The sequence below is a fragment of the Carex rostrata genome, chromosome 6 (genome assembly GCF_964058835.1).
Source record: "Carex rostrata chromosome 6, lpCarRost1.2, whole genome shotgun sequence".
NCBI lineage: Eukaryota > Viridiplantae > Streptophyta > Magnoliopsida > Poales > Cyperaceae > Carex > Carex rostrata.
This window is the reverse complement of record NC_135923.1, coordinates 2,187,845-2,476,202: the sequence shown is the minus strand read 5'-3', so window position 1 is coordinate 2,476,202 and position 288,358 is coordinate 2,187,845. Positions and strand designations below refer to the sequence as shown.

The following is a 288,358-nucleotide window of genomic DNA, read 5'->3' as shown; positions in this document are numbered from 1 at the left end:
AAATTAAACATCCAGAAGGGAGTAAAAAAAATAAATTAAAAAGACAAAGTCAATCAACACCGATAGATCATCACTAAAACTCAAAATCTAGAGGAGGCGGTTGGCCCCGTTACATGCTAACTCCGCGCCTGAAAACAGAGTATGTAACAATTATGTGTGAGAAATCCATTTTGTCTATTTAACATGTTAGTGAGCTTTATAAAAATTTGATAGAGACTTGTCTACCAGAACCTCCTAATATATCTGATGCATTAATTATCTAATTCATAACATCAACTTTTGTGCACTTATTTTGGAAAAAACATATGAATCCACCGTGCATATCAACAAATTCTATAAAAACATGATTGTTTACATTGTATTTATTTTTTTATTTTTTTATTTATTAAGAAGTGGAATTGCCACCAATTTCTATTAAATTGAAAATCAAAGTTTTACACAGCATTACCGGTAACACCAAGTTGGTACTATATAGCTACACATGTACCACAATCTTAAACAGTTATTAAGCACATACCTACAAAAAGGAACTATACCAACTAGCAATAAAGACCAACATCATCAAAAGATAACCTACAACCAACAATCCTGAAAAAACACACAAAACAAACACCTCCTACAAATATTAACAACAACAACAAAAGTAAAAGTATGCATTTAAGACCTTGCATCTTCCAAATTCAACCAAGACACTATCTGCAACTCATCTTCACCATCCAAAGCTGTTGCTCCTCCATTCATAAAGATTGTAACAATTATATCCCCCATGTAAATGGCCCGCTTGATACCTAACAGATCCTTCACATCACAAGGCATAATAAGTTTTAGTTGCTCAGTTAAATCATTTTTCTGTTGAGATGCCCAAAAGAAAGCAAGTGAAATAATCTTGGAACCTAAAGATTGAATATTCAAAATATTGACATCACGAAAAATAATCATGTTTCTATCCAACTAAAGTGACCAAAGTATTGCCCTCTAATTATTTCCACCAGTTTTGCATTTTTAAAGGAATACAATAATCAAGTTCTCACAAATTAACCACACCTAAAGAATCAAACACAAAATGATTGTAATTTGCAATCCAACTCCAAAGATTAGAATGAGCCACCTGACAAGACACAGAAAGACGATTTACTGTTTCCAACTCTGTACAATAGACACATCTTTGATCACCTTGCCAACCTCTATTAGCCAAATTAACCTTAGTAAGAACCCTGTTTTGTTTGAGGAGTCACAAGAAAATTTTAATTTTCAAGGGAATATTGGTTGCCCAAATAGAATCAAACTCATTAATATGAACACCTTCAAATTCTAACAATTTGTACATATAATTAACTGTAAATTTGCCATGTGTTGTCCACCTCCAAACAATCTGATCTAGATCAGTACCTAAGTAAAAATTTGAAAATTGTTCTACTAAAGAACCCCATTTGCTAAGTGTATTACCATTCAATTGTCTTAAAAAACTAATATCTACTACATTATTACGAAATACATCAGCAACTAAGATATCCTTTTCATAAGCTATAAGAAACAAATTAGGATAAACATCAGCTAAAGGTAAATCACCTTCCCTATTTTACAATTAGAACTAACTTAAACAATTGAATTAAGGGAAAGAAATATCCTTCCATAGAGTTGACAGTACTCTATAATCACCTATAATAGAATATTTATTAATTAATTTTTTTTTACAAGTACCCTGTTCTTTACATTGTATTGTATATCTGTTCTAAATTCAAATTTCCTTACCAATACAATATCATTTTGTTATTTCTAACTTTATCCTGTGTTTCAATGAAAAATAACAAGAAATTAATTAAGGAGAGGAGAAAAGACTTCGAGCTCTTTTGAAGACTTCACAGTCTCTGCTCAAAAGGAAAAAAAAAAGGTGAAAAAAGACTAGTTATCAACCTTAACATAGACATGACAGTAGTTCAGATTAGGTGAGATATCTGATAGAATCAAATTAGATTCGAACTGTTTAACTTAAACTTTTTAACTTTGCACAAATCTTAAATCATACTCACTATATCTCAAATATGCTATAAAAACCAGTGTTGTAAAAATAACGGTATGCGGTCATTGGACAGATAGACATGGTACCGCCGAGTGATTAATTGAGAATAATCGGCCATAATTAGAAATAATCAATCAATTAGTTAAAAAAATGTATGACGGTTTGGTCACCGCCAATGACTAATCAGCCAATTAATTAGCCTAAACAAACTTTTTTTACAACACTGATAAAAACATTCACATATATATATATATATATATATATACATGGATCAAGTGAAAGGCAATTGTTTCATTTTGGGCCAACAGTAGCATGGGCTTGGTGACCTGACAATTCTAGTAAGTGCACCAGAAAATATCAACTTTATCTCTAACAAGAAGATCTAATTAAGATTGAAACCAATCTTTTAATCCAAGTATCTTACGTTACGTAGCTAATTAAACACCATCAAAACATTAATTAATCCTAAATATATATACTTGACAAATATTATTCAAACATAAAGGGATACAACACAACATTCCATACACCATGCGCCAATCATGCATGCAATCTCTACATCATGACAGGGATTAATTAATAATTAATTACTCCTTAATTAAAAGAGAAACTAAAAGATCCCAAAATTCTGGTAGTGATAATTCAAAGACTTCTCAGACCCCAATTTTTTTTTCTGCTTCAACAGAGTCATTAGTTGTCTCAATTTCATGAGCATTGGTGTTGCTTGCATCAGTTGTCTGACACTGATACATCTCTAAGTCCACTACTGGTGAGATCATTGCTTCTCCTTTCTTTGCATCTGGAGTTCTGTACATGAAATATAAAACCATTTGTGCTATGCCGAACAGGAAGCCGATGACATTTGGTACCTGACAATAAAAGGAGCAAAAAAAAAATGAAATTATTCAATTAGTTTTGTTCATTGATTTATCTATTTTCAGATTGAAAAGAGAGATGCCAGAAAAAACACTTACAGCGACAAAGGTGTCTTTCTGTAGAAGGCCATAGAAGAACCATGCAATTGCACTTAGTGTGAGAAATAAAGATAAAGAGAAAGGCATGAACTCCACACTCTTAGTTCTTATCACTTGTTTCTGCAACAAATTAACAACAAAATGATGAGTTATAAGTTATAACATGCAAAAGCTAGAAATTTTTTGTAACTTATGTCCATATAAATGTAATGAATATTTTTTTTAATCTTAATTTGCATTGATCTTACAATAACACTAAGAGGAGCTACAAAGACACAGACAGCAAACGAGGCAGAAATCGTTCCCATTACTTCGATCCTCCTCTTTCCCGTGATAAACAGGAAAGAGAAAATAACCAAGCATCCATACAACACAACATTTAGCATGGAAATCAGTTTCAATGCAAATACCTACACAAAAAATTTCCATGATATATTAGTAGGTAGCTAATTAATAAAAAAAAGTTATTGCTATATATATATATATATAGGCAAAATTTAAAAAATAAAGTTCCATACGTACCAAGGCATCTTTTGGGGCATAAACGATAAAGATTGCAAGGTAGAGAGATTCAAAGACGCACGCCGTGCCATTAATGGTAAGAAGAAGCACATCCCTTGTGAGAATGGCATAGTACAACCATAGCATGGCACTAAACAAGGCAACAATATATGGTAGCGAATGAAATGATTCGGTTGATTTCTTCTTGTACACCCTATAAAATGTTGGCCTTCCAAAACAAAAAAAGGGAAGTCAAAAAACACTATAACACATACTCCATTGTGCATAGAAATCAAAATTGTTCCATGGTTTGTCATGCATTTTGTGGCGGTACTAGCTAGCTTGATCAGTCTTTGTAAGTTGTTAGGCTCGATATATGCTGACACAAAGGTTTCACTGGTATCCCCCCTTATCCCTCATAGCAAATGTCTACTTGTGTGCGCATGTATTTAAGCACATGTTTTTTTGTATTTCTTCTTATTATGCAAAAGCCATATCAAAATTTCTGAAATGGAATGTTTTAAGAGCAAATACAATATAGTACAAGGTAAAGACTTACAAGGGGGCAAGAACGACCAAAAATGACAATATGTTACCTGAAAATAGAATGAAAAAAAAAATGTTTAGTATTGTTAGAATAATGCCACCAAAAGAAAATTAGGTTATAATTAACTTGTTATAGCCTTGATGAAGGTGATAACAGTAAAAATAGGAGCAAAAGGAATGGTATGTTATAACTTGTTATAGTTCTAATTGATGAAGGTGATATATATACATCTACAAGAATGCGATAGTATCCGCGAGAGTAAAAAGGGACTATCTGCGAGGGTATACCGAGATAAAGGTGCATTTTCTATTAGCGACGGTAGTATCTGTGATGGTATACCGACAGTATTGATCCCTCGCGGATATTGTCCCATTCTTGTATTTACACTAAAAATTTATATTATTGTACATAGAAAGAGAGAAAATGCACCTAGTAAACCAAAGCCAAATGCCAAAGGATGCTCAATTTTGATAATAATCATATCTGTACTTTGGTTCTCTTACTGAAGGGACAGCAAATAGATAACTCAGTACAAAGTACAAACACAGTATGATAACAGACTACAATGCAAGAGATTGATTAGCTTCCCCTATTTATAGTGGGCTTGACATTATATGAATTAATTGAGAATTACAAGTAATCGACACCTGGATGCTGTAATATGCCATGTGTATGGCTTCTTTTATAGGGACTTCTCTTGTCCATTTGATAAAGACTGGAGATATCCGGCCTTAGCCTACAATTAATATATTAATATAAGAAAATTAATTAATCTAAGTTGTTTTAAAAAAAAAGGTCTCTTCAATGCTTACATATTCTTGTAGAGAATATAAACTCACAAAATAATGAATTTTGGACCCTTTTTTTTAATTAAGTGATAGAAATGCCCACTTAATTATTTCATTTGAAATCAAAGTGTTATTAGGAAGGTTAATACTAAATTAACCATTGTTATATAACCTCAAAGGAAAGCATTAATTATTTTGATGAATTGTTGATCTTAAATAACTTTTTTTAACAGGAGATGAATGTCGAAGTTCTCAGTTATCACCGATGCAAATACTAATCGAGTTTCTGACATGCACACTGAAATTGTAGACACTAATTAATAGTTAATATTATATATAGCATGGTTTCTCTTAAGACAATATACCAATCAAGTATAATATCTATTTGGTTAATTATTTATTATCGAAGCTAGTATGTACTTACACTTACTAATTAGATGCTAGTGAACTTAACTCTAATATTAATCAATAAGTTTAAATTATATATGTACCATCCTTATTTATTAAAGGTGAGAAAGGGAGCAATCTAGTTTCTGAATAATGGAGAGGAGTCTAATAAATATATTTATTTCAATCAAATGCAATTGCACTATGGGGTACTTGGCGTATAGGTGTTCTCTTGTGTAATGGCTTAATTCCTAGCTTCTTGCACTCCAGCAAGGTGTCATCTGCATACGCATACATCTTTAAAAGGTGATATATTTTTGGCATGATCAATAACAGTCCAAATTAAACATTGATTACATTATATTATGTTAAGTAATTAGTAATTTCTCATTTGCTAATCATGGGGTGATGATTTAACAGATCAGTATTGGCTTCATACAGCACACGAACAATAGAATTAAAACATCGCTGCATATAGTTAATGCGCTGCATGGAGCCAAAACAGCTCTGTTAAAATATTTAATTACCCTAATGATCATGTTACCTACCTACAAATGAATTATTAATAATTCAACTAGTGCACATTAAAAAAAATGGATAAATAATTTGATTGATAATTTAATTAGTCAGTATCCTTCATTTAACAAAGAAATAATCTATACTAAAGTTCATCAAAGTAGTTGAGAATTACAAATTTTCAACGCTGCTCTTCCACAATTAATTGTCTTCTGTCTTGTAATTTTCATAAAAAAAAATATGTATATGGTATCAATCAAATCCGAATTTTTTTTATTATACCATAATAAAAAATAAACCAAAACACCTCATTTTGAAAATTACCTAGGTCGCCAAATACTCCTGCAGCTTCAAAGATTGGAGACTGCCAATTGGCTTTGCAGTACATTAATGTAATGTAATGATAAAAATATCATAAAATATTGACATACAAATTCCTTTCTTCCACATGATGTGTTCTTACATTTAACACTACTATTAACTATAAGAGGATTTAAATTTTCTTTATTTTTTCAAAATTTGCATATATATTCTCCCGATCGATCTAACAATAAACATCATCAGTTTTTAATTAATCAATTGTAAATCGTTCTATAATTATGCAAACTAATTAACCAAGATACCCTCATTGATAAAAATTAATCCATTAGTTTTTTTTATATTGAATTTTGTAAATATCTTAATTGTCAATAATTTCAACATAATATGATTTAAATTTAAGTTGTATATATATTTTAGTTTTAAAATTGGTTCAAATTAAATCAATAATTTGTTGGCATTTTTTTTATTAAGCCTAAAAAATATTAAAAATAAGAATAATTATATGAATCCCCCACTCCCATTCCCTCATCACCCTCCCATCTTTTAAACAGATTTTAGAGGTGGGTTTTTTTTTTCATTTTTCAATGTCGTCCACATTTCTCACGATTTATGAGGATTTTGCGAATATAAAATCACGAACGTATTCTACGCAATTTTATCTTTCAAATGAGATCCATGATGACATACTTTCGGGCTCATTGTCACACAAGTATTTATACCTCATCGTGCAAGTATTTATACCTATACTTGTAAGTATTTATCCCCAATCGTGGATCCTGCATCTCCGCATGTCCCCATCATCCCCCTATCTCTTAAACATATTTTAACTTCCATAACTTAACTAACTAGTTTAATTAAATTTATTCAAAACACTGTGGTCTTCCAAGTTTAATTAAATTCATAGGTATAAATATTTGGAAGATAATAAATTAATACTTGCAAACTAAGATATTAATACTTGCATGTCTAACTTGATATGACTATATGAGAGGGGGGGGGGGGGGGGGCACTCAAACTATATGGGGAGAAGAATCATACACGTTTTTAGATGTGTTTTTTTTTCAATGTCGTCCACATTGCTCACGATCTATTATGAATTTTGCGAATCTAAAACCATGAACGTATTCTACGCAATTTTATCTTCCAAATGAAATCCATGATGACATACTTTCCGGCTCATCGTCACACGAGTATTTATATACCTCATCGTGCAAGTATTTATACATATACTTGTAAGTATTTATCTCCAACCATGGATCCCGCATCTCCGCATCAACCTTTCCCAATCGTCCCTGCATCAACCTTCCTCTAACAAAAATAGTTGACCACATATGTATAAATACTTCAGTGCATAGGTATAAATACTTGTAATACTTGATATTAATACTTTTAAATGTCAGCAGTGTCATATGTGAAAAATACGAGGTATAAATACTTAGATGACGAGGTATAAATTGTGTAACGACGAGCTCGAAAATATATTATCATGGATCTCATTTGAAAGATAAAATTGCGTAGAAGACATTCGTGGTTTTAGATTCGCAAAATTCCTTATAGATCGTGAGAAATATAGACGAGATTGAACAAATAAAATTAGAAAAATAATAGAGGGATGAGAGTGAAGAGATAATTATCAGGGCCCTAAAAATAAAATAAGTTTTATAACCAACGAAGGCTAGTTTATTTTTTCTTTAACATAAAATTGTATTTTAAGACAAGCCCAAAAACAGTACTAGTAATAATAATCTATTCTTTACATACAGTGGCTATTTGCTACATATATTAAAAGTGGAGTAGAACTAGTGTTTTTATGTTCATCAAGTTTCTTTGTAAATTTAACTCTAAAATTTATTAGATTGACTTCAAATGATGAATCTAAACCGTTGAAACCTATATGTCTTACGAGTTATGCGTCTATATGCCAAATTTTTTAATTTTCGAAATAATTGTATATAGTCAAGTGATAAAAAAAAACATTCAACAAATGAATTAATGCATTAAAATTAATTTATAAACTTTTTAATTTTGACTACTTGACTTCATACTAAATTAATTTGTAAGTTCAATTTTTTTTGCATATAGACGCATCACTCATAAGAGGTGAATTTTAACATTTTATATTCGTTGTTTGAAGCCAATCCGATATATTTTAGAGTTGAGTTTGCAAAGAGGCTTGATAAACTTAAGAACTCCCTTGATAATATTTTTTTTATTATTTGTTGTTGTAAAACGACATGATGTAATAAAACTATACGTTTTATTTGGATGAAGTGAGAATAGCACGTTAATTCAGGTTAGCAATTAGTTTTGGGATTGGGAATTTTGTCCAAAGAGTTTTGGACAAAGTCTCATCCAAAGCTAAGTTTAAACGTTCAATTTGCATTGAGATTCGTGCAAACATAATTGAAATTTAATAAATTTAAATGACTTCCCAAATCTAAATGTCTGTACAAATTTTAATACAGACCAGACGGTTTAAGTCTGACTTATTTGAATGAAATTTTGTCCAAAGCTGTTTGGAGAGAACCCTCACCCATTAGTTTTATTTCTATTTTGCGTTTGGACCGGCAATGCTAATTTGGGTTGGTAAACTATTTTTGCCTTTTTACTAATTTGTTCAAATTAAAAATGAAATAGCTTACTAATCTGGATTAGTGAGTTATTCTTGTTATTGTAGATTGGCGACCTTCTTGCTATATATTCTTATGGTATTCTTTTATTATTTGAATTTGCTTTAAGATTTTGTATGTGAGAGCAACTAATAATCTTCACGTAGCTAGCATGTCGTAAGCAGTATTGTATAATGCGATTTATGTAGTTGTATATGTGACTGTATATGCGTATATATGCAGTTAGATTCTACATGAAATCTTTATGCGTATATATGCAGTTAAATTAACCATTGTTATATAACCTCAAAGGAAAGCATTAATTATTTTGATGAATTGTTGATCTTAAATAACTGTTTTTAACATGAGATGAATGTCGAAGTTCTCAGTTATCACCGATGCAAATACTAATCGAGTTTCTGACATGCACACTGAAATTGTAGACACTAATAGTTAATATTATATATAGCATGGTTTCTCTTAAGACAATATACCAATCAAGTATAATATCTATTTGGTTAATTATTTATTATCGAAGCTAGTATGTACTTACACTTACTAATTAGATGCTAGTGTGAACTTAACTCTAATACTAATCAATAAGTTTAAATTATATATGTACCATCCTTATTTATTAAAGGTGAGAAAGGGAGCAATCTAGTTTCTGAATAATGGAGAGGAGTCTAATTAATAAATATATTTATTTCAATCAAATGCAATTGCACTATGGGGTACTTGGCGTATAGGTGTTCTCTTGTGTAATGGCTTAATTCCTAGCTTCTTTGCACTCTAGCAAGGTGTCATCTGCATACGCATACATCTTTAAAAGGTGATATATTTTTGGCATGATCAATAACAGTCCAAATTAAGCATTGATTAGTGATTACATTATATTATGTTAAGTAATTATTAATTTCTCATTTGCTAATCATGGGGTGATGATTTAACAGATCAGTATTGGCTTCATACAGCGCACGGACAATAGAATTAAAACATCGCTGAATATAGTTAATGCGCTGCATGGAGCCAAAACAGCTCTGTTAAAATATTTAATTACCCTAATGATCATGTTACCTACCTACAAATGAATTATTAATAATTCAACTAGTGCACATTAAAAAAAAAAATTTCAATGGATAAATAATTTGATTGAGAATTTAATTAGTGAGTATCCTTCATTTAACAAAGAAATAATCTATGATTAAGTTCATCAAAGTAGTTGAGAATTACAAATTTTCAACGCTGCTCAGCTTCCACAATTAATTGTCTTCTGCCTTGTAATTTTCATCAAAATAAATATGTATATGGTATCAATAAAACCCGATTTTTTTAATTATACTATAATAAAAAAATAAACCAAAACACTCTATTTTAAAAATTATCCAAGTTGTCAAATACTTCTGCAGCCTCAAAGACTGGGAGCCATCAATTGGCCTTGCGGCCCCAGTCTAGAGGCCTCCAAATAATTTAGTGGCCCCGATTTTTTTTATAGAAATTTTATTAAAATGGTATCAGCGACTGCCCATAACAAAATTCACATTATCCTCCTTATTCTCTGTGTCAACGAATTGCTGGTTCAAAAAATTTCGGATCTCTGTGCCACTTACAAAAAAAAAAAAAATGGAGCCTCTAAACTATTTGGATGCTTCGAGACTGGAGCCGCAGGGTCAATTGGATAAATTTGAAATTCCTCCAATAACAAGGTGTTTTGGTTTTTTTTTTTATTATTATGGTATAAATAAAAATTTCGGCAATCAAACGATTACGATTAACTTTTCTTTTTAGCATTCCGTCCAACCTACATTAATGTAATGATAAAAATATAATAGAATATTGACATACAAATTTCCTTTCTTCCACATGATGTGTTCCTGCATTTAACACCACTATTAACTATAAGAGGAATTAAATTTTCTTTAATTTTTCAAAATTTGCATATATATTCTCTCGATCGATCTAACAATAAACATCATCAATTTTTAATTAATCAATTGTAAATCATTCTATAATTATGCAAACTAAGCAAGATACCTTCATTGATAAAAATTAATCCATTAGTTTTTTTTTTATATTGAATCTTGTAAATATATTAATCGTCAATAATTTCAACATAATATGATTTAAATTTAAGTTGTATATATATATTTTAGTTTTAAAATTGGTTCAAGTTAAATCAATTTGGAATGTTTGTCGTGTACGTCGTCTTTACGAGCAAAGAAAAATCTAGTTTTAAAAGATTCAAAATTCATGTAAATAATTTGTTGGCATCTTTTTTTTTATTAAACCTAAAAAATATTAAGAATAAAATAAAATATGTTTTATAACCAACGAAGGCTAGTTTATTTTTTCTTTAACACATATTTGCATTTTAAGATCCAGCCCAAAAACAGTACAAGTAATATTAATCTATTATTTACATACAAAGGCTCTTTGCTACATATTAAAAGTGAAGTTGAGTAGAATTAGTGTTTTTAAATTTATCAAATATCTTTGTGAACTTAACTCTAAAATATATTAGATTGATTTCAAATGATGAATCTAAACCATTGAAACCTATCTGTCTTACGAGTTATGCGTTTATATGCCAAAATTTTAAATTACGAAATAATTTTATATAGTCAAGTGGTAAAAAACGTCCAACAAATGAATTAATGCATTAAAATTAATTTATAAACTTTTTAATTTTGACTACTTTACTTCATACTAAATTAATTTGTAAGTTCAATTTTTTTTGCATATAGACGCATCACTCATAAGATAGGTGAATTTTAACATTTTATATTCGCTATTTGAAGCCAATCCGATATATTTTAGAGTTGAGTTTGCAAAGAGGCTTGATAAACTTAAGAACTCCCTTGATAATATTTTTATTATTATTTGTTGTTGTAAAACGACATGATGTAATAAAACTATACATTTTATTTGGATGAAGTGAGAATAGCACATTAACTCAGGTTAGCAATTAGTTTTGGGATTGGGAATTTTGTCCAAAGAGTTTTGGACAAAGTCTCATCCAAAGCTAAGTTTAAACGTTCAATTTGCATTGAGATTCGTGCAAACATATTTGAAATTTAATAAATTTAAATGACTCCCTAAATCTAAATATTTGTACGAATTTTAATACAAACCAGACAGTTTAAGTCTGACTTATTTGAATGAAATTTTGTCCAAAGCTGTTTGGAGAAAACCCTCACCCATTAGTTTTATTTCTATTTTGCGTTTGGATCGGCAATGCTAATTATTTGGGTTGGTAAACTATTTTTGCCTTTTTACTAATTTGTCCAAATTAAAAATGAAATAGCTTACTAATTTGGATTAGTGAGTTATTCTTGTTATTGTAGATTGGCGACCTTCTTGCTATTCTTATGGTATTAATTCTTTTATTATTTGAATTTGCTTTAAGATTTTGTATGTAAGAGCAACTAATAATCTTCATGTAGCTAGCATGTTGTAAGCAGTGTTGTTGTAAAATGTGGTTTATGTAGTTGTATATGTGGCTGTATATGCGTATATATGCAGTTAGATTCTACATGAAATCTTTATGTCGTGATATATATGCAGTGATCTTTCGCATACTACTATATGGATTTAGAAACATTAAATTAAAAACATTGGTCATAGGTATAAAAATCGAATAGATAATTCAGTGTAAATATTTAGATTGATTTGAAACTCTTCTTTAAAAAAGGCAGGAGTGTCTCGTGCAGATAACTAGGTATTCTTTCTCCAAATCAAGTAAAATTGGCAACAAATAGTGTTTCTTTCTTGCTCATTAATTATCTATAGAATTTTTTTTTTTTAAATCCTGGCAGCTTCTGCCAGGGGAATTTATTAGAATCTAGGAATTTGTTTTAGGTTATGCAAATATCCAAGCAAAACGGACAAAAGGATTCTATTTAGACCCAATTCTGTTATAATGAAGTGAGATCCATTAAAATGGAATCCTATGTTGTCCCAATTCTATATCAACGGAATTATCTCCCATTTTCTCTACAATATATTTTCTTTTATTTTGAGAAAAGGATTGTATGATGAGCAGGTTCATGCGGAGGATATCGATGAGGAGGATGATTCAAACGAGTTAGACCACACGCCATTCTTCAGGTGGGGTAGAGGTTTCAGAAAGAAGTCGATAACGGTATTTAGTTCAGATTCGTATGTTTTGATTAATACTTTGTTAGTTTTTTTGTTAGATACTGTGATTTATTTGATGTTTGATCAGATAATATGACTTATTTATTTTGCTGCTTTGTTATTTATTTATTTGTTGTTTATATCATAATTTCTTTGTATACAAAAGACATTTCAAATGATTGATATTTTAAAAATAAATGACAGAATCAAAATTTTGATTCGACAAATGAACACTATTTTAAAAATAAACGACATATCCAATAAACAACATTTAAAACAAAACAATAATTAAACATAATAAATAAACTATATAAAAAATAAATAACCAAACAAAATAATAAATTTTCTGTTTATTTAAAAAAGAAGTGGGGCCGCTATGCCACTAGGAGGGCAAGAAAAGGAGACGATGGGTTAGGGTTGAAAACGGATCGGATATAGATCAGATAGTGGTAAAACTATATCCGTATTCGTTTTTATTTTTCGGATACGAATTGAATATTAGACGGATACGTACGGATACGGATAGGATATCAGATATCCGTAGATTTATACATAAATATATTTATAATATATATTAAACAATAAGATATATATTTGCTATTCGGATACGAATAATTAAAATTCAAAACCATATCCGTATCCGTATCTAATTTTTGGATCCAGATAATTAAATATACGGTCAGATATTATCCAATCCGTTTGCACCCCTACAATCAGGGGCGGACCCAGGGTTTTCATTAGGGGGTAAAAAAATATCTAATCGGCTTTAAATAACTAATCGGATTTAAACCCGTTTAATTAGATACTGGATAAAAAACAATGCTTTAATTTATACTTTCCAATACTCTGACTTGTAATTTCTAATTTTCTAACATATAATTCTAATTACCAATCATAATTCAATAAATTTATTTTAATTTTAATTCTAAATTTAACATGAATTACAAATAAAACATTCAGAAGGAGGCAAGAAAAATTTCAGAGGGAGACAAAGTCGATCGAAATGTTCAGATCTCCACTAAAACTCGAAATCGAGGGGAAGCAGCTACTCCTTCTCGATGTTGCAGAAGTGAATAATAATTTTAAAAAAGAAAAAAACGCTGTCAAAAATGTGTAGGTATATTTATATCCGATGGATGGAAGACAGAATTAGAATATTTAATTTCTATATCATGAAAATGAGTTGCTAATTTTGGGTGCATTTTGTAGAAAAAGGATAAAAAAACCATGCATTTCTTTTATATCATGAAATTCCTAGCATTCTGTCTTCAATTAAACTAAAGTATATATATAAAAACAGAGTAAGGATTGCCAATTTTGCCATCCTATATATGTATATGATCCATTTCTTTTGGGGTAAAGATTTTAACAGAGTAATCTTGGCTTCATGCAGTGCATGGACTATAGAATCAAAACAGCTCTGCGTATGGTTTGTGCGCTGCATGAAGTTAAAACTGCTCTGTTAAAATCTTTACCCTTTCTTTTGGGTGATCACTGATCACTACTTGGATAAAAAGTTAGCACCTGATCTTTGTTTCTTTTTTAGTGGGGGTGCCACTCAGACCATTAATCAGACGGTTCGTATAGTTGCACTTGCAAACAAAGCAAATCAAAGTTTTGTCCTTTTGTTTCTGAAATGATATCTGCAGGATGAGATCAGAAAGAGAGCCAAGAAAAAAAAAATGTAAGATGTTATAAATTTTCATAATAGAATATAATAATATATTTTTTAAAATAAAGCATCTTTTATGAAATATTTTCGAAAAAAAAAATTTAGAAACTTTTTTGGACCAGAAATAGACAAGTGCCAATCTGTATCCTCCCAGGTACCTAACTCAAGCAAATAACAAATGGACGGCCCAGATTAATCCTAGCTGAATCAAAGTTAATAGAAAGTATAGGGAGTCTCTTTTGAGATTCATGCTAAGTTAAAATAACTAATTTGGACCGTCCGTTTGTAATTTGCTTGAGTCAGGTACTTGGGGTGATCCGAATTCGGCAAGTACCTTCCCCTGAATCTCATGTTGCTCCACCACTCGATAAAACTAAGAAATTTTAGGTTTCAGAAGAGCAAAAAATATTAATTATACAAAAAGAAATTTACATAATTTTGAGGTAATATTAAAGGTGCAAACGGATCGGATACGGATCTGATAGTGGTAAAATTATATCGGTATCCGCTTTTAGTTTTTGGATACGGGTATGGATCAGATATTTGACGGATACAGATATGGATAGGATATTAAACTGATACGGATACAAATATCCGCTTTTTATAATAGTGAATAACATAATTTTTTTTCATAATATATATAGGAGCAAAACTAGGGTATGATGTGCTCACCAAGAGAGGTGGGTGGGCACACCTACAAAAGATTATCGTACTGACTTCGAACTATGAATCCAAACGTTGAAATCCAAGTATCTCATGAGTGATGCATGTACATACAAACAATTTAGAGTTTCGAATTTATTTAGCACATGGTCAAGCGGACAAAAAAATGATGAAAAATTAATATATAAAACAATTCAAAAAATAACTTATAAAATGTTCATTATTTTGACCGCTTGACTATGTGCTAAATAAATTCAAAAATTTAAATTTTTTACATGTACATGCATCACTCACTAGATACTTGAATTTCAACGATTTAAATTCATAATTCAAAGTCAATTGAATAGTGTTTTGGAGGTGTGCTCACCAACCTCTTTTGATGAGCACATCACACCTTAGTTTTGCTCAAACTATATAGTATATATCAACTATTCAGATACATATAATGAAAATTTTAAATCATATCCGTATCCGTATCCATACGGATATTCGAATATCATATATTTGTATCTAATTTTCGAATACAGAGATTTGGATAATATCAGACCCGTTTGCACTCCTAGGTATTATCCTGAAGAACTGTATTATTGGAAGGATTGATAGCTGCTGGATGATTAAAAGCATCCGTTCATTCATCTTAGTTGGCAATGATTTCATTGAGTATACATGTAAATGTTCATATATATAAAATTGTAATTTTAAGTAATATATATCTGATTGTCCATTCATATATCTTGTCAATTGTTTTCGTCACCAATTGTTTCAACTATTTTATAATTAGCATTTATGGTATTGAATACTTCTGTTGTGCATATGTTACTTCAAATTTAATGGCCCAAGGGCCAAGGGTGGATGAAGATTTTAACAGAGCAGTTTTGACTTAGTGCAGCACACCAACTATAGAATCAGAATAGCGCTGTAAATGGTTAGTGCGCTGTATTGAAGTCAAAACTAGTCTGTTAAGATCTTTACCCCTAGCTCCCTAAGCAGAGTAATTCCCCCCCCCCCCCCCCCCAAAAAAAAAAAAAAACTACAAATTTAACTGGTTGTCCTTTCACCTTTAACCGGGAGTAATTTTGGGCCATTATAAAAAAATTTCTTCTTTTTTTCTTAAAGAAAAAATAATGGTAGAGTTAACCTTCTGTTTCATTTAACCCACGAAACAACATTTATTTATCACAATGTATTGGTATTTTTTTTTTTACTCGGTTACTTTTTAATTGATTGTTTATAATTTTTCGAACTAATATAGTGTGTGTGTTTTTTTTTCTTTAGTACCACCAAACGACCAAACTTTAATAATTGTTTATGGTGGCTGGGGAAATTTTATGTATACCCTTCAAGTACATTGAAATTATGTGCCCTTTCTAAAATTCGTAATATCATATATTCATATTTGAGGAGGGCTCTACTTACCATATTCTAAAGCCAGACCGGACCTAAAAACAAATCTACTTAAAACTTGAAAGAAAGTAAGGACTGGTATTTTTTTTTAAATTCTGTGTCTCTTGTATAAATACAAACTGTATGTGCTTTTTGTTATGTTATAGCTAAAAAATCTTCATTTGTCTCCTGAAATGAACAATAGTTGGTTAAATTATTTAGGTTAGTGCTTAGGCGTTGTTTAAATTATAATTGATAAGATCTCATGCAATTACAAATCTTATCACAAAAATGAGCAGATCTTAACTTGACACTTGTAACCCACCTCTTTGCAAATTACATTCTTTTAAGGAAGCATTAATTGCTTTTTAAGTAGCTAGATGCCAGTGTAAGATAAAAGTGTCCGTATAAAGTATCATAATATTTCCATTAGGGGTGTCAATGGGTACGGTACGGGTCGGGTGGAGACATTTTCATACCCATACCCATTAAAATTGACCTTACCCATATTAAGTATCTGAATGGTGCAGAATTTTTTAGATCAAGTGATTTTCTACCTAGCTAAAAAAATAGTAAATTTTTTTCAAAAAATGTAAAATTTGGTCTCCAAACACATATTAATATGGAGAACAAGATGAACGGTTCGGATCGACCGTTAGGATTTAAAAAACTCGAATATTGAGCCGTAGCACCGTAGCCCTCTATGCTATCCATAGCACCCAAGCCTTACTCATATATATATATATATATATATCATGTTGAACGGTTTGAATTGACTGTTTGGACTTTAAAAATCATGAAACTAAATTATTGTAAGATGTTATAACTTACAAATGTTGTAAGTGGATCCTTCCTCTTCATAATTATAACAATTAAAAATAAAATGCACACCAACTTCTATGCTTTGTAACTGTTGAAGTCTATAATTTGTACTTCTCAACTTTGGTTGAATCATTTTTGTTTGTTTTGATATATCTTATCAACTATCAGTCATATTCCTGGACATTAATATGAAATGATAAAAGAGGAGGCATCCACTTACACTTTTTTTGGTGATACTGAATTATACTATATATTTTCAAAGTCCAAGCAGTCAATCCAAACCGTTCAACATGATAGATATATTAAAATGTGCTTACACATCAAATTTTATAATTTTTTTGAATTATTTTACTATTTTTTTAAAGTATTTTACAAAATCGTTGTTTTTAGATTATTAAATTTTTGTACCCATCTTAATAAATAGTAGAAAAATTCAAAAAAATATAAAATTTGATATGTACGCACATTTTAATAAATCCATCATGTTAAACGGTTTGAATCGACTGTTTGGACTTCGAAAATGTAGAGTGTAATCCGATGTCATAAAAAAAAGGATCTAAGCGGATCCCTCCTCATGATAATCATTCAAAATATTTTGTTGATGGGAGCATGCATGCATGCTTTGTTTGGAGTAGGCATCAACACTTGCTAGAACAATGAATTGACATGACTGTTTTGGATGGAAATATATATGATTCAATGCATGATTCAATAACTTTGTACAAAGTAAAAGCAAACATGTTGCATGAGTGGAACAGTTTGAACTTTGAGTACACTGGTTTCACATTTCCTTTCTTTCAAATGTAACACTAGAATAAAAGTAGCTTGTAACAGGGGTTAGATTTCTCCTCTCAGGAACTGGATACCACTATCATTCTGAATTCGTATCACCCCAGGTACCTGAGGTACAAGTGGTGAATCTAGACCGTTCATTTACTTGGCACGAATCTTAAAGCAGATCCCCTACGGCCTCAACAGCCATCGAATTGAGTTTGACCTGAATAAAATTAATCTGGGCTGTCTATTTATTTCAATTGCACCTCAGGTACCTCGGGGGACACGAACTCTGTCATTCTCTTGTAAAATGATGATGGTTTTAATGATAACGCCTTAGAGCATCTCCAACAGTGATTGCTTATGGATTGCTTATGCTGATGTGTCAATTGTTTTTGTAATTACTGGGTTGTATGGCTATTGCTTATTTAGCAATTGTTGGAAATAATTGCTTAATAAGAAATCATTTTCTAAAGATAAGTTGGCCAAATGTTTAATTCTTATTGGTCAAATGTTTAATTCTCAATTGTTTGGTTGATTGCACCAATATAAGAGTGGATTGCTTAATTTTTAAAATTTTCATAATTGCTAATTTAGCAATTAATTTCAATTGCTGGATTGGAGATGCTCTAAGGGCATTTGAAACAAAAAAAATGCAAACATGTTTGTTCTAGATTCTGACAATAGATAGATGGAAAAAAATCAATGTCCATTCAATGATATATCTAGCACAACTAATTAATAAAGTTGAAAAATATAAGAATCAGCCTTTGATTTAGTAACAAACTAGTTCAAAGGATAACACTCTGTGTGAAAATTTGTGAGTTTAAAATCCGAATGAGTAGTTTTTTTTATAGACAATTAAATAAAAGTTAATAAGTTAGATCTTTATCATTTAAAAAAATAAAAATTGAAAATATGACCTTCATTTTTATCCATAAAATAAGTTCTCTTCGCCTTTTTTTTTTTTAGCATTTTGTGTCCATATTTAAATTTCTCTTTAAACTATATATAAGAGAGTATATACACAGGTTTGTGGGATTATAGTTGAACTATTGTGCTTTATGAAGTAATTTTTTTTTACTTCATATTTTTTATCTTTGTTTTAAAGTTCAACAGTTGATCTGAATCGTTTAACATAATCTCTATATTAAATGTACTCGAAGATCAAATTTTACATTTTTTTTAACTATTTTTTTAAGAATTTTTGAAATTGTTGTTTTATGATGCTACCACTGCCTCCATCCTGATTGAATTGAAATGTCTAGAGAGTTCTTTTGTCATATCAATAGGTAGCATGAGAGACATATAAATCCAAAGCAAAGTAATAATTTGCAAAAAGAGATTATCACCTTGATTGGTTCAAGATGGATCACTTGTTGGAACAAACCACAATAATCTCTCAACCAAACAAATGTCATCTCTTTCTCTATTGGTCCATGTTTAATTATAGCATGGATTCCAATTATATATGAGGTGCCTAATAGCGTGTTAGAATTATTTCATGAAAAATAAAAAAATGAAAATATTCTCTTCTTTAATGAAACGTGGTTGCATGCCATTGGCTGGTCAAACTTCTCCAACTTATAGTTACATCATGCATTCATATCCCACTATACAAAAACTAATCTTTTTTCGGCATTTTTTTTTCTACATGATGAAAAAGGAAAGGGTAAGTTTTTGGCACATTAAATTCAAAATATAATAAAAAAAAGGTCAATTTTTTTAGATATTTTAATTTTATATAGTTTTGTAGGAGTTTGTAGTTAGTATTTTTTGAGAAATGATCACCTCATAATTCTTTATTTTCACAATTTTGAAAATCTTCAAATAAATCTTAATTTTAAAATACAACATCATATCCATAATATATATTATTCATATAAAATATAATGAGATTTGCTTTCGTCTTTCACACAATGCCAATTAGATTGCGCAAAACTTGATTAATTGTTAGATTATTTCTCTGTCCAATAAAATATCTGTAAATTTACTCTTTAATTCTTATTTTTTATTTTTTTTTGTTAATTAATTGTTAAAATTGCCAAAATAATCATTATTTCTTTTCATATTTTAATTACTTGATGAGACAAAGCATTATGTATACATGTTTATGGTTAATAAAACTTAATAAATTACCAATTAGATTGCATCTCACTTGCCAGCTACAACATGGAACAAGGTATATATGCAAATTGTAAACAAATTCAAATTTCATAATCAGTGGTGTAAACGGTTGGATACGGATCGGATAGTGGTATGTACACTCTAGTAAAGAATAAATTACTAATGTACACTCTAGTAAAGAATAACATTTAAATATTTTTTTTCATTCATAAATTAGATCTAATATTTTTCATAATAAATTTATTAGTTAAAATAGATATCATATTATCAAACTATTAGTCACTAATCATGTCATAGTGTTATATTATTCATCAGAATATATATGTATATGCAGTTTAATAAATCATTAATATGTATATACAATTTAATAAATCAATTTAAGAACATAAAGTACATTTGTTGTGGTTTAGGGGTGTAAACTATTGGATAAAGATAGTTAAAAATCTTATCGTATCATTATCCGTTATAATTTTTCGGATACGAATACAGATACAGATAATCTCAGATACGAATCTTAAGTAATTTTTTGAATCCGAATCCGGATAAAATTGGACAATATTATCTCAATACAGATTGGATAATTTAAGTAATTTTTCAAATCCGAATCTGGATAAATTTTGTCTTTTATTTATTTATTTTTTTTGCAAAAATTACTATTAGTCTTTCTCGTAAAATAAAATAACATGACACTTATTTATCCAACATTCCATCTCAATTTTCTAGTTCCACTCCCCGTTCAAAAGAAAAGAAAAATTACATAGTGCCTCTCTAAAGGTAAAAGAAAACAGGAACCAATTAACCAAATGGTGCAGCTATCACTGAATTCCAACCAAATAGGCTTTGCATTGTGTCACTGAAACAACCGTGCAAAGGTTATTATTTTATGATCGTTATGATCTTCATTTAAAATTCATTCAAAAATTATTATTTAGTTTAATGGATTAAAAATTAACTTTATTTTAAATGTTCTTATATATAACACTTTACCGAAATATATTAGTGTTTTATGTAACACAAAAATAAATAAAAAATAATATCATAAACCGGCCAGTTAAATTTAATAATAATGATAAGAGGAACAAAAATAGTATGAGAATATTTCCCAAATTAAGCAGATACCTAAACCAATAAAACAAAACAAAAGAGCTAAGCATGCAAACGACGCGCACTAAAATGATGAAGATACCAAGTTAAAATCTATTTAATTTGGAATTTAATTAGGTACTGTACTGTTTGTGCTGCCACTAATTAAAGTTAAAGCAGTTGTTAAATTATGTAGCAATTAAATTAAGATTAAAATTGTTTCGTGTGTCACATGCATGTGCTTATGTGTCTTGTCATGTAAGAAACAAGACGACAAGTAAATGTTTCCTTTTGGTTTTAGTAATTAGCACTTGGGAGATGACAAGATATTATTATTTATACATGAAGATATTTGTAACATATTCACGGTTATCCTTAATCCAAAATTAATGGATAAATATACACCAAATTCCTCTCTTAATTTAGAACATAATTGTGTAATTATTTTAAATACTAACATTTTTTTTAAACATAATACATATTTTGATTATTATTATTTTTAAATAGTTATTGTCTAGGAGCGGAACCAGGATTTGACTATGGGGGTGCTAAATGAGTGTGTATCCTATGAGATATTTTATATTTTGCATGAACAACGTGTTCGGTGTCTATTCAGGAATAACGCAGGGGGGCCAATATTATTTGTGCTTTTTTTTTTTGGGTAAAAAGGCCATAACCCTGCTTCATTACGAAACAAAATTAAGTTACAAAACATAGGATACGATTGACAGAGATCCATCAAACAAGATAATCTCCAATCGGCACCCTAAACATGCCATAACCTGTTTAAGAACCACAGCCCCATAATAGCTTTTTGCATCAGGCTAAGTGCTAACACAGCACAAAATTCATGCCTAAGGAAAAACAACACCTAATAACAACAGCCCCATACTGGCTTCATCATGGCAAGTGCTAACAGAGCACAAAAGTCATAAAATTGCCTGAGTAATAACAACACTTAGAAACAGAACAGCTAGAAATTGTTAAGCAAAATTGTAGATAAGCTCCAAAGCAGGCAAGCAGGCCTTGAAATGCCCTTGCTGCACATCAGATTGGTGGAGAAGGAGGAGGTGATGGTGGTTGAGGAGAGTATGGGTCAGCAAACTACAGTGTCACTATCTGATCGTCACCAGGCCTCCAAATCTGCAATGGAATTGCTGCAATGGCATCTGCTGTTGGCAGCCAAATAGCAGTAGCTTCTCTAATCTTTGGCTTGGTGCGTTTACTTCCTGTCCAATATTCAATCAAGGAAATTGTAAGAAGAATGACTTGACTTCCTGTTTTTGGAGTGGTATTTTGGAAACTAACATCATTACGATGTTTCCAGATTGTCCAACAAATACTACTAAAAATTATTAGAAAAGCTTGTTGTTGATACTTAGATAATGTAAATGCAAATTTCATAATATCTTTCAGATTCGTGCATAATATATTTGAACTTTTAAGATTTTCCAAAAAAAAAAAACACGCAAAATATGAGATATCTCAGAGGATGTTAATTCGTGCTAAACATTATTTTAAGAAAACAAAATTAAAAATAAAATTCATATAACATACGATAATAAATTTTTTCACCTTGGAATAAAATTTTAATGTTTTTTCTTAGACATAATTTTATGTGTGTACAAATTATACATAAAGAAAAAAGTTATTATTTTTATAACATAAAAATGAAATTAACTTTTATCTCAAAGTTATAATGAATACAAATTCAAAAATTATAAACAAATACAAACCTCAATAAAATAATTTTTGCTAAGAAAATTGTATTCCGCTTGCGCACATTTGAAGATTTCATTGGATGATTAGATACTTTCTTTTTAATTTCTTCTATATTTTTTGACAGCTTTCTAAAAACAAAAAGTTCATTTTTTAATGAGAAAACTGTTGCAACTTCGCTTTTCAAACTTCCATTCAAAACCTTATAAGTTTGTAATGTTTTATGGAGGAGGCTACACATGAAAAGTAAAATTCAATTGAACTTTTATATATTTGATAATAAATTTTTGAAATGACAGGGTGCTTTTATAGAGGGGGCTACCATATGAAAAGTGAAATTCAATTGAACTTTTATATATTTGATAATAATTTTTTGAAATGATAGGGTGCTTTTATAGAGGGGGCTACCCTATGAAAAGTGAAATTCAATTGAACTTTTATATATTTGATAATAATTTTTTGAAATGATAGGGTGCTTTTATAGAGGGGGCTACCCTATGAAAAGTGAAATTCAATTGAACTTTTATATATTTGATAATAATTTTTTGAAATGATAGGGTGCTTTTATAGAGGGGGCTACCCTATGAAAAGTGAAATTCAATTGAACTTTTATATATTTGATAAGAGTAGAACTAGGGTGTTCTTAAGCTCACCAAAATGTTTGGTGAGCTCGACTCCAAAATTCATTAAATCGGTTTCAAATGACGAATCCGAACCGTTGGAACCCGCCTATTTTACGTGTGATGCGTCTACATGTGAAATTTTTAAACTTTCGAATTAGTTTAATATAAAGTCAAGCGGTCAAAACATGTTCAAAAAATGAATGCAGTAAAATTAATTTATTAACCTTCTAATTTTGACCAATTGACTTTATACTAAACTAATTCGAAAGTTAAAAAATTTCACATGTAGACGCATCACACGTAAAATAGACGGGTTCCAACGGTTCAGATTCGTCATTTGAAACCGATTTGACGGGTTTTGGAGTCAAGCTCACCAAACACTTTGGTGAGCTTAAGAACACCCTAGTTCTACTCATTTGATAATATTTTTTTGAAATGATAGAGTGCTTTTATAGAGGGGGCTACCATATGAAAAGTGAAATTCAATTGAACTATTATATATTTGATAATAATTTTTTGAAATGATAGGGTGCTTTTATAGAGGGGGCTACCCTATGAAAAGTGAAATTCAATTGAACTTTTATGTATTTGATAATATTTTTTTGAAATGATAGGGGACTTAGCACCCTTCAGCTTGTACTATGTTACGCCCCTGATGGGGTTCGAGGTGATTGGCTTGGCGGTTCCCCTCAAAATTAAAAAATACACTATAATATTAAGTATATTTAGATTTTGAAGGGCTCCAAACCAATATGTGGCTCGCCAAGAATGTGGCCGCAGATTTGGTTAAAGGCCCTGGTATTTTTCAAAATCTCCATAATTTGAGGGTTTTTTTTTAATATGGTATAAATAAAAATTTCGGCTTATTTTCTAATGGCTAAATTAGTGGGTAAAGATATTGACAATGCAGTTTTGATTTCATACAACATACAAGTCATATGTAATGTTGTTTTTAACTTTATTGTTCATATGTTGTATGAAGCCAAAACAGTGTTGTTAATATCTTTATCTTAAATTAGTCTTATAAATCAATAAATAGCTGTTGTGTGTGTATTTTGTAAACATAACAATAAATCAATTAATCTTCTCAATTTGATATATTTATGAGATAATTAACAAAGGACAGGAATGGTTAGGCCAAAAATTTGATATATTTATAAAAATTGAGTAGAACTAGGGTGTTCTTAAGTTCACCAAGCCCTTTGGTGAACTCAAGTCTAAAATTCATTAAATGACGAATCCGAACCGTTGAAACCCGTCTACCTTACGAGTGATGTGTCTACATGTAAAAATTCTAAACATTCAAATTAATTTAGTATAAGTGAAGCGGTCAAAAAACGTTCAAAAAATGAATGCAAAAATTAATTTCTTAACCTTCTAATTTTGACAAATTGACTTTATACTAAATTAATTCGAATGTTTAAAATTTTCACATGTAGACATATCACTCGTAAAGTAGGCGGATTTCAACGGTTCGAATTAGTCATTTAAAGCCAATTTTACGGGTTTTAAACTTGCTGAACTTAAAGAACATCCTAGTTCTACTCCTAAAAATTTTAAATTTAAGTCATAACAAATAATATTTAAACTTTACCATTGGGTTGTAGGAGTCTATTGACCAATGAATTAATGATTTAATTTGGTCTCAAGTTACTTTGCCAGAAAGGTGGTTAGGTGTAAATGCAATTATGCATGAAGATATGAAGATTTTAGATGATAGTGATTTTTACCTAGCTCAGGGTTGACCAAGACTTGGGTCATATTTACTCAAAAAGGTGAAAAGGTTGAAAGGTAAAAGGAGGGGTAATATTATTGCACACCTGTAATTCCTAAATGTAAACTTTATACAAGTCTTAGCTATTTAAAAAAATGCATTTAGAAAGGAAGGTTATTTTAGTTTGGTGAAAGAGAAATAATATGTATTTAATATATATAAGGAGAGAGGCAATGTATTTATTTATTATTATTTTTTTTTGAGAAAAGAGGAGATGTATTTGATTTATTAATTCAACAAAGTCAACACATTTAAGGTTTTGAACTAAAAATCTTTTACCAGTAAAAACTAGTACGCTCAAAACATTTGAACTAAAAGAAAACCAAAATAGAAAAGAACTAAAAAGCTGAAAACCAATAAACAGAAAAGAAAGGGAAAAAACCAGAAAAACCAGAAAAAGCAAAAAAAAAAAAAAAAAAAATCTGAAACCAGAACTTGTTCACTTGATTTCGGAGCATTGACTAAGCTGACAGAGACAAAATTAAACATAATTTCTACTAGATCAACGGTTCTAAAATCATAATTTTATATTAATATTTGTTTGAAATGAATTATCAAGTGCATATCTATAAACAGAACTTTGAGTGTTTTTTCGGAAAATATAAACCGTTCAAATATGTTTTGCACGAATCTCAAAGCACAATAATAGTGGGTCGCGCTCTCCCCGAATAGGCACCGTACACGTCGGTCACGCAAAAGTTGAGATATCTCATACCAAAATTGCAAAAGACTTCATGTGATGCTAAAATTTAGATCTTTTGCCACTATGAACAAAATCAAATGCGGTCCCTTAAGTTACTTCCATTAAAATAGGTTAAGTTGTATTATAATATAACTAATATTACAAATATTATCTTAAGTAGAACCCCACTGGTTACCTAGGATTATCCTAATTAATCTCTCTCCCTTCTCTTTTCTCCCATTATATCTATCTGCCAAAGGCACACTTCTAATTCTATTTTTATAATTCCCTTTTCTCCCATGTAAACAATTCTCTTCTCCAATCTCCATCTTCCAACTTGAACTCAACTCAGCTAAAATTTAACAAACAAAGTTGGTTTAAAAGCTTACACCTGATTTTCTTTTCTTCTTAATTATTTGTGATGTTAGGATTAATTCAAATTTACAGCTCTAACCCTAATATCAAGGGTATGTTTGTAGTACATGTTGGATTATTAATTCAACATTAAACTTATATGTAAAATAGTAATGTACTATATAATGTTAATGTTATGCTCAACTAAAAATGATTATTGCGGTTTATAATATATTGAATGTGTAGAACTTAAGATGTAATTTAATAATAATGGCGGTGCTCTTATGCATAAGGGAATTATGGATCCAAGTACACTTCCGCACTTCAATTTATATTCAACACATATGTTTTTGTGGTGGCGACAATGGCTTTCGTACTATAAAAAAATCATCTTAACTAAGGTTTGAGCATAGAATGAAGAATTAAGTTTAATTTGAGCATATTAGAGAACTAATTAAAAATTTCTTAAAGAAATTTGATCAACATTGAAAGAAATGGAGTGAATTAGTTTAAAAAACACTAAGTACGCTATGCAAATCGGTTTGTAATATTTTGTGTAAAACATTATTAGATGCATTGCAAAAATCAATGCAACCGACATAGTGGATTTAATTAGGAAGGGGTTCGAGGTAATTAAGAGCATGTACATCTCTGGTATTATTAGAGTTTTTAATATGAGATAGTAGTTTCTAATTCAATTTTAGATATGTGATCATGCAGGAGAGTTTCTTATTTAACAATTATATAGAATTTTTTTTTATTATTAATAAATTGTTTATAAACTTCACGCTGGTTAAATGTTAGCTCAAATTATTTCTCCTTTTTAATTTATTGATCTAAAATTAATTTCAGAAATATAAGAGTTTAAATACTTTAGATATCTTAATTTCTAAAAAAAAGATTAACAATTATTTAGAAACTCATTTGAGTTGCTAAAATATAAACGCTCTAAGTCTTATAAATGAAAATTGGTAATTTTGTCATGTACACCTTATATTTTTTGCAAATATTAATATTTTGTAGCTTCTGTAATAAAATAAAATTACACTATCGGTCTTTCAACTGTACCTCATGTGATGCTAAAATTGCAAAAGACTTCATGTGATGCTAAAATTTAGATCTTTTGCCACTATCAACAAAATCAAATGTGGTCCCTGCAGTTACTTCCATTAGAATAGGTTAAGTTGTATTATAAGATAACTAATATTACAAATATTATCTTAAGTAGAGCCCCACTGGTTACCTAGGATTATCCTAATTAATCTCTCTCCCTTTTCTTTTCTCCCATTAATTATATGTATCTGCCAAAGCCAAACTTCTAATTCTATTTTCTAATTCCCTTTTCTCCCATGTAAACAATTCTCTTCTCCAATCTCCATCTTCCAACTTGAACTCAACTCAGCTAAAATTTAACAACAAAAAAGTTGATTTCAAAGCTTACACTGTACCTGATTTTTTGTCGTCTTAATTATTTGATGATGTTAGGATTAATTCAAATTTACAGCTCTAACCCTAATGGCAAGGGTATGTTTGTAGTACATGTTGGATTATTAATTCAACATTAAACTTATATGTAAAATAGTAATGTACTATATATTGTTAATGTTATGTTCAACTAAAAATGATTATTGTGGTTTATAATATATTGAATGTGTAGAACTTAACAATGTAATTTTAATAATAATGGTGGTGCTCTTATACATAAGGGAATCATGAATTCAAGCACACTTCCACACGTCAGTGTATATTCAACACAAATGGTTTTGTGGTAGTGACGATGGCTTTCTTACTGTAAAAAATCATCTTAACTAAGGTTTGAACATAGAATGAAGACGTAAGTTTAAAACTTTGAGCATATTATAGAACTAATTAAAAGTTTCTTAAAGAAATTTGATCAACATTTGAAAGAAATGGAGTGAATTAGTTTAAAAAACACCAAGTACTATGCAAATCGGTTTGTAATATGTTGTGTAAAACATTAGATGCATTGCAAAAATCAATGCCACTGACTGAGCGGATTTAGGAAGGGGTTTGAGGTGATTAAGAGCATCTACATTTCTGGTATTATTAGAGTTTCTAATATGACGTGGTAGTTTTTAATTCAGTTTTACGAATATGAAAGAGTTTCTTATTTAGCAATTATGCAAAAAAAAAAAAATATTATTATTAAGAAATTGTTTATAAACTTCATGCTGGTCAAATGTTAGCTCAAATAATTTCTCATTTTTAATATATTGCTGACGTGGTTTAATAGAAACTCTAAAATTAATTTCATAAATGTAAGAGTTTAAAAACTTTAGATATCTTAATTTCTAAAAAATGTTAACAATTATTTAGAAACTCATTTGAGTTGCTGGAATATAGATGCTCTGAGTCTTATAAATAAAAATTACTTAGATGCTCAAGATATGAAAAGTACTTAGATGCTCGGGTGAATTCTCCATTAGGGGTGCTTTTGTAAGGTTTTTGGATAATTGAAAATGGTATTGGGCCTAATCCTAGCTACATAATCAAACTCCACTAATGTACACATTGTGAGATAACATTAATTGTGTATGATATGTTTTTCATTTTTCATTCACTTGTTACATAAAATTTACATCTCTACATATGTCTGCATTTTTATACTTTAAAGGACAAAACAAAAAAGTTCCACAACATCACATTAACAAATGTGGATGCTAAAATCAAAAGTTTTTTTTTCCAATATTTATTTGTCATGCTAGAAAAAAGGTTGAAGTAAAAATTTTAAAATTGGAAGTGCATGAATACTCTTGCCTAATATCCACTTGGGAGGTTTTTTTATGACTTTCTTTTATCTTGTGACCGTGCACCACAGCACAAGAAAAAGTACATATTTATTCCTTCCTGATCGGAAGCACCACAAATTTTGGAGGTATTTTCGGTTGTGACGAAATTATGCGGGTTGAAATTTTACGGATACGAAAATACATAAATTAATTTATGAAAATCCAAATGCACAAATATAGCTATAGGAATGTACAAAAATAAGTGTGAAAATTCTTGATTTGAGAATGATATTTATGGCAAACAAAATATTTTTATTTTTAAAAGATTGTTAATAATAATAAAAATTTAGATCAATTCTAATAATCTAAAGTATAAGGCCTCATATATAATAAAATTTAGGAAACTACAAAAAATATATGAAATGTGAAGTTGTAAGTAACAGTGAAAAAAACAATTTATAATTAAACTAATGAATTAAAACATAAATTGAAGGCATATAAGTTAGAACTATTTTAAAACCATCCTCATAGCTAATAATATCTTGAAAAAAAAATTGTGTCCAAGCTAATTTTCTTTTTCATCATCATAAGTTTTGCATGGGAATAAAATTGGGAATAGAAATTCAAGATGAGATAGAAAAAAAAAAATACCGAACTCATCATGAATTTTTTTTTCTCATTAATCCAAAACTTTTACACAAACTCATGCGTTCATCCAAACATGATCAAAATTCTGGTTTCGTCCTTGTTGCGACCTCGCTATATCACATTTTGTGAGAAATAAAAAAACACGAGTATGAGAATATACATAGTGCAGATTGATTTGTACTATAGATTAATATTATGTTGGTAAAGCTCAAATAGTCGATCTAAATCGTTCAACATGATTTTTATATGAAATATACTTGTAGATCATTTTTTTATATATATTTTTTACTATTTTTTGGTAAATAGAAAAAAAACACATGATCTAAAAAATCTAGACCATCCAAAAGTAGTGATTTTCTACTTATCTTATAGAGATAATGTGAATAATTCGGATTAACTATTTGAACAAAATAAAAATATTGATGAGTAGAACTAGGGTGTTCCTAAGTTCATCAAATCTCTTTGTGAACTCAACTCTAAAATTTATCGGATTAACCTCAAATGACAAATTCAAACCGTTGAAACTCATTTACCTTATGAGTGATGTGTCTAAATGTAAAAATTTTAAACTTTCGAATTAATTTAATATAAAGTCAAGCGGTGAAAATTTAAAGGTTTATAAATTTATTTTAATGCATTCATTTTTTGAACGTTTTTTGACCACTTAACTCTATACAAAATTAATTCGAAAATTTAATTTTTTTTGTATATAGATAGTTCAGATTCGTCATTTAAGTCGATCCAATAAGTTTTAGAGTTGAATTTACAAAGAAAATTAGTGAACTTAGGAACATCCTAATTCTACTCGTATGTTAATACGGCATAAGTATTTGGAAGCCTAATCAAAATAACACAATTTATCGTCAATTTCGATGGGCTATCACGGCCCAATACAGGTTTATATCAAGCCTACATTATAATTTGGGCCCAATTGTGGAGGTTTACAGTCTTTTTTATTATGCCCAAGTGTCCAACTAACCTTCAGTATGATAAACTTCTATATTAATACAATTATATTTTTGTTATTGGACGAGAGTAGAATCATTTTTCTAAAAGAAAATATTCTACTCTCGATAATGTTTGAAAATATTTCCACTCTTCCTTCCCAAGTACCTAATTTATTGTCATTTTTTTTTTTCTATTCTATTTATCTAATTTTACCACAAGGAGGATTCCAACATCACAACTTTTAAATGTCATATTTTTCTATTCTATTTATAAAGGATTTTTCTTTTCAGATTTCGAACCAACAACCTCACACTCACAAGAACACCTTGGGCCCATCCATGAGCCGTGAATGATCATATATACTTCTCGATTGAGAACGTTACTATGTTTGACAGCGCGCGTAATATCAACTGCTAATATCAAACAAAATCAGATTTGTAATATTTTTAGTTTGTCCCAACAACTATCTGTAAGTTCAATTATGCAGTTTATGTGAAATGAACTGCCACAGGAAATCTATTGGATATATGAAAATAGAGTTGCATCAACTCAAAGATCTCCTAATTTCATGTATACCCATACCGTCTATATATAGTATTCATTGTGTATTTTATGTGAATTGTTCAAAATAATTAAAGTTTTGTGTAATCGATCAATTAATAAACCAACAGAACCAGAAACCTAGCTCTATATATATGAAAGTGTTGCACATAGCTTTCACCAATGGTAACAACACAGTTATAGTAGAATCACTATTACATAAACGCTAATTAGCAAGACGCCAAAGGCAGCTCTTGCTGAAGTGAAGCAACGTCTTATGGAGTTCCTTTTTTTTCTTGTATATATATAACCAGAGGGAAGGAATGGTATATATCCACTGGCTTTTATATAACCAGTTTTTGGTTTCCTTTTTTTTTTTTTTTTTTTCTATTTTTCTTGGCTTTTGATGCTTTATTACAGACTAGGTTAATTGAATCTCAATTGTTTTTGGATGACGTTATTTATGATTAATTTGGTCTGACTTAGATGCATGTTGGGGTTTCCGAATTTTGTTTATATCGTTTGGTCTTTTGTGAATGATTATGTTATGTTGTTTATATTGTGTTGTCTTTTGTTTATGTTGTTTAAATTATTTCTTTGATATTTTGTTTAATGTCAATAAATGTTGAATGGTAATATATATATAGCAAACATATCGATAAACATGATGACGATTCTGTCGAGCATAAATAGTTGGTACGATATTCCCACACGTACAGTTCGTAATGTTGTCTGTCGGTATATAAAGCCATTAACGACTGCTTTTAAGACCTACACCGACGGTTTTTGACCTATCGGTGTTGAGGACCTATATTGACGGTTTATGACCCATCAGTGCTGAGAACTTACACCAACTGTTTGTTACCCATCAGTGTTGGGTACCTACACTGACTGTTTTTAAATCATCGGTGCTGGAGACCTACACGGGCTGTTTTTAATCCACCAGTGCTGGAGACGTACACTGACTGTTTAAAAAAACCATCAAATAGACTTTCGGTCAGTGTCTACTTCCTTTCTTCGCAGACTTTGATGTTTTCAGTCTGCTTTAATCCTGAAATATAGATCCAAAATGCAATCTATACTTCAATTATTTTTTTTATCCAAAATGCAATCAATACTGCAAACGACTGAAGAAGTCTAGATAGACTCAAATGAATATTGATTATTGAACTAATAAACTCAAGTATTGTTACTAGTTGGAAGATACTGATTTGGGGATAACAAAGCCAACCATGCATGCTGCTTCAATTCTTTTCCCCTTTCAATTTTCTTTTTCTTGTGTGCAAATTGTCAAATTTACCCCTGATCAAAAGTTTAAGAAGGGGATCAGGACCGGTCCATTCATGGCATGCACAAATGGGATTGTTTCAGTGAGGAATTCTTGGGTCTTTTAAATTTATAAATGAGCTACAATTAGATGGAGCTAGCCCAGAATGAATTCCATTCCAGTTAGGGGTTTGAATACTGTCTACATATTATAATTGCAACACTGGATTTTGGATTTTCGTACAATGCTAGGTGAACTTCTATCAGAAACTACATTTTGTATAAGAAATATCAAAATATAGGTTGCAGTAATTATGTAATTGTTGCGGGGCTGTAATTGTCATGTTTTTATGTGTACTCAATAAAAATATAAGAATACTTTTGGGCATGTCTAATGCCATTAAAAAGCTGGTAAAACTAAAATAAGACCTTGTGTTACCTTGTTTTCATTTTTTTTTTCTTATTCTTTTCTTTTTATTAATTGGAGAGAGGTATAAAAATATCAATCATAAAATTCTGATTGATTAAAGCATAGATTTATTAACTATTGGCATTTTAGTAAATTAAATAATATCAGAAATTAAAAATTTGGGAGAATTACTTGGGAGGAGGAAGTATACCTCCACATAAGAAAAGTTCAAAATAAATAGACAAAGATTCATATATAATTAATAGTTGAAGAGTTGTTTGTTAGATGAATTAAAATGGTCCCACATAGACACATAAAAATGACAAATGAATTACATTAGAAAAAAAAAAAGGTACAAAACAAACACGATGGCACAACAAACAGCATAGATTTATTGAATTGGCATGGAGTAAATTGATTAATATCAGAAATTGGAACTTCTGAAAAAACACTCAGGATTGAGGAGGAATTGTATGTCCTCACAAGAAAAATTCAATTTTAATAAAGAAAGATCCATACTACTTAATTGTATAGTTTAATAAGTTGTTTGTTAGGTGAAACAATATTGTACAACAAGAACAAAGATAAATATCACACATTGTCGCACATAGGCACATAAATAATGACAAATGAATTACATTGAAAAAAAAAAATTACGAAACTTACAGGATATATACCACAACAAATAACAAAGTGAATATTGAATAAAGATAAACCACCGGTCCCCACACACAATTTAAATTGCATACTGTTGAGAAATAGGATCTAGGATCTCAGATTAATAATCATCATAGATCTAGAAATAGAAGGCTAGGATTAAATCAAGGAAGTAAAGGGGCCTCCTTGCATATATTCAACAAATAGGTATACTGTACATAGGTACAAGGTACAAACGGTAACAAAACAGTAGCTTAGATGTTTGTAATATATATAGGAATGGAAACAGTGTAAAGAATCAGAACTTAATGAAATAATTGTTTTCTCAAAATAATATCTCCTCAGAAATTGCATAAATTCAACATGGTATCAGAGCATCAGTCTCTGTGACCGAAAAAATCTCTTCCAAATTCTTACCAGCAAAACTGGTATATACACAAGCAAAATCAAAACCCATAAACAGAAGTCTAGCACGTCAAAGAGATGGCTTCAGAGGGGCAGCATTCGAAAGAAGCCACCAATACCTCAAAACTCACAAACTCATTGCTCAACGGCCAAAACTATCTCTCATGGGCAAGTGCCGCAAGATTATCTCTCAGTGGAAGAGAGGTTTTAGAATTCATCACAGGAGAGTCTGAAAAGCCGGTTCCAAAAAAGAAAGATGAGGCAACTGAGGCCGAAAAAAAGGCAAGAAAACAGTGGCAATCTAAGAATGACAGAGTCATGACATGGATCATGCAATCCATGGAGCCGAGTGTTTCAGAAATATTCCTTGGCCATGAAACAGCTTTCTCACTGTGGGAAGGCATAAAAACGATGTATGGCCGACAAAACAACAATTCCCACATTTATCGATTAAAACTAGAAATCCAGCAAGAACAACAAGGGTCAAGGAGTAATATAGAGTACCTAGGTGTTCTTCAAAAGAAATGGCATGAACTTCGAGTTTATCGGCCACCCATACCAGATCCAATAGCCATTCAGAGAGAAGAAGAAGATAAAATCTTCCAATATCTCGCGGGTCTCAATCCAAGCTATGAAGCCGTGAAATCACAACTTCTTTTAACAACTTCCCTTCCCTCCTTTGCTCAAATTACCACCATGGTGGAGCAAGAAGAAAGCCGACGGCTTGCTATGAGTGGTCCACAAGTCGGTGGCAGCGAGGGACACGAGACTTATAGCTTTGCCACAAAAAACCCCAATTTCGGAAAAAACACTAACTTCCCAAATTACTCAAACCGGTCAAGTATCAAGGGAGATAGATGCTCTCACTGCAAAAAGGAGGGTCACCAAGCCGAAAAATGTTATTTTCTTCACCCACATCTCAGGCCGAAGTGGTGGGATTCAAAGAGGGGAGGGGGAGACGTGAAAATGGCGGACTGGAATGAAGGGAAGAAGAGAAAGAAAGGGGCTGAGTCGCGTGGGGGCTATTCTGCTCAAACTGAACCCAACCGGCCAATAAAAATGATTGGTTCAAGTGAACCAGGGTCTAACCCAGATGGCGCTGGCGGGTCAAGCGGGTCAGATCCGATGCAACAGTTTTTTGAGCAGTTCTCTGTGTGGTTCTCCAAGAAAAATTCAAACAACACTTGTGGTATTGTCTCTAACTCAAATTATTTAAATTTGTATAATCAAATAATTATAGATAGCGGTGCCACTGACCATATGTTTGGAAATAAAGACCTTCTTACAAATTTAGACATGGCAAAAAATAATCAATTTGTATTAGTGGCCAACGGTATGAAAGCACAAATTAATGGTGTAGGAGAAATTGATATTTTTAACAAAAAAGTTCATAATGTTCTATATCTTGATACATTCCCTATAAATCTAATTTCCGTAAAAAAACTAACATATGAGTTTAATTGTGACGTAATTTTCTCATATAAAAATGTTATCTTTCAGGACCGGGAAACCGGGAGGAAGATTGGGGAAGGTTTTCTTCAAAATGGACACTATCTCTTGAATTCACAAGAATTAAACGTTTGTGCTTCCGCTAAATCTATTAACCAAGACATTTGGCATAAGAGGCTTGGGCATCCTTCCAACAAGATTTTAAATAGTGCACTAGATTTTTCATTTTCAAATTGTATCAATTGTGATATATGCAAGTTGGCAAAACAAACAAAGCTTCTTTTTTTCCAATCAAATAGCAAAAGTGAAGCATTGTTTGATTTAGTTCACTCCGATGTATGGGGTCCGGCCTCAATTAACTCTTATAATGGATTCAAATATTTTGTTATATTTATTGATGATTTTTCTAGAACTACTTGGTTGTATTTATTAAAATCAAAAGATGAGGTTTTCAATTGCTTTCAAGAATTTCTATGTCTCATAGAAAATCAATTTGATGCAAAACTTAAAATTTTTAGATCGGATAATGGAACGGAATTTGTAAACAAAAATTTCACAACTTTTTTTAAAGAAAAAGGAATCATACATCAAACTACTTGCATAAACACTCCCGAGCAAAATGGAGTGTCGGAAAGAAAAAATAGACATCTATTGGAAATGACACGTGCATTACTATTTCAAAATAATGTTCCAAAAAAATTTTGGTCGGATGCCATCCTTTGCGCCACTCATTTAATAAATAGATTACCAAGCGTTATTTTACAAAATAAAAGTCCAATGGAAATCCTTTACCAACGAAAAATTAATTTTGATTATCTAAGAGTATTTGGTTGCGTATGCTTTGTAAAAATTAAAAGAAAAGATAAATTTGACTATATGTCAACCAAAACCATTTTTTTGGGATATTCCTCATTTAAAAAGGGATATAAGTGTTATGATCCTATAACAAAAAAATTATTTACGTCTAGAGACGTTATATTTTGTGAAGATAAGCCATATTTCAAAACAATGGAAATGAGTGAGACACCACATGCAAGTGATCAAATAAATTTGGAACCAACGGTACTACCTCATGTAAATGACCAATTAGTTACACAAGATAATAACCAAGAGGTTGAGACAAGTGTTGTTGAAGAAACAATAGAAAATATTGAAACCAATGATAATGAGATAGAAGAAAATCAAGAAGTTAGACGGTCCTTAAGAACACCAATACCGTCCACTAGACTTAGAGACTATGAGACCTATACGGTGCAATACCCTATACAAGAATTCATATCATATAAAAATATTTCTTCTTCTTATAATGCATTTCTCACCTCCATTGAGAGAACACTAGAACCAAATAACTACCAAGAAGCCATAATTGATCCGGTATGGTGTGGTGCCATGAAGGAAGAACTAAGAGCTCTTGAAAAAAATGGGACATGGGTAATTGTACAATTACCAAAAAACAAAAAACCCGTTGGTTGCAAATGGGTATACAAAACCAAATATAATAGTGATGGTACCATAGAACGGTACAAGACTAGATTAGTTGCCAAAGGGTATACTCAAACATATGGAATAGATTACAATGAAACCTTTGCCCCGGTAGCTAAAATGAATACCGTTAGAATTTTATTTTCTATTGCGACGAATAACAATTGGAATTTGTACCAAATGGATGTAAAAAACGCCTTTCTTCAAGGAACACTTGAAGAAGAGGTATATATGAACCTACCACCCGGCCATAAATTGGAAAACAATTCTAATTTAGTTTGTAGGTTAAATAAATCGATTTATGAATTGAAGCAATCTCCACGGGCATGGTATGGAAAACTTAGCTCTTATTTAATTTCTTGCAAGTTTAAAATTTGTAGTGCCGATCATTCATTATTTATTAAAAATGATGGAGAAAATATAACCCTTGTACTAGTATATGTAGATGATATTATAGTTACCGGAAATAACGTAGAAGAAATTAAAAGAGTTAAAAGCCAATTAAAGGAAAAATTTGACATCAAAGACCTTGGATATTTAAAATATTTTCTAGGAATAGAGGTAGCACATTCAAAATTGGGACTCTTCATCTCCCAAAGAAAGTATACTTTAGACCTCTTAAAGGAAACCGGTAAATTAGGATGCAAACCAATCTCTACCCCAATTGATAACAGGCATAAATTAAATGATGAGGATGGTGAACCAATTAAAGACATAAACCAATTTCAAAGGCTAGTTGGAAAGCTAATTTATCTAACGGTCACCCGTCCGGATATTTCTTTTTCCGTAAGCCAAATTAGTAGATTCATGCACTCGCCAAGAACTCCACACCTAGAGGCAATAAATAGAATTTTAAGGTATTTAAAGAAAAATCCCGACAAGGGAATTTGGATGAAAAACAATAATTCTAATATCATATGTGGCTATTCCGATGCAGATTGGGCTGGAAGTTTTGATAGAAAATCCACTACCGGCTTTTGCACATTTGTAGGCGGAAATTTAGTCACATGGAAAAGCAAGAAACAAAACGTTGTGGCACGATCTAGCGCGGAGGCGGAATATCGTGACATGGCGTCAACCGCATGCGAATTAACTTGGATAAAACATCTACTCAAAGAAATAGGCATTGCGTGTGATCAACCAATGAAGATGTATTGTGATAATAACTCCGCAAGACATATCGCATCGAATCCGGTATTCCACGAGCGAACCAAACATATAGAAGTGGATTGTCACTTCATTAGAGAAAAAGTTCAAGCAAAGGAAATAGAAACACCATACGTTAAGAGTGAAGATCAACTAGCGGATATCCTCACCAAAGGCTTGGACCCGAGTTCATTTGAAAAAATTTCAAGCAAGCTAGGATTGTATGATATATACATTCCAAGCTTGAGGGGGAGTGTTGAGAAATAGGATCTAGGATCTCAGATTAATAATCATCATAGATCTAGAAATAGAAGGCTAGGATTAAATCAAGGAAGTAAAGGGGCATCCTTGCATATATTCAACAAATAGGTATACTGTACATAGGTACAAGGTACAAACGGTAACAAAACAGTAGCTTAGATGTTTGTAATATATATAGGAATGAAAACAGTGTAAAGAATCAGAACTTAATGAAATAATTGTTTTCTCAAAATAATCTCTCCTCAGAAATTGCATAAATTCAACACATACATTATATAATGATATAAAAGAAAATCAAATTTGGATACAAGATGATGTATAAATATAGTTGCACACTTAGCTTAGAGAAATCATTGTTTGTAGTAGCTAAGCGTTCCATATATGGTTTGAATAAAGTAAGGATAAACAATAAGATGCTGGCAATAACGGAGATAATTATTCATGTATTGGAGCAGTAGCGTTTCTTGAACTCTCCAATTACTCTATAGACACTTTTTTTATGATGTGTCATCACCTTCTCCTCCGAAATGTCTAGCTCATTCGGCATCTTGAGATTACCGGAAATAAAAGTTTTGAGCTCTTGTACACAACACAAAACATCCTTGTCATCAAACGTTGTGCTTGAGATGACACCACACTCTCGCAATACTTGGACATCTGCTTCTGTTTTCAACAAGCAAGCCATGCATGCGAAATAGGCCATGAAGGGGATTCCACAGTCATTGCACAGCTCTTCAAATATTAAAAGACTTCCACAGTCTTTAGCATTGTGTGATTTGGTTTAGTATAATTTGAGTATTTGAGTTTGATGCAAGTCATTGAATCAATTTGATAAGGTTTCTCAACAGAATAGATTGACATTTGTTAGGCAGAATACGACCTTGTAATTCAAAAGATGGATCCATACTCCATAATTTTCTTTATAGAACTTTTTATTGTAGATCATTCATAAATTTTGGGTGTAGGGTACTAATTTGAAATTTAGAACTTTGGTTTCAGAGAGGGGATAATGATGCCATATAGGTACCAGTACTGGTACTGGTACGAAAGAATGAGAGGGTGATTTTATATTTTTGGTTGTGATGTTAGTTTTGTGTTCATATTAAGATTTCAAAGTAGTTCCTAAAAATCACTTTTTTCATTCTATTTCGTTTCTTCAAAAAATATTTTATTCGTTCTTCAAAAAATATTTTATTCATTCTTAGTTCTTAAACATTCATGTTATTCATTCTATGTCGCTCCTTAAAAATCATTTCATTCTCCGTTGCAGAGCACGGGCACTTGACTAGTGTAACTAAAAATTCGCAAACTATCTTCTCTTACAAAGTTTAATAAACTATTAATTTCTATAATTGTTAAAACTATTGGATGACTATTTTGGTCATTCACTTTTTCCATAAAAACCTTTTGGCTCTCTTCCCCTGAATGGAACAACAACACAAATATTAAGAAGCAACTATTGACCATTAGGTGTTCTATGAAACGTTTTCTATTTTCATCACGAAATTGTTTATTGACCCCACGATAGTAGCTCCAGGCTAGAGCTTCCTTCCTTTCGAAGTATTCAAGGTATGAACGTATGTTGAGATCATACCACTGCGTCATACATGCAAAAATTTGCCACTTCTCGGTTTCAGGTAAGAAAGAGGCTCCAAAATCATCCCAACATTGCCAATTACCAAATATTGATGGCCATTGTTCAAGGTTGCTATCCATTGATGGTCTGGTTGCATGGAAGAAGTACGTCCGGGTTGGGTCGAGCACCTATCTCTGCAACCCACTCATCCATTTCTTTTGATGTGGATATTTCATCTAGTTGTTGTATAGCATCATTAGTCATTTTTGTTGATGTGGATATTACTGACCCTATTCCCGATTAATCGACAAACAAGTTGTTCTGAAATAATGTGCAACATGATTAAATAATATTCTAATGTAAAAAGTGAAATTGGTATTGCTTAAAGATATATAGGACATCTGGATTCTCTCTCTCTCTCTGCCTCTTTCTCTTTTCAATTAGACTATGCATCTTAATTACAGAAACCTATATATTTCATGCAAATGGAACACCATTGGGCTTGGGCCGAGATTCATCTTGACCTTATTATGAGTATGTATGCTTCTGAATATTCTATAATGGATCATCTTTTATTAAATTCTGAAATGCTAGCTTGAATAATATCTTGACAACCAACAAGACTTCACAACTTCACTATTTAATTTTCTATTCACTATTATATATTATTTATTTAGTGTTTTTATGGCCTTAATTTATTAATTTCCAACGGATTCATTCATGAAAATGTTAATTTGATAGCCATTAAAGACCTTGTTGGTCATACAAAAGCCCATCTTTGTATTTGGGTTGGTTGCTCCAAAATTAATTGTATAATATTTTAATTAAGATTAAGCCCAGCAAATGTCCACTAAAAAGACATAAGCAGTAGCAACAAGACATGATCGGCCGAACTGTTGGACATTTGCAGAAATACCTTCTTTTCTGGGCTTTTGAAAATCTCAACCCAAAAATATTAATTTACTGGTACAGAGAATAGAGGAAGAGGCGCAACTATATGGCTAGCATATGGCTAAACAAAGAGACGTAATAGTCATAGTTCAAAAAATCGGAATCGGAATTGGAATTGGATTTTTGACCGCCTAGTTAGAATCGGATGAATCGGCCGGAATCGGAAAATCGGATCGGTAAATCGGATTTTTTTGGCAGAAGCCTTGTTTTGTAGCCAAAAAGTAGGAAAAAATTGATAAAAATAATTTATAAAAAAACTATGTTAATTAAGATAATATTACACTCAAATTGTTATATCCCAAAATTTTAAATAAATATTAATCATGATAAATTTAAAATTTTTCACTCAAATAAAATTTTTACTAATTAATTCAATGATTGTTTAGAACTTATATTATTAATTTAAAATATAAATTGAAAATTTTGAGATATAAATAATTTATGAAATTATATAAATAAAATGAGAATTTGAAATTAAAATAAAATGATTCGTGTAAAGAAATAAATAAATAAGTTTGTAATTAGTAGAATAAATATACAAGTTTTGTATGAATAATTTTATATATAAATTGCAAATTTTATTTATTTAGGAATTATAAAATTTTTATTTATTTAGGAATTATAAAACAAATTAAGTAAGTTCATATAAATTCTGAATTGTTTGAACCATTGGATCACAGATAGCACGAATCTTGAAATCATCTAATCACTTGATTTGGATTGAATGACAAAAGGGATTTAACTCAAATGAATAAGAAAAACATCAAGGGCCGATTTAAAAAAATGCCAAATATCAGACACCCTTCTCACGGTGTTCTTCTCCTCCTGCACGACTTCGGTGTTCTTCTCCCCCTTCTCACCACGGTGGCAAAAATCAGCGCCTTCTCACCATGGTTCGAAAAATCAAGCTCAAATGGCGCGTCTTCGGTGCCTTCTCCCCCTTTCGGGCTCCTTCTTCTTCTCTGAATCGGCACAGAGGTGGATTCAAAGGCGCGATTTTCTCTGAATCGGCACAGAGGTTAGTCAAATTGAAATTTTTGCTTTAAATCGTTTGAATCGGTGTAAATCGGACCGAAAATCAGAAAATCGGCCGATTTGAACACTGTTCATCCGATTTTTTTGAAAAAAATCGCACAAACTTGAGAATCGGGCAAAAATCGGTTCGGTCCAGCCCGATTCCGAGTTGAATCGGCCGATTTGACTCAGAATCGGCCGATTTTTCGAACTATGGTAATAGTGAGATAATGAGGGGATTTAAATTTCTTTGTTGAGCATTTAGTTACAGGTGTATTATTAATCTGATGTATGATGAGTTAATCTTGTTGTTAGAGGGTCGTGTCCAGTAGTTGATTTGTTTAATTTTAGCAAACTTGGTTTTTTTGTTTGAGTACGTAATTAGGCTGTTAGTTTTAGTCCAGTGTGTGGCTAAAAATAAAGTAGCAGTTATTTAAGTGTTTGTTTTTTTTAGAATCCCAAAACGTGGGATGTAACTTTTGATTTTGCAGTTATGTTTTTGTGTTATATAAGAAAAACCAGAAAATGATGCATTGGGTTTTGAAAGCATCGCAAAACACTGTCTCTTCAGTTTTTTAATTGTTCTGTGTTAGTGGTACCGAAAACCAACAATGTAATTGGTTGTAATTACTTGGTAGCATCTACCAAGCTCTCAAAACAATAATGCTTGTGTATTATACATGAATTTTCGGTTTATAATGTGAAGCATTGTAGCAGGAGGTGTAATAGATAAAGACTGATAAAAGTTTGGATTCAAGACTGGTACCAAAGGACAAGTACCAGTCTGATAATTAAACTATAAGTCAAGAACAAACGAAAAGAAAAACAAATTATGATTCAAGCTTTGTAAAAATGAAGATGCTATGAAAGAAACTCTATATGGACAAACCTGATTATTCCATTTTATCAATCAAAGTAAACTCAAAGGAGTTGAAGTCTGGGTAAACAATTACGATTAAAAAGGTGGAGGTATTTATGGCAGAATCGAAAGCCCAGAACTACTATTTTGTATCTGTTTGGATCTGTGCTACACTGAGTCCTTGTTGACAACCAATAACTACTATTTTGTATGAGAAATATAGAAATACATGGTGCAATTATTATATAATTGTTGCAGGGCTGTAATTGTGATGTTTCCATGTGTCAAATGTCCAATGCCATTAAAAAACTGGTAGATCTCTTCAAGGCATTGGGTCACCAGGTTCTCTTTTTTTTTATACATAATTATTAGTTGAATACTTTTTGTTAGGTGAATTAATAACTGTACGACAAGAGCAAAAGTAAAAAAATCACAGTCCCTCGTAGACACATAAAAATGACAAATGAATTGCATTGAAAATAAGGTACGTACAACATACATTAATGACATTGAAAATAAGGTACAACATACATGATAGCACAACATAGTGAATTGAATAAAGATAAACCACCAGTACACAATTTAAATTGCATACATGATATAATGAAATAAAAGAAAAATAAGGATACAAGACCATAAATAAAAATAGGTGTATACATAGCGCAATCATTGATTGTAGTAGCTAAGCATACCATATAAGGTTTGAAGAAAAGTAAGGAGAAACAAAAAGATGGCAGCAATGACAGAGATGGTTATCCATGGATTGGAGCAGTAGCGTTTCTTGAACTCTCCATATACTCTATAGGCACTTCTTTGATAATGTGCCATCACCTCCCCCTCCAAATTGGCCAGCTCATAGGGCATTTTGTTATAGGCAATAGAAGTTTTGAGCTCTTGTACACAGTGCAAAACCTCCTTGTCGTCAAATGTTGTGCTAGAGATGACACCATTTTCTCGCAATACTCTGGCATCAGCTTCTGTTTTAACCAAGCACGTCATGCATGCAACATAGATCGTGAAGGGCATTCCACAATTACTGTACTCCCTTTCAAATATTAAAAGATCTACATAGAGTTTAGTGATGTATTGGGAAGGTCTGAATGGTGTCAATTGCATAACAGATCCAGATAATCTCCTGTTGTCAGAGTAAGACACATCAATGGAGCCACCCTCATCGCTTACAAAAACTGTTTGAGATAATATCAAGTCTGTTGCACTAGGTATATGGAAGTGGTAAATGGGCTTAGTTAAATACCCCAGACAATCATCAGGGGATCGAGACCAATGGAATATGTGTAGTAGATGTTTGAAGCCACGTTCAGGAACGGTAACACCATCCACTTTAGATGGATGAACTTCCACATGGTTTGGAAAGCATGGCAGTGCAAGTTTGTAGATTGGGATATCTATAACCTTGCCTATGTTGGAAAGCTTTGTATATATAGCTTCGAGAACAAACCAAGGTATCTGGTATTTCATGCTCAACATGTAATATTGGTTCTTCGCTAGATCTTTTAAAATGGTTAATAAATTTCCATAGTCTTTACGCGTTAGACCTTTTGGAAAACTATTTTGGTCATTCATTTTATCCTCAATAAATTTTTCATACTCTTTATGGTCTTGTAAGAACAACATCGCAAATATTAAGAAGCAGCTACTGGCCAGTAGGTGTTCTATGAAATATTTGCGATTTTTAGCACAAAATTGTTCATCGACCCCATCATAGTAGCTCCAGGCTCGATCTACCTTCCGCTGCATGTATTTAAGGTATGATTTTACGTTCAGACCAAACCAGTGCGTCATACATGCAACAAGTTGCCACTTTTTTCTTTCAGGTATGAAAGAGGCCCCAAAATCATCCCAACATTCCCATTTACCAAATATTGATGGTTCTTCTTCACTGTCGCTACTATCGCTATCAATGGATTGTCTGGGTCCATGGGAGATCTCCGGGTCCTCTACTCGACCTTCTATATCCACAACCCACTCATCCATTTCATCCACTTCATTACTCCTTTCTGTTGATGTGGATATTTCATCTACTAGTTGTTGGTCATCATTACTCATTTCTATCCTCTTCCCGATTAATCCACAAACAACTGTTGTTCTGAAATAATGTGGAAAGCTATTAAATATTGAATACGTACGGATACTAATCCAAGAAGCATGGCAAAAACATATAAAGGATAATCAAAAGTTAAGGTTTCGTTAGATCAATTTTGTACTTTCACGTGAAAATTGATCAATTTACACAAGTAAAACTACGGATCGGTGAGGGCATTTTCATATCATATAAGAGCATCTACATCTCTGAAATTATTAGAGTTTCCAATCTGATGTGGCAGTTTCTAATTCAGTTTCAGAGATGTGAGAGAGTTTCTTATTAGAAACTATGTAGCAAATTTATTTACTATTTATTAAGCCACTTTGAAAATCGCTAATCCAACGATAGCTTAACAAAACAGTAAAACCAGAAGCCACCGTTGGATCAGCGATTTTCAAAGTGACTTAATAAATAATAAAATAATTCAGAAAAATGTAAAATTTGGTCTCCAAGCACATTTTAATATAGCGATCATATCTAACAGTTCGGATTGATATTTTGGACTTCGAAAATTAGAAAACGACTTAGTTGTACGGGATCTCAGGACAATCGATTTGATATTAGCCAACAAATATATATATAGAGAGAGAGAGGGAGAGAGAGAGATAGGCTAAAATGAGCCATGGAGTAAAACAAATTTTTGCTCCATGGCACTATATTTCTACTTTGAAAATCCAAACAACCGATTCGAACAGCTCAACACGATCTCCATATTGAAATGTACTTGGAGACCAAATTTTACATTTTTTGAAATTTTTTTATTATTTATTAAGCCACTTTGAAAATCGCTAATCTGGTCGTCTAGAAATATTTACTGTTTTTTACTGTTCACAGTAAAACAGCGATTTTCAAAGTGGCTTAATAAATAGTAAAAAAAATCTAAAAAATGAAATTTAGTCTCCAATCACATTTCAATATAGAGAACAAGTTGGAAGGTTCAAATTAGTTGTTTGGATTTTCAAAATGAAAATATAGCGTGGAGTACAAACGTGTTTTACTCCATGGCTCATCCAAGTCAACCACTACATACATATCATCAGACTATGAGATTCCTTTCTTTTCTAGACTAACCATAATTTGAGTCACATTGTAGTAAGTAGAATATAACTTATAAACAATACTATTTTCCATTTTGACCAAATTAATTGTGTAATTAAATATTTTAATTTTAATATTAATACCGGCATTCTAAATAGCACGCTATAGCGGCGCTATAGAATTTTTGGACCTTGACCGCTAAGCTGCAGTAAGATAAAAGTGTGTTATTTCAGCTACAACCGCTATAGCGGTAATAGCGATTCGCTATTTGCGCTACACGCTAAACGCTATAGCGCACACTATGCTACATAGGCTTTTATTTAAAGGTCCAAACAGAAATTTTATTTTAAAGATATTTTTTTCAATATTTAGATTAATTTTGTTTATAAATAGAAAAATATAGATAATTTATTCCATAATGCTTACGGTTTTTTTAATAGAAAACTTTTATAGTATATGTCATGATGCTTAGGTTATTTTGAATGAAAAAAGATATAGATAGTTTATGATATTATTAGAAATATTTTGAATAGAATTTGGACTTTGTACTGGTTCAATATAAATATTATAATTTCTTCATCAATTTTGTGTTACTTATTGCTCTATGAAACTTTAAATAATATTGATAATTAATGAAAATATAAAATATGATTTTTTAAACAAAAAATGCTATATAGGATAGCTTTCTTTATAGCTACGCTATTCACGATAGCTTTTTTTTTAGCATTTCCGCTATGACGCGATAATCGCTATTTAAAACCTTGATTAATACCATATGAGTAACATTAGACTAAGCTTTAAGCCCTTAATTAGATACTAATTAGAGATTGAAATTAAACTTGAAGTCAAATCATTATTCAATCATAAAATGATCTAAAAAATTACAACGGAAATTAAATATTAAATACAGTTGCTAACCAAAGACGCATGGCAAAACCATATATATCCCGGTTTACAGAGGAAAACTGATCAATTTATAGAGGTAAAACTTACTGTTAGGGGAATCAACTAAGATATGGCAAGTGGAGATAAACAAACAAGCTCAAGCTCTTCTGAAAATATAATTCATGTTATATATGACAAGTGGAGATATATATTTTGTTAGGCTATGAGGATACACCCAGATAAGGTAATCACCCTTATATATAAGATACATTGGGAATAATAACATGTCCCTGACCTATTTCACAAGCAAAGGCATCTGTATTCTCTCTCTCTCTCTCTGCCTTTTTCTCATTTCAATTAGACTATGCATCTTAATTACAGAAACCTATATATTCCATATAAATGGAACACAAGAAAAGAACCAAGTCTCTTTATTCTCACGTATGTGTGTCGTTAATTTTAAAATTAATTAATGTTCCTTGCTATTTGTAGGAGCTTATAAGCTATACATTGGGCTTGGCCGAGATGCATCTTGACCTTATTATGAGTATGTATGCTTCTGAATATTCTATAATGGATCATCTTTTATTAAATTTTGAAATGCTAGCTTGAATAATATCTTGACAACCAACAAGACTTCACAACTTCACTATTTAATTTTCTATTCACTATTATATATTATTTATTTAGTGTATTTAGGGCCTTAATTTATTAATTTCCAACGGATTCATTCATGAAAATGTTAATTTGATAGCCATTAAAGACCTTGTTGGTCATACAAAAGCCCATCTTTGCATTTGGGTTGGTTGCTCCAAAATTAATTGTACAATATTTTAATTAAGATTAAGCCCAGCAAATGTCCACTAAAAAGACATAATTAGCAGTTGCAACGAGACATGATTGGCCGAACTGTTGGACATTTGCAGAAATACCTTCTTTTTTCTGGGCTTTTGAAAATCTCAACCCAAAAATATTAATTTACTGGTACAGAGAATAGAGGAAGAGGCGCAACTATATGGCTAGCATATGGCTAAACAAAGAGACATAATAGAGGGAGTGAGATAATGAGGGGATTTAAATTTGTTTGTTGAGCATGTAGTTACAGGTGTATTATTAATCTGATGTAATTGGTTGTAATCACTTGGTAGCATCTACCAAGCTCTCAAAACAATAATGCTTGTGTATTATACATGAATTTTCGGTTTATAATGTGAAGCATTGTAGCAGGAGGTGTAATATATAAAGACTGATAAAAGTTTGGATTCATAAAAACAACATACCAAGAAACATAAAAACAACATACCCAAAAAAAAATATTAAAAAATTAAGGGAGAATTTATATGATTATGTACTTTTATTTATCTTGAACTGTGATATCTAATAATAATTTCTTGATGGGATGATTTTTTTTATTTTTTATGTACATATCTACAACAAATTGTTGTAGAAACCTACCATCCAAAGTATATATACAACACATTTGCCCCAGTTTCACCCAATTATTAATATTCACAGAAATAGATATGGTAGTTCTTAAAAAGGCTATGCATATGATGGATTCGCTTCAAACCAGACCAAATTAACCCAAAATTTATCTCGGTCTATTTGGTCAAACCATAGTTTGTATAATAATTCGATCTGAAAAGGGATGGATGGAAACCCCAAAAAAATATTATAAAATCAATAGAAGAAGACGCTACTCAGAATTTTGTTTGAGCTATCAGTATGTGAACTGATTGCGTTCTGATTTTCAAAATTAAGCTAGACGTTAGTCCATTGTATTCAAATTAAGGACATGCATCCTCAATTTCTTTTCGGAAGCTCTAATTTCTTTGCATTTTGCTTGAGTTTCAAAATCTGATCATCTTAACCTCATGTCTAATTCCGGAACAAAATCAGCTTTCATATAAGATACATTAAGTAACCAATTGCCAAGGGAAAAAAAAAATTTAAAGAAATCACCAATTTGCTTGAATTTCAATTAAGTGACCAATTGCTACTGATAGTAAGCAAATGTTGGCCTGAGGTACAAGAATTTGATGATAATTCAATTTCTTGAAAACATTTCTGATTATTACATACATGTAATATATATATATATATATATAGAGTTAGGCTGGGGTGCTATGGATAGCATAGTGGCCTCTATGCTACGGCTCAATATTCGAGTTTTCAAAATCCAAACGGTCGATCCGAACCGTTCATCTTATTCTCCATATTAATATCTGCTTGGAGACCAAATTTTATAATTTTCTGAATTTTTTTACTATTTATTAAGTCAATTTGAAAATCGCTAATCCAACGGTTTTACTGTTTTGTGCAGCTACCGTTGGATCAACAATTTTGTAAAATACTTAATAAATAGTAAAAAAATTCAGAAAAATGTAAAATTTGGTCTCCAAGCAGATATTAATATGGAGAATAAGATGAACGGTTCGGATCGACCGTTTGGATTTTGAAAACTCGAATATTGAGCCGTAGCATAGAGGCCACTATGCTATCCATAGCACCCCAGCCTAACTCTATATATATATATATATATATATATATAATGAGTGAGTCTATGGTACTATGCATATCACGGGTTGTTACTGTGCTACGGCTCTATGTTTGAGTTTTCAAATTCTAACGGTCGATCCGAACCGTTTATCTTGTTCTCCATATTAATATGTGTTTGGAGACCAAATTTTATATTTTTTGAAAAAATTTTACTATTTTGTTATATATTAAGAAAATCACTTGATCTGAAAATTCTGGACCATCAAAAAACAGTGATTTTCAATAAATCTAAAAAAATAGTAAAAAAATTTCAAAAAATGTAAAATTTGGTCTCCAAAAACATATTAATATATGGAGAACAAGATGAACGGTTCGGATCGACCGTTAGGATTTGAAAACTCGAATATAGAGCCGTGGCACAATAACAAATCGTAATATGCATAGTATCATAGACTCACTCTATATATATATAAATCCTAAGTGGATCCTTACCTCCTCACCAGAATGAGCTTGTCGCTCAAGAGAAATGAAATGCAAAAAAAAATGTGTAAAAAAATATCCTTGAAGGAATGCACATTGTATGGACTAAATAAACGAAAAGAAATTCAGAAAGATAAAAAGTGAAAAATAACAGGTTCTATTTCTTATAGATTGTCGCACACTGCTTTGGTGAAGTCGAAAGTGGTTGAGGTACCGCCTAGGTCACCGCCACCGGTACGGTATTTTCCTTCTGAAATAGTTCTCAGAATTGCACTATGGATTTGATCAGCTTGGTTATTCAGATTTAAATGCCAGAGCATCATGACTTCACTAAGGAAAACAGTAGTTGGGCTTGCGAGACTCTGAAAATGAAAATCAATTAATGAATAATAATGTTTACTTACAATAGTAAACAAGATGATCTTTTCCGGGAGATTTAATAAAACAATCTTAGTCGATCTAAACCGTTCAAATGATCTCCATATGAACATATGAATATGTAATTGCAGATTAAATTTTATATTTTTAAATATTTTATATTTTTTTTTAGATAGGCAGAAACTTGATCTGAAGACTCTAGACCAATCCAATTATTGATTTTGTAAAAAACTAGTAAAAAACTTATAAAAATGTTAAATTTAATTTTACAAGTACATTCTCATATCGTGATCATGTTGACTGGTTCAGATCAGTTGTTTGAACATTAAAAATTAAGATATTGATCCATAGTACAGACCAATCCACACTATACATACTACCATAGCCTCACTCATGAAACATTTTTTAAGGAAGAATACACATCTTTTTTTTTTTAATTTAGAGCAACTAACCTTACCAGTAATATCAGGTGCAGATAAATGTACCGTCTCACCCAGGCAGATACCATCTTCACCAATATTGCAACTAAAAAGTTTCTAAAGGAAAATGAACATATTCAGATAAATGTATAGTGAAAAGGGCAGACAGCATGAAAGTACTATTTGGATTATACATAATATACTATCACCATACAAGTATACAACACAAATCCTGGTCTTATTAGTAACAAGTATGAATGGCGCCAACATGAATTGTTAGCGCAATGTAAAACCCAGTAAGGTAAGTCTATTTCAAATGGCCCCCAAATTTTTCTGTCTAAAATTAATCAGATTTGAGTATGATTTAGGGGTGTCAATGAAACCCTTTTAACTGGTCTGACTATATGGAACTCATCCCTGACGAGCGGACTGACAGAAAAGAAGAACATACCGATTCATTCAGGAAAATACCAAAAATAAATAACTAATTCACTCATATGCCAACTTTTTCAGAGCGCAAGTAACGAACCCATTTACTTTTAACTCAACAAGAAAACATACCCTGCGGTTAATCAAAGCTTGGGAGAGGAAGAAGCGTGTATGTTAGCAAATAGCCTAAATACTCCAAGTATTCATATGAATAAATGGCTGATGATACCTAACAGAAGATTATATGCTGGTAAGGATGTCAGCATTTTTTTTTTTTTTTTTGAGTGATGAAGTCAGCAGTTGACGAACTGATATTGAGGTTACAAAAACAAAATGCGCAGATATAGATATCTCAATTTTTTATTTTACCGGTAATGTTTATAATTTTATCAATTGGTAAATTTATAATACCCAGTCAAATGCTCATATAAGATTCTGGCAAATATATACAATGATTCTATAAATAAAGAAAAAGTAAGACAGTTGAACATCATCCCTTAATAGAGAAAAAGAAAGAAAATACACAATCGGTTCAAACAGTTTTACATAACCAAAATAAATATATGGCGAAAGTACTTTCAAGAATCAAGACACAATATGATTGATAAGAATACGATTATAGAATATTAATTTTGGGAGCATTATTCCTTGCTTACTTACAGCTCTCAATCAAGAACTTCTTCGCAGCCAAAATCCACCTAAAATTGAATTCTAAATCTCAGATAAAGGATCGATGGAAATAATCTCACAATCTGTTCACGATTCTTTGTCGAGTGTCTAGCGATTTTTTTTTTTTCTTTTCAATCAAGAAAGCCAAAAACTTAGACGGTTTAGAATGAAAATACGTGTGACAATATGCGTGGCGGGTATATTTTGAACTAAATTTAGACTTCTATACATATAAAGGATTTATTTAATCAAAGGAATACATATTTTTTGATTAGAGGATTTAGATTCAATCCGAATTTAAATCAATCAATCTCAGCCGTTGCAATTTAAGGACAGTCAATATAAATTAACATGCATAATACAGAGGAGAGATATAGAGAGAAAGAGAGTTGTGCTACATTGCTTCATGAAGTAAAGCAAGTGTTTTATTTCCCACTTATATTTTGTGATTTTAAAGTTCAAAATGTCGATCCGAACCGTTCAAGTTGATCTCCATACACTACTAGAATCTGGGTTTATTGCATGCGTAGATCCAGTTTGTTGCAAGGTAAGGATGGCCCTTGCAACAGAAATGACATTTCTGGATTTCTCAAACTTATTGCAAGGGTAGACCCTTGCAACACCTATCACTTGCAAATGTGTGATGTGCAACCATGCAACTATTTTATATCTACCCTTGCAATTATGTTTTGGAGGTCAGATATTATAATTAATTAGAGTTCCTTGCAACAACTCAACCCCATGCCCATGCAACAACTCAAACACATGATAGATATTATATTTTATTAACCGGCCTTGCAACTACTTATCCACTTGTGCATGCAAAAGCTTGGACTGACTGTTTTTGTTTAATTGCATAGGCCCACCCTTGCAATTGTTTAGTTCTTGGAAACAGATTCATTATTGTTTATCTGATATCTCCTTTTTAATGATATTTTTTATTATGAATCACAACAACATAAATAATAACAATATATAAGAATTAAAATGGTCGGAACAAGTAGTTGTAAGGGTGGACTGACTGACTGACTGACTGTTTTTGCAAATACTTAGTAGTTGTAAGAAAAGCAGTTGCAAGGTTATTATTGCAAGGGTAAGCGCATGCAACAAGCCTTTTCGGGCTTGTTGCAAGGCTAGGTACTTGCAACAAGCCATTTTCAGATGCATGCAATAAACTCAGATTTTAGTAGTGATATTAAATTGTGCTTGGAGACCAAATTTTATATTTTTTGAAAATTTATTACTAGTTTTTTGGAAGCATTAGTTTTGACTCATTTTTAATCATTAGTTTTTTCAAATGCATGAAGCATCATAGCGCTCTCTCCCTCTCTCTCTCTATATATATTAAAATAAAAATTATCCATATATATTCACACCATTTAAATTACAGAATCGGATCAGTCCGGTAGGCATCGGATCCAATTTGGTCAGAAATTCGGTCATAATTGTTCGATCTACATTAAAATTTGTGTGTATACTTTTTGTATAGATTACGTGTGCACAAATTTAAATATTAATTGAACGACTCTGACCGAAGATCGGACCGTAATTTGTTGTGATGCTTTCTGATTAATTCTTTCTTATTGTGGACTTGAAATCAAAATATAACTTTTGATGGGCTTATATCAGGTCCAAGAGAGATGAAATTTATAATTTTGAGGCCTGAGATTTTGATTGTCTACACAAAATTTCAATTGTATACAAGTTATGGTGAATTTAAACTTAGAGATTCGCAAATAAAAAAAAAATTATCAGACAATTTTCAAACAATGAATTTTTAATCATTAGTTTTGACTCATTTTAGGAATCATGCATTTGCAATACATTTTTATTATCTATTATGAGCGTTACTTTAGTTCAATATTACACTATGTTGCATGGATACGGGTACGAATATTGTATTGAATATATATGATAGTGATACAGCGATATGACAATTTTCAAAAATCAAGTATACGATACGTTTATTATATTTATTATATTATTAATACAACACTTGTATTATATAAATTAAATATAAATAAATTTAGGTATACATTAAATATAATAGCTACTAGAATCAAACATCAAAGTTGATCTAGTGTAGTGGTAAATGGTAATAATGTATGTCGCTCGAGGAAAGCAACATGGTTCCATGATTCGATTCTCCTCAGGAGCAAAAAAAAAAAAAAAAAAAGCACAATTTTTGATGCGGTCCATGCGCGGTCTACAATAGATTGAGCACTGGTTTATGGTGGACATGGTCCGCGGTGCAAGTATCTAGGCGTATCCAACCGATTTTTTTTATTTATATCCAAAAAAATATATAAATTTAAAAAACTAACCAAACTGCTTGTTATTTTTCAAAACTACCCAAACCGGAAAAAAAATTTCCGGTTTCAATACCAATTTCCAGAAAAAACTTTTCCGGAAATTGGATCCTAAATCCGGAATAATTTTTTCCGGATGGATTTCTTTTTTTTCTTTTTTTTTTGCTAAATCCGGAATAATTTTTTCCGGATTTAGGATTTTTTTATTTTTTATTTTTTTTAGGAAATTTTTTTTTTCCGAAATTTTTTTTTTAGTTATTATTTATAATTTATTTATTTTTTGTATTGAAGTATTACAAATATTTAATATATTTTTAAAAAAAATAGATGGAATACTATATAATTTGATTTATTCGAAAGACTGCTACAAATAATCCGGATCAACATTTTTCATGCCGGATTTTTTACGGCCGTAAAAAAAAAATATAATATAATATATGTATATGTATATGTATATGTATATATAATATATGTATATGTATATATAATATAATATATGTATATGTATATATAAGAGGTAGTCTACTGTGAGTTGCGAAGTAAAACGCGTTTCTACTTCACGTTGTATTTTTATTCTGAAAGTCCAAATTACCAATTTGAACCGTTAGATATTTAATCCATATTGAAATGTGCTTGGAGACCAAATTTTACATTTTTTGGACTTTTTTTACTATTTATTAAGCATTTTTAAAAATTGCTGTTTTGCTGTGAACAGTAAAAAACAGTAAAATTTTCTGGACCATCAGATCAGCGACTTTCAAAATTGTTTAATAAATAGTAAAAAAATTCCAAAAAATGTAAAATTTGGTCTCCAAGCACATTTCAATATGAAGAATAAGATGAACGGTTCGGATCAACGTTTTGAACTTTAAAATCGCAAAATATGAGCGTGAAGTAAAATAGTCGCTTTACTTCGCAACTCACCGTAGCCTAGCTCGTATATATAATATAATATATGTATATGTATATATAATATAATATATGTATATATATGAAAATGAAGATATAAAATATGAGGTATGATGAGGTATTGGAACCCTCGTTTAGTGCCTCAAAAATTCAGTTTAAGTTTTCGTTCAACGGTAGGCATTCAACGATCGGTATTTTCAAAGTTTTCAAAGTCCAAACAGTCGATCCAAACCGTTCAACATGATGGATATTTTAAAATGTGCTTGCAGATCAAATTTTACATTTTTCTAAATTTTTTTACTATTTATTAAGATGGGTACAAAAATTCAATGGTCTGAATATAGATAGCGATTTTGTTAAATACTTAATAAATAGTAAAAAAATTCAAAAAAATATATAATTTGATATGCAAGCACATTTGAACATATATATTATATTATATATACATATATATACATATATTATATTATATATACAGAGAGTGGCTAAGCTCAAATTGTTTGTTCCTGGGCTCAGGAACAAACGATTCAGTTCTCTGCTTTTCGAAGTTCAAAATTCTGCACCATAAAAAAACAGCGACTTTCAAACCCTCTTAATAAATAGTAAAAAAATTCCAAAAAATATGAAATTTTGTCTCCAAGCACATTTTAATATAGATTAAACATCTAACGGTTTGGATCGGCCGTTTAAACTTCGGAAATTGGAGAACCCAGTCGTTTGTTCCTGAGCCCAGGAACAAACGATTTGAGCTTAGCCATTCTCTATATATACATATACATATATTATATTATATATACCTATACATATACATATACATATATTATATTATATTAATTTTTCTTACGGTCATAAAAAATCCGGCATGAAAAATGTTGATCTGAATTATTTGTAGCATTCTTTCGAATAAATCAAATTATATAGTATTCCATCTATTTTTTTTAAATATATTGAATATTTGTAATACTTCAATAAAAAAAAAAAATTATAAATAAAAAATGAAAAATGAAAAAAAAAATTCCTATAAAAAAAATTTCGGAAAAAAAAATTTCCTAAAAAAAATAATAAATAAAAAATAAAAAAATCCTAAATCCGGAAAAAATTATTCCGGATTTAGGATCCAATTTCCGGAAAAAAATTTTCCGGAAATTGGTATTGAAACCGGAAATTTTTTTTTCCGGTTTGGATAGTTTTGGAAAAAGACAAGCGGTTTGATTAGTTTTTTAAATTTATATATTTTTTTGAATATAAATAAAAAAATCGGCATATCCAACCCCGGTGCACGTAGCCAAATTGTATTCAGAGGTGTCAGGACCGTATTGGAGACTGTATCAAGAGGTTAAGAATACCACGTAAGCCAATACATATCAAAGCCATATCAGACGCGTATCAGTGTCTGATACGTACCTGATATGGGTACGGAGTTAGAGTATCTAAGTAGCATAGATATTACATTATTCCTTTCAAAATAAATTTCCATTTATTATATTTCTCGGTCCTTATTTTTCATAAAAAATGTCATAGTTTTATATTTTATTATTTTCATTTTCCTAAGATATATATTGATGCGTAACTTACGGCCATTTTTATTAATAACCCAAAAAAAAAAGTTTTTTACAAAAATAACCTCAAAATCTGAGTTTTTTCAAATATAACCAAACCGCCAGGGTTGCTGGCGGTCCACTTCTATAGCGGACCGCCAGGATCCCTGGCAGTCCACTTTTTTTTTTTTTTTTTTTTTTTTTTAGAGATCTGATTTTTTCTTAATATTTTCATTTGTGAAGTTTTATTTTTTTTTGTTTAGGGTATTTGTCAAAAAATTAAGGACTTGGTCTTTATTAAAATTTTAAATTTCAAGTTCTGACAGCTTGGGCGGTCCACTAGGGACCAGACCGCCAGTATCCCTGGCGGTCCGCTAGTATCCCTGGCGGTCCGCTAGCTGTCTTATAAGCACGCTTTCTCTCTCTCTCCAGCACACAGTCTCATTTGTTAAACCACAGAGAAGAAAGAGAGAGCGATTTTGGCGATTTTGGCGATTTTGAAGCGATTTTAGGCGATTGCTACAGGTATTTTATTTTTTATTTAATTATTTTCTGTTTAATTTTTAATTAATAATTATTATACCCGCAGTATGTAAATACTATAAATTAGTCTTTAATTAATATTATAATTAACTTTTAAATTGCAAAAAATAATGAATCTATTATACTGTAATTCTTATGAATTTTTTTTTTAAATGTAGTTTGTTAAGGAAAAAATGCTGGTTGCACTGTACGTGGGCGGTAAGCTAACTAAGGGTAATGATGGTACAGAATGTGCAGGTTGCACTGTACCGTGATCCCGATGGGTAATGATGGTACAGAATTTGAAGTGCACAATCCAAATGAGTACGTTCCTTCCAGCCGTAGACCAGATGGCACTATGGAGTTTGTGAAGAGGGCTTTCAAGTACGTAGTGCAATTCTGAGAGGCAAGAGAGGTGACCTGTACATGCCAAGGACCCCAACTAACACAAATACCTTGTAGTCATGTGATGGCGGTATGCCGAGTGAGAAACTTCTGCGAGGATCACTATGTCGTTGACATGTATCGTACCGATTACCTTGCTTCTACTTGGGGTGGATCTTTCCATTCTTATCCTAACCAGCATGAGTGGCCTGCGTATGTCGGTGATAGAATACTCCCTTCAGAATGATGGATAAGGAAGGGGAGGAGGAGACACAAACGTGCTATAATGACCATGGACGAGATGGGTGGTAGGAGGCCATCGGGAAATCAGGCTCGCCGTTCCGTTTCTGACAGGCGCAGGGCAGGTATGTAGCATTTTTCGGAATTAATTTATGATTTTATTATATTAATTACTGAATTCTGTTGTTATGTTCAGATGCCATAAACGAACACAATGAAAGAGAAAATGCGAGAGTTGTTGCTGAAGCAACTGGTAGAACACAACCACCTTTTGCGACCCAATCATCTAGTAGCCAAGGGTCTACAAGTACTGCTGCTCCTGCAGCTGGCACCAGAAAATCTTCTCGTCTATTGGGTCTATTCCGACGTCGTGAAAGATGAACTTATTATTTTGCTTAGGTGAACTAAGTTATGAATATTTGTGAACTTCAGTTGTATCGTTGAACTTTAATTGTATTTGTGAACTTATTATTCCGACGTCGTGAAAGATACGTTGTAATTTCAGAAGACCATTTCGATGTAAAGCAGAAAAAACATAAAAACCAACATAAAATATAAAATAAAACTGCAATCATAATAAAGAGCTACAGTCCAAAATACATCATAAAAAAACTGCAATCATAATAAATACATCATAAAAAAACTGTATATGTATATATGTATGTGTATGTGTATGTGTATATGTATGTATGTATATATATATGTATGTATGTATGTATGTATGTATGTATGTATATATGTATATATTATACATATATTATAAAAACCGAAAAAAAAAAAGACCAACAAGCTGTCAGAACTTGAAATTTAAAATTTTAATAAAGGCCAAGTACAAAAAAAACTAAAACTTCACAAATGAAAATATTAAGAAAAAATCAGATCTCTAAATCTAAAAAAAAAAAAAAAAAAAGCGGACCGCCAGGATCCCTGGCGGTCCGCTATAGAAGTGGACCGCCAGCAACCCTGGCGGTTTGGTTATATTTGAAAAAACTCAGATTTTGAGGTTATTTTTGTAAAAAACTTTTTTTTTGGGTTATTAATAAAAATGGCCGCGTAACTTACAAGAACCATCCTCATTTAATTGATATTTACATGTTTCATTCAATCAAGTGATGTGCCTTTCATCATTACTAATTTTAAATAACAAAAATTAGACCTGAATTTTAAAATAAAAAGGCAATTACTAAATCAAACAAAATAAAACATTTTGTGTGATCCCAAGAAATACGGTAATAGATGTCACATTTACCCAGATGATTATATTGTAATGATTATGTGGTTTACTTCTTTTAATATGTAAAAAAAAAAGTAACAAAAATAAAATTGCAAGATAATTTGTTGTCTGTAATAAAAGCCATATGACATGGCTGTTCATTCTTGTCGGTGGATCTAGCTACATAGTTAAAAATACTAAGACAATATTATGACTCAGATAATAAAAAAATTTCTTGTCGACTATATATAACATAAGAAATTTTTTTTTTTAAGTTTTTATTAGTTTTGAGTTTGTAATGATCTTTGATGGGAAAAATAATAAATTAATAGTATCTGAAATCTCCATATCACCAAATAGTCATTAATTAATTTTTTACATATTTGCAAAGGCTGCGAAGTCGTGAATTTTTGCAGAGGCTACCAACTGTGTTACCGTCCCATTTCAATTAGTTATCGAATTTTTAAAAAAAATTAACCATCTTATCAATTTTAATATGTACGAAAATGTTCATCTTAATTAATTGCATGTAAATCCATATTAGTATTTAAATGAGTTGAGAAATTAATACCTATTAATGAAATCTAGCAACCTCTATAAATTAGTACCTATACCTTCAGAACAAAAACAAAAACAAAAACAAAAACATTAAACCCAAATTAATATCCAAAGGTACAAGTGTAAAGCTCTAGGCTTACCTTCTCAAGTAATTTAAGTAGCTTCCTTTGTACTTAATCTACAATCATTAAACCCAAATATCCTAATTAATATAAACAAAAACAAAAACATCCTTGGGGCATCATGGGTACAATACAATAGCAAAAGAATTTCATTTTAACAACTTTTCTTGTCTGCCATTATGAACACCACAAGTTTCATTCTAGCAATAATTATTATTCAAATAACCTTTTCTATTTCAACATTTTCTCCTGTTTTCATTAAACTGGAGGGAAGAACTTTGTAAATAAAGAACGGCCAATAAGCAACTCTGTGTCTCTGTAGATAGAAATGGAGATCAGCAGTTTTGTCTGCAATGGAGAGGATGTACTATCACATGATGCATTAAATTTCCTGGTTTTGTGTTGGGGATTTGATTCATGACTGAGAGACCACCTGCTGTTATTGTCTCATTCATTTCAGACATTGGTTACCAGTGTTGTAAACAACGGTATGCACTAATTTGGAATAAGCAGCTATAATTGAAAATAATCAGCCGATTAATCAAAAAAATCCGTGATAATTTAGTCGTTGTCAACGATTAATCAGCCGATTAATTAGTTATTTAGGCCGTTTTTTTTACAACACTGTTGGTTAGATCACATTTCATGTTCTTTTACAATCAACTGATTTTGGGGTCCAGATTGTCTAAAGTAACTCAAAATTTGAGTTTGGATTCCGACCGTTCGATCAAAATTCGAATTAATTTGGGCAAGTAGGAATTTTACCAGACCCTTTTAATATTTTTGCCAAAACTAATCAGATGGTCTGAATTCAAATTGAAACTTTGAGTTACTTTTGTGGATCCAACTTCCTAAATATTTTAGGGTGATACAATTTATTGATGTCATTATGTGTATTTTTTTTTTGCAGTCAGGAGTGAATTCAGTAAGAGAAAATGAGGTCAATTGACTATGCCTATTTTCAAAATTTATGTATCTATATATGATTTTTATGTAATTTTAAATAAAATTACATATAATATAAAATTGATCCTATACTCACATAAAAAAATTATATTATAAATTTTTAATGTGTCTTTCATTCTTATAACTTGAAAGTTCAGCTCCGCCTCTATTTGCAACAAAATTACAATAATAAGGAAATTAAATAGCAAAACTTAATATGTGTCTTATTAATAATGGTTAGTAAAGGTTTATTATATAATTTCACAGCAAATTCAGAAAAAAAAAATGTTTATTTTTTATTTTTGCATATACTTTACTATTAAGACAGGCTTGAACTTCTTTTTGACGCCGTCAGGGCCCAAAAAGGCCCAAAAGTTAGGTGGAAGGCATAATGATGACTTGCTTCCAAGCATATAGGCTTTCTGTGTGCACACCTAATTTCCCTTTGTTTAAGTTTACTTTTTTCTCCTTGGTTGAACCCCACTTTAATCTCCCTTTTGCATTTTTTAATACCCCTAGGCCTAGTCATGAGCCATCCATCACCTTTGTTCAATTTTATAACATAATTGTATAGAATCCAATTGTAATGTAGTGAATCAATTCAGGTTGGGGTTAGAGTGGGAACAATGGCACGACGTAGTCAGCTCCGTCACGAAATAGTACGGAACAGCACTGCACGTGTGTCAGTTACATGCCGTGACTCGCGTGTTCCATACCGCGGCCATCTTTTGAAACTTTGGCACTCCACGTCATGTGAAAAATTTAGTCACGACATGAAACGTAATCACGCGACTCACGTGTAATTAGGATTATTAGATATTGATTAAATGGTGAATCTTGAATAAATTAACTTAAATTATGATTAAATAGTCACGGGAGTCACGCGAGGCACATTTGGGCACAGCGTGACTCATGTGGCATGACCATTCACGTACCGTGATCACTCCTTGATATTTTAGTCATGACACGTAAAAAATTAACTTAATCACAGTACGGCATGACACGAGACCAAAGTGACGGTGTGCTAGTCACGGCACGGCACGACACGACACGTTTTTTTCACTCCAGTTGGTGTCCAGGTATAATTGGCTAACAAGAATCCAGCAAACAATTACCCATAATTGTATCACTGTGCAATTAATTGGGGATTGCAAAAGGAGACCCCTTAAGGCACTTCCATTAAACATACTTATATATCTAAATAAATATACCAACTTTAGCCTAAAAAAAGGCAGATGGTATAACAGCTTAGCTGCTGTTACCTTTCTGTATTCAAAAAAGAGACAGACTAGCACCTCATAGCTTTGAAAATTGAATGAGAGAAAGAGCAACACACATGTAGATCATATTTGATTACTAAAAATTTAAAAAGGATTGAATTGATAATTTCATCTTTTTGTATACCCCGTTCAACGGTTCAAGTCATGACTTAAAGTAACTCATATGAAATTTTTTTTGGTCTATAACAGTAAACCCTACAATGAAACCCTACAATGAAGTGTAGAATAAGTTAATCTGTCTGAAGATGTAGTTTAATTCCATCTTACTCCCATGTTTTGTATTTTGTTTAGCAATTTAGGTTATAGTTTAATTAATTAGTCTGAATGAGAAAGAAATTAATAAATGAATCTCTGTTTATGACAATGGACCTTACATAATTAAATGTGAAGTTAATTTGTCTAAAAAAGTAATTTAACTTACTTCGTCATAATTTTATCTTAGTTCTCATGTACTTTATTAATTTGGAAATTTAAACATGGAACAAAACAATTTTTTTTCTCTTACCCACGATGAAACATGATCAGGGTTCTAAATAGCGCGTTATAGCATTTTTGGACCATAAAAGCTATGGAGTTATCGGCGCTATATCAGCGCCAATATGATAATAACATTGTTTTTTCGACCGTTCCGCTATGACCCGATAAGCGTTATTTAAACCTTTGAACATGACCATAGAATATTTATCCAACAAAAAAGCATTTAGTATCGATCATTAATTCTTTTTTGAAGTTAGCTGTCAAATAATAGCAGAATCAACTCTAAAAGAGAAACCCTCATCTTTTTCTTCAAAGAAAAGAAAAATGCTAAAAAGAAACCTACATATCCATTGAATGTGCGCCTTTTCCTAGTGTTAAACCATCCTTTAATCTTAATTCTCCTCTTTAAAACTTAAAAAGCAATCATATTTTTTTAAGTTTTAGATTTCGCATCTACAAATTAAATGGATAATGTGCTTTTTCTCTTTGCCTAGTCAAAGCATCAATTCTCTAATCAGACTAGATATATATCAAAATATTCATAATCAAATATCTCGTTGCAATAACTATGATAAAATCATTCACCCAACTTTTTATATGAAAATTCAATAATTTAAGAGCGAATTGCTTAAGTTGGTTTCGACAAAATCAAGAAATATAGTATTCACTTTAGAGTAAAGCTTAGGTGCTATTAATAACATAAGGCCTTATGTGCTACGATCTCAAAAATTTATTGAATTTTTAAATTTGTAAAATACTGATTCTACCATTTTTAGAGTTTTTTTTTTTTTACTATTTTTATGATTTATGAAAGATGACAAAAAAATGATTTAAAAATTAAAAGAAATTTGTCGGTGTTTTAGATTATTTTTTACCATCTTTCATAAATCATAAAAAATATTGAAAGAATTTCAAAAATAGTAAAAATTGGTATTCTACAAGTTCATTATATAACAAATTTATTGAGCTACTTAAATCGAAGTTTAAAATTTATATAATCGGTTTTTGAAGCCGTAACACGAAAGACCTTATGCTCTCTACAACACCTAGGCCTTACTCTTCACTTGATAGAGTTATTACTCAATTTAATGGCTTTATCATTCACTTTATTTGAATGGTTTATAATGGACCAGATGATAATGAAGGTAAAAGATGAATATTAAAAAAAAATGTTTTATATAAAAGATTACAAAGAATATTGTTGATCATGAATTGTGTGACCTCTATTTGGAATATTTATTTTTTCAATAGTGGATCTAGTGGTCCATGAATCAAGATAAGATTTTCTAAGCACTAGGCACAAATTAAACCTCAAATTTGAGATAATCATAGTATAATCATCGAGTTAAAGTATGGAGAAATAAAAAAATATAATGGGTAAGAAATTAAGAATATATTAATAATTATATTGTGTGCAAGCATCTTTTTCCTTATTTGTGTTTTTCTCAATAGTTGACATGACTTAAAATTCTTGCACGATGTCTTCTTCTTCTTTTTTTCTTTTTAAAAAATTACACTGAAAAAAAAGGATGGAATCAAAATTTGAAATTCAGAAAGCTGAATGAATAAGTATTATGTCCGAAATTTTTAAATGTACCATAATTCAAAATAAGATAAACCAAAATAACACAGTTTTTGAAAAATTCGAATTTTGACACGGCCGCATTCCGAAGGTGCGGCCACCTTTTTGCAGGCCGCATCGTCTCGATGCGGCCACTCTTTTTTTTCATTCAGATTGAACTGTCACACGAGAAGGAGACAACAAAAAAAATGGGCTGCATCTAGGCAATGCGGCCGTATCAAAATTCGAAATTTTCAAAAACCGTGGTGGTTTGGTTTATTTTTTTTTGGGGGTTATGGTATATTTAAAAATTTCGGGTATTATGTAATTTTATTGTATGAGAAAGACTAATAGTAATAATTTTTGTAAGATATATAGATTTTAAAGAAGAAAAAAAATACTTCACAAGGAAGCTTAATACTCTTTTTTTTTCTGCGAATACTTTATAGGGAAGCTTAACACCCTTTTGACCTTTTTCTCAATGAATACTTCCGCCTTTTACTAAGAACAAATAACTAATATTTTGGACATGTCTCGCGATTTGACAACTCAGATCCCTCAATTTCGGACACTCATACAGTGAAAATAACTATTTTAGTAGAACATCACATGACTAATGTTTCTCTAAATTTAGCAAAAATGATGCAAACTGAGCACCATATAGCATATTTGATCTAATCCCCACAATATTAATCTAATTCCTACAATATCGATTCAATTCTTGCGAAATTGATTTAGAAAGAACTGCGTAGTAGGTTTGATGGGCTCTAGGAACGTTCAATCGGCTTTAAGATCCGCACACTGTTTTTTAATATTCATGCATGTTTGTGTTAATTTTTCTGCACACAATCTTAAAATAGATCAGATAGACCTAAAGTCTATGGAACCTACTCTTTTCTCTATATGGTACGTTTGGATGCACTATATAATAGCTAGAATAGCTACTATTTGAGAATAGTAGATGATAATAATGATTTTTGGAAGAGTATGAGAATAGTGTTGATGTGGTGCTATTCAGAATAGCGAAAATATTGTTTGAATTGAACATTTAGAATAACGATGGAGGGATTGAATATTTAAGAGAACACCAATTACTATTTTGACTTTTTGTAGGAATAGTAGAACAACGCTATTCTCGCTGTTCCGAATAGCAATTGAATATATTTTAATGAATCAGAACAACGCTATTCTCGCTATTCTCAGTACATCCAAATACTTCAGAAACAACTCGCCACCTATATTCCACATTCAAAATTCTAACACAGATATAACTTACAACAAACAAAGTATCAAAGAAAAAAGAAAAAGGAAAAAAAAAAGAAAAGAGCATTGAAGGAAGCGAACATTTTTTTATTTTATGATTGCAAATAACTGTTTGTTCCTGGTGGTATACCGTAAAACAGGGCTCATGTTTTTTTATCTCTTAATTTGTGTTTGGAAACTGCTGTTGATTACTTTGAGATATAAATTTGTCTTTTCATTTCTATTTTTTAGAGTTTTTTTTAGAGAAATGTATTCTGGTCCCCAAGCCATTATATCCAAGTGTGCTCCTCAACTAGTTTAATAGAAAAAAAAAGTCTTTCAATTTTGTCTAATTTTTATTTTCAGCGTTCATATTCAAGATTTTAAAGTTTTGTTTATAACATTTTACAATACTACTTGTAATTATTAAACCTCTATCCGCAAGAATTTAAATTTTAAAATAATAAAAACTTTGAGGGAGACTACGATAGCGTAGATTAGTCTGTATTATAGACCAATACCTCTATTTTGAAAGTTCAAACATTAATTATGAACTGTTCAACATGATCTCTGTATAAAAATTTACTCGAAAACTAAATTATATATATTTTAGAAACTTTTAATGATTTTGTTGTTTTTTTATTTTAAGATAAAGGTGAAATCATATATTTCAACTTTAAATATTCATAAAAAAAATTCTCCAATAAATTTTTAAATCTGCATGCCCTCCCTCAAAAAAAAGGGGGAATTTCACGTATACCCCTCAAAAACTTCAAAATTACGTATCCCCCCTTGAAATTACGTATTTCCCCCTCTAAACTTCAAAAACTCACAAATTTACCCATTTTATTGTATTTTATATTAAAACTCATTCTAAAATCTTAAAATACCCATTTTACCCTTTATTAAAAGCATATAAAGCCCATCAAACTCAAATTTAAATCTAAAGGGTTCCTCTACCGTTTGATCCGTGTGCATCGCATTAAGATTTGTGCATAGTGCTTCAATTTCGTGTTGATCTAGCATGCACGGATCTTAAAGCAATATTGATTGGTGTGCATCGCATTAAGATCTGTGCACGTCACATCAATATACGTGCGTGTTCGCATCAAGATTCGTGCTAATCTTGCGCACGCATATTTAAAAGCAATTTGGACGGTAGAAAAATTGTTCAGATTCAATTTTGAGTTTGATGGGCTTTATATGCTTTTAATAAAAGGGTAAAATAGGTATTTTATAAATTTAGAATGAGTTTTAATATAAAAGACAATAAAATGAGTAAATTTGTGAGTATTTAAAGTTTAGAGGAGCAAATATGTAATTTCAAACTTTAGAGGGGGAAATATGTAATTTTGAAGTTTTTGAGGGGTATACATGAAATTCCCTCCAAAAAATAATACTAAAATTATAATTAGATAAAAAAATTGATTCTCCCTACGAATATAATTAAGAGATAAAAATTATAGATTTAACTTTTTTATTCAAAATTTGGCAAACATCTCTGGCTCTTTCAAAAGAAAATTCATAAAGTACAGGTCAATAACATGTATTTATTATTACTTATTGGAACATTTTTTTTCAATGCACTGTCAAATGCTTTTTTGAAAAAAAAATATTATAATTTTTTTACAATACTTTTTGAAGAGCATATTAATTGATGATTACTGAGCTAATACACCTGTCAGTATAATTAACAAATGCCTGGACGGCGGTACCGGTACCACAATCAACAATTTGCAGATTAGTTAATTAAAATTTAATTAATTAGCCTCCTACTTTATGACATGGTAAAAGGCAAGATACCATCTAAAAGGTTACTGCCATTCACAAAGTACCAAGTTGATGCAGTAAACACACTTTTTTACCCCTTCCAGGTAACACCATTTGTTAAATCCAATAAAAAGTTGAAACAATGGATAATTAAACCTCCTGCTATAGAACCCCAGGATTATGGCCCCTACAAGTTCTCATTGACATCAACATTTTGTAAATAATCCTAAGACGGTGTTCTAAAATGTGAGATTATTAAAGAGAATAAAAGAGAGAAATAGTAATACCGGACTTGACCGGATTTATTCACATGTTTCAATAACTTTCGTCATCTTCAAATTAGAGTGTATAGGGTGTAACTTTTATTGTAACATTTCATTTCCCTTCTGTTCATTCTCTCTCTACGGTAGAATTCTAGAGTATAGTCTATGATAATATTTTGTAACTTTTGTTCCTCTATCAATAGTAAACAGTTTACATTTTGTTTAGGTATTTTTCATAGTTTGATTGTCTATAGCAAATTAAGTATTTTAAAGGACTGGAAATGTAATTAGTTTCTAATCTTGCATAGTCATGAAAATAAATATTTTGATATGTTTGACCATAATCAAGTTGGTCAAATAATTTTCTCAATTTTAAAAGCACTTATTTTAACAGAAGTTGTTAACAGCAGCAAGATGAATTACAAGATTTAATAAACTAACATTGTATTTTTGTTCCACCATTATTTAATTTCTTGACTTTCTTTAAATTATTCTTTATTTATTTTATTCCTTCTTTTCTTTGAAAAAAAAAATATATCATGACTTTAATAACATAAAATATTTGATTTGCGTCAAATTTTCGTAAATTTATTAAGCTTTAAATCTGTTTACACAAATCGAACTGTTAAAATCTGACTTCAGATAAAATTGGTAAAAAAAAAAAAATCTTTGAAAAAAAAACCAATTCCCTTCTAATATATTCGCTTTTATCTTAGAAAATAAATGTTTGTTTTCCAAGACAACTGGGGACAGACTGCTGGAGGCTCATAACATATATACACTTGAGGCTAAATTTTAAGGAGCTTGGCACCATTTGTATAGTCTCTAAGAAAACTTTCTCCTCCCACATTAAAGCCCTCTTAGTCACTCACTGTCTCTATCTCTCTCTTTTGCACATATTCCCCTGAAATTGTGATCAACCACCATCACCACACAGAGAGAGAGAGAGAGAGAGAGAGAGAGAGATGGGAGTGGCAACAGTGATTGAGTTGAGGCAAAGTATATCAGGGAAGAGGTCGTTTCGGCCAAGTCTCGGGTCCCGTCACGCAAACGAGTGGTAAGAATCTATGTAGATTTCATTGGAAGTACTTTCAGAGCTTGTTAAAGATGATTTCATCATTTTCTTTCATTGTAGTGGACTTCTGAATTTGTTCTTCTACAATTCTATTTTACTTCAATCTTTTTTTTTTCTTTTTTTTTTTGAATTATGGTTATGTTTAACTGAGCTTAATTTGGTTGTTTAATTTAAAAATGATAGAAAAGGGTTCTGTGAATAAATTTTGAAAAACCAAGTTTTATATAACAATATATTGTTTCATTTATGGCCAGGAGAATATAATTACTAATTTTTTTTATAGACCTGAGTTCTAATATTTGTACCAGTAGAACAAAATTTTAGAGACCTTCTTGTGTTAATCCTAATGGATCTTCTCATGTAAATGGTTTTCTTATATTACAATCGATATTCCAGGCCACCGACTGATGTATCAAGTGATCTCACAGTGGAAGTGGGTACATCGAGCTTCGCACTTCACAAGGTAATACAATGCAAATACTTTTAATTGACTGTAGTGATTGCTTTTTTATTGTTATTCAAATTGAAATAATGACTAATTAAGTACAATATTTACTTAAGAGAAAAGAACATTTAGATTCATTTGTGTTTGATTTGAGCAAGTAATGATTACTTACATGTTACATGCATGGCATCAGGCCCATACACCAGTATTGCTGGTATTTACTGTACTGTTTTGTTGTTTATATTGGTATCAGGCTATCAGCACAAAAGCGTTTCAATTTGTTTGTTATTTCAACTAATTAATGTACTGGTAAATACACCGCATTAGAATCTCCAATTGAGGTTTACTGGTAAAAAAAACAGTAAATTAATGGAAGCACAATAAAATCATAATTGCCTTATTTTCTTCTCATTATAATAAATGTAGTTCCCGCTAGTCTCGCGAAGCGGCAAAATTCGGAAGCTTTTATCAGAAGCGAGAGATTCAAAAATTACCAAATTAAACCTAAACGGCACACCCGGTGGGGCCCAATCATTTGAGCTAGCTGCAAAATTTTGCTATGGTGTCAACACAGAGATCACCATATCAAATGTTGCGATGCTTCATTGCGCTTCTCATTATCTCCTCATGACTGAAGAATTCTCTGACAAAAATCTCGAGTCCAAAACCGAAACCTTTTTAAGGGAAAATGTGATGCCAAGCACTTCAAACTCGATTTCAGTTCTTCATTCTTGCGAATCGCTTCTCCCGACAAGCGAAGAAATTGGTTTGGTAAACAGATTAGTTCACAGCATTACAACCAATGTGTGCAAGGAGCAATTGAGCAGCGGTCTCTCTAAGCTTGAGCAAAACTCTCCTTTAAAACCGCTTGAAGTGAACAACCCGGATTGGTGGGGAAAATCGCTTTCTATATTAGGATTGGATTTATTCCAAAAGGTTTTGTCTTCGGTTAAATCGAAAGGCCTCAAACAAGAGACGGTTAGTCGGATTTTGATGAACTATGCGCAATCCTCCCTGCAAGGTGTAATGGTGAGAGATCTGAATTCCTGTAAAGGTAGCTTTATTGATGTCGAAACGGTGAAAAAACAGAGATTGATCGTAGAAACCATCGTTGGTTTACTACCGGCACAATCTAGAAAGAGTCCTGTACCCCTTGCATTTCTTTCGGGTTTGTTAAAAACCGCAAATATGGTGTCCGCATCAAATACATGTAAAGGCGATCTGGAAAAGAGAATCGGGTTGCAACTGGATCAAGCCATATTAGAGGATATATTAATACCAGTAAATACACAAAATGGGCACCATACATTATATGATACTGATTCGGTGGTGAGGATCTTTTCGATATTCTTAAATTTCGATGAGGAAGAAGATTCAAATAATGCTTGCTATGATTTCGATAGCCCGAGGTCACCTAAGCAGAGCTTGATTTTGAAGGTTTCAAAATTGATGGATAGTTATCTTGCAGAGATTGCATTAGATTCAAATTTGATGCCTTCAAAATTTATTTCTCTATCCGAGTTATTGCCGGATCATGCTCGGGTTGTGACTGACGGACTTTATAGAGCAGTCGATATTTTTCTAAAGGTAAATGAATAAACATTTATTTTCTGTAAAATTATAGATATAAGAAAAAATTTGTTACTACAAGCCTTTATGTATCAAATCATTTAATACAATCTACTATCTATAGGTACACCCAAACATCAAGGAATCTGAGCGGTACCGCCTATGCAAAACCATTGACTGTCAGAAACTCTCTCAAGATGCATGCAGCCATGCAGCACAAAACGAACGCCTTCCAGTGCAAATGGCGGTGCAAGTTCTCTACTTTGAACAAATTCGCCTTCGAAATGCTCTGAACGGGTCCCATGATCAGTTCTTCTTCGGCCTGGTCAATTCACAGTACCCACAACGGTCAGGAAGTGGGGTTGGGAGCGGCGCCATCTCTCCTCGAGACAACTATGCATCTGTTAGGAGAGAGAATAGAGAGTTGAAGTTAGAGGTGGCAAGGATGCGAATGAGACTAACAGATTTGGAGAAAGATCATGTTTCAATGAAACAAGAGTTGGTTAAAGCAAACCCGGCAAATAAATTGTTTAAATCGTTTACAAAAAAATTGGGTAGTAAGGTTAGTTCTCTGTTTAGAATGAAATCAGATGTGAAGCCATTTGGTGCTAAAGCTGCAACCGATGCAAAGTTTTTGTTTCAACGAAGAAGGCGACACTCGATTTCTTGATTTTGTTTTTTTGGGGGGGTCTTTTTGAGTGTTGGAGGTTGTTTGGTGACTTGGTGTGTGTAAATTTGGTTCTTTTTTTTTTTGTCATTTTTATTTGGCTTTGAGATAGTGTAATATGAATGTAATTTGTTAATCTAAAAATTATGTATCGAATTTCCAAGCGGGAAGCTGAAATGATGTATAAAGTTGATATTATTTACAGTATTATGTTTACTACTGAGGATGGAGAAGATTATTTCTTTAATCTCATGCAATGCAGTATAGAACAGTAATACTGGTAAAGTAAATTAGTAAAAGATCAGGCCTCAGCCCTGCTGTGAATTCGCTTTTCTTGAACAATTTGGAGTCCTGATGGCCCATAAAATTTGCACAAAAAGGTGAATCGCTAGAGGAAGGGGTCGAACCTTCGACCTTATGGTTAACAGCCATACGCTCTAACCAACTGAGCTACTCCAGCTTTTGTCGCAAAAAAATTATTTAGTATTTATTGGATAAAACATATAAAATATATTATATATGGCCTAGCTTGAAAACAGATTGGAAGCGTTCGATTAAGAACAGACATCTCAGATCTGCTCAGAGTCTAATCCTAATTCCTAAACACTCTCCGGTTGCTGCAGTTGGTGCACAGGTGGAGTCAAATGTCAGGCGTTTTCAGTAATGTGTCGTCGCTCCGTCCCGTTTCATTCGTTTCCCACCACATGCATCATACACGTGGGCCCGTATAACTGGGGTCCACATGGCATAGAGATGTGGAAGAACATATTAAAGAGATCTGTTCTCTCTGTGTCAATTTTGGAAGCGTCAAATCTCTATACTGGTAGCATTGGCTTACTGGGGTCAAAAGTTTGTAATTCAAAAATAATTCGGATATAATTCAGAATTATCTAGATCAGATATCTGAGTTCCACAAGCGAGCAAAAAAAAAAAAAACTATTGGAAAAATTCAGAAAAAGTTTGAAAATAATTCGTATAATTCAGAAAAAATTCACGAATAATTCGGTCAAAGTTCAGTCAACCAGATAATTCGGCGTTCGGTTCGCCATCACCAAACAAACGGATTATTCACAAAAAATTCGCGAATTTTGTGACTATAAATTAAAAAGAGATCATTTCATTTAACTGTTTTTTAAATTATAGATATTAATTTGAATAACTTAAGAAGTAATTCAAACTCAATTAAATATTTCGAGTGCATTGTCACGAATTCAAGATAACATATTGCTCGCGTATTATATTATTTTGACAATCTCTGACAATAAATTAAATAAAATATTAAATAAAATTAAAAGTAAATTATAAATCTATAGATATGCTATTAAACATACAGATAGGTTAATAATCAAAATTCAAACAAAATCAGATAAAAACCTATTTATTACTGTTGTTTTCATGTACATAAAAATACAATATCGTCAAAATATTCTCAAAACATTTAAAACCCAATATCTTCACAATATCTTTATTTCAAAAGGGAAAAAAATAACATACACAGATAATAAATTAATATTATATTTTATCATTATCGATATTTTTTATTTACTTCTTATATTGCAATTATTTTATTATTATTTGTGTTATGGTTGTTGTTTTTTCTTTAACAAATTATTATTCTACTAGAAATATATCCTTATCATATAATTGAAAAATTCTTTTCCATTCTTCTTATTAACACATTTATTTTCGAATTTTCTTTGGAAACCGTAAATAAAAAATATTTTACCAAATCAACTTGATTACTTTGATTTTTACAAAAAACATAATAACCGAGATGCCATATTCGGTCAAAGGTGTTTTCACAAGTTTTACCATCATGTTTTTTATTGCTCATACCGAAATAGCATTCTGGTCCCAAAAAAAAAAATCGTGCTGAAATAGCATTTCGGTTCTTATGATTTTTGTAAAAACTAAAGCAATCAAGTTGGTTTGATAAATTTTTAATTTTTATTTATGGTTTCTTAAAAAAATTCTTTATTTTCACTCTTCCAAGTATTTTTGTTCAGCTGTAGGCTATTTGGGCCGCATACTCGGCCTTTATAGGCCTATATTTCAAAATAATAGAGAATCCCTTAAAGAATCTAATATTACCTAACCTTTAAGATTTCAAAATCTCGCAATAGCCCAAAAAATCCACCTCGTAAATAATTTGCCATCTTTATTTCCGTAATGAAAAATTCCCATCAAATGTGTTTTCTAGATGAATCCTTCAAAACATATACAAGGTTTAATTAGTATTGTGATATATAAATTTAATTTTTGGGAATATGCTAATATGCTATGCATAGAGGGTTTCCGTGTAACGACTTAATATTCGACTTTTCAAAATCCTAATGGTTGATCCGAACCGTTCATCTTGTTCTCCATATTAATATGTATTTGGAGACCAAATTTTACATTGTTTGGAAATTTTTTACTATTTTTTTAGATTGATTGAAAATTACTGTTTTCAGCAAATCTGGATCATAAAAAAACAGCGATTTTCAATAAATCTAAAAAAATAGTAAAAAAAATTTCAAAAAATATAAAATTTGGTTTCCAAACACATATTAATATGGAGAACAAGATGAACGGTTCGGATCGACCGTTAGAATTTTGAAAAGTCAAATATTGAGCAGTTGCACGGAGGCCCTCTATGCTACTCGTAGCATGCTAGCATATTCCTTAATTTTTGTAGCGTACAAATGGATTTGAACTTTTAGGACCGGCAACATGAGAATTTCGTGGGAATGATAATTGTTAATATGGGAATGAAAATTTCAATTTGTCAAAACTAAAGTTATTTAATCCATGGAAAATTTTAAAATATAGGTGTTCAGCCAATGTATGGGAAATTTGTTAGGATGTTGGTTTGTTTTTCTTTTTATAGAAGATGTAATATTACATTTAAACTATATTAAGTGTATTTAATACAATTCACTAATTACGATCAATATAATTGTATATATCAGATTCTAAAAGAGTTTAAATGAGTGAATTGACTATACAATGCAAAGTGATATTAGAAATTTTAATACTAATATATTAAAATTAAATATTGCTAGCTTAATTATGCTTGTTTAATAATTTCTTGTATTATTTAATTGTGTTTGTTTAATTAATTTTAACATTTGTATTATTAATTGTGTTTGTTTAATTAATTTTAGCCTTTGTATTATTAATTGTGTTTGTTTAATTAAGTGCTTGATTGAACAAATTAATTTCAGTTTAATTAATTATACAAATATTAATTAGTATAATACTTCTTTTAATTAATTAGTATTAAATTGTGCTTGTTTAAACAAAAATGGCTGGATGAAATTAGCTCAGCCAATTGCGTTCAATTTGAATAGTAAATTTAATAAGATCAATGAATCAATGTTAAATTTAATAAGATAAAAAAAATGTTTAGATGAAATCAGCACTTCAGTCAGTTGGAAAAAAAAAACGAACCTTTGACTCAATGTTTTTTTCTTATATAAATTGAAGCATTTGGTATTAAGAAACCTTCCTAGGGAGCTAAAATGGAAATTAATACCAAAGTTGTGGAACGATAGCAGAGCAAAAGTACCAATAAAATCATTTTACCTATGAAAATTTTTGGAGAAAGAAGCTGCTGAACATATTAATGTTTGTAATTAATCCAACCCAGATATAAGCATTTAGCTGACTAGTCAAATTGGATTTTAATTTTGAATCATAAGGTACATGTTAGGGTGAAATCGGATTAAATTGTTATATACGAGTTAGGCTGGGTTGCTATGGATAGCACAGTGGCCTCTATGCTACGGCTCAATATTCGAGTTTTCAAAATTCAAACGGTCGATCCGAACCGTTCATCTTATTCTCCATATTAATATCTGCTTGGAGACCAAATTTTATAATTTTCTGAATTTTTTTACTATTTATTAAGCCACTTTGAAAATCGCTAATCCAACGGTTTTACTGTTTTGTGCAACCACCGTTGGATCAACAATTTTGTAAAATACTTAATAAATAGTAAAAGAATTCAGAAAAATGTAAAATTTGGTCTCCAAGCAAATATTAATATGGAGAATAAGATGAACGGTTCAGATCGACCGTTTGGATTTTGAAAACTCGAATATTGAGCCGTAGCATAGAGGCCACTATGCTATCCATAGCACCCCAGCCTAACTCGTTATATACTATCAAATATATAAATATATATGTTATTGGCTCCAATTTAATATTACAAAATTTAAGCACCACAAGCACAAAAATGATATTAGCAAAAAGACATTATTAACAAACACATGAATACCCATTTATTTATGATATTTATACTCACTATATCTGTAAAATGAGAACATTGGCAGAAGCAGAAATAATATGACGTACCACTACAATAGAAATATCCTTCTGCGACCTAGATGGGTGAGGCGCCGGTCACAGAAGACCGAAATCGGTCACAGTTGCTCCGTCACTGATGACTTCCTTGCTGACGTCACCGGTCTCTGAAGGATGTGGCACCGGTCGCAGATGACCCCTTTAGCGACCGACTAGATCCGTCACGGATGCGACATGCTAACGTGGCTAGAGACCTATTTGAGACCGACTGAGCGGTCGCATAAGGGTTCCAAATCGGTCGCAGAAGTTTTTTTTTTGGTATTTTTTATTGTTTTTCTTATTCCTAATTGGTATGAAATGTACCAAACAAATATAACAAACTATCATTCATATGCAACACAAGCAACAAACTATCATATTGCAAATAATAAATTATCCCAAAACATGATCATATTCATCCAAAAATCTAAGCAATATTCGTCAAAAATTTCAAACCATTGTACAATTCCAAATAGCTTACTAAATATAACTATTATAGTGGAATGCAAAGAGTGAGTCTATGGTACCAAATATAAAACATGGCAATCTAAATTAAAGCCTTTATGCTCCAAATCAGCAGCTGACGCATTCTTTTTCAACTCATCATTTATACTGTTATGAACAAAATCATACACAAAAATAAGAAACTTTTCAACATTACAAAGGGAAAAGGAAGCACCTTGCTAATTAGTATAACAAAGTATAGTGAAGAGTGGTCTCTATTGTCTTCTTTTATTTTTGAATTTAATAAGTTTGCGAAACTAGACGAACTTCATACAAATCATTCTTGCCTTTTCCTACAATAACCAATGCAAACACAATTAATTATTTACTGCAAGAATTTCAAGCACAAATTTACAAACACCATGCATTAACTAATTAATGTATCTTTACTAACCATAAACAAAGTAAAGAGCAAAATATATGGTACAGTCTCAAATTTAGAAACTGCAACGGTTTTAAATGTGTATGGTTATATAATAGCCAAGTCCCCAGATTAACAAATTGCAATTTAAATTTGAAAACTTAATAACTCAACATGCTGTTGCTAAGTATTTATCAAAATGTTAAACAGTTTCTATATATAACCACACTTGGGAATTCTAAATGTTAGACTTTTGAGTTTTGAGCAACTACATTTGACATCTGGAAATTGGGTTACGATTTGTTGGTTTTGGCAAGCAATGCTTTCAAATATAAAAATATTCCCACTGACACCTAAACATAAAAATATTAAACAAACTAGGTGTCAAAAAAACTAAACTTTTACCAGAAGGACCCTAAACTTTCAACTATTACAAATAGAAACACAAACTTCAATATACTTGATAAAGAAGTTCTCTGAAAATTGAATACAAGTGTAAAGGTGTGTTGTTGTATGTTACCTGCATTGCATTAGTGCTGTTAGAATGCGATGATCGGCTCCTTTCTTCTCTATGCCAGGAATTATTATCTTTTCTTTGATCATTCTCGAGTGCCTTTCTTCTATGCCTTTTTGTTTTATAGTAGCTTGATATATGTATTGTAATGAAAAATTAAGGTAATTTCATCAATACTAAGGAAAAATAATATTTCTTTTCTTCTATTCATGGAATTTGAATTCAGAATATACCGTTTGAAAGGGACAATTAAATATAAACAAGACATTTTCCTTACCAGGCATAAACATAAATCTCTCAATTAAAGGTAATTCAATAATCCATCTAATTATGAGACACTCAAAAACAACAACCAAATTGAAAATAAATTTGAGATTGGTATGGTGTTACTACATTGCTAATATTTTGACACTCCAAATATGAATCAAGTTATAAAATTCAAAGAAATATAAGAATCCAAACTTTAAGTAAGCACGAATGGCTATTGATACCTAATTTAAATATAGATGCAATACCATAGTTTGTGAAGGCAGCATAGTTCTAAGAAAAAGAGAAAAATATTCTTTTTTAAGGAATTGCATGAGCTCTTATCCTAAAACCAATAAAATTTCAGACCTCCTCTTTGCATGCATGTTAGGCTTAATTTGATGAGCAACAATAGCATGAAAAAGAATGCATAGAAACCCACCACATCAGTTGATTTCTACAAACCTCTTCATACCCATCAAGACAACCAAAAGTTACATGATTACCTTGAATTAATAAGCAGCAGCTTCCGTCCTTGGGATTTATTATGTTATCGACTTTTACAGAAGTAGCCCTGTACACTTGCCTAAATAAAACGAAAGAATATTGTAAGAAACTTATGTTAGTCTTATCATGTTAGTCTTATCAAAGAATTATATAACTATTATAGTTTAATTAGACATCATTAGTATGCAAAATTTATACATAATTACTTATGTGTTAACTATGCAGATCAAGATATTTATTTTATAAGCAACTGAAGAATTCAGAGACTATATGTTGAAATGACTATCTTTTAACCAGAATTTTTATTTATAGCATTTACAAAATAAATATCCAAAGCAACCTGGGAAATGAACCTAATTTCTAACATGTGTTTGTCTCAGGCCAGTACTGGCATAGTTGTGCCTCAAAGGACCCAAGGTGGGTGGGCAAAAATTGTAAAAATAAAGGCTTCACTGATACAAGACAGCAAAAATTCATCCGGCTGAGGCAATAGAAATAACTGCTCGAATTCAAGCATAGTTTACCCAAATCAAACGAATTCAACAGAAATAACAGCTCGAATTCAAGCTATTTTACCCAAATCAAACAAAACAAAACTTTAATCTCAAAAGAATCGAGCAAACCTGATCTGGCTGAGGCAATAGAGAAGATGTTGCAAGCGACTGGGAGAGCTGAGAAACGAGGTCGAGCGGAGAGGAGGAGATCGAGAACGGAGAGGAGAGGAGGAGATCGCAGTGAGAGGAACATCGGTGGGTTTTTTGTCTGTGATTTTTCAGAGATTGGCTTAGGGTTTTTTTCAGGAACGGAGTCGAGAGAGGATGTCGAGTTCAGCGATTTTTTGTTTTTCAGCTTTTTTTTGGCTTAGGGTTAAGAGAAAACGCGGGAGGAGAAGGAAACGATGCGTTTTCAAAGGGGACTCTTCTGCGACCAGGCCAATCGGTCTCAGAAGGTTAAGGCGCCGGTCGCAGAAGGATCCGTCTCCGCTGCTTTTTTTTTGGATTTTTTGAGGGTCTTCTGCGACAGGACCGGTCCCAAAAATCAGTCGCAGATAGATCATTTTGCTGTAGTGTATGAAACAAAATACATATATTACGTAACCTGAGTTATTTCAAAAAATACCTTATAGTTATAACTCTAATACAATATTCTGATTGAAAGTCTTTGCAACACTCTAATTGAGTCTTTAAATGACAAGGGAAGATAGTAGTTGCAACCCGAAGACAACACTTTGTTTGAATGTCTCTCTAGTTGTGTTATAAGATGAAATGAGAAGATGATAGTTGTAATCCTACTACAACACTCTCATTGAATATCTTTGTAGCACTCTCTAGTTGTGTCATTAGATGGAAAGAGAAGAGGGAAGTCGCAACTCCAATAGAAAATTCTAATTGACGTTCTTTGCAGCACTCTAGTAGTCTTCCCATATGGCAAAAGAAGAAGGTAGTTGCAACCCTAAAACAATACTCTATTTGAAGGTCTTTACATCACTCTTGTGTATCACAAGATGGAATGGAAAGAGGGTAGTTGCAACCTTACTACAACACTCTTATTGAATGTCTTTGTAGAACTCTTTAATTGTGTCATTAGATGACAAGAGAAGATGGTGGTTGCAAATTCAATACAGCATTCTAAATGAAGGTCTTTGCAACACTATAGTAGTATCACATGATGGCAAGAGAAGATGATAGTGGCAACACCAATACAACACTCTTATTAACGGTCTTTCCAGCAGCCTAATACAATAGTCAAAAGGAAAGAGAAGAGGATAGTTGCAACACTTAGACAACACTCCATTTGAAGGTCTTTGCCGCACTCTAGTTGTGCAATAAGATGGAATGAGAAGATGGTAGTTGCAACCTTACAACAACACTCTAATTGAAGATCTTTGTAGTACTCTCTAGTCGTGTCATTAGATGACAACAGAAGAGGGTAGTTGAAATCCCAATACAATATTCTAATTGAAGGTCTTTGCAGCACTATAGTAGTGTATCCAGATGGCAAAAGAAGAGAGTGCTCCAAACTCCTTCAACAGAAGTGTTGTATTAGGGTTGTAAATGTCATATTATCTTGCCATATAGGGTCACTACTAGAGTGCTCCAGACACATTCAATTGGAGTGTTGTATTAGGGTTGTAAATGCCTTATAATCTTGCTATCTGGATACATTACTAGAGTGCTCCAAACACCTTCGATTGGAGTGTTGTATTAGGGTTGTAAATACCTTATTATCTTGCCATATAGAGACACTACTACAGTGCTCCAAGCACCGTCAATTGGAGTGTTGTATTAGGGTTGTAAATGCCCGATTATCTTGCCATATAGAGACTATATTAGATTGCTCGAAACACCTTCAATTGGAGCGTCATATTAGAGTTGTAAATGCCCTATTATCTTGTCATATAGAGACACTACTAGAGTGCTCCAAACACCTTCAATCGGATTATTGTATTAGGGCTGTAATGCCCTATTATCATGCCATATAGAGAGATACTATTAGAGTGCTCCAAACACTTTCAATTGGAGTGTTGCATTAGGGTTGTAAATGCCCAATTATTTTTCCATATAGAGACACTCCAAGAGTGCTCTAAACACCTTCAATTGGAGTAATGTATTCGGGTTTTAAATGCCCTATTATCAAGCCATATAGAGACACAATTAGAGTGCTCCAAACAACTTCAATTGGAGTGTTGTATTAGGGTTGTAAATCCCATATTATCATGCCATATATTGACACTTTTAGAGTACTCCAAACACCTTCAATTGGAGTGTGGTATTAGGGTTCTAAATGGCCAATTAGTTTGCCATATAGAGACACTACTAGAACGCACAAAACACCTTCAATTGGAGTGTCGTATTAGGGTGTAAATGCCATATTATCATGACACATAGAGACACTACTAGAGTTGTCCAAACTCCTTCAATTGGAGCGTCATATTAGAGTTGTAAATGCGCTATTATCTTGTCATATAGAAACACTACTAGAGTGTTCAAACACCTTCAATTGGATTATTGTATTAGGGTTGTCAATGCCCTATTATCTTGCCATATAGAGACCCTACTAGAGTGCTCTAAACACCTTCAATTGGTGTGTTGTATTAGGGTTGTAAATCCCTTATTATCTTGCTATATAGAGACACTACTAGAGTGCTCCAAACACCTTCAATTGGAGTGTTTTATAAAGGTTGTACATGCCCTATTATCTTGCCATATAGAGACACTACTAGAGTGCCCCAGACACCTTCAATTGGAGTGTTATACTAGTGTTCTAAATGCCCTAATATCTTGCCATAAAGAGACACTACTAGAGTGCCCCAAACACTTTCAATTAGAGTGTTGTATTAGGGTTGTAAATGCCCAATTAGTGTGCCATATAGAGACACAACAATAGTGTCCCAAACACCTTAAATTAGAGTGGTGTATTAGGGTTGTAAATGCCATATTATCATGCCAAATAGAGACACTACTAGAGTGCTCCACACCTTCAATTGAAGTGTTGTATTACGGTTGTAAATGCCCTATTATGATTCTATATAGAGACACGACTAGAGTGCTCCAAACACTTTCAATTGGAGTGTGGCATTAGCATTAAAAATGCCGTATTATCTTGCCATAAAGAGACACCACTAGAGTGCACCAAGCACCGTCAATTGGAGTGTTGTATTAGAGTCCTAAATGCCCTATAATCTTGCCATATAGAGACACTACTAGAGTGCTCCACACACTTTCAATTGGAGTTGTATTAGTGTTCTAAATGCCCTATTATTTTGCCATATATAGACACTACTAGAGTGCTCCACAGACCTTCAATTGGAGTGTTGTATTAGGGTTGTAAATGCCCTATTATGATTCCTTATAGAGACACAACTAGAGTTATCTTGGAGCGTCATATTAGAGTTGTATTAGGGTTGTATTAGGGTTATCTTGCCATATAGAGACTTTATTAGATTGCTCGAAACACCTTCAATTGGAGCGTCATATTAGAGTTGTAAATACCCTATTATTTTCCCATATAAATACACTACTAGAGTACTCCAAACACCTTCAATTGGAGTGTTGTATTAGGGTTGTCAATGCCATATATCGACACTACAAGAGTGCTATAAACACCTTCAAATGGTGTGTTGTATTAGGGTTGTAAAAGCCCTATTATCTTGCCATAGAGAGACACTACTAGAGTGTTCTAAACACCTTCAATTGGTGTATTATATTAGGGTTGTTAATGCCCTATTATCTTGCCATATAGAGACACTACTAGAGTGCTCCAGGCACCTTCAATTGGAGTGTTCTACTAGTGTTGTAAATGCTCTATTATCTTGCTATATAGAGACATAACTAGAGTGCTCCAAACACCTTCAATTAGAATGGTGTATTAGGGTTGTAAATGCGCTATTATCTTGCCATATAGAGATACTACTAGAGTGCCCCAAACACCTTCAACTGGAGTGTTGTATTAGGGTTCTACATGCCCTATTATCTTGCCATAGAGAGACACATCAATAGTGCCCTAAACACCTTCAATTAGATTGGTGTATTAGGGTTGTAAATGCCCTATTATCTTGTCATATTGAGACACTAATAGAGTGCTCTAAACACCATCAATTGGTGTGTTATATTAGGGTTGTAAATGCCGTATTATCTTGCCATATAGATACACTACTAGAGTGCTCCAGGCACCTTCAATTGGAGTGTTCTACTACTGTTGTAAATGCCCTATTATCTTTCCATATAGAGACACTACTAGAGTTCTCCGAACACCTTCAATTAGAGTGGTGTATTACGGTTATAAATGCCCTATTATCTTGCTATAAAAAGACACAGCTAGAGTGCTCCAAACACCTTTCAATTGAAGTGTTATATTAGTGTTGTAAATACCCTATTATCTTGCCATATTGAGACACAACTAGAGTGCTACAAACACCTTCAATTGGAGTGTTGTATTAGTGTTCTAAATGCTCTATTATATTGCCATATAGAGACACTACTAGAGTGCTCCAGGCACCTTCAATTGGAGTGTTGTATTAGTGTTATAAATGCCCTATTATCTTGCCAAATAGATACACAACTAGAGTGCTCGAAACACCTTCAATTGGAGTGTTGTATTAGGGTTCTACATGCCCTATTATCTTGCCATATAGAGACACTGCTAGAGTGCTCCAAACACCTTCAATTGGTGTGTTGTATTAGGGCTGTAAATGCCCTATTATCTTGCTATATAGAGACTACTAGAGTGCTCCAAACACCTTCAATTGGAGTGTTGCATTAGGGTTGTACATGCCCTATTATCTTGCCATATAGAGACACTACTAGAGTGCTCTAAACACCTGCAATTGGTGTCCTGTATTAGGGTTGTAAATGCCCTATTAGCTTGCCATATAGAACACAACTAGGGTGCTCCAAACACCTTCAACTAGAGTGTTGTAGTAGTGTTATAAATGTCCTATTATATTGCTATATAGATACACAACTAGAGTGCAACAAATGGCTTCTATTGCAGTGTCGTGATTGGGTTATAAATTTCTTATTATCATGCAATATAGAGACACTACTAGAGTGATCCAAACACCTGCAATTGAAGAGTTGTATTAGGGTGGTAAATGCCCTATTATCTTGCCAGATAGATACACAACTAGAGTGCTCGAAACACCTTCAATTAGAGTGTTGTATTAGGATTCTACATGCCCTACTATCTTGCCATATGACACTACTAGAGTGCTCCAAACACCTTCAATTGGTGTGTTGTATTAGGGTTGTAAATGCCCTCTTATCTTGCTATATAGAGACACTACTAGAGTGCTCCAAACACCTTCAATTGGAGTGTTGTATTACGGTTGTATATGCCATATTATCTTGCCATATAGAGACACTACTAGAGTGCTCTAAACACCTTCAATTGGTGTCCTGTATTAGGGTTGTAAATGCCCTATTAGCTAGCCATATAGAGACACAACTAGGATGCTCCAAACACCTTCAACTGGAGTGTTGTATTTGTGTTATAAATGTCCTATTATCTTGCTATATAGATACACAACTAGAGTGCAACAAATGCCTTCTATTGCAGTGTCGTGATTGGGTTATAAATTTCTTATTATCATGCAATATAGAGACACTACTAGAGGGATCCAAACACCTGCAATTGAAGAGTTGTATTAGGGTGGTAAATGCCCTATTATCTTGCCATATAGATACACAACTAGAGTGCTCCAAACACCTTCAATTGTAGTGTTGTATTAGAGTTCTACATGCCCTATTATCTTGCCATATAGAGACACTACTAGAGTGCTCCAAACACCTTCATTTGGAGTGTTCTATTAGTGTTCTAAATGCCCTATTATCTTGCCAAATAGATACACAACTAGAGTGCTCCAAACATTTTCAATTGGAGTGTTGTATTAGGGTTCTACATGCCCTACTATCTTGCTATATAGAGACACTACTAGAGTGCTCCAAACGCCTTCAATTGGTGTATTGTATTAGGGTTATAAATGCCCTATTATTACACAACTAGAGTGCTCCAAACACCTTCAATTGGAGTTGTATTAGTGTTATAAATGTCCTATTATCTTGCTATATAGATACACAACTAGAGTGCACTAAATGCCTTCAATTGCACTGTTGTGATTAGGTTATAAATGTCTTATTATCATGCCATAGAGAGACACTACTAGAGTGCTAGAAAGACCTTCAATTGAAGTGTTATATTAGGGTTGTAAATGCCCTATTATCTTGCTATATAGAGACACTACTAGAGTGCTCCAAACACCAATTGGAGTGTTGTATTAGGGTTGTATATGCCCTATTATGTTGCCATATAGAGACACTACTAGAGTGGTCTAAACACCTTCAATTGGTGTCCTCTATTACGGTTGTAAATGCCCTATTAGCTTGCCATATAGAGACACAACTAGGGTGCTCCAAACACCTTGAACTGGAGTGTTGTATTAGTGTTATAAATGTCCTATTATCTTGCTTTATATACACAACTAGAGTGCACCAAATGCCTTCAATTGCAGTGTCGTGATTGGGTTATAAATGTCTTATTATCATGCCATATAGAGACACTACTAGAGTGCTCCAAACACCTTCAATTGGAGTGTTGTATTAGGGTGGTAAATACCCTATTATCATGCCATATAAAGACACTAATAGAGTGCTCAAAACAACTTCAATTGGTGTGTTGTATTAGAGTTGTAAATGCCCTATTATCTTGCCATATAGAGAGACAACTAGAGTGCTCCAAACACCTTCAATTAGAATGGTGTATTACGGTTGTAAATGCCCTATGATCGTGCCATATAGAGACACTACTAGAGTGCTCCAAACAGCTTCAATTGGAGTGTTGTATTAGTGTTGTAAATGCCCTATTATCTTGCCATATAGAGACACAACTAGAGTACCACAAACACCTTCAATTGGAGTGTTGTATTAATGTTCTAAATGCCCTATTATCTTGCCATATAGATACACAACTAGAGTGATCCAAACAACTTCAGTTGGAGTGTTGTATTAGGGTTCTACATGCCCAATTATCTTGCCATATAGAGACACTACTAGAGTGCTCCAAACACCTTCATTTGGAGTGTTGTATTAGTGTTATAAATGCCCTATTATCTTGCCAAAAAGATATACAACTAGAGTGCTCCAAACACCTTTAATTGGAGTGTTGTATTAGGGTTCTACATGCCCTACTATCTTCTCATATAGAGACACTACTAGAGTGCTCCAAACACCTTCAATTGGTGTGTTCTATTAGGGTTGTAAATGCCCTATTATCTTGCTATATAGATACACAACTAGAGTGCACCAAATGCCTTCAATTGCACTGTTGTGATTGGGTTAGAAATGTCTTATTAATATGCCATATAGAGACACTACAAGAGTGTTAGAAACACCTTCAGTTGGAGTGTTATATTAGGGTTGTAAATGCTCTATACACTACTAGAGTGCTCCAAACACCTTCAATTGGAGTGTTGTGTTAGGGTTGTATATGCCCTATTATGTTCCCATATAGAGACACTACTAGCGTGCTCTGAACACCTTCAATTGGTGTCCTGTATTAGGGTTGTAAATGGCCTATTAGCTTGCCATATAGAGACACAACTAGGGTGTTCCAAACACCTTCAACTGGAGTGTTGTATTAGTGTTATAAATGTCCTATTATCTTGCTATATAGATACACAACTAGAGTGCACCAAATGCCTTCAATTGCAGTGTCGTGATTGGGTTATAAATGTCTTATTATCATGCCATATAGAGACACTACTAGAGTGCTCCAAACACCTTCAATTGGAGTGTTATATTAGGGTGGTAAATACCCTATTATCATGCCATATAGAGACACTAATAATAGAGTGCTCAAAACAACTTCAATTGGTGTGTTGTATTAGAGTTGTAAATGCCCTATTATCTTGCCATATAGAGACACAACTAGAATGCTCCAAACACCTTCAATTAGAATGGTGTATTACGGTTGTAAATGCCCTATGATCGTGCCATATAGAGACACTACTAGAGTGCTCCAAACACCTTCAATTGGAGTGTTGTATTAGTGTTGTAAATGCCCCATTATCTTGCCATATAAAGACACAGCTAGAGTGCTCCAAACACCTTCAATTGGAGTGTTATATTAGTGTTATAAATGCCCTATATCTTTCCATATAGAGGCATTACTAGAGTTCTCCAAACACGTTCAATTGAAGTATTGTATTAAGGTTCTAAATGCCTATTATCTTGCCATATAAAGACAAAGCTAGAGTGCTCCAAACACCTTCAATTGGAGTGTTGTATTAGTGTTGTAAATCCCCTATTATCTTGCCATATAGAGACACAACTAGAGTACCACAAACACCTTCAATTGGAGTGTTGTATTAATGTTCTAAATGCCCTATTATCTTGCCATATAGATACACAACTAGAGTGATCCAAACAACTTCAATTAGAGTGTTGTATTAGGGTTCTACATGCCCTATTATCTAGCGATATAGAGACACTACTAGAGTGCTCCAAACACCTTCATTTGGAGTGTTGTATTAGTGTTGTAAATGCCCTATTATCTTGCCAAAAAGATACACAACTAGAGTGCTCCAAACACCTTGAATAGGTGTGTTGTATTAGGGTTCTACATGCCCTACTATCTTGCCATATAGAGACACTACTAGAGTGCTCCAAACACCTTTAATTGGTGTGTTGTATTAGGGTTGTAAATGCCCTATTATCTTGCTATATAAATACACAACTAGAGTGCACCAAATGCCTTCACTGTTGTGATTGGGTTATAAATGTCTTATTATCATGCCATATACAGACAGTACTAGAGTGTTAGAAACACCTTCAATTGGAGTGTTATATTAGGGTTGTAAATGCCCTATTATCTTGCTATATAGAGACACTACTAGAGTGCTCGAAACACCTTCCATTGGAGTGTTGTATTAGGGTTGTATATGCCCTATTATGTTGCCATATAGAGACACTACTAGAGTGCTCTAAACACCTTCAATTGGTGTCCTGTATTAGGGTTGTAAATGCCCTATTAGCTTGCCATATAACACAACTAGGGTGTTCCAAACTGTTACGTTACGAAATTTTTACAATTAAATTAAAATGATTTAAAAGAAAGAATCAAGTTAATTGTGTTAATAAAATGGAAGTTTAAACCTTAATTAAGGTTTCCCTAAATAAGTAAGTTAATTTTGAATTGAAATCGCGTCGAAATTTTGAGATTTCGGAACTTAATAGGCTCAGTGCGGATGGGGTCCAACCGCAGTGCGGGTAAGGGTCCATCCGCAGTGCGGGTAAGGGTCCATCCGCAGTGCGGGTGGGGTGCATCCGCATTCATGAAATTCTGTGTTGGTCCAAAATCGGCTAAGTAGTGAGTGCGGATGGGGTCATCCGCAGTGCGGGTAAGGGTCCATCCGCAGTGTGGGTAAGGGTCCATCCACAGTGCGGGTGGGGTTCATCCGCACTAGGCTCGGATTTTTCTTGAATTTGGTCTGAAAACTTTCTAAGTATCGAGTGCGGATCAAGCCACCCGCAGTGCGGATGGGGGCATCCGCATTCAGGGTAATTTTTTCCCTAAAACTCAAATCAAAGCTTCTCTCTCTCTCTCTCTTCCATCATTTCCCCATTTTTAAGTTATTTTCGTCCAAGAGAGAAGGAAAAGAGCCCGTGAGTTTCCGTTTCTTTCAGACTCCCGATTGTTGCGAGAAATCGAGTCTGGAACCGAGAAAGCAGCCGAGGATCTCTCCGAACCCTTCTATTTGGTATTTCTTTCTCTCCTTTTTGCTTTCGAAACCTCGAATTTTCTCGATTTCTCAGATTCTCGTTTTAAACCCGAGATTTGTGTTCGAATTGCTCGAGGACTAGTTCCTCTACACTTCTTACTAGTTTGTTTGTCAATCTTTTTCCCGATTTCTTCCGATTTGTGAAATCTGATTTCTAGGGTTTCGTGCCAAAATTGAAAGTTGGCATAATCGTGATTTGATTTGTTTAACCCGACCAATTAGACTTGTAATCGGTAGGGTTGCCTCCTGATCGTGAATTTTTAGAACATTTAACGGCTAATTTGAGGTTTTGACCAAATTAGGGTTAACCAAACGGTGAATCGAATTGATCCGAGAACCAAAGTAGTGAAACGGTGATTGATGGTTACCAAAGTGAAATAGTATAAGGCTAGAGGGCCTAGATGGAATTGTGTACCGTTATGTGAGATTTTGGTAAGAAAGAAAGAACCGAAAAGAATCGATACCAAAACATAAGAATTGATTTAGGACTGTACAAACCCTAAGTAAACGTATGGACCACTGAATCCAAATTAAACCAAGTATACGTATAATATAGGTGTAGGCTCGGTCGAGCAAGAACTTGCGAGACAATACGAGACGTCCGATCCTTAAATTAAGCGGTACGCTCGTCATACTAAGGTGCGGGATTCTTGGACTTGTTTGATACTTTATTTTCAGGAATTAAACTGTGTTTTCGTTTGTCATGTTGAATATCATTGATTGCATCACTGAATTGCGTAGAGCATTTGCATAGCCCAATCAAATTAAACTCGAATTGATCTGAATTGAATGATTTGCATACTGGTATGGTTATAGGTTATGTCGATCTATTGTGATCTGATTTTGATTTAAAGTCACCACGAGTGGAATTGATATGTGTGTGAATGGATTTACGAAGTTAAGCACTTGGATCCAATTAATTTGCCAAGTCGGGCTGTATGCTGACTTGGATTCCCAGGATCCTAAATGGCCTTAGGTGAACGGCCCTCGATATTCCCAGTACCGGTTGGGACGAGGGAGGGTGATTATGTTATGAGATGTGTGATTGGAAATCGTGGTTGACTTGTGTAACGTCTATGGCTCGGTAGCATTTTCCTACGTGTTAATGCATTTGAACGGTCGATTGAATATGACGAATATTGGAAATGATTCTAAAGTGGATTTTCTTTACATGATTTGAACCAGACCTTAATAAACTGTTAAGCCAAGCGGTTGCAGATGGGTGTCAGATAAAGGGTCCAGCGGTTGGCCATCTGTAGGTGTCAGTAACCCTACAGATGTGGGTTTGATAAAGGTTCAGCTCGAAAGAACATCTGTAATTGCTACAAGCCCTACTGAACTGAGTTAGGAATCGAGTTAAGCCAAAATATATGTTGTGTTTGAGATTCATCTTGGAAATTTCGTAAACTGTGTTTCAGGTTGATTAACTGTTGTCGAGTAGTGGCATTCTGTTATTTATGTTTTCTTATATAACTGTTTGCATTGTTGTTGTTTGGGTTTCATTATTGAATATAGAGTTTGATTGCAAGTCCAATAATTCAAATGTGGCAAATTCGCACTGAGAATTTATTCTCACCCCCACCTTCCCCGTTATTTTACAGGTATTGGTGCGACTGATTCCGGAGAGGCACGAGAGTAGTAGGCCTTAGTAGCTTACCAGTATATGACCCTATATATCTTTTGTTGTATAGATTTAGGGTAGGCCTCGTGGTTGGTATCCGGATGAGATACTTTTGTTGTATTATATGCTGACCAGACTGTGTACTCTGATATATATATTAGAAACTTGTTTGAATTGCTTGTTGTTTGGTTTGAAATGTGAGTAGCCTTGTAAGCATACACGGCGTTGTATGCTTACGGCGGGGGACTGTTACGACCCGTGGTCGCGGGGTGTGACACAAACACCTTCAACTGGAGTGTTGTATTGGTGTTATAAATGTCATATTATCTTGCTATATAGATACACAACTAGAGTCCACCAAATGCCTTCAGTTGCAGTGTCGTGATTGGGTTATAAATGTCTTATTATCATGCCATATAGAGACACTACTAGAGTGCTCCAAACACCTTCAATTGGAGTGTTGTATTAGGGTGATAAATACCCTATTATCAAGCCATATAGAGACACTAATAGAGTGCTCAAAACAACTTCAATTGGTGTGCTGTATTAGAGTTGTAAATGCCCTATTATCTTGCCATATAGAGACACAACTAGAATGCTCCAAACACATTCAATTAGAATGGTGTATTACGGTTGTAAATGCCCTATGATCGTGCCATATAGAGACACAACTAGAGTGCTCCAAACACCTTCAATTGGAGTGTTGTATTAGTGTTATAAATGGACTATTATCTTGCTATATATATTCACAACTAGAGTGCACCAAATGCCTTCAATTGGAGTGTCGTAATTGGGTTGAAAATGTCACATTATCATGCCATATAGAGACACTACTAGAGTGCTCCAAACACCTTCAATTGGAGTATTGTATTAGGGTTGTAAATACCCTATTATCTTGCCATATATAGACACATCAATAGATCCCGAAACACTTTCAATTAGAGTGGTGTATTAGCGTTGTAAATGCGCTATTATCTTGCCATAGAGAGACACTACTAGAGTGCTCTAAACACCTTCAATTGGTGTGTTATATTAGGGTTGTAAATGCCCTATTATCTTGCCATAGAGACACTACTAGAGTGCTCCAGGCACCTTCAATTGGAGTGTTCTACTGATGTTCTAAATGCCCTATTATCTTGTCATATAGAGACACTATTAGGGTGGTGTATTAGAGTTGTAAATGTCCTATTATCTTGCCTTATAAAGACACAGCTAGAGTGCTCCAAAAACCTTCAATTGGAGTGTTGTATTAGGGTTGGTAATGCACTATTATCTTGCCATATAGAGACACAACTAGAGTGCTCCAAACACCTTCAATTGGAGTGTTGTATTAATGTTCTAAATGCCCTATTATCTTGCCATATAGAGATAGCTAGAGTGCTTCAAACACCTTCAATTAGAGTGTCGTATTAGGGTTGGAGATGCCCTATTATCTTGGCATATAGAGACAAAGCTAGAGTGCTCCAAACACCTTCAATTGGAGTGTTGTATTAGTGTTGTAAATGTCCTATTATCTTTCCATATAGATACACAACTAGAGTGCCCCAAACACCCTCAATTGTAATGTTGTATTGGAGCTGTAAATGCCTTATTATCATCCCATATGGAGACACAACTAGAGTGCTCCAAACCCTTCAATTTGAGTGTTGTATTAGTGTTGTATGGCTTATTATCATGCCATATAAAGCCAATACTAGAGTGGTCCAAATGCCTTCAATTGGAGTTGCGTAATTAGGTTATAAATGCCTTATTATCATGCCATATATAGACACTACTAGAGTGCTCCAAACACCTTCAATTGGAGTGTTGGATTAGGGTTGTAAATGCCATATTATCTTGTCATATAGAAACGCATCAATAGTGCCCTAAACACCTTCAATTAGAGTGGTTTATTAGGCTTGTAAATGCCCTATTATCTTGCCATAGAGAGACACTACTAGAGTGGTCTAAACATCTTCAATTGGTGTGTTGTATTAGGGTTGTAAATGCCCTATTATCTTGCCACATAGAGACACTACTAGAGTGTTCTAGGCACCTTCAATTGGAGTGTTCTACTAGTGTTGTAAATGCCATATTATCTTGTCATATAAAGACACTACTATAGTTCTCCAAACACGTTCAATTGGAGTGTTGTATTAGGGTTGTAAATGCCCTTATCTTGTCATAAAGAGACACAACTATTGTGCCCTAAACACCTTCATTTAGAATGGTGTATTAGTGTTGTAAATGCCCTATTATCTTGCCATATAAAGACACCACTAGAGTGCTCTAGACACCTTTAATTGGTGTGTTGTATTAGGGTTTTAAATGCCCTATTATCGTGCCATATAGAGACACAATTAGAGTGCTCCAAACAACTTCAATTGGAGTGTTGTATTAGGGTTATAAATGCCACATTATCGTGTCATATAGAGACACTATTAGAGTGCTCCAAACTCCTTCAATTGGAGTTATGTATTAGGGTTGTAAATGCCCGATTATTTTGCCATATAGAGATACTACTAGAGTGCTCCAAACACCTTCAATTAGAGTGTCATATTAGGGTTGTAAATGTCATATTATCATGACATATACACTACTAGAGTTGTCCAAACTCCTTCAATTGGAGTGTTGTATTAGGGTTGTAAATGCCCTGTTATCTTGCCATATAGAGACTTTATTAGAGTGCTCGAAACACCTTCAATTGGAGCGTCGTATTAGAGTTGTAAATGCCCTATTATCTTGTCATATAGAGACCCTACTAGACTGCTCAAAGCACCTTCAATTGGAGTGTTGTATTAGGGTTGTAAATGCCCTATTATTTTGCTATATAGAGTCACTACTAAAGTGCTCCAGACATATTCAATTGGAGTGTTGTATTAGGGTTGCCCTATTATCTTGCTATATCACTACTAGAGTGCTCCACACACCTTCAATTGGAGTGTTGTATTAGGGTAGTAAATGCCCTATTAGGATTCTATATAGAGACACTACTAGAGTGCTAAAAACACCTTCAATTGAAGTGTTGTATTAGGGTTGTAAATGCCCTATTATCTTGCCATCGAGAGACACTACTAGAGTACTCTAAACACCTTCAATTGGTGTGTTGTATTAGGGTTGTAAATGTCCTATTATCTTGCCATATAAATACACTACTAGAGTGCTCCAGGCACCTTCAATTGGAGTGTTCTACTAGTGTTCTACTTGTGTTATGGTTCTGTATTTTCATGAAATTATTTCTATTCTTTTATCTCCCTTGTCCTTATTTTTTCTGAGATATTGGGCATTAATTTTTCTTGAACCCGTTAACGGCCAGGAATTTTTGCAAATTAATGTCCATTTTAAAATCAAAACTATTGATCATGACTCACTCGAGTCTTCATTTTAAAACTTTAATAACTTCAAATTTAAATCTTAAATGTTAAAACGAAATTGTTAGATACAATCTATATTGTGATATTTCAACTTTGTTTTTATTATTATAAAAAAAAAACTTATGAAAATGTACTGATATAATTTATATAAATAAAAATAAAAGTGTATATAGGAATATGCTAGCATGCTATGCATAGCATAGAGCCCCTCCATGCAACACCTTGGATTTTGACTTTTCAAAATCCTAACGGTCGATCCGAACCGTTCATCTTGTTCTCCATATTAATATGTATTTGGGGACCAAATTTTACATTTTTTGGAATTTTTTTACTATTTCTTTAGATTTATTGAAAATCGCTGTTTTTTTATGGTCCAGATTTGCTGAAAACAGCGATTTTCAATATATCTAAAGAAATAGTAAAAAAATTCCAAAAGATGTAAAATTTGGTCCCCAAACACATATTAATATGGAGAACAAGATGAACGGTTCGGATCGACCGTTAGGATTTTGAAAAGTCGAAATCCAAGGCGTTGCATGGAGGGGCTCTATGCTATGCATAGCATGCTAGCATATTCCAGTGTATATATTATATAGATATAGAGAAAATAATATGGATTATATCTAGCAGTTTTAATTTTTTTTTATTATAAGATAATTGACAATATAATTTTTTTTAATTTTTTTTTTGGATTCATTGACAATATAATGTATAAAAAAAAAAAAGGAGATTTGAACATTCCTGGTATGGTTTGCCAGTACTGTCTTATTCTACACTAAAATATATCCATTTGATCTATCGTTAGACCGTTGAAAATTAATAATAAATATATGACACACAACAATACTGGTAATGGATCTGGATGTGAATTGGACTTGAGCCTTGACGTGTTTATATTAATTTCTTCGGTAGTTTGATACGTTTACGGGTAAGCGCCTACGATCCGACCGTTTACGGGTCAAAATCAAGAAAGCTAATTATGAGATTTTTCTTATCTCGAATGAGTCGCTAAGTTAATTTTTCTTTGCAGATTAATTCTAGTCAGACCAAAGTCAATTCGGAGCCTGTAGAAACTATATGGGTTCCATTTTGCTTGAGTCAAGTATTTGGAGTGATCTGAATTCAGTGGACACTGCGCAGAGTCCGTCTTCTCAAGTACCTGAGACTGTTACATGATAAATCGACGGTCTGAATTAATCTCAACCGGATCGAATTGAAAAAGAACAGTCCGGATCCATTCATTCCACCTCAGATATTACATTGGATGTGAATTCCACTGCGCGTGGGGGCGCACGTGAGAATATCCCAGTAAATTAAAAGACGAAATACACTGCGCGTGGGGCCGCACGGCAGTTAAGGATATATATTCTTCATTTAATGCGATTTTTTTTCGCTCACGAGGAATCTTGAACTGTTGAGTGGGCCCACAAAAGAATAACCTATAATTAGACGAAAGCCAATAAACTTCTAGTCGAGTGCTCATATAAATAACCACTGATCTTTTCATCGTTTTTTTCTCATCCAAATTCTTTCCAAACCCTCAATCGCAGAGAGAGAACCATAGATAGAGGCAACCAGAAAATTAAACCAAAGAAGACGAAAGGGTTGCGGTCCAAGCGCCGACCCCGCCAATTCCCAGCTCTCAATACGGTCTCCGCCTCAGCTATCACCGCACCAGTCACCGTTAGCAGCATCATCTCTGATGATGCTCTGACCTTCGCGTACACCTTTGGCCCGTTGGAGGTGGAAGTCGCAAAAGCACTGATTCTTCTAGCTCATGGCACTACAACAGAACAAAGTATCAGTGATCGGTATCAGCGACCGAGGATGACACTAGTCGCAGATGATAATTTTTTCCCAAAAAAAAAAATAAACACAAAAACCAAATGCGACGACGCATTATCAGCGACAGTTGCTGCGACCGGCGCCCTCCCCGGTCGCAGAAAGTGTTATTACGCGAAAAAAACCCTGGCGTCAGAGCTCGTGCCAAACCCTAACCCGCCATTATTTTTTGCTTCTCCCTCACTCTCGCTCGTCTCTGCGTCGCGCGTGCCACCACCGTTCCCGTCGCTCTCTCTCTCTCAAATCTCGCTTCTCCTTCCACTCTTCTCCCTCTCTCTCAAAGCCCATCTTGTTGATTCCCCCACTCTCCACTGCGCTTCTGCCTCTCTCGATCTGTCGACTGGTGCTGTCAACCTCAACGGAGTTTTCGATCTGTCGACTGGTGCTGTCAGCAACACCTCTTGCAAAATCTCAGGTGCTAATTTTATCAGATTTTGGAAAGTCAGAATTTTTGAATTTTTGGGTGAATTTTTTATTTTTTGCAAAATCTCACTGTTAATTAGTGTATGAATTGTTGTGTTGTTATAATTCTGGTTTCATGTAAAATCTGGTTTCATTAAGATCTGGTTTGTAAATATTAGGTTTTATAATTGAAAAATCTGGTTTGTATATTCGTGTAAATTAAATCTGATGTATATTCATGTATAAATGAAAAATCTGGTTTGTATATTAGTGTTGCTAATTGAAAAATCTGGTTTGTATATTCGTAGAAGCACATTACGAGTTTGAGACTTCTCAAATTAGGAAACATCAGCATATAACTATTGGGTAATAGCTTGAATTTGACTTACACCAGAACCATGGCTTGAATTGAGAATCATTGCTTTCATAAATGTTGCTTGTTTTAAAACATAACCAAGCTCAAAAAGTTTCATCACCTCCTCTCAAAACCAAATGCTCTAGTATGTCACTAAGTACTTGCATTTAGGCTTAATTGATGCTTAACCACTAAGGTGTACAAATAAGATCAATCATTGTTTTCAATAGAAAATGTACTAATAATAGCATAATTAAGTTGGAAAAATAAATATGAAATGTGTGATGTGAATGTATCTCTAAACATTCTTTTCGAAAAAATAAATATGAAATATGTGTTGTGCAGGTGTCCAAGTCCTACTTTTCAAAACCGAAGATGCACGTGTGCACCGTTTGTAATGAGAAGTTCCCTTCTGGCCAAGCCCTAGGTGGTCACAAGAGAAAACATTATGATAGTGTTATAATTAGAAAGAGCGCTGCTGAGACCGTCAACTCATCACCTAATGCACGTGCTGTGAAGAAACCAAAATATAATTAATCCCATGGTTAAACCCTAACTCTAAACCCTATTCTATTGTTTGATTCCTTAATTAATTGTTGAACATTCATTGGATGGATTTGTTTGTCATAATTTGTTCATGGTTGATTGGTCATTAGTTGTTTTTGCTGGCTTCAGATATTGGTAATGGATTAATCGACTTTAAAATCATTTTTCTTGCCCTAATCATAACTTTTGGTTGCGATTAGGGTTATACCTTTTTTTGGTTACTGAACAATGCTTCTTTGAAACTGGTATCATCATAATTGACCAATAAACCTGATTGAATATATCATCATAACTGCAATTCTTTTGATTACAAAATGATTGATGTTTATGAAAATTAGAATGATTTAGTATACATTTATATCATAGTATTATTGCCCTTTATATAAAAGAATAAATCATTCAATGAGCAAGAATTTCTTTTTTGGAACAATGATAATTTCAGCAATTAGTGAAAGCGATTGATCGCTTGACAAGAACTTATCTTAACAATCTTGATTTTTTTTTGTCAAATCAATTGAAATAAGACTAAAAAAAACTATACGTTTGTTGTTGGGTATATTAATAAAGTATTGATTAAAGTTTGATGTCATTTAAGTATCGTTCATTTTGATTCGTTGATAAATTCAAATCACTTGCTAATTAAATCACTTGCATATGTATGATATTTGTACCGTAGTAATCATGCTTATAATGTCAGAATTTAAGCTAAACGTATTTTTTGTTAATTTTAATATAATTAAAAAAAAAATTGTCATGTAAATCATTTTTATAAGTGAATGTGAAACCGAGATTTTGTCTCTTTGATCCAGGAGTGGGAAAAAAACTCATAGCTCGTGAATTAATATTAACTCGCATCTAACTCGCTCACTAACAACTCGCTTGCTCGTGGATCAAGCTATTAACAAGCTAGTCAGCTCATCACTAGCTCGACTCAAAATTAACAAGTTTGAACTGGAGCCTAGTTCGCTGGCGAGCTAGCTCGTCCAAGTATGAATTTGTAAATTGATATGCATGAATTTATTTTATAAACTATATTTGTATGAATTTGAAGATTTAGTATTTTAGTATTTAAGAATTTAGTTACAAGCTTAATACTTAATTTATGGCAATTGACTTTATAATACATTATCTAATACATTTGGGCTTTTGGCCCACTAGTTTTCACGAGCTAGCTTGGCTCAGTCATTGTCAAAACAAGCAAGCCACTAGTCACTTCTTTTGGTCAGATCTTAATGTTGGCTCACTCATGACTCGCTCGTTGTTAAAACAAGCGAGCCATGAGTTTGGTCTAGCTCAGACCGAGCCGGCTCATTGTCAGCCCTACATTGATCTTACATAAATAAAGAGTCATAGATATAAAAATAATTGCAATGTGATGTGCTGATTTATGAAGTTTGTTTATTATGGTAATGGCGAATTATATTTTTCATTAATTAATACCAATATTTTAAAATTCATTCGGGAAAAGATGAACAATAACATGGTATATATGTTTATTGGTTCTGTATTTTCCTGAAATTATGTCTATTCTTTTTTTTCTGAGATATCGGGAATTAATTTTGCATGAACCCGTTAACGGCCGGGAATCTTTGCAAATTAATATCCATTAAAATATCAAAACTTATTGATCATGACTCACTGGCCAGTGGCCACGAATCTGTATCCTCTCAGATACCTGATTCAAGCAAATTACAAACAGACGGCTCAGATTAATTCTAGTCAGATCAAAATCAATTCGGAGCTTGTAGAAACTATATGGGGTCTATTTTGAGATTCATACCAAGTTAAAGTAAGAGTCTTGAACCGTCTGTTTGTAATTTGCTTGAGTCAAGTATCTGGGGGTGATCTAAATTCAGTAGGCACTGCGCAGAGTCCGCATAATTCTCAAGTACCTGAGACTATTGCATGATAAATCGACGGTCTGAATTAATCTCAGCCGGATCAAACTCAATTCGCAATTCCGCAATTCGGTATCTATAAATATCATTGAGAGCTAGTCTGTTTAAAGATTTGTGTAATGTTAAAATTAGAACAGTCCGGATCCATCCATTCCACTGCGCGTGGGGCCGCAAGGCAGTTAAGGATATACTAGTAATCGTGCCCGTGCACAACAACGGTAGCAAATTATGTAGTAGAAAATCTAATTTACTAAAGTATTTTTTTATGATAAAAAAATAGAGAAAAAAAATATCTCTAAATGTAAACCAAAGATATTATATTTGAATTGAATATAGGAAGAAAAAAAATATAGCATTATCTAATAAAAGCCATAAACATACAAAGTTAAAACAAAACAAACAACCTAAAAGCTACTGAAGTCAGTAATTGCAATACGTTGACACCACATTTGGTAGCACCTCACAGCATGTTGAGTTTGCACATAGTAAACAAACTGTTTTAATCAAGGAACTTAGCATTAATCTTAATTTATCAGTTTGTCATATATTGATCATTCACCTTGATCTAAATTAATCTAATTTAATCATAAAATAATTTATATGTTTAATAATTTAATTTGAAGATATATTGCTTGTAAAAATTCAAATATCAAAATATTCGCAAAAATAATTATTCGTTAGTTACGTAAATTTTAAACGTGTCTTACCTATTAATAGATCATAATTACTTACCTATTTGATTTATTTTAACTCAACTCTAATTATTTTAAATCGGTCAAAATGCGGTTTCGAATGTTAACTTATTATTAAAATTTCCTAATGCTATTATTTTACTAAAATATGTAAATTGTGCAATTATTACTAAACTATATTGTTAGTTTAATATATTTTAGTTACTTTATAATTTAGATACATAATTTATTTATAAAATTTTAAAAACGAATTGTTTATCCATTTTACGTGTTTTCAATTATTTCTAACTAAGCCGCACAATTCGATATTTTATAACTACTCTAATTGAAAATATATTTTAATAAAAAAATAATAATTCAATAATATCTATAAATGATATTCAAATAGATTCGTTCTAAATCCAAATTATAAATAAAGTTAGAAAATGAGAATTCCTTCCCTCTGTTATGCTCTATCTAGTAATAGTTGATTTCTAAATACCACTGAACCAATTTAGGTACTGTGTACTGGTAACATTATCCCACCAGGACAGATTTATCATACTATAATTGAGATACCATTTACTATCAACAAAGAGGTAAAAAAGTTAGTTGAATGAGGCTATGGTATTATGCATAGCACATATTGGTCCGTACAATGGATCAATATATGAAAATGTACTTAGGGACCAAATTTACTGGTTTTTTAGACAAGTATATGTATCATATCTTATAATTTTGAAAAATTGGATTTTGCTGTATCACACCGTATCCAATACAATACTTGTATCCATATATGTGCAGCAAAGATCTGCACTTTTACTTGATCAATACTGAAAAATATTTGCTAACTTGATGTGTTGAATAAATTCTCTGGCGTGAGAAACGACAATAAAAGTTTTAGGTCACTTCGTCAGATATGACTCCAGCCATAAGACAGTGTGGAGATGTAGATGGTTCTGCAAATAAAAAAAAAGGAATAGAAATTTAAGTTGTAAGAAAAGACATACCATATATCAGATGTTATTCCAGAATAATAATAAAAACAAGTTACCCTTAGTTCAAGAAGTAAAAGATCAGGTTCAATAAATAGAGCACGTGCAAGTGCTATGCGCATTCGGCAACCACCTGAAAATGCTCTTGTCGGTTTTAACATCATTTCTTGTGTAAAGCTTAGTCCCTGAAAATAAAACAGTTAATTGTCAATAAATTTAAAACATTAGATGCAACAAGGATGCATATTCAACCGGAGGATATGAAGTTTTCCAGTGCAAGTGAAATTTCTTAACAGCTTAATATTTTGGCATCAGTTGAGGTCTACTGTCACCTCTATCTGGGCTTTTACTAATGAATCAAATATTGAGAGGTTAATAATAAATTATGATTGAAAGTAGTGTCATTTGTGGCTATTAACAACATCAACATGTGATCGGTACTCAGATATTGGATTCACTCAGCCAAATCACCCTCTTTCAAAATTTATAACCACAAAATTCATCAAACAAAATGCTATATTCTCTTTATAGATAAACAGACCTATAAATATCATTTTCCAAACTTTAAAGACAAAATAGCAAGGTGGGCACCTGGATAATTGGGTCTTTGTGCATACCTGCCACGTCTTCATTTTTGAAACCCCTTTTGATCTATCCCTGACAGCACAGCAAAAAAAAAAACCAGAATATGATAGCTAATAGGTGAAAATGCAGCCTGGTAATTTAGCTACCAAGACATATCGTTGGTACCAGTACCAGTTACACAATTAATAAGTAGACCTTAGATGAGTGTCTATATAATCTTCTACACAGAAGTGAACAAAAAAAAAAGGAACTTCTTTCTTATACTAAATAGTTACCTTGTAGTAATATCTCTTTCCATTCTCTAATCCTTTCATGACGCCATCATGTATAAAATCAGGATCTCTCCATCCAATACTATGATTAGCTGGGTAGTCACACATATGTGCCTGTTTGTACCGGTTCACCTCTGTACCAGCTGTCTGGTTCAATGTCCCTCATCCAGCCCGTACCTGTTATGATTCCAATTATGTAGTAATATCTCTTTCCATTCTCTAATCCCTTCATGACGCCATCATGTATAAAACCAGGATCTCTCCATCCAATACTATGATTAGCTGGGTAGTCACACATAAGTGCCTGTTCGTACTGGTTCACCTCTGTACCAGCTGTCTGGTTCAATGTCCCCTCATCCAGCCCGTACCTGTCATGATTCCAATTCTGTATCAGTTCATTGTTGCATACTTCCAAAACTCTTTGAAGAGATTTTCAATTTTCATGCACATTATTTCCAACATCCTGTTCAAGTTTAGTCAAGAAGTTTGATTGGCAACGTGAATGCAAATACTAATTGCATTTTGCCTATTCCTGAAAAGCAGGATATAATTTCTTGCAAACAACTCAGTTCATTCTAACTTCTACAGAGAGCCTGATCATTCAGTGAAAAAAGAATCCAATATTTTGCAAGTAATGATACTTGAAATCTTCCTTAAGCTATATCTAAGGAAGATTTGGGCATCCGACAAACCCCTCTCTAATTCTTAACCCTTAGTTCAGATTTCACATGCCCCTAATCATTAGCGGGGCCTTAGAGTTATATTCTCAACACTGATTTGGCCAGTATTCCATAAATACCCTTATAGTTATATATTCTCAACACTATTATAATTAGGAGATACATAAAATAATTGACTGGTACCAACCTTTTTGTAGAGTGATCTTCAGTTATAATCTCCATCTCTTAATGCTCCTTTATATCTAAAATTACTTTTCATGGATATAAATTAACAAATATTAATAAGGTCAAGTTTAAATTTTAGACCCCAATTTGTACTATTTGCATGAAAACCCTAAATCTAACATCAGGAATTGAAAAAACTTGGTATAAAGTAATAAAGAACTACCATCATTCCCATATACAAAATTCAATATAAAGCAATCCTGTACTTGAATGGAATAATTCCGCTTGATAATTTCTTAAGGTCGGTGGTTTCTCTGTGGCTCGCAAATACTGAAAATCAAGGAGTGTTTTTGCATGGTAAAATGAAAAATTGAAAATTACTCATGACAAAACTTACATGGATCATTTCAGTAATTTTGGCGACACTCTGCTGCCGTGATCGCAGCCCTTCTGATAGGGTGTTAAATACTCCTTCAGCAGTGGATTGAGATATCAGCATATTTAATGCTGAAGCCTTGAGCAACAAAACCTAAATTTTTATCGAACAATTACCATTAAAAGGGAATCGTTTATGGGTAAGAAATAAGCTAATTGACTTATGCACTGCTAGAGTTTTGATTAAGTGTGTTATAAGGTAAGGTTGCTTTTCTAAGATGCAATATATCACAACAAAAATAATATTCTTCTTCAACAAACTGAGATTACAAACACATGAACCAAATAGCAATTCAATACAACATCAGTGGGAAATAGAAATAAAATTGTCCCAAAAAAATTGCAACTACAAGACTTAACATGAAAAAGGCACAAATTAAAAAATAAAAAATGAATAATTACAGGTTCTGACACCAACTCCTTTCTACAACCACGATTATGAAATCAAATCAAAAAACCTAACACCTCTTAAGACTTCATTTGCTATTTCGACTCTACCGACACCGATTCCGTAACAAAAATTGAAGGAAGAGAAGAGATCGGAGACCTTGTCTTAAATACCGTCGATCCGATTGAAGACAATGGCGCGATGACCACCATCGATGTTGTAGAGGCTGTTCAAGGCGGCGTAGACGGCGGGCGGCGCCGAACAACGCCAGCTTTAAGCATTGCGGGGGGAGGGGGTTGTGCTTGGTACTCAGGTAAGAGAAAGAGAGGGGGAGGCCATCGGTCTGAGCCAAAGGGGGAGAGATGGCTCGGCGCGGGTCAGGTGAGAGAGCAAGAGAGATGGCGGAGATGGCTGAGGCGATTCGGTTTCTTTTTCTCTTTCTTTTTCTATGGAAAGAAGGGATCGGGGACAGGGACGGGGACGAACAACAAGCGTCCCAGCGAAAGAATTTGTCCATCTGAGATTAAATCTGCACGATTTTTGATTCAGATCCAACAGTGCAGAATAAAAATACTTGTGACAATATGTGTGACAATACGTGTGACGAGTCCAATTTGAACTGAATTTAAACTTCTACACAGAAAAATGGTGTATTTAATCAAAAAAAGATGCGATCTGAAAATTCAATGGCTGAGCATTCTTCTGCCAAAAAAACAGTAAATCAGGACCCTTGCAGGATCTAGACATTAAGCTCCTTAATAAGGAGGAGAGAGATATTCTTCATTTAATGCGATTTGTTTTCGCTCACGAGGAATCTTCAACTGTTGAGTCGACTGCTCATATAAATACCCACTCTTTTTATCGTTTTTCTCTCATCCAAGTTCTTTCCAAACCCTCAATTGCAGAGAGAGAACCATGGATAGTGACAACCAAGAAATTAAACCAAAGAAGACGAAAGGGTTGCGGTCCAAGCGCCAACCCCGCCAATTCCCTCCTCTCAATACGGTCTCTGCATCAGCTATCACCGCACCAGTCACCCTCAGCAGCACTATCTCTGACGATGCTCCGACCTCCGAGTACATTTTCAGCCCGTTGGAGGTGGAAGTCGCAGAAGCACTGGTTCTTCTAGCTCATGGTGTCGTGCAAGTGTCCGAGTCCTACTCTTCAAAACCGAAGATGCACGTGTGCACCGTTTGCAATGAGAAGTTCCCTTCTGGCCAAGCCTTAGGTGGCCACAAGAGAAAACATTATGATGGTGTTATAATTAGAAAGACTGCTGCTGGGACCGTCAACTCATCACCTAAAGCACGTGCTGCAAAGAAACCAAAATATAATTAATCCCATGATTGCATTCAATTAATCCCATGATTAAACCCTAAACCCTATTCTATTGTTTAATTCCTTAATTAATTGTTGAACATCAAGTTGATGGATTTGTTGGTATGTTGATGGATTTAGGGTTTAATTGTTCTTGCTGGCGTCAGATAAAAATATTTTTTTACTCTTGATTGCGATTAGGGTTACACCTTCTTTTGGTTACTGAACAATGTTTCTTTGAAACTGGTATCGTCATAATTGACCAATAAACCTGATTAAATATATCATCATAACTGCAATTCTTTTGATTACAAAATGATTGATGTTTATGAAAATTAGAATGATTTTTTAAGGTTGATACTGTTCGATACATTTCCTTGATGTGAATCTTGTAAAACGCTAGTTCCATGAATCCATGGGCTGCATAGTAAATTATGACACTTCTGGTGTGAACCTGATAAAAATCTGACAGTTTAAATGACTGTTTCTTATTTTCCAGTGTTCTGTTACTGTTCTAGATCAATTCGGTAAATTCCAGGGTCTTTGCAGTAAATTTTCAGTGTTCTGTGATATTCTGACCGAATTCTGGTAAATTCAAGGGCTGTTTTGTAACTTTTCATTATTATACATTGTAATTAATTAATTATTCAACATTCCCTGAATAGGGATCTTTTTGTGACAGTATGTAAAAACTTGTAGAATAAGTATTTTCTGGAATTTTATGAAAATAATTGTTTCAATATGTCGAAAATTTTAGCAATAATTTTTCACATAATTTAAACTAAGAAAATATTTGTTTTGAAATTTGTGCTTCAGGGAAATAAATCTGTTGTTATTCCTTTGGGATAACATTACCCTGTTATTCCTCATCAAGCCGTTCAATTTCATTGAGATTCGTGTATAAAAAAAAATCTTTGTTGAGATCCGCACATGAAAAAATTGAATGGCTGAATGAAGAATGACAGGATCCTGTTATCCCAAAGGAATAACAACAGATCTATTTCCCTTATTCAGCATCCTGTTATCCCAAAGGAATAACAACAGATTTATTTCCCTTATTCAGCATGAATAGTCATTAGAAATGAAAATTTACATAATTGTTCAAGAACCATAAAGTATCATTGAATAATTGAATTTTTGAACAACTCAAATTCCATACAAAATAGAATGTTAAGAACAAATATTGAACGTGTAATTACCAACCACTTGGTGGAAAGGAAACTTTTGGGATCTTCATTCTTTCAAATTAGATTAAAAGGCATCAAAACAATTATTGCTTTCAAGCCTTATGATGCTGGTATTATATCAGGTACATTTTAACATCCTAGTGTTATTGCTGAGACTAGACTAGTAAAGATGCAATGACAAACTTTAGAACAGACAGTAAAACTTAGTCGATTTAAACAAGGAAAATTGTCTAGGTGTCGAGACTGGTTGGTACCGATCTAACAAGGGTTATGAGAAGGAGGTGTTGATTGGGAGAGGGGGGAGCTGAAGCTACGGAAGAGGCTATAGAGGAACAAGATTCAAATTCAGGTTATAATTTAGCATCTTGTTAGAGTTTTTCCATATACAGTATGTTAACACCCCTACATTCAGGATATAATTTCGTACCAGTACACTGTTTTCCATGAAAAAGAATCAACTTGATTTCTTTCTTGAAGAACTAATTGAACAGATAACAAAAATTATATTAAAATTATTCCCTATCTGTATTCTCTTGAAAGCCAGATCATAATACATTTCCTGTGATGGTCCTTTTACTGTCTTCTCTATTAGTTATAACTCGAGAACCGTTTTGCCGCTTATCTGTGGACATTATTCCAAAGTTCAGCAAACTCCTGCAGAAATCAAATACTTAAATGCAGAGAAAACTGCATAATAATATTTTATAAGGCACCAAAATTGACATAATTCAGAAAAAAAAAAGATGGTTATTCTCACTTTTTCTTTGCATTGCCTCAACAATGTTTTCTAGCCGAATTCTGGCCATCTAATGTTCCCCTCATCTCTTTTACTTGACTTTGCTTTAATCGTCCCCTCGTCTCTTTTCCTCGACCTTGCAGAGCTTTCCTTTTCATACTCATCATGCCAGATCATCTCCATCTGACAAAATACAATGCAGATGAACCATTTATATACATAAATTTTCTTGTATAATTAGGAAATCAAAGGTATTACCTCGCCAACAATAACTATGTCGCCTTCTTTAACACCCTTCTTGGTAAGAGCTTTGTATACACCACACGCCTCCAGTGCATGCTGAAACCTCCTTAGTGATTCTGAGTATCTAGATCAGAATAATAAATATATAATAAGAATGTTTCAGTAAGAGTTCTTTGCCTTGATGGATTAACAGTTTTGTTCACAATGGAATGGATACCTCCAGTTTGTCATTTGAACAAAGCGTTGGATCCCTGCTCCAACCACATGCCACTTGTTTGAGTTATTTTCATGAATAATCTCAAAATCACTCATTAATGCGCTCCTTTCCCTTTTTATTGCATCAGCGACATGATTCAGGTCCTGTGGATTTTGCCACTCTGCTAAGGCAAAATAAATTTTGTATTAGTTATTTAAGAGTCAATTTATAAAAAATAAAAATAAAAAGTAAGAAATGAGAAAAATGGCTGGAGAGGCCAAGATTGATTATATTTACAATTCGCTGATCAGCTTGCCAATACCAAATAATGGCAATGATCAGGGGGCAATTTGCATAATAAAACAAATGAAAGCCAAATACCAGCATTTGACCATTGAATTAAAAAAAGTAAATTAGTACTATAGTCCATTGCCAGTACACCATGCAAGTAGTTCGAGCGATATTATTTGTGAAATAAAATTAGTGCAAATAGTTGAACTGAAATTATTTGAAAAATTAAGATTGCATTGCAGATGTAATGATAGAGAAATTAGCGTGACCTTCAATTTCTTTCTTTTCTCTCCTTTCTTTCTGCAACAGCTCATATGCAGTGCATGCAATCTCATACGTCCCCTGTTTATTAAGTGCACTGATGCAATATGGCTTAAATCCCCGACTTTGCAAATTCTCCCTGAAAGATTCCCACTTCTCAAAAGCTTCCGGAAGGTCCATTTTGTTAAATAAAACAATATACGGTTTCTCTGCCAAAGCTGGGCTGAATAATTCTAGCTCTAATCGGACAGCATCAAACTCATACTCTGGTTGCTCAGCTGATCCATCAACGACATGTACCTAAACAAATCAAAAGCTAACAAATAAGTAATCTTCATATTTGTGATCACGAGCAATCTACAAGTATCCCTACTACTGTTACAATTTAAGAGAAACATGTTAATGTCAAGTCTGTTAGCAGCTGGCCCCACTTAATCTCTAGCACCATGTTTGGTTGAGGCCTAAACCATGGAATAAGGGGTTTGGGCCTTAGTTATTCCACCAAACGAGCATTAAATAGGCTGGCCTAATTAGACGTAAGCCTAAAGTTAGGCTGGCCTAAACTAAACCAACTCCCCAGGTATCCTAATTTTGTGTTGCGTCCGGTGCCCACTATCAGTGATTATTTGCAAAATTTACCCCTCACTCTTCGTTAGACCTAAACCAAACATGAATAATATAAGCTGGCCTAAATCAGAATAACCAAGTCAGGCCTCCTTAACTTTAGTCCGCAACCAAACATCAGGGGTTTGTTATGATCTAGCACAATTTTGTCTTGCACTTTTGGTTTCTCTCTCTCTCCCACGTGTGCGCGTGTACACACCACGTATGAACTTGTACCAGATACACCTAGCACTCAACTACCAGGTACATGAATGTACTGACACCTGGTACTTAAATAGAATGATTTATAATATTAGACTTACTAAGACAGAGCATCTCTCACTGTGACGTAAAAATTCATGGCCTAAACCATAGCCCCGATGTGCTCCTTCAAGTAACCCAGGGAGATCAGCAACAACCATGGTTACATCAAAATCTAGTGAGACAACTCCCAAATTTGGGAGTAATGTTGTAAAGGGGTAGTTTGCTATTTCTGGTTCAGCAGCAGTTATTGCACTTAGAAATGTACTTTTTCCAGCATTTGGGGCCCCTACAATACCCACATCAGCAACTAGCTTCAATTCCAAATCCAACCACCTGCAACAAGAAGAAAAGATGGTCAAACAGCAGAGAACAATTTTATCTACCTAAAACCCTAAACCCTAAAGATTAGAATAATTCAATGTTGTATGGTACATGTGCCAGAAGAGTTGCCTTCTATTAGCAGAAATAATACATTTAATGATAGTCTAGAAACATCTGTCAAATACAACTAAATAGTAGCATTTGAGGGTTTTCTACTGATATCTTTTTTTAACTGATCTTTTGTAATTAGAAATTTATTTATTTCATTTTTTAAAATTTTCAAGATTGCAGTATAACCTCAAATATTCGAATCAACAATAGAATGATCATTGAGCGAAATGGGTAATGAAAAACTAATTAAAAAAAGATATATACATTTCAGCGCCTTCTTCACCTCTCTCAGCAATCTTAGGTATCTTATTGTTTCCAGACCTAAACGATGCATTACCACGGCCACCACGGCCACCTGGCAAAAGTAGCGCCCTTTGACCAGGTCGCAACAACTCCATAAGAACCTCACCTTCCCCAACCTTGCCTTTCGTTGCTTCTCTGACTACTGTACCTTGTGGGACCAACACCACCACATCCTCCCCTCTTGCCCCTGCTTGTTTACTCCCCTGCCCATGCCGCCCCCTCCCTGCCCTGCAACCAGACAGGTCAAATTACACCTAAAGGACTTTATATGTAAACAACCGCAAACCTTACTACTTTATCTGGTTATAAAAGGTAGGTTGAGTCAAGTGTAAGCCACTAAAAGGACCTCAAAAGGGAAGTACCTAGTAACATAATTTGCGTACATAAGTGCCATGTTTGGCATTCATAATTAACCTGACAAAAATATGGGAAGATCTTGGGTTGTTGTATCAATACATTTTATGTTTTTAAATTTCAATTTATCATGACATTCCATTATCTGCACCAACTATGAAAGTACAAAACTATATAATCAAACCTGAAATGCAATGTCTTTCTAAAGGGAAGCAGAGAGTTCATAGAAGGATCAACCTCCAAATAAATATGACCTCCCTGGCCTCCGTCCCCACCAGAGGGCCCACCATACGGCACAAACTTCTCCCTCCGAAATGCAACAACCCCATTTCCACCATCCCCAGCCTTGGCATATATCTTCGCCGTGTCGAAGCACCTCATGACAGCCGGGACCCCCTTCTCCTTTCCATCTTCTATTTCACCCTGTTCTTCATCTTCCAACTCTTCGCCAAATTGAGTAATATTAGTCTCAGTTTTCATGTCAAAGCCTGGATCAAGAAATATCTCATCCTCTTCTATATCAATATCCTGTACGTATTTAAAAAAAGGTCGAGGAACATGGATTTAGTCGGTAGTTATACTATGATGGCTCCAGAATAAACAGTTGAAGCATCCCTGTTGGAGTGGTCAAGGTTGTGCTTGATACCAATGTACCAGTCAGCGTACAGGTTAGGTCAAAATCAGGCATGTTACCAGTAAGATTGGTAATCAGCAACTTACCAGTAACCTCCAAAACACACTAATACTTACAGGTTGGTGTAAAAATAGAACAAATTTACCTCTTCCTCCTCCTCGTCTAGTATCTCCTGGACGAATCTAGATGCATTCATGCTCTTTTTGGATGGATTCTTCTTCGCTGGCGGTCCTTTCTTCTTGGGTTTCTTACCCAGAGCAGAGAATTCATCAATGGTAATCTCCATTGGGAACGAATCACTGGAGATATCGTCGTCCATTAAAGGGAGGCGTGTGTATGTAGTGGGTAGTACAGATGGCTGAGAATTACTCGAACTAGTGGTAGTGATGGAATTATAATTGGGTTTTTTAGGAGTAGTCTTTTGTTTCGGGTTTCCACGTGGCTTGGAGCGCGCTCCAGCGCAGACTGGTCGGAGAGAGGAGAAGGAGAAGGCGGTTGTCGCCATTGTTGACAGTCGTATGAGCTGATAAAAGAGTGTCGTGAAATGGGGGAGGACTGAGAGGAGATGGATAACACGACACCACTAGCGGGTTGTTGCTTCAATCGGATATCAATCCGAAAAGATTGGAAAAATTGCATGCTGTGGCGTGGGACCGTATCCACCCAGCTACGTGATTGAACACAATTGAAACGGACGGTCCAGATTTAATCTCAGCCGGTTCTTTCTCGGGATGGCGACGGCGACAGTATTATTTTCACTTTGAGATTCGTGTAAAGTTAAAAAGAATAATTTTAGACCGTCCAATTCAATTGGACTCAGTCCGGTAAACTGAGAGGATGTGAATTCTGTGGGTGTGCATGAGCTAAAAGATATGGACGGCGTTATTTTTACTTCACACAACGCAAACAACAGAATGAAAATAAAAAAAAATAAAAACATATAATTTGAGTGCTGTTAAAATGAACGTTGTTTAAACGGATCTGAATATGGTTATAGATTGGATTAGATATTTATTATAGGAGAAATTGGTTCCATACCATCTCAAAATGGTGAATTTTCAAAAATGCCACTTTAAAATTTTGATTTTGTTAAATGCCACCTCAAATCTCATTTATTAAAAAAAATACCACAAATACCATATTAATGTATAATTTTAAATTAACAATTTACATAATAATTGAAGTTATCAAAATAACCTTGATCCAAATTTTTTTTTCTCCTTGCCAGATGAAGCTATGAACATAAATTAAGTATAATATATATCCAAATTACTTGCATCGAGCAAGTACGATATATATCCAAATTATATTACAAAAGAAATTAAGTATAAGCTAGCTGCAGCTAACATAGAAGATGGATTTTGTTTGTACTGCTCAGGGGTGGATCCAGAATTTCAGTCAGGGGTAGGCACAAAATGCACACATTTTCAAATTTAAAATTTATACATAAAGAAATAGTTATCTATACGAAACAAGCATAAAAAATAGACACAATTATTTATCTTTAGTTTTAAAATCATGACATGATTATTTATGTTGAAATTTATTTAAAATTCATAATTTAAAATAAGTTTTATATTTTTTTTCTTTTAAACACACAAGATATTACAAACATGGTTATAGTTTGTAGAAGCTTGTTTTGAACTAAAAAAAATAGAAAAAATTGATAAAAAAAATAATTTGTCAAAAATAATGTTAAGACAAATTATTACACTCAACAAATTGGTCTATTTTCTGAGGTAGTGCCCTGTGGTTATTCCCTTGTACTGATTGATTGTCTCGAATTTTTTGAAAAAACAAATGTTTTGTTTTAGAAAAATAAGAAATGTTTTATATAATTTTAATTAATAATACAAAGGACAAGACTCAAATATTTACTAATATAAATAATATAGAATTAAAAGTAAACTACAATATTTTATATTGAATGAATAAAAACTAATTCCAATGCCTCTAGATTGTTGAGCCATAAGGACTTGCGCCCCAGATCAAAATTGAAACACAACACTTAAAATAAACACTAAATTAGATAAGGCCCAATATAAAAATCAAAAGCTGACCCATTAAATTAAATTGTAAATGTTGGTCCCACATGTCATATTCTTCTCTTTCCTTTTGTCTTCTTTCTTTTTATGAACAAACAACGTATTCTTCTTCATTTTCCCCTAAATTCTTCTCTTTTCCCCTTGATTTTTCTCCATTCATGGTGCAAATCTCAACTGGACCATGTTTCTTCTTTTCTTCTGGATCAGGGGTAGGCACTAACATTATTCAGGGGTAGGCACTAACATATAATACTAGTATATCTTTAAAAAAATTCATAATCCAGGGGTAGGCAAGTGCCTACCCCTGGACCTCTTTGGATCCGCCCCTGGTACTGCTTGTTCTTGATCGATCCTTTGCATGGTGGTTATAGTTCGTTTCTTTTATTTCCCTTGCGATTGGGGTGGCTACAACTGGGAGAAGAGGCTCAACGGAAGAGAGGCGATTGGGAGGAGAGGCTCGACGGAAGAGAGGAGATGGCTCACCATTTCTTTTGGATCGGATCGGACTTAATGGGTTACTGTGAGGACATTTTTGGAATATACGAAAATACTACTCAAAATACAATATTTTTTGTTTATTTTTTTATTACAAATGTATAAAAATTTGTTAATTTTGGCAATTTTCATAATAAATGTGATTTGAAGTGGCATTTAGCAAAAGGAAAATTTTAGAGTAGCATTTTTTTAAATTCACCATTTTTGAGTGGCATGGATCCAAATTCCCCTTTATTATAATAGAGTTCGAGTAATATGACATCAACTACAAAATTAATTTTTTCATATAATTTTTTCATAATATATATTAAAATATATGGTATATATCTATATTTATATAATTGAAACATAAAATTATATCCATATTTATATTTACACGGATACTCAAATATCAGATATTCGTACCTATTTTTTTAAACACCGGTCGGATTGGATTTAGGGTTTAGGGTTTAGAGGAATATAGATTTTACAATACGAGAAAGAATATAGATTTTTTTTTTCTTCTTTTTTTTGTGTGAAAAACTTAGCAGAGGTTGTTAAGTGGAGTTAGATTTTACTATAAGGTTCGTACAAATTTTAGTTAAATATTCTGGATTTTGTAATGTTTTGCAAATTATATATGAGAAGCGACGAATAATTCTTTTGGTGACAATAATTTAAATTCCAAAATGTAAATGATGAAATGGAAATCATTGATATAAGTAACTGAGGGAGCATTAGCAATGCCAAAAATATGTACGAATGTCTCGATCGGTTAAGACTTAAGAATGCTGTACTACTACTACTAGGGGAAGGAAGGATGATATGCAAATGCTTGCCTCAAGAAAATGTAGAGTGCCTGCCGTACAAATCATCGTTCAGATATGTTGTGTTGTGCAATTGAGTTGTATTTTGGAAACAAGGTCAACTTATAATTTTTTATTTTGGAAGTATATCTTCATATATATATATTGTGCTTTTGACATGGCAGTCAGTTTATTGGTTCTTCCTTTTGCGACATTTTTCATGATTTTCTCTTTTATGAGTCCGTATTCCCCCAGGTACCTGAGGTACAATCCAACAAAACAGACGGTCCAGATTAATCTCAGCAGATTCAAATTAGATCCGGACATCCGGTGCCTGTTGAAGCTATATGGGGTCTGCTTTCAGATTCGTGCCAGGTAAAAAGAACGATCCAGATTTGACACTTGCACCTCAGGTACCTGTGCTGATACGGATTCATATCTTATGCTGGGCGGATCCACACATTCTACCCGAATTTTTTATTAATAGAAATTAAATAAATTAAATATTTAAAAACAACAATACTGTTGAGTTTTATCGAAAACTAAGTAGACCGGGTTGCCTAAACCCGTCCCACCGGACGGATCCAAATACCCCGTCCCGGTTAATCCTAATACCCTTTGCCGTAATAAAAAAAAAAAAAAAAAAAAAAAAAAAAGACACCCGGACGGATTTAGAAGACCCGTCCCGGAAAAAAAAAAAAAAAAAAAAGGAAAAATGCGGACGGGTTAAGGCGTCCCGTCCAGACGCAAAAAAAAAAAAAAAAATTAACCCGGACGGGTTAAGAGACCCCGTCCTGTCCCCAGCGCGTAAAACCCCCCTCCTTCCCTTTCGCTTTCGCTTTGCTCTCCTCACCCGCTGCTCTGCCTTTTCCTTCTGTCGGACCCAGCCAGCAGCGACGCAAACCGCAAGAACTGTCGGACCAAACTGGACGAGGCTCAAGGACGGACTAACACAATCCGTCCGGATTTCACCTTGGTGGCTGCTGTGCTTCTCCATTCCTCAATTCCTCATTAAAGGTTTTTTTTTTTTTTATATATAACTAAAATAAATTAGTGTTAAAATCTGTTAATTAATAATAATTTATATTTTGATTTGTTATCAAATTATGAATTATAGTAAATTTTATTAATTTGTTAATTGCATTTTAAAAAAACTAATAAATTAGGGTTTTAGAATTTGGAAAAATTGATTTATTTTTAAACTCATTTGGTGTGATTGTGTTGACGTATCATCTCGGACATCCCCTTCTGAATCAGCTTCATTATCCCAGTCAGCGTCATCCTCACATGAGTCAGCGTCCTCTTCATCATCACTTTGCGGCACATCATCAAAATCAGCATTAGGATCAGCTGCCTCCGGTGGATCGATCCATGGGCTATTCTGATTACTGTATTCTGTCTGAACAGACGGTGACAACTCGTTCATATTGGGATAAGGATGTAGATAAAGGTCTCGCCTCGGTGTTTGTTGTGTTGGATAGGGTTCGAAGAAACTGGGACCCGCATAGTTATCACTATATTGGGTCTGTTGAGGGTCTTGCCTCGGTGTTTGTTGTGTCTGATAAGGTTCAAAGAAATTGGGACCCGCATAGTTATCACTATGTTGGGTCTGTCGAGGTTCTGAATTTGGTTCTGGTACCATACTATTAACAAATAACTGCGGTTGTATTTCACCGATGATTGGAACCAACTCAATGTATAAATCAAGAAAAGTATACTGGGTTTGGGCACGCATACTTTGGATATAAATACCTCTCCAACTCTGATCGCACACGATTTCAATTTTCTCATAATAACGTCGGGTTGTTGTACCCACATTAACCCGTGCATGTGCTTTTAGGTTATACTCATTCTCGGAATATCCAAGTTGGCGATAAATTTCACCTTTCACATCATACCAACCGTGTTCATCAGTCACACTCAATGAAAATTGAGGACTAATACTATACTCTACTCCTTTACGACCCTGTCGTATTTCACCACCAAAATAAATTCTCAACATCAACATGATTAATTATTTTTATAAATTAACCTGCACAATAATAAATAAATCACATATTATTATTATTATTATTATTATTATAATAACTAATATTAATTAAATTATTCTACAAGAGTTACTAAATGACATATCAGAAAATAACAAAATCATTTAATTGAACAAACATAAAGTTCAATAGTTACGTAAAAACAAATTAAGTTTGATAACATTTTAGTGATACTATTAAATAAAAATTACATAACCTACACCATAATGAATAAATTACATATTACTATTATTATTATGTTAATAAAAACTAATATTAATTAAATTATTTTATAAAAATTACTGAATAATATAACATAAAATATAATTGAGTTACCTGTTTGAAATTTGATTTTGCAATTAACAACTTCTTTCTGTCTCTGACATTCGCTTCTGACGTTCGCTTCTGCTTTCTGCGTGGAGAAGAAGAACTACGCGGAGAATGAGAAATAGATGCTCAGCGGGGCGTTAATTAGTGGACGGGACCCGTCCAGGAAATTTTTTTTTTTTTTACGGGTTGGGACGGGATTCTTCAACCCGGCCTGCGAATTTTTTTTTTTTTTTACGGGGTGGGACGGGATTCTTCAACCCGGCCTGCGAAATTTTTTTTTTTTTTTTTCGGGGTGGGACGGGATGCTTAAACCCGGCCGACAATTGTTTTTTTTTTTCCCGTGATATTGGTTAAGCCTTTAATTAACCGGGACGGGTTATATAATCCCGTCCGGTGGGACGGGTTATAAAGGCCCGATCTACCTAGTTTTCGAGAAAAATTAAAATCATTGTTCTTTTTAAATATTTAATTTAGTTTATTTCTATTAATAAAAAATTCGGCACATTCTACCCGAATTCTATCACCTAAGGTAACATAATCTTTTTGTTTAGATCGTAACCATCCGATCAGAATCTGCACGAATAGAAAAGTACCCCGTGCATTTTATCACCGGTCGGATTGGCCCGGATTTTGATCGGACGGTGGTGATCTAAACAGAAATATTATGTTACCTTAGAGGATAGCTCCACTTTGTTTTCTTTGCCCCCAGATTGGAAATCAGGTAGGTAGGAAGGGAGAACTGGAGAAGCAATAGAGCTTGTTTTTAGGTTTAGGGAACTGGAAATGGCTAAGAACAAAAATGCAAATGCAGTTGATTAATGGTTAGTTTAATAATTCTCTTTACTATTTACTCATTTCTGAAATTATAAATGCCTCCAAATTCTGTTCTTTGGTTCCGCATCGCTTACAATTGATTCACAAAAAACACTATTCCTTTTCTGTAATTATCAGTAAGCACAAAATTTACATCAGTAATCTGTTGAGATCTCTTCTCACGCTTTTAAATGCAATCTTACACAGTAATTAAGTACACCCACAAGTTACTGGTAGAATATTTGTTCACTTACCTTATAAAAGCAAACCTGATTCATTTTTTACCATTTTTCATAAATCATAAAAAATAGTAAAAAAATTTCAAAAATAGTAAAAATTAGTATTCTACAAGTTTATTATATACCCAATTTATTGAGTGACTTAAATCGAAATTTAAAGTTTATACAATAGGTTTTTGAGGCCGTAGCACGGATGACCTTATGCTATCCATAGCACCCAAGCCTTGCTCTAATAACAATACAAAATATCTCTTATTCATACCTCTCATTTCTGTACATATCACTTATTTGCTTTCTCCTAGTTCATTCTTCTATTATGTACGTCTTGTAAAATTGCTTCTGAGACAAGTGGTACAGAGAAAAAGTTGGTTAATTATTAAAGTTGCTTTGCATATTCATCTTTGTTAATCCACCGTACGTCTCTTGTAATTCTTGGTTTTATAATGCCAAACCATGTGATGATTTGTTCGATTGTTTTTTTCATTAAATTTAGGAAGATTGTGTGCACCTTATAATAGCTCGAGATCCTGTATGACTTCCTCTTCCTCCCATTGCAGATCCTTGATTTTCGGATCAGTTTCCTTTCCAATCAGTTGGAGAGGAGCATCTAACTGAGGTGGTTCCTGCATATATATATATAGGTAATGACGAATAACTTGATTATTTAAGCACTTCCATATAAATGCATGCTGATGAAATTAATCATGCTAGTTACCATGTGACGAATAAGGGGCCAGTTAATGTCGTGGAAAAAGGGATGTTGTTTGATCTCATTTGCACCAATGTTTGCTCCTATTCGATCAGCCGGGTCTCTCTGGAGCAACCCATGAATTAACTGTCGTCCTTCTAGGCTAACCTGTTCCAAGTTAACCACCACTGTTATTAGTACTGGTATTTGCTTCCTGATATTTTCTTCTAAGAAAGAATTAGAAAATTTTTAACTCCACAAGCCAGGAAAAAGGAGGAGGGTTCATGATAGGCTTGGCGAGCCAGCAGTAAAAAACAGTCTCTTTATGGAAATGAAACCCTCACGAATTGGGGCAGGAGTAGTACTAGAATGGATGACTTCCCTGGAAAGTCCCTGTGTTGCTAGTTCCAGTTGAGTTTCATTTCTAGCCTACCCCAACTTGTTTGGGAATAAAGGCTTTGAAGGAGAAGAAAGAATTAGCAAAATTTTGCATTTTCTTACTGGTATGCTGCTGGGGAAAGTGAGATCCTTGTTTAATATATTAGAGAATGTTTTCTGTCTGTTCTTCCCTCTAAAAGGCGTACGCCCATATAACATCTCATATAGAAGTATTCCTACAATTCAGAGAGAACCGTCAATCTCTAAGTTTCTAGTGAAAATAACATTCAAAGATAGGGTTTTGCTATTAAGAAAATAACATTCAAACCTAGAGACCACCAATCAATGGCACTGCTATGGCCTGCCCCCATAATTATCTCCTGGATTGCCGTCATGAAAAATATGAAAAGATAAATAAGTGATGGTAAACACTAGTTTAAAAGTCGAAGAAAAACTGATAGAAGGTAAGGAATTTACAGGGGCAATGTATTCTTCAGTTCCAACAAATGAATTAGATTGAGTGCTAGGTTCTGCAACAAAGGTAGGGGGATTCAGGTCCCTTGACCTTCTCCGTTTTGATTGCGAAGATTGCTTCACAACCTGCAAATACATATCAGTTAAGCTATTTGTTGATAGAATATTCTAGTCAACAGAAAAAAGGAAAAAAAAAAAAAAAACTTGCCTGGGGCTTGCAATTGGTCAAAAAGGATAGGTCGAAGTCCGTCAGCACAATATGTCCGTCCTTTTGAAGTAGAATGTTTTCTGGTTTCAGGTCCCTGTATATTATGCCTGCATCAATTGAAGCATTAAATTTAATTGTCACTCCTTAAATTTGGGAACTTGGGATGTTTAGGCAACTAAAAATACAGTAAACCATTCTTAGAAGTTGTCATTTATTGAAATCGGGAAAAGTCGAGGATCAAATACCCAGGCAATGAAGATATTCAAGGCCAATAACTACTTCTGCTGCATAAAACCTGCATAGTATTTAGTTAATTGTATATTAGGTATTTAGTTAATGGTAGCAAAATTTCCCAAAGAAGTATATCTTAGGTTCCACTCTAAAACATGTATATTATTCAGAAAGTTTGCCTTTTGAAGTAAATCAGGAAACAAGGAGTATGCAGGTTATTTATTTTTTTTTAAATTAGTATATGTGATATTTTTTATCATGTTTTGTTGGCTGGGCATGCCTCATACCGTTCTATGTAGGGTTATACACAATGTTGTCAGTTTTGGCATTTTAAAGGTACACACAAAATTTCCCCTAAATAAAGTAATGAGAGTAGAAGTGTACTTGGCAGCTTCCTCTTTAAATATTTTCATGGGTTGCCTGTCAAGTAAAGCAAACAGTTCTCCTCCAGAACAGAAGTCTGTTATTAGGCAAACATGTGTTGGAGTCTGGTACATGCATCACAAGTACAAGTTATTATCTTCATTTTCATACACCAAAATGGAACTTGAAACAAAAGATAACAGTATAAGATCAACAGCAAAACCTGAAAGGAAGTATATAGAGTAGGAAGAAAAGGATGGTCCAACTGCGAATATATTTCTCTTTCAATGCATGCTCTATGAACCTGTGAAAAAATTACACTTACGAAAATGGCTAATATCCTTTTTTTTATATTGACACAATGATTAAATATAGAAGATTACCTTGTTTCGGGTTAACATTACCGACTTGTCCATTGCTTTCATGGCATACAGTTCACCGGTGCCTTGTAGTTCCACCAAATGAACACTGGAATGAAATCAAATAATATTGAGTTTTGACTCCTTTGGTATAAGCTGCTAGCTCCTTGTTTTGAAGCAAGATCATAAGCATTATAGATGAGTCTTTTAACTTTAAATTTTAGGTAAAGCTGGTATTCTTAGTTAGAAATTAGAATATAGAAAAAGCATTTCTATAATGCTAATCAGTGTACCTTCCAGTATCCCCACAGCCTAGTGGTCTTATCGGCCTGAAATGCTTCAGTTCAATCTGTTCCCCTTTTCTAGTAATCTAAATTTTTTTGGGTTCAGAAAAATGATCAGAGCATCAACATTAGATTAGTTCATGTTATTAATTTTTATTAAAAAAAAAGATTAGTGCTTGTTGTTAATCATTAAATTTTACCTTTTCAATGGCCATCCAAGAAGAATTGTTCTTCTTGTGAGGCTTTGGAAAGACAGGCTTGGAGTGGCTTGCCCACAGATACTCCGGTCTCTGAAGAAAAGCCATAGTTTTTGTTTTGAATTATGATACCCGTCATAAATTCTCAAATTTTCTAAAAATTTAAACAAAAGAGAATGTACCTTACCAAGTTGGGATCAGGAAGTTCCCTCACAGCTCCATCCACATTCTCAGCTGTTGCTTTGACCTGAAAAAAAAGAGAAAAAAAACAAAGCATCATGCAACATGCTTGGTTGTGATTTAATGAACAAAGTTTCCACAAATCCCATGGTAATATATAAACAAAATTTACATGCAAACTATTAAAGGAGAAAATCAAACTTACCAATTTGGCACTCTGGAGTTCAGTCTGTTCGGAGAGACGATTTCTAAGAGGTTCAACATGATCACTTCCATCCAGTTGCACTCCAATAAAGTACTGAACTTCCCCCTGCAACATTTAGAGAACGATAAATCAGTCAATTTTTGATTGATGGTGCTGGATATTGCTTCTTCTTTTACAAAAAAATAAAAGAAAAATTCCTTGGAATTCTTGCTAGAAACCATGTTTAACATAGAGTAGTACTGCTAAGCTGAAAGAAAATGAGAAGCAAAAAAATCCACCTTTTGGTCGCGCATTGGTTGCAAATGGAATAAGTTCCAGAATTTTTTGCCTGAGAAAATTTACCAAAATTCTGATTTTGTTAACAAATTGCGGAGTTCTTTCTAAGTTGAAGAAAGAACAGCATAAATGAAGAAATAAAAGATAAGTACCACTCTTTGTGTAGTTAATGAGTTGGACAGTAATTTCTCTTTGGTCTCTGATAGCTTCTCTTATTTTAGTAACTGTTCCTTGATCTGTTTCAGGTCCTTGGAGAAACCTACAATGAAATGCATATGTAAATTGAATAGATTTGCCCATCAAATATAAAAATTGGATGGAGTTTAAGCAAAATTAGTTGATTCAATCTAAGGTAATACTGGTCTATAATTGAAGTAAATACAAAACATATTGTTTTTAATTGCTGATCTGAAATTCTCTCTCTCTCTCTTTTTTTAAAATGTGCAATGAATAATATATATTACGAAGCAAGTTTCGAAAGCCAATTATTTTTCTTTATTGCAAAAAGGTCCCTGTTCAATTGTGTAATCTAAAATTAAGTCCCTTGTAACATGTTACTTTACAACAATGAAATTTTCAATTACATAGGAACTCTTTTCCCAATAAAGAAAAGGGATGGGATTATCTGATTTCTGACAAGGAAGGCTTTCTGTTTCTATTGTTAATTTTTTGGAAACTTCTCTGTATTTTACTTTGTTGATACTTAACTGCTATGATTCCGTACCTACAATTTCTTCCTAAAATTTCTTCCCGTGTGTACTCTGTCAGCTCAAGGAAGCTATCAGATGCAAATATCTGCAATAACAACATATGAATGTAAATTAAATTAGTAGGTTCAAAACTGAAAGCACTGCAAGAGATTTTAAAACAGTATCGAGAAAGGTTACAATTGGGTTATCAGGAAGTCTAGGATCTGTAATAACAAAATTTTTCTCAATCCGTTCTAGTGTCGTTGCCAGATCAATCCCTTGTCTTATATCCTTCTCCCTCTCCACACGATCCCAACTCTCTGTTCTTTGCACTTCTTTCGTCATTAACATTTCTGGAGCTGCCTCCACATTTGACACTGGTACTTCAGCTAAACTCCCTTTTCTGCTCTTAAACCTACATACAAATAATTTCAAGCTCCAGGTTGAGAACAAAATTTTTATAACTAATTTTTCTGACATTCCATTAAATAGATTGAGATGGCGAAGCTGACCCAATTAAGGAAAGGCGAACTGATTTGCGTGTGGTGTGGTGTGGTGATTCGCTTTTGAAGTCATGGAGTGGAGTGAGACGGCCTGGTGATTTAAAGAAGCTTTTTGCATCAGAATTGGTTCTCTGAGGTGAATCCACAGTCCCCAATTTCTCTGGCTCATGAATCTTTATCGGGAGTTCTAACTCCGGCTGTGACCGGCGAGGATGCTTCACTGTTTGCACTACCTCTGTCATGGATGATAAGGCTTTCTCCTTTTGTCTTGCTGCTCAAAATTAGATGTGGTGAGGTGATGTTTGGAGAATATTTGAGAAGAGAAACTACACATTGGCTCAACTGTGCTTACCGTCATAACGAATAAGAGAAACAGGTAATTCGTTTGGTCTTAATTTTTTGTCGCTTAGGCCTTCTGTATACTTGCTGACCTCAACTTGCATTCTGCATATATGACAATTTTCGATTAACAAAGCACTAAATGGAGACGAAGGTGTAAATAAAAACTTAAATAAAGTACTGTGAAGAGTAAATTTTGTAAATAGTGGTTGATGCACCTCGAAGTGTTGTTAGATTTCCTATTGTTCCACGAATAAAGTTTGGTAATTCTAGCAAACTGCATACAAGGATAAAGTCACAACTGAAAGCAGGATCAAAACCATTCCTCCTAGTTTCATCCTCATTTGAATACTATGATTCTGAAGCTTTATTTTTTTTTTTTCTTGGAATATTGATTTACTTAATGCAGGGGATAAGATGTAGAGACTGACCCGATGAACTTGATAACCTGGCCCTTATCATCCCGAATCGGGGTAACGGTAAGAAGATTCCAGAAGGGGATCCCATCCTTCCTGTAATTCAACAGCCTTCCACAGAAGCTCTTCCCATTTTGAACTGCATCTCGTATTTTTGCAACCTCTTCTTTATCTGTTTCTGGCCCTTGTAGAAACCGGCTGTACATAAAAACATGAGCAAGAATTTAATCTTTTATTATTTTTAGGTAGAAACCATAAGTGACATACAATCTTTCTAGATTAATTTAATATAATATTGTTGCCTTACCAATTCTTTCCAATGACCTCCTTAACAGAATAACCAGTCATACTATAGAACCCAGCACTGGCATACATAATGGGGCAATCAGGCTTCGTTGCATCTGACACTACAAAAGTTTGTTGAAGGTTGGAGAGGGCATCCTTGAGCTCTTGTGAGACCCGAGGTATTCCAGAGTTTGATTCTGTCGAAGCCCTTTCGACAGACTTATCACCTGACGACCTATTGCGGGGTTTTCCGTTCTCAGATGGTTTTGGGTCGAGTTGTCCCCATTCTGCTATTGCTCCTTCTTCTGTTATTTCACTGTTGGTTTGTTTGGTCGGAAAGGCCATCCATTTCTCTAGTCCTGTCTCAGATGTATCAGAGACCTCCCCAGAGGGGAGGTTTGTTTTTGAGGAGCTTGGTAGCATTGTAATATCTATCCCAATAATATGTGACTGTGCTTTGATTGCCTTTCTGCTTCAGTACAGTGGAGTTGATCAAGCAGTACTGTTACTTGATAAACCCAGCATAAATTCTTAAACTTTGGGTGGAACAATATCTGGAAGTTAAGAAGAGAAACTGTTTAATACTGGTTCATCAAAATTTATTGTACATAAATAGAAAAGGTTGGTTACAGCTAGGTTCAGTAGAATTGCTTAACAAACAAACAAAGATGGTAAAATTTAGTATTCTGACTTAAAAATTAAATTCTTGTTAAAAGCAGGATACTAGCTTCATGGTAATGAGCAAACAAACAGGATAAGATTTTTGAAAAAAAACAAAAAAAACAAAAACAAAAAAACAAACAGGATATATAAGATGTTGGTACTTGTCTATAGGCCTCTAACCAATAAAAATGTGACAGGTTTCCATAGCAAAAGTAGCAATAACAAGGAATACAATTAAAGCTAATTAATTTGACAGTACTTGCTAAAAGAAGTACAGAAAAAGATAAACAAATTAAAAGTGCAATTATTGGAGAGTACCATATAAGAGAGGTGATACAAGTAATAGTACTGCTGCAGCGTAACTTTCTCCAAAATGGCCAGATAAGAAGGGAACGAGGGAACAGAAACAAATATAAAGAAGCAGAAGCTTCACAGTTTCTACGCCTCAGAAAATTAAGCAATGAATAAGGGTACTAATTAAACTTGATTGGAAGAGGATGGAGTTGTGTGTTTGGAGTAATAGATGCCTTTGAATTCGATAGTATGTCTTAATCGTGTCTCGAGGCCAAGGAAGAGACGCGTGACACCATGTGATTTTTTTTTCCTTTCTCTTTTGTGGTCATACACATGGCCACTAATAATTTTTTTGGATTTATTCAGTTTAGATTTAAAATGTGTTTTATCTGATGATAATATCATGTGGGTCCCACACCTCCTTCAACCAACGGTAACGGTAAGGTAAGCAATTCTCCTTATTACTGTTTCCTACAGTCCTGCTTGTGTTGTTATACTATTTAAAAATAGCTCCTGATATAATGACAATTAACATTTTATCGAATTGAAAAACAAAATCTTTCTCTCACGCCACATTTTACACTCCGAAATTTTTATTAATATCCAAAATTAATAAAAACTTTTTTTTCGATTTCTAAATTTCCGGAAAAAAAAAATTCAATTTGAATCCCGTCAAAACCGGCAAAAAAAATTATCGGATTTTATCACCGCTCCTTTTATCATCGGTTTCTAAATATTTTTTTCTTACAAAACAGAAAATTTTATAATTTTTTTTTTGTATTGAAATATTAGAAATATTTAATATATTACTTTGAAAATAGATGGACTACTATATAATGTGATTTATTAGAAAGACTACGACAAACAATCCGGATCAACATATTTCAGTCGGATTTTTCACGACTGTAAGAAAAATCAATACATTTCTTTGTGTGTTATTGAAAAAAATAAAAATGCTTGGATTCTAAGTTATTGATCCCTGTTTAAAAGTCATTTCTAGGTAAATACAGAAAATATTATGATCCTTCTATTTTTTTTTAAAAAATTAATTAATATTTATAATATTTCAATACAAAAATAAATAAATTATAAAATTTATGTTTTGTAAGGAAAAAAAATTTAGAAACCGGTGATAAATTTTGGTAATTTTCTTGCCGGTTTTGACAGGTTTCATACCGGAAATTTTTTTGTCGGAAAGTTAGCTAGAAACCTGAAAAAAAAAATACATGTTTGGGTAGATTTTGAATTCCAGTACAGAGAGGGGTAGTTTTTAAAAATAATTATTGATTATGAATATAAATAAAAATTTCGGTTTTACACTTCTTATCTGAATTCAAAAGTGTTTATACTTATTTTTGAGTTGTTCATATCTGAATTCACAAATATTGATATTTAACTTACAAACTGTTACTCTTTTTCTTTTCTGAATAATTATAAGAAATTTTAAATTTAATACTTTTGCAAGGTTCTGAATAGTAATTACCACGCCATTGATTTTAAAGTCCCAAAAAAATTATAGCGTAGCTATAACTAGTTATTTAGAACTCTGATAAAAAGAAAGCGGCTGATAACGTTATAATTTAAGATCTAAAAAAGACTATATCTGTTTAGAACCATGATACCTTGTCAAATAAGTAAAATCAACGAAATATATAAGTATTTTTATCATTAATATAAACATTTTTTCTTTTAAAAAAAAAAGGCATATCAAGGTCATAAGGCCAAAAAAATTTAGTTACCATCTTAATATCTTATAGTTTTCTTTACCTTACCATCTATTTCTAAAAAAATCCATTCTTACAATATCTGAGTGGAGGTTTTTTTTGTTTTTTTTTTGAAATTTTATTTCTAAGGGTGAGTTGGTATATAAAATTATGATTGTTTCTATTTTAAACTTCTAAGGAATTTTTTTTTTAATATTAGTACTTATTTAGGATGTAGATAATTGTCAAATTAAATTCTAAATGAATAACTGATTGTTTCCGTTTGAAATTAAAAAAAAATACATAACTACTAATAATCAGCAACTTCAACTGAAGTTTGGAGACACTAAACGAGACTTTTTTTTTTATTTTAACTCTATCGGCTTCAGAGCATTGTCCCGAACACAAAGTCCTTTATCTCTTTGCGAGTTTTTTAAATTGAAGTCATACATTCAAATCGAAGTTTTCTACCAATAGTTATGGTCATTTAAAGGTTGAAAACAATACATCAATGTATTATTATAAAAATATTAATGACGCACCGATATTTTATATTCTAGTTAGTTTCGATAACAATGCATCAATGTTTTTAATGTAAAATATGAATGATGTTTTATTGTATTGATGATAAGGTTAAAATTATAAAATATTAAGATGATAACTAAAAAAAATTACAATCTTGATGAGGGATCACTTCACAATAGCTTATATTTACAATCTTGATAATATTTTTTTAAAATTAATTCATATAAAATGAAAAGGTAAAAATAAATTTATAGGTTTCTTGTTGGATATACAAATGAAATATCAAACAAATTTCAAGCAATTTTAATATTGTTTTGATGACGTATTAAGACTTGTTAATTTTAAATTATTGAAAATTTCACATTACGTACTACATAGATCGTGTCGATAATGTTGGATTTTAAATTTAAACCATTTTTTTTATGATTGTCACATTACTACATAGGTATCTTGTTGGATATAATGTATTCATAATATAATATAATACTACGTTGATTGTCAACATATTAATTACAATGTTCTAAAACTTTTTGTAAAATAATTAACTTTTATTCTTATTAATTCTAGTTAATTGTGTGTGTGTGTGTTTTTTTTTTTAAAGTTGTATTGATAATAACAACCAATTCTACATTATTACATCAATATTTATGTTATAGCTTCAAGAGTTGGGCTACGGTACTTCGCGAAGTAAACCGAGTGTTTTACTTCACATCTATATCTTCAATTTCACAGTTCAAAATGTTGATTCAAACCGTTCAAGTTGATCTACATATTAAATTGTGTTTGGAGACTAAATTTTATATTTTTTTTGGAAATATTCTACATTTTTTTTAGAATTTTTTAAAATTACTATTTTTCAGAAAATTCTAGACCATCAAAAACAGTGATTTTCAAAAATTCTAAAAAAATAGTAAATTTTTTTCAAAAAATATAAAATTTGATCTCCAAGCATAATTTAATATGGATATTAACTTGAACGGTTCAAATCGATATTTTAAACTTTAAAATCACAAAATATGAGTGTGAAGTAAAATACTTGTTTTACTTCACGAAGTACCGTAGCCCAACTCATAGCTTCAACTCCCCTACTTAATTGTGTTGAGCAATTCGAGATATTTATTTGAAATATAATCTTAGAGATGAATAAGTAATTAGTTTAGTTAATTATCTTTATACACTCGTTTATTTGATATTCTGAATTTTGGGTTTACAAAACTCTCTATTATTATTAAGCTCTCTTTAAATAATCTGCTGTAACTAAATATTTCAGTCAATGAAACATGTATTATTTGCCTTTTTTTTAAAAAAAAAATTAATTAAGCTTTCTTTAATGAGATTTGAGAAGTTCTAAATTAAATTCAGCTTTGTTAAGAAATTGTACAGTTAGATATATCTGGAAGAGATATAAATTATATAATGGTTAAATTTTTTTTTTTTTTTTTAGAAAAAAGACCATTCCTTAGCATAAAAAAATTAGCTGTTGCAAAGCTTTGCTAATCTAATAGAGGAAATATATATTCTGATAGAACTTTTTGTTTTTACTTGCGGAGAGAACGATGGAAGAATTATTGAGTAGCTATTGTAAGGTAGACAAAACTTGGTTGCTTAATTTCTGAAAGCTATGGCTGCTTCCAACCAAATTAAGGTTTGGATAGCATGCTCGCCTGCATATGTGTGTAGAGACCACATATATATATATATAACATAGACGTTATAAGAGGCTTAATTAACCCAAGTATACTTTAAACAGAGGAGGCATGTTTTTGTGTCTCCATCATGCCTCCATCTCTCTCCATCATTTTCAAAGTTCAAACGGTCGATCCGAATCGCTCAACTTAACCTCCATACTAAAATATGTTTGGAGACCAAATTTTATATTTTTACAAAAAATTTTACTATTTTTTTAGATAGGTACAAAAATAATGTTTTTAGATGGTTCAGATTTACTGATTTTGTACCTATCTAAAATGATAGAGAGAGATGGAGGCACAAAAACATGGAGGCATTTGAACCCTCCTCCTTTAAATATATAGAACACTAAAGTAATGTAGCAAATCAGGTAGATATTTATGGATATGCATGGGCATGGCACCAAGTCATCGCTGTTGCTTGCACTAAATGAAGCTATCACTTGCTAACCATGTTACAAATGGCATCTAATCATCCCTCTTTCGCCCTTGCTTTCAATTCGTACCAAATGAAGCTATCACTTCTATCACTTCAATCACTTGCTAAACTTTTGGTCGATCTTATCTTCAAATTATCTTCAACTGTTAAATGTGTTATGGGAAAAACTAATTGTTCCCTCCATTCAGATTTTTAGTTCCAATTTTTTTTATAGCTACTTCCAGCGTAGTAATATTCAATCTATTCGGTCGAATATTCATATTTGGTTGCAATCTGAATAAAAAATTTATATTCAGTCCGAATATGCAGTTTAGAGCATATTACCTGTTTAGAGTATATTAACAGTGGTTTATACCACATATTACTGGTTTAGAGAATACTAACAGTGATAAAAATACCGGTTTATAGTATATTAACAATGATTTATACTATATATTACCGTATATTTGTTTATATATATATATAAATTCTCATTTAAAATCCGCATATATAAGTCTGCATAAAAATCTACATATGATATTACACACCGCATATGCGATATGCGGTGGCTTTCATGTAAAAAAAAAACCCACCAGGTAAGGAATCCAAAGATATGTGGCAGCAATGCTAGTTCGATCGTGTACAGAAAGAGACGTTGATACATGTGGCAACCAGATTCTCTGCGACGTATACAGCTCATCGAATTGGTGTGTCCTTGTACTGACGATTCTCCCACATGTTTTTTTTACGGATAAACAAAATAAGTTGGTCTCGTATAGGGGTGTTCATTGGGTCCGGATTAATCGGTTTTGAACCGAATCGAATTAGTTCGGTTCAGGTTGGTTATTAAAACCGAATTATAATTTCGGTTCTGTTCGGTTTGAAATTTTCAAAACCGAAATAACCGAACCGACCAAACTTTTACATATTATGAATTTGATCCGGACCATTCCAGTTTATTTCTTAATACCGTGTTTATTCCTTAATTAATTGCTTTAAATACTTTGGTTTATTTCTTAATATCCCAATTTATTTCTTAATACCCCGGTTTATTTCTTAATATACTTCGGTTTATTATAAATCAATTGCTTTAAATAAAAAAATAAATATATTTCGGTTTGAACCAAACAAACCAAAATAAAACTTTGGTTCGGTTCAGTTCGGTTCAGTTCGGTTCTATTTTTAAAATCAAATTATAACTTTGGTTTGCATAGTTCAGTTCGGTTTCAACCAAACCGAACTGATGAATACCCCTAGTCTCGTACAGGTTTACAAACGTTATTACCTCATCGAATTGTGTGCATAGTAACAAGACTTGAGAATTAAACCTGAATAATAACGCTGAATTATTCGATTGAGCAAACTTTGACTGAAATAAATTCGAATAATTTGCAAATTTTACAAAGTTTGCCCCAATTTTACAAATTATTCGCGAATTTTTCCCATAATATATATATATATATATATAGAGATGGGCTATGGTGCATTGCAATGCATAGGCCATGGTGTGCATTGGACCATAAATCACCGATTCAAAGTCCAAATGACCGATCCAAACCGTTCATCTTTTTCTCCATATTAATATGTGCTTGGAGACCAAATTTTATATTTTTTGGAATTTTTTTACTATTTATTAAGCCACTTTGAAAATCGCTGATCCAACGGTGACTGTTTGGAACAGTAAAATCAGAAGCCACCGTTGGATCAGCGATTTTCAAAGTGGCTTAATAAATAGTAAAAAAATTCCAAAAAATGTAAAATTTGGTCTCCAAGCACATATTAATATGGAGAACAAGATGAACGGTTTGGATCGATCATTTGGACTTTGAATCGGTGATTTATGGTCCAATGCACACCATGGCCTATGCATTGCAATGCACCATAGCCCATCTCTATATATATATATATATATATATATATATATATAGAGAGATGGGCTATGGTGCATTGCAATGCATAGGCCATGGTGTGCATTGGACCATAAATCACCGATTCAAAGTCCAAATGACCGATCCAAACCGTTCATCTTGTTCTCCATATTAATATGTGCTTGGAGATCAAATTTTACATTTTTTGGAATTTTTTTACTATTTATTAAGCCACTTTTAAAATCGCTGATCCAACGGTGGCTTCTGATTTTACTGTTCCAAACAGTCACCGTTGGATCAGCGATTTTCAAAGTGGCTTAATAAACAGTAAAAAAATTCCAAAAAATGTAAAATTTGGTCTCCAAGCAGATATTAATATGGAGAACAAGATGAACGGTTTGGATCGGTCATTTGGACTTTGAATCGGTGATTTATGGTCCAATGCACACCATGGTCTATGCATTGCAATGCACCATAGCCCATCTCTATATATATATATATATATATATATTTTTTTTGCTCTCTTGCAAGACTGAAATATCTGATCCAAATAATTTCAAATCATTTCCGAATTATACCTGAATTATTCCCGTTCACAAATTTTTGACCTAATCAAACCGAACCTAAATAATTCATTTGTCACTGTGATTGTGTGACCTTGCCGCAAATTTCAAATATAAAGGCATGTTCGGCCTCCAATTGAGAATGGGCATGGACACAGGAATTGAACTGAAAAGTACTGTTCTCATGAAAAAAAAAAATTCAGTCGAGAACAGTAACGCAACCGAACAGCACCTAAGAGATTCCAACTTGTAAAATTAGTTGGCTCATTGGTCTCACATCACGTGGCCAGAGACAACAGTCACATCAACATTTATTCTTTTTTTTCTTAGGATATTTGCGAATAAAAATTATTGAGATATTCCTTCGTCGTCTCTTTCAAAATTTTAAATTGTTCACTTATTATTTTTTATCTTTTGTTTACTCTCTTTCATCTCTTCGATTTTAATTACCTTCAATTTATATAGTAAATGAATGTCAAAATATAAAATCAAATTCACTTTAAACAAATACGGATACAAAACGAATAATTATCGGATAATTAGTCATTATTGGGATTATCATTTCATTGAGCGACATTGGCACTTTTTTTACTTTATTTTTTTATTTTATTTTATTTCTTTTCAGATTTCAAAGTACATGTCTTTTTCAAAGCATGTCATCTGTACATATAATTTAGTTCTAAAAGAACGTCAAACACATGCTAAAAGTGGGCCGAAGATAAAATCATTTAAATACAACCCAAAAAGCAAAAACCTCAGCAGCCCATTTAGGGCCCGTTTAGCATATTATTGTTCACCAAAAAAAATTTGTTCATAGCTAAGTTTTTATTCCCAACAGTAAAATTTAGTTCAAAATTTTTGATTCCCACATCCATTTCTATTTTCTACTGGGCTGCCGAACGGGCCCTTAATATATTACTAGAATAAGCAGCCAGTTTTGTACATGTTGTTTAATTAGTCCCACTGCACTTATCAACAAAAACAATCACTTATCTGGATGGATCTCGGACTCCAATATTGGGATCCGGATAATTTAGATATCCGCTTCATTTAAGTTTTAAATTTTTTATCTGTATTTGAATTCGGATTTTTTTTTCATATTGAATAAATATCTGAATTCGTATCCGGAACTATCCGTATCCGTTTAATCCGAATTCAGAGCAGATTATCCACATATTATCCATATCCGTTTTCAGCCCTAGTTTTAGTCCAATAAACTATAACATTTTTTTTAATTAACTCTCAAATTAGTATTTGTTATACTGTTTTTACAAACTAATACAAATAATTTTATTATTATATTATTTCTTTGATCACTCAAATATAACTTATTGTGCTCATGGCATTATTATTTCACTTGTTCTATTGTAGCTATTCAATTTAATTTTCAAAGCGTCTATATATACTCGCTGCCTCCTGTCAAAATATGTTAAGAGTTTAAATATTGTCTATCAAAGCTTGATTAAATAGGGGCAACCACATTGCCCATATTTATGTTCTATGTTGCACGGATACGCGTATAAATGTCGTACCAGATACAATACAAATATAATGATACATGAACTTGGAAAAAAAATCAACAATATGATACCTCTTTCTTACATATATTTATTTTTATAATATTTATATAAAATAATATATTATCTAAATTTTTATTTTATAATAATATATATGTATAAAATTAAACGTTACCAGATATATTATCTTATATGAAGTAATGGGTAAGATAATTTTTGTATAATGAATTATATTATTAATTTATGCCAAATCATGTTAGTAATGAAATGAAATAATACAAAATCCACGTATGATAATTTTACTGAATGGTGATAGATTTCATGTTTAATTTCAACAAGAAAGCATCTTAAAAAAATTTATGTCAGAGTTTAATTTTAAAGGCTCTTATTTTAAAAAATAAAATTATACATCCAATTTCATCCTTGTTTATTTACTTATGTTCCTTAAGTACTATGATAATTAAAATAGATTATTATCTTATTATAAATATTTTATTATTATTTTCAGAAAATTTATCGACTTTCTTTTTTATTTTTCTGATGACCGAATTATTCGGTCTATAAATTCGAAAATATTTTATTTTCTATTTCCTCATTGGATAAACCGGCTCTTTTCTAATAGGAGTAGTCAACCTATTAAATTTGCCACGTCAAAGTCATGTAGATAGTCGTAGAAAAATGTGTGACAAGGATATCTTTTGGGTTTATCTCGTACCAGAGATCTGGTCCCCTGTTTATATATCACTACAGATATCATGTTGTAATAAACTGACAAATGGACCCCAGAAAGGGGTCGTTCCATTCGTAATAAGCGTTGTGAAATGCTCCTGTCAATGACTACAGGAAATCTGTTACAAAGAAACCGAATTTATGTTCAATTTTAAAGTGCCGCTGAGCCGCTCCGATACACGGGAAAACGAATTCATGTCACCTAACGTAACAGAATATTTTATTATATCTAGACCGTCCGATTGATTCCGCACGAATATTAAAGAAAATTCGTGCATTCCGCGTCGGACCGGATTGATCCTAACTGATCTGACGGTATAGATCTAAACGGAAATATACCGTTACCTCAGAGGATTTGACTCCGGGAAAACAACTAAACAAGATCATCTTTGCTCTGACAGTCTGACACAAGGACCTCGTGTCAAGCAAACACCATTTATTTCATGTACACTCGGTGCATTTTTGTAAAATATAGTCTTCAACATATTTAAAAATTAAAATATCACGTAATTTAATAGAGTAAATGTAAAAACCGTGAAACAGGATTAAACAAAATTAGCAGTCAAAGATGAAATTAAGATAAACCTTTTTTCTCTCTATCATATCTCTCACGAGACCGCATCGTCTGCATTAACTCAAAAGAGCATCTTTTGCTCTTTTGAGTTAATACATATTGCCCGTCCGATTGTAAACGGAGCCCATCCGGCCCCCGACAAAAAACCTAGGGTCTTTAATATTCGTGTGGATTTAATCCGCACGAATCATAAAGCTGATCGGACAGTCCTTATGCATTAACAAAAAAGATTCCTTTTTGAGTTACTGCAGAGGATACGAATTCCTCTCTCACTCTATAAGGAGCACAGGCGTAACCTTAAATTATCCTGCTATACTATTCTTAGTTCTCTCTCGCGCTTATCCAGTTTTTTTAGATACAATCTTTATCATCTCAATCGGGATATTTCTTTCTTCGGCACGCTTCTTTGATAGGTTTTGCGTTTGTTATGGCATCCATTTCTGAAGCAAATTGAAAAGATCGCAAGTTCGTTTTGACTGATTTTTCGTTGCAGGATTTGGTTCTGTTAATTTGTGCACGATGAAGAGAATTGTGAGGTTTATGCTATTGCTAAGCGTGTGTTTGAGCTTATTAGCCTATGTAAGTGATCTAACAATATTCTGAGATAATACGATAGTTAGGGTTCTTTTGATCAATCAATTTCATTTTACTGCTGTTAGATTGCCAGTAGCTCCAATACTTGCCCCGCCAATCTCGAGGCAAAGTGTGGTGATGATTCTTCAGACGATTGGAAAGGTGAATTCTTCCCTGATATTCCCAAAATCAAGTATGAGGTAATAAATTTTCTGATTTTACAATTGATCATTATTGTTTCTACGATAATTAAAAATTCGTTGTGAGAAAAAGTTCCCTTAAGTTGACTCCCTTTATGCTGGATTACTAATTTCAATTGTACACAAATCAGGGTCCTACTAGCAAAAACCCACTTGCTTACAAGTGGTACAATGCTGAGGAAGTAATTCTTGGAAAGAAAATGAAGGTACTCTTTACAATGTTATATATCTGCATATGCACAATAAAAAATTATTTACTTCAATTTGAGCTTCTCATGTTGTTTGTATCATATTGTTGATGTTATTATCGCAGGACTGGTTTAGGTTTAGTGTAGCATTCTGGCACACTTTTCGAGGCACTGGTGCCGATCCTTTCGGTGCGCCTACTAAGTCATGGCCATGGGAGGACGGCACCAATTCTGTTGCTATGGCTAAAAGAAGAAGTAAGCTGTTTCATTATTTCTTGTATGCACACAATTTGCGGAATGAAATCTGCTCCTTTTCTTGAGAAAAGGAGGACCCTCCTATTCTTCAATCCGAACCGTTTAAAATCGATCAAACGGTTTCAATTACATCTGATTTATTTGTGCTTTGAGATTCGTGCCATGTTAAAAAGAAATTGAAGTCGTTTGATCGATGTTGAACGGTTCGGATTGGAGAATAGGAGGGTCCTCCTTTTCTCAAGAAAAGGAGCAGATTGGCTTCCATAATTTGCAATGCTTGTATTGTAGTGTGTTTTGTGACAGGAACTTCATAATATTAGTGCATTTTTCGTGGATACTTTGAAAATCACCTACTCATCTGAGACCAAAGTGTGCTACTAAATTTATTTTTGTTTTGATTTGTGGAAATGGTGCAGTGAGAGCACACTTTGAGTTTATAAATAAGCTTGGGGTCAATAGATGGTGCTTCCATGATAGAGACATTGCTCCTGATGCCAATACCCTTTCGGTAGATGCTTGTCTATATAGCTTTTTAAACTTTTACAATTTGCAGTGAAACCCATATATATATTTATTTGGCTCTCGTTTAATATTTGATAATACTGGCAGGAAACAAATGCGAACTTGGATCAAGTAGTTGAGCTAGCAAAGGAACTTCAGGTCATTTTTTCTCACTTCATAATTTTTTTTATTGGTATCTCTGCTTTAATTTTTAATTTACAGCCTTAAATAAATTTTTAAAATTTACAGGAAGGTACTGATATAAGACCCCTATGGGGAACAGCTCAGCTGTTCCTGCATCCTCGGTACATGCATGGTGCAGCTACCAGGTGATATATATATATATTTTTTTTGTTGTTAAATTTTGAAGGGGGTATATATTTATAACATATTTATTAATATGGAAATGCGTGAATTCAGCTCAGAGTTGGGAGTATATGCATATGCTGCTGCTCAGGTTAAGAAGGCCTTGGAGGTAAAGTGTTCTGTTATTAAAATTTGAAATGTAATTTTGCCGAGTTTGCATTGGGCCCCTTTCCCTTGTAATTTCTGATATGTCATAATATTTGACGTATTTGTTTCTTTTGCAAGGTTACACATTATCTGGGAGGAGAAAATTATGTTTTCTGGGGTGGCCGAGAAGGATATCAGACTCTGTTGAATACAGATATGAAGAAAGAGCTTGATCATTTGGTAATGCATAAATTCTTATGAAATTGTATTTTGTATATATTAAAATAGTTCTCCCAAGTTTTTCTTGACTAGTTTATTTCTAGGCTGCTTTCCTTCAAGCAGCGGTTGATTATAAGAAGAAGATAGGGTTCAAAGGTATCATTACTGATTTCAGTCTATGTAGCAGTATTTCATTTTTTTCTTATAACCACTCTTTGTTGTTATGAAGACTATGTTTAAGAAAAATTATATATATTTTTTTATCTTTTTGGCCCACTGGGTGTTGACAAAGACTATTATATTTTTTTATTTCCTCAGGGACCTTACTTATTGAACCTAAACCTCAGGAGCCAACAAAACACCAGTAAGCATCTAATGACTACCAAGTTGGGTTTTTCTCTTACTTCTAAGATTTGAAATTTGTTAATTGATTATAATATATAGGTATGATTGGGATGCAGCAACTAGCTTTGCCTTTCTACAGAAGTATGGTCTAACAGGTAATATTAATAATCTCAACCTGAAATAACTATCATAATAATTCTCTTTGTATTTCTTTTGCCTAATGCTTGATCATTGCTATGCAGGGGAGTTTAAATTGAATATTGAGTGCAACCATGCCACTCTTTCTGGCCACAGGTGAGACTTTTATCCCTCCACCCCCACCCCAATTCCATAACTATATATCTGGCTACATAACATTTATATTATAATTAGTTTGTTTTTCAAATTACACTGTGATGTACTTATATTAAAAAGTAACCTTCTTAGTTCTTATCTTTTCTTGTTTTTCTTGTGACCCGTGTTTTTAAATTAATTAAACTAAAATAACTCCCAGTTGTCTAGCAAGTTACAAATTAGGGAGTGTCTAGTAAGTTACTAATTAGGGAACCTGCATATAAATATTCTTGGGTGGATTTTAATAACCACTTAAAATCAGGCTGAAGAAACAGAAAATAGAAGGGGTAAAATTGTCAATACCACCTCACATTTCAATTAAATCAATATATGGGTGTAAAATTGTCAATACCACCTCACATTTCAATTAAATCAATATATGGGTGGATTATTGTCACGAATATAGTAGTATATTATTTGTCTTCTGCAAATATAAATACTACAATTTCTTTATCTTTCCAAAGCTGCCATCACGAGCTTGAAACTTCAAGAATTAACGGCTTACTAGGAAACATAGATGCCAATACCGGCGATCCCCAAATTGGTATGTATACTTCGTTGTTCTTCCTTGTGATTCTTAATTGAATTTAGATCTTTATTTTTATTTAATTTTTATAAACCATATTTTAAATAGGTTGGGACACAGATCAGTTTCTCACTGACATTGCTGAGGCTACTCTTGTAATGTTGAGTGTGGTTAGAAATGTAAGATCATGATGTCATATCAAATTCCTGCATTGTTCGTATTTTTTTTTTTTACTTTCCTTGCCTAAATATAATTATTAATGCCTGTTATTTTTTCTTTATTGCTAACTTGCTGTTTCAGGGAGGCCTTGCTCCTGGTGGTTTTAACTTTGATGCAAAATTGTATGTTTTTAATCTTATAACTAATTATTATCTTATCTGGTTTTTTGCCTTCATTTTAACGGAAGTGAGAGACCATCAGCAATCGTATAATTTCTTTTATGATTTTTTTTCTTAAATTTATTTCATTTTTTGAATGGTAGGAGGAGAGAGAGTACAGATGTGGAGGATCTATTTATTGCACACATTAGCGGCATGGACACACTTGCACGTGGTCTTAGAAATGTTGCAAAGCTAATTGAGGTATTTTAGAATATTGATGTGCAATTGATTGCATTTTTATTCCTGTAAATCTTAAAAAATTAATTATTTATTTGTTTCTTATATAATAATTGTCTATATGTGAACATTATCTTTTAGGATGGTTCTCTGACTGAGCTTGTGAGGAAGAGATACCAAAGTTTTGATTCAGAAATTGGTGCTTTAATTGAGGTATATTCTCGAAACCAATTTAATTATTAGAGTTTCTCTTAGATAATCATTAGCTTATATTGGAAGTTCATTTTATATTAATTATAGGCTGGCAAAGGTGATTTTGAGACCCTAGAAAAGAAGGCCATGGAATGGGGAGAGCCTGCTGTTTCATCTGGAAAACAGGTAAACAAATCTTTAATTACACATGCAGGTACCAGCACCAACTGGTACTTATAAAAACACAAACTAGTGTAGTATCCAAAATATTGTGTTACGCTCTTTGGTCAATTGATTATTTAAATTAACTTCAATATCATATACATTTGCCCTGCAGTACATTATTCCATCAGGGATTATATTATAAATATGATTCTCATTTTTTATGTTATTATGGTATAATACAGGAACTAGCAGAGATGCTCTTTCAATCTGCAATGTAGAGAGCTGCCTTAAGAAGAGCTTATAAACTTGAACCCTAATAAGTTGAAGAGTAGTTTTGTAATTATTTTTTTTTATTTTCTGTCTTTACTTTTTCTTTTTCCTCTTTGGTCTCTTTAGTAGACAATGTGTTAGCTAGTTGGTGTCATGTGAGAAGAACAAATCCCGTTAATAACTAACGCGAAAAATAAGGTTCCGGGTCAAGAATCAATGTCTTAATCGGAAATAATATCAAATATCAGTTTTTTTTTTTTTTTTTTTTTTCTTCAAGCTGGTTGGTTATTGATACGCTTTGATTACCTATGATATTATGATTGCTTCATTTGTGTAGAGAATTCGGATTTATGGAGCCGTTTTAAGATTCGTGTTGAGATGTAACTAACGATTCAGATTTAACCTGATGTGGTCAGTTATCATGTGAGGGATTCCAATTCCACCATTTTATTAATTTCATTTAGCACTAGACTGCGCCTCCAACCATATCTCCTCTCCGTATGATTGATAGTTAATGGTTGGATCTGCATTATTTTCATCGGATGGTTAGATCTCTTCACTTCTCTCTCTCTCTAGATCAATCTGTAGGTCCTTCGCTAACATTCTCTCCATCTTCGTTTCTCTCTCTAGCCTCTCCTCTCTTCCGCCGCAGATGCGATTGATTCTCTTTATCCTCACCCAAATCGGACCAGCCCTATCTCTCCTCCGTCCGGTTGAGATCAACTGTCGAGTCCGCCTCTTCTCCGTAATTTCTTCTTCTCCTTCTTCAGAGCTCTTTCTTTGCTTCTTTGTTCTATCGCAAAGGCTTGTCTGCAACCTTCTCGACGCCAAGATCCATGCTTAAAAGGTAGGGCTTTTACCTCCGACGATCGCTGGTCGGTTAAAAGACTGACAATGGCGGGGCGCCGGGAGGGCCCACTAATGCGCATCGGGGGTCAGCACTCGCGTGGATCCAGAATCGCCATTGCGGTTGCCATCGGAGCTCTTCTCGGTTGTGTGCTCGCCTTTCTCTACCCTGATGGATTCTTATCGTCTAGATCCTTCGCTGGCAGCAACTCCGCTCGATTAAGCCAGGTGTGTTCGAATTTTCTTTCTTTTCTCCTGTCCAAAGTGCTTTCAATATGTAGAGTTGGTGCCTTTAGATCTCTATTATTTACAATTTAGTCTATATAAATAAGCATGCCAATTCGTATTACCCAATTGTAGAAAAATAATGTTGACTCGTATTTTCCAATAGCAGCAAGCAGATTTGGACTTCTAGAGCGTGTTCGGCAATGTGGATTAAGAGGTAGAGGCTTAAGAAGTTAATCTTACCTAAGGAACTCATGTTTGGCAATATAGATGGATTAAGAATATAGGATTAAATGACTAAAATTTATATATTTTATTATGAAACTAAACATAAAGACCAAACTACCCATAATATCTTTTTTAACGTGTAGTGGTGATATAATATCTGATACTGCTTTTATATTCGACCAAACTAAACTCATTCTTTCTCTGATGCAGAGGATGAATACCAGTATAAATATATAACAATAATTCATTTCAATTTGATCCAATATCTGATACTGTTTTTATCCTTCTTGCCTTTTTTTTTTGAGTCGTTCTTTACATAAAACAAAAGATATTTTACTCCTACATTCTTTCTTCACATATTCGACCTCCAGAATAAAAAAAAAAATGTACAAACATATCCTTAAAATTACAAGCAACATAATAGTATACAAGAAAACACTGGTACCAGTCGGCGGCACCAGATAGAATAAAAATGTTGTAATATTAAGCCAGAATTACAATTTAGCTCAATCAACACTCTGGTAAGCTCCTACTTTCATCCAACTACCTGGACCCGACCTATACCAATAAACTATGTTTTTTTTTTTTTGGGTCAAGGCAGACAGCTTTCGTTTCATTAAGAAAATGAGAGCTTTACAAACACTAATATCTTGACACACTTGATGGAACTAAAAAGTACCCTTAGAAACATTAGCTTCATTGAACACAAAGGTTCAGCCTTCATGAATTTCATTGGCCTATCTTCCAAGCAACTCACTCATCGATACCACACCTAGGGTTGGTACCAAACAAGTTGTCGACCCTATCAAAACTCAAACCCACCTCTAATCCCACAACTACCAACACATGTAACATTTATTTATTACAAAAAAGACACTTTCCAATTCTGGAGTTTATATTCGACCTATTCACATACAACATCATAGACAACAAAGTGTGTTTTTGGAAACAATAACCAGATAAGATTATCAAAAAGAATTATCTTTGAACTGCCAATGTAACGCGCAAACAAATAACATAAAACTATCTATTATATTATATTATATTATATTAAATTATGTATTAATCTTAGAAACTTATTTTCCATTTCATCTATAATACAACTCTCTGAGTCTTTTAACACCTAGATCTGTATTTGTTCCTGGTAGTTGTATGTACTGTATTCGGCCATATAGCCCTTCTGTCCTTCTTGATTTTTAAGTCAACTAATAATTTAAACTTTCAATTTCAGGTCATTTCATCTTCATGCGCATCATCCACCGAGAGAATCAAAACTCTTGAATCTCAACTTGCAATTCTAACTGGAAAGAACAGAGAGCTAAGCAGCCAAGTCAATGACCTGTCGATGAAGCTCCAAATCGCAGGCCAAGGCAACACCAAGGCCCTCTACAAAGCAGGCCCATTCGGCTCTGTCAAGGGCTTCAGAAAAAACCCAGTTGTTATCTCTGACGAGTCAGTTAACCCTAGATTAGCCAAAAGTCTCCAACAAGTCGCAATAAACAATGAACTCATAGTCGCACTTGCAAATTCAAACGTGCAAAGCATGCTCGAACTTTGGTTCACCAGTATAAAACGAGTCGGTATAAAGAACTACCTAGTTGTTGCATTGGATGACAACATAGAGAGCTTTTGTAAAGAGAGGGACGTGCCTGTTTATCGGCGGGACCCCGATGAAGGGATAGACTCAGTTGCAAAAACAGGTGGCAACCACCAGGTTTCAGGTCTCAAATTTAGAATCCTTAGGGAATTTCTCCAATTGGGATATAGTGTACTATTGTCAGATGTCGATATAGTCTACATCCAAAACCCATTTGACCATATCTATAGAGATTGTGATGTCGAGTCAATGAGTGATGGCCATAGCAATGCAACAGCATACGGCTACAATGATGTGTTTGATGAACCGGCTATGGGTTGGTCTAGATATGCGCATACCATGCGAATTTGGGTGTATAATTCAGGATTCTTTTACATAAGGCCAACGGTTCCTTCGATCGAGTTACTGGATCGGGTTGCTTATCGTTTGTCCCATGAACCCAAATCATGGGATCAAGCTGTATTCAATGAGGAGCTGTTTTTCCCCTCCCATCCAGGATATGAAGGTCTTCACGCTTCTAGAAGGACTATGGATATATATCTCTTTATGAACAGTAAGGTACTTTTTAAAACCGTGAGAAAAAATCCCTCTCTCAAAAAATTGAAGCCCGTTATTGTGCATTTGAATTACCACCCTAATAAGTTTGAGAGAGCGAAGGCCGTGGTCGAGTTCTATGTAAATGGCAACCAAAAAGCACTTGACAGGTTCCCTGATGGGTCAGAGTAGTCACTTTTTTTATCAAATGGTTAGTTACGGGTTATTGATTTCATTTTTACTTCTAGATTTGAGTAGTTAGTTATACATTAAGAAAAATCAAAAGGAGATTGTTTTGAGTCTTGAATGATTGTGTGTTGTATATTTTATTCAATTTTTTTACTTGTGTTATACTAATTCCATGAAAAAACGCTGTTCCAATTAATACTGTACCAGACATGAAATGAAGCATTGGTTGGGTTAGGATACCTAAAAGGCCTCAGATCCAGGGACGGGCTGTGAGATGGAATCTGGGCCCAAAAAATTTCACTTGGGCCTACAAGATGCGAAACTGGGCCCAAAAATTTGCCACATATTTAACGAGAAGAAATCAGTGCGAGAGCATTTGCTATATTTACTTTTCACAAATTTAACAAACTTGTCAGCATCGCTATTATCGTGTTATATGCCCAATTTGATAGTCCAATTTAAGTTAATTAATTAATAAAAATGGGTTGGAAAAAAATTAAACAATTATGATGTCATGCTGCTCAGACATGCTTGCTTAGACTGTTTTGCTGACCCCAAAACTCTGGCCTTAATGATGCTAACCGAGGAATTTTTGCAATTAATGATAGATTGTCCCTCCATTTTGAAAGAAATAAAAGGGAACATCAACCATCCAATTTTAGAGAAAGCTTTATCAAGGCTTGAGAATTCAGATGATCTAACCTCTGATAGCACATGAATTACAAGATCAGAGGTTTAATGTTAGTTTCCACAAGAAATGTAATAATGTTAATATTTTATATATGTTGTATCAGCTATTATATTTCTTAATTTTGCTTGAAATTTAAAACAGAAAAATTACACATCTCCCGAACTTTTCAATTTCCCACAAGCTCATTCAATATCTACTGCACAATCATCTCATTCGTAACAGCAATAATATATACAGAAAATTTCACCATTTTTCTGTAAAACTATCACATACGAAGGCACGTCATATGATCAATAAACAAATCATAATTGATAAAATGTCACCTGCTGTTTGGTCTTCTTTTCACCCTTTTTTTTAGGTTTTTCTGAATTAAAATTTATAACTTGCAACAAATCTGTCGGTAGTAAAAAGAAGATGGAAAACATGGAAGGAAAGGATGCCAATAGTTAGGAAAAACATATCATATTTTAAGCCTCTTCCTTTTGCATGTAGATCCATAAAAAGAAAGGAAATTAATCCAGAGTGAATGGCATCTGACAAAAATGCTGTTGTTTAACACATTATTAGTACTTATAAATGTTTGTATGATAATAGCTTGTGCTTATAGGACAATGGTCAAATAGTTATGTACTGGTGATAATTAAAGTAAATTTGTGAGGTATCCATGTGAGCTCATTAATAATTATTCTTGTTTCCACTCAAAAATTTTAATTTCTTTTCCACTTGAAAACTTCACATCTCCAATTCTTTTCATCAATTTAATTTTGCAAGGTACAATATAGGATATCTGTGGCTTCAGTTTTGCTCTTCTTTTTTTTCCTGTATTAGGATAATTGTTTTTATTAGTATTAAACCTTCTAAAAGTCTACTATGGCTCCATCTTTTTCCCCATCTCAGCCTTAAATCTTCAAACCCTTAAAAAACACATAATAGAAAAATGCAGTAGTTTGCGGTTAAATCTAATAACTGTTGTACAGCATGAAAATAACTGATTTATAAAGAGAGCCCCAAAAATTTCCATTTATAAAGAGAGCACATATTTCATACAACCAAGAAAAATTATACAAAAAAGTTGCATTGACTGTAAAGATAACTGCAAATCTGTAATTATTTTCCTATCTTTTTACTATGCAGGGAAGCATTGCCAAATGTTACAAGTTGAATTGCAAATTTACAAAACTATTAACAGGATATTTACAAAACCTGACAAAGGAATAAATACAACTTGCTGCTATTTAAAACAACTCAGCCATGCACTGAGGAAAGTATCCAGCATCAGCAGCAGATTTAGAGAGATCTCGTAACTCTTTTTGAACCTTTCTCCTCTCATAAAACACAGAACAAGAGAGAGAGATGCACTTCACACCCCTCTCCACTTTCCAATCAGCTCCGCCACAATGCCTACAGATCTGTATAAAACTAAAGCTCAGAAAAACAAAAAAAAACAAAAAATTCAAGTTTACCTGACTCACCTGAGTTCATTGAAATACTTGTAACCCGGTTGCCTAGGCCTCTGCTAACTCCTCAAAAAAAAAAAAAAAAAAAAAAAAAACTCGATTGCCTAGTCCTTTCCAGAAATACCAAAATTAACCCCTCCTTCCAATGTAGAGGATCAGAATGAAGGGGTATTTTGGGAATCTTTTGAGGAAACAGGGAAGCAAATTCAAGGCAATTTAATATTTATTTTTCTTCACCTTAAATTTTAACATTGGGGTAATATTGTCAATTTTGTCATCAAAATTATCGTGTGTTAGTTGCAAATAAGTGAAACTGTGCGCTATATACAAAGTTCGAAGACCATCTTTAAGTGCATTTTGCCAACAAAAAAAAAATAACACTGGTTATATTTTCAAGAACTCACATCATTAAGGCGTTGCATCTCCCGCTCGAATTTTGCAACTCTACCAACTAAAACTGCAGAGACCATACCTTCCTTCTCTACACAATCATCACATAAATAATCCAACCTCCTAGTGAACTTACCACACACCATGCAATGCTTTGACACATAATACCTATCAATCCTCCCCCCTCTATTGTTCTCATTCAAATTTCTCTTCAGCATTCTTCGAACCGGCCTCAGCATTTCTGCAAACCACTGGTATAGATCGGCACCAACAAGGCCAAAAACACGCTGAAGTACCGGTATAATCTGTTTATTGATATAGTACAAGTCGTTTAGTCTATACGAAGAGTCCAAGTCCAACAGGAAATATGGATCTATGACCATATCCACAAGGCGTGCACCAGGTTCACCATGGACCACGACATATGGAATCCGCTCACCATATTGTGGCTCAGCTCGTGGGTCTTGAGCCATGGCTTTCATCGCTACAATTGCGGATGGAGGAACTGTACCAGCACGAGTACTGTAGGTGCCTAATCTGACCTCTTTTGCAAATATGAAGTCTTGCAGAGAGATCTTGCCACATAATATACGGGTCCACTGACGCTCCACATAAGATTTGACCTGAGTTCAGAATTGTTTCTTTTACAATGAATTCTTTTGCGAGAGTCGGTGATGTTATAAGCAACTAAGCCTCAAATGTACAGAAAGTTGCACAAATTAACACCAAACATGCCAGGAAACAATACAAAACAAACCAAAAAGGGATTTTCTATATTAATTTGGCATTTGGAGAAATTAGTGTGTTATGTAGAATATCTAAAAGTATAATACCAAGTCTAAGACTAGGCTTAACTTAACCCAATCAACCCTCAGCAGTGCAAAAAATATCGACGCCTAGTCTAACACAGCCTTAAATATGCCTTGATTTAACTCAAAAATTTCCAACAAATAGCAGATTTTTACAAGCAGAATTAATTAAACCAAAGTGGCCCTTTGCTGAATAATTGAGCCTTGCACTCAATAAAACTCAACATTAAGGCTCACTTATATCATCAGTAGATACAAGAACAATAAAAACTATTTTGGTTCTTTTTCTAACAAGACAAAAGCCAAATAAAAGGATTACCGAACTGCACACTAATTAACTGTCAATAGCACAGCCTCAGTTTTGACCAAGTAAACCTCAATTGAAGCTTAAAATTTGGCCTATCTTTAACCCCAATTCAAACTCAATTGAGCAATTTACCCTCAACAGTGCTACTAAATACAAAAAAAATAATAATAAATACCTCAGTTATGTCCTGATGTTCAAACATAATCCTAAGAGACTTCTCTAGAATCTTTGCAACAGCTGGACATGTGTCTCTTCGCACCGTCTCAATCCCCTTGGCATCAAAAATTGGTGCTTTCTGATCAGGGCTCTCATAACTATATCCCACATACCTCTTCTTGGTAAGTAGAAAACAAGGTTGGTAAACCTTCTCCAATTTTAATGTAACGGGTTCGGGATTCATGGCTGTTACGGCAGAAGCAATTTCTTTTCCTATTTTGAATGCCTCCTCCACACTTCGACCTTTTAAAAGAACAAACATGCTGGAAAAAGAAATGAAGGGGGGTATAAGGCCAACATACATGTACAAAAATTTAAGTTGATTTTTACAACAACAAAAAATATATATATAAAGGATATCCTTTTATTTAATAGCATACAAGTATAAACATACATGCATTATTAAATTTTTATCAAAAATTTCTGGTCAGGTCAGAATAAGGTCGGGTCACTACTATTTTCCTTAAAAAGCTCGAACCCGACCCGACCTGCCATCGGATCAGAGATGACCCATCAGTTCACAGGTTAACCTGACACTGACCCATATGGTATAAGAGTTACCTTACTGGCTTTAACAACAAAAGTGAGCTAGTTCAGGTGGCTAAAACATTTGGTTTCGATTGCGCTTGCTTGCCTATGTTACCAACAGAATTGAGGTTGGTGCACAACAGAGTTCATTTGCCACAAATTTATACAGAATTCTGTAGTGGTTTCGTAGGTAGCTTTATAAGTTACTAAAAATAAATTGACAAGAAAAGAATACAACATTAGACCACAGATTGCCAGCGGTAATCAACCAGTCTTCATTATCAGTGTTCGTACCAGTTGGTACAAAATTGTTGTTTCTGTTAACATAATTTACCTATCAGTGTCACCATAAACAACCCGAGCCTTCCACCTCGGGTGTTGACTAACAAATAAAATTGCTGTTTCTAGGGTTCTTCTGCCACACTGTACAATACTATCTGCCAGCTCAGCACAGGGCATGCGGCCACTGAATCCTGCAGCAGTGTAACCATAGGTGACATTGGCTATAAGCTTCAATGCAAGTTGCCGTGCATTATATATCTGATAAGAAAGAGAGATGCATGTCAGGCTGCCAGAGTGTGAGAACGTTAGCCATACTTTCGAACTATAGGGTTCAAACACATATGGGGGTCAATCATATACAATTTTTCTGTGGAAAATGAGGGTCAATTTTACAGTACCATATCATTTTACTCTAAATTATATAAAAAATCATACACAAATACAAAAAAATGGAAAAAATGGGGGTCAATTGATCCCCATTCCTTCTTCTTAGCTCCGCTTCTGGTAAATGGAATAGGAACAGGAATGTGGAAAGCAACCTGTCATGGTACTAAAAACCATGGGACAGTGAGATTCAAAAGTGTCGGAAGGAAAAACAAGTTTTGGGAATAACATATGATTTGTTGAAACATTATTGTATAATTATGATGTTCTGATGCCAGAAAGTGCACTTGGTGGAAATCAAATTAATTTTATTTTTGCAATTGTTATTTACAAAATATGTGAAAAACAGAATAGAATGGTCAAAGAAAACAATTAAATATTCAAATTTACATAAAAGCTAAATGAAGTTTGGAATTTTGGATCACTAATTTTGCCATACCAGTACGTTACCTTTCCCTGTTTCTGAAGATGTACCAGTACGGCGTACAGACCCTCTGTACTGTATTTTGGTAACCTACCTCAAACAGTGAGTCAACAAGGTAAATATACAACTTTACATTTTTCAGTGAAACAATGACTGCTATAGATTTGTATATATTCAAGGAAACGAGTAAAGAGGTACACAGACTCGAGATAAAGAGTCACAGAGAGAGAGAGAGAGATATCCTTGACAACCCCTGCCATGTTCTCAGATAATTCGTATCCTCTGAGTTAATCAGATTTTGAGTTCAGATCTGAACTGTCCGATATAAATCTGCACAAATTTTAAAAGGGCCCCGTGCATACAAGCGTGGGCCGGATTGGCCCGGATTCTGATTGGACGGTCTAGAGCTAAACTCAGACATTGTGTTAATGCAGAGGATGCGGACACGTTCTTAGATAGAGAGAATGTATTGAGGCTTTGAGGTTCATGTCCAGCCCTGAAGCTTATAATATTTCCCTACTATTTTGCAGCCACCGCCAAGGTTACAGAATTAAGAGAGTTTATTTTACCCTCTGAAGAACTTGCTGTGAAGGACCCAATTTCTTCATGGCTTGTTTTACCATTATCCTAGTTGATAGTATTTCCTGGAGTAGCCGGGGCAAAACACCTTTTCTTACCTGCAAACAATGCACTGGCTTAAAAACTTATAAGCAAAACAGTATAAATATCAAAATGTTGCACTTTTGATTGCTAATATAGTATACCATTTGGTCTGAAAAACAATCCCATGATAGCTCAGAACATTTAATTGACGTGGTAGACCAGTGGAAGCAGAGACCAACCACTCGAGGATTTGACAAAATATCAAAAATTATCTAATGCAAAAGAATAAAATATTACAAGAAACAACAATGTTGCACCTTTGATTGCACATATAGCACGCCGTTTGGGGCGAGAAGCAAACCATCTTTCAAATCAGGCAATATTTGCGGATCGATTTCATAAGAGGATACGCCTAGCACGGTTGACCTAGAAGGAAATACTTTTCCCAGGCAAGTAGAGTAGCATAGGTTGTAAGCTATGATCATAGAAGGGTAGAGAGACTGGAAATCCAACACTACTACCGGGTCCGGGTAGAAACCAGATTCAGGCTCCATTACCAGTGGCAAGCATTCCATTGCTGGTTGTAAAGCCACCTATGAAATTGTATAGAACAGTATTTGGTAAATCCTGAAATAAGCTAGAAATCATTCAGTAATGTAAAACTAGTATCGGAAGAAATAAGAGCTGGAAATGGCTTGGGTCAGATCATAAATCCTTTATTCAGTTTCAAATCAATTTAGACAAGCCAGAGAAAACAAAACTGCACAGTTCAGGTATAGTTCAAAATTGCCACCCTCAGAAATGTAATGAAAGGAATTTTCGAACAACTTGAGCACATGTGAGAAAACAAACACACAAGATGCTTGTATCAGTCTACCAGATGACAGTGTACTGAACATAATACCATTTGGGCACCACTAAACCTCAATTTCTCATGTATAGAAACTTAGATCCTTAAAAACTTAAGCTCCGGTAAAAGGAGCACAAAAAGCCTAAAGGAAATAATATTAACAGTACTATTATGGCACCAGGGCGATTATGTGATTTTGCAATCTTTTACATGAATATAAACAATGGTAGAAAATGACCTGTTGGCTTCCAGGAGATATAGCAAGATAATTTTGTGTATGAGCCAATCTTAAGAGCATTGATTCAACACGAAACTGGGAGCCACGAGAGAGTACGGAGAAAAAATCAATTCCAAAAACACGGGCAAGTTCAGAAGTTCGATTTATCTACAGAAAGGAAATATACAACGATTGAATTGTCAAAACCCCTGCATGTACCTGGTATATCTTGGCACACATCAGTGTCAATCATGACACATGCATGGCACTGAGACATTAAAACAGATAAAGAAAATCAAGAGGTTAATACCATATCCAGTTGATTTATCAATTCAAGATTAATCTGGGCTCGATCACTAATATACTCTATACTCCGGTGTCTAGCAAATCCAGGCCCACTAGCAAACCACCTGTTCAAAACCCTAGTTGGGATCAATGGTACTTTCCTCCTCAAAACCTCTTCTACCACAGCCTCCATCTTATACATATTAATTTTAACCTCTCCTCGCATCAACCGCCACAAATTCAACACAATTCTGCCCCCCACATGGACCCCACTGGCATGGGTGCGGCCCCACTCATCATCCACTACATCTTCAATTGAAGTTGATGCTTCTTCATCTGAGTTCTTGGTAATTTTCAGTTTCTTATCGTGTATTGGGGTTCTTGAAATTCGTTTTAGTAAGCTGATGCCGAGGTAAGAAGCTCGCTCGGCTAGAAACCCTAGTGTCCCTCGTTGAACTTCCCACCCAATAAGAACATCTGGATCGAGAGATGACATGATATCTATAAAATGTTCAAGAACATGCCGCTCTTCAGGAAATATTACAAAATTGCATCCTGAAACTCCATCAACATTTCTGGAATCACAAAAAAGAGGAAGAAGGCGTGTTAATGTAGGGGAATTGACCTTCAGCGACCATTTATAAAAAGTTAAAATTTCAATACCGATGAAATAAAGATAAGGAAGTATATATTGCATGCTGTTTCATTAAACTTCTTTTTTCTGTACTTATTCTGTTGCATCGCTCAATGGAAAATATACCTTTGGTTAAGACAACTATAAGATAATACAAGTTGACAAAATTATAGGCATAACACCAGCTAAAGTAGATGGTAAAACAAAAGTAATAGCAAACCTCCTACAATATTCTTCACTGTTACCCCGCATAAGCACGTAAGTATCAACTGTAGAGACTGAATCGTCCTGAACACAAATGGATACAACATTGATTGCATCAAACTTTGGGTCAGGTCGCAAATCACCTCTACATTCAGCAAGAACCTACATTTGAGTGGTAAAAAAAATGATCAGATCGTGAAATATAACTGCCTGGTACCTACTAGTATGTACAAATAACTAACAGAAATATACAAACCTCGAGGCTTATTATTGTCAGTTGCTGACCCCCACCAACGCTTGCCGGGTCTTGGAACCCGATTTGACTAAGAGGAGTAAGCTTTCCTTTATCGTCCGGTCCTGATATTTGTGAATATTCATTCCAACTACCGGTAACATAAGCGTCATTCCCTTTCACCTCAAAAGATATGTTTTCCTTCATTTCTTTATTTGATTCAAGTGTATCAATCTTTGAGTCTATAATACTTCTCTTTTGTGGTGAATTATGATTTTCTTGGTCATTTTTAATGTTTTGTTTTCCTTCCTGAACTAGCCAGTTTGAAACTGATTCAGGACTTGGTGGCGAAAATGCTCGTGTTAGTAGATAAAGAACTGAGCCATTATTTTCGAAGTGAGTTGGCACACCAAGTGTTGTTTGTTGTGCTCCCTCGTGTTGCTCCTCCGCAAAATATTTGTTTTCCTCCTTGTCATTGGATTCAATATTAAAAAATGGAAGGACATTGTTCAAGCCTGGTCCAGCAGCTGTGAATAAAAAAAAAATTAAGAAAATGATGTGAGGCATATATGGATGAATAAAAATATGATGTTGAAAATGTAACATATATTTATTTGTCTACAGATTATTTTAACCTTGCAAGAGACATACTATTCATTGGTACACGGGATTAATGGATCTCTATAGTTTATATTCTCGAGCATGGCAAGAATTGTAAAAAACAAATAGACAAAGGATAAGATAAACAAGTTAAGAATGCAATTACCATTTATAGAAGGTTCTAGACAATAATTAAAGTCTTCTACTTGTTCTCTCATAGGAGGCTTTTCTATGAAGGCCATCTCTATAGAATCTTTTCTCTCAATAGAATTATTATCCAACTCTTGCGGAGAGAGCTCAAAATTCAACATATCTCTAGAGTTTGCAGATTCACACACATCAGAACGGCAAAAACGCTGCATTCTCATCAAATCTCTCGCAGAAGGTGATGACACCAAACTATTTCTCTCACCACCCTCAACAAATGGAGATGCGCTGCTACTCCCAACCTCTCCCATTTTAACAGAAAGAGGCAAAACACCCCATGGAGGTTTCTTCTCTCTACTACGCTTAACAGTCTTTTTTGTATCTTTGTAAGGGGTTATGTGCTCCTTTTCATCTGTGGAACCATCGACTTGAGGTATAACAGAGAAGTTATCTGACGAAGTGCTGGTGCTGTCGGTCTCCTTTGACCTTGATTTGTGAATTTCAACTGAATCGAGGATGTCCTGGCATTCTCTTTCAGAGGCAGTCTCAAAATCTTGTTTTGCGGTCTCTAATGCCGCTTGATATGTTTTCTTGGGAAATAACGGAGTTAGAATTGCTTCATTTGTTAACTCATCGTCAGAGTTTACATCGTTTGCAGCTTGGGATGAAGCAAGCCAGCTAAGGAGGCCAAGAGCCTCTTTATTTGTGTTCTACAGAAACATAAAAACAGAAAAACAAGTCAGCAAGAAGTATTAAAAGGTTTCTCTCATTTTTTCCCCTTTATATCCTAGGCAGGGGCGAATCTACGTATAGCCCGGGGGTGCTTAGCCACCCCCATGGTTTTCAAAAAATTTAATTATGTATATTGAAATTTAATTAATTTTTTATTTTTCTTATAGTTTTTATATAGTTCAGCCCCTGAAATGCTAAATGTATGTTTGTAGTCTAGTGCTAGAATTCCATTTAGTGGTTGTGGAGACTTGGGTTCAAATCCCAATGACCACACCTTATTTTCACATATTATCCATTTTACGCTTCAGCCCCCCTTATCTAAATTTTCCAGTTCTAGCCCTGATCCTAGGTAAGATCCTGCTTCTTCAAACTACTTGGTAACAAGATGTTTTATAAGGTTTCTCTTATTTTTGTTGTGTTTCTATCTAACAGATGGCTTTTAGCCTTCAGCTACACATATATTGTATCTGAGTAGTGTGGGTGTATTTGTGCATGTCTTTGAGTTGGGAGGGGGCACGAGGGGGTGAATTTATTCAAGTAATAAACAAAGGCACACAACTACACTCGGTAATTGCTGTATTGACCTGACCAATACTGTCCCTAGTCTGGGCTCACAACTTATTACCTCTTGTGATGTCGACTGAACCCCATGTCTTATCTCCTCACCTTCAGGCCTCACGTCAGAAGTAATAATTAACTCATTATCTTTCAATTTCATCCCGGATGAATCAACTGTTTTACCAAATGCAACTGAACCACAAACACCACTCAGGGATCGAATGCAGTGCTCTATCCTTTCTGCCTCCTCGGCCAGGGAGAGATTGAAAAGAGAGGTTTCTTTTTCGATGTTCAACTTTGCAATTATATCATCATACTCAGAATTATTCATAAAACTTGTTAGAACGGTTTCAGGATTGGGTTTGCCGGCATCAGGCAGGTTTGCTCCTTGCAAACCGGATCGTGCAAATTCCTGGAAGAAAAAAAAAACATATGAACGCTTATTCAAGACTATTTTGCCCTGGCTGAAAAAATAGGTCAGTGGGTCTTCTAAATAATAGCATTTACTGAATATTTGTATGAGTGTTGTATTAGCATGATTTACATTACAGTTCTTGCAGTGTGACATCTTTTTGCTTACATAGATGACTTCTCTACTGGCACATACACACAGATGCACTTTTTGCTATGTAGACATATTTTTTGCTCTAGGAACAAACAACCATTTGCAATACGGCACAGTGTTTACTGGCATCTACAGAGATCTACTCGTATAAGATAAATCAATATTAGGATATCTGACCTCCCAAATTGGAACAAGAGATTGGACCATTTTGACATCCAAAGTAGTTTGAGAGAGAGAGGTATACATTTTATATTTCTCGTTGAGGATATCTGCAAATGCAAAAACAGAGTTATCAGATACTTCTACTAATAGTGTGCATATCCATCTTCCTTTTTTCTTTCTCTTCAAGAACAAGTATGAACATAGTTTTTAAAAAAAATTAAAAACAAGAAGATGATTTTCCACATATTGTAAGAATACATTTGCAAGAGCACACAGAAAAGATATTCCAAGTGAAGAATATAAAATTGCACTAATAGGTTATAAGAAGAGAACCGTCTACACATGAATCAGCCTCGAGCATTGAGATACTCTGACGCCTCGCAAAATTTTCGGTTATTGAACTATCCCAGAGTAAATCAGGTGAAATTGTTGATGTAATCCAAATTGTGAATTTTCCAAGTGAACAATCATTAGGATCTGCCTAATATCAAAGAAAATCTAGCATTAGTAAGTCACCGCAATATGTTGTGTTTGCATAAAGTATATCTCATAACAGGGTGTTAAAAAATATAAACTTATCGCTTTGCTCTTAACTAAGCAACCTTGATTATTCCATTTAGACCTACCTATTGGGTTATAATAATGATTCTCTTCTAAATCGAAAAAATCTCTATCAAACTCTTATTTCTCAAAAATTTCCTTATTGTTAACGAAAAAAATATCAAAATTTAATTCTTGCCAAAAAGACAATGGAAAGGATGAACCTTTCCGAGAAAGAAATCACTCTATAAACAAAAATACCCCATTTCAGATACTGTTTTAGGTACTTCCTGCAAATAATATATTATGATGTTTTCAGCATTATGGTGATAACTTGGAGGTGTCCTATTATAAAATAATAATAAAAATATGGAGAGAGCGCAATATATTAACATTTCAGGGTGGAAATTGCAAAGTGCAAAGCTTAGGGGGTGCCATCATCAATTTAGCACAATATTGGTGTCAAGCTAAAGGGCAGGGGGCTCATTTTAAGTTGCGACAAAGTGTTTCCTTATGATGTTGCACAACTGCCAGTACAGGTCACAGTGGAGAACGATCAAGAGGTGGGTTTGGTAAATGACGGGGCTGGGGATGGGTCTGGCAGCAGTGTTGACGGTATTGATCAGGCGGATCATGTTTGGTTATGGAGTAAAGTTAGGATTAAATTGCTTACGCCATCTTACTCTCATATTTTACACTTCGTTTGGTATTTTAAGTCATGGCTTAAATTAATTTGCCTGGAGGAGTAAGATGTTGGGACATGAACCTCTGCCTATGACAGTGGGTCATACAAGAGGAGAAAGTGTGGAGCAAGTTAATCCGCCTCGAGAGTGGAGTAACTTACTCCTGATTAGCTCACCTCTCACTCCATCTTACTCCTATTTTGACTCCTTGTTTGGTACGTGTGGAGTAAGGGGTTCACTCCACAACCAAACATGACCATGGTTACTCAGTTACTTTAGATTTTAGTTTTATGTTTTGGAGAGTTGGTCTGATATGCCTGTGCTTTTATCTCTATGTGATATTTTGGTGGATTGTAAGGTTGTTACTTTGTTTTGTTGTGTAGATGGTACTGATTGTTGCTGGCTTAAACAAACAATGTAGTTTACTTTAGTTGTAGCCTTGTTGGTACCGGGGTGTTCTACCAACTTTTGAATTTTTAGATTCTAATGAAACTGGTTATAAATCCATTATTTAAAAAAAAAATAACAAAAGGATTCATTCAGCCAGAAAATAAAGAACCTGAGAATTGTCAGAAGCTGAAAGTGATTTCTCTTTCAACTGCAACAAACATTTGCCAAAGGAATCAGGTATTGGAGGCCTGAACTTCATATTTGACACGTGTATATGACTCATACCATATAAGTTATAGTCGACCTACACGGTAAATAAATTGAAGTTGAATTAAAAGGTACTTCCATAAATATATGTGATGAAAAATCAGCTAAAATGGTAACGAAAGAACAGGTACTGACCAAAAATTGAAGGAGATAAGGAATGTGGGATTCATAAGGCTGAAACTGCCTGCTCATAATCGCACCACTCTAAAATTTAACAACACAAGAGTAATTTGCAAATTTTGAGAATAAATAAAGCTACATCATATACCAGTCCAAAAATAAAATGTCTTGAAGAAATGAAAAGACATACCAGTAAAAGCGTAGAAGCACGAGAAACATCATGAGGATAATATCTTTATTTCGTAAATGATAACAGAATAAAACAGGGGATTTCAAAAATGAGACCCAACATGCCACCATATATGGATGCGACTTCCTACTTTCTCAACATGAAACTGAACTAGTAGTATTCATGATATTTTTATATAATCTGCACCCATTAGGTTGAAAAGGTGCATACAACCAATTATTGGTAATTGTCCTTACAGTTATAAACCTTAATTAAACAAAATCAAGGTAATCCTGCCTACAAATTGGAACATAGTGCGACAAGGGAAGCACTTTGGTTAAGATATGAAAATGTAAGGGATCTGCACCCATTACGTTGAAAAGGTGCATACAACCAATTATTGGTAATTGTCCTTACAGTTACAAACCTTAATTAAACAAAATCAAGGTAATCATGCCTACAAATTGGAACATAGTGCGACAAGGGAAGCGCTTTGGTTAAGATATGAAAATGTAAGGGCAAGCTAGCGACCTTTTGCTTCGCTTGACATTGGTGTTTTTCCATTTGTGTTATTTGCATAATAATCTAGGAAATACTAGTTATTACTTGGACTTGAGATAACTGTTGGATTAATTTGCAGGTACATATATTTGATGCATTTACAAAATAATCAAAACAAACATTGGAGTTGTACTAAAGAACCAATGCATATGAAATAATTTGGATACAAGTAGATCTTCATAAAAAGCTCCTCTTTGGGGAAGAAACCATACATCCTTTTTGCTTTAACAATTGTGCATCCATGCACGTGCTGTTTTTTTGATGTCCCTCGAGTCTGTTAGATAATATTAGTTACATAAAATACAAAAGTAAATTAGTACATGTAGCTGATAGCTGTCTTATTATCCACAATTGAATAAATCTACTCCAGAAGTACCTTTAAAGCCTTCTCGAGAGCAGTCAAAAAACTGTTCATGTATGAATTGCCTGAACAAAATACAACCCGTATTAGAATGTGCTTTTCATTTCTTTTCTCCTCTCAATTACAATTACAAGTTATAATTAATTTAAGTTAGGTGAAATAGTCAAATATAAAATACAACCATATATCCCATGAAGCTTCAAACTTTTGGAAAACAAAAAACAATGTAACTTCATAAATAAGATGGAATTTTGATAAAATACGATTTATCAGTGTCTGCAACAAGGCTTGATTTTGGTACTTTCGGAGAGACTTCCGAATAATATGAGCACTGATAGGACCTTAAAAAAGATATGATTTGCAGAATAAAACAGCCCAAGATAGCTTGAATGGTTCAGATATAGTCTTGTGGCACTAAAATTGATGTTCACCCCTAAATTAAATTCTTCTCCTCCAAGTTCCCTTTTGTCTTTTCCTATTCTTCACCTGATTTTTCCACCAATAACTCTAAGGCCTCATCTATTGAGAGGATAATTGAAACAATCATAGGCTTTCTGGTAAGATAAATGATTGCAAATTTGCCCAAGCACAATAATTTTTGGAACAAAAAGAAAATTCCAGTAGACCACTCCTTTACATTTAACAATACTTTTTTTAAAATGACAAAAAGTATTTTCTGGAAATAAAGATAGACAGAATGCATTTTTGCTGGAAACCTTATTCATAATTATTATATACTTTGCACAAGAACTAACCTTTCTCTGGCTCAGGATTGTGGAGTAGTTCATCAGGACATGGTATGTACAAATAAGGCAAGGCCTGAAAAAAAAAAAATGGTTCCATCAAAACAAGCATTTCCGCAAAACTTAGATCTCAAACAGTTTGGTTCCAACGAGTGTGGTACCAGTGGATAGATTGAACATGCACCACAAAAGATGTACCATCTAAACTATATCTCCACTCTCAATTAAAACTGCAACCCTCGAAAGGGATCATTTAAACTATACATTTGAGAAATGAAAGAAACTATTTTTAACCTTGTGGACATGAAGGCATGTTTTCTGGCCTGCCGGAGTTGAGCCGTAGATTCGTATTATAGGTACCTCTTCTATTTTTTTCCCTAATAGAAAAAAGAGAATAAATGAACAAGTGTGTTTAAGCATCCTCTCTGAAAGATATACACTTTGGGCCTAGAAAATTAAGGTAACTTTTAGCCTTCTTGGTAATAAATTCAACGCTTCATGAAGAAAAAAATCCCAAAAAATAGTAAATGGGTCGTAAGTTTTTGTTCCAATAGTTGCTAATTGAGCTGCACTGCAACTGATTTCGGTGCATATTCACCACTTGTCTTTCACTAATAAATTTTAGTGGAATGATCTTGTAACTGATTTTTTTATTAATTGAAAATAAAATAAAATAAATATCGCAATAGGGTGGTGTTTCAGTTGGAAATCGAAATATAGGTAAAACGGGATCGTTTATCCCGTCCCACAGAACGGGACAATTTATCCCGTCCCACAGAACGGGACAATTTATCCCGTCCCACAGAACGGGACAATTTATCCCGGTCCACTAATCCAAATCCATAACCCCACTAATCTAATTACCTAAGCAGAGAAAAAAAAATTGTGGGACGAGTTAATCTATCCCGTCCCACAAAATTTATTTTTTTTCCTCGCTTCTTAGTTAACAATTTGGATTAGTGGGACGGGATAATCAATCTCGGTTTACCTAGATATTGAAATTTCACCAAATCGATCCCCTTTCGTGATATTCGATTAATAAAAAAATTGGCCCATTCGGATGCTATCATTATACAGTCCATTTCAAATTGCCATTAAAGGGGTCAAGTGGTTGTATCCCGTTTGTGAGATGAATAAGCGTTAATAAACCATTCAGAGTATGTGTGTGTGTGTGTGTGTGTGTGTGTGTGTGTGAGAGAGAGAGAACCGTGGAAAGAGCTGAAGGAGAAGTCGAGGTCGGGGATAGGCGGCGCCATGTAGTAATCATGTGACACGATCCTTACGCTCAGCACCGGACCGGAGTCCGGTGGCACCTCCATATGTTCTCCGATGAATAAACCTCACTCGGCCTCTATGAGAATTGAAGTCAGATGAAGGAGAAAGCGGCAAATTGAAAGGGAAAATTTGATGCATACCCCTCAAAAACCTCAAAATTATATATTTCCCTGTAAAATTCAAAAGGAAGAGTCAGTTCTTTTATATGCAGCAGTCTGTGTGGCGAGTTTCTGAAAAAGGATTCAGTTTGTAATTTAGTAATTTACGGTTCTGAAATTCATAGTGATAAGATTTGTGAATAATTTATTTTTCTGGTGTTGGCCAATCAGAGATTTTACTGAATTATTCGTGAATAATTTGTGAATTTGAGGAATTTTACAAATTATTTACAAATAATTCACTTTTTTTTTTTTTCTTTTTACTTCTTTGTGAGATTGAGATCTTCTATTTCCTACACGAAATGCATCGGAATGAGAGAAGCAAAGAATCAGATGAGCACGCGCGGAGAACGTGCGTCCGGGTGCTGCTTCCGTCGTACGCTCCAGAATAAAAACAAAGAAACCAAAAAAAAAAAAAAAAATAAGACGGCCAGTTGTTTTTATTTAGAAATGAAATAAATGTTTCTTAATGAACTAGAAAGATGATGAAGTTTTTTTATAACATAGAAGAAGCAGCGAGTTTCTTTAAAAAAATTCATATTTGGTTTGATTCCTATTTCCTAAGGCTGTGCTCAAAAGGGGAGAAATCATTTATTAAAGAGAATGAAAGAGAGACGCTCTCAAACCAAAGCTGCCCACCACATTTATTCGCTTTAGAAACAAAGAAATCGAAGAAGAGAGGAAGGGAAACGCTACTGTTGCAATGGTAACTCTACGTACAAAGTTCCAAAATTTGTCCCTCCCGATTCAGGGTGTAGACGAAGTAACGAGCTCTTGTGTTCCTTTCTTCGTCTCCCGTCCCCCTCCTCTGCATGATAGATTTCTGGAGCACGATCTAAGTGTGAATTCATATCCTTTGTCCTAACTCAAAAAATATTTTTTTTAGTTAATGCATCTGGACTATCCGGTCCGCTTTAAAATCCATACAAACTGGATCTACACTAATATTAAAGAGCTCCCTGCGTTATAAGTGAAGCCGGATTAGTTTTATTTAAGATCAGACGCTATCTATATGACAGTCATAGAAAAGTTTATTTGTCATAGAACCGCTGAACAACATATTTAATGTAATTTTTGATGCTCTTTTTTCTGCGTCCCACAACTCTCTCTCACTCTTCTTTCTTTTTTTCTTCTCCTTGGACAGTACCTCTTATTTTATCAAATTCAATTTTCAAACTAAAATTGAATTGTTAGAAATTGAAAATTTTAAGTGTTGAATTGATTGAATTTATTATTAATTTACTGTAAAGAATTGTTATTGTTATTTTAAATTTCAAGGTTATATTAGATAAATTTCATGGGGTTTTGATTAGTTGAGACTAGTTGTCAACAAATTAATTGAATTGTAATATTAATTGTTAGTTATAATAAATTAGATTGAATGTAGAATTATTGAGTTACTTGATTTTAGTTGGTTCTTTGTTTTAGCTTTAGCGGCTGTGTTTTGTCAAGCCTTTATAACCTTGTTTCATCTTTTGTAGCTTTCTTTGGTGCTCTGTAGTTTATACTGGCATGGTACCAGTATCCTTTTGTTGCTGGTTTATTCCATGTTATGGTACCAGTATCCTTTTGTTACTGGTTTATTCCATGTAGTTGATACTGGCATGGATTTCAACGATTTGAATTTGTTGTTTGTAATACATTAGGGACAGATGTTGTAAGCACATTTATTAATACAATCTTGATAGCATCTACCAAGTTCTCAAAAAAAATTGTCGTTTGAAGACGATCCAATAAAATTTTGAAGGTGTGCTCATCAACTCTTCTTGTTGAACACATCACTCCCTAGCTTTGCTCATACCTTAGCCGAACTGATTTATTAGATAAACCAAGTAAATTTAAATTTGAAGTAAAGTTGTTCATATCGAATTTTTTTCTCTCTTTTTTGCTCCTTTTCTCTTGTCGATTGATTGTGAGACTAGATCACTAGTTTGATCTAGATTGGAATTGAGGATTGAATCCGCGAGAGCGTGTTGATTAGGAATTAGATTGATCAATCAAAAGGAATTTTGGAGTTAATAATATACTGTAATTCGATTGAGAGCAGGGGAGTTGATCTAGCAGTCACAGGAGTCAGCTATTTGATTATCCATTGATGTACACCTCTTGGCTTTTCTGTTTTGGAAAGATGAGAAGAAGCGAGCGCATTGCGAAGAGACCGCTTGAGACATCAAGTCCGTCACCTCACAAGGAAACAAGGTATGAACTATAAACACTTGCTTGATCGTATGTGTAACACGATATATAAACTACATGTAATTGATTGCTTCTTCTACAATAAGATCACATGTTGCGTGCTAGTAAATTTTGAAATATACCTTCTAACGTGCACCGCAACTTAACAGAGCACATCACACGCTAGCGTTGTTCATACATCAGCCGAACTCGTATATTAGTTAAACTAAGAGCATCTCCATCAATGCAATTAATTAGCAATTGCAAGACAATTGTCAAATTGAAAGTAACTATTAATTACAAAATAAATGCATTCATGAAAGAGTAGTAATTGCAAAATTTTATTTTTTAAAGAACAATAGTCGCTAATTTTCTCAGATGAAAGTGTTTTTGAAAGCTATTATGAAAGCTTTTAAATTTTGGAAGGGTTCAATATTTTTGAAAATTAAAATGAAACTGCAAATAAGAACTTTGCAATTGCATTTGCAAGTTATTGGAGATGCTTTAAGTAAATAAATTTAAAGTTAAGTTGATACCATATTGTATATATTTTGATATGTCTAACAATATTCGAGAGTCCACGTCAACCGATTTTTTTATTTATATCCAAAATAAAATATAAATTTAAAAAACTAACCAACTAGCTAATGAAATTGCAAAACTACCCAAACCGGTTAACCATTAACCGGATTCAAATCAAATTTCCGGTTATTGGTTTCCCGGACCCATTGAAATAGTCCGGTTAACCATTAACCGGAAATTTGATTTGAGTCCGGTTAATGGTTAACCGGATTTGTGCATTTTCCTCTTCTTCTTTTTTTCTTTTTTTTTAAAAAAAACAGAATTTTTTTTATTTTTTTGTATTAAAATATTAGAAATGTTGAATATATTTCTTTGAAAATAAATGGAATACAATATAATTTGATTTATTAGAAAGACTGCAACTAATAACCCGGATCAATATTTTTCAGGCCGGATTTTTCGCGGCTGTAAGAAAAATTAATATATTTCTTTATGTGCTATTGGAAAAAAATAAAAATGCTTAGATTCTGAGTTATTGATCCCGGTTCAAAAGTCACTTCTATGTAATCTATAAAATATTGTGATCCTTCTAGGACATTTAATTTATGAAAAGTTGTATCTATTTTTGAAAAAAAACAAAAACTTTAATTTATTTAATGATTGTTTTTAAAAAAGAATTTTCAAAATAGATACAACTTTTTATAAATTAAATATCCTAGAAGGATCACAATATTTTCTGGATTACATAGAAGTGACTTTTGAACCGGGATCAATAACTCATAATCTAAATATTTTTATTTTTTTTCAATAGCACATAAAGAAATATATTAATTTTTCTTACAGCCGCGAAAAATCTGGCCTGAAAAATATTGATTCGGGTTATTGGTTGCAGTCTTTCTAATAAATCAAATTATATTGTATTCCATTTATTTTCAAAGAAATATATTCAACATTTCTAATATTTTAATACAAAAAAAATGCACAAATCCGGTTAACCATTAACCGGACTCAAATCAAATTTCCGGTTAATGGTTAATCGGACTATTTCAATGGGTCCGGGAAACCAATAACCGGAAATTTGATTTGAGTCCGGTTAATGGTTAACCGGTTTGGGTAGTTTTGCAATTTCATTAACTAGTTGGTTAGTTTTTTAAATTTATATTTTATTTTGGATATAAATAAAAAAATCGGCCACGTCAAAATTCAACTCTATCTTGATTTCTCATCAACATCGTAAATTAAATAATAACTATTTTGAAAGAACACGTCCAATATCTCATACCAAAATATATTATAATATTTGTGAAGATATTTCTTAATAAAATAGGTGGTGGAAGCGTAATTGTTATTATTTCATTAGTAAAATAAAAAGGTCAGCTATGTTAAATTAAATAATAACTATTTTGAAAGAACACGTTCAAATATCTCGTACCAAAATATATTATAATATTTGTGAAGATATTTCTTAATAAAATAAAAAGTGAAAGCGTAATTATTATTATTTCATTAGTAATAAAAAGGTCAACTGTGTTAAATTAAATAATAACTATTTTTAAAGAACACGTCCAAATATCTCGTACCAAAATATATTATAATATTTGTGAAGATATTTCTTAATAAAATATATAGAAGGTGAAAGCGTAATTATTATTATTTCATTAGTAATATAAAGGTCAACTATGTTAAATTAAATAATAACTATTTTGAAAGAACACGTCCAAATATATTATAATATTTGTGAAGATATTTCTTAATTAAATAAAAAGTGAAAGCGTAATTATTATTATTTAATTAGTAAAAAAGACAACTATGTTTAATTCTTAACTCTCATCTTTGACTGAGTTACTGATCAAGTATTATGACCAAGTCATAGTAATTTTAGCCATTAAACAAAATTTATTAAAACTTAGATTAAAAGCTGAAATCTTTGACCACCAAATTTATCACTGATCTAAATTAAATTTACAATCATTCATATGGAATATACTATTCAATGTGTTATATGGAATATTCCTATTCTGTTCAAAATATTAACGAAATATACTCATCATGCTCAAACTACTAACAGAATGAGCATATTCTGTTCAAAATACTAACGGAATAAGTATATTCTGTTAAGATTTTGGACGGAAAAGTATAGAGTGATTTGATTGGACAAATGACAAAGTTGAGTCACTAGTGGAAAAACAGAAATCAGGATCGGCCTATCTGGATCGGTTATATGGACACCCGATCCTAATAAGTATCTGGATCGGTTTATTTAAAAAAACCGATCCTAAAAACTATTCAGATCGGTTTTTAGTAACAACCGATCCTAGTTTATTACTATTAGGATCGGTTTTTTGTGGAAACGGATCCTGATACTATCAGGATCGGTTTTATTTTAGAACCGATCCTAATAGTTCAATCATTTGGATCAGTTTTTAGTAAAAACCGATCCTGATAGTATCAGGATCTGTTTCCAACAAAAACCGATCCTGATAATTAAAATATCTCAAATAAATCTTATTAATTGAAATATATCATAAAATAGCATCTGGATCGGGTCTATACATAATAACCGATCCAGATAACTTAAATACATATAACAAATTAAAATATAACAGAAAATAGCATCTGGATCGGTTTTTAGCAATAAAACCGATCCAGATACTATCAGGAACGGTTTTATTGCTAAAAACCGTTCTTGATAAATTTTTTTTTTTTTTTTTTTTTTTTTTTTTTTTTTTTTTTTTTTTTTTTTAAGGTAGCATGGTAAAACCTGGCCAGCTTTCAAGTACTTTTTTTTTTTTTAAAGAGGTTTATAATTAAATTAATTTCTTTAAAGAGGTCAAATTAAAGATATTTCATTCCCTATGTACATCCTATATATGAACCGTCTGATCAAATTCGAAATAATATGGTCTTGGTCTAACCATATATATTTTGTTATCTCAGGTAATATGAATTCGTTTCCATTTGTTCATGACATCAATTAAGCAATTAATTTTATGGTATTAATTTATAAATAACAAATAAATAATTAAACAAACAATTATACAAACACAAACAAGTTGTTTATTTTTTTTTAAATAATCTCTGGTTATATATATATATCTCAGATAACTTAAATACATATAACAAATGAAATATATATCAGAAAATAGCATCTGGATCGGTTTTTAGCAATAAAACCGATCCAAATACTATCAGGAACGGTTTTATTGCTAAAAACCGTTTTTGATAATTTTTTTTTTTTTTTTTTTTTTTTTTTTTTTTTTTTTTTTTTTAAAGGTAGCATTGTAAAACCTGGCCAGCTTTCAAGTATATTTTTTTTTTAAAAAAGAGGTTTATAATTGAATTAATTTCTTTAAAGATGTCAAATTAAAGATATTTAATTCCCTATGTACATCCTATATATGAACCGTCTGATAAAATTCGAATCAATATGGTCTTGGTCTAACCATATATATTTTGTTATCTCAGGTAATATGAATTCGTTTCCATTTGTTCATGACATCAATTAAGCAATTAATTTTATGGTATTAATTTATAAATAACAAATAAATAATTAAACAAACAATTATACAAACACAAACAAGTTGTTTATTTTTTTTTAAATAATCTCTGGTTATATATATATATCTCAGATAACTTAAATACATATAACAAATGAAATATATATCAGAAAATAGCATCTGGATCGGTTTTTAGCAATAAAACCGATCCAAATACTATCAGGAACGGTTTTATTGCTAAAAACCGTTCTTGATAATTTTTTTTTTTTTTTTTTTTTTTTTTTTTTTTTTTTTAAAGGTAGCATTGTAAAACCTGGCCAGCTTTCAAGTATATTTTTTTTTTAAAAAGAGGTTTATAATTGAATTAATTTCTTTAAAGATGTCAAATTAAAGATATTTAATTCCCTATGTACATCCTATATATGAACCGTCTGATAAAATTCGAATCAATATGGTCTTGGTCTAACCATATATATTTTGTTATCTCAGGTAATATGAATTCGTTTCCATTTGTTCATGACATCAATTAAGCAATTAATTTTATGGTATTAATTTATAAATAACAAATAAATAATTAAACAAACAATTATACAAACACAAACAAGTTGTTTATTTATTTTTAAATAATCTCTGGTTATATATATATATCTCAGATAACTTAAATACATATAACAAATGAAATATATATCAGAAAATAGCATCTGGATCGGTTTTTAGCAATAAAACCGATCCAAATACTATCAGGAACGGTTTTATTGCTAAAAACCGTTCTTGATAATTTTTTTTTTTTTTATTTTTTTTTTTTTTTTTTTTTTTATTTAAAGGTAGCATTGTAAAACCTGGTCAGCTTTCAAGTATATATATTTTTTTAAAAAGAGGTTTATAATTGAATTAATTTCTTTAAAGATGTCAAATTAAAGATATTTAATTCCCTATGTACATCCTATATATGAACCGTCTGATAAAATTCGAATCAATATGGTCTTGGTCTAACCATATATATTTTGTTATCTCAGGTAATATGAATTCGTTTCCATTTGTTCATGACATCAATTAAGCAATTAATTTTATGGTATTAATTTATAAATAACAAATAAATAATTAAACAAACAATTATACAAACACAAACAAGTTGTTTATTTTTTTTTAAATAATCTCTGGTTATATATATATATCTCAGATAACTTAAATACATATAACAAATGAAATATATATCAGAAAATAGCATCTGGATCGGTTTTTAGCAATAAAACCGATCCAAATACTATCAGGAACGGTTTTATTGCTAAAAACCGTTCTTGATAATTTTTTTTTTTTTTTTTTTTTTATTTTTTTTATTTAAGGGTAGCATTGTAAAACCTGGTCAGCTTTCAAGTATATATATTTTTTTAAAAAGAGGTTTATAATTGAATTAATTTGTTTAAAGATGTCAAATTAAAGATATTTAATTCCCTATGTACATCCTATATATGAACCGTCTGATAAAATTCGAATCAATATGGTCTTGGTCTAACCATATATATTTTGTTATCTCAGGTAATATGAATTCGTTTCCATTTGTTCATGACATCAATTAAGCAATTAATTTTATGGTATTAATTTATAAATAACAAATAAATAATTAAACAAACAATTATACAAACACAAACAAGTTGTTTATTTTTTTTTAAATAATCTCTGGTTATATATATATATCTCAGATAACTTAAATACATATAACAAATGAAATATATATCAGAAAATAGCATCTGGATCGGTTTTTAGCAATAAAACCGATCCAAATACTATCAGGAACGGTTTTATTGCTAAAAACCGTTCTTGATAATTTTTTTTTTTTTTTTTTTTTTTTTTTTTTTTTTTTAAAGGTAGCATTGTAAAACCTGGTCAGCTTTCAAGTATATATATTTTTTAAAAAAGAGGTTTATAATTGAATTAATTTCTTTAAAGATGTCAAATTAAAGATATTTAATTCCCTATGTACATCCTATATATGAACCGTCTGATAAAATTCGAATCAATATGGTCTTGGTCTAACCATATATATTTTGTTATCTCAGGTAATATGAATTCGTTTCCATTTGTTCATGACATCAATTAAGCAATTAATTTTATGGTATTAATTTATAAATAACAAATAAATAATTAAACAAACAATTATACAAACACAAACAAGTTGTTTATTTTTTTTAAATAATCTCTGGTTATATATATATTTCTCAGATAACTTAAATACATCTAACAAATAAAATATATATCAGAAAATAGCATCAGGATCGGTTTTTAGCAATAAAACCGATCCAGATACTATCAGGAACGGTTTTATTGCTAAAAACCGTTCTTGATAATTTTTTTTTTTTTTTTTTTTTTTAAGAACAACTTTGAAAATAAAATAGTATTAGAATCAGTTATTTCAAATAACCAATTCTAATACTATTTTTTTGTATATGGCATATGGTTCAATTATATGGTTGTTGTATATGTAATTAGTGTGGTGATTAATAGAATATATATATGGTTGTTGTATATGGCATATGGTTCAATTATAAATATTTTTTGATGAAAATTAATGTAATTTACATTATTAAAATTTATGTGATAATATAATTAGTTATTTGACATTGATATTTCATTTTGAAGTCATTTTGACTATTGAATTTTTTTATACAATCATGCATGATGCATCAATGACTTGTGCCATATAATAATATACATAGGACTTGAACCCTTGTTGTGTGGGGTTGTGAAGGAACGAATACGAATATTAGCATTTGGTCGATCGGAACCGTTAAAATGAAAGAATGTCATATTAATTTCACCATTATAAAATTTGATACAATTCGGGATTCGTGTACTAGTTCATCAAAGCAAAACAATATAGCAACATCGCACGGCCGTAAATAATTTACGTTGGATCAAAACTTACAGTTGTCGGGCCTTCGGCACTTTTACGTTATTAATGTTCCATGTTATATCTTGATCATTTTAAAAATTATTACATGTCATTTAATTACAGACCCACCGTTGGATGATCATGCAGAAATGAACGGTCTGCATTCCATTTAACAATTTGATGCCATTAATAATAATAAAATTGTACAAAATTGATCATAGTAGAGTTGATTTGGCCATACAAACACAAATAAATAAATTTGATATTTTTCACATTTTTCTTAATATTTATCTGTGTACATGCATTATCAACAGAAAAGAAAATAAATGGTAGCCGTTTGATGGTTGATAGACCATCAATATGAGTGGGGTTTACCGCAGTGATCTTTCTTATATATAGTATCAGGATCGGTTTTTTATAAAAAACCGATCTTGATACTATTTTTTTTCAAAGTTGGTTCTGCAGCAAAAAAAAAAAAAAAAAAAAAAAAAAAAAAAAAAAAATTATCAAGAACGGTTTTTAGCAATAAAACCGTTCCTGATAGTATCTGGATCGGTTTTTTATAAAAAACCGATCCTGATTTTTTTTTTTTTTTTGCAGAACCCATTTTGAAAAAAAAATTTATCAAGATCGGTTTTTATATAAAAAACCGATCCTGATACTATTTTTTTCAAAGTTAGTCCCGCCAAAAAAAATTAGTATGAGGATCGGTTTTTTATAAAAAACCGATCCTGATACTATTAGGATCGGTTTTTTATAAACAACCGATCCTAATGATAACTCCCTATATAACCTGCTTAGGGTTCTTCTTATTTTCATTCCGCGCCTCTCATTTTCAACTTAGCGTCTCTCTCACTGTCTCCGTCTCTCCCTCTGTACTCTTTGTGTCTCTCTCTCTGTCTCCGTCTCTCCCTCTCCTCCGTGTCTCTCTCTCTCTTTCTCTCCGTCTCTTCCTCTCAAAGCCGAGCCTCTCGCACCTCCGGCTCGGCCGATCAACTATTACGGTATTAACTTTATATAATTTTCTCATTATTATGCTTTAAAAACACATTTTTTTGTATTTTTTATTGTAAAATGTTTTTCCATCTAATTGTTACATTTGTTTTTATTTTTAGGATCTTTTTTAATCTCAAGTGATGTGATTGCAAAAGAGGTAATTATTGATTTTTTTATTGTTGTGCTTTACATTAATTGCATAAATGTGTGTTAATTGAAGAAATAGCTCAATTAGTCACTTGTATGTTTGTTAATTAATTTTTTTTGGATTTAAATTTCTTGTTATAATATGTAATGCTTCACAAAACTTTGTATGAACATGAATTTTTTGTAATAATTTAAGATGTGTATGATATTTAATTTATGATGTGTATATGATATTTGATTATTGTTTCTTACTGTGCAAAAAAAAATATATTTAGGATGCTGGCCAGCAAAATATATATGGAAGCTGGTTAAATAAATAAAAATATTTTTTTTAGCTTCAATAAAACATCAGGATCGGTTATTTTAAACAACCGATCCAGATTACTACTATTATGATCGGTTATTTTTTTAAAAACCGATCCAGATTTCAGATCCTCATTCCAACAAAAAAAAAGTATCAGGATCGGTTTTATATAAAAACTGATCTTGATAGTTCGTATCTGGATCGGTTTTTATTTAAAAACTGATCTAGATATGAAATTTTTAATAAAAAAAAATATTCGAAAATATTATCAAGAACGGTTTTTATATAAAAACTGATCTTAATAGTTCCTATCTGGATCGGTTTTTATTCAAAAACTGATCTAGATATGAAATTTTTAATAAAAGAAAATATTCGAAAATATTATCAAGAACGGTTTTTATATAAAAACTGATCTTAATAGTTCCTTTCTGGATCGGTTTTTATTCAAAAACTGATATAGATATGAAATTTTTAATAAAAAAAAATATTCGAAAATATTATCAAGAACGGTTTTTATATAAAAACTGATCTTAATAGTTCCTATCTAGATCGGTTTTTATTCAAAAACTGATCTAGATAACTACTATTAAGATCGGTTTTATGAAAAAACCGATCCTATTAGTTTCTATTTGGAACGGTTCTTTAAAAAATATAAAACCGATCCTGATAGTATCAGTATCGCCTTCATCAGGATCGGTTGGATTCCGTTACTGATATGTGTATATAACCGATCCTGATTCCATATTTTCCACTAGTGAGTGATTGAAAAGAAACAAATCAAACTTGAGTAACTAATTCGTGACAAATGACAAAATTTAGCAACTTCCAGAGAAATTTACCCATTATTTAATGTAAAATATTTTCAAATTTAACAACAATGACGTAATGATTAATTACTTGTACATATAATTAAAATCATTTTCATACAATAAATGATCAATGATAATAGAAAAGGAAAAATCGAAAAGGAAACAAACATTCAAAGTAGAAATAAATCACGACCTTTGACGGGTCTATCTAGAAATAAATCTTGATCCCTATTTGTCTGGCCTTTCGGACTCTCAAGATCCATTTTTTCAATATGTAGTATTTTAAAAAATAATTTAACGGTATTTTTCAGCTTATTAATTAAGTGTTATATAAAAATGGGATATTGTCAATGATAATGTTCTACTTTAGCATCTAAATAATTAGGGATGGCAACGAGCTGGATTCAGCTTGAACTCGTTACGAGTTGGCTCGTCCAATTTATGAGCGAGCTAACGAGTTGGCTCGTAAGATCTGGCTTGATCTTTTTTTAAGAAGAAAATAAATTCTGCAAATATTTTTGACCGAGCTGAATCGAAATGTACAGTATAAAATATACACATATTCATACAAATTCACAAATTGATACCTAACCGAGCTAGCTCTCGTGAGCTGATGAGCAAACTAGGTCTCAGCTTGAACTCATTAATTCTGGACCGAGCTAGCTCGTTAATAGTTAGGTCCAATAACAAACAAGTTGTCAGCGAGCGAGTCACGATCGAGCCACGAGCTATGAGCTTTTTTGCCATCCCTAGAAACAATACTTTCAATTTTTTGAAGTAGTATTTGCTTTAGGTGAAATGTTATTAATATATCATTAACATTAATTGTTCTCCAGAATCATAACACTGTAAATGATAATATTTTAACTCAGTACATAAATGATGTTTTACTTTATTTTTTCAAAGTAATTAATGCTTCATTGCTTTGGAATGTAACGTTGTTATATATCATTGATCATTGATAGTGTTTCTCTTGGACACTAAAGCTGTGCTTGAGAGAGGTAAAAACTCATTTATTAAAAAGAAAGAACGGAAACAAAGAAGAAGAGAAGAATAACGCGGGCTGCTCACACTATTCACCCGCTCCAAAATAACAAAATTGGAGAGAGAAAGGATGGAAGATGCTACTGTAGCAAGAATAACGTTCTATTAAAGTTTCTAAATTTGTACTCTCAAGTTAGAATGTAAGAATTATTGTAGCGAGAGCAGCCACGACTGCCTCCTGTCTCTCTTCTTTTTCGTTTCTCTCCGCGTGAATTTTGTGAGCACAGTGTATTATTTTTTTTTCTTAGTAACGTTTGATTTAATTTTAACGGCCCAGATTTACTTTATAGAGATAATGTTTGTGTTTTTTGAGTTTTTTGTAAAGTGGGTCCCGCGCCGACAGTGGACGTGAATTCCCTAGAGTTACAGCCAGGTGGCACTGCCAAACCATTGCACGAAGTCGTAATCTCTCTCCAGTAGCCTACTTATTCAATGAACATCAGAAAAAATAATCTGGGTTCTGTCCAAAGATATCCGAACAAAATGTTATCCAAAACCAAAGCACCCGTCCGATCTTATCAAGATTCGCGTGTGAATGATTTTAAAACTGTTTTGGTCCAAACCCTTTGGATAAAATCCCAAACCGTCAAAAAGAATTGAATAAGAAATTATAAGTCTGTGTGCATTAATTCCTCCATCTGTCCCTTGCACCGAGGCCCACCTATTTTCTCTGGTAATTTTTCCTTTGTTTTGTTTCTCTTTCTCCAACCACATTCATTTATTTTAATTTCCTCCTCAATTCTACTATTCGCCATTTTCGAATTTTTTTTTTTTTCCTCTTTGTTCTAGTTTTACTCAACCTTCTCTACCTCTCTTCTCACAAGCTCTCTCTCTGTTCTAACCTACATCTTTCTCTTTGCTGGATTTTATCCGATCCGATCTATGGATATTTTGAAGCTATATAATGGTAGAAGGGGGTGAAAAACTAGAGATTTGTTCATTTCTGGTTTGATTATTTTTCAATATATTTATTTGGGATGAGTTGCTTCCCTTGTGCTGGATCGTCTGCCAGTGAAGAGAAGGCTAGTGCGGTAAAAATCTCGCAAAAGGGGAGAGCATCATCAGGTCAAATTCTGTTTCTTTTTTCCTATTTAAAGCTTACTTTTTATGGAAATTTTTGGGGTTTTTTTGGGCGAAATTGTACTGCTGAATTTCCCCTCTACCGAATTTCTCATACTGAGGTACCAATTAGCCTAAAATCGAACACCTAATTAGCCTGAAATTGAACGAGCAGCTCTGAAATGAGTTGGATTTTGGTTTTTACATGGTTCCCTTAGCTTTTCCAACATCCAGTTTATGCATATGGTGTATATTGGTTTTGTTTTTAGAGGAAGACTTCAATTAGTCGATTCTGTTAGAACTTTGCAAATACCAAGTACTCCATTGCACTAAGCTTTAATACCAAGGCATCTAATTATGACACAAAAGCTGCTAAACAGGTTTAGTCAAGTGAACTTTGACCATATTGCACTGAAAACAAAGAAAGATGAAATTTTTCTCGAGCCCCTTCAAAATAAGAAATATCAAGTATGCCGCTAAAGCATGCATGGGTGTGATGTATGACCCTCGGAAAGTATAAAAATATCCAAAATACCTCCCTTCCTCATTTGCCGAAGTATGCACCTGCAATTTCTCACTATTTCACTCAAATGAGGGAGGAAAGAAGGCAATCAGACACTTAAAATATATATATATATATTTCTTTGAACTCTTGGTGATTGTAGGGGCTTTTACATGAAATTATTGCTTTTGTGTTTGATCATCCATATGTTGCCAATTCTTCAATAGACTGATCCCATAATGAAATTTCTTGCACTATATAGAGAAACCAAAGAGGGATGAATCATTGCCAAGGAAAGATGGAAGCACTGATCATATCGCGGCACATATATTCACCTTTCGTGAGCTGGCAACTGCCACGAGAAATTTTAAAAAAGATTGTCTTTTAGGGGAAGGAGGTTTTGGCCGTGTTTATAAAGGCCGCTTGGAGTCTGGACAGGTTGGCATTTAATGTTGATGCAGTAGACTTTGCTTTGTTTTACTTTCTTTTTTAGACATCTCGGTTCAATGATAGACCAACTAATCTTATACCATCTTGCGTGTTACTGGCATATACCCAGCTGGTACAACCCTGACCTGAGGGCTGATATCTGGGTAGAACTTTACATTTTTCTTAGTAGTAGCTATTGAGCGAGGCTACAGTACTTTGCAAAGCTCAGAACTATCCGTGCTATGGATCAATATCTCCATTTAAAAAGTTCAAGCATTCAATCCGAACCGTATAAAATGATTTGCATATAAAAAGATACTTGGAGACCAATTTTTACATTTTTTAGATTTTTTTACTACTTTTTTAGATAGGTAGAAAATCATCCAATCTAAAATTTTGAACCATCCGAACTCCGAAAGTAGTGATTTTCAACCTATTTAAAAAAATTGTAAAAAGTAAAAAAAAATGTAAAATTTGGTCTCGCCGTGCATATTCATATGGAGCTTATGTTGAGTGGTTCGGATCGACTGTGTAGGCTTTGAAAATGGAGATATGGATCCATAGCACGAACCGATCCGTGCTTTGCAAAGTATCATAGCCTCACTCTTTTTATTTTCTATTGTTTTGGTTTTCAAGCTTTGGCCAACCTAAAAATTTCCCTTTCAGGTAGTGGCAGTTAAGCAATTGGATAGAAATGGGCTTCAAGGAAACCGCGAGTTTCTCGTGGAAGTGTTAATGCTTAGTCTCTTACACCACCAAAATCTGGTTAATCTCATTGGATATTGTGCTGATGGTGATCAAAGGCTCTTAGTTTACGAGTTTATGCCATTGGGATCCGTTGAGAATCATCTTCATGGTATATATTTCTTTATTTTACTGTCTGAAGCATTTTTTTATTATATCTTTAACTTGTACTTACTGTCAGGGACCCCCTATAATTTGAAAATTTTCAAAAAATATACTATTTGCCCCCCTTATAAATAAAATTACATAATGCTTATTTATCCAACTCCTTCTATCTCAATTTTCTGGTTTCTTCCCTGCTCACTGTTGAATGGGGAGCACATGCAAGTTCCCATATGTTATGCCCCGGGAAGTTCCCTACAGTCCTACAAATCATGAAAATAGTCAAATACCCTTTGTACCCTTCTTTTCCCATTTCATCCAATATATTAGTAAAATACACCTCAGCTTCTCTAGCTATGCAAAGGATGAAAGAAGAAGGGTACACAGGTGATAATACCATAATGTCTTATATTTGGAAGCAGTGTAATGCTGCGACAAAATTTTTTCTCGGTTACTATTGAGTTTTTACTTTCAAAAGACAAGACTACCCTCATTTTCATTCTGGTGATTTCACAGGAGAAATTGTCAGAAAATTGACCTGTCATTTTGGGAGAATAAATGAATTATGGAAATAATTCTATCCATTAATAGGGGAATAAATGGCAATTCTAAAAAATATAAATTCTAGCACCGCCCTTTATTAATTGAGTCTGGTGCATCTAATTGTGAGTAAATGATAGCCTGGTACATATACTTTCAAACAGACATTCCTCCCGACAAAGAGCCGCTCGACTGGAACACTCGCATGAAAATTGCAGCAGGTGCGGCAAAGGGTCTTGAGTACCTCCACGACAAGGCAAATCCACCTGTAATCTACCGCGACTTCAAATCATCCAACATCCTACTCGACAACGGTTTCGTGCCAAAGCTATCAGACTTTGGCCTTGCAAAGCTGGGCCCCGTTGGTGACAAAACTCACGTGTCAACCCGCGTCATGGGGACGTATGGTTATTGTGCGCCTGAGTATGCCATGACTGGGCAATTGACGGTTAAATCGGATGTATATAGTTTTGGCGTGGTATTTCTGGAGCTCATTACGGGAAGAAAGGCAATTGACAGTGCACGGCCAATTGGAGAACAGAATTTGGTTGCATGGGTCAGTTTTTTACCCTTTTGCCCTTTTGTTACTTGGACACTGTCAGTACCATGTCAACGTCAGATGGTATACTGCAATTAGAGAAAGTATTTTGTTCTTGCTGTGAAAACAAACAGCTGAGCATGCCTGTCACAGTTAGCTTGTTTTACCGATTTGTTTTATTTAGAATAAAATATTATTTTCTGCTGGAAAGTGAAGGAGTTGGGTAGATTTAAAAACAAATAGGTAACACCGAAAAATCGTTACGGTGAAAACATGGGCATATTGCTTGCGCCGGAGACAAAGTTCGGTGCAAGAAATTTTTCCCACCCGATCACACAACATTGGACCCTATTTTTGCAAGTAAATGGTGTAAACATGGGCAAATTGCTTGCACTGTAGAAATATTCGCATGTTTACCCGTGACAATTTTGCCTTCCCTTTCCAGCAGAAATAATATTTTATTTCTAAATAAAAAGAAATGGGTTTACCTGCAGATACCATACAAAAATCGTGCATTGGCCGGATATTCTCTCTACTTTTCTTTTATATCTTTACGGCGTTCTGACATCCGACCAAAATATTATTATCATTTTCACTTTTTTATCAGGCCCGGCCACTATTCAGAGACCGAAGAAAGTTCCCTCAAATGGCAGATCCACTTCTCCAAGGCCGGTTCCCAACAAGGAGCCTCTACCAGGCACTGGCAGTAGCTGCTATGTGTCTCCAGGAACAAGCCGCTACTCGTCCACTCATAGGCGACGTGGTCACCGCTCTCTCCTACCTCGCCTCTCATGCATACGACCCAAGTTCCTCTGGAAACAGTTCAAAAACCTCCACACCAAGATCAAGAGATCTCCACCGTCGGAACCTCAGTAGTGCATCGTCTGACGCCCGTGTCTGTTCACCTGATTTTAGGAGGCAAACATTTAGAGGAGAGTTTCAATTGGATGGTATCGGTGGGTCCGGGAGGGACCTGTATCGGGAGAGCCCAAGCAGAGGGATGTCGAGGTTTAGAGAGAGAGCACAGGGCAGTGCACGAGGGAGTTTTGACAGTACAAATGGTTCGTAAAATGCAGTGTGTGTGTGTGTGTGTGTGTGTTCTCTTGGGCACAGGTTGATTATATAAGTTGTTGGGGTGGTGCTTTGTTTATAGGTTAGAGAGAGGGTATTTTTGTCTATAAAAATAGGTAGGTTAATAGCTATGTTTATGTTAATTAATTTGTCCTCTCTATTATTTTTTTTTTGTTAGCATTTGCTGTATGATATTTGTTATGGCATGAACTTGTTTACCTTTGACCGTAAAATATTGCATTTTTGATAACCTGGGCTGGATTTGCGATGGTAACGAAGCTTTGGTAAAATGAAAAGAAATAATTGAGAGGTGTTATTGTGATTTGATCACGGTGAGAGAAAATTTTAAATGAAAAGAAAAGAAATATAAAAATTAAATAGTTTTATTAAAGATTGTATACTTTTTTCTGTTTCCTTTAAAATTTTGAGGAACCGATCATTTTTTCGGTTTCTTATATAAAATTGAAATATAAATGCAAATCATCTAATAAAAAAAAAAACAAAAAACCCTTACTGCCACACCAAATCGGCTGCTAATTGGAATTTCCTGTTCTCTGTCAATTTCCGAAACCAACATAGGCATCAACTTTTAAGCATGTATCTATAGAAATTATTATAAAAAAAAAAAACCATTTTATAATATCAACTTTTTGTAAGAAACTAAATTTCGCATGTTTCGGAGAATCTCTCACTTTTTTGCAGATTCAAAAAACCATTTTTTATTGAATGATCTAGGATTTTTAATTATAATTTTCTTACTAGCTATTTTTTATAAAAGTAAATTATAGGTTTTTAGAATATTTCGTTGCATAGATCACATCAAGCAACTCAAATCGACCATTTAATTAAAAAAAAGAAGAAGAAAGATTTGGAGCATAGTATCAACCATCAACCAACTAGTGCTTATAACATACATTATTTTTTTCTTTTCTTTTGTTTTTTAAATAAAAAGATGAAAATCTAACCTTCCAAATTTCATTTAATGTTCATAAAGAATCGGGGTTTCGAACCCACAACATCACACATGAAGGCCCTGTTCGGCCTCCAATTGGGAATAGACATGGGCACAGAAATTGAACTTTCCGTGGAAAAAAAAAATTCAGTTCAACTGAATTTTTTTTTCCACGGAACAATAATGCAGCCGAACAGGGCCGAAGGGTGTTGCCCTTTGTCACCCGACCAAAGACTGAATCTTAACAAAGATTTTCTCTTTCTTTCTTTTTTCAAACTATTAGCTAGATGTATGGAGGATCTTTTTTTTTTTTTTGCTTTGATCATATGAAAACAAACCTTTCAGAAATTGTAGTAAAATACTTGCAAAGAACGAATAACAAATTAATAAGTTCACAATACACTACAATGGAATGGAACAACTAACCTTTGTACAACTGAACAACTAGCAACGTGGAACATAATATACATAACTATATACATACGATACGGGATGAAACAAGAGAACAAGAGTATGTATATATATTTCGAATTAACATAATTCCTTCATCATCCCTTCTTTTTTCCGATCTCTAATTTTAGTGCATTCCCAAAAAACAGCACACCTATTCTACCTTGCTGCTGTTATCTGGTTGGTTTATTGGCTGTATAATGGAAGGCCCGATTGCCTCTTTTGATATAATGATATTACCGGCAACATCGGTTTGGTATGGTAACAACCGAGCCATGATAATTCTACAAGTGCTCCAGTCTTCGGCCACCATACTAATACCGTAGTACGTCTTGTGATCGTTTATACTGCATATCCATACCGACCTAAAAGATGTATAAAGCAATGGACATAAAAAAATAATAATAATAACAGTATTAGTTATCTTAATTGGAGAAACAATGCATAGGGTTGGCAATAGGATCAACTGACTTTAACTGTGCCTATTTAGCACTTAATTTCATTTATTTTATCAGAAGGGAATGTAAACTCATTTGGTCAAAATAGAAAATGACACAAAACCCCGTATCCATTCGAAACTAGCAATAAATTATAATTTGGCAATGCCCGCACATCAGGTCAACCTGACTAGTTAACAAGATTAGGCTCTAAGTTGCCGCTCAGATCCAAATTTAAATGAAACATGCGCAGAGAGGTTGGAGCATGACATTTACCTGCTACACGATGGATCTTCTCCAGAATCGTCACAAATCTGTTCAATGTCATCATGTAGCCATACCTAAAGAAGTAATTAACAGTAATTCCTTTAGTGCGCATTCATCTAACCCAGGAGCAGATCTACACAGAGTATTCATTTTCAAAATTTTGGTGCTTACACATGATTTTCTATATAGTCTAGAGTAAAATGCCATGGGTACTGTAAAACTGACCACCATACTCAGCATGAAAATTTTATATGATTGACCCCCCAATGTGTGTTTGAACCCCATAGTTTGAAAGTCTGGCTCCACCCCTGATCAGATAGATATAGAGCATGCAAAATATACTGCATGCAGCAAATCTACCAATCATACACGCATCGGGATATGATCTGACACAAAATAGTTTAAAGAGTATTGAATTTGATAGGACCCAAAACCAACAAATCCACCTGACCCATTGGTTTGCCACCCTTTAAAAAGTCTAAAATAAAATCACACTTCTTTGTGCAGATCTTTTCTCAGTTGTAACAACGGTTGCTCTTATAACATTGTTTCTGCTCAACTCCAGGCCACAATGAATCAACGAGTTCCAAAAAAAATAAAGATAAAAAGAAAATGGATTTGATTCTCAGTAGTCAGTACCTCTCTTGGATAGTGATGGTATGATTTCCAATAAAAGGAGTAATATGGAGGTAAATGTGGTACAATGTCGCGATTATGTGTAATACGAAAAGTGTTCGGAATATATTTGTAGAAACATGATGCAAAGGCTGCATTGCCAATACGAGGCTGACCGAAGGTCAATAAATGAACATCCTCTATCCCTTGATTCATCTGTAATAAAACAAAGCACAAAAGAAAATGTGTGGAAATAAAATTCAAGATCAATTAAAACACAGTAGTTAACCAAACAAAAATTTATTGCAAGTAGTCAAGTAAATGATGGTACTCTGAAAATTCCTCACAACACCATTTCTATGATTTCAATAAGACCCTTTATCGTATACTGCACTTTTAGGGAGTCTTAAAAATAACACCAATCATTACAACCTACATCAAGTCAAGCTAAGCATCAGTGAATGCTTATAAAACTATGAGTATGATATCAAACTCTTTAAAGACCGCAAGATGTCTACTGCATCAAAAGATATAACAAATTAATGAAGACGTGAGGATGGGTGTATAAAAAGGGTATACTGATTGAACAAAAAGAAAAAAGGACACAACTCAATAAAAAAGAATGAGGCTATGGTACTATGCATAGCGCACTTTGGTCCGTACTACGGATCCATATCTTCATTTTCAAAGTCTATCTAAATAGTTGATCCAAACCGTTCATGATGATTTCCATATGAAAATGTACTTGGAGACCAAATTTTACATTTTTTAGAATGTTTTTACTATTTTTTAGATAGGTAGAAAATCGCTACTTTCAAATGGTCTAGAATCTTTAGATCAAATGATTTTGTACCTATCTAAAAAATAAGTAAAAAAAAGTCTAGAAAAATGTAAAATTTGGCATCCAAGCGCATTTTCATATGGTGATGATCATGTTGAGTGGAACGAATCGACTATTTCAACTTTAAAAATGAGATATACATCCGTAGTATGGACCAAAGTGCGATATGCAAAGTACCATAGCCTCACTAAAAAAAAGTGCTAGGACAGTGTATCAGCATTAATTACGGAGAAAGTCATTCCCATATTTTATTTTACTTCACTTTTGTGTCTCTTCTTTTTCACTTAATGACTGGTAAAGAAATCACTTACAACAAGATCGAGAGCACAAAAGGCAACCAAAGCACCACCCATTGAATGCCCGGTTGCCATTACAGGTAGTTTTCCATACGCCTCTCTAATCCTCTTGACAGCTCCTACAATTGTGGGTCGTAAGATTGTATTGTTATAGGCACCATACAAGCCACGATGCACCTGAGACCAAAACATCAAGCACCACTTAGTGTTCAGTTCGAAATTATTTACATAATATTAACAGTGCGGTGATACAAACCATTGCACCTGGCATGCCCGGAAATTTCAGGTCGAGCTCTTGCCAGATGAAGTCCTCAATCCAGTTCTGTACACTGAGACAAATCACACAACAAATTTGTACAGTTTTAGTAAGAGGATGTATCCAGATCAGTTCGTTCTAGATATTTGGTACTCATGTATGTTACAAAAATTCTTCTGTTGGTTTTGATGCAAATAAAAACCAATATTTCTTACATTAGCTCTTAAAACCTGACACTTTTGAGATGCTTGCAAATGATATAATGTCATAGAAAAGTACAAGCAATATAGTATCTTTTCTTAACCTAAACAACTTTTGATAGTCGGGTGTTAATTTTCAAATATCTCAGATGTCATGTCTATCTTGCAAAATGCTATAATTGTGGTTTGTAATTTTTAAAAGACCCTTCCTTTATTCAAATAACAATGCCAGCACCTGTTCTCTTGAGTTCCCCTGATAGCTATAATGATAGCATTTGGATCAGAAGCCACCCCCACATATGCCTATTACATACATGTATGGTCGCTTATTAGTGACTTGTTTAAGAGATTAAAAATCAATGTTTTGTGTTAAAGAGGCATAGAGACACCTGCAAGCAGTTTTGGATGTCAACAATTAGTTCTATCACCTCGAATCCCTGTTTCACAATTAAAACAACTGATGTTAACATTAACATAAAGTGATTAGCAGATGTCATGTTTGAGTATATAAAATAGATGGGGGTTCAAATGTCTCCACTATGCCTCCAATTTTTAATTTTCTAATAACAAAAATTATAAAATTTATATGTCAAAATAAAACTGTTAGGTGTGATCTATTTTCTCTATATGCACATAAAAAGTTATCACTTTCCAGTTTTTATTTTATATGAATTAACAAGTTAAAAAAATCAACGTCCAGAAATTATCCACATGAGTATATTTTTGCAAGCTCTTGATAACAATCAAAACAAAGTTAGAATGTCGTAATTTTTTACACATGTATAGAGAAAATGATATAGATCATATCTAACGGTTTTATTTTAACATTTAAATTTTAAGTTTATTAAAGTTTTAAAAATGGAGGTATGATAAAGGAGCAAATATAGAGGCATTGAAACCCTCCTCATATTAAAATATTAATGAGTACCCCAATAAAATGAGAAAAAAGGCACATTCCTGTGTCCACATTTTTTTCTCAAAAAAGATCAACTACCCCTCATTTTGTAGGGGGTGACAAAAAATACTCGCCAAACATTTTTGACACATGAAAGCAAGCAACTACGAAGACATAAACTCAATCTAGAAAATGAAACTTTACAATTCTTAAACTCAATGAGAAATATAACTACATTCTAAGGAAGGTGAAAGAAAAAGAAAAATGAGAATTATTTTTCCTCACCGTCGTCAAATTACTGCACCTTGCACACGTCCATGTAAATAGCTCAGATAAATCTATTGTGTATACCTACAATTGACAATTGATAAATTGCGTGAGCATCTACAAAATGAGATTAATAACATACTTCATTAAGAGAGATTTTATCTTTACTAATGTACTAAAAAAAATATAATGCATTGAAATGACTTCTTTCTAAGAAATTATTGGTCAATTGAGTCACCAGGCCGAATGTGGAGCTATTAATATTTCTATTTGGGACAATATGACAACCAACAAAATAGCAATCAAAATTTTAAAAAGTAATGTTGTAGATATAATCTCTGTAATAAGTTTGGTGTGATTTGGGAATTGTTTGGTCACTGATCAAGTGCTAATAAACTGAAGTATTAATTTTTCAAATCACTCGATGGATAACTAATTGGTTTTCAAATTGCACTGAATTCTATACACAACCTATCTAAACTATAGAGAAGAAATCTGTGATTTCACTTTTTTATTTTGATAACCATTTGGTCAGTTGTCACAGTTGTTGATATAGCATATCCCTTAAATATGAGAGAAACTTACAGCAGAAGCATATTCTGCTAGAATGAGAGCAAGTGTATGGTTAAAATTGGCCACATTGTCTCCGGTTTTGATTTTGATCTCTACAATAAACAAAAATAGAGAATGAAATTTGGATTAAAGATATAACTGCCCTTTATTTTAAAATGTAATATGACGAGGAACGTGTAATTGCACAAGAGCATAGCTCTGGTATAAACTAATTGTTACTTGTCAAAGTAAAAATTTAAAACATGAATGTTGCTTTTCTGTAATTCTGTCAGGGAGAACTCTTAATTCTCACAGCAAATTGCATATTTATACACTTAATCATTTTTTTTCCCAATTTCATAGATTAGCTTGTAATGTGCTCAAAAATGAAAAGATAAATGAGATTTTAGGACATTTTGGGGGAAAATGAGCTTAATTCGTGTTATGTGAACCCAACCTTCTCTATTACAAAAGAAGTTCAAAAATCCCACAATAAAATCATCTTAGAACTCAAAAATTAAATTACCTCTTCCATTGCAAGCGCACAATAAGCATACAAAAATGATTATCTTTAGCAGAGCTGGTCGCTCCATTTTCCTGAAAATTAGAAGAAATTGAAACAATAATTACCGACGCTAGTACACTAGAACAATCAACCAAGAGACTTAGTAGAATTGAAGAAAGAAGAAAGTTACAGCTAGTTGGAGCTCAAAAGAAGAACGAAGCAGGTACGCAACGGGAAAATGAGCGAGTTTGAGGTTTCTTCTAACAAAGCACAGCCTTTTTCGTTTTCGCCTATTTTATAATTGGAATTTCCACCATGGATCCGAATATACCGAGAGAAGAGAGAGTGCGAGAAGAAAAGGTTTTTAGAGTCGGTGTAAGAAACTAGAAACCAACAAAATTTGACTTCTAATATCCCGAAAATGCCCTTGTGATTCTGTATCTACTCAGATTTCTGTTTTGGATAGGATCATATGACCGTTTGATTAATGGACAAGTATTTGGTTGGACACACAAACGAATTCGTATGATATCTCAAACTTTGCGTGACTTTATGGAAAATCCTAACCGTTTAAAAACATTCTGCACAAATCTCAAAGCCCACATGACACTGACCCCTACATCACCCCCGAATAGGCATCGGACACGTCGGTCACGCAAAAGTTGAGATATCTCAGAGGATACGCACTAGACACAAACTCAACATCAAAGACTGCAGACTGCATGCACTGCTGTCAATCAATGTTTGTTACTGTTGCAAATTGCAATCATTTTTTACATGAATGGGATGGTAATATTCACGGGGTAAAAAAGGAAATTTTTTACGGAGTTAATCTGACTTCAATTTATAATACAGTGGACTCTTTGATATTAATGTAAATCTAATTCATACAAATTTTAAAACATATTAGATGACAAGAGCGGAACCACAAAATCTCGATAGAGGGACTAAAAATTAAAATACACAAATTGTGGCTAGTGAGAATTGAACCCAAGTTATTCTCATACTACATAAGCTCTTACCACTAGACTACATATGAACACATGATCATTTATGAGGGCAGACTAAACTATATAAAATGTTTCAAAAAAAAAAATTTAATTAAATCTTAGTATATATAATTAATATTTTAAAATTATAAGGGTGGCTTAGCCACCTTTTGATTGGCTTTAGATCCGCCCCTGTTGCATGGTTCAAAAGATTCCTTTATGAGTTAATGCAGAGGATGCAAATTCAAAAATATTGCGGGGGTAAAGGAAAGATATTGACATTATGACGGAGTTTTATTATCCGTAGAAATTATTAAAATCATACGTATTGAAATTAAAAGAGTGTTTTATTTCTAAAAAAATATAGAAAGATTGAATTTATTGATCCCGATTCAAATATTATGGACTGGACTTGATGATTCAAATTCATGTTTTTTATTTTTTTAAACCGTTCAATTAGAGAAGAATAAAGCTCTGGTCCACATATGATTCCAGAAAACCATAATATTTGAATATAAACTATTGAGTTAGATATATATTTTGAATATATTTATTGAAGATGAAATGTTCTTTCTATTTTCATACGTCTAGATTTAATAATTTCTATGAACAAAAAATTTACCATAATAACATAGCAGCTTGTGCTTCACGCTTGATAAGTGTCACACCCCAAACCAGGAATTCTGGATTAAGGTGTGATCAACCTCGCCTCGTGCTTAATTAATCATTAAGCACGCAAGGCTAATCATAAATAATAAATCAACAGCAGCGGAAGCAAAATAATATAAATGTCAAGCATCAGTCACATAGCAAATAAATAAACATACACATACATAACATATAATTCGATCCATCTCGGATCCAAATAACACCATCTATAGAAGGGGATACATGATCTATCAAGCCCGTATATATAACACAGGAAATACGAGACTCGTAAACCTAATCAAAAGCCCAATCCTAACTAGGTCAAGTGGTATGGCCCTCGGGGACAGCTCCTGACATCTCCTGCTGCGGATCGCCAGAACCTGTACCTAAAACCCACGAAACAACTTGTGGGTGAGCGACGAATCGCCCAGTATGTGACCCAGAATTATCCCCTCAGGGATCTTCTACGGTCAAAGCACTTTTATTTATAAAATGAATACAATTAAAAATATGCACATGTGTGAACCTATATTAATAGCTAATAGAATTCACAATACTTTTGAATGATGTCATGATGCGATTATTCTATTATGCCAACATGCGAAATAAACCCAAAATAAAATCAAGGTGTAATATCGGATATAAATCAAGTCGGAATCCAGTACTCCTTGCACTGTGTGCCCAAATACAATAACAATAATAATAATACGGATAAGTAATCACCCCGTGCCGTGCCAATAGTATCAAAAGAATCGAATAGTATAATCCAAGGACTGTGATCAGAGTGCAATGATACACGATACCTAGTGACATCGAGCATTGCTCCACAAGATAATAGCACACTAGCCGATGGTTATACCTTTACCAAAAGAATCTGAATAATATAATCCAAGGACTGTGATCAGAGTGCAATGATACACGATGCCTAGTGACATCGAGCATTGCTCCACAAGATAATAGCACACTAGCCGATGGCTATATCAAATCCAATGTGTCATCTCGCCTAACGATTCATCACCCAAACATATCCAATAGAAGAAATCATACAATGCAGGTCGTAAAAATAAGTCAATCAAAAGTAGTGCCAGCCTCGAACTGGTGCACTAAAGTGCCACGGCCTCGAACCGTGCAACACAACGCCACGGCCTCGAACCGTGTAGCGTAATATCAAAAAGTAGTGCCAGCCTCGAACTGGTGCACTAGAGTGCCACGGCCTCGAACCGTGCAACACAACGCCACGGCCTCGAACCGTGTAGCGTAATATCAAGGCTGCCAGTCCAGCTGCGCAGCCCTGAAACAATGCCATCGGGGCCTCGAACCACCGATGGGGTAACCCGTCCTAGGCATGTAGCTCCTAATGTAGGTGGGGAATCGTTCGTACATCCGGACTCTAACCGGTGCACGTAAAAATGTAAAATGAACGGAAAACATATATAGTTCCAACTAGTACATATAATATAAATCCTAAGGCCATCCGAGAATCAAGTGACGCTCAGCTCAGTGGCTATCGGACCGTCCTATACCAAGTGACACAAGACGGAACGAAGTCACTCGGCCCTACTCAGCTCTCACCAATGCATGCATATGCACGTAAAATAATAATATAGTCTTCTACGAGAAGAAGACAGCTAATAACCTAATATTCTAATAAGATATACATATAATATTATTTAATTACCCTACTCTTAAAATACAATAAATTCGATTTTTTCAGGATTTATGCAATTCTACCTACAGTGCAGAAAGGGTAAACATGCTCTAAAGTTTTAATGCAACTACTTAAAATAAAGTGCGAATGTCAGGTCAGATGGATCGACTGGTAAGAGTACGCCCACGAAAGAAAATAATTCAGATATCCCACACCTGAGGGGGCTGGAGTCTCTGTCGCTAAAAATCAGCGTGCTCCGCGTATGCTCCGAACTGCGGGTCAATCGGATCGGCCCACGGGTCAGACTCGTACGTAGTTGACTGATCTGTGATCACGTAATTTAAACTAATTAAAATCTACACAGATTTTATTCTAACCCTCATCCCAGTTAATGTGCAAGTTAAATTCTCAATTATTTTAATTTTATAAAAATTACCGATTCAGTCAGTTTGACTGAACTGGTTAATCAGATATTAATTATTTACTTTGATCTAAATTAATCTAATTTAATTCTAAAATAATTTATATTTTTAATAATTTAATTTGAAGATAAATTGCTTGTAAAAATTCTAATGTCGAAATATTCGCAAAAATAATCATTTGTTAGTTAAGGTAATTTTAAACGTGTCTTACCTATTAATGCATCATAATTACTTATCTATTTGATTTATTTTTGCTTAACCCCTAATCATTTTAAATCGGTCGAAATACGGTTTCAAAAGTTTAGTTATTATCAAAAGTTCCTAATGCTATTTATTTTTATAAACATGCATAAATTACGTAATTATTACTAAACCAATAAGTGTTAAAATATACTTTTAGTTATATTATAATTTAGATACGTAAATTAATCTTACAAAATTTTAGAGATAAAATGTTTATCTATTGTACATGTTTTTCTAATTATTTCTAAGTCGAGCAATTCGTTATTTTATAACTAATTTAATTTCTACATTTAATTAGCTGTTTCGAATCTAAAGTCCATAATGAATATTTTTCGTTGCTAATTAATTGTTCTTTATTAATTAGCAACGAATTTTTTTGTACAAGTTCGAAAATGTTTAAAAGAATTATTTTAACTTTAAAAACTTTTTATAAAACTTTTATTTTAGTTTAATGTGTTGGGTGATTTAATTAGGTTTAATTAAGTGTCCGATTTTATTTGATTCTTTATCAAAACCTAAATTTTAAAGCCGCACTTTTAATCCAACAATTATGCATTTTTGGCTTTTAAACCAAATCCCGTAATTTTATTTCCCATGTCAAAACTGAAATTTCAATTCCTTTTTATTTTCACTTCTCTTGTATTTTATGATTGGTCCCACTTATTCAATCTACACATAATCAATTCAATTTCATGTTATCAAGAGCCAAATTCATCTTAAAGGCCTAATTGTTAAAATGCATACATAGAGGCCGGCCTCCAATTTCAAAAACAATTCACATTTACGTTTAGGCCCTTATAATTATATAATTCACATAAGAGCCTATAATTTTCCAAACAGCCCCTAATAATAATTTAATCGCAATATGGTCCCTGTCAGTTCAAAGGCTGGTATTCACACACAAAATCAGCACCATACCAGTAGTATACTGGGCTGGTACCACTGGTACCAGCACTTCACAATTCACACAACAGCAACACAACCAAGCACAAGCAAGACCAGCAAAACAGAAAACAAGGTGCAGGTCAAGGCAAACAGAACCAGCACAGAGCAAGCAAGGCACAGCCAAGGCAACAAGTCAGAGGCAAACAGAACCAGAAAAGAGCAAAGAACACAGCCAAGGCACAGGTCAGAGAGCACGGCAACACAGCCATGTGCATTGGCTTGCCGAGAAAATCAACAACCCGAGCAAGCCAAATTCTAAACAACCCGAATCAAGAAAATCAAGGGTGCTAATACTAACCGAGAGAGACAAATAATCGCAGGGAAAGCTTAGTAGATACGGCCGGTCCCAAGATTCGAATTCTCACTCTTCGGCCGCCCCAAATCAAGCACCAGAAATAAATCAGCTAGCCCCCAAATCACAGCAAGCACCCAAGATTCAACAACAACACTAGAATTCTCTCTCAAGAAACCCAAATTCAATTTAGGGTTTTGGATTCTCAACAATTCAGAGGAGAGAGCAAGGAGACAGAGAAAATCAAGCAAAGGTCTCAACACATGAGCAATAGGAAAGCAAAAACCAGCTCAAGAGAGAGAGAGAGAGAGGTATACTTATACCAGGAAGGGAGGCACACGGTAACATGGACGGAGAGGGGTACGACCAAGCCCCTGTCAGAGGGTAGGCATGCGCAAGGCACGAAGGTCGCACTGGGCAGGTGAAACCGCGCACAAGTCAAGCACGGGGGATGGGTTTTCTGACAACCGACGGGACTGCACGAGAGAGCGGGGAAAATCGAATCCAAGATCCTTCTCCTGGAAGGAACGAGAGAGGGGATTTCCTGGGTGGGGTCGCGGGTCAGTGAAGGAAGAGAGGGGAGCTAGGGCTAGGGAACGGGAGGGGATGGAGGAGGCGAAAAGAGAGAAAGGGGGGGAGCGTTGGTTGGGGCAATGGGGCTCCACGGACAGAGAGGGAGAGGAGAGAAAGAGAAGGGATTTTATTAAATGGGGCTGCTTCAAGATTCGTGCCGGATGGGATCCAATGGGTGAAAGAATTCTAGAAATGAATGGATGTACTTAATTGTTATAACTCGATTAGTTAATTGGATTTCAACAAATTTGATTGGAAAATTTGTTACGAATTATTCGAATAATTATATTTCAATTTAGAATCCGAATAATTCGATATCATCTATATGTATATATATATATATATATATATATATATCTAATTAAACCTTTATAATTTTCTAATGAACGAAATTTGTAAATTTCATAATTTATCTCGTACGAATAATTCATATACTTACGTTTCCAATTTTAGAACTCAATTTATTTATTTACTAATACAAATCAATTTAAATAAATTTTGTTTCCATTAATTTAACGCGACTTGTATATACATTCTCCAATTATTAATCCCTAAACTTTCTCGGATAATTCAAATTTCTTTTATAAGTTCTAGAATTTTTATTTCTAAATCTTGAGTTAGTGTTTTTAATCCTATGATCGATTATCTCCAAAATTTTAGTTTATATATAAATATATATATTTTTTTAATTATTTTACTTCTAACTCCTATAATTTGAATGTACATAATTCATAGTTCATTTATGTTTTGAAATTTTAGATTTGAATAAACTTAATTAGACAATCTGACCGATCTTTAATTTAGTTAGAAAATTTTATTTAGTGTAAAGATCATTTTAGCAAATTAATCCTGTTTTAAAATTTTGGAATATAACAATAAGGACAACGAGGGTAGCTAGGATTTTAATCAGCACATGGCAAAATAAATTATTAATAATTTATTATTATTATTTTATTTAAATTATTAAATTATTTATTAATATTATCAAAAAAAAATTATTGGAAGAAGAATGGGTGAGTTGACCATGAATCAAGATCGAGAAAATAGGTAGGAATTGATCGAATACTCACTTTTTTAATTATTAAGATAAAATATAATTTAAAGTATTGAAGCATTAAATTTTACTTTGAAAAATTGTTCACAAGAATCTTTCTTTAAAATTTAGCTTATTTTTTTAACCGTTAAATTTTAGAAAAATAATTTAATACATTACATTAAATTTAACTATATTAATTTGTAAAACAATTCAGCTCATTCCTTTGAAAAGAAAAGTAACAAGTTCATTATGATTTATTATCAAACCATTCACAATCACTCTCCTCTTATCGTTACATTTCAAAATATATTGATAGAAAACTCTATCAAATTTGCAGTGGCTCAGTCGGTTTAACTGATCGAGAACTTTGACTCATTTAGGAATAGACAAAATTCAAATTCAGAAATAGACAATACTCAGATTCAAAGCAACCGTGTACAAAATCTAGAAATAGGCGGCTGCCTACCCCTGAGTGTGTGTGGCTGCACCGCTGTAAAAAGGTTGATTTAAAACTTTTACACCATTTTGTAGTTATTTAAAAATATAAAATCTGACCTCCAAATATATTTTTATATGAAAATCGTGTTTAACAATTGAATCAACCGGTTAAACTTATTAGCAAGATTGGGTTTGCTGGCCTATCTCGTAGCATTCGTTACACGCAACAACCTGAGTAGTTTTTGAATTCTCATTAGACGAGAGTGTTTTGATTTATTTTTATTATTATAATATAAATAAAAATTGCGGGGCATATTACCATAGCCTCACAAATATTTCCAATAAATTTATTAGCAGGATTGGGTTTGCTGGCTTATCTCATAGAATCAACTGGAAGACCATACAAATAATTTTATCAAAAAAAAAAAAATGCAATATTACAACTGTGTCGAAAATTATAAAATTATCTTTTTTGTGGTTCTACTTCTACGGTCGGGAGCCGTGTCCAAAATCCTGATTTTATCTGTTTTGAACGTATCGCTGGCTCGACACGTGTCGTCTATTCACTATATCTCCATTTCCTTCCGTCTCCGGCTGCAAATTAACAAATCGAACCAAATCGAAATTGACTCAATCGAGATTGAGTTCGAACTAATTTCAATTTGAATTGGTTCGAAATAGAAGTAGGGTTTCGAACTGATATGAAGAGTTTGAGTTTAATTCGGTACGATTCAAATTAGTTTCGAACCATAATGGTTTGAAATTGAAGCAGAGTTTAGAACTAAAAAAAAGAGTTTCAAACTGAGTCAGACTCAATTTGAGTTCGATTCGAACTAATTTCGACTGAATTGGATTTGATTCGTTTTAGAACCGAACTGATTTGATTCATTTTGAACATAATTTTTTTTCTGAATCAAACCCAATCGAATCATGAGCTACGAGTTTTTTATGCACTCCTACTACTGTGCATTCTCAATTATTAAGTACTTAACAAAATCGATATATTCAGACCATTGAATTTTTGTACCCGTCTTAATAAATAGTAAAAAAATTCAAAAAAAATATAAAATTCGATCTACAAGCACATTTTAACATATTCATCACGTTGAACAGTTTGGATCGGCTGTTTGGACTTTGAAAATATAAGGTGTAATCTGATGTCACCAAAAATTGATCTCCTCTACATATAAATACAGTACTTAAATATACATAAAAAATAAGCATATATTAGCACAAAATTAAATATGCATTAAGGTTAAGCTGTTGAGCTGTTGAGATCTCGTGATAATTATTAACAATCACGTCTTAATTGAAATATGATTAGTTGATCGATAACTATCAAAACCGCGTAATTTTTTTTTATGAGGATATTTAAAAGAATAAATTTATGGGAGATGGTTATCAGGCCCTGTCAATCTGTCATTTCAAATGTACGTCCAAAGATGCTGGTTTTTGTTCCGAAATTTTTATTAAGGACGTGTTTCGCATGTTACTTTGTTTGTTTGTGGGAAAAAAATTTTTACACAATGTGAATTTTTTTTTATGCAGTGTTTCAGAAATTCAAATTAGATTTAAATTTAAATTTATTTCTGTTTTCGCCTGACAGCTGAATATGTTCTAATAGAAAAATAATTAAATAAATATCGATAATGGAGAAGAAAATTGTGTTTTTTTTAACATTTAGGAAAAATGTGATAATTTATAAAGTCCTCTGGATGTTATAAACTATCATGGTCAGCTTAGTGAAAATCTAATTATTATCTTAATTAAACAGTAGAAAAAAAAACTCTGGACTTTATAGTCCATCACAGCCAGAGGACTTCATAGTCTATCACGGCCAGAGGGAACAGTCTTCTGACCATGATAGACTATGAAGTCCTCTGGCCGTGTGGTCTATGAAGGCCATAATTTTTTTTTACTTTTTTTTCGCAGTTTAGTTAGTCTGTAAATAAATTTTGCTAAGCAGTCCGTAATAGTTTATAACGTTCAGAGGACATTGTAAATAATCACATTCTTCTTTCAAAAAAATGCAATCTCCTTCTCCATTATTGATATTTATTTAATTATTTTCCTACTAATAAAAATTTGGGGATTTTTGTCTATTGATAACGATAAGTGCAGTACAAACATTATTCTTATAATGATATGTACTTTGAGTGAGTTCTTTTAGTTTTTTTATATATATTTTTTAAATTTGAATAAATTTTGTTGGAGATCATTAAACTTTGTTATTTGTTACCAATTAGTCATTCAGGTTGATTTGTTTCATTTTAGACACTTAATTTTATCATTTGTCTCAATCAAATTACTCTATATTTTTCCGTCTAAAATACTAACGAAATATGCTCACTCCATTAATATTTTGGATGGAATATTCTCATTCCGTTAGTATTCTAGACGGAATGAGTATATTCTGTTAATATTTTGAAAAAAAAAGGGTATAGAGTTATTTGATTGAGATAAATGACAAAGTTGAGTAACTAAAAAAAAAATCAAACTTGAATAATCAATTCGTGACAAATAATAAAATTTAGCGACCTCCAGTGAAATTTGCCCTTTAAATTTACTAATTTGATCAATTGATATTAGTTTTAAATTCACCAACAAAAAGCTCCTTAAACTACCTAAATGTTAGTAAAGATTTATTCTTGAATAATCTTGAACATATATATATATATATATAATCGAATCAACTTATGCGTGCGTTCAATCTTCAATTATTCTACGGTGCGTTTGGATGGGAAGTGAAATTAGTGAGCTAACTCAAATTTAAAATGATCGTTAGAAATAGTAAAATAGCGAATTAACTCATGCTAATCTAGCTAACAGTTCGAAACAACTATTTTCGCGAATAAAACGTATTAGACGTTTTTTTTGCTTTTTATTTAAAATTCGGTTCGAAAACATAAAATATATATATATATAGGACTTGGCTACGGTGCTATGGGTTGCATAGAGGTCTCCCGTGCTACGGCTCAATATTTGACTTTTCAAAATCCAAACGGTCGATTCGAACTGTTGATCTTGTTCTCCATATTAATACGTGTCTGGAGATCATATTTTACATTTTTTGGAAATTTTTTACTATTTTTTTAGATTTATTGAAAATCGTTGTTTTTCAGACAAATCTGGACCATAAAAAACAGTGATATTCAATAAATCTAAAAAAATAGTAAATTACTTCCAAAAAATGTAAAATTTGGTCTCCAAACACATATTAATATGGAGAACAAGATGAACGGTTCGGATCGACCATTAGGATTTTGAAAAGTTGAATATTGAGCCGTAGCATGGGAGGCCTCTATGCAACCCATAGCATATTAGCCAAATCCTATATATATATATAGAGAGAGAGAGAGAGAGATAGGCTAATGTGCTTTCGGTAGTATATGAGCCGAAATACACACGGTCCAAATTTGAAATTTCAAAATTCAAAAAGTCGATCTGAACCGTTGATCTTGTTCTCCATATTAATATGTACTTGGAAACCAAATTTTACATTTTTCTGAATTTTTTTACTATTCATTAAGCCACTTTGAAAATTGCTTATTTAACGGTGGCTTAACAAAACAGTAAAACCGTTGGATTAGCGATTTTCAAAGTGGCTTAATAAATAGTAAAAAAATTCAGAAAAATGTAAAATTGGGTCTCCAAGCACATATTAATATGGAGAACAAGATGAACAGTTTAGATCGACTTTTTGAATTTTAAAATTTCAAATTTGGATCGTGTGTATTTCGGCTCATATGCTACCGAAAGCACATTAGCCTATCTCTCTCTCTCTCTCTATATATATGAATTATTTACAATTTTTCTACATATATTGTTACTATAATTACCACACACCCGCACCGGTGGTGAGCTGAGTGCGTATCGTCTGAGATATCTCAACTTTTGCGTGACCGATGTGTCCAGTGCTTGTTCGAAGGTGATGTAGGGAGTCAGTATTATTTGTGCTTTGAGATTCATTCTGAACGTATTTAAACGGTTGTGATTTTCCATAAAGACGCAAAGTTTGAGATATCTGAGAGGATACGAATTCTGGTGGGTTTGTGACTTTGTGTGCTTACGGAGCTGATGCACTATGCTATAATGAAAGAAGCAGATTAGGTTTGACATGACAATTAATGCTGCCAAGAAGCACATCATGATGTAGGACGACTGGACGAAGGAGGGTAGGTGCCGGGGGCAAAGACTAGTCAGAATGGACGCAATAATTGAACGACTCTAGCTCTGAATCCTCTGCTCTCTTGGTCTAGAGTCACTGTGTATAGATCTGAGGTGGATTCTCAGTTCAAAAATTAAAAGTAATCGGTCTCTTTAACAGTAATTGGTCTCACACGCAATGACTGAGGGGACAGGAAATTTCTGCACCCAGAGGGGCAGAGGATTCGGAGTCCTCCTCGATGTATTAAAATGAAGACACGAGGAGAATGGGGTGAAGGACAGGAGTTGAAATCTGCTGAAATTCCTCATTTATGAATAGTATTTTTGAAATTTCGAATTTAGCCTTTCAACAATTTCTATATACTCATCTCGGAACAGCTGATTTTTTTGTGTACGCATCTCAAAACAATTCGACGGCTGGATTTGAAAAAATAGAGATTTCAGGAACACTATTCACGAATGAAAATTTCAGCAGATTCGTTTCCAGTAGAACAGTACTGGAGATAGAAGTATGGTCACAAGATTTACAAATTATTTGTAAATAATTTGGTTTTTTTGGTGATGGCAAACTGAACGATGAATTATTCAGTTGATCAAACTTTGATCAAATTATTCGTGAATTTTCCGAATTATTTGAAAAAAAAAACTTGCTTCCTTGTGGAACCAAGATATCTGATCTGAATTATTTCCGAATTACGAACTTTTGATCCCACTGAATTAAACCTGAATAATTTATTTATTACTAACTTACTATCCAATAGGAGGCAAAAAGAGTATAGCAGTTTGATACAGTGAAGATTGAATAAAAATTGTTATTATTTTTACTATTACATCTCTTTTTTTTTTGAAACCTTGGTAGTGACTACCAAATATAATTTTCATTAAATAAAATATAAAATTACATCCATCATTTATAGTTTCACATCTATAACATCATCAACATCAAATAACTTCAACAATCTAAAACTCATAACATCAACATCGAACAACACAACATCAACATGTAACAACAACATCTAACAGTGCAAAAATATAAAATAGCATAGAGACGATCAGAGAAAGTAACGGCATGAGATGACAAATGAGAGAGAGGCAGAGGGGCTATGCCTCTTTTCCTTGACCATCTCCTTCGCTATTCTCACAAACCGAGCTCTAGCAGAAGTAACGGCTAAAAAAGACATATGCGAGAGACGACCGGAAAAAATAATGCCTAGAGACGGCAAATGAGAGAGAGGCGGAGGGGCTACGCCTCTTTTCCTTAACCATCTTTTTTGTTATTTTCACGAACTCAGCTCTAACAGAAGTCGTCGAAAATCCAAAGTTGAACCGGAGAAAACGTCGGAGCTGATGGCTCACGGTTCTCACCGAATAGAAAGAAGAGACGAATAGAACAGAGAGCTGGTCAGCGAAATGAGTTGAGATGGACTTGAGATGGGAGGGGAGGGGAGGGGAGGAGAGGGGAGGGGAGGGGGGGAGGGGTTGTTGGCGGCTAGGGTTCCCTCCCTCAAAATCTTTTTTTTTCTTTGTGAGTTTACTATTACATCTCATCCTCCCTCAAAATCTTTTTTTTTTCTTTGTGAGTTTACTATTACATCTCGGTTATGAATTAATATATTTTTCTTTTTAATTTGAATATCAATCTAAACATATATTTTCTTCATACGAAGATACTCTCAAGGTCAAATTTTCCATTTTTTAAAAGAAAATTGGTTTACTATTTTTTAAAATAGATAGAAAATCACCACTTTCATACGGTTTGAAATTTGTAGATAAAGTAATTTTCTATTTATTTTAAAATAATATAAAATTTAATCTTTAAAAATATTTTATATATATATTTGATTTAACAACTTAAATCGACTGTTTAAACTTTAAAAATATAAATACGAATCTCGTACAAGTCAATCCTTAATATACATATTATAGCCTCGCACACACACTCTATATATGCATGCATATATGTATCTCAGTATATAGCATTTTGTTTTTACCACACATCGAATAAATTTGGAACTCACGCAAAAGGGTACAATCAGACCAAATAATAAATTTTGTTTTCACCTAATAAATAATAAAAAAATAAAAAAAATCAAAGCACTGGATGTTTTTAGCCGAAATTTGAATTTGTATCGTATTTAAAAAAATCATAACTTTAAGAGTTCTAAAAACATCCAGGCCGTCAAATAGCTCAGCAGACCCAAACAAAGAAAAAAAAAAACCTTCGCATTTGATAGATTTTTTGGATTTTATAATAAGTATTTAATAATCTTCAAAAATAAAAAGAATAATTAATGATTTAACATGTTAGAAAGAATATTAAATAAAATAGACAGAACATTAGATGTATTAGAAGGACCCGAAACATTTCAAACATATTTTTTCTGGTTGTAAAAAAATTAAACTATTTATTGGCGTGTTACTGGAAAAAAAAATAAAAATACTTTGTATCTGAATTATTGATCCCGATTCAAAAGTTACTCCTAGTAAATATAGAAAATATTGTGTTTTTTCTATTTATGAAAATCATTAAACAATTACTATAACTCAAACTCTGATCAAAGAAATCTGAGTTTTTGGAGTTGTAGAATGATTTGACGGTCTGGGTGTTTTTTTTAGAAATCTTTCAAATTCAGGATGTTTTAGTTTATTTTTTTTATTATGATATAAATAAAAATTTCGGCGACTTTAGATCTGCTGAAGTAACTCAAATTTGAGTTTACATCTGGACCATCAAATATGAATTAATTCGATATGAAGTAAAATGCACGATTGTCCATTTAATATCTGTCAAACAGTTTGGACAGTTTGAATTCAAATTCAATATCTGAGGTATCTAAGGTGATACAAATTCCTCCGGTCCCCGCCTAATTAAGGGCCTATTCGGTGCGCTACTGTGCGCGTGAGAAAAAAAAAATTCACTCAGACTGAATTTTTTTTTTCCCACGAGCACAGTAAAAATCAGTTCAATTACCATTCCCATTCCCCATCCCATTTAAATGCCGAACACGCCTTAAATGCCGAACACGCCCTAAAGTACCACAAGTCACAACGGTATAAAGTACGTACTAAGAGCATCTACAATGGTAATTGTTTTAGGATTGCTAATCTGATATGTTAATTGCTGAGATGTACCACTGTTTTTATATTAGCAAATTTGCTTTAAAAACAATTGTTGTTTAATGACACACTGTCTAATTAATTGGCTCAAAATATTTCTCAGTGGTCTCTCTCCAATAAAAAAAAAAGGGTGCGTTGATGTGGACATATGAGGCAATTTAATTTAACTGCACCAATGCAGCAGATAAATTGCTAACGTATACCAATTGCACCAATGCAACAGATGAATTTCTTAGTGCTCTCTCTTTCCAATTGCTGGATTGAAGATACTCTAATAACGTACACTTGTGACAGAAAATAAGAGAGGAACGCACTCATATACACTGTATATGTTCCACGTCTACCCAAGTAATTTTACCCTCCTTTCGAGCCTCACTCAGAATCTCCAGTTTTTCCATAATTTTTTATTTCTAGAAATCATTATTAAGTAATATAGAGAAATAGATGAAGTACTTTAAATTTTTTATGGACTGGAAGGACTAGAACCAATAACTTAGGGTCATGTTTGGTTGTGGAGTAAGAGGTGGAGTAAACTCCTTACTCCACGCTTAAGGAGTCAAACGAGGAGTAACATAGGCGGTTTAAGATGGAGTAAGATTTGAGCTAAGCCGGAGTAACTTACACCACCTAGAAATGTGGTTTAGCTTACTCCACCAAACATGATTAACTTACTCCGGTTTAACTTTACTCCACAACCAAATATGACCTAGATGACTGGATCCAAAGTTTGAAACCGGACCAATGATCCAGATCCAAAGAATTTTTTTTCGTCGGTACACACAAACTACACAGACTGATCCATTTTACCTTCTCGCATAAAATTTGAAAAAAAAAAAATTGAACCATGTTTAATAATTCGGATGAAAAGTCTACTCCGTAAAAATATATAAAAAAAGAAAAAAAAAACTTTGGATCCAAGAAGAGGAAGGAAACGAAGAAGTTTTTTTTAAGTGGGTTCGTCATTGAAAGAGAAAGAAAATATCGAATTCAGAGAAGAGGTGGGGAGGGGAGGAGAGAGAAAAATGATAGGCAACAATAAAAAATGAATTTAATTTTGACCTGAAGACATTGATCTAGATACAAAATAAGCGTAGAACGGATTTTTTTGTTGTTAATTTTTTCATCATATTATGATTTTGTGTGTTTCTATAAGAAACAAAATAACTTTTTTTTTTTTTAAAATCTGAGTTATTAATTCGGTTTCAAACTCTAAAATAAAAAATTCTGCAGTTCCTCTACTCCGTTTGAGTCTTTACTTCTTTACTCTTTTCTCCCTCGTCGGATTCCTGTCAAAGCAAATCGGACGGTACAGATCCAAACTCAAAATTTGAGAGTTACTCCAGAGGATCCGGACTCCTCGTGATTGCGTCTCACACTCGAGTTCTGATCACCTCAGGTACCTGACTCAAGCAAATTACAAGCGAGTGGTCTAAATTAGTTTGTTTTAACTAGCACGAATCTCAAAACAGAATCCCTATAGTTTCCATCTATGTTGCATGGATACGGGTACGGGTATCGTGTCGGACACGACACGGATACGACGATACGGCAATTTAAAAAAATCTAGAATATGACACGTTTATTATATATATTATTTTTTAGTAATTTATATATTGTATTTAAATAATTTTAACTTAACTTAAATTTATTCTGAAAATTATGACTTTATGATATAAGTATATTAAATATTATACTTACTAGAACATAACACACATGATAGTTTGATCTGATGTAGTGGTTAAAGGTTTTGACTCCCATTTGAGAGGTTCAAGGTTCGAATCCCACCGCCAGCACAAAGAAAGAGTTATTTTCTTCGGTCCACAGGCACGGGCGGGTGTCCACGGGCTCGGTCCATAGGCGCGGGAGCGGCTCGCAGTAGATAGGTGCGTATCCAGTTGTGTCCCATTCGGGCCGTATCAGCAAGGGTCAACCAGGTGTCGGAGACCGTATCAGACGGGTAGGGATACGCCAGCTGACATATCTGATATGTATCGTACGCGTGTCGGATACGTGTCGGACACGGATACAATGGCTTCCTAGGAGTGTCAGGGTAACATACGTTTCCATAGACACCGATTGACTTTGGCTCGGCTGAGATTAATCTGGGCCGTCCGTTTGTGATTTGCTTGAGTCAGGTACCTGAGAGGATATTGATTTTCTCATACTCTCCAGTTCTCTACTCAGCTTCAGTCTTTACTCTTTGATCACTTTTTTTTTCTCCCTCGTCGCAAATTAGACCCGCATTTGATAAAACCCTAGATTTTCATATAGTTTTTTCAGAAATTCGCCATGGCGAAAAGGAAAGGAACCCCAGTCTCGGCTTCTTTTTCTGAGGGTGAAGAGGAATATACCCCCTCAAACTCTGACACGGACGAGGAAGGAGAGGGAGGAAATATTGGTGCTGAAGGAGAAGACGAGGAAGAAATTGAGGCGGTTGCTCGAAATGCGAGCATCGATGAGGTGGAAAACGATGAAGAGTCGACCGACAGTGATGGCGACCGAATGAAAATAGATGATGAATACGACGATGATGATTCCGAGGTGACAGCTTTAGAAATTGAAAATTTAGCAGATAATCAAACTAGCCATTTCTCTGCCTGTTTAATCTCTTACTTCACTTTGGTTTAATTATCTGCTAGTTTGACAAACCATTGAAATAATGTGGATTTTACCTTTGTATATCTTGATCAAGGTTGTAGAGAAATGGCTCTTGAATTCATAGTTTATTCTATTAACTTAGGTTTTGTTCCATTAAAAGAATAGAGAGATTGTTGATTCATCAAAAAAATTTAGATGCATGTTATAAACTTGTGATATTACAGGGTGAAGATCCTTTCCCAAGTGGTGTGGTGGGAAAGCGTGAAAAAGCAAGGTTACGAGAACTGCAAAGACAGAAAAAGCAAAAAATCGAAAAGATATTGGATTCTCAAAATGCTTTAATTGATGCAGATATGGTAGGACATTAACTTATTCCAGCAATTTGTTTCAGTTCTCTGTACATTTCTGTATTAAACTAACTGCATGTTCTTCACTAGGTAGCTGTATTATAAATAAAGTACCTTTGTGTCGAGAACTTTCCCCACCAGCTGATAAGCATCAATTGGTTTTGTTAAAATTCCTTGTTTTTGACAATATAACCACCTTGGATTATTGTAAGTATCAAAATATTAGAGATTTTCTCAAGAGAAACTCTTTTAGCTTAATTCTATTCCTGACAGATGCTATTTTACGTGTCTAATGCATGAATTAATAGAAATGGCCAATGTCTTTTTCAACTAGAATAACAAAGGAAAAGGTCGGTTGAAGTACCTACTCGAGCAGACCGAGATATTTGCACACTTTGCCAAAGGTGCACAATCTGCATCTGAAAAGAAGCCTAGAGGAAGGTATCTTATTAGCTTTGATTCATTAATTCTCTGCTCAGTAATGTTGCAATTCGGTTGTTTACATATTTACATTTTGCTTTCTGATGGATATTCTCAATGTTTAAACTGATTTAAATTTGTAGGGGTCGACATGCTTCGAAATTGACTGAAGAAGAAGAAGATGAGGAGTACCTTAAGGAGGAGGAGGATGAGTTTTCTGCTGCTGGTACTCGATTAGTCACACAGCCATCTTGTAAGTTCATCGTAATTATCTTTTATCTTTTTTCTTTTTCTTTTTTTGTGAACATTGAAGTGGTCTACCTCCAAGAATCAAGTTAATAATTAGTGAAATAACCAATTTTTTTTCATATTATAATTTAGTTTTGAATGCTGTACCTGGAACTGGAACTCAAATAAAATTTAGAATCATATTGACCTTTGAGTAAGAATGTTTGTTTAGCTTTTTGCTACATCTTTTGTCTATGTGCAGGTATTCAGGGGAAAATGAGGGACTATCAACTTGCGGGTCTAAATTGGCTTATCCGGTTGTATGAGAACGGAATAAATGGGATTTTAGCTGATGAAATGGTAATGATAGAAAACTACTTGTTCTCATTTATAGGCAGCACTTGTTGAAGGTATTTAGTAGCAAAAATGGTTTATTGGTCCACTCCTAAAAATTTCATCAACTTTAGACTATTGGGAGTGAAGATGAATTAAACAAGAAATTTGTGTCCACCCTACATTGATACTAATTTTGTATTGGTGGTGCAGCAATGGTTTATTTCACTTCAAAAAGAAAAGTAGAAAATTCACTAAAAGTTGAATTGGAAAAAAAAAAAAATCTCTTTTCTTTTCATTGTCTTTTCACACACCATTCAAATTTTCTGATAGTTCTCCCAATACTCAAATTCTTTGGGCTTATGAAGAGTTACTTTTGTCTTCTTGGATAGGGTCTCGGGAAAACCTTGCAGACGATCTCTTTGCTTGGTTATTTGCATGAATTCAGAGGTATTATAGGGCCCCACCTGGTTGTGGCACCGAAGTCTACTCTTGGTAACTGGATGAAAGAGATACGACGGTTCTGTCCTGTTCTACGAGCTGTAAAATTTCTTGGAAACCCAGATGAAAGGGTCAGTCAAAAGGCTTGTTCTCTCTTTTTATACAAGATATTGCATGACTAGTTGCTTATCTGACTGTGTTAATTATTTTGTTTGTTATACTTTGTTATTTTATTTATTTGTGTCAATCCATAATTTATCTTGAAACATATTTTTTTTAAGAAAAGAAATGTAAAGTAGACTTCGTTCTTCGATCATGCACTCATAGTCAACACTCTAAGCTTGATGGGCAAACTGGAATTGTAGATGCATATTCTTTGGACAATTTTTTGTCTGCTGTAAAAATTCATTTTCAAATTCAACATAAACATTTATTTTTAATAGTTGACCTTTCGCAGAAACATATACGGGAAGATCTATTAGTTGCGGGGAAGTTTGATGTCTGTGTGACTAGTTTTGAAATGGTCATCAAAGAGAAGAATGCATTGAAGCGTTTTAGCTGGAGATATGTCATTATTGATGAGGCCCATAGGATAAAGAATGAAAATTCTTTACTCTCTAAAACAATGAGACTTTACAAGACCAACTACCGCCTTCTCATTACTGGCACTCCTCTACAGGTTTAAATTTGGGCTTGACTACATCCTTTTTTTTGTCCAATGGACTTGAAAATTATTTGTGCAGACATATGTAGGTACCCTCATTGCAGTTTTGGTACTTGTAGTTTATGATAATTTTATATTGCTATATACTAATAACAACCTTGGTCAAATGTTACTTTATATAAAATTATAATCACGTACCCTTCTAAAGTTGTACATCATATTATCTGTTGGCAGTAGCTATAATTAGTGCCATGCTTATATTATGTCTACTTATGTAGTCAATGTTTGAATGTAACTAAGATGCTCCTCATATTTCTGGCTACATAATGGTAATGGTTTGATTTGTTTTGTAATTCGGGCTAACAAATTACTTGGCAAATTATATGCAGAATAATCTCCACGAGCTGTGGGCTCTTCTCAATTTTCTTCTTCCTGAAATATTCAGCTCGGCTGAAACCTTTGACGAGTGGTTTCAGATATCTGGAGAAAATGACCAACAAGAAGTCATTCAACAGCTTCACAAGGTATTTTATTCTCTTAGACTACAATGTTTTGTTGACGTATTTAACATGTGTTACTAATTAGCTGCAACACTATTTATTCATGATACCAGAGGCTGAACTAGAAAAGTTAGATAGGGGTTGGCTAATATTTAAAATGCATAATGCATGGCCGGGACTTGAACCCAAGTTTCCACAATAACATATTGGAATTCTAACCACTAGGCTAGAAGCACACATGCATTTATGAGGGGGGACTGAACTTTATAAAAGCTTTTAAGAAAAATTAAAATTAAATTAAATTTCAATATACATGATTAAAATTTTTGAAATCATGGGGGTGGCTAAGCACCCCTTGGGCTATACGTAGATTCGCCCCTGCATAATACGGACTTGAAATGCAACAGTGGAGCAATAACTGTTAGAGGATACTGGCCTTACGTGAGCTTAGGCCTAGGGAGGGGTTTTGCAAGTTACTGTAGTGCCTTTCTGGCTGTACTATTTAGGCTATAATCCAATTGTAATTTGCACCAAAATTGTAAACTTTTACATTTCACCCACTGACCTTCAAAAAAACGCGTTACTAATTGCTTTTTTTCTTTGATTCTTGGAAAAGGTTCTTCGTCCTTTTCTTCTTCGAAGGCTCAAATCAGATGTTGAAAAGGGTCTACCCCCGAAGAAGGAGACGATTCTCAAAGTTGGCATGTCACAGATGCAAAAGCACTACTATAAAGCTTTGCTTCAGAAGGATCTAGAAGTAATAAATGCTGGGGGAGAAAGGAAACGGCTACTAAACATAGCAATGCAGTTGCGCAAATGCTGTAACCATCCATATCTCTTCCAGGGTGCCGAGCCAGGTCCACCGTATACAACTGGAGATCATCTCATCACAAATGCCGGTACTTATAGTTTTCTCATTTGTTTGTTCCATTACTGACATGTCCTCTACTGTGGGCCCCAATAATTCTTCATAAAATCTTAGAGAACTCTTTTGAAAAGAACTGAGGATAGTACTGTGGTAGGTAAATCAATGGAGTTCTAAGTTGTAAAGAGCGCATTTGATTGTTGTTTTATTCTGCTGTACTTGCTTTCTGTGATGGGATGATAGTATGTGTAAACTTAGGAACTGCATGTGCTGCTTATGTTCCTTAATAATATCTTATCAATAAATTTGTTCTTTGCAGGAAAAATGGTCCTTCTTGATAAATTACTTCCCAAATTGAAGGAGCGAGATTCCAGAGTCCTCATATTTTCTCAGGTCATATTCTACTTATCACATGCTTTTCAATTCATTTCCAAATCTGACCTTTTGCATTTCTTTTAATTTATTAATATAGATGACTAGACTCCTGGACATATTAGAGGACTACTTGATGTTTCGTGGCTATCGTTACTGTCGCATTGATGGCAACACAGGTGGGGAAGAACGTGATGCTTATATTGAATCCTTCAACCGGCCAGACAGCGACAAGTTTGTGTTTCTACTGTCAACTCGAGCAGGTGGTCTCGGGATTAACCTTGCCACTGCAGATGTGGTTATTCTCTATGACAGTGATTGGTATGTTCTTATAGTTTAAAATTAAAGCTTACTTCTATGAACCATTCATTTACCATTTTTGGCACATGGACTGATGGAAGTGCCAAATAAGGAATATAAAAGAACTGTGTATGAAAAATTGTGAAGCACACAAATGTAAAAGAAAGTTTCCATAGCTTACTCATGGTATTGTGTGGTACCAACTGTTAGTGCAAGTAGTGAGTAATTACTGATTATCATCTTCTTGGTTTATCAGTCTCGACTTAGGAAATATTTATATACTTATCTCAGATAAATCTATGCTTCTTGGGCACTCTGTAGGAATCCTCTTACCAAGTTTTAATCTACTTAATTGAGATATATATGCTTCTTGGCCACTGTATAGGAATCCACAAGTTGATTTGCAAGCGCAAGACAGGGCTCACAGGATTGGTCAGAAAAAGGAAGTGCAAGTTTTCCGTTTTTGTACAGAGGTATATTTTCTTTGTTTGTTATTTAAAACTTTTTCTAGGGTAGCTTTTACCTACTGAATTATTAATTAAACAAGCATGAACAACAGTTACTGTTGAGCAGGTTGGGGCTGTTCGGCAACAAAGGATTAAGCCTCCTTAAGGCTTAATCCGCTTCCTTTAGCTTCCTTAGCTGCTTAATCCTACCGAACACCGGTTCCTTAGCGTGGATTAAGAACACCTCCTTTAGCTTCATTTTGCCTGGATCTTAATCCTTTGCCCGGACTTTAAGGCACCCATACCCCTTCCTTTAGCTTCCTTAGCTTTTACCCATGGATTAAGACAACCGAACATCGGTTCCTTAGCTCTACTTAAGCTCTTAATCCTTCATTCTTAATCCTTTGTTGCCGAACGACCCCATTAGAACTATTCCTAGCTTGCCAATTATTATCATGCCTAGTTAAACAGGCACCTTTGGAAACTTGGCATGATCGTATTCGAGCAAACATTTAGAACATTATACTTCTGAATATATTTTCTTGTTTGTGATTGCTTCTGTCCTCTGAATATTCAATTGAAAAACTATTTAATGATGCACACCCACTCTTGCTCTCTCTGTCTCAAGTAATGCAAATTCTGAAATACAGTATACCATTGAAGAAAAAGTTATTGAAAGGGCATACAAGAAACTTGCACTTGATGCTCTGGTTATCCAACAAGGACGGTTAGCAGAACAGAAAGGTATGCGATCTGTTGGCCCTTAGAATTATCTATCTGATACGACTATACTTGCTCTTTTTTTAGAATAAATTCTCTTTCTCATTACTTAATTTTATTTTGATTAATGCCCCCCCTCCCAACCCCCCATCAGCTGTCAACAAGGATGAACTGTTACAAATGGTGAGGTTTGGTGCTGAAATGGTGTTCAGCTCCAAGGACAGCACAATAACTGATGAGGACATTGATCGAATAATAGCCAAAGGAGAGGAGACAACGGCCGAGCTCGATGCGAAAATGAAGAAATTTACGGAGGATGCCATCAAGTTTAAGATGGATGACAGTATGCTAACCCATTTTTTTTCTCTCCCTCTGTTGTCTTGTTGATTCTGATCATGTTTTTTATTTTGGCTTAACCCTTTCATCTTTGTTTTGTGCAGCTGCTGAGTTGTATGACTTTGACGATGACAAGGTACATTTTACTTCATTGACTCTATATTGAGCTAAAGTTGGCTGAGTTGGTTATCTCAGTCAAGGGATTAACATACCAACAGTTCTAACCTGATCAAAGTGATTAGTCAACTTACATACACTGGGCGTGACAAGTATGGTGTTGGAATTAGATTGGTAATTTTTGGAATTCAACTGTCCCTTCATTACGGGCAACAGTCGTCTCAAATCTTATTGTAGCTCTGCACTTGATGAAATTACTGCTTTTGTGTTATCTATATTTCATTTTTATGTTGTCTTGAATTCTTGTGCTTAATTTCCATTTGTGAAGGATGATAATAAAACTGACTTCAAGAAGCTTGTTGCTGATAATTGGATTGAACCACCGAAGAGGGAAAGAAAACGCAAGTAAGAATCATGAAGTAAATAGTATGTGTAACTTCACTAAAGTACATGAGATTACAAACATTTTGTTGAAGTTTGACATACTTTTCCTTATCTCTCCTTCAGTTACTCAGACGTGGATTATTACAAGCAAGCATTGCGTCAAGGCGGTCCTTCTAGACAAAGAGAGCCTCGGATCCCTCGCATGCCTCAGCTGTAAGTGCTTTAAAATGTGTTTTGGTGTTTGCTTGTTTCTTCTTCTTTTTCTTTTTTACAGGTGTGTGGGGTGGGAGGGGAAGGGGGGGTGGATGTGGTGTATTATCAGACTTGAACATGTTATTGTATATATTTCAGGCATGATTTTCAGTTCTTTGACATGAAGAGGTTAAACCAATTATATGAGAAAGAAGTGCGTTATCAGATAGTATGTTCCTACTACACCTATTTTCACTTTTGAGTATTGTCACTAAAGTAATTGTTCATTTTCTTTTCTTAGCAAATCCTCCTCTTCATATAGGAGGTTTTCCTTTTACGGTTTCTAAGCTCCTAGCTTATTTTATTTTTTGCAATGAAACTACAGATTCATCAGATGAATGAAAGGAAAGATCTCATTGGTGATGGTGATGATGAAGGTAGTAGTTTGATTTTATGTTATAAATTTTTTTAGGTTGAATTTTATGGTTTCTTTTTCTTTTTCTTCATTGAGAACGAAAGCAGTTTCTAATCATTTCCTGTAACTTCCTCTCGCGAGACTTTGGCGAACCATTGAGTGCCCAAGAACAAGAGGAGAAGGAGCGTTTGCTACAAGAGGTAATCTAAAGTCTGTAAGAAGCATTTTAAAAATAAATAAGTAAGATGCACCAGTCCAATTAAGATTTTGTTTCCTGCAAACATTAGGGCTTCTCAACATGGACAAAGAGGGATTTCAATACATTTGTTCGAGCCTGTGAAAAGTATGGGAGAAATGACATAAAAAATATAGCTTCTGAAATGGAGGGGAAGGCAGAGGAGGAGGTATACAGATACGCCAAGGTCTTCAAAGAAAGATACAAAGAATTAAATGGTACATGCATTGTTGCTTCATTTTGTGTTCTTCTAATTTTAATGAGCTCTAAAAATGATATCTTATTTAGTTTGCTTTTACAGATTATGATCGAATAATTAAAAATATTGAGAAAGGCGAAGCAAGGATTTCTCGTAAAGAGGAGATAATGCAAGCAATAGCAAAAAAAATGTCTCGTTATCAGAACCCGTGGCATGAGCTTAAAATACAATATGGCCAGAACAAAGGGAAACTATACAATGAAGAATGCGATCGCTTTATGGTGTGTTTTATTTAAAAACCATAAATGCTCTTTTCTACAAAAAATGTTCTAAAAGGCGTCAGTATATAGTAAGATCCTGATGTCAGTACCACCCTTTGATATATACTAGTTATGGTACTAAAACTGGTATCTGCCACTTTATTCCACAACTAGCACATTTCTTTTTTGTTTTCTGTTTGATAATATGGAGGATAAGCAAGCAATAGGTTGAATTGCAGTAAGACCTTATTTCAGTATCGTTTGTGGTTCATAAAAGTTAATAGTACATACAACTGTTATGCACTAGTTAATGCCTGAACCAGTGCAAGTTCATTAAACTCCACACACACAGGCGCGTTGTCTGTTTGATGATTTTTTTAGCTTTTACTCATCAGATGAGAGATATCATTCATACCTCCCCCAGCACATTGGAAATGTCTGTATTTCCATTCAACAGAAGAGAACAAATTTAGTTTAGATACTGAAGAAAATTAGTATGCAAGGGATGAGCATATTTGAGAGCAGTGCATGCATGATATTTCTCCTTTTGGAGGGTACTGTAAATTTTATCACAGCATATGTGAATTCTTCTCCGTACCAATAGAGACCCTCATATCCATTGCATATGTTCAACTCTCGCTATCCAAAATTAATTTCGAGTGTCTGTGACTTACCATTTCCAGTTATGCATGGTCAATGAAATCGGTTATGGCAATTGGGACGAGCTGAAGGAGGAGTTCCGTAACAACCACTTGTTTCGTTTTGACTGGTTCGTGCAGTCACGCACAGCCCATGAGCTGGGCAAGCGCTGCGACACTCTCATTCGTCTGGTTGAGAAGGAGAATCAGGAGTATGACGAGCGTGACCGTTTCTCCAAGGACAAGAATGTCACTAAGGTTCTTTTTATTTTTGTCTTCTCCAAGGACAATAATTTATGATTAATTACCGGCATGTTTTGTCATTTCTTTTCATAACAAAAATGGGGCACAGATAAACAGTTCCGTTTGTCTAAGAAGGCAGGTCATGACATCTAGGAACATTGCATTTCAAATATACCAATTATTATTTAATTGAACAACTAATATTAATAGTCTCAGGTTCGATGTCACTGTATATTAACAACATCGAATTAATGATGATTGATGATGTCAATTTGTCAAGTTCTAAGATGTGGCTATTTAATCTTCTTTGTAAGCGTCCTACAACCCTGATATTCATACTGTATAATTAGTTTGTTAATACATATCTTCTCACATTGTTAAAGTGAGCTCCTGTCGACCTTAAGCCTTTGTTTTCGATTATGAATGCTTGAAAACACATTATTCCACAATTAACTTTTGCGGGCTAGCGTTGGCTCAAACTTTTATATTTTCCCGCAAACAATAAATGTGTGGTAATGCTGGTGAAGAATATGTCATATTAAATATATGATGCCATTTAATCATCGAAGCAGCACTGTATATCTTTCTATAACAACATTTTTTTGCTTCATGTTGCATTTGAATACTCAGCTGTCATATCTTTATGCTTTTTTGATTTTAACATCTTATATTTTGTCTTTAAATCTTTCCCTCTCCTTAAATCTCAATTTGTTGGATTTTTTTTTTTTTTTTCTATCTTGGCTTAGAATTTGACCCCACCTAGAAGGTCAATAACCAGATCGCCTGCTCTGGATACTCCAAATTCGGGTTCCTTCAGAAGAAGAAGACCTGTTTTGGATGATTACCCAACAACAGTATGTTAAAGTTATCATTCTCTTCCATCATATACCTATCATTTTATTTATTTTTTTGTTTTGTTGTCACCATCATTTTTTTTTTTTGGGGGGGGGTTTACCTAGTTTTGTTATAATCTGTCAACATTTTATGTTGGCACCTGTTTTGCGCTGAGTTGATTAAAACACTTATTTTAGTGGAGTTTATGATCATCACCTTGAGAAAGACTTTCGCTGGTAGTAGTGTTTTACCGTGCATTTGCTACCACGCAAGTGGGCAGGGGTGGATCTATGTATAGCTCAAAGGGTGCTCAGCCACCCCCGTGATTTCAAAAAAATTTAATCATGTATATTGAAACTTGATTGAATATTTATTTTTCTTAATGTTTTTATATAGTTCGGCCCCCTCATAAATTATCACACGTGTGCGTGTAGACTACTGGTTAGAATTCTAATTTGTTATCGTGGAGACATGAGTTCGAGCGCCATGCATTATGCATAACCTATCTATTTTTTTTTTAATTCCGCCCCTGCAAGTGGGGTTCTTACTCAACCTATATGTGGTGAGCATACACCTCTGTAAGTTGTGTTCCGATAATTCGCATGAAAGTGGAACATAAGCAACTGAATTTGCGGACTTTTGATTTTGTCTTTCTCGTTTGTTGTTTATGTATAATGTACATTTGTTACTTAACAGCATCTGCACAAGTTGATATCAGTACTGTATATTTATTTCAGGCTAGAAAGCGGCAACTGTAAAAGGTCCACTTGAGTTCTGCTTTAGATCCAAACTCCTAAAGATGCGGTGAGATCTATTGGAATGTTAATTTATTGTCAATTAAGCCATGGGCTTTATGCATCTCTTTTAATCTGTGGTAGTTTAGTGAATATTGACCTTAGGAGAGTAGGAGACTATAACAAGAAAATGTATTTTCATGAAGTAGTGCTTAATGATGTCATCTGCGTGCTTGGTCTTGTGGGCCAGCATGATCAGTTTAGTCTGAAAGCTTGGATCCAAACTCAGATGTGCGACCCCACCAAGGTAACTAGATTGTGCTTTGCAAAGTGTGGATCGATTTGCGTTATGGATTCATATTTCTATTTGTTAAGTTCAAATAGTCGACCTGAATTTTTTTCATTTTTTAGAATTTCTTTACTATTTTTTTATATGAATAGAAAATTGCCACTTTCAAATGGTTCAAAAATCTTTAGATTGATCTTCTACCTATCTAAAAAATAGTAAAGAAACTAAAAAAGGTAAAATTTGATCTTCAAGTACATTTTAATATGGAAATCATAGTGAACGGTTCAGATTGATTGTTTGAACCTTGTAAACAGAGATATTGATCCATCGCACGGACCGTTCTGCACTTTGCAAAGTAGCGTAGACTTATTGTATGTAAATGATGGAAATTCGGTCTCTACTTTGTTTCAAAATGCTGATTAAATGAAACGGGTCCATTCCACCTTTTCTTACAAACAATCTGAAGCGTAATGTTTGGATTGTATGTAGAGAAAATGCATAATATAAATAGAGATGCTTAAGTGCTTGGTTTAATAAAGTCATCTCATATTATAAGAATGTCCGGAGAGGTTCTAGAAAAATGCATAATATAAATAGAGGGACGGGGCTAGAACTTTAAAATATAACTGGACAAGTCAAATATATAAAAAAATTATGTTGTGAATGGGAATCAATTTAAAAATGCTCACAAATTTTTATTATAAACTGTATGAAAAATTACATATAAATATAAAAAAAAAAAAAATATATTTGAGTCAATTGATCCGTCTTATTCCCTCCGCCCCTAGATACATGTCTATTGATAGCATTGATGAATGTTTGTCTATTTCAGTTAAAGACGACCTTTTGACAATTATAATGTAATTTTGATCAAATTGACATGTATTGACAATCATCAATGGCAATTATGATTTTTCAAATTTATTTTTCGAATCTTTTAAAACACGCCTATTGCTTAATGTATATTTAATTATTACATTAATACACCCTTAAATATCACTTAGTGCAATGACATGAGTTCTATGAGATGTTCCATGCTATTGTATCAAATAGGTGAGTGACGAACTCAATTTGTTAAAATCAATTTACTTCACGTGTGATCGTGCAGAGCTTCTAAATTATCAAACTCATTTCATACAGAGTCATCAATAAATGAAGATCAACAAATTATTTTTAATACATATTTTATCATTTTTTACTACATTTATGCTAAATGAAATTTGCATGTAAATATATCATTTTTGAAGTAAATTGTTGAAATAATTTGAATTTGTCATTTAAAACATATACGATAGATTTTTGAAACAATAACATTGACATATCCACATACTATCAATAGCACGTTAGCCACTCCCTAATCACACTTTTTATTACGAGGTGAATTATCGGAAACAACATATTATATTTCTAATATAAAATATACACCAGTTCAAGACCGCAGCTGTCTCAATACAAGATTTTTTTCTCAAGAATTTAAACAACAGTGTCACGTCCTGGCAGAGAATACATAATATTGATATACATTGCATGTATTTTGAGGTAAAGGCTTGTCATGATCATAGTAGCACAACCTGCAATAAATTCACAAATAATTCGTATTTTATTCGTATTTTGACGTTTCCGAACCGAACACCAAATAAAACGCAAAAAAAATAACATATAATACGTGTTATTTGCGAATAAAATGCGAAAAAATATTTTCTAATTTTTTCATATTTCTTTCTTTTTGGGTTTTTTTACTTGTGGTACCGAATCATTCCCAAATTATACCCGAATTACGAATCGTTGACCCTGCCGAACTGAACCCAAACTATTCATTTGTCACTATGGTCATGATCACCCAAAAGCACGTTTTAAACTTTGCATAATGTGTCACGCATTAACATGTCAAAGTCGGTTGTATTCTATAAAATACCAATACAATATCAAATATATATTAAACCATCTTACTTACCGAATCCTACAATAACAAAAAAAGAAGAAATCTCACGATCAATGCTGCAACCGAAATCTCAGACCTTGATTCTCCTGGTCACAAGAAGCATCTTCTAATTGAGAACCACAATCTTTTGTCGCTTCGTTTTGGGCTCTTTATCGACTGTTTTTTTAACATTTTCCTCGGAATTTAACGTGCCATTTTCCCACTCATTATCGCTTGCATCACTTTCATCGTCTTCTTCCTCAGAAGAGTAACTGCATGCAACTGGTCTTGCAGTTGAGTGAATGCCGCACATATCAGACTCAGCTGCAGCAACTGCTGCATCTGAATTGAGGTCGGCAACTCCTAAAAGCAAGTCCTGTAAATTGACTATGCTGTAGGTCATTTTTTTATTTAACTTGAAGAAAATAAAACGACTACTTTTTGTGACAGCGCCAACTTCTAGTATTTTGTAATACTCTCATGAAACCAAATCCAACCCTAAGCTTTCTATTGTGCTTAGCCACAAGGTTTTAAAATTGAAACCTTCCTTTTTCATTTTACTTCATTTTTCTAATTGTCAATAAAAAAAGCAACTGAGCATTTGGATAATCTACTAAGAAAAAAAGCTAGTCATTTTGTAGAAGTTTAAATTTTGAATTGAAACGGAATTGCATGGTCAACAGAGAGCAGTTAGCTAACTGTCACTGTGTAAACTTCAAATAGATAAGTACACTTAACTAATCAGCTGTTACCAAAACCTTTGATAACTCATGTTTTTTTTGTAATTTGTACAAAACACACCGGCATGATACTGAGACAATACCGCTATAACAAAGGTTTCACTGAATATCTCAATTTTTAGACTTGGACTGTTAAATTATCAAGACCTTGGAAAATACATGTTGATATAGACCCTTATATATATTAATTCACGTTAAAAAACTTACCATCTCAATATATTCCTTTTCATTGCCGGTAAGCGCTTCAAGATCGATCTCCTCTCTAGGTTTTTCCTGAAGTCAACGGGGGGGGGAGAATAAGAAAACATAAAAGGAATACATATACTCTACAAAAGAAGGAAACAGTAAATTTTGAAGAACCATTCATAATTTTAACTAATTTGTAGAGAAGATGGAAGGATATTGACACAAATTTACTTTGGGATGAAAATAGGTAGGGGCAAGTGGAGTATTCTGACAATTTCTGAAGTTAAAAAGGATTATTTCTATTTCTTACTTGTGCATCAATTGCTAGTTGCTCATTTGCCTTGGCAATTTCACCCAAGAAGTTCCTCACCTTTCCTAAAACTGAAGGACACAGAACAAATACAAAATGAATGCTGAAGAAAATCATACTTAAAACATCATCCAATGTATAGTTGTGCTATACAAAAAAAAAAAAAAAATACTGTATTTTATAGTCGATTTAAAAAAACAAGTATGATGTGTGCATTCTATTTTACTTTGGGGTTTTCAAATAACACCAACAAATTTGCATGTATAACCAAAACCTTCTTTTTTGCAAATTGCAATTGTTTAACGGTACACTTACATTTTGTTTAATATTGGCAATATCCACCTATGTCCATGAGGTTCTTTTATTCTTAAGACACAATAACCTAAATCAAGTAACCATTGTGTGGAGCTTCCCTGCCAACAGAAGGGCGCACACGTGTAATTAGGGACAGTCTGGATTTGATGCTTATAATGCGAGGACCTGTGGCAAGACACCATTGGCAGGTGAGCCAAGTGCCTTAGACTTTTTACAAACAATAATATCAGGTCTGAAATTATGAGCTAGCCGATCAATCCAACGCCTAAGTTAATGTGGAAATTATAAAGAGTTCTATCTCATTTACAAATGACCTATATGACAAGTTTTAGAGGTTGTTTGCAAAAGGATAAAAGATTACATTTTGTTCACAGATGCAATCATTTATCTTTATAGAAAATATCATACAGAGATACTGAAAAAAAAAATTAATTTAAATAATAGTACCGTCACTCCTAGGTACGGTACTGGTAGGCTGCTGTCTAAAATCAGGTTTCTGCTTGGCCTCTTGTTCTTTCCGGCCCAAAAGAAGGATATCTAAAAAAAAACCCAACAAAAGAATAATACATTAGAATTTTAAAACTTGATACCGACATTCTTCTCCAATGGTTTTGGCAGATAGCACCTAATATTGTATTCATTTGCATAGCTCGTGTTTTATCCGGAAACACCCAACATTTATTTGATACTTGCAAGCAGTACCTCTTTCATGTCAGAGCCAAGGCAATCTCTACCCAATGAAATCAACTTTGATCCTTTTCTTTTTTCAAGAAAACAATGTAAAATAAAATAAATGCCAATTCATATCTTCGGTTCCAAGTAAACCTACTTGAGAATACGAGTAGCAATGAATTCTATTTTTAACTACAATTGGCCAAAAACCCTTTCTTTTATGATTCAATTGGGCACTGACTACTGCTATAAACCTCGATTTTATGGTTCTACACTTTACTGGGAACTATTGTACCTACACCTCAATTCATCACGGTAACAGCCATGAAGAGCAAAACGAAAAGTATAAGAAACGAATTCAAGAGAAAACGAGAGATAGAGAGAGAGAGAGAGAGGACCGAGAATAGAGGGCTCCGATGGTGGATCTAGAAGCTCCCTGCTCGGTGCCGACATGGCTTCTTCAGTAGGGATTGAAGAGGCTAACCAAAACCTAAACCTAAACCACTGTATTTCTCTTAAACCCTAGAAACACAAATTCCACAACAAGACACCTCATAGTCATAGAGGTGCGACAGAGAGGGGTAACACGCAAAAGTATTCTCTCAGGTACCATAAAATATTCCTCTAACTTTACGGTTTGTGATTAACCCTAAGATACTTTAAGATTCGGGCTAGTGTAGAGGTCAGTATTATTGAACTTTGAGATTCGTTCTAAGTTAAAGTGAACGGTTCAAGTCCAGAAATTTTAAAAGATTCTCTATTACGGTACCGAAGAGAATCTGAATTAGGGTTAGCACCGTAACACCAATTCGGATCGTCCCTGATACCGTAAAAAGGAATCGACCGTTCTTTTAACTTTGCACGAATCATAAAGCACAAATAATACTGCCGCCGCGCAATTCCAGAATAGGCACCGGCTGTGACTAATCTGGACCGTTCTTTTTTTCTTTCTACGGTACCGGGAGGATATGGATTCGGGGTAACATAACGGGTCAGAGGCTCAGAGCTTTCTTACCGGTTTTGCTAGTCAGATCCGAAGCGAATCGTTAACGGGTCCAACCCGGAGAGGCTCAGAGGCAGGGGGTGTTTATTAAATCCGTTTTTTTTATTATTATTTTCAACCGAACCAATAAAATTTGAATTAAATGGTTAGGTTTTTCAGTTTATGTGATTATTAAAATTTCAAATTAATTCAATTTATATATTTCGGATTAATTTTATATTTTGATTAAACCAAATTTATTTTGGTTTTTTTATCGGTTTTTATTCGGTTGGTTCGATTGAATTTTTAAAAACACATAACATTTTGATTTGATTTTAACTGAAATAACCGTTTGCATATCTTACCCTCCAACAATTTGATTTAATTTTATTTTGACATATATTATGGACAAACTTGTGCGATATAATCACCTTTCTTCTAATTACTTGTTTTTATCAAGTGCACAAAAATCAATATCAAAATTTTATGTCAATTAAAGTTCAAATTTATGATTTTTTTAAATATTTTAATTTCATGTTACTTGAACTACTGTATTATCTAGGGCTGCTCATGAGTCGAGTTGAGGACAACTTGGATTCAACTCGCAAATTCACAAGCCGAGTTTAGTCCTAATTGCTAATTCAATTTCAAGTCAGAAACATCAATTTAGAATCAACTCACAAGCAACTCGAGTCGACTTGTGACTCATAATATAGTACATAGCGAGACAATATAATTTAATTCTAACAAAAAAAAATAGTACGTAGTTTAACAAAATAATACATAATTAAAGACAATGCATAATGAGACAGTGGCCAATACATAATTAAAAATTACGAAGATACCAAAATAGTACATAATTAAAAACTACCAAACAGATAAAGTCTAACAAGACAGTACATAGTATAATAAATTAACAGAACAAAAGAAACAGTGCATAGTTTATCAAATTATCAAATATTACAAACAAGTATAGCATTTGGGGATGCAAAAATTAGGAATATATGAATTAGGTTTGGTGTGAGTCCAACCGAGTTGATTCCGAACTGAGTTGGAGGTAACTTGGATTTGACTCATAAATCAATCGAGTCAGTTTCAACTCAAATTATTAGCGAGTTGAATCTGAATTAATTCTGAACTGAGTTTTGAGTCGTGAGCTTTTTATGCACCCATAGTATTATCCATGTTTCAATTTACCTTTTGAATCTAATTAATAATTAAATCTTTGGCACGGACCGCACCGTCCATCTAATAAAGCCTGTTTCGGCCCATGGGCCTTAGTGGCCCATAGACCCAGATGGAATTTGCCCAAACCTGAACCAATTCATTCAATTATTCATCCCATGCGCAATTCAATGATATTTCCATAAATAAATCCTCATTTTGAGGGTTTTTCTTTTAAAATAGAATTATATTTAAAGTTTTCAATGAAACAAGCACACTGAATTTATTCTCAATTGGTAAAATTATGAATTTATTCATTGAACGTTAATTTTTAATTCTAATTTCTAATCCAAACTAGGGGTGTCAATGGCATCCTTTTATCTGTTTATCTGATCTGATCTGCATTGTATCTGAAAACACGGATAAATGTAAGAATTTTTTTTTGTTAGTTATCAGATACGGGTAAGGATAACGGATTTTTTTTGTTACCCCGTTATCGTATAAGATAATTTATAAAAATAAAATTATAGATATAGATATATATTTGTATGAAAATGATACATGATACAATAAAGTTTTGTATTTTTATTAAATTTTTAATTTTTCATAATACAAATTAGTTGTACTTATTATTATTTTTTTTTGTTTTGAAAAATATTTTATTGAAGATACAAATCAAGATGTCAATGCCACTTTTTTTATCTGTTTACTCAACCCGTATCGTATTTGAAAAGACAGATAAAAATAACAATTTGTATTTGACCCGTACCGTGACCGTTGACACCCTAATCCAAAGTGACACTTTGTAATTAATTTTAAAAGCGGAGAAGCTAACTTAAATGTGACACATGCATTGACTTAAATGGAAAATATATATTATAAACAACTTTTTATAATTTTTTTTTAAGTGGGATTTAGATAGATAGATTATTATAAATAAAAAAATTGAAAATGTCAGTGTCAAAAAAGTTTATTATTTTTTCTCTTGCATGGGTCACTGACTTGCTGGGTCCTACAAAATAATATGATTTGTAGGTTTACTTACACATCTGATTATTTTAATATATCTTATTGATAAGATAATATTTCATGGGCAATATTTTTTAGCTTTATATATTAGTTAGGTTGTGCATTAATTACATTATGCAGGGTCCGAACGGTCAATTAAATGCATATAGTGCGCTTCTCTCCGGTACCGCACAGATTCCTTTTCCTTCTGTTTAAATTTAAATTTTATATGGATCTCTCTTAGATTTACGGAATTTTTTTCAAGATTCGTGTTAGATTAAAACGAATGGTTCGGAGCTCACTCTACGTGGTGTGGTATTTTATTAGATCCGGATTTTTACAGAAAAAAAATAAAATAATATTTTAATTCTTAATGATTAAAATCTTTTGCTGAAAATAGCACCTTTTAAAAAGTGTGTTGTACTTGATAGAAAATACATTGAAGAAGAAAATGAGAAAAATCGTTTTTGTCCAAAGTACATAATTTTAATTGCTACAGTTCACCGGGTACTAATTTTGGTAGAAAAATAGAAAATACATAATTTTGGTAATAATTCAATTTATTCCCTTTTAATTGCTACAGTTCACTCGGTACTTCAAAAACCGACATTTTTATTTATACCATTTAAAAAAATACCTCAAATTATGGGGAATTCCATATTTACGAGGGCCTCCAACTAATCTGCAGTCTCGTTCTTGGAGGGGAAGGCAAATTGATTTGGAAGCACGTCTTTTTGGAGAAGCTTGATGAACTTAAGGGGGTCTTTTGAGGCGTGTATGAGCTGGAGTTTGGGGAACGGGGAGTTATGCTCAGTGTTTGCCCAACCCTGGTTTAAAGGAGCTTTGTTGTTCAGGCCGAGGGATGAGGGACAGAGAAGTATGCGTATTAGTGAGTTGCTGGATACACAAACAGGAAGTTGGAATTTGGACTTGCTGGTTCAATTGTTTGGTTATTCCGGTAGCATGGAGATCCTTTCAAATGTAGAGCCCCCCAAACCAGGAAATTCTGAGGATTGCTTCTTGTTCAAACTCTCAAGCAATGGGACATATTCAGTCAAAGGAGGCTATCATTTTCTGAAGGGACCGAATTAGAATGCGAGTGTAGTGAGCAAAGGGCTTTGGTTGACGGTTTGGCAAAGAGGGGATGTGCTTCCTAGGATCCGACTATTTCTTTGGAAGCTGTTGCACGGGGCACTACCTCTGGCCTCTTTTTTGAATCGTAGGTTCCCAAACCACAGCCCATGCTGTGCTACATGTGGTGGGCAAGTAGAAGATGCGCTCCATTTGCTGCTTTTGTGCCCCTTCTCGAGAGCATGTCTATTTGCGGGTCCTTTGAGCATCCGAATAGATAATCTCCAGGGCAGATTAGAGCAGATTTTGCAAGAGGTGTCAGATAGTCTTGATGATGACCAATGGTTAGTGTTTGTCAATTCGGCATGGGCGTTGTGGCGTTGCAGAAATGATCGCGCATATGCAAGAAAGCAACCGAATTTTGATCAGTTCTTGAAATATTTAAATGCAATTCAGTGGGAATCTAATACGGGTACAGCATGCGGGTCGGGTCCCGTGTCAGGTAGGGTGCAAACATCCTTACCAGTAGCTGACAGTGACTATAAATGCTTCTCTGGTGGCTCTTGGATGGAGGGATGGTGGGGCGGCATTGGTCTGGTGGTTTGGTACAAGGATGAATTGATAGTTTATAAATCAAAAGCTGTTAGAGGTTGCTGCCCCTTGCAAGTAGAAGCTGCAGCTTTAAAAGAAGCTATTTCACTCGTGCTCGGACTCGGGATAAAGGAGTGTTCGTTCTTCACAGACTGTTTGTCGCTGGTAGAGATATGCACTAGTCAGCACCCCCCTTGGCAGCTGATTGGCGGGCTTTTGATGAAATCTTGGATATCTGGAGTTTGCTGAGAGATAACAAGTCGTTGGTGTGTGTTCATGTGCAGCGAAGTGAGAATGAAATGGCCGACAACTTAGCAAAAAAAGGAAGGTTAAATGGTTGGGACTGTACCGACCATATGTTACCTTGTTTTCCTTAATCATGCTGAAGGTTTCTATTTTAAATGGCAATGTGCAATGCTGACTTGTACGATGATTTATCTTTGTAATACTGCTTACGGGCCTTGAATGACAAAAAAAAAAATTGATTTGGAAGCCCCTCAATACCTAAATACATTTAATATTATAATGTATTTTTGAACGTGTGTGATGGTGGTGGGGGGTGCAAGCCAATCTGCATCCCTCTCAAAAATGGAGCAATAAATTAGCCGAGCGACCCGATAGATATGAAATTCTCCAAGAATTATAGCATTTTGGTTTTTTTAATTTTTATTATGATATAAATAAAATTTTCGGTGCATTTTCTGACACCATACGTAGCAATATAGATGTTAAGTGTACATCAACATGAGACCGAATCTTCTGCCCCCCTGGGGGCAAGAAATTCCTGCCCCCAGAGTCACTGTTAGTGGGCCCCCAGTTCAAAAATGAACAGTGACCGGCTGCCTTTAACAGTGATCGGTCCCAGTTGCAAGGATAGAGGGGGCAGAATTTTCCTGCACCTCGGGGGCAGAGAATTTGAGTTCCATCAACATAGATATGTGAAAGGGATAATAATATTGACAGTAATTATTGAAGACTAGAACCGGGTGTTTTTAAGTTCATCAAGTCTCTTGGTGAACTCAAGTTTAAAATCCGTCAAACCGGCTTTAAATAACGAATTTGAACCGTCGAAATCCGTTCATCTTACGAGTGATGCGTCTACATGTGAAAATTTTATACATTTGAATTAATTTAGTACAAGTCAATCAGTCAAAATTAGAAGATTAATAAATTAATTTTAATGCATTCATTTTTTGAATGTTTTTTTATTGCTTGATTTTATACTAAATTAATTCAAATGTTTAAAATTTTCATATGTAGATGCATCACTCGTAGGGTAGATGAGTTTCAATAGTTCTGATTTGTCATTTAAAACTGATCTAACAGGTTTTAGACTTGATTTCACCAAAGGGCTTGTTGAAATTAAGAACACCCTAGTTCTACTCATTATTGAAAATTGATAGTGATTTCTTATTAAAGTAAAAATAATTTCAGATCATGAAAAATTTACAAAGGAGTTGTGAATATATAAAGTTGACAAAAAGAATCATATTAAGTAAAGTAGTAATTATTATTTGACATTTCACCAAGTGTCACATTCATACCATCACAATTTTAATGTAGATTATTTGAACATTAAGTAGTAATTATTATTTGACATTTCACTAAGTGTCACATTCATACCATCACAATTTTAATCTAGATTATTTGAACATTCTGCATATTACTCAAATAGTTTATTTCAGTGTTGTAACTAACGGTATGCGGTCGTCGGACGAACAAAGTACCGTTAAACGATTAATCGGGAATAATCATAAATAATTGGTCATAATCAGAAATAATTGGTTGATTGGTTGGAAAATTCCGTAACGGTTTAGTCACCACAAACGACTAATCGGTCGATTAACCAGTCTAAACAAACATTTTTTACAATATTGGTTTATTTATGACCATGTTGGTAATTGAGATATGTTATATTGACAACAAACACAATTGATGTTTTGATGATCAATACGAAGCTTATGAAAATAAAAAAGTAACATTATAAATATTTTTTATGATTTAGTTGTGTTGCAAATCAAGGTTCATAAAATTGAATGATTAATCAGTAATAAAAATAAATTGAGTGATGAATATTTTAACTTTATTGACATTTTAATAAACGACCAAATAATTCTTCTATATTAGGCAGAATAAATCTATAATATTAATTTCCCAAAAATTTCATTTATACCATATTTAAAAAAAAACATCCCAAATTATGGGAATTTTGAAAAATACGAGGGCCTCTAAGCCAATCTGCAGTCTAAAAATATGAGAGGTGTTATTTTAAGGGCAATAATTTTAATAATGAGAGTTGAGCAAAAATTTATTACACTAATACCCAATTTGTCCTTCTCTTTTGATACCATATCTGAGTATGTAATCAATGAATAACTAATAATGATATTATTTAAAATATCTATTTTATCTCATAGAATGGAAACTAATCCTTGCTTCCTAAAAGGTATCAATCCTTTCTTTTTGTACGTATAGTATGTAGGGGTGTTCAAACGGTTGGTTCGATTTAAACCGAACTAAAATAGTCAAACCAAACTTAAAACCGAAGTTTGAAAATCCAACCGAACCGACCGAACTAAAATAGCAAACCGAATTAAAACCGAACCATTTAAACCGATTTAAACTTCGGTTTGATCGGTTGAACCGAATTTTCTCAAAAATCAAAACTCAATATACCTATACATTCATAATTTCGGTTTGATTGGTTGAACCGAGGATTAATGAACCAAAATAATACTCGAAGTCTCGACCTATCAATAAAATCGGTTGGTTCGGTTTAATCGGTTTTGAGAAATCAAAACCGAACCGAACCATTTAAACCGAACTAAGTCACAACATCAACCGAACCAAACCAATTCAACCGAACAACCGAACCATTTAAATCGAATCTTACCGGTTCGGTTCAAAACCAAATAAACCGAACCATTTGAACACCCCTAATAGTATGCAATCCTTTCAATTTAACTAAGAACCTCATTATAAATATTTTTCTGTCAAAAGATTACAATGCAATCTTCTACACATAAAATGTTTCATTGCATAATATCTTTTTTATATTTGAAATCAACTGCTATACTTCACGTTAAATAAATTTAAATATAAATTCACTTTAGATCGAGTGCATATAACCAAAACGAAACAATTATCATATCCATATGGTTTGGCCATTTATACACTTGTAAATAACAACTTATCTAAACTTAATGTATTATGTACTGTAAAATTTGAAAATATTTTTTACAATTGAATGTTCTGATATATATATATCATATTGACGTCTGATTACAACTGATCTGTTTTAATACATCCACTCTTTCTACTCTACCAGTAAATAAAAAAGCATAGAATTGGATATGTGAATATTGTAAATATATATATATTTTTTGGGTTCTTGAATATTGTAAATATCATGGCAAATATACATGCTAGAAAGGAAGGGTTGATTCCATTTCTATGCGTACAAAAAGAGATAAAAAAGATTTGAGATTTGAATAATTTCCTTATTAGTTATCCACTGATTACATATTCATATATAGTATTAAAAGAGAAGGATAAATTGGGTATTAGTATATTAAATTATTGAAATTATTGACCTTAGAATAGAACCTCTCTAAAAATATGTGGGGTTGCAGATTGGTTTAGAGGCCCCTAAAAAATCTAAATATATTTAATATTATATTGCATTTTTTGGGACCCACCAAAACAATCTGCGGCTTCCTAATAATAGAGCTGCATATTGACTTGGAGGCCCTGGTATTTTTCAAAACCCCCCAAAATATGTTTTTTTTTTTAATACGGTATATATAAAAAGAGGAGGGTTCAAATGCCTCCATGTTTTTGTGCCTCCATCTCTCTCTGTTACGTTACGAAATTTTTACAATTAAATTGAAATGAATTAAGAGAAAGAATCAAGTTAATTGTGTTAATAAAATGAAAGTTTAAACCTTAACCAAGGTTTCCCTAAATAAGTAAGTTAATTGTGAATTGAAACCGCGTCGAAATTTCGAGATTTCGGAACTTTATAGGCTCAGTGCGGATTAGATTGACCGCAGTGCGGGTGGAAGTCATCCGCAGTGGCTCAGACTTTTTCTGGAATTTTGACAAAAAAATGACTAAGTAGTGAGTGCGGGTGAGGGATCCGCAGTGCGGATGGGTTTAGCCGCACTCATGAATTTCTGTATTGCAGTGAATTTTTCTGAAATCGGCTAAGTAGTGAGTGCGGATGAGGTTGAACCGCAGTGCGGATCAGGTTCATCCGCAGTAGGCTCGGACTTTTCCTGGATTCGGCTGACAACCGACTAAGTCTCGAGTGCGGATTAAGTCACCCGCAGTGCGGATTAGCTAATCCGCATTCAGGGTAATTTTAACCCTAAAACCCAAATTAAACCTTCTCTCTCTCTCTCTCTTCCACCATTCCCCATTTCTAAGTGAAATTCGTCCAAGAGAGAAGGAAAAGATCCCGTGAGTTTCCGTTTCGTTCAGACTCCCGATTGTTGCGAGAAATCGAGTTTGGAACCGAGAAAGCAGCCGAGGATCTCTCAGAACCCTTCTATTTGGTATTTCTTTCTCTCCTTTTTACTTTCGAAACCTCGAATTTTCTCGATTTCTCGGATTCTCGTTTTAAACCCGAGATTTGTGCTCGAATTGCTCGAGGACTAGTTCCTCTACACTTCTTACTAGTTTGTTTGTCATTCTTTTTCCCGATTTCTTCCGATTTATGAAATCTGATTTCTAGGGTTTCGTGCCAAAATTGAAAGTTGGCATAATCGTGATTTGATTTCTTAACCCGACCAATTAGACTTGTAATCGGTAGGGTTGCCTCCTGATCGTGAATTTTTAGAACAATTAACGGCTGATTTGAGATTTTGACCAAATTAGGGTTAACCAAACGGTGAATCGAATTGATCCGAGAACCAAAGTAGTGAAACGGTGATTGATGGTTACCAAAGTGAAATAGTATAAGGCTAGAGGGCCTAGATGAGATTTTGTGTGGTTTTAGAGGATTTTGGTAAGAAATAATGAACCGAACGAATTGATACCAAAAACATAGGAATTGATTAGAGAAGGTATAAGCCCTAGAAGTAACTCGAATAAACCTCTCGATCCTGAACCAATGTTAAACCAAGTATACGCATAATATAGGTGTAGGCTCGGTCGAGCAAGAACTTGCGAGACAATACGAGACGTCCGATCCTTAAAATTTAGCGGTACGCTCGGCATACTAAGGTGCGGGATTCTTGGACTTGTTTGATACTTTATTTTCATGAATTAAACTGTTTATTCGTTTGTCATGTTGAATACTTAATTGTTGCATATTTTGGAATTCATGTTGTATATTCATTCTTGCATAAATGAGAATGATTTGAATTGTTCGGTTAAGGTTATTTGGCATGTTGGTATGGTTATTATTTGACTAGTTCTATTAATTGTTCTTGATATGAATGAATCTGCCAGGCCGACCTGTTTAGGTGGCTGGATAAGGTAACGGTGACCTATCCGTTGACCTGTGTTCATGAATTTGCCAGGCCGACCTGTTTAGGTGGCTGGATAAGGTGACGCTGCTGACTTATGCGTTGACCTGTTCGAATTTGCCAGACCGACCTGTTTAGGTGGCTGGATAAGGTGACGCTGCTGACTTATGCGTTGACCTGTTAGAATTTGCCAGACCGACCTGTTTAGGTGGCTGGATAAGGTGACGCTGCTGACTTATGCGTTGACCTGTTATGATTTTGCGAGACTGACCTGTATGTGTGGCTTTGATATATTTGCTTGAGATTTAGCAAAGTTGACCTGTATAGGTAACTTTGATTCCGTGTGTTGCATTTGTGTCAAGTTGACCTGTGTTGGTGACTTGTAACCGGACCTTAGGAAACGGTTAAGCCAAACAGCAATTGCAGATGGGTGTCTGATAAAGGGTCCAGCTTGGTTGGCCATCTGTAGGTGTCTGTAACCCTACAGATGTGGGTTTGATAACGGTTCAGCTCGAGAGAACATCTGTAATTGCTACAAGCCCAATTGAACTGAGTTAGGAATCGAGTTAAGCCAAAATATATGTTGTGTTTTGAGATCCATATTGAAAATTTCGTAAACTGTGTTTCAAGTTGATTAACTGTCGTCGAGTAGTGGCATTCTGTTAGTTATGTTTTCTTATATAACTGTTGCATTGTTATTGTTTGGGTTTCATTTGTTGGATATAGAGTTTGATTGCAAGTCCAATAGTCTAAACTGTGGCAAATTCGCACTGAGAATTTATTCTCACCCCCACCTTCCCCGTTATTTTACAGGTATTGGTGCGACGGATCCCGGGGAGGCACGAGAGTAGTAGGCCTTAGTAGCTGACCAGTACATGACCCTAGATAGCTTTTGTTGTATAGATTTAGGGTAGGCCTCGTGGTTGGTATCCGGATGAGATACTTTTATTGTATTATATGCTGACCAGACTGTGCACTCTGATTTTATGTTAGAAACTTGTTTTGAATTGCGTGTTGTTTGGTTTAAATTGTGATTAGCCTTGTAAGCATACACGGCGTTGTATGCTTACGGCGGGGGACTGTTACTACCCGTGGCCGCGGGGTGTGACAGCTCTCTTCGGTGGTATCAGAGCTCAAGGTTTAAACCCTAACCGGACTGATAGGATACGTGAGTGGGGTACGTTATACTTGGGGTCGCACGGCTAACGACTCGTTCGTTCTATGAGATAAGTATATGCAAATCTAATGACTATTTTCTTCTTATTTAAGAACTATGGAAGGACGCCGAGGTAGGGGACGACCTAGAACTAGGAACCCACTGAACGAACCGATCGTTCATGCGAGCGAGGCCGGATCTGCAGGGCCTGAGGTCCAGAGAGTTGATCTTGGACCTGTAGGTGCGCAGAACCGGGATCGAGATTTAGACGAGAGGTTGATCGCGGCTTACGAGAGAGGTCGCCAAGCAGAAAGACGTGAGGTGGCACCGGAGGCTCCCCGAGGAGGTCCGGAAGATTTTAGGAGGTTGTACGACTCCTTCATGCGCCTTAATCCACCTCGGTTTAATGACACTGGTGAGTATGCTGCTGCTGAAGAATGGCTCGCGAGCGTGAGTGCGAAGCTAGTTCTATGTAGAGCACCAGAACAAGATATGGTGGAGCTGGCAGAGCAACAGTTGGAAGAGGGTGTTAGGTTCTGGTGGGATGGAGCCCGACGTAGCTATGTCGGGGAGGAGGCCAAGATTCCGTGGGAGTGGTTTGAATTGCAGTTCACTCGACGGTTTCTGAGTAACATCCAGCGAGAGGCGCTGCGGAGGAAGTTCCTAGACTTAAAGCAGAGTGGGCGAGCAGTGGCGGAGTATAACAATGAGTTCCTTGCCTTGTCCAGGTACGCGATTGATGTGCAGACTGATGTGGTGAGATACCATAGGCAGTACCTGGATGGACTGGATGGAGGGATATCGATGATTGTGGATACCCCTATGGCTACTGAGTTGCAGGCCATGATGGATCACGCTGAGCAAGTGGAGTTGCACAGCAAGAGAAGGAGGTCAGAGATGACAGAGAGGAATGTCAAGCAGAGGGAGGACCAAAACCGACGGTTTAGGTTAAGGGGAGGACCGTCGACAGCTAGACCACCCCCGAGACAGTTTATGGCACCTAGACCCCCTCCGAGGCAGATAGCAGCACCGGTACTCCGGCCGGGCTTCGTTTCTGTGTGGTGCCGTTCATGCAACCAAGCACACTCTGAGATCGATTGCAGACGCCGCAACCAAGCGTGTTACACCTGCGGCAGCATGGAGCATTGGGCAAGAGAGTGCCCGAATGCGGCACTAGGGTTCCAGAGGAACGGCGGTGGCAGAGGGCCCATGGGACGTGGATCTGGTAGACCACCATTCCGTGGTCGAGGTGCGTCACAGACCAGCGGAGGCAGGATTGGAGGTCGAGTGGCTGCCCACGCACTCGGCATAGCAGATGTTGCATATGACGCAACGAGGGCTCTGGAGGAAGGTGAAGGCTCGCAACCATCTGATTCTCGAGCTGATGTGATGACAGGTATACTTTCTATCTCGGATGAGAGTGCCTATTGTTTGATAGATACTGGGTGTAGCCATTCCATTGTATCGAAGGCTTGGGTAGAAAAGTATAACTGGTCAACTGAAACCAATAACCAAGTCCTGAGTGTCCAAACCCCTTTCGGTTCGACTGACCGAAAAATAACCATATGCCGAAACCGAAAAGTCAGAGTTGATGGAAGGGATCTCGAGATAGACCTGTTGGTTATGGAGATCACGGGTTACGACGCCCTATTGGGGATGGATTGGTTAACAAGACATGCCGCGACGATCGACTGCCCGCACCGCAGGATTTGTTTTGTGACCGCAAAAGGTGGTATGTCGTGCATGCTAAACTGTAGAAAGGTTGGAGGGTTGATACCGTGCATCTCGGCTGTGGAAGTTAGGCACCTGATCGATTCAGGGTGCACTGCATATCTGGCGGCAATAGTGTACACTGATACGGAAGTTCCTGAGATGAATACGATTCCAGTGGTGTCGGAGTTCGTGGATGTGTTTCCGGAAGAAATAGTCGGATTACCACCGGAACGAGAAGTGGAGTTTGGCATAGAAGTGGTACCGGGTACGACACCAATTTCAAAGAGTCCGTATCGTATGGCTCCTGCTGAATTGAAAGAACTCAAGGCCCAATTAGAAGACATGCTGGAAAGCGGGTTTATTAGACCGAGCACCTCTTCATGGGGTGCTCCGGTGCTGTTTGTGAAGAAGAAGGATGGTACCTTGCGGTTATGTATCGACTACCGTGAATTGAACAAGGTGACCGTCAAGAATAGATACCCGTTACCCCGAATCGATGACTTGTTTGATCAGCTGCAAGGATCTTCGATCTACTCCAAGATAGACTTGAGAACGGGGTACCACCAGCTGAGAATACGTCCGACTGACGTGGAAAAGACAGCCTTCCGAACGCGCTATGGGCATTACGAATATATGGTGATGCCGTTCGGGCTAACGAACGCTCCGGCTGCATTTATGGACATGATGCAGCGAGTGTTTCACGACCTATTGGATTCAACGGTGGTGGTGTTCATCGATGACATCCTGATATATTCAAGGTCACGTGAGGAGCATGAGGTACATCTGCGGATAGTGCTGCAGAGATTGAGAGATCATCAACTATTCGCGAAGTTTTCGAAGTGTGAGTTCTGGCTTGAGAGAGTGGCCTTCCTGGGGCACGTGATATCAGGTGAAGGGTTGGCCGTGGATTCAGAAAAGATTCGGGCGGTGACCGATTGGAAGAGGCCGGAAACAGTTACGGAGATTCGCAGTTTTCTGGGGCTAGCCGGATATTATAGAAGGTTCGTACTGGGATTCTCACAGTTAGCTGCTCCCCTTACGAAGCTTTTGCATAAAGGTGTGAAGTTCGAGTGGGGTGCCACTCAAGATCAAAGCTTTGAGGAGTTGAAGAATCGGTTGGTAACTGCACCGGTTCTTGCCATGCCCATCACCGACGAGGAGTATACCGTTTACACCGACGCATCCGGATCTGGTTTGGGATGTGTACTGATGCAGAAGGACCATGTTATAGCATATGCTTCTCGGCAGTTACGGTCGCACGAACAAAATTATCCGACCCATGATCTGGAGCTAGCTGCAGTGATCTTCGCTTTAAAAATTTGGCGGCATTACCTGTATGGAGTGAAGTGCCGTATCTTCACGGATCACCAAAGTTTGAAGTATATCTTCACTCAAAGGGAGTTAAATTTGAGGCAGAGGAGATGGTTGGAACTGATGAAGGACTACGATCTGGATATCCAGTATCATGCCGGAAAGGCAAACGTGGTAGCAGATGCGCTAAGCCGGAAGAGTCAGATCAATTTGGCATCGATTATCACCAGCGAGACACACATTCTCGAAGAAATGAGAAGAATGAATCTGCACGTGGGTGCATCCCGTGAGTTTGCATTGGAAACCTCATCTTGATTGATTGGAGCGAGCAATAGTGCAGGTACAGCTACAGTTGCCTCGATTATCTTGGCCGCGGTCGAGGTTCGACCAGAGTTACACGAACAGATTCGAGCAGCACAACAAGGGGACCCAAAGTGCCAGAAGTTCCGACAACATTTCGAGTCAAATGCAGACTCGCCATTTCAACTCCACGAAGATGGTATTCTGCGGTTCCATAACCGCATATGCGTTCCGAATGACTCAGAACTGAAGAATCTGATTCTGTCAGAAGCACATGACTCGGGGTATACCATTCACCCTGGTGAAGTCAAGATGTATCAAGATCTAAAGCGATATTTCTGGTGGCCAAAGATGAAAAGGAACGTACAAGGCTATGTTGAGAAATGTCAGATCTGTCAGCAAGTCAAAGCGGATAGACGAAAGAGGGCGGGACTGCTCAGACCTTTGGAGATACCCATGCGGAAATTCGAGTTGATCACTATGGACTTCGTGACTGGATTTCCGAGAACCGTTGGACGATATGATGCCATATGGGTGATAGTGGATCGGCTAACGAAGATTGCACACTTCATTCCACTCCGGATCGAGACATCCGGAAGAGAGTTGGCTGACCTGTTCTTGCAATACCAATTTAAATACCATGGATGTTCACGGCACATTGTCTCTGACCGAGACACTCGATTTACGTCTCACTTTTGGGGAAGCTTTCAAGAAGCCATGGGCACGAAACTGAGATTCAGTACAGCCCATCATCCGCAAACCGACGGTCAATCCGAACGAACAATCCAAACATTGGAGGACATGCTTCGATCCTGTGCTTTAAGTTTCCGAGAATCTTGGATCAACCACTTGTACTTGGTAGAGTTTGCGTACAACAATAGCTACCATTCAAGTATCGGAATGTCACCACAAGAGGCACTTACAGGACAGCAGTGTCGCACACCGCTGTGGTGGGGACCCGCAGGTACGTATTCACCTACCGGGCCTCAGATGTTAGAAGAGATTGCTGAAACGACGAAAGTCGTTTTGAGTCGGCTTAAGTCGGCCCAGGAGCGACAAAAGAAATATGCGGATGTGCATAGAAGACCGTTGGAGTTTCAAGAAGGGGATCATGTGTGGCTTCGAGTTTCACCCGTCAGGGGTGTACACCGATTTGGCATATCAGGCAAGTTAAGTCCTAGATACATTGGACCGTTTCAGATTTTGAGGCGAATGGGACCGGTGGCATATGAGCTTGCATTGCCACCAACATTGGACCGGGTTCATCCGGTATTTCATGTGTCACAATTGCGCCGATACGTACGAGATCCATCTCATTGCATTGATCACTCGGACCTGCATGTCCAAGGTGACTTGTCCTATCAAGAAGAGCCAATGCAGATATTGGACCGAAAAGAACAGCAACTTCGGAGCAAGACGATTAAGCTTGTCCTGGTCAAATGGGGACGCCATTCGACTAAGGAAGCAATATGGGAACATGAGGAAACCATTCGTGAGAAGTACCCGGAACTATTCAACGAATCAGGTACGCAATTTAGTTCAGAGGACTGAACTTTATTCTAAGGGGGGGAGAAATGTTACATTACGAAATTTTTACAATTAAATTGAAATGAATTAAGAGAAAGAATCAAGTTAATTGTGTTAATAAAATGGAAGTTTAAACCTTAACCAAGGTTTCCCTAAATAAGTAAGTTAATTGTGAATTGAAACCGCGTCGAAATTTCGAGATTTCGGAACTTTATAGGCTCAGTGCGGATTAGATTGACCGCAGTGCGGGTGGAAGTCATCCGCAGTGGCTCAGACTTTTTCTGGAATTTTGACAAAAAAATGACTAAGTAGTGAGTGCGGGTGAGGGATCCGCAGTGCGGATGGGTTTAGCCGCACTCATGAATTTCTGTATTGCAGTGAATTTTTCTGAAATCGGCTAAGTAGTGAGTGCGGATGAGGTTGAACCGCAGTGCGGATCAGGTTCATCCGCAGTAGGCTCGGACTTTTCCTGGATTCGGCTGACAACCGACTAAGTCTCGAGTGCGGATTAAGTCACCCGCAGTGCGGATTAGCTAATCCGCATTCAGGGTAATTTTAACCCTAAAACCCAAATTAAACCTTCTCTCTCTCTCTCTCTTCCACCATTCCCCATTTCTAAGTGAAATTCGTCCAAGAGAGAAGGAAAAGATCCCGTGAGTTTCCGTTTCGTTCAGACTCCCGATTGTTGCGAGAAATCGAGTTTGGAACCGAGAAAGCAGCCGAGGATCTCTCAGAACCCTTCTATTTGGTATTTCTTTCTCTCCTTTTTACTTTCGAAACCTCGAATTTTCTCGATTTCTCGGATTCTCGTTTTAAACCCGAGATTTGTGCTCGAATTGCTCGAGGACTAGTTCCTCTACACTTCTTACTAGTTTGTTTGTCATTCTTTTTCCCGATTTCTTCCGATTTATGAAATCTGATTTCTAGGGTTTCGTGCCAAAATTGAAAGTTGGCATAATCGTGATTTGATTTCTTAACCCGACCAATTAGACTTGTAATCGGTAGGGTTGCCTCCTGATCGTGAATTTTTAGAACAATTAACGGCTGATTTGAGATTTTGACCAAATTAGGGTTAACCAAACGGTGAATCGAATTGATCCGAGAACCAAAGTAGTGAAACGGTGATTGATGGTTACCAAAGTGAAATAGTATAAGGCTAGATGGCCTAGATGAGATTTTGTGTGGTTTTAGAGGATTTTGGTAAGAAATAATGAACCGAACGAATTGATACCAAAAACATAGGAATTGATTAGAGAAGGTATAAGCCCTAGAAGTAACTCGAATAAACCTCTCGATCCTGAACCAATGTTAAACCAAGTATACGCATAATATAGGTGTAGGCTCGGTCGAGCAAGAACTTGCGAGACAATACGAGACGTCCGATCCTTAAAATTTAGCGGTACGCTCGGCATACTAAGGTGCGGGATTCTTGGACTTGTTTGATACTTTATTTTCATGAATTAAACTGTTTATTCGTTTGTCATGTTGAATACTTAATTGTTGCATATTTTAGAATTCATGTTGTATATTCATTCTTGCATAAATGAGAATGATTTGAATTGTTCGGTTAAGGTTATTTGGCATGTTGGTATGGTTATTATTTGACTAGTTCTATTAATTGTTCTTGATATGAATGAATCTGCCAGGCCGACCTGTTTAGGTGGCTGGATAAGGTAACGGTGACCTATCCGTTGACCTGTGTTCATGAATTTGCCAGGCCGACCTGTTTAGGTGGCTGGATAAGGTGACGCTGCTGACTTATGCGTTGACCTGTTCGAATTTGCCAGACCGACCTGTTTAGGTGGCTGGATAAGGTGACGCTGCTGACTTATGCGTTGACCTGTTAGAATTTGCCAGACCGACCTGTTTAGGTGGCTGGATAAGGTGACGCTGCTGACTTATGCGTTGACCTGTTATGATTTTGCGAGACTGACCTGTATGTGTGGCTTTGATATATTTGCTTGAGATTTAGCAAAGTTGACCTGTATAGGTAACTTTGATTCCGTGTGTTGCATTTGTGTCAAGTTGACCTGTGTTGGTGACTTGTAACCGGACCTTAGGAAACGGTTAAGCCAAACAGCAATTGCAGATGGGTGTCTGATAAAGGGTCCAGCTTGGTTGGCCATCTGTAGGTGTCTGTAACCCTACAGATGTGGGTTTGATAACGGTTCAGCTCGAGAGAACATCTGTAATTGCTACAAGCCCAATTGAACTGAGTTAGGAATCGAGTTAAGCCAAAATATATGTTGTGTTTTGAGATCCATATTGAAAATTTCGTAAACTGTGTTTCAAGTTGATTAACTGTCGTCGAGTAGTGGCATTCTGTTAGTTATGTTTTCTTATATAACTGTTGCATTGTTATTGTTTGGGTTTCATTTGTTGGATATAGAGTTTGATTGCAAGTCCAATAGTCTAAACTGTGGCAAATTCGCACTGAGAATTTATTCTCACCCCCACCTTCCCCGTTATTTTACAGGTATTGGTGCGACGGATCCCGGGGAGGCACGAGAGTAGTAGGCCTTAGTAGCTGACCAGTACATGACCCTAGATAGCTTTTGTTGTATAGATTTAGGGTAGGCCTCGTGGTTGGTATCCGGATGAGATACTTTTATTGTATTATATGCTGACCAGACTGTGCACTCTGATTTTATGTTAGAAACTTGTTTTGAATTGCGTGTTGTTTGGTTTAAATTGTGATTAGCCTTGTAAGCATACACGGCGTTGTATGCTTACGGCGGGGGACTGTTACTACCCGTGGCCGCGGGGTGTGACACTCTCCATCATTTTCAAAGTTCAAACAGTCGTTCCGAATCGCTCAACCTAACCTCCATACTAAAATATGTTTGGAGACAAAATTTTATATTTTTAGAAATTTTTTTACTATTTTTTTAGATAGGTAGAAAAATACTGTTTTTAGATGGTTCAGATTTACTGATTTTGTATCTATCTAAAAAAATAGTAAAAAAATTCCTAAAAATATAAAATTTGGTCTCCAAACATATTTTAGTATGGAGGTTAGGTTGAGCGGTTCGGATCGACTGTTTGAACTTTGAAAATGATAGAGAGAGATGGAGGCATGATGGAGAGTTGGAGACACAAAAACATGGAGGCATTTGAACCCTCCTCGTATAAAAATTTCGGATTAATTTCTGCTATCAACAAAGTTTTGACATTGATGTGGAATATAGTTGGTTACCAATAATTTTCTTACCAACATTGATTTATAAATTTATTATTATTTTTTACCGAACCTTGTCTATTAAAAAAAAATAATCTAACTTTAGAGATATTTTGTGAATGATTGCAAGCGATACATTAATAATTTAATAGTAAGATTTGTCTGACTACAGTGAATAGTTGCTATTTAATAAAATATCACTGTTCAAAAAGATTCCGGTTCCTTTTTAATTTTTTAAATTTAAACGAAAAATTACAATTGCTCAGCGAATAATCATCAGATATTACTTTATTTTATAGTAACTAATTTAAAATGTAAAAATAATTTCGTAAAAAATATAATACAAATATAGTTAAGAAATAGTTTTTTTTTCCGTGCAAATAGGATATTAAAATATTGATATAATTAAAAAGAAAAATAAAATATCCAGAAATTCCACTAATCATTCATTCTTAAAATAATATAAATATATGAGTTATTTAAAAATAAAGAGGGTTCAAATGTCTTCATTATTTTGTACTTCCATCACATCTCCACTTTTTTATTTTCTAATAAGAATTTTTTTGCAAACCTATATGTAAATAAAAATTATCAGATGTGATTTATATTATTTTATTTACATGTGCGCAATTTTTTTTGTGGCTTTTCTGTTTTGTTTTATATGAACAATAAGTTAAAAAAAATTAATGTTCATAATTTATCTATATCAATGTATTTTTATAAGTTTTTGACGCCAATAAAAAAAAGTTGAAAGTCAAAATCTTAAAAGGGGAGGTAGAAAAAAGTTGAAAACCGTATAACAGTTGCCTAGAAAAAAGCCTTAGAACTGTTGTACCCAAAGTTTGAGAGTTTGATTTCTTCTCACGACTTCATAAAATTTTTCAAAAAAGAAAGTCGGAATCTTTATATGCACGTAGACAAAATAATATGGAGCAAATCTAACGGTTTTAGTATGATATTTGAGTTTTTAAATTTTAAATTATTAATAATTAAAAAATAAAGACATAATAAAAACAGAAAATAGAAAATAAAAATAGAAGTATTTGAACTCTTCTCTCTTATTAAAATACTTATTAATTCATCATTCGTTGAAGAGGTTTTTAAAAGAAAAATTACATGGATATTATTGAAAAAATGTTACTAATTATTAGGCCTGAATGCCTGATGGCTGATGCCATGAGAACCGCCACCGGTGTCCTTATTAAATAGATTCGCTACCTGGCAGGTTTATTCGTTGTTTAGGTGCAAAATGGACTTTCCATTTTAGTAAACAAATGGAGGCCTCCTGTCTGACTGGTCAGTCGTCAGTCCTACCCTCCCGCTCTTGTCTATCCACCTTTTATGTAGCCAACTTTAAGCAAGTCACTATTCTGTGGGTCTCACTGTTAATTAAGAAATAATAAATGACTCGTTACACTAATAGACACAGAAATGAAATTAACGGACGAACTCTTTTTTTCGGGATTCGTATCCTCTCAGATACTGTGTAGAGGATTACTCTCACTTTACGGTTTGAGATTAAATCTCCCGATTTATGATTCGTGCCAAGTTAAAAGAACGGTGCAGATTCCCTTATCAGGTAATGGAGAGGATGAAAATTGGAGGAAATAACGGACAAACTCGAGTCCCTCTCCAGTGATCGAGTCGTCTAATAGTCAAAGCACAAAGCCCCGAAAGGAAAGAACAAAAAACGAAACCTGACCCGCGGAGCAGGAATCCGTATCACCCCAGGTACCTGAGGTGCAATTGTAAAAATCTGGACCGTTATGTTTACCTGGAACGAATCTCAAAGCAGACCACCTATTGCTTTAATAGGCACCGGATCTAATTTGAATCAGCATAGATTAATATGGACCGTCTGATTTATTAGATTGTACCTCAGGTACCTGGGGGGAAAGCGGACTCGCGGAGCAGCATACCGCCCTTCTCTCTCGCGTACTCTCCGACTCCAACCTGATACCTCTTCTCTTTCAACCAATCACGGTTAATAAACAAACCTCAACCTGTCTCTCTCTCTACCTCGGATCTGACAAGAAAAAAAAATTACCCATTTACCCTCACACCCAGACCTTCTACTCTTGTCTCTCTCTCTGTCTCTATCTCCGATGAGCTGAGATCGAAAACCGAACCCCTCTCACATGGGCTGCGTACAAGGGCGAGCCGCCGGCGCTAGCCCCAGTCCACGTGCGTCGCGCGTGGCAAGAGCGGAGGCGGGGCCCACTAATGCTGACGTGGTGAAGAAAGAGAAAGGAGCGGGAGCGGAGGCGGTAGTCAGAGAGGAGGCGCCGCCACAACAACCGAAGAAGGAGAGAAAAAGACAGGGGAAAGCTGATCCCAGACATGGAAGCTTCTCGAATCGGACACGTGGCGAACAGGTTGCGGCGGGATGGCCTCCCTGGCTTGCCGCCGTCGCTGGTGAAGCTATCAATGGGTGGACACCGCGGCGAGCCGACTCTTTTGAGAAGATCGATAAGGTTTTTACTGCTTAAAGCTAGTCCGTTCTCGATTTCTAAGGAAGGATTTGGTTAGAGATGCTATATTTTTTGTTTAAATCACTTTAACTTAGTGAGAATGAAGTGAGAAATTGGCGGGGAATTGGATCTTCTGTGTGCTGTTGTACTCTCAATTGGTTTCCGCTCTCCTTTTTAGCTGTGTTTTTTAGATCTTGTGCTATTTTGGCTGCCTTAGCTAAATTTTTCAACTAATTAAATCACTTTACCTTCTCTCAACTTATTTTATTTTCCTATGTCATTCTAAATTCTTTCCAATCAAATTTAGGTTAAATTGTTTTTTTCAACTTTACTTGAGAAAGGGAGAAGTCTTTTTCAGTACCAAAAGCACTATTAATATTTTCACATCCTCCTTTTATTTAGTCACTTCACCTCAGAAGTTGCTTTCTATGTTTTCAGATAGGTCAAGGTACATATAGCAATGTGTACAAGGCCAGAGACTCAACTAGTGGCGATATTGTGGCTCTGAAGAAGGTTCGGTTCGACAACTTGGAACCAGAGAGTGTGCGGTTCATGGCAAGAGAGATTTTAATACTGAGAAGACTGGACCACCCAAATGTGATCAAACTGGAGGGGTTGGTGACCTCACGAATGTCATGTAGTTTGTATTTAGTGTTTAAGTACATGGAGCATGACCTGGCAGGTCTTGCAGCTAGTCCAGATATCAAATTCACTGAACCTCAGGTCAGCGACAGTTACCATTTTGTATTCTTTTCTGTTAAGTACTTTGTACTGAAAACCAGTATATATATCAGGTGCATTATTGAATGAATTAGTCGCGTACTGGTCAAATTCTTCATTTTGTATTTGGGCTTTAGTTTCGTTTGTGTTTATATTTCCGTATTATTACATTTGTTACTATTTTCTGGTGTGTGCGCTAGGGTTTGGTGCTTAAATGATTGAAACAATGAGTTTTTTCTTCTTTTGGATTTGCCAACTGTTAACTGTATGTACAGTTGCGACTCTACCTTTGAACATCAAAATGGAACCTTACAACCTAACACCAAGAAAGCCATCAATTTGCTCCAAATTAGATGCATCTTTCTGATTATTTTTTTTAAAGATGCATCTTCTATTCAATTCAGGTCAAATGCTATATGCATCAGCTCCTTTCAGGTCTGGAGCACTGCCATACACGAGGTGTCTTGCACCGTGACATCAAAGGATCAAACCTTCTCCTTGACAACACAGGCACACTTAAAATTGCTGATTTTGGTTTGGCATCTTTCTTTGACCCGAACCATAAGCAGCCAATGACCAGCCGTGTGGTTACTCTGTGGTATCGGCCACCCGAGTTACTCTTAGGCGCCACTGATTATGGTGTGGGTGTGGACTTGTGGAGCGCAGGTTGTATCTTGGCAGAGTTGTTGGCTGGAAAACCCATTATGCCTGGTAGAACAGAGGTAAGGAATAGAGCATGACAATCTTTTCAATTGTGGGACAAAATATGTTGCATAAATAGTGGGGGGTTTTGGCATTTTGCAAAGCACGTAATGTGCTAGAGTAGTGCTATTCAGAATAGTAATGAAATAGTGTTAGAAGAGTGCTATTCAGTTGAGTGATGGAAGATGCTATGTTCAACTATTTCATAGATGATAACCCCGTTTGGTAAAACTTAAAATAGGGGTAGAAGAATGGCTCCCCTCCCTCTCTCTCTCCTCTCGTCTCCCCTCTTCGCCTCTCTTCTCCCCTCTTTCACTCTTTCACTCTTACCTTGGAAGAGCAAAATAGATCTACTTCAGCCATCTTTTTCTCTTACCTCGTGTTTGGCATCTCCCTTTTACTGGAATAGCAGTGTTATTTGGAATAGTACATGCTGAAAAGGTTTTTTCTGTTGTCATATTTGCAAAAAGATTCCCAGCATTATTATTTGTATATTATTTGCAATCAACTCCAAACTGTGAAATGGTTTAGTAAGCCTCTGAACTTTTCATGTTAAGTGTACAGAGTTGCTTCATTATAGGTTGATGCAAACCTCAAAGCAACAGTCTTGCTTAGGCTTCATTTAATTTGGTATAGAGAAGAAATTTTGTTTAGGTCTGAGGCAAAGAGGGGTTTTGTTATACTTAAAAGTAGAAGAGAAGAGAATTCTTTCTCTAATGCAGCTACCTTCTTAATTACTTGAATCTGTGTTATTTGCAAATACTGCAAATATGTATTACCTAGAATACAAGAATTAGTGGATGTAAGGGCACCTGAAAAATAAATCTCATATGGTAATTGTTGCACAGTGTTCGCATAAATTAGTTATATGCTATATAAATCTCTGACTTTGCATTTTATAGGTGGAGCAACTGCATAAGATTTTCAAGCTATGCGGGTCCCCATCAGAGGAATACTGGAAGAAGTCAAAGTTACCACATGCCACCATATTTAAACCGCAGCAACCTTATAAGCGGTGCATTGCACAGACGTTCAAGGATTTCCCACCTTCAGCATTGCAATTAATTGAAACCCTTCTTGCGATTGACCCGGCGGACCGTAAAACGGCGACGGATGCACTAAGAAGTGATGTAAGTTGATTGTCGGTTGTTTGTTTTTATCTTGTGTGAGACTTGCTTATTTATGGTGGTCACGAGCTTTTTAATTATTCATTTGGCTAGCATATTATATTTAATAACATATGATGAAAAGAACCAGCCTTTGGTCCAGTGACAAAAGGCAACACTTTTTGAGTGGGAGGTCATGTGTTCGAAACCCGGATGGGGGTCATTTGTGGACATTAAATGAAAGTTGATAAGCTAGATTAAGTCCTTTGGAGACCTTTCTTATTCAAAAAAAAAAGAAAATCCCATCATCAAGTCATACTGTTTGGAAAAATCTCTTGTGATATTGTTTTGAATTTCTTCCTTTAGTCTGTGTTATGCTGAACCAAGATTAATTGAGGCATAAGACAACATATCAGCAAATAGCCTTTAACATATACTGGCTACTGTATACCTTTACCAGTTTTGGTGTATCAAGTGATCATTTGATATTGTTGGTGATATGCGATCATTAGGTTGCAATTGTACCTGAAAGGCATTTTCTTCTGTTGTTTTTATTTATTTTTTTATTAAAGGTCCCCGGTACACTCCAGCATCTTTTAGATGCTATTCTCAAGAATTGAACCTGCGACCTCTCTCCGTATAGAGATGGGGCTTGTGCCACTGCACTAAGCCCGCGGTTCTTCATTTTCTTCTATTATATTGGTTTTTTTTTATATGCTCGAGTTTAGTAATCATTCATCATGTATTTCACAGTTCTTCACAACTGAACCATATGCTTGCGACCCGTCAAGTCTGCCTCAATATCCTCCAAGCAAGGAGATGGATGCAAAACGACGGGATGAAGAAGCCAGAAGGTTAATTTATCTGCATATTTTTGGAAAACCTAATCTGTCCACTACTAATTTTTAGATCTCACTTGCTCAAAACAATTTTGTCCAACCTATTTATTTGGGTCTGGTACTGGAATGGTGCGAGGATAAACAGATATATTTAATTGGGTACTGCCATTAGTCATGCTGTTGTGTTTTGAGTTTCAAGTATTCTTATACCCGGTGTCTGTTTTTGTAGCTTGCGGGGATTTTTTTTTTTTTTTTGTGATTAATATTTTAGGCTTAAACATCAAGCAATGATGACCTAAAACGTAATATTCTAAGTAGGCATGATGCTAGTTAGAATACATATTGGATCCTTAACCAGTGAGTATTGGAGTCCGCATTGAGTTTAGCTCAGGACCGCCCGATCAGAATCCGGGCCAATCCGGCCCATGTCTGTGTGCACAGGGCCCTTTAATATGCATGCGGAACTAATTAGACGGTCCGGATCTGAACTACAAATTTGAGTTAATCAGAGGATACAAATTAGTATGTATGGGCAGAATATTCCTACTATGCTAGTAGGATTGGTAATTCTTTGTGAATATGCCGACCAACATATTTGATATCAAACTCGTAATGTATATTTAAGCTGCACTCTCATCTCCTTTTACCTGTAAATTTTTTTTTTAATCTCTCTTTGTGGTACCTTAATTGGTTCAATTTCACTAATAGTTTAATATAAATTTAGATTGAGGGCTGCTGGAAGAAACAATACTGAAGGAACGAAGAAGACACGCACACGCGAGAGGCCTAGAGCTGTACCAGCTCCCGAAGCCAATGCTGAGCTCCAAGCTAACATTGATGTATGCGATATTTTTCTTACCTTTTTTTCTATGTTAGATGTCTTTCTCTGCTGTCTACTGATACCAATCAATAGGCAGGCTACCATGGTTTGGGAAGTAAAGAGGTGGTTTTACTTCCCGCCCATGTCTTCATTTTCAAAGTAACCTAGTACGACATGATCTCCACATTAAAATGTGGTTAAAGACCAAATTTTACATTTTTTGGATTTTTTTTACTATTTTTAGAATTTTTGAAAATCACTGTTTTTTCAGAAAATGTGGATCTTAAAAAAACTGTGATATTCAAAAATCATAAAACAAATAGTAAAAAAATTTCAAAAAAATGTAAAATTTGGTCTCCAAGTACATTTTAATATGGAGATAATGTTGAACATTTCGGATCAACTGATTGAACTTTGAAAATTAATATATGGGCGGGAAGAAAAAATCTCTTTACTTCCCAAAGTGCCCACACCTCCCATGTCAAAGCAAAATTACATGTGGTTATACCAAATGACTTTACTATTAGTAGTCTATAGGAAAAATAGGGAAAATAATCAATAATCAATGAGACTAAATATAAACAATACTTAAACAGAGGCGGCGGCTGATCTCACACGCGAATGCTAAAAGCAAGAGCGAGAAGTTCCCGCCACCTCATCAGGACGGAGCCCTGGGCTTCCCTCTTGGTTCATCACACCATATAGAGCCACCCTTCGAGGGGGACCCAGCCGACACATCCTTTAGCACTGTTTTCCCCTACCAAAAAGGCACGGCACCTATAGCCTCCTGGTCGGGCCCCTTGGTGGACCCTGCCCAAGCAGCCAATGGAAAGAGAAAAAAGAAGTCGAGTAGATCTAAACAGCCTTCCACAGCCCGTGTTCGGTAGATGTAATAAATTATTGTTAATTGTTTAGAAAGTTGAGGCTCTTTGTCGTTTTTACTTCTTCTTTTTTTTTTTTTTTTTTCCCTCAAGTGATTTTTTCTCTGGCTCGGGTTTTTCATGGTCTATTTTTTTGAACTGCGATGAACAGCTTGTAGTGAATGTTCAATTAGTTAATTTATGTATATTAGTTTCTGTATTGTTGTTTCTAGTTTCATCCTTCTCTGTTTACATACTTTATGGTACAGTATTCAATTTTCAGCACACAGCATTGCGAAATATAACATTTGCTATCGTCTGGGAATGTCGGTTAACAAATTTAAAGAGCTAATTTGACAGCCAGTCAAATCTTTCAAAAAAAAAAAAAAAAAAAAATTAAAGAGCAAAAATCATTTAACTATAGTCTACAGGACATTGCCTAGCTTACACTATAGTAGCAATAATAATGTAGGTTTCATTAACAAGTCTTTTATTTATTTTTATTTTATTTTATGAAAAACCGGACAGCTGCTGTCAGGTGTTAACAGTCATTTGTTGCTATTAACAATATTTCTTGGTGGGCGTCTTATATTTACTTTTAGGGTAAATTTCGTTAGCGATAACTAAACTTTGTCATTTGTTATGAATTGATCACTCAAGTTTGATTTGTTCCTTTTTAACCACTTAATTTTATCATTTGTTCCAATCAAGTTATTTTATATTTTTCCGTTTAAAATTTTAACGGAATATGCTCATTTAGTTAGTATTTTGAACAAAATAAGTATATTCTGTTAATATTTTGGACGGAATGAAAATATTCTGTTAAAATTTTAAACAGAAAAGTATAGAATGTCAAACTTGAGTGATCAATTTATGACAAATGACAAAGTTTAGTGATCTCCAGTGAAATTTACCCTTACTTTTAACATCTTTCTGGCTTTGTGCATGTTTCTTTTGTAGTGCTGGTGTTTTGGATGAATTATGTTTCAGTAAAAGTCAACAATTGTAAATGCGAAAGAAAAAAAAAATATAGATTCTCTTCTGCCAATACAACTAAAAGGAAGAACAAAGATGAACTTTCCTAGACACGAAAAAATTTATTACATTGGCTCCGTCAAGGGAACAAAATTCCATAATGGTCCAGTGAAAATAGTACAGTATCCAAAATTCCTTCAGAAGAGTAATAATCCCATTGATGAGTTTTCTGTAAAATCTACATGGTCCTAACTCCTAAGAGTTTAATATTTCAGACTTTTTGTGGAAGTTTTTCTAAATCCACTGAAATATCAAGTCCTTTGTTCACAAGTGAAGAAACCATCACTCCGATGTCATTTCTCAAGGTATCAACAAAAGCCTGTTAGAAAGGAAAAAAATACTGATTACCAGCAGTTTACCACATAAAAACATTAACAAATAGTAGTCAATCCTGGAAATACAAACACATATTTTAAAAGTTTCAGGAAGCAACAGGTCTTGTAGGTTCAGTACAAGAAATTAAAATTTATTCCATTTTTTCTTGGTAAGCAAATTGAGGTTGAATTCAGATCCAGTCAGGTACTTGACCTGGTAGAATAAGATCCAGACCATTTTATTTCAATCTGGCACGAATCTCAAAGACATGCCTGAAATAAATATGCCTGAAGGTGGGATTTCCTCAGGTACATATGATACCTGAGGGGATACTCACTCATTGAGGTTTCAGGTTTAGAAAGTTAGAAATTTTAGTTTTGTCAGCTATTGCCATTATAACTTTTCCGGTAGAGCAGGTGTTTGTCTTCAATATATAAAGTACCATTTTGAACCCAGGATAATACTCATGAAATATTTATTTCTACAAATGGAGTTCCATTTGACATTACCTTTCTTTCGTCTTTGTTTTTTCTCTCTGCCACCTCCAAAGGCCATTCACTAACCAGCCTTTGAAGTTCATCTTGTACTTGCGGTTTCTTCTTTTCAGGTAGATTCTGAAACATGCACGCCATTAAAGGGAAGCTCATTACTTTTTTATTGATTACAAGTAAATATAAGCAAAGGGGTACTAAAGTTTTGGTAGGTTAAAGTGGGTATCTGGTACGAAATCTTAAGATCTCTTGTGTTATTAGTGAAGATAATTTAATAATTTTATCAAATCTCATTTGAATTTGATCTTGAGAAGCCAAAGAGATAATATTATTCAAACCTGGTACAGGTGCCGTATTGCATCTGCAGCCCTCTCTGGTGATTTACCCTCAAGTAGAAACGCCTAAAAAGTGAAAAGGTCAGAAATGAAATGCTTTCTAATATACTCAGGATCAGTACTGAACTCCAACATTATGGTGCCAAAACCAATTTAATATCCTAGTTTTGTAATTGAAAACATTTACATCTGTCATTTTTATTAAAGTATAATGTTTAAGAAATGAAATACAATTATTACCTTAATGCACGCAAAACCACTAGTGACAGCGTACTGTTTTGACTCTCTCCCTCTCAGAGAGTTAATCTTCCATATAGCATCAGAATCACCTAATATCAAAGGCATGCTATCAGAGAATAACAACAAGAGTTGGAACTGAGTACTGACCTAGCACCCTTTCCAAATTAATATTTGGAGTTTGGCTACGGAACTATGCATAACGCTTATTGGTCCGTACTACGAATCAATGTCTCAATTTTCAAAGTCCAAACAATCGATCTAAACATTTGAACATGATCTTTATATGAAAATATATTTGTAGATCAAATTTCATATTTTTTAGAACTTTTTTACTATTTTTTTAGATAGGTAGAAAATCACTTGATCTAAAAATTCTAGACCATTCAAAAGTAGTGATTTTCTATCCTTCTAAAAAAATAGTAAAAAAAAATAAAAAAAATGTAAAATTTAGACTACAAGTACGATTTTATATGGAAACCATGTTGAATGGTTCCAATCGACTATTTGAATTTCAAAAACGAAAATAAACTCTGGCATGCATAGTAACGTAGCCTCACTCTTAATTTTTGCTTTATATAATATATTTCTTATGTTTCTCAAATTTCACAATTGAGGTTTAATTTAGCCCTAATCGCTTACATAAAGTCTTAGCATCAACAGAAGGCCTACACTACCAGCATCTCTTTTTTTTTTGTGTGAAAAAGAGGCCTCAACAGCCCATTATATTACCATATATTGGTATACGCTATCAGCGTCCTAACCAAGTCAAATAGCAAGATATACTAGTAACAAGATTATATAATAACTGAACATAACAACACTTTTGATCTTGTTTAACATACCAACTTGGGCAGCAAAGTCCATCCAAATGTCATATGAGCTTTTACGCAATTTCACTCCAGCCTTGACACATTTTTCAGCATACGTGTAGAGTTTTTCCCATTGATTTGTGTTGTAGCAGATGCTGTAATTCAGCATACAATAACAAAGTGTTATTCTAGCAAGTAATATTCTTGAGAAATAAAATGATGCTCACCCATGAGAAATCAAAGTGTCACATAAAACCTCTATTTTTTTATCCAATGAGTCTTTGCACCCAGCTTTTTACTTGATGGTAAATTTGAAGAACTCTGTGGGCTTATTAAATTGATATCAAATGCATTCTTGTTAGTCACTGAGCTTTCTGATCAACAATTCTAAATCAAATCTATTCTAATTCTATTAAATTGGATTTTCATTTAAAATACATTCTGATACAAGGGTAATATGCATTAAATAGCATAGCATTGCATCTATCATCTAAAATATTTGGATTACCAGCTCACCTGAAGATTATGTCAGCGGTTCCCGGTTGAATCGGCAGTTTATTCCTAGTCATGGATTCAATGATTTTCTCCATGAGCTCAACATCATTATGTTCTTTAGCATATTTCTGTATACAACAAACCAAATAATATACAAAAATTATATTGCAGACAAAAACAAATAGGTCTGAGAATGAGGCCAGATGTTGCATTTGCTATGTTGCTCTATTTTCATCGTATTTTGTTGGCTTGATTGGGCTATAAGGTGCTGATACATATGTAATTATCATCAAAGGCATGTCTGGTGATTTTTTTTTTTTTTTTTTTCTTTTTTTTTTTTTGCAAATCAAGCATTAAAAGAGCCAGTCTCTGTTTTAACACTTACCAGTAAACAATGAGCAGAACCAATGGTAGGAGATAATCCGTAACAATTGTGCTTATTAAGGGCCATTAACCCTGTAAAAATAAATCATATGTTGTAGCACAAAAAAATTCTATAAGGAATGAATATAAAATATTATATTGAGTGTAACCTTACTTGCTAAACAAATGATCAGTAGAAAAAGGCACATTAAGAGCAATATGGTGCATCTTTATAGGAAAATTCTCTACAGAGACTCAGGAGTGAAACCAGAAAATTGAGAGGGTGGGGGGCTTATAGTATAATATTTGTAAAAATTCAATTTTTTTAAAGGACAAAACTTAAAATTCCTGCTTAGCAGCCTTCCCATCCACATGCTTCCAAGACTTAAACATACAAAACGTTAGATTTAATAAATATCTCCAAACCAAAGTACACGAGTATCTAATGACTTGGATCTGGAGGAGACATTGGTGCTAGTATCGATGCTTCCTAATTGAAGTTATGATATAGCACTCCATCACCATAGAAAAATACTTATGTTGCTTCTTGCTTATAAAACTTTTGGGAAGGCATTGGTGCTAGTATATGAATCCTTGGAATATACCAAAAGAGAACTATCAGAGGACGGAGCCTCTGCTGTTGTTTATAAAGAGACATTACTGCTACTCACTAAGGTTGGAGCATGTCAACCACAAAACTTATTAATAAGTTTTGAATCATTATAAAAAAGAAGCACCAAGTAGAAGAAGATAAACATACCATGGTCAATTGCACCTGCACGGATGCAAGCTTCAACAACTCGCACGCAAAGATGGCAATTGAAGTTTTCATGTATGCGAAGGTTAGATAGTCTCTGTATCAAACAAAGATGAAAAAACCTCAGATTCTCCTCTTACATAAATAACAGGGATCAACACAGACAAGGTATGGTCGCATGAGACTTAGCTACATATATATATACATATAAGATTGTCACCCAATACATGTCAAACTTGTAATTGTACAGTGTCACCGTTTTAAACTTTTAGTATTGCAGTAGTCAGAGGGAATAAATGGTATTGAAATATTTAGTGCTATAGCTTATTCCTGAGAGAGGAAGCACTGACAAAAATTCGTAGTTTCTGAAGAATTTCGAAGAGAAGTTTTATGTCTTCTTGATTAGAACAGCTTCCAATCATTGACCACAGTAATGCGTTTGGTGGCATTGTTCGAGCTTCAACAGATTTTAGCATTTTTTCATACAACTCCTGCACAGATTCTGCACCAAAATTTGCTCAAGTAAATGCTAATATAATGATAAAAAGGTAAATTTTCCAAACCACAAATGCAAAAGAAACCAACCGCAGGAGGTTGTGCTCTCAGTATTTGCCTCGGAGGAGTAGTTAGCCGTCATGACCGGAGAGTAATTTGGATCACATTCGGTTTTCTGGAAATTAATGGTCCAAAGCTGAGACCTTGCAAGCACATTTCCTAAATACCAAACAAGCAGTTAAAAAAAATAGTAGCATTATATAAAATTTGTAGAAAGCATTGTTCTCCAAAAGATTTAATTTAGTAAAAGAATGTGTTGTTTCGCATGATATGAACTGAACCCAACCCGGACTCCATATTTTAGAATGACATTATGGTGCCTAGTTCAGATAGGCTGTTACAGAGGAAATGCTCTGCAACAAATGCCCACCACATGCTCGACAAAATGCCCCACTGAAAAATCAGAGAATGACCACAGATTCTTCTTCAGAAATGAAACAAGGAAAGATCCACACACCTGTACCATGACATGGATGGAAGGAGAAGCTCCTAGACAAGGCCCGCTTAGCCAAGGCGGTAAGACTGCTCTCTATGCCATCGGATGCGGGACAAAGTGGAGAAGGGTTTAGTAGATCCTTGGAGATTCGCAAGAGAGCACGTGGCAATCGCCGTGAGATCGAGGCGGCGTACATTGTCGACGGCTATCGCCGGAGAAAAATGAGGTGAGAAGAGCTTTCTAGAGGTTTTTTATTTGCAGAGCGGAGGCTGTGAGAAGCGACAACTCAGGTAATAAGAGAGGAGAACACAGGCGAGGCTTTCCGCTGGACGATTATTGGGCTTTTGATCCTCTCCAACGGGCCCGAAAAACCAACTTTTCCAACACCAGTTTTATGGGCCGGGCCAAAGGGCCTAATGATTGCATAATTGCATCTAAATTATATTTCGTATGGCATACGCATGTATCTTAAAGTCAGGACTGTTCGATTCGAATTTATGATAATTTATCCAAAGTGAAGCGCACATAATCGAGTGATCATCTCTCGAGATATGTGCGCTTCACTTTGGATATATATTATCACGGATTCAAATCGAATAGTCTGAAAATTTAAAGATTGGGTTGCTTTAGAGGATCCGGACCTTGTATTATCTTAGTGAGGTCAATGTCAACCAGTCAAAATAAATAAGATTATAGTTGGAAAAGAAAAAATAAATAAATTTGATCTGATATCCGGTCAAAATTAACGGTATGCATACAACTTTAAAATATGTGCGGTTTAGTATATCCGAATTTTGACATGGATGAAATATGTACAAATTTTGGATTAAATTTGGTACGATGTCCATCAAACTGCTCAACACTCCAATCGAGTGAAGTTTGAGAGTTATGGCAATATTAGGGGTGTCAATGGGTACAATACGGGTCGGGTGGAGATATTTTCATACCCGTACCCGTTATGATAACGAAAAAAAATATTTACTCTTACCCGTATTTTCGAATACGGTACGGATCGGGTAATCGAGTAAACGGATAAAAAAAATGCCATTAACATTTCGATTTGTATTTTTGATAAAATATTTTTCAAAATAAGAAAAACACAATAATGAATACAACTAATTTGTATTATGAAAATTTAATAAAATACAAAAACTTTATTGTATCATGTATCATCTTCATACAAATATATATCTATATATAATTTTATTTTTTTAAAATTATTTTATACGAAAACGGGTAAGATAACGAAAAAAAATCATTACCCTTACCCGTACCTGATTAGCTAACGGAAAAAAAATCTTACCCTTATCCGTGTTTTCGGATACGATACGGGTCGGGTAAACGAGTAAAAGGGTGCCCTTGACACCCCTAGGCAATATGTACTTTTTTTTTCTTTTCTTTTTTAACTAAAAGGTCTTGGTACCATAGCATCTCTCAGATGTTTTTCTCAGAAGTAGAACCTATATCTTTTCTTAGAGAGACAGAACCTGCGCCACTGCACGAACTCTGGCGGTTCAGAGTTGTGACAATATTAGAAGTTGAAAGTTTTGATTGGTTTGTGCTTCAAATTAGAGTAGAAGCAAGAAGTCGAACTTATCCTTTTAGCCGAAATTTTTATTTCTACTATATTTAGTTATTTACAAAAAAAAAAAAAAAAAAAAATCAAAACACTCTCGTTTGGTTAGAATTCAAAAATCATTCAGGCCGTCAAATCGTTTAGCAGCTCCAAAAACTGAGGGCCGCTAATTGGCTTTGCGGTCCCTGTCTAGGAGCCTCCAAATGAAATAACGGCACCATTTGTTTCCTTTTTATTTTGAATGGTACATAGAACAATAAAATTTGAACAGTTGAATAGTGGAACCAATTTTCAAATGGAATTAATCCCTCGCCAGATGTGGCACAGAGACCAAGTTTTTTTTTTTTTTAGTTAATAAAATTTATGTAAAAAATGAGGCTGCTATTTTATTTGGAGGCCCCTAGACATGGACAGCTGGGTCAATTGGCGGCCCCCAGTCTTTGAGGCCGCAGAGATGTTAGGCGGCTCGAGTATTTTTAAAATTCTGACCAAACAAGAGTGTTTTGATTTTTCATTTTTTATTATGGTATAAATAAAAATTTCGGTCCTTTTAGTTTACCTTATCTATACCTACAAGTGGTTAAACCAATTCTAGTCTAGAGGTTAATATATAAGTCTTAATTAGATAAATTAAATTCGTTTTTCTCAATCATTCGAGAAAATTAAGTTGCTTATTGTTTGACAGTGACAGCATAGATTTTTTAGTTTGAACATTCTACACACAACAACTCTAATTTTATACACACAGATAGGGGTGAGTAAATCGCTCATAACTCGTGAGCCGCTCATAACTCGCTCATTAAAAGCTCGCCTAAACTCGCTCATTTATCCGCTCATTTAAACTCGCTCATTAACAACTCGCTCATTTACTTAATGAGCGAGCATGAGCATGACCCAACTCGCTCATAACTCGCTCATTAAGCATTTGCCACATCTAATCCTTGCCACATTTAATCCTATGTAATTCTGTGTAACATCAACCTTGCCTCATTAAGATTGATAGATAGTAAGCATAGTTTCATATTTGATCCTATGTAATATAGTGAGCACAATGTAACATTTAATCGTGTATAATATACTAATATTCATAGTTTCATATTCATTTTTTTTTAGTCAATCGGCAGAACCAAAACCTCCGCCTAAAGCCCAAAACAAGTAATAGTCATAACAACCCGCTCATTTAAATGAATTATGACAATTTGTTGGATTTTGTTATGATGACTTTTAACAAATTTTGTTATGCGTGGACACACTATATAATTTTGTTATGAGTCATAAGTCATAACTCGTGAGCCGCTCATAACTCGCTCATTAAAAGCTCGCTCATTTACAACTCGCTCATTTATCCGCTCATTTAAACTCGCTCATTAACAACTCGCTCATTTACTTAATGAGCGAGCATGAGCATACCCTAACTCGCTCATGCTCGCTCATTAATCACCCCTACACACAGACACAATATGACAAAAAAAATGTTGTTTTACAATCTATTAAATCTCATTACAATTTTGATAAATATTTAACTCTGGATACATCAAAACCATAAAAATGAAAAATTCACAGAAAACTCTCACAAAATTAAATTATCTATAGAGAAAGAAGCTTTCTGAGATTAATTGGAGAGATGTAATTAGTATCTCCATCAACTATATACTTAGCCATTAATAGATTCGAAGCTTCGCTGGGATGATACGGATCCCAGAAAACATGCTTGGATCTATCTTCGCACATGGTCGTCGTCGGTCCACATGGAATGAGTCCACGGTAGATTCCACCATTTCCACAACATGCCTGACTTGCCGTATTAAACCCTACATTTTTGTTTTGTTTCACAAACTCTAAATTACAAACAATTCTTAAGAACAATTTTCTTTTTATTATCATAATCCTAATTATATTATGAGAAGGGATCCACTTATACTCTTTTCTGGTGACACCGGATTATATTTTACATTTTTCAAGTCTAAACAGTCGATCTAGACCGTTCAACATGATAGATATATTAAAATGTGCATGCAGATCAAATTTTGCATTTCTTTTGAATTTTTTTACTATTTATTAAAATGAGTACAAAATTCGATGTATGAAAACAATGATTTTGTAAAATACTTGAATATTAGTAAAAAAAATTTTAAAAAATTGAAAATTTGATCTGCAAGCACATTTTAATATATCCATTATGTTGAACGGTTTGGATCGGCTGTTTGGAAAACTTTGAAAATGTAGGATGTAATTCAGTGTCACCAAAAAAAGGTTTAAGTGGATCCCTCCTCTTATAATATTATATTCAGGGACATAATAAAAAAAAGTTAGATTAAGGGGGAATCAAACGTAAAATACGTAATATGTGTGACAACTGAAATTTGAATTCAAGTCTCTATGAATATAAAGTGGTATTCTAAACCGCTAAACTACATGCACATATTTAACATTTTATGAAGTAGCTGAACCATATATATACTTTAAAAATAATAATTAAATTGCAATATATAATTAAAATAATTAAATTACATACCATAGTGTTCATAGTTGTTTATGAGCTCATAAACCAGATCATATACATTTGCAAGGCAAAACTTGGCACCTGGCAGGTTGTCATTTAGCTCAGCAAGTAATTCTCTTAATTGACCGTTGTATTGTTTTGCTAGCTGGTTGGGTAAGCTAACACACTCATTCTCAGCTATATTGTTAATTGTTTTTTGGTACGGAATGCAACCAATTGGTCCCACATTTGCCACCACAAATTTTCTTGCATCCAAAGTGTAAAGTCTCTATGACCAAAAAAAAAAAAAAAACAAAAAAAGGAAAAAGGTGAGAAATAGTTTTTAAAATTGTGCAAAATCTGTACAATTATTTAATATTGGTTTGTTAGTTCACCTACTTTGTATCTTCCATGACTTGTGTGACATTCTGAAATATTATATCTTAAATTATGAAACACTTTCAAAATCCACGTTTTAACAAATTGATCAGAATTATTAAAATCAAAAGCACAATAAAAAAAAAGCCTCTCAATGAATTGATTTGTTTGATAAAGGTGACAAAAATTCACAAGTTCTTCAATAAGAAAAAAAAAAAAAGGAAAAACAAATGGAAAATGGAATGTGCATTTTCCGAAAATTTTATTTATACCATATTAAAAAAAAAAAAAAAAACCAAAACACTCTGGATATTTCCAAAGACACTCAGGCTGCATAATGGTTTGGCGGCCCCATTTTTGGGGAGGTCCAAATGGTCTGGAGGCTCCTCAAAACCTAAATATGTTTAATAGCACAATGTATTTTTGAGTTTTGGGGAGGCCTCCAAATCAATCTGCGGCCCCCTAAAAATCGGATCGCCAAACCATTCTGCGGCATGGGTATTTTTGAAAATCTCCAGAAATCATTTTTTTTTAATATGGTATAAATAAAAATTTCGGGTGCATTATATTGTCTTTTGTTGATGGATAGCAAAACTTGCACAAGTCAAAATTTATATTTTTTTTTGGTTGGCAGTTCACCTGTAACATACCTATCAGGAAAAGAGAACATTTGAATTTCATATTATTGTTATTATCTAAACATGGATTCTAGAACCATTTTAAGCCTTAAAATTCAAATCGAATTATACCGTTAATTGAATTTTTAGATTGGCAATGAGGTCCTTGATGAAGTTGTCAGGCGATTCTGAAATGCGGGTCCCAGTCGAGACGACGGGAAGAAGATAATTGTTGAGGAAATCATTTGATCCGATGGTGATTGAAAAAATAGATTTCTCGGTTAAGAACTGTTTTGCCTTGGCCTTGCCTAACAAATCATCCAGTTGTTTCCTGGTTTGGTTGAAGTAATCTACCTGGATATCCAACCCCAGCCTATTAACCTGCATATATATATATATATAATATATATATATAAAATGATTGTTTCTACTGTTATTGATGACATAGAAGGAACCAAATGCTACATTTAGGGATGAATTGGTTAACAATTATATACTAAAATGGTATGAGGAAAGAAGAAAAAAGAGTTAATTAAACATACAAAGAGTTTTCCAGTGCCATTCAAAATACCACCTCCTCCTGAGGCGTAATTTACGCCGTTGAGTAACACAGAGCCTGTGGTATTTGGGGCAAGAAATGGGGGTGCATAGCTTATTTGGCCTAACAATTCCCCTGCAGCAAGCAAAAGCAAGTTAAAATTTAGTAATTCATGGGTATAAATTAACTATTTTCAAATTTCTCAAGTATATATAATGTGATCATGTCATTGGTAATTTGGTGTATTTATTACAAGATTATAATTCATTTCCAGTTGTAAAACAGAATGCATCAATACATCGTACCACTGATGTCGGCAATGGTTCTACCATTGGTGAACCGGCCTGTGGGTGAACCTCCTGAGGCCTTAAAATCGATACCATTTGGTCGAGTATCGGCCTTTGACAATGTCTGGAAGTAATTATTGTTCCCTGAATCAACAAGCGAATCACCAAAAACATACGACGCTCCTCTCTTCAGATCACCTCTGCAAACTGCAAATACTGACAACATCACAACTGCTACTGTCATCACTGCAAAATTAGATCGCCCCGAACCCATTATGGTTCTGGTCTCTCTTTTTCTCACTTGAAGAAGAGAAGAGAAGAGAAGCAAATTTTCTGGAAATGAGATCAGAGGAGTGTTATAGATAAGAGGAGGGAAAAGTTGGGTTTGAATAGAGAAGTTTGGGTTTGAAATGTGATACCTGTAGGTATGGTAGTTTAGCAAACGGAGGTATTGATGTGTTTTCTCTTATTATAGGATTTATTGGTCTGGTTAGGTGAATCATGATCAAATTTTACCAGATATTCATTTTGTTTGAGATCATTCAAGGTTGCATTATAAAAGAAATGGGTTAATTGTTCTCCCCTTCATTTGAAGTTAACTATTTTTTTAGTAGATTTAGCTATTTAATGTAGTTTTTTTATAAACAAAATTTTTGAATTTGGGTCACAGAAAGAAAATACAAGAGAATTTATATAAAGGGTCATTTTTAGCAAGGATCAACCATGTACTGGTACAGCTCATACTTTGGTTGGTGAATTTGGCCTCCAAATGGTATAATTTTTTGTTTTCCATTTGGACCTTGCATTGGATGTTGACACATGGTGAAAAGGTAGATAGTTGATTGGTTGATATACCTTCTGAAAAAACATTAAGGTTTCCATATATATGGTATTATATACTGTGTTAACCATACACTGCTCAAGGACTTGAGCTCATAGAATCCATTATTTTTCACAAATAAATAAATAAAAAAAAGTGAGGCTTATGCATATTGAAGATCTTTCCCTATTATGAACCAATATTTTCGTTTTCAAAATTCAAACATTCAATCTAAACCGATCAATACAATTTTAACTTAAGACCAAATTTTATATTTTTTAAAATTATTTTACTATTTTTTAGATAGGTAAAAATTCAATTCATCTAAAGATTCTGGACCATTCAAAAGTAATGAATTTCTACCTATATAAAAAAATAGAAAAAAAAATTCTAAAAAATGTAAATGTTAGTCTCCAAGTAAATGTTCATATGGAGATCATACTGAGCATTTCAGATCCACTGTTTCAATATTAAAAATAGATATATCAGTCCATAGTACGGACAGATCTGCGCTATGCATAGTACCATAGTCTCACTCTAAATGTTGAAAAAAATGGTTACAAACAAATGAATGAAAAGTAATAGTTACCGCAGTCCAATCTGCTGGAACTCGAGCTGATAGCTCATGTTGTTAACTACTTGTCCCGAAAAAATCATATATAATAAGTGTATCTACAACTCAAGGGAACACTTAGAACAATGTTACATCGATCACGTTAATGATAAAGTGCATTACAATGGAAGTATAATAGAATCATGCAAAATAGGCCAGAAATAATTAGTTTTTATCCACCACTTGGAAGAAATCCATCCTTTGCCATGCCAGTAAGAGTATCTATCACCAAAGGCATGCTTCCTTCCCTTTGATTTACATCAATTACAAGCTTTGAAGTCTCCGCATCGGGTAACAAACATCCGCTTAACAACCTATTGATAACTCGATTACACTCTTCAATACTCCCCTCTTCGTATAAACCTCTTATCAATGAGATAGCACTCATTGCATGAGGCACAAAACCATCTCTTACCATGTCATTGTAAAATCCGAGCGCCTTTTGGACATTTCCTCCTCTACAATGTCCATGAATTAGAATACTGTAAACTGATCCATCAGGGCTCCACTTTCTCTTGAGCACTGAGTCGAACACCTTATCTGCTTCATCCATTAAACCCTTCATGCAAAAACCCTTCAATAGAGATACAACACTAACAAAGTCGGCATTGGCACAATGCTCCATTAGCACATTGTAATCAACATTATTATGCATTTCCTTTTCCTTTACACTGTGTGTCTTATATAATAACCTTTCTGCCTCTTTTATACGATCTAATTTATTGAGGCCGTTTATGAGCACACTATATGTTACAACATCAGGAAGTACTCCTTTCTTTATCATTTCGTCATGAAGAAGTAGCGCTCTTTTTATATCCCCTTTTTTGCAATGGCCATCTATTAGACTTGTGTATGCTACCTCGTCAGGTTGTAAACCTGACTGAAGCATTTCATCAAATATTTCCTTTGCCTTATCTAATCTGCGTGCCTCACAAAAGGCACAAATAAGTGAAGAGTAGGAAACCGTATCAGGTTTTATACCCTTTTCTACCATTTCTTTGCTCAACTCAAAAGCTCTATCCAGGTCATCTATTTTGCAATAACCACTTAATATTGTGCCATAAGTAACAACATCAGGTTTGATTCCTTTTGTCTCCATGTTTTTAACTATTTCCATGGCTTCTTCCATGTTACCAAACATGCAATATCCACTAATAAGAGCATTATAGCACACAACTGAGGGTTTAATTCCATTTTTCTCCATTTCTGCCATAGCCAACAAAGCATCATCTATGTACCCTTTCTTGCAAAACCCATCGATTAAAGTTGCAAATGTAATCTCATTAAGCCAGAGACCTCTTTCTTGCATCTGTGATACAAGCTCCATTGATCTCACCAAGTTACCGGCTTTACACATAGCATTTATGAGAGAGGTGTATGATACAACATTAGGGGAAATGCCATGCGAAGCCATCTCTCCGTGCAACATCTGAGCTTGGTGCCCATCCCCTGTTTTGCAATAGCCATCGATGAGAGTGTTATAAGAGACCTCATCAGGAGACAAACCTTGTTCCCGCATTTCATCAAGCATCTTGCGTGCATCTTTAGTCTTCCCTTGCTTGCACAGTCCATTGATCATTGAATTATAAGTGACCAAATTAGGCTTTATGTTCTTCTCTTTTAGGCTCCTAAACAGCTGAAAAGCTTCACTAATCTTGCCAGATTGGCAACATCCATGAATTAGTGTGTTAAATGTAACAACATTTGGTGAACACTCAGCAAGCTCCATTTCATCCAGAAATTTTAGAGCACGATCTAGTTTACCCTGGACGCAACATCCGCGAATCAAAATGTTATAAGAGTAGACATTTAGAGACAAACCTGATTGTTTCATTTCAGCAAGAAATGAATCAACTTCATCATTGGGCAACTTGGATCGAAACATGGAATCGAGAATTGAATTGTAAGCAAGAAGAGAAGGAGCAAAGCCGGCAGCTTTAACAAGTGAGAGTGTATAAAGTGCATCAGAGATGTTACCCAGAGATGAATACGATTTTATTAATAGTTCAAAAGGGTAAGAAGGGGAAGGCAGAGGAGGCTTGAGAAGTTGTAAAGAAGAAGAGAGGCAATTGAATACAGAGAGAGGAGAGAAAGAGGATGCAAGATGGCGAGAGAGAGAGAGAGCAGAGGGGAGAAGACGATAGCGGCAGTGAATGAGAAGGAAGAGGGACTGGAGGGGTAGTGAAGAGTGGAAGAAATGGAGACGACGAGGAGCCCAGCGGAGAAAATGGAGAGAAAGGCGACGGTTGGATTGGGTGAGGAGAATGGTTTGGACGGTGGATTCGGGCGCAAGGAGAGGGATCAAACGGTCGAGGTGACGACCAGTGATGAGGTGGGATATGGCAAGGTCGGCAACTCGGCGGTTGTGGCGAGAGACGGGAGGGGAGGCTCTGCTAGTAGCCATTATGATATCAGTAGAGACTAGAGAGGGGGCTTTGTTCATGAATTCTGATATAATAATATATATATATAGGCGACGCCAATCCAATTAAAAGCAATCGGATCCGTCCAGTGTATTGATCAAATAAATGTCGGCTTGACACATCAGCGCTTACGTGGGACAATCTGCTGAGTTGTCGTAACAGTTTTGTAAATGACCCATTCAGGATCTACTCGTCCAGTCTCCAATTGTGTCATCTCCAGTTCTGACAATTCTGGGCCCAATTCGCAGCGACCTTTCTCCTTAATGGGCTCTTCAGCGGCTGACCCCCCCTCTTGTCTTGATGGTCCCACTTGCAGTGATACCCGATGCGACGTCCGTTCTGCCCGACTTGCCCCATTTTTCATCTCCTCTCTCACGCGCATTGTCTGGGTCCAAATCAAGCAGCTAAGGGTGTAAACGGATCGGATATTTCCCGATTTAAACCGGATCTGAATGCGGAAAATGACGAATTTAGGATATTGTCAGATACGGATTCGGATCCAGCTGTATACGGATAGTTTTTGAACGGATACGGATCAGATAATTATCCGCATCCGACTTTTCTCTTTAATCGGACATCCGAATTCATCAACTTTAGCTTGAATCTTCCCCAATTCCGCTTCCGTTCGTGACCCATAACCCAAGTCCTTATCGATCTCCTGCAAAACGGATCGCCTCTCCTCCCAGCGCATCTCCACCGATCGCCTCTTCTCCAGCCTCCAGGTATTGCACAGTACCCTAATTAGTCACTAAATTTTGTTGATGTAGTCACTGTCTCTGGTAATTAGTGAAATTGATATCTTTTATAGCTAATTGGTAAGATTGGATGGTTCATCATTGATTGAAATAAATATGATATCTCTGATAATTGGTAACAGCCACTGTGGTAGATAATTGGTAAGATTGGATGGTTCAGAGGCTGATATGTGTTTATGTAAATAAATATCAAATTGGAGAAGATACTGGTATTTAGGTACTGGTATTGTAAAGAGGAGAAGAAAGCGTATTGTCTGAATGTCTCATTTTTTTTTTATAGAAAATCAAGTCTCTGTTACATTGTTTATAAAGGGAGAAAATACATATCACAAAATAACTATGCTATGCGATCTGACAAATTACATGAGCTGTAGATAAAAACAGAAATGCAGTTATTCTCCTGGAGGAATTATCATAGAACAAAATTGCACAATTAATTAATTAGTCACTGCCTTACTGTCTCAAACAACTGATTTTGAAATTGCACAATTATATGATATCAAATGTCATCTTTATATGTAGTAGTGAGAGCTTAGGTAAACATATATAGTTAGTTCAATAATATGTGTTGTATAGTTCTCTAATTTTTCAGTTTTACATAGTAATAATCTGTTATAAGTTATTTTTTGACTACTGTTGTATTCTGAGATGTTAAGACAATATAGGATCATGTTCTTTTTTTGTTGTTCAGACAGTGGCTGTTAAGACAATAGTTCTCTTATTGTTGTATTCTGATATGCACGTTGTTAAGACATAATAGTTCTCTTATTTCCTCTGATGCCTTTGTGTATTGTGTCTTAATGCCTCTGATGTGCATGATATAATTACCCATAGTGACAGAAATTATAGCTTTGATATATTTATGCAGATACACAGTATCAATCATTTATTAGATACTTCCTTTCTTATCTTAGATATGCCTCTGATATGTACAAATTATAGTTTTGCATACAAATTATATATGAATTTGCATTTTAAAGTCCGCATAAAAATCCGCATATGTGGCCGTATACCGTATATGCGGTGGCCTTCCACATACCGCATGGAAACCGCATTTTATAACACTGATTCTAATTATCTTTTAACAATTCGTATCTTATTTCTTCTATTAAAGATCCTGCAGGAGATCTGACGTTTTCCTTTTTTTTTTTTTCAATTTATTGTAAGCAATTTGCCACCAGAAGTTTTCTCTCTTTATTAAAATATTTGATCTTTATTGGTTTGTTTCTGTCTATCCAATCATATGCTGGAAACCCTAACTAAATTCGTTCTTCCAATCAGGCAAATCAAAAGAGGCAGAGATGCTGGAACAACTCTTGATCTTCACACGAGGCGGCCTCGTGCTGTGGTCGTCATGCCGTGCGATTGGGAACGCTCTCAAGGGTTCTCCAATTGATGCCTTGATCAGATCGTGCCTCCTGGAGGAGCGTTCGGCGGATTCCTCTTTCTCCCATGAGTCGTACACACTCAAGTGGGCCTTCCACAACGAGCTTGGCCTCGTATTTGTTGCTGTGTACCAACGTATTCTCCACCTTCTGTATGTAGACGATCTGCTTTCGTCGGTTCGTCGGGAATTCTCTGCTGTTTATGATCCCAAGCGCACAGTTTACAATGATTTTGACGAGACTTTTCGGCAGCTTCAGATGGAGGCAGAGGCACGTGTGGAGGAGATGAAGAAGTTGAAGCAGTCTGGCCGGGCCCCACCAGTACAGTCTAAGAAAGGTGGTGCTGGGCAGCGTGCTCTTACCGGCTCCCAAGGTAATGGTACCAAGAAGGGAAGCGGTGGTGGTTCTACAAAGGATGATTCTGATGGTGATACTGGAAATGGTAGGTTAGTATCTAATGGGGTAGAGAATGGTGCGAAGGGTTCCAACAAGTCCCGTGTACCTAGTAAGGGCAAGGAGAATGGCGCACCTGATACAGGGGCGTTTGATGTAAATAAGCTGATGATGCGGTCGAAGACCGGGAAGAAGAGTGATGATGACAAGAAGGCAGGTCCCACTAAGGGACAACCCAAGAAGGCGGTAAAGAAGAAAAGGGTTTGGGATGACGCTCCGAAAGAGGAGCCGAAGTTAGATTTCACTGACGAGAAAGGGGATGAGGGGATGGAGCGTGAGGTGGCGGTGATTCGTGGAGAGAGCATGATGGATAAAGAGGAGGTGATTAGTAGCGAGAGTGAGGGAGAAGAGGAGGATGAGGATGAGGTTGAGGGTGCAAAGCCAGGGGCTAAGAAGAAGGGTTGGTTTGCTTCCATGTTTAAGAGGTAATCTGAGTTTAGAGTAAATTGCAAAAGAATTCTAATTGAGGCATACTTTCAGCAATTAATTAAATACCAGACACTTGCATTGTTCAAGGCTTGATTCAAAGTAATTAGGAAATATTAGAAAGAACTTGGTGTTGATGCTCCTGCCCTACTTGAGCAGTCTGCTATTTTAAATTGTCTACTGTTTGGAATTTTGGGAATGCCTCTGAGCTCCCAATGCTTAGATGCCTGGGGCTTCTGTTGATTTTGTAAAATTGAGGGCCGTCATTGCTAATGCGGAAATTGCATGCTTTCTGCTTGGTTTTCTTTTAAGTGAAATTTGTCCTTGGTATAGTTTGCCCTTCTGAAATAATATTTCACTTCATTAACATTTTTCTTTTATGAACTCAGTATTGCTGGCAACAACTCTCTTGAGAAAGCTGATCTTCAACCAGCACTGAGAGCTCTCAAGGATAGGCTAATGACTAAGAATGTGGTATGTATTTGTTATTGATCCTTCTGCATTTTGATCTTTTTGGGTTTCTTATTGTTCCAGCAATGAACTCTGATCTTGGGAATATAATTACAGGCTGAAGAAATAGCTGAAAAGCTTTGTGAATCAGTGGCGAACAGTCTTGAAGGAAAGAAGCTTGGATCTTTCACCAGAATATCCTCCACTGTTCAGGTTCATTAATCATTTTTGTACCATTATGCAGTTTTCCAGATTTCAGTTTTTGTATATCGAAGTTCAGATCGGGTTATTTCATAATTTTTGGTTCTTTAAACTGATTTTGAGCTTATCCATAGAGAATACCTCACTTCAAATGTAGACCCCAACTAACAGTAAGCTACAGGCAATGGCACTGCCTTTCGCCACACCACCTTTGTATGAATTTGAATATATTGTGATGATTATTTCAGACAGCAATGGAAGAAGCACTTCTTCGTATCCTGACCCCAAGACGGTCTATTGACATCTTACGAGATGTTCATGCTGCCAAGGAGCAAGGAAGGCCATATGTTGTTGTCTTTGTCGGAGTAAATGGTGTTGGAAAATCCACTAACCTTGCCAAGGTCGTGTCCTTTTTCATAGTTTCTGGTTTTTGCAAATATTTACGCCAATTTCTTTTGCCCATTATATTAATGTGCCGATAATATGGAAATTCAGGTTGCATACTGGCTTCTCCAACATGATGTGAGTGTCACGCTTGCGGCTTGCGATACCTTCAGGTCAGGTGCAGTTGAGCAGCTCAGGACTCATGCACGTCGGCTTCAGGTAATCCTTGATTTTAGATCTCGTCTAATGTAGTTTTACTCACCACTTGTTCTAATTGTGTGATGGAAAGTATTTAATACCAATTTCTGTACCTATTCTTTTATTACCATGTTGGCCAGGTTTGGTATCTTATTTTTCTTTTTTGGCGTAGTTTTCAAATGTAATTCAGGCTTAAATGGGTGTGACTGTGCTAAATTTGTTCACCATTGCAAAGTTTAGGGTCAATGCAAGTATACTAGTGCAATTGAGGGTTAATTGAAGCTTTGTGGAGAGTTGCACTTTACCATATTGTGCAAAAGAGACCAATTTGTGAATATTAACTTGCCAAAATGCTCTGATTTAGTCTTGAAGTTCAACATTTTTCATTTCTTACGTCCCAGTATTACACTGTTACTAGATAGGAAAGAAATTTAAAAAATAGGAAATTGTTTTAAAGCTGTTATACCTCCTGGAGACTAGAATAGACAAGTGCAATCTGACATGAAACGTACTTAACAGATACCTATATTCGAGAAGGGGTACGAAAAGGATCCGGCAATTGTTGCTAAAGAAGCTATTCAAGACGCCGCTCGTAATAAATCAGATGTTGTTCTTGTTGATACAGCTGGCCGCATGCAGGTTATTTTTTTATTCTTCTCTTACCGAAAAATGTATCTTAGTTGAAGATAAGTGAGAACAGTGATAATAATCTTGGATTTGAATACTAAACAAATCTTAGTTCTGACAATATTATTATATTTTCACTTTATTCTGTCTGGTTGCTGATTCTTGTAATTAGATGATTACTTAATTGTATTTAACAAAGCTACATTGAGCAATCGAGTGTTAATTTGGGCTTAACTGCTGTTAAATCGGGCTCACGTAGGGAAACAATTCAATCTGGTTGCATACCAGTCAGGGTTTTCTTTTTACGAGTCAAATTTGGAACTTCAGACTTAGAATTGACACCAAGTCCCTTGAATATATACTCAAAGTTTCACATAGCATATATTCTAATTCTTCTTTTGGATTATAGGATAATGAGCCACTGATGAGGGCATTGTCCAAGCTGATCAACCTCAATAATCCTGATCTGGTTTTGTTTGTTGGAGAGGCACTTGTCGGTAACGATGCAGTTGATCAACTCTCAAAATTCAATCAGGTATTTGAACTGCTTGGACTTTTTTTCTTGAGTTTGCTTTGTAGCTAATGGGTAAAGGGCCATTTATCCACTCCCTCTTGTTGTTGCCTGTTGCTTAATTTTTTTTTTCTCAAACATGAGTAGCTTTTTGTGGTTTGGGTTAATATTCAGTGCAATATGAATTGATGACCTGATGAGCACAGAGTGTGAGTTGCAAAAACTACAAAGCTAGAGGTGGAAACACAAATGCACGCTGTTCATGCATGGAATGGATTTCAATTTTACAAATTCCCCATATTTCTCTTTTTGCATTATTCTTGTATTTTATACATAAATTGCACCCTGCCCTTGTTTATTCTGGAGACACTAGGAAGTTGTTACGTATAAAACTCGTATAGTAATATGATTTTATTAGAAATTTCAAATTTGGAAACTCAACTAAGGTTTAGGTGTTCTTTATAAAGTCGTATAGCCAAATTTAATACCGCATTCCTTAGAGTAGATTCTTCTTGCAACCATAATTTTGCTTTTTTTTTTTATTTACTTTCTTAAATTAAATCAATGGAGCTTATTACATTGTTATTGGTATCTAATAATCTACAAAAATTTCCATGCACAGAAATTTTCTTTCTCAAACTCCTTGTCAATTTTATCAAATACTTCGTACGAGCCTGTCATTTTGACCTGAAAAAAATGTTTGTATGGACACAAAAGAGATCTTAGAATGATTTTCTTCATGTATCAAGGAAAAAATGAAATTTGACATTTACCCATCAAAAATAAGATTAAAGGCACATATTTTCATTGTGTTTGTTAAGATGTTATTATGATTATTCTGCACAATTCCGTTCCCTTGAGAGAAGTTCTATTACTTTTGTAGACCACTGCTAATACTTTGCTTTGCCACTATGATTTTATTGATTTAATAACTCATTTTTGCTCTTGTTTTGCCACTATGGTTTTTATTTATTTAATAACTCATTTTTGTTGTCTTGTTTTGCAGAAATTGGCTGACCTTTCTACTGTTGCAAATGCAAGGCTGATTGATGGTATCTTGCTCACTAAATTCGACACGATTGATGATAAGGTATGTATAACCTATAAGAAATTAACACCCTTTTTTTGCGCCTTGTTTCTTTTTTGGCTTGTTTGTTGTTCAATTACAGAAATCATCATGATCGTCTTATTCAAAGCAATATATACCAATAGATGCCAGAAGTTGATGATTATAATAAAATTGTAGGTTGGTGCGGCGCTTTCTATGGTATACATATCTGGAGCTCCTGTGATGTTTGTTGGCTGCGGGCAATCGTACACCGACCTCAAGAAACTGAACGTCAAATCTATAGTCAAAACTCTCCTCAAGTGAATGTACTCTTTTTAACTATCCCCTCATGTGAGATGTACCTTAATTTTACTATTGTGTTTTCTCTGATGATGCACTGCTTATTAGTTCTCTGCGTGTTGTCTTTAAATCCCCTATGACCTTGTCAGCTTGTCTACTTGGCTCTGAATATGTAGTGTAGTGTAGTCTGTCACAACCCCGTTCAATATTATTAATATCGTTGATGTTACATTATACTTGTTTGCTGTTGTTCTTTTTTTGTGTTTGTTTGTTTGTTTTGTCAAGAAAACGGTTTCTAAGTTTGTAGGCATTATACAAGTCTACAATTGCTTCTAAATTTCTGCAGTTGCTTACACGAACTGTTTTAAATAAAAAAGTCATTACTTATACAAATTATAGCTACAAAATGATAAATAAATATGTTAAAATATCGCAAGACTTGATATCTAGTAAATATAAAAATACAACACCTTTTGATGTGCTATTAATAGAGTTTAAAATCATTAGTTTAATTGATTTTTACCTCATTCGATTCTGACTTAAAACTTGTCATGAATCAAGCTCGATTTTATCTCCCTCAATAACACTAATCCCATCCGCTAAACGCCTAAACCCCGGATAAAGATTTTTACACATTAGTTATGACTTCAGGCAGCGCACGTACTATGCAACCAAAACGGCATTGTATGTGATTCATTCACTGCATGAAACTAAAACTACGCTGTTAAAAAATTTACCCCTAAACACCCCTGTCCAGATCCTCTGAAGTAACTCAAAGTTTGACTTTATATAGGGACCGTCCGATCAGAATCAGGGACAATCAGTGCTCTTTAATATTCGTGCCTAAGAAGATCGGACGGTTTGGATCTAAATCAAAATTTGAGTTAACTCAGGTGAAATAAATTCCTGTTCTTTCTTCCTCAAAACCGATCGCTTGCATTTTTTTGTTTTTTCACTTCTTTCCCTCCTTTCCAAAACCCTACACAGCACGCACCAAAACCTTCTCCAGCGAGCCCTTTCCATGGCGAACGACGTGGAAATGAGCGGCTGGTCGGAGCTTCTCCACAGCTCTACAAAGCTTCTCGAGCAAGCTTCCCCCTCTACACATTTCCCCCCTCTCCAGGTCCCCTACTCGTACTGATTTATATCTCTTTATTCGATCTGGATAATGATCGCAATTTCTCTTTTTTTTTTTGTTTTGTGCTAAATTTTTAGTCTTAATTGGTTGGGTTTGTTTCCTGTGCAGAGGAGCTTAGATCAGTTGGAGTCACTCTCTACCAAGCTCAAGGCCAAAACCCTACGTGGCGAGGCCCCATCGCAATCTATCTCTGCTACTAGGTTTTTTCTCTTCCTGTTTCTCTTAGAAGGACGAGACTGTCTCAAGTCTTGAAATTAGGTTTAGCTTTTGTCCCCAAAGAAGAAACCTCAGAATCCCAGATAAATGGCCAGTGTTGGGTTTGTAGCTTTCACTGAAATTGTTCATATTTACTATCTTTTTACCTTTGGTTGTTTCAAATGGTCAAAAGACACATAACTTCTTTGCTCATTGATTTAATCTCTCAAATCTCAACACATGATAACTCAATTCTTATGTTCAACTGTTTTTCTCATGTTTTAAAATACTGAGTATAATGATACATATCTGCTAGAAGATAGGGAAAACTGGTAGCCATGGAATAATTGAGTACTTTGGTAATAAATAAAGTGCACGTTTGTCATTTTGATGGTTTCATATAGTATAAACAGTCTCAATTTTGAATTTGGTCAGATTGCTTGCACGGGAAGGGATAAATGCAGAGCAGCTTGCAAGAGATCTCAAGTCCTTTGAGCTTAAGGTAACTAATTATGTGCTTTTGTTTCAGCTTTCGACTTTACTTGAAAGTTCAAAATTTAGACGCATAATGTTTTTTATGTTAACTTTTGTAGACAACCTTTGAAGATGTTTTTCCTTCTGAAGCAGCTACCCTGGAGGAGTATCTACAACAGGTATGTAGCTAGGTTTATTATTTTCCTTTTTTTTTTTTTTTGGTTTGTTCATGTCTTATTACAAAAGAATGCTGAATGTTTATTCATTTCTAGAGTTGCTTCATTTTTGTGGAAGATCTTCTTTCCCACATTTTTTATTTCACAAGTTATTATTTAATTTGTTTCTCTATTACAAGTGAAAAGCTTTAGAGTTTTGGTGAATCGACGCAAACAATTAGAAAGAGAAAAAAATAACTTTTTTTTAATAAAAGTGGTTGCGCCCACCTGTTTTCACTGCAAACATGCATTATAACAAAATAGTAACAGATACAGATGACTCCTACTAGATAGAAGGAATCGGAGTGAGTTCAATTCAATTGAGAGAACAAAATTGTATTTACTAGGCCTGATGTGATGTCTAAATAGGTCGAAGTATTGTGAATTTAGAAATAAAGGCCTAGGTGGTCAGTTTAGTTTAGTTTCAACATCTAATTAATTATAAATATAATCAAGGGTTTTTCCAAAAGTATAATCATACATATCTTTGGTACATATTGGCAAAACATGTTTTCTTTCTCTTTTTGCTGTTTTTGCCCCTTCACCAAAGTACATGTTAACTTGTCATTTATATTTTTTTGCATAACATTTGTAAAATAAGTTCGTTGAACATTTTATGTTTTCAGCTCCATGAAATGACAATTGTCTCATCAATCCAAGAAACTCAGAAGGACAACCTCAGAAGCTTTAATGATCACATGATGTGTGTTTTGGAGGTGACTCCTCAATTCATTATTTTAACGGTTTCTTAAACTTATTCTTGATTCAGTACAAGGCACCAATACAGAGAGGGGCATTGCGTTTTTATTTTCTGCAAATTATATCTAATTTTATCATTTATTATGGCTGCAACTAACCCTCGACGCGCTTTTAATATCGTAATGAGCAACTAAGTGCTAGATTTGTTTGCTAAATAAAATATCTAGTTTTGTGTTAGGTATTTAAACCTTTAGCCCAAGTTAGATGTTGAATTTTCAGGTTAGCAGGAGCTTGCCTATTCACCAAATTGTTTGGATCATATATGTAATATACTGAAAGAGGGCAATTAAAGCCATGTCATATAATTAACCTCTTTAATGTTTGGATGTAATTAGCAAATGAACCCAAATATGAGTTTGCTGTTAGTTCAAAACATTAGCAAACCTTTGGTGCAATTTGCAAAAAATGGTGGGTGTAAGTGCTAAATGGTCAAAATTAGTTTGATTTCAGTACTGTTTTATTGAAAAGGGGCAATGAAGCCTTGTCCTTTAATTAACCTCTTTAATGTTTGGGTGTTATTAGCAAATGAACCCCAAATATATGTTTGCTGTTAGTACAAAACATGAGAAGCCTTTGGTGCAATTTGCAAAAAATGGTGGGTGTAAGTGCCTTAAGTGGTCAAACTTATTTTGATTTAAGTACTATTTTTTTACAAGATGACTGGAATAAGGAAAGGAAAGGAAGGACTTCTTACAAAGCCTTAGCAGGCTTTCTACACTGCCCTGAAAAAGTAGCAATCAGGCAACAATCTTTATCTTGGGAGTGTTCTGATTAAGAACCTGCTTCCCTTTGTCTTTGTACTTCGGAGTCACTTTCTTTTTGACTTTCTTAATCTTTCTCCTACCAGTTTGGATCATGAGAACAGAAGAGTTTTTCTTCATGTCGCCATCTGTGATCCTTAGCATTCCTTGGAGCTTCTGCAAGCTATTGTCCATCCCAAGCATGTGGAAGTTCATGATGACCCTGAATAGTTAGGAGGAAATGAGTTCAGGATAATGTTCGCGGCAAATTCTTTATTCAATGAACAATTAAGTTTCTCCAGTTGCTTAACATCGCTTGTCATACGAAGTATGTGAGTACTGATAGAGCCGCTCTCAGTCAATTTGTGATTTAGTAGAGATTTAGTCACCTTATATATCTCAACAGGTGCTTGCTCTTGAAACATGTTCTTGAGCTGATTACACATGTTGTAGGATTTAGTGTTCATGAATCGTCTTTGCAATTTGTTGAGCCTAAAACAGGCAGCACTGCAAATAAGCTCACCAAGTACATCAAACACAAAGAAGATAAGCTTGATGTACAAAGTCTCTTGGTATGTATTGTGAGTTATGAATTGCAAAGATGATTCATGGACATTAAATCCTACAACATGTATGATCAGCTCAAGAACATGTTTCAAGAGCAAGTACGTGTTGAGAGATATAAGGTGACTAAATCTCTACTAAGTCACAAGTTGGCTGAGAGCGGCTCTATCAGTACTCACATGCTTCGTATGACAAGCGATGTTAAGCAAGGAATTTGCCACGAACGATATCCTGAACTCATTTCCTCAACTCATTTCCTCCTAACTATTCAGGGTCATCATGAACTTTCACATGCTTGGGATGGACAATAGCTTGCAGAAGCTCCAAGTGATGCTAAGGATCGCAGATGGCGACATGAAGAAGAGCTTTTCTGTTCTCATGATCCAAGCTGGTGGGAGAAAAATTAAGAAAGCTAAAAAGAAAGTGGCTCCGAAGTACAAAGGCAAAGAGAAGCAGGTTCTTAATCAGAACACTCCTAAGATAAAGTTGATGCTATCTCTGACTGCTATTACTGCAATAACAAATGTCACTGGAAGTGGAACTGCCCGAAGTATCTGGCAGATCTGAAGTCTGAAAAAGCTTCCAAGGCTTCGACATCAGGTGTTTTGTTATTAATATTGCTACCTCTATTAATGATTGGGTATTGGATACCGAATCATGTGCTTATATCTGTTAGAATAGAAGGAAGCTATGCAACAAGGAAGTTTAACTCCAAGTTGAAAACAGAGCACATATTGCAGCTGTGACAATCGGTAGTATAGAGTTGTATTTGTCCAGCGGACTTGTAATAGAACTAGAAAATATCTATTTTGTTTCTAGCATTTAAAAAAAATATCATTTCAATCTCTTGTTTAGAAATGAATGATTTCTTATTTGTTATAAAAGACAATAGATGTTCTATTTATAAAAATGAGATATATCATGGATCATCTTGTATGATGAATGATCTATATATGCTAAAAATGAACAAATCCGTGTTTAACATCAATAACAAACGATTCAAAAGTATCTCATAAAAGTACGATTTATGTGTGACATTGTCGTCTTGGTTATATAAACGAGAAACAAATCAAGAAGTTACAAGAAATTAGACTTGGTAAATTTGATTTTGAATCAATTGACACGTATGAGTTTTGTTTACGTGAAAAAATGATTAAAGCGCCTTTCTTTAAAATGAGCGAAAGAGCAATTAACTTATTAGGTTTTATACACGCTGATGTATGTGGACCTATGAGTACTTGTATAAGAAACGGCTATCACTACTTTATCACGTTTACTGATGATTACAGTAGATACAGTTATGTCTAGGGGTGGCAACGAGCTGAACCGAACCGAACTTACCTTAGGTTTGAGTTTGGTTTGAATTAATTTCGAACCGAACCTGGTTTGATTCGTTTCGAACCAAACCCATTTCGAATCGAATTAATTGCGAACTACACATTTTTCGAATCGAACCCGAATCGAACCCGAATTGAACCACGAACTAAATTATTTTTTTAACAGTCCTAGTTATACCGATAGTTTATACATTAATTTTTTATCGCGGGACAATTCACATGGCTTTTCCTTTTACCGGTATGAACTATGAAATGAGTGTTTTTAAGTTGAAAAATTGTTTATGAAAAAATACATCAGAGACGGCTTTCCTGGTATAAACTATGAGAGACGACCGAAGAGAGAGAAGAGACAGTCATCTAGGCTGGAGAGACAGCCAGTCGCCGGGAGCGTCGGCTAGATTTTAGAGCTAGAGGGAGAGTGAGTTAGGGAGAGGTGGAGAGAGAACTATGTTATTGAGATTTGAGAGCGAGGGAGTGTCGGCTAAGTTAAATTATGACTCTCTATCTTGGATTTTAATTTCATCAGGTAAATGGACGGCCGATGTTATTATGAGATTCGAACCATAAAAATGATCAAACCCATTTCGATCGAACCAGGCTAGACAGTGGTAGACAAATTTCAAATAAAAAAATAGTCAAAACTCAAATTGAAACCAACTATATATGAATTTATTATAATTTTCAAAATTCAAAAATAAACAATTGTCTATCCTTAAATATAGGTGAAAATTTCATTACAATAAATATCTCAAAGTCTTTACTCATACAAAATGATAGCTACAAAATGATAAATAAATATGTTAAAATATCGCAAGACTTGGTATCTAGTAAATATAAAAATACAACACTTTTTGATGTGCTATTAATAGAGTTTAAAATCATTAGTTTAATTGATTTTTACCTCATTCAATTCTGACTTATAACTTGTCATGAATCAAGCTCGATTTTATCTCCCTCGATGAACTAATCCCAACGGTTCGATTCGATTGGAGCTAAATCCCATCCGCTAAACGCCTAAACCCCGGATCAAGATTTTTACACAGTAGTTTTGGCTTTATGCAGTGCACGAACTATAGAACCAAAACAGCATTGTATGTTATTCATGCACTGCATGAAACTAAAACTACTCTGTTAAAATCTTTAGCCAAAATCCCCCGAGTCCAGATCCTCTGAAGTAACTCAAAGTTTGACTTTTATATACGGACCGTCCGATCAGAATCAGGGCCAATCCGGTCGAAGTGAATGTACGAGCTGTCTTTAATATTCGTGTTTAAGAAGATCGGACGGTCTGGATTTAAAATCATAATTTGAGGTACCTCGTGTGAAATAAGTTCCTGTTCGTTCTTCCTCAAAACCTATAGCTTGCATTTTTTTTTTTGTTTTTTCACTTCTTTCCCTCCTTTCCAAAACCCTACACAGCACGCACCAAAACCTTCTCCAGCGAGCCCTTTCCATGGCGAACGACGTGGAAATGAGCGGCTGGTCGGAGCTTCTCCACAGCTCTACCAAGCTTCTCGAGCAAGCTTCCCCCTCTACACATTTCCCCCCTCTCCAGGTCCCCTACTCGTACTGATTTATATCTCTTTATTCGATCTGGATAATGATCGCAATTTCTCTTTTTTTTTTTTGTTTTGTGCTAAATTTTTAGTCTTAATTGGTTGGGTTTGTTTCCTGTGCAGAGGAGCTTAGATCAGCTGGAGTCACTCTCTACCAAGCTCAAGGCCAAAACCCTACGTGGCGAGGCCCCATCGCAATCTATCTCTGCTACTAGGTTTTTTTCTCTTCCTGTTTCTCTTAGAAGGACGAGACTGTCTCAAGTCTTGAAATTAGGTTTAGCTTTTGTCCCCAAAGAAGAAACCTCAGAATCCCAGATAAATGGCCAGTGTTGGGTTTGTAGCTTTCACTGAAATTGTTCATATTTACTATCATTTTACCTTTGGTTGTTTCAAATGGTCAAAAGATACATAACTTCTTTGCTCATTGATTTAATCTCTCAAATCTCAACACATGATAACTCAATTCTTATGTTCAACTGTTTTTCTCATGTTTCAAAATACTGAGTATAATGATACATATCTACTAGAAGATAGGGAAAACTGGTAGCCATGGAATACTTGAGTACTTTGGTAATAAATAAGGTGCACATTTGTCATTTTGATGGTTTCATATAGTATAAGCAGTCTCAATTTTGAATTTGGTCAGATTGCTTGCACGGGAAGGGATAAATGCAGAGCAGCTTGCAAGAGATCTCAAGTCCTTTGAGCTTAAGGTAACTAATTATGTGCTTTTGTTTCAGCTTTCGACTTTCTTGAAAGTTCAAAATTTAGACGCATAATGTTTTTTATGTTAACTTTCGTAGACAACCTTTGAAGATGTTTTTCCTTCTGAAGCAGCTACCCTGGAGGAGTATCTACAACAGGTATGTAGCTAGGTTTATTAGTTTCCTTTTTTTTTTTTTTGGTTTGTTCATGTCTTATTACAAAAGAATTCTGAATGTTTATTCATTTCTAGAGTTGCTTCATTTTTGTGGAAGATCTTCTTTCCCACATTTTTTATTTCACAAGTTATTATTTAATTTGTTTCTCTATTACAAGTGAAAAGCTTTAGAGTTTTGGTGAATCTAAGCAAAGAATTAGAAAGAGAAAAAAAGAATTTGTTTTGAATAAAAGTGGTTGCGCCCACCTGTTTTCACTGCAAACATGCATTATAACAAAATAGTAACAGATACAGATGACTACTACTAGATAGAAGGAATCGGAGTGAGTTCAATTCAATTGAGAGAACAAAATTGTATTTACTAGGCCTGATGTGATGTCTAAAATAGGTCGAAGTATTGTGAATTTACAAATTAAGGCCTAGGTGGTCAGTTTAGTTTAGCTTCAACATCTAATTAATTATAAATATAATCAAGGGTTTTTCCAAAAGTATAATCATACATATCTTTGGTACATATTGGCAAAACTTGTTTTCTCTCTTTTTTTTCTGTTTTTGCCCCTTCACCAAAGTATATGTTAACTTGTCATTTATATTTTTCTGCATAACATTTGTAAAATAAATTCTTTGAACATTTTATGTTTTCAGCTCCATGAAATGACAATTGTCTCATCAATCCAAGAAGCTCAGAAGGACAACCTCAGAAGCTTTAATGATCACATGATGCGTGTTTTGGAGGTGAGTCCTCAATTCATTATTTTAACGGTTTCTTAACCTTATTCTTCTTGCTTCCCTACAAGGCACCAATACAGAGAGGGGCATTACGTTTTTATTTTCTGCAAATTATATCTAATTTTATCATTTATTATGGCTGCAACTAACCCTCGGCGTGCTTTTAATATCGTAATGAGCAACTAAGTGCTAGATTTGTTTGCTAAATAAAATATCTAGTTTTGTGTTAGATATTTAAACCTTCAGCCCAAGTTAGATGTTGAATTTTCAGGTTAGCAGGAGCTTGCCTATTCACCAAATTGTTTGGATCATATATGTAATATACTGAAAGAGGGCAATTAAAGCCATGTCATATAATTAACCTCTTTAATGTTTGGATGTAATTAGCAAATGAACCCAAATATAAGTTTGCTGTTAGTTCAAAACATTAGCAAACCTTTGGTGCAATTTGCAAAAAATGGTGGGTGTGAGTGCTAAATTGTCAAAATTCATTTGATTTCAGTACTGTTTTACTGAAAAGGGGAATTAAAGCCATGTCCTTTAATTAACCTCTTTAATGTTTGGGTGTTATTAGCAAATGAACCCAAATATATGTTTGCTGTTAGTACAAAACATGAGAAGCCTTTGGTGCAATTTGCAAAAAATGGTGGGTGTAAGTGCCCAAGTGGTCAAACTTATTTTGATTTCAGTACTGTTTTTCTACAGGATGACTGGAATAAGGAAAGGAAGGACTTCTTACAAAGCCTTAGCAGGCTTTCTACACTACCCCGACGAAGTAGTAGTGTTGGTGGGACTGGCTTTTCCCGTACTGCACTCATGTCACCTCAGGTCTCAACCCCTCAATTGTCGGCAGGTCCTTCTGCAATGGCCATTGTACCGGCTTCTGATAAGACCATAACTGAAAAGAAAGCTGCAGTTTATGCTGAAACTGTCAGGGACCTCAATGAAGCTAGATCACGCCGGCTGCCATTTAAGGTTCGTAGTTCGGATTGAGTTATGCAATTTGCATTGGTACCCTGTTCTTTGTGTTTCTAATATTAATGTTTCTGGTTGCTTGATGCTTTATGGTCAGGAGTGGAACCAGAAAGTTGAGACTGAGGGGGTGTTTGGAGGGGGGGGGGGGGACTAGATGAAGAAATGTCATGTTATTTCATTTTCTGAGGGGGGCTACTAGTAATAATTATTGCAAAAAAATTAAAGGATAAAAATACAATAGGGAGTGCTTAGCACCCTTTCCCTACATGTTCTTCCACCCCTGATTATGGTTATGTTAGGTTTTAATTAAGGTTTCATGGTATAATCTTTGGTATGAATAATAAGCTTAATTTAGAAGCATTCACATGTTTTTATGAAGCATATAAGTTTGGTTTAATGGGATTGAGGGAATTTTTAATCTTCTTTTCTAAGCCGGCATCGGCTTTTCGAGCTGCTTATGAAGGCTTGGGGACTGACATCTCCGGTGGCAAATCCGTCACCATGCAAAAAATTTGGCACCTCGTCCAGGTAGCAACTTCCCTACAATTGGGTTCTAAATTGCAATTGCTTTGTGTAAATTACATTATGTAAAAAAGAACCTTAGTGACCTTCTTTGGTGAATAAAAAATAGGCATTGGTTGGTGAGGATTCGACAACTTCACGAAAGGTGTCTAGAAGGATGTCACTTGTAATAGGAGCAAGGAGGCACCTTGAGTGGGGCCATGAGAAGTACATCATGGATACCATCCAAAGCCATGCTACGCTGGTTGGTATCATCTCATTAAATGATGAACTCTTTACCTTGGTTTCCAATCTAATCATATTTAAATGAGTTAATTAAAACTTGTTAATTGTAGGCTGCTCTTGGTGGCTCTGTAGGCAATTTACAGAAGATCCGAGCATTCCTTCGAGTATGCCCTTTTCATATATATTTGTTTTGATATAGTTCTCTATTAATTTTTTTTTCTTAAGAAGTGGATCCTAAAATCATAATGTATAGGTACGTTTGAGAGATCATGGTGTGCTTGATTTTGATGCAACTGATATGCGTAGGCAACCTCCAGTTGACACTACTTGGCAGCAGGTTTTTTTTCCTTCTATGTTCTCCTTTTTTTTGCCTTTTAACTTTTTTTTTTTTGTCTTTTAACTCATATGAATTTACATACATTATGTAGATCTATTACTGTTTAAGAACTGGTTATCATGATGAAGCAAGAAGAGTTGCTCAATCTTCTCGTGCTGCTCACCAGTTCGTGCCTCAGGTATTTCTCTGTTCAATTACAAGACCAATATAAACAAGATTATCCACCTCTTAATTTTTTTTTTTTTTTTACTTTTGATCTATACAGCTTACCGAGTGGATTGTTACTGGGGGCAATGTGTCATCTGAGACTGCTCTCGGTGCCTCAGAAGAGTGTGAAAAAATGTTGAGAATGATTGACAGAGCAGGCCGTCCCTCCTATGACCGAAAGAAGCTCATCTTGTATGCAATCATATCTGGGTCTCGCCGTCAGATTGAGCGAATGCTTCGTGATCTGCCAAATCTTTTCACCACCATAGAAGACTTTCTTTGGTTCAAGCTGTCTGCTGTGCGGGACCCAACTACCAGTGCTTCCTCCTCTCACTTTTCAAACGAGGGACTGGCCCCTTACACTCTAGAGGACTTACAAAGTTATTTGAACAAGTTTGAACCAGTGTACTATACAAAGAATGGGCGGGACCCACTTGTTTACCCATATGTGTTGCTTCTGAGTGTGCAGTTTTTGCCGGCAATATTCTACCTCTCAAAAGAAGGAGAAGAGGGTGTTAGCATTGATGCAGTGCATATAGCAATTTGTTTGGCAGATTGTGGGGTTCTTCTGGAAGGTTCTGGAAATCAACAGAAGGCTGGTCTGATGGATGCATGTGCTGAGGTGGCTGGTGTGATAAGGCAGTACGGTTCAGTATACTCACGCAATGGTAATGCAACCAACCTTAGAGCTCTTTAGGCCTAGGCAATACAGGCAACAATATACAGTAGGGAGAATTGAAACAATCAAGAACATCAATAAGCAAAATTAATGTTTGTCTTGAATGAACAATTGTTTGTATTTTTAATATGCTTTTAAGAGGAGCTAAAATGTCTCTTATTTGCATCTTGCATCTAGCCCAACATCTTTGCACTATTTGCAAATGTAGTACGCTATTGGGTAATTTGCAATGATAATGTAATCAAATAGATAGAATTTTAATCATCAAAGTCACCGGACACGTGCAACTGGCTCATTGCAGTACAGATCATTAAAATGTGGTACCGAATATCGCCAAAACAATTAGCTTCAATTATTGAATAATTCTCTAGTTGTTAGTCATGTCCTGAAACCGGTCAAATATGAAGGGGAAAGTGAAACACACATTATCAACACCTGTTCCATGTACACCAGGTAATCTTGAATTGGCACTCGAGTACTATGTGCAAGCAGCTTCGGCAATTGGAGGAGGCGAAGCTTCATGGATTGGAAACGGCACTGTCGAGCAACAGAGACAGAGAAATATTATGCTGAGGCAGCTCCTGACAGAGGTACTATTAAGAGATGGCGGCATTAACCTATTGCTCGGTTGGAGAGGTACTGGAGAGGAGGGGGAGCTGAGCAAGTACATGACTGACTTGCGGGCCCGGCAGCAGTTCTTGGTAGAAGCTGCACGTCATTGTCAGGAAACTGGACTCTATGACAAGGTTGGTTTATGACAACTACCTGAGTTGCAGTTTTCATTATAAAATGAATTATAGTTTCTAAATTAGTAATAAAATATCTTGTTAATCCAGAATCATATGAATGTTTCTCATCTTTTGGATTAATGATTGAGATGACATGTAGGAATTCACATCCCCTGAGATGTCTCAAATTTTGAGCTGATCTGTGGAAAATCTGAAAGCACAATAACACTGGCCACTGCATTTTGCATAGGCACTGGAAAAAAATTTGGCCTGGCTTTAGATAAACTGAATATTTGAGATATCTCAGAGGATACGGACTCTGACATGTAGGGGGTATATGTGTGTTTCTTTTACAAGAATGTTTACGAGGTTTCTTCTATTAACTAGCATGGAAAATTGATTTTCCAAAAGGTATCTGGAAACACGGAATAGATTAAAACAGAAAGCAAATATTTACAAAAATTCTTTGTCAGTACACAAGGACTGTTTTATGACATTTAGCTTCTGATGCTACCCATTGTAGTCGATTGAGATACATAAGAGAGTGGGAGCTTTTGGTATGGCACTGGAGACAATAAACAAGTGTCTCTCTGACGCAATTTGTGCCATGTCACGTGGTAGACTCGATAGTGACAGCCAAGCTACCAGTCTCCTTTGTTCTAGTGATGATGTTTTGGAGGCTTCTAAAAACTATCCCCAAGCCAGGTCTGATGTTTTATTCATTTTTTTGTTTCGACCGAGTTTTTGCTACATTTTGGCCCTAATAATTGCTATGTAAATATATCAAATGTGGCCCTTTTGCATGGTAGAGTAGAGCATAATTGTGAAAACAAATAATTGAGTGCAAACATCAAAATGATTTTCAGGGATAAATTTGGAATTTTAACTGCTTATATTTTTCTTGTCTCCACTTTTAAATACACTTTAGACATGAAACCCTGCAAAGGCATCAAACAACACTAAAAAGAGGAATAAAGAAAAAGCAAAGATGTCTACTTCTGAGAAAATAAATGAAACATTTGAACTGATATTTTATTTTGGAATCATCTTTTACTATTTAGTGATCAAGACAAGGAGCTCCTGATTGATCAACAAACAGTACTGAGGCAACTCGAATCAATCCTTTCGATACTCAAACTAGCCCGAGCAGGGCAGCATGTTGAGGCCTTGAGAGAAATCGTCAACATAAAATTCCTCCCTCTGGACCCACGCTCGCCAAATGCCTCGACCGATTTGGGGAACCTCAGCCCCCATGTTCAGGCCTGTGTACCAGATCTCCTGAGAGTCGCACTCACTAGCCTGGATAATGTTAGAGATGCTGATGGGACCATACGTGCGCTTAAATCTAAGGTTTGCTTGCTGTCTTATATTTTATTGCTTGTATATGAATTCAGCTGATCATCAGAAACAAATTGATACGTCCTTCACCCCTGTTAAGTTGTGGTATAAAATAAATGTTCTGATTGATGCCGTTCTGAAGGTTAAATCTGGAAAGGGGGCATATGTGATATGCCCCTGAGATAACTCAAATTTTTGTGTTCAAATAATTTCTGCACGAATCTCAAAGAACAATAATACTGCCCCCTGCATTCCGAATAGGCAATGGAAAAAATTTGATCCGGCGTTAGATAAACTGAAAATTTGAGACATAGGTTGGTTACTATGCTATAGAATTTGTAAATTGAATCCTTGTGCTTAATCCTTGAAATTTCTTCTATTTATCTGATATATCTTTTGTTGCTCTGGCAGATTGCAAGCATTGTAGCTAACAATATGAGCAGGAATTGGCCACATGATTTGTACGAGAAGGTTGCCCGAAGCATATAACTATCCACTGAAGTTGTTAAATTTTGATTTCACTATGTTTTTAGCAGCTTAATCCTGCTTCCTGAGTTTTCTATTCTAATGCTATTTTGGAAATCCATATTTGGGGAATTCAGGTGGGTGATATTTATAGCAATTGTACTTGTATTGTCTTTCTTTTTCATGAAAAGTTGTTGTCTGGATAGCTATGGGGTTCTAGTTGTATTTTTTTTCCCCGTGTAATTTTCAGTTATGTGGGTGTTGAGCCTGTGAGGCGCTCTTTCATGCATTATCATGCGTTCATGCTTTCCCCCCTTCCCCTTGGGTAAATTTAACTTGGGCTTGGTTGTATCATGCGTTCATGCTTTCCAATTTGCAAAGAATTAGACCTTGTTCTGTCCTTTCATTCTAGAAGCATACATGCCTCGTTTTTTTTTTTCTATTTAGGGAAGTAGAAAAAATAGCATTAACACATCTTTACTGTAGCACAATTTTCTTTTGTTTTAAGCTGTTGATTCATAAATTATCTTCCGATTTTATTTTGATAGTGTAATAAAAGCTAACTAACAGTTTTTGTAACTCGTTTGATATCAGTGATGACTAATTGTTTCTTCTTTGAAACCTGATCTCATGTTTGATTGGAGCCGTTCAATTTGCATCAAGGTTAATGCATATTTATCCATGTGAATCTTAAGGATGTCCGTGTGAATTTTGATGTAGATCGAACGACTCTGACTGAACATCAAATCAAATTTGATTCGATATTCAGATCTAGAAAGATCATCATCAATGTCATGATCACAATCTTAAATGTTTTTGGGGAAGTAGTAATAGGAAATTAAATTAGGAATACCTTTTGACTGCGCAACGTAGATGCCCATAACTGGAATTTCTTAATTTGTACGCAACCGAACTGCCCCTTTACCAATTACCAATGGAGAATTCCTCCTCTGGTCTGGGGCAGGTTGCTTTCTTCAGTTCCCACCCTTTTATAATTTATCCACTTACAAAAGACCAGACAACTTTTATCAATGTGTCTTTGCTTACAAGAATTTTGCAAACCAATGATTGATCCTGATGCATGCGGTAGCTTGGCGTTCATTAAATTAGCATTTCATAAATTCGTGTTTCTTTGCAATGAGGTTACGGCCTTACGGGTGAAAACGGTGTGGAACTGTTGATAAAATCCGATTCGTATTCGGAAAATTAGATGTTAATAGTTCGCTGCGTTCATTACAGTGATCTTTTAAATTTTCAATAATTTTCATTGTTTTAAGTGACCCCTCCCTTATATTAGAATATTAAATAGTTGGCTGCGTTTTCCATTACTCTTCACGTCGAACGCAAATCCCAAGGCATTCTTCTTTATTGCCAATTCAATCCCGACTGCGTATCCTCTGCATTAACTCAAAAAAGAATCTTTTGAGTTAATGAATCTCAACCGTCTGATTTTAAACAGAGCTAATCCGGCCCTTGCTTATAATATAGGGAGCCTTTAATATTAGTGCGGATCTAATCTGCACGAATCTGAATTCATTAACTCAAAAGATTCCCTTTTGAGTTAATGCAGAGGATACCAATTCTTCAATCCCTCTAAAAGATCACCCACCAATATCATCTCCCATAAAAGGCTTCTACTTGGAGCATCTTTTTTTCATTCATATGAACCGTTCAAAATCTATCACACAATTTTAATTACATCTGAATCGTTTCAATAAATTAGATTGATTAAAAAGAAAACAAAAAGTAATTAAATCCGTGTGATGGATTTCAAACGGTTCAGATGGAAGAAAATGAGTATTTTCATTTTCTTAAGAAAAAAAAGCAGATTTGGTTCTGTTTTATTTAGTGTTTGTAAATGGTGAGATACTCAACAAAAAACATTATTAAGTTTATTTACATTTGATTATAGCATACTTATCATATTTTGTACAGTCTAAATATAATTTTACAAAAAATAAAAGATAGTCTATTCAAACTATCAATATTACAAATCATTAGATAATGGTAATATTAATCTAAACTTATATATAAAAGAGTTTGATATTTACATCAAATTATGACTATGTAATATGTCTGATGAATCAAGTGTTTATATTCAAATGTTTCAGTTATTATTTTATTTTGTATAAAATCAAGGCGTATTTAATGAAATAGTTTTCTGCGTTTAATTTTCAGAAATTTACTTGTTATGTAATAAATTTGGAAAATAAAAAATTAGAACATATACTCGGCTAGTAATGTTGATATAAATTTTTAAGTCGTTTTTTGAAGCTAATTTAATAAATTTTGAAGTTAAAATCAAGAAGTTTGTGGTAAGCATAAAAGCTCATACAAGTTTTACTTTGAATCAATTGACAAACAAAACGTTGAATTCAACATCAAATTTATTTATCATAACTATTAAGATGGTCAAGTTATGGGTGAAAATAAAATAAATAAATTATACATTCATAACCTAATATGCATGCAAATTTTATGAATACAGACATAAATTATTTAGATATTTCCCGAATACTAATATATTTTTAATTTTCGAAAGCTTATATAAATATCTATATTTTTTTTTTTGAAAAATGCAAATATTTGATTATTAAATATATATATATATGTTTTGCCGCTTTCAATTTGTTATGAAAAAAAAAATATGTTGTTTACTATTATGGTTGAACACATGATATAGATGCTGCTTTATTTGTAATATTTATATTTGTTTATAAATGCTATTATGAAAAATTACCTCACAATAAGATGCAAGTATTGTATGAGATTTGAGCGTGTTTTATTTTTTTTTGTTATTGTTGTTGTTGTTGTTGTTGTTGTTTTATTTCAATTTCTAATCATTCATGATCTTATTCATATTTATTTAATATGTAATTTGTGTTCTTATTTGTTAATATTCAACTCATATTTAAATTTTAAAATATTCTTATTTGATCAATTTTCACCCCAAGATCATGTAATTACGACCATTCAATTAACTATTGTTATACTATGACAAATATTAATACGTATCTTTTTCAGTTATAATGACAAATAATATATAATTTTTTAATTAAAAAGAGAAGTTAAAAAAAATCAGAGAGCCAAGATTTCTCCAATTGCTAATTTTTTAATTTGATTATTTTAAAGAGGAGGATCCACTTACAACATTTGCAAGTTACAACATTTTACAACAATTCAATTTTGTTATTTTCAAAGTCCAAATAGTCGATTCAAACCGTTGAACATGATATGTATACTAAAATGTGTTTGGAGATCAAATTTTACATTATTTTACTATTTATTAAGTATTTTACAAAATTACTGTTTTTAGACAATTTTAGACCATTAAAAAACAACAATTTTGTAAAATACTTAATAAAAAGTAAAACAAAAATAAAAAAATATATAAAATTTGATCTCCAAGCACAGTTTAATATTGATATCATGTTGAACAGTTTAGATCAAATGTTTGGACTTTGAAAATCGCAAAACTAAATATCGTAAGATGGTGTAACTTACAAATATACACAACAGTTTTGTAAAATAATTATAAATAAAAAAAATATAAAATTTAATCACCAAGCATATTTTAATATTAATATAATGTTGAACGGTTAAGATCAAATATTTGAACTTTAAAAATCACAAAACCAAAATATTATAACATGTTGTAGTTTACAAATATTGCAAGTGAATCCCTTCTCTATTTGTAAATGCTACAAATTTCAAATTTGATATTTTGGAGATGAGAAACATTTCCCCCTTATATATTATATCTTTTGTTTTTGATATCAACACTTTATCTACTTTGATGCTGATGCATTGATACTGATATAAAGAAAAGAAGAAAGTGTATTTATTGCTATGAGAAGCGCACACTCTCCAGTCTCCTCCTTCAACTCAACTCAAGCTACGCCAATGGAGAAGGCGCAAGAGCAAGAGACCTCTCGCTTGGATTTTGGCAAGATGGGATATGGGTTCTCCTCTCTTTCTCTCCCTTTTCAATTTCTCCATGTGTTGATTGAAAAATTAAAATGTATCATGTGGGTTGGTTGGTTTGATCAGGTGCAAGCATTATAGGAGAAGGTGCAAAATTCGTGCTCCATGCTGTAACGAGATTTTTTACTGTCGTCATTGCCACAACGAATCAACAGTATTTCAATTTTCTCTTCTTCTCTTTCTGAGAATTTATTTGGTGAAAATATCCCTTTCAGTTCCTAATTTTTTTTTTTTTTGTTGGTTTCAGAGAGATCATCATGAGATAAATCGGCAAGAAGTTGAACGGGTTCAGTTTTTAATTTCTGTATTATTTTACTTATTACCAGTATACAGAAGTCATTGGGGTAAAGATTTTAACAGAGTAGTTTTAGCTTCATGCAGCGCACATACTATAGAACCAAAAGGGCTGTATATGGTTCGTGTGCTGCATGAGACAAAAACTGCTCTGATAAAATCTTTACCCAGTCATTGTGAGTTTCCTTAATTTACCAGAATGTTTATTTTTTTATTTTTGTAGGTGATCTGTCTAATTTGTGATGCTGAACAACCAGTAAGTCAAAAAATATCTTAATTTGTTTTACTAATTAATATTTATCACTTTTTACAAAAGTAAATTACATTTCTCTGGTGTTTTAAATTGGTTTGATTCACAGGTGGCGCAAATGTGCTCGCACTGTGGGGTCAGAATGGGCGAGTATTTCTGTGCAGTTTGCAAATTTTTCGACGATGATGTGAGATTTCATTGACATTGTTGTTTTTTTTTTCAATAACAATAAATTGAAATCGTAATTAAAATTTTACGTAATTAAGAGCACCTACATCCCAACAACTCAAATGAGTTTCTAAATAACTGTTAACCACTTTAGAAATTAAAATCTCTAAAGTTTCTAACTCTCTCACATCTCTGAAATTAATTTTAGAGTTTATATTATGCCACATCAGCAACAAATTGAAAATGAGAAATAATTTGAATCAATCATTTGACCTGCACGAAGTTTATAAATAGTTTCTTAATAAAAAAACTCTTTTGAAATTATTTTCTAAATAAGAAACTCTCCCACATTCCTGAAACTGAATTAGAAACTGCCACATCCGATTAGAAACTCTAATAATACCAGGGATGTAGATGCTCTAACATAATTGTTCTGATTTTGGTGTAGATCGACAAAGGGCATTATCATTGTGACGACTGCGGTATCTGTAGGTTGTCAATTTTCTTCTCTAATGTTTCCAATATTAAAATTTGCTTATGCGGAGAGTATTTTTGAACGATGATTATTTTTTTTTCTAATGAATAGAATTGGTGGCAAGGAGAACTATTTTCATTGCAAGAAATGCGGTATGTTCCTCAATAGTACAAGTACTATCAATAAATTCATAGTTAATTAGGTCCAATTTAGCATCATATGTACAATAAAGGGTAAATTCAATGCAAATAACTGGAATCCAATTTTTCATCAATGAAATCTCTGTCAAGGCTCTATTTAGTAACTCAACTTTGCAACACAAAAGATGCTGAATATTTAAAAATTGTTTCTCATTATTACTAATTTGTGTGATTTATTTTCATTTATCCCTAATATAAACAGGATCTTGTTATGCTGTCGGCTTACGCAATAAGCATTCATGTGTTGAAAACTCGATGAGAAACCATTGCCCTATATGTTACGAGGTTAGTACTCTACGAAAACCTAGTTTCATTTTTTTGGTCTCTTATTCTTACACGAGGTAATTTTTTCCTTTTTTTTAGTATCTTTTCGACTCCTTGCAAGAGACGACAGTACTAAAATGTGGTCATACCATGCACTCATCGTGTTTTCTTGAGATGCTAAAGCATGACAAGTACGTCGAAGAGAACATTATTTTTGTTCTTTCTATTTTGTTTTTGTTTTTATTTCCTTCTCTTTTGTTTTGAAACTTCAAGTTTAAACTTGAGTTTAACTTTTCTTTTGTTTAGGTTTTGCTGTCCTATATGCTCTAAATCAGTATTTGACATGTCAAAGTTCTGGAAAAAACTTGATGATGAGGTATTACTTTTGCTAAAAGCAAACTGTACAAATAGAAGTAGAAATAATAATAGCATAATATAATAAAAAATATAAATGGAATTACTTGAAATAATAGTAAGAATCTTGATGAATTTTTTTTTATAAACCATAATTAGAAAAAATATTTTTACCAAACCAACATGATTACTTTTTTTTTTTTTTTACAAAAACAATAAGGACCGAAATGCCATTTTGGTCCCGATTTGTTTTTTTGGACCGAAATGCCATTTCGGTCCTAGCCGTTTTCACATATTTTGAGAAAAAACACGTTGAATTTTTTTAAAATTACCTGGGACCGAATTGTCATTTCGGTCCCAAAAAAAAAAATAATTTCGGGACCGAAATGGCATTTCGGTCCTTGTGGTTTTTGTAAAAAGAAAATAAAGTAATCATGTTAGTTTGGTAAAAATCTTTTTTTCTAATTATGGTTTATAAAAAAATTCAATCTTGATACCATCGTGCCCCTAATATTATTGTTATTTATTGAAACTATCGTGCCATATGATTGTTGAAAGTGTGTTCAGTTTTTATATGATGACCACAGTAAATCTTTTCTCATTGAAATATTGTTACCATCTATGATAAACACTCGTTCCTTAATTGTATGATTTATTTCATTTTTGCTTTCCTGGTTTCTTCTGATATATAAAGGTCGAAGCAACAACCATGCCCGAGGATTACCAATATAAGGTTAGTAACATTAATTTCTTTACCAGAAAACCTAAATAAAATTTGTAACCATCAATCCTATTACTTGAGAGTTCACCCCAACAAATTGCTGTCATATCATACTTCTAACCTCGCTGGACCAGTAACCTATTATTAAATGCAAAATTTTGTGAGTCCAGTTCAAACTAGGTAGCTTCTCTGTTAAGGTTTTCACTAACTTGTACCTGAGCTTATTATATTACTGTTAATTGTAACATTAACAAAATCAGAACCAGAATGAGACAAAACATATGATCTTTCATTTTGGATCCTCTCCAATTTGTTAGACAATTGATAATTCCCAGGCAAACAAGAACTTTATTTTCATTTGAGAAAGTATGAATCGTACCTAACAAGAACTTAATTGTATTGGATGATTGATCTGAAACACAGGGACCATATGTTCTCTCGAATTGTTAGTGCACAATTCAACGGTAGCTGAACCCAACCTGAGTCCGCATCCTCTGCATTAACACACCATTTGAGTTTAGCTTCGGGCCGTCTAATCAGAATACCGGGCCAATCCGGCCCACACCTGTAATGCACGGGGTCCCAATAAGATTCGTGCTTGTATGTAACGAATGGATAGGATCTAAACTCAAACTGTGTGTTAATGCAGAGGATATGAATTCAATCCAACCTTCCATGCATTGTACCAAAACCCAAGGTTCAAGTCATTAGGAGAATCTATACGGCATTCAAATTTAAATACCAAAAGGAGTCTGTATTAGTTCCTTTGAATAATGATCTGAATTATTTGGCAATATTGTACTGGTAGGTATGGATCCTGTGCAACGATACCACTGAAGTTTTCTTTCATGTCATTGGTCAGAAGTGCTGCCATTGCAATTCTTACAATACCCGCACCATTGCTCCCCCGGTACTGCCTTGATGGATTATACTATTTTCCAATCCAGCACCAATTTATTTATATCAATCAAATTCATTGCATTAAAGCCAAATGACCATATAGGTTACGCGATTAATTATTGTTTTAATTTGGTGGATCTGTATTGATAAACACAAGCAGAGTACTTATAGTTAAAAAGAAGAAAACATTGATCCAATTATAATGCCAAATACTAAAACTTTTACAACCCAGGGTTTGGCTATCTCCAATTCTCTTCTAGGTTAACCTAACATCACCATGAATTTGAATTCTGAATTCGATCTGTTCATTAGATATATTAGCGCGAATATTAAAGCAACTCCGTGCAATACAGTTTTTACCGAATTGGACCAGATTACGATTGAATGGTTCGGATGCAAACTCAAACACTTCATTGAACCAAATTAAACTGCAGTTTATTTCATCATTTTTTTTCTTAACCATGCTGTTAAAAAAAATTACTGAGATATCTCAAATCTAAGCGCTACATAATTTCCCGAAACTAGCCTAGCCTATTATAGCTAATGCTAATATTTTATTTTAATGAAAAAAAAGAAGAATCTGTTACTACATTAAAAGTTTTAAACAACTAGAACAACCCTTTCACATAAGGGACCCGGGTTCTATCCAGCCAACGTCCACCTCCAAGCATGGCATCTACTGTGAGATTATACGCCTCGGGCTGTGTCAACCTCTTGATGCCCGGCCATGTCACTCTACCGGCCATGTCGGCACCTGAACCGGTGTTGTTGAACTCGCCCAAGTACACCTGAGTCGGGATTCCATACCACGGGAGCCAACCGACTGGATCTATCATCACATTGAATTGGTTCGAAATGAATGCCACTCGTGTGGATTTTCCCCAGGGTCGACCGAGGTACGTTTTCGTGTTACTGGGAAACCCTGGAGCTGCTGATATGATACAGTTTTGGATGGTGAAACCGGTCCTACCAGTTGGACATTCACGCTGTTGTGCAACTATGGGGTTAGATTGCCCGAGAAGAGGCGGTCTCACTACGATGTTGCAAGACTGAAAGACCGCGGATGCGTCGCCGAAAATAAAATCAATTGTCCCGTAGATGTCACATTCGCGGTAAAATTGCAACCAGGCATGTGCGTAAAGCGTATCTTGAAACCCGTAAAAACCGCATTTGTAGAAAACGGAGAGGTTGGAGCTGCACAACACTGCCACTGCCTGACCGCCCTGCGGGCCAGCTGAGTTTTCAAAGCCGATGTTGTACCCGATAAAGTTGTGCCCGTATATTTCTGTAAAAATTAAACATAAATAATTAATTAATTAATTAACAAGCACACAGGGCTATTGTCATCAACACAGATGAACATTTTAAGTTGTGAAATATATGTCATACCGATAGTGGCACTATCCCAAGTGTTATACCCCAATGCATAGCTACGGCTTCCGGTGATAACAGTCGCGCCCATTCCTGCACCAACGAGGACCAAAAATGGTTTCTCAATTGGCACCACCACTTTCTCATTGTACCTTCCTGCCTTGACAACTATTAAGAAGTACTCGGTGGCTCCGGTAGGAGCAGCTGCAATGGCTGCACCGATAGTCGAGAAATGGCCCGTACCATCTTGAGCAACAACAATGCGACGGTTGTTCGGAATTCTTCGGAGTGTTCTCGGTATATCACGAGCATAATGAATCTTGTGGAATGGTGATTCTTTCCAAGGCAAAAAATAAAATAGATATATTAATTATGTACAAACTTAATGTTCTTGTAAATAATCAAAGAGTAATTATCTTGAAGCAGGACATTATTTACTTGGGTTAATTAAATGAGGATGTCATTTTATGGGCTGAGTAGGCCCAATGTTACTTCGGCCCAACTCAAAGCAAATTATTATTTTTATGATAACCAGATGTAATTCTAAATTCCAATTATTATAAATTTTCTTAACCTATTATAGACAGTTACTTTTTTTGGAGCCAACAATATTCAAGAAAAGTGTACTTTCGTTGCTGGTTATGGTGAAATCAAATTCTTAATTTTTATTTATTTTTTTATATAAAATGATAAAATGGTATTATCAGTAAAAAGAAATGTTAATAAATACTTTGTGCTTTCTTAAACTACGTACATATAGTGGTAATTAATTTACAAGGTTTCCCACTGTCAATTATAATTAAGAAGAAAAAAATTGTATTAAGAACTGACATTAATGGAATAACCTAGATAAAAATCCAGTAAATATTTTAACAGACGACATGTAAATTAGCTTTATTTGAGTAACTTATATATATATATATATATATATATATATATATATGTAATCAAAATTAAACATTTTTTTTTTCATATAAAATGTTTGCTTTCCAATTTCCATGTAATAATTCTTTGATAATGTCAGAAGAAACATTTATGGACATATGATTACAGTATAAAATTGGATTATAATTTTGAAAGGTAGTATACATTAAGCAAGCAATACCCCATGCATGTGAGATGTAACAAAACTATCTGTTAATTAGTATGCACTAAATAAACCAAATACCCCAAATTTTCTTAAAATACAGTGGCATTCAAAACCCAGCAATAGTAGTCCTATCTTTGGACCTATAGAAAAATAAAGCAGCAGAGATGAACTTTTAATTACTTGTCTAAATATAATTTTGATAAGAAATTTAACCCAACAAAAGTTAAAACTCAGCTGCTTAGTGCAGCTCTTTTACTGGTACTTACTTAAACAGAACAGCTGAACAGTTTAATTTGATCAAGTGTGTACCTTGTTTGGGCTTCTTCCTGGGTACGGTGGCTCGGCTTATTGCACGAAGTGTATAACTTTCTAGGAAGCAATTGTTCCCGATGTCGTCAAGACGATGTCGAAGGCCACGAAATTGTTTCGCTTTTTTATGTTTCTTCGCTTCTTTCAATATTCGATCACATGTCCTAAGATAAGTTGTTGCAGCTGAATACATTGTTTGGAGAGACAACGACGCGTCTGAGTCATACCGAGCCACACCTTTCATCCGCCTGTGTACACTGTTAAGGAGACGGTTTCCTTCGTTTAACACCTTGGAGCATACACCGAGTGACTTGTTCTTGGTGTATATCTTGCTTAGATTTGTGAGGTGATGTTGCACACTAGAGATCTTATTGATTTGGTTAGATAACGCACCTCGGCTTTTCGAGAGAGATACTACTTGGCTTCCTCTAGTTGGTGTTGAGTATATGATGAGAAAGATGATTGTTATAATGGAGAAGAGATGTCTGTAGGAAGCCATTGTTTATTTGCGAGATCGTAATTAGAAGTTTAGAACTGAAAGGTAGGTATAGCTCTTAAATAGTAAAGAGAGACAATTCTAACATCTTTGCTGACAACTCTTCTCCATTATAAATTAATGGAGAAGAGATTGCATATTGACACCTAGCTCTAGGGAGTATATACTAAATATATATATATATATATATATATATATGAAATGAAACATTAATATATATTGCATGTACAACGAGAGTCTTGGAACAAAATATAGATGTTTAGAACTCACATTAATTTACTAAAGTTAACTTTCTAAATTCTAATATAATATATCTGTGTTGTTAATTAATTACCAAAATTTTCCTGATTTAACTTTTGAGAAATTTTGCAATTTTGTGACATGCATGAAATCACCATCATTTCAAGACTTAATGGCTACTAATTAAAACATATATAATATGCTATTTAGTAATTAATGGAGGCACAGTTCATCAGTCATCACCTATTGAAATTTAAAAAAATTACCTTTGATTACTTTCAAGTAATTATATATTAAGCAGTTTTGGTTAAATACTTACCAGTAAAAGTACCATCTTCTAAAATTTTGTTGGGCAACATGAAGAAATTATTGCACCTTAATACATTTTGCTGTTAACATTCTATAAAATTTCACTGGTTGGTTATTTTCACAAAATTTTGAAAAAAGAGGTCCAACAGAATAGATTCAGGCTGTGATCCAGAAACCTTCGCGTAGAGGGAAGGAACGGAAGAGAAAGGGAGGGATTAGCACTGATTTCACTCCCTCTACACTCCGATTTGGGAGGGACAAATCTCAGAGCTTTTGTATAGCGAACTCCCCTCTTCTCCCCTCCGCTTTCACCTCGATTTTCCTCTTCTGGAGCAAGGGAACAACTTCGGTCAAGTCCGGACTGCTGGGATCCACCTCCGCTCCCTTCCCTTCCCTTTAATGAACAGTATTTCATCTCCTCTGGAGCACAACCTTAGTGTACGTATAGACTGAAATTTTTATTTTTACCATCTTCAGAAAAAGAAAAACAAATAATCTTTTATTCTCTAGAAATTTCATTTTTACCAGGATCGATTGCAGATTCAATATGCAATTCTTTTGACTGGGATCACAAATTGAATCTGCAAACTCTATTCTTCACTCCAAAATGAGTTGATTACAAAACAAAAACATGTTGGGGTCGCAGATTGAATTTGCGATCCCAGCCAAAAAGATCGCTGTTTTAATCTGTGATTCAGATAAAAATAAAATTTCCAGAAAAAAAAAATATTTGGTTTATTTTTCTTTTAAGATGATAAAAATAAAAATTTCGGACGTATAGATGGCACAAGGGAAAATGATCTTATTTCGTTTAATTTTGTGTTCCATTTAATTCTGGATAAAGTTATCAAGTGCTTTGGAAAATATATACAAAGATGATGTAATGGTTATTTATTCTTGATAGTTAGAAGACCGATAGATATCATAAATGTTTTATATTCGTATGATTTTTGTGTATAAGCCTGTTGTTAGTCTTTATTTTTGTGGTTGCAGGGCTTAGCTACAACTTACAAGGCCATGGAAAT

At 34.1% G+C, this 288,358-nt stretch overlaps 20 protein-coding genes, 4 long non-coding RNA genes and 1 other non-coding gene across 36 annotated transcripts; 10 read left to right on the top strand and 15 right to left on the bottom strand.

The window, feature by feature from the left end:
• Nucleotides 1-2,497: 2,497 nt before the first annotated feature.
• On the bottom strand, nt 2,498-4,602 carry LOC144555870 (bidirectional sugar transporter SWEET12-like). Its single transcript, XM_078304310.1, has 6 exons — nt 4,472-4,602; nt 4,055-4,091; nt 3,517-3,724; nt 3,243-3,404; nt 2,995-3,114; nt 2,498-2,889 (listed from the first exon to the last, which is right to left on the bottom strand). The coding sequence occupies exons 1-6, from the start codon at nt 4,521-4,523 to the stop codon at nt 2,674-2,676; spliced, it is 795 nt and encodes a 264-aa protein (XP_078160436.1). The 5' UTR covers nt 4,524-4,602; the 3' UTR covers nt 2,498-2,673.
• Nucleotides 4,603-67,886: 63,284 nt separating this feature from the next.
• LOC144555970 (BTB/POZ domain-containing protein At1g03010-like) lies at nt 67,887-70,968 on the top strand. Its single transcript, XM_078304433.1, has 4 exons — nt 67,887-68,125; nt 68,540-68,606; nt 69,015-70,175; nt 70,282-70,968. Exons 1-4 carry the CDS (start codon nt 68,034-68,036, stop codon nt 70,825-70,827), a joined length of 1,866 nt encoding a protein of 621 aa, XP_078160559.1. The 5' UTR covers nt 67,887-68,033; the 3' UTR covers nt 70,828-70,968.
• A 242-nt stretch (nt 70,969-71,210) lies between these two features.
• Nucleotides 71,211-71,284, bottom strand: TRNAN-GUU (transfer RNA asparagine (anticodon GUU)). Its single transcript has one exon. It is a non-coding gene; the product is annotated as a tRNA-Asn (tRNA).
• Nucleotides 71,285-75,515: 4,231 nt separating this feature from the next.
• On the bottom strand, nt 75,516-78,148 carry LOC144556063 (uncharacterized). 3 transcript variants are annotated; one of them, XR_013512180.1, is made up of 4 exons: nt 77,906-78,148; nt 77,274-77,361; nt 76,536-76,659; nt 75,516-75,947 (listed from the first exon to the last, which is right to left on the bottom strand). It is a non-coding gene; the product is annotated as an uncharacterized LOC144556063 (long non-coding RNA). The 3 variants fall into 3 exon arrangements; XR_013512181.1 differs by having other exon boundaries at nt 77,282-77,361; XR_013512182.1 differs by lacking the exon at nt 75,516-75,947 and adding an exon at nt 76,404-76,442.
• A 20,813-nt stretch (nt 78,149-98,961) lies between these two features.
• LOC144556095 (uncharacterized) lies at nt 98,962-100,967 on the bottom strand. The gene is made up of 4 exons (XR_013512211.1): nt 100,102-100,967; nt 99,833-99,898; nt 99,301-99,426; nt 98,962-99,205 (listed from the first exon to the last, which is right to left on the bottom strand). It is a non-coding gene; the product is annotated as an uncharacterized LOC144556095 (long non-coding RNA).
• A 3,766-nt stretch (nt 100,968-104,733) lies between these two features.
• Nucleotides 104,734-109,206, bottom strand: LOC144555477 (putative GTP-binding protein OBGC1, chloroplastic). Of its 2 annotated transcripts, none has more exons than XM_078303817.1 (9): nt 108,733-109,206; nt 108,138-108,481; nt 107,561-107,827; nt 106,924-107,197; nt 106,006-106,297; nt 105,467-105,626; nt 105,265-105,373; nt 105,028-105,189; nt 104,734-104,924 (listed from the first exon to the last, which is right to left on the bottom strand). In XM_078303817.1, exons 1-8 carry the CDS (start codon nt 109,090-109,092, stop codon nt 105,058-105,060), a joined length of 1,938 nt encoding a protein of 645 aa, XP_078159943.1. In that variant the 5' UTR covers nt 109,093-109,206; the 3' UTR covers nt 104,734-104,924; nt 105,028-105,057. The 2 variants fall into 2 exon arrangements, with proteins under 2 accessions (XP_078159943.1, XP_078159942.1); XM_078303816.1 differs by having other exon boundaries at nt 104,734-104,892.
• Nucleotides 109,207-115,183: 5,977 nt separating this feature from the next.
• Nucleotides 115,184-122,644, bottom strand: PHOT2 (phototropin 2). Its single transcript, XM_078303891.1, has 24 exons — nt 122,378-122,644; nt 121,419-121,950; nt 121,127-121,309; nt 120,709-120,800; nt 120,366-120,627; nt 120,052-120,268; nt 119,889-119,959; nt 119,317-119,423; nt 119,167-119,216; nt 118,889-118,993; nt 118,691-118,750; nt 118,507-118,596; nt 118,316-118,392; nt 118,047-118,131; nt 117,887-117,967; nt 117,685-117,788; nt 117,315-117,364; nt 117,070-117,176; nt 116,865-116,987; nt 116,716-116,767; nt 116,511-116,623; nt 116,037-116,177; nt 115,830-115,944; nt 115,184-115,660 (listed from the first exon to the last, which is right to left on the bottom strand). Exons 2-23 carry the CDS (start codon nt 121,817-121,819, stop codon nt 115,831-115,833), a joined length of 2,685 nt encoding a protein of 894 aa, XP_078160017.1. The 5' UTR covers nt 121,820-121,950; nt 122,378-122,644; the 3' UTR covers nt 115,184-115,660; nt 115,830.
• Nucleotides 122,645-132,196: 9,552 nt separating this feature from the next.
• On the top strand, nt 132,197-136,925 carry LOC144555513 (xylose isomerase family protein). Its single transcript, XM_078303890.1, has 21 exons — nt 132,197-132,351; nt 132,432-132,517; nt 132,598-132,711; nt 132,843-132,917; nt 133,025-133,154; nt 133,571-133,662; nt 133,764-133,814; nt 133,905-133,984; nt 134,076-134,130; nt 134,247-134,348; nt 134,432-134,483; nt 134,646-134,691; nt 134,772-134,827; nt 134,915-134,966; nt 135,470-135,549; nt 135,640-135,710; nt 135,832-135,872; nt 136,013-136,112; nt 136,230-136,301; nt 136,389-136,466; nt 136,688-136,925. Exons 2-21 carry the CDS (start codon nt 132,458-132,460, stop codon nt 136,721-136,723), a joined length of 1,443 nt encoding a protein of 480 aa, XP_078160016.1. The 5' UTR covers nt 132,197-132,351; nt 132,432-132,457; the 3' UTR covers nt 136,724-136,925.
• Nucleotides 135,224-135,484, bottom strand: LOC144555514 (uncharacterized). The gene is made up of 2 exons (XR_013512054.1): nt 135,361-135,484; nt 135,224-135,311 (listed from the first exon to the last, which is right to left on the bottom strand). It is a non-coding gene; the product is annotated as an uncharacterized LOC144555514 (long non-coding RNA).
• A 534-nt stretch (nt 136,926-137,459) lies between the features above and the next one.
• On the top strand, nt 137,460-140,496 carry LOC144555512 (arabinosyltransferase RRA2-like). The gene is made up of 2 exons (XM_078303889.1): nt 137,460-137,789; nt 139,246-140,496. Exons 1-2 carry the CDS (start codon nt 137,610-137,612, stop codon nt 140,335-140,337), a joined length of 1,272 nt encoding a protein of 423 aa, XP_078160015.1. The 5' UTR covers nt 137,460-137,609; the 3' UTR covers nt 140,338-140,496.
• Nucleotides 140,497-142,028: 1,532 nt separating this feature from the next.
• REV3 (recovery protein 3) lies at nt 142,029-156,847 on the bottom strand. 6 transcript variants are annotated; one of them, XM_078303882.1, is made up of 22 exons: nt 156,653-156,841; nt 155,740-155,822; nt 155,458-155,521; nt 154,718-154,767; nt 154,509-154,615; nt 153,802-153,844; nt 153,627-153,695; nt 153,394-153,528; nt 151,945-152,092; nt 151,627-151,718; nt 150,952-151,296; nt 149,614-150,304; nt 148,872-149,374; nt 148,632-148,777; nt 147,803-148,352; nt 147,514-147,660; nt 146,743-147,018; nt 146,392-146,499; nt 145,067-145,272; nt 144,164-144,467; nt 142,887-143,495; nt 142,029-142,434 (listed from the first exon to the last, which is right to left on the bottom strand). In XM_078303882.1, exons 1-22 carry the CDS (start codon nt 156,762-156,764, stop codon nt 142,261-142,263), a joined length of 4,962 nt encoding a protein of 1,653 aa, XP_078160008.1. In that variant the 5' UTR covers nt 156,765-156,841; the 3' UTR covers nt 142,029-142,260. The 6 variants fall into 6 exon arrangements, with proteins under 6 accessions (XP_078160008.1, XP_078160009.1, XP_078160011.1 ...); XM_078303883.1 differs by lacking the exon at nt 146,392-146,499 and having other exon boundaries at nt 156,653-156,842; XM_078303886.1 differs by lacking the exon at nt 142,029-142,434 and having other exon boundaries at nt 143,458-143,565; nt 156,653-156,847.
• Nucleotides 156,848-169,965: 13,118 nt separating this feature from the next.
• Nucleotides 169,966-174,497, top strand: LOC144555351 (putative serine/threonine-protein kinase PBL7). The gene is made up of 5 exons (XM_078303647.1): nt 169,966-170,327; nt 171,086-171,261; nt 171,919-172,108; nt 172,803-173,194; nt 173,784-174,497. The coding sequence occupies exons 1-5, from the start codon at nt 170,240-170,242 to the stop codon at nt 174,243-174,245; spliced, it is 1,308 nt and encodes a 435-aa protein (XP_078159773.1). The 5' UTR covers nt 169,966-170,239; the 3' UTR covers nt 174,246-174,497.
• A 1,046-nt stretch (nt 174,498-175,543) lies between these two features.
• Nucleotides 175,544-181,132, bottom strand: LOC144555352 (lipase-like). 2 transcript variants are annotated; one of them, XM_078303649.1, is made up of 11 exons: nt 180,971-181,132; nt 180,802-180,872; nt 180,309-180,388; nt 179,742-179,807; nt 178,951-178,998; nt 178,797-178,864; nt 178,362-178,434; nt 178,121-178,282; nt 176,993-177,184; nt 176,363-176,427; nt 175,544-176,014 (listed from the first exon to the last, which is right to left on the bottom strand). In XM_078303649.1, the coding sequence occupies exons 2-11, from the start codon at nt 180,866-180,868 to the stop codon at nt 175,804-175,806; spliced, it is 1,032 nt and encodes a 343-aa protein (XP_078159775.1). In that variant the 5' UTR covers nt 180,869-180,872; nt 180,971-181,132; the 3' UTR covers nt 175,544-175,803. The 2 variants fall into 2 exon arrangements, with proteins under 2 accessions (XP_078159775.1, XP_078159776.1); XM_078303650.1 differs by lacking the exon at nt 175,544-176,014 and having other exon boundaries at nt 176,359-176,427; nt 180,971-181,129.
• Nucleotides 181,133-182,531: 1,399 nt separating this feature from the next.
• Nucleotides 182,532-184,375, bottom strand: LOC144555164 (uncharacterized). Its single transcript, XR_013511991.1, has 2 exons — nt 184,281-184,375; nt 182,532-182,803 (listed from the first exon to the last, which is right to left on the bottom strand). It is a non-coding gene; the product is annotated as an uncharacterized LOC144555164 (long non-coding RNA).
• Nucleotides 184,376-197,456: 13,081 nt separating this feature from the next.
• LOC144555350 (putative chromatin-remodeling complex ATPase chain) lies at nt 197,457-208,324 on the top strand. Of its 2 annotated transcripts, none has more exons than XR_013512035.1 (25): nt 197,457-197,839; nt 198,121-198,252; nt 198,578-198,684; nt 198,807-198,916; nt 199,154-199,251; nt 199,617-199,796; nt 200,123-200,344; nt 200,719-200,853; nt 201,446-201,728; nt 202,014-202,087; nt 202,167-202,387; nt 202,752-202,839; nt 203,463-203,556; nt 203,687-203,875; nt 203,973-204,004; nt 204,314-204,390; nt 204,493-204,582; nt 204,721-204,790; nt 204,947-204,998; nt 205,118-205,176; nt 205,264-205,429; nt 205,500-205,691; nt 206,354-206,566; nt 207,298-207,405; nt 208,123-208,324. XR_013512035.1 is itself a non-coding variant. In XM_078303646.1 (25 exons), the coding sequence occupies exons 1-25, from the start codon at nt 197,588-197,590 to the stop codon at nt 208,141-208,143; spliced, it is 3,252 nt and encodes a 1,083-aa protein (XP_078159772.1). In that variant the 5' UTR covers nt 197,457-197,587; the 3' UTR covers nt 208,144-208,324. The 2 variants fall into 2 exon arrangements, 1 of the variants encoding a protein (XP_078159772.1); XM_078303646.1 differs by having other exon boundaries at nt 205,513-205,691.
• Nucleotides 208,325-210,241: 1,917 nt separating this feature from the next.
• Nucleotides 210,242-213,104, bottom strand: LOC144555918 (uncharacterized). The gene is made up of 5 exons (XM_078304358.1): nt 212,951-213,104; nt 212,328-212,417; nt 211,566-211,636; nt 211,277-211,342; nt 210,242-210,705 (listed from the first exon to the last, which is right to left on the bottom strand). The coding sequence occupies exons 1-5, from the start codon at nt 213,003-213,005 to the stop codon at nt 210,457-210,459; spliced, it is 531 nt and encodes a 176-aa protein (XP_078160484.1). The 5' UTR covers nt 213,006-213,104; the 3' UTR covers nt 210,242-210,456.
• Nucleotides 213,105-233,923: 20,819 nt separating this feature from the next.
• Nucleotides 233,924-239,758, top strand: LOC144555315 (Protein kinase superfamily protein). Its single transcript, XM_078303606.1, has 7 exons — nt 233,924-234,498; nt 234,934-235,218; nt 235,620-235,937; nt 236,820-237,047; nt 237,777-237,877; nt 238,587-238,701; nt 239,279-239,758. The coding sequence occupies exons 1-7, from the start codon at nt 234,163-234,165 to the stop codon at nt 239,567-239,569; spliced, it is 1,674 nt and encodes a 557-aa protein (XP_078159732.1). The 5' UTR covers nt 233,924-234,162; the 3' UTR covers nt 239,570-239,758.
• An 861-nt stretch (nt 239,759-240,619) lies between these two features.
• Nucleotides 240,620-245,839, bottom strand: LOC144555349 (adenylyl cyclase). Its single transcript, XM_078303645.1, has 11 exons — nt 245,395-245,839; nt 244,968-245,096; nt 244,733-244,884; nt 244,386-244,479; nt 243,648-243,718; nt 243,284-243,390; nt 242,801-242,922; nt 241,959-242,047; nt 241,722-241,784; nt 241,402-241,506; nt 240,620-240,896 (listed from the first exon to the last, which is right to left on the bottom strand). The coding sequence occupies exons 1-11, from the start codon at nt 245,567-245,569 to the stop codon at nt 240,789-240,791; spliced, it is 1,215 nt and encodes a 404-aa protein (XP_078159771.1). The 5' UTR covers nt 245,570-245,839; the 3' UTR covers nt 240,620-240,788.
• Nucleotides 245,840-248,430: 2,591 nt separating this feature from the next.
• LOC144555348 (GDSL esterase/lipase At2g23540-like) lies at nt 248,431-251,618 on the bottom strand. Its single transcript, XM_078303644.1, has 5 exons — nt 251,270-251,618; nt 250,969-251,099; nt 250,559-250,807; nt 249,465-249,720; nt 248,431-248,760 (listed from the first exon to the last, which is right to left on the bottom strand). The coding sequence occupies exons 1-5, from the start codon at nt 251,523-251,525 to the stop codon at nt 248,537-248,539; spliced, it is 1,116 nt and encodes a 371-aa protein (XP_078159770.1). The 5' UTR covers nt 251,526-251,618; the 3' UTR covers nt 248,431-248,536.
• Nucleotides 251,619-252,758: 1,140 nt separating this feature from the next.
• On the bottom strand, nt 252,759-255,089 carry EMB2745 (Tetratricopeptide repeat (TPR)-like superfamily protein). The gene has a single exon (XM_078304630.1). It carries the CDS (start codon nt 255,086-255,088, stop codon nt 252,857-252,859), a length of 2,232 nt encoding a protein of 743 aa, XP_078160756.1. The 5' UTR covers nt 255,089; the 3' UTR covers nt 252,759-252,856.
• Nucleotides 255,090-255,689: 600 nt separating this feature from the next.
• Nucleotides 255,690-262,079, top strand: LOC144555347 (uncharacterized). Its single transcript, XM_078303643.1, has 10 exons — nt 255,690-255,829; nt 257,144-258,125; nt 258,516-258,600; nt 258,694-258,789; nt 259,026-259,178; nt 259,273-259,380; nt 259,879-259,998; nt 260,396-260,521; nt 261,504-261,587; nt 261,744-262,079. Exons 2-10 carry the CDS (start codon nt 257,164-257,166, stop codon nt 261,867-261,869), a joined length of 1,860 nt encoding a protein of 619 aa, XP_078159769.1. The 5' UTR covers nt 255,690-255,829; nt 257,144-257,163; the 3' UTR covers nt 261,870-262,079.
• A 693-nt stretch (nt 262,080-262,772) lies between these two features.
• LOC144556176 (nuclear pore complex protein NUP93A-like) lies at nt 262,773-265,475 on the top strand. The gene is made up of 6 exons (XM_078304679.1): nt 262,773-262,968; nt 263,092-263,183; nt 263,614-263,680; nt 263,772-263,831; nt 264,494-264,583; nt 265,283-265,475. The coding sequence occupies exons 1-6, from the start codon at nt 262,867-262,869 to the stop codon at nt 265,328-265,330; spliced, it is 459 nt and encodes a 152-aa protein (XP_078160805.1). The 5' UTR covers nt 262,773-262,866; the 3' UTR covers nt 265,331-265,475.
• Nucleotides 265,476-268,616: 3,141 nt separating this feature from the next.
• Nucleotides 268,617-276,197, top strand: LOC144556175 (Nucleoporin interacting component (Nup93/Nic96-like) family protein). Its single transcript, XM_078304678.1, has 16 exons — nt 268,617-268,822; nt 268,947-269,038; nt 269,470-269,536; nt 269,627-269,686; nt 270,349-270,438; nt 271,138-271,407; nt 271,840-271,935; nt 272,039-272,173; nt 272,265-272,318; nt 272,408-272,491; nt 272,583-272,669; nt 272,757-273,366; nt 273,831-274,123; nt 274,629-274,810; nt 275,167-275,455; nt 275,855-276,197. Exons 1-16 carry the CDS (start codon nt 268,721-268,723, stop codon nt 275,930-275,932), a joined length of 2,589 nt encoding a protein of 862 aa, XP_078160804.1. The 5' UTR covers nt 268,617-268,720; the 3' UTR covers nt 275,933-276,197.
• A 3,578-nt stretch (nt 276,198-279,775) lies between these two features.
• LOC144555431 (CHY-type/CTCHY-type/RING-type Zinc finger protein) lies at nt 279,776-283,749 on the top strand. 2 transcript variants are annotated; one of them, XM_078303754.1, is made up of 12 exons: nt 279,776-279,870; nt 279,959-280,046; nt 280,140-280,178; nt 280,410-280,442; nt 280,546-280,623; nt 281,053-281,096; nt 281,191-281,231; nt 281,482-281,564; nt 281,643-281,734; nt 281,850-281,919; nt 282,592-282,630; nt 283,427-283,749. In XM_078303754.1, the coding sequence occupies exons 1-12, from the start codon at nt 279,812-279,814 to the stop codon at nt 283,538-283,540; spliced, it is 780 nt and encodes a 259-aa protein (XP_078159880.1). In that variant the 5' UTR covers nt 279,776-279,811; the 3' UTR covers nt 283,541-283,749. The 2 variants fall into 2 exon arrangements, with proteins under 2 accessions (XP_078159880.1, XP_078159879.1); XM_078303753.1 differs by having other exon boundaries at nt 281,053-281,099.
• A 205-nt stretch (nt 283,750-283,954) lies between these two features.
• On the bottom strand, nt 283,955-286,804 carry LOC144555883 (pectinesterase-like). Its single transcript, XM_078304319.1, has 3 exons — nt 286,289-286,804; nt 284,908-285,225; nt 283,955-284,803 (listed from the first exon to the last, which is right to left on the bottom strand). Exons 1-3 carry the CDS (start codon nt 286,785-286,787, stop codon nt 284,127-284,129), a joined length of 1,494 nt encoding a protein of 497 aa, XP_078160445.1. The 5' UTR covers nt 286,788-286,804; the 3' UTR covers nt 283,955-284,126.
• Between the last annotated feature and the right edge of the window lie 1,554 nt (nt 286,805-288,358).

Coding starts and splice junctions, on each gene's coding strand:
- LOC144555870 (XM_078304310.1), bottom strand. CDS start 4,523: ATGATTATTATCAAAATTGAGCATCCTTTGGCATTTGGCTTTGGTTTA. Junction 3,405..3,516: donor ATGCCCCAAAAGATGCCTTG/GTACGTATGGAA, acceptor TTTTTTGTGTAG/GTATTTGCATTGAAACTGAT. Junction 3,115..3,242: donor TAGCTCCTCTTAGTGTTATT/GTAAGATCAATG, acceptor AATTTGTTGCAG/AAACAAGTGATAAGAACTAA.
- LOC144555970 (XM_078304433.1), top strand. CDS start 68,034: ATGGGAGTGGCAACAGTGATTGAGTTGAGGCAAAGTATATCAGGGAAG. Junction 68,126..68,539: donor TCCCGTCACGCAAACGAGTG/GTAAGAATCTAT, acceptor TCGATATTCCAG/GCCACCGACTGATGTATCAA. Junction 70,176..70,281: donor CAGTCGATATTTTTCTAAAG/GTAAATGAATAA, acceptor TACTATCTATAG/GTACACCCAAACATCAAGGA.
- LOC144555477 (XM_078303817.1), bottom strand. CDS start 109,092: ATGGCGACAACCGCCTTCTCCTTCTCCTCTCTCCGACCAGTCTGCGCT. Junction 105,627..106,005: donor AGAAAAGAAAGAAATTGAAG/GTCACGCTAATT, acceptor TTGCCTTAGCAG/AGTGGCAAAATCCACAGGAC. Junction 105,190..105,264: donor ACATAGTTATTGTTGGCGAG/GTAATACCTTTG, acceptor GTATTTTGTCAG/ATGGAGATGATCTGGCATGA.
- PHOT2 (XM_078303891.1), bottom strand. CDS start 121,819: ATGCTACCAAGCTCCTCAAAAACAAACCTCCCCTCTGGGGAGGTCTCT. Junction 119,960..120,051: donor GACTTCCTGATAACCCAATT/GTAACCTTTCTC, acceptor TTGTTATTGCAG/ATATTTGCATCTGATAGCTT. Junction 119,424..119,888: donor ATTTTAGGAAGAAATTGTAG/GTACGGAATCAT, acceptor ATTTCATTGTAG/GTTTCTCCAAGGACCTGAAA.
- LOC144555513 (XM_078303890.1), top strand. CDS start 132,458: ATGAAGAGAATTGTGAGGTTTATGCTATTGCTAAGCGTGTGTTTGAGC. Junction 133,155..133,570: donor TGCTATGGCTAAAAGAAGAA/GTAAGCTGTTTC, acceptor GAAATGGTGCAG/TGAGAGCACACTTTGAGTTT. Junction 134,828..134,914: donor ACAGAAGTATGGTCTAACAG/GTAATATTAATA, acceptor ATTGCTATGCAG/GGGAGTTTAAATTGAATATT.
- LOC144555512 (XM_078303889.1), top strand. CDS start 137,610: ATGGCGGGGCGCCGGGAGGGCCCACTAATGCGCATCGGGGGTCAGCAC. Junction 137,790..139,245: donor ACTCCGCTCGATTAAGCCAG/GTGTGTTCGAAT, acceptor TTTCAATTTCAG/GTCATTTCATCTTCATGCGC.
- REV3 (XM_078303882.1), bottom strand. CDS start 156,764: ATGGAGGTGCCACCGGACTCCGGTCCGGTGCTGAGCGTAAGGATCGTG. Junction 153,696..153,801: donor GTGCTTCTACGCTTTTACTG/GTATGTCTTTTC, acceptor GTTAAATTTTAG/AGTGGTGCGATTATGAGCAG. Junction 148,353..148,631: donor AGTGAAGAATATTGTAGGAG/GTTTGCTATTAC, acceptor TTGTGATTCCAG/AAATGTTGATGGAGTTTCAG.
- LOC144555351 (XM_078303647.1), top strand. CDS start 170,240: ATGAGTTGCTTCCCTTGTGCTGGATCGTCTGCCAGTGAAGAGAAGGCT. Junction 171,262..171,918: donor GCCGCTTGGAGTCTGGACAG/GTTGGCATTTAA, acceptor TTTCCCTTTCAG/GTAGTGGCAGTTAAGCAATT. Junction 173,195..173,783: donor AACAGAATTTGGTTGCATGG/GTCAGTTTTTTA, acceptor CTTTTTTATCAG/GCCCGGCCACTATTCAGAGA.
- LOC144555352 (XM_078303649.1), bottom strand. CDS start 180,868: ATGGAGCGACCAGCTCTGCTAAAGATAATCATTTTTGTATGCTTATTG. Junction 178,283..178,361: donor CGGGCATGCCAGGTGCAATG/GTTTGTATCACC, acceptor TTTTGGTCTCAG/GTGCATCGTGGCTTGTATGG. Junction 176,015..176,362: donor GAAGATCCATCGTGTAGCAG/GTAAATGTCATG, acceptor TACATCTTTTAG/GTCGGTATGGATATGCAGTA.
- LOC144555350 (XM_078303646.1), top strand. CDS start 197,588: ATGGCGAAAAGGAAAGGAACCCCAGTCTCGGCTTCTTTTTCTGAGGGT. Junction 201,729..202,013: donor TCATCTCATCACAAATGCCG/GTACTTATAGTT, acceptor TGTTCTTTGCAG/GAAAAATGGTCCTTCTTGAT. Junction 202,388..202,751: donor ATTCTCTATGACAGTGATTG/GTATGTTCTTAT, acceptor GCCACTGTATAG/GAATCCACAAGTTGATTTGC.
- LOC144555918 (XM_078304358.1), bottom strand. CDS start 213,005: ATGTCGGCACCGAGCAGGGAGCTTCTAGATCCACCATCGGAGCCCTCT. Junction 211,343..211,565: donor AACTAGCAATTGATGCACAA/GTAAGAAATAGA, acceptor CGTTGACTTCAG/GAAAAACCTAGAGAGGAGAT. Junction 210,706..211,276: donor AAAAGGAATATATTGAGATG/GTAAGTTTTTTA, acceptor GTCAATTTACAG/GACTTGCTTTTAGGAGTTGC.
- LOC144555315 (XM_078303606.1), top strand. CDS start 234,163: ATGGGCTGCGTACAAGGGCGAGCCGCCGGCGCTAGCCCCAGTCCACGT. Junction 237,048..237,776: donor CGGATGCACTAAGAAGTGAT/GTAAGTTGATTG, acceptor TGTATTTCACAG/TTCTTCACAACTGAACCATA. Junction 238,702..239,278: donor AGCTCCAAGCTAACATTGAT/GTATGCGATATT, acceptor ATACTTAAACAG/AGGCGGCGGCTGATCTCACA.
- LOC144555349 (XM_078303645.1), bottom strand. CDS start 245,569: ATGTACGCCGCCTCGATCTCACGGCGATTGCCACGTGCTCTCTTGCGA. Junction 243,719..244,385: donor TGCAGGTGCAATTGACCATG/GTATGTTTATCT, acceptor TTATTTTTACAG/GGTTAATGGCCCTTAATAAG. Junction 242,048..242,800: donor GGACTTTGCTGCCCAAGTTG/GTATGTTAAACA, acceptor CTTTGATATTAG/GTGATTCTGATGCTATATGG.
- LOC144555348 (XM_078303644.1), bottom strand. CDS start 251,525: ATGGGTTCGGGGCGATCTAATTTTGCAGTGATGACAGTAGCAGTTGTG. Junction 251,100..251,269: donor AACCATTGCCGACATCAGTG/GTACGATGTATT, acceptor TGCTTGCTGCAG/GGGAATTGTTAGGCCAAATA. Junction 249,721..250,558: donor ATCTAAAAATTCAATTAACG/GTATAATTCGAT, acceptor TTTTGGTCATAG/AGACTTTACACTTTGGATGC.
- EMB2745 (XM_078304630.1), bottom strand. CDS start 255,088: ATGGCTACTAGCAGAGCCTCCCCTCCCGTCTCTCGCCACAACCGCCGA.
- LOC144555347 (XM_078303643.1), top strand. CDS start 257,164: ATGCTGGAACAACTCTTGATCTTCACACGAGGCGGCCTCGTGCTGTGG. Junction 259,381..259,878: donor CTCATGCACGTCGGCTTCAG/GTAATCCTTGAT, acceptor CGTACTTAACAG/ATACCTATATTCGAGAAGGG. Junction 261,588..261,743: donor TCGACACGATTGATGATAAG/GTATGTATAACC, acceptor ATAAAATTGTAG/GTTGGTGCGGCGCTTTCTAT.
- LOC144556176 (XM_078304679.1), top strand. CDS start 262,867: ATGGCGAACGACGTGGAAATGAGCGGCTGGTCGGAGCTTCTCCACAGC. Junction 262,969..263,091: donor CACATTTCCCCCCTCTCCAG/GTCCCCTACTCG, acceptor TTTCCTGTGCAG/AGGAGCTTAGATCAGTTGGA. Junction 263,681..263,771: donor TCAAGTCCTTTGAGCTTAAG/GTAACTAATTAT, acceptor TAACTTTTGTAG/ACAACCTTTGAAGATGTTTT.
- LOC144556175 (XM_078304678.1), top strand. CDS start 268,721: ATGGCGAACGACGTGGAAATGAGCGGCTGGTCGGAGCTTCTCCACAGC. Junction 271,936..272,038: donor AAATTTGGCACCTCGTCCAG/GTAGCAACTTCC, acceptor AATAAAAAATAG/GCATTGGTTGGTGAGGATTC. Junction 273,367..273,830: donor TTCAGTATACTCACGCAATG/GTAATGCAACCA, acceptor CATGTACACCAG/GTAATCTTGAATTGGCACTC.
- LOC144555431 (XM_078303753.1), top strand. CDS start 279,812: ATGGAGAAGGCGCAAGAGCAAGAGACCTCTCGCTTGGATTTTGGCAAG. Junction 280,624..281,052: donor GCAAATTTTTCGACGATGAT/GTGAGATTTCAT, acceptor ATTTTGGTGTAG/ATCGACAAAGGGCATTATCA. Junction 282,631..283,426: donor CCGAGGATTACCAATATAAG/GTTAGTAACATT, acceptor TTGTACTGGTAG/GTATGGATCCTGTGCAACGA.
- LOC144555883 (XM_078304319.1), bottom strand. CDS start 286,787: ATGGCTTCCTACAGACATCTCTTCTCCATTATAACAATCATCTTTCTC. Junction 285,226..286,288: donor CAGGAAGAAGCCCAAACAAG/GTACACACTTGA, acceptor TGCCTTGGAAAG/AATCACCATTCCACAAGATT. Junction 284,804..284,907: donor TTGGGATAGTGCCACTATCG/GTATGACATATA, acceptor TAATTTTTACAG/AAATATACGGGCACAACTTT.